General features: G+C 38.5%; 3 protein-coding genes, 1 long non-coding RNA gene and 1 pseudogene across 15 annotated transcripts; 1 reads left to right on the top strand and 4 right to left on the bottom strand.

Annotated features, from left to right (window-relative positions):
• Positions 1-149,928: 149,928 nt before the first annotated feature.
• On the bottom strand, positions 149,929-158,463 carry LOC113919320. The gene is made up of 4 exons (XR_003518953.1): positions 158,377-158,463; positions 157,996-158,116; positions 156,345-156,442; positions 149,929-149,988 (listed from the first exon to the last, which is right to left on the bottom strand). It is a non-coding gene; the product is annotated as an uncharacterized LOC113919320 (long non-coding RNA).
• A 3,769-nt stretch (positions 158,464-162,232) lies between these two features.
• Positions 162,233-229,215, top strand: FN1 (fibronectin 1). Of its 12 annotated transcripts, none has more exons than XM_027588180.2 (46): positions 162,233-162,732; positions 163,712-163,840; positions 164,807-164,944; positions 166,309-166,440; positions 167,826-167,963; positions 170,151-170,309; positions 172,453-172,644; positions 173,434-173,613; positions 174,241-174,417; positions 175,514-175,666; positions 177,389-177,517; positions 178,534-178,677; positions 183,550-183,671; positions 186,037-186,217; positions 186,402-186,578; positions 187,496-187,624; positions 187,731-187,820; positions 188,659-188,853; positions 189,604-189,876; positions 191,184-191,450; positions 195,576-195,670; positions 197,091-197,259; positions 197,753-197,839; positions 198,086-198,277; positions 199,584-199,856; positions 200,978-201,160; positions 203,206-203,295; positions 204,467-204,736; positions 205,650-205,766; positions 206,435-206,599; positions 207,135-207,290; positions 207,969-208,082; positions 208,902-209,171; positions 210,370-210,557; positions 213,440-213,527; positions 214,389-214,565; positions 215,780-215,869; positions 216,082-216,261; positions 217,424-217,513; positions 218,802-218,908; positions 220,196-220,334; positions 222,491-222,655; positions 224,481-224,606; positions 225,118-225,224; positions 227,964-228,071; positions 228,469-229,215. In XM_027588180.2, the coding sequence occupies exons 1-46, from the start codon at positions 162,582-162,584 to the stop codon at positions 228,538-228,540; spliced, it is 7,074 nt and encodes a 2,357-aa protein (XP_027443981.2). In that variant the 5' UTR covers positions 162,233-162,581; the 3' UTR covers positions 228,541-229,215. The 12 variants fall into 12 exon arrangements, with proteins under 12 accessions (XP_027443981.2, XP_027443975.2, XP_027443974.2 ...); XM_027588174.2 differs by having other exon boundaries at positions 218,517-218,908; XM_027588173.2 differs by having other exon boundaries at positions 218,442-218,908.
• LOC113919514 lies at positions 212,106-213,243 on the bottom strand (annotated as a pseudogene).
• A 4,824-nt stretch (positions 229,216-234,039) lies between the features above and the next one.
• Positions 234,040-234,786, bottom strand: LOC113919925 (NADH dehydrogenase [ubiquinone] 1 alpha subcomplex subunit 5-like). Its single transcript, XM_035726734.1, has one exon. It carries the CDS (start codon positions 234,763-234,765, stop codon positions 234,415-234,417), a length of 351 nt encoding a protein of 116 aa, XP_035582627.1. The 5' UTR covers positions 234,766-234,786; the 3' UTR covers positions 234,040-234,414.
• A 3,551-nt stretch (positions 234,787-238,337) lies between these two features.
• Positions 238,338-269,578, bottom strand: ATIC (5-aminoimidazole-4-carboxamide ribonucleotide formyltransferase/IMP cyclohydrolase). The gene is made up of 16 exons (XM_027589906.1): positions 269,438-269,578; positions 269,006-269,132; positions 266,236-266,312; positions 265,061-265,127; positions 259,414-259,502; positions 258,724-258,875; positions 258,255-258,411; positions 254,229-254,354; positions 253,342-253,449; positions 250,193-250,278; positions 248,963-249,052; positions 246,498-246,626; positions 242,676-242,768; positions 241,072-241,254; positions 239,587-239,742; positions 238,338-239,097 (listed from the first exon to the last, which is right to left on the bottom strand). Exons 1-16 carry the CDS (start codon positions 269,454-269,456, stop codon positions 238,978-238,980), a joined length of 1,779 nt encoding a protein of 592 aa, XP_027445707.1. The 5' UTR covers positions 269,457-269,578; the 3' UTR covers positions 238,338-238,977.
• Between the last annotated feature and the right edge of the window lie 18,780 nt (positions 269,579-288,358).

The raw sequence follows: 288,358 nt of genomic DNA, 5'->3' as shown, positions 1-288,358 counted from the left end.
AAATACTGCAGTCAGTGATTCTCTTTCTTTATCACTTAAGTGGATTCTCTGTGCCCAGGCCTTCTACGGGTTTGATGAGGATTCATTGAGTAATGGGACAAGTGAGCTTGCTGAGGAGAGGCTCTGATACGACTCTGTGCAGCCTCCCCCCAGATTATATCAGTTATCTGTTTTCATCCACCAATGTACCCACTTCATTTATAAATGAAGGAGGGAAGAATTGGTTTGGAGGCACAATCTGAGGGGAGAGAGGAAGTAGAGCATGGGGAGGGGGGCATAGCAACTGATTTCTTTCTGGCATTTTATGCTGAATTGGTGTGCTGGCAGTTAGGGTGTGTGGGAGCCAAAAGCTGATGTATCCCTTTAATTAGATACTTGGGAGTGTGGGTGTGGTGGAGGTAAGAAACACAGGAAGGACTTCAAGAGGCTGTGGGCAGTGCTGTTCTGGGGGAGAAATGATAAACTGGGAAATAGAGTTGGGTGGAGGCCACAATTTTTTCCATGTTGAGTGATATCTTAAAGAATCTTCTAGCACCCAGGCCCAGGGAACTGGCTACCTTGGGATCATCCCTGGCTACATTGGTGCTTTCCAGGTGGGTCCCTTGGAGAGGCAGTTGTGAGGACGCTTTGTGGTCAGTGGACAAGAGGGATTAGAACATGGGGGAAACTGGGTGGTCACAACTGTGTTGTTGGACTGGTTTGTGAACCCACATGAGGCACTTTTTGGGGAGGCCTTGAGGAACAACTACAGTCACTCTGAAGACCTCTCTATTCATTCTGCTCTGGAATTTATGTACATTCTCCCAATTTTAAGTGTTGGCTCAACAAAATATAAATATCATGTTGGCTGAATACAATGTGTCTACAGGTGAAATTCAGTCCATATGCCATCAGTTCATCACTTCTCCATAACTCATTAGAATTTCCTGGAATTTCCAGTTTTTTGATATGCCTTCTGGATGTACCATCAAATTATTTGTCAGATCATGTGGCAGGGACTTCTAGCTAACACCCAATATCTTTCTTCCTTTGTATCAAAACCGGTATTGTATGTGTGATGGCTGGGATGCCAGTTAAAAGGCTAAGTTTTCCAGCCTCTCTTGTTGCCAAGAATAGACAGATGACGATATTACTGGCCAATGAGATATAAGAAAAGTATCCTGAGAAGCCACCTTTAAAAGTTACCGACTCCAGGTGCCTGGGTAGTGTAGTCCGTTAAACATCAGACTCTTGGTTTCAACTCAGGTCATGATCTCAGGGTCATGAGATCGAGCTGGCTTCTGGCTTTGCTCTCAGGGTGGAGTCTGCTTGAGATTCTCTTTCCCTCTCCCTCTGGCCCTCTTGCTCTTGCTCTCTCTCTCTCTAAAATAAATAAAATAAATCTTAAAAAAAAAAAGTTGCTGACTCATCTGGGAGGACATTTGTTCCTCTCCTCTTCCTCCTTTCTGACACGGACTGCAGACAAAATAACTAAAACTTGCGTGGCCATCTTGCCTTAGTAAGTAACCCACCAGAGAGAAGCCATGCATCAAGGTGGTGGAACAGATGGAAGCAGTCTATCTTTAATGACCTGAGACTCTCTCCCTATCTCCAAACTTCTATAACTTAAGTGAAAATATCATCTTCTTAAACTGTTTTCCTGAGGTTTTAGTTATATGCAGCCACCTAATTCATGCAAACCAGGTGTTATGACTGGTCTGGAAAGTATGGCTTCTTTCATATACACAGCTTATATTTTAGTTTAAAAAAATCATTATTTACATGTTCGTGCAGAAAACATGTAAAAAAGTTAATAAAAAATAGTGTTTGATAATTCAAGACAGCAATATAAGAAACTCTACCTGACAGTAGATTATTGTCAAACATATGGATATTCCCATAAAGGATATGGGAATTGTACCTTTGGCTGAGGTGGTTTAGGTTGGCCTATTTTAGTAAGTGGGGTTTAGACATAGCAGCAGGGTCTAGAGACATATGTGAGGGCAATGACAAAAGTAATGTGAGTATGGTAACAAGAAAGGGTGGTCTGTGTTTGTTAAACAGTGAGCGAATTCTCAGCTCAAGGGGAGTTTTTGTGACAGGAAGTAGTGCAAGGTACAACCAGTGAAAGAACCTGACAACCTCTAACATAGAGCTATCATCTTTTTTCATTCGTGCTACATTCCTGTGTTGTTTTAGGGACCTTCAGCACATCTTTTCTCAGCTTCTTTCTCCTCAGATTGGAAAGTTGTGGTCTTTTTCTAATTTGCTTTCACAGCCGTCTCTCATACTCAGCCCCTTTCCTGAACGGTACCCAGAATGCTGTCTCCAGAGCAGCACATGACTCTCCCTGGGAAGGGCCCTCTTTCTTTAAAACAGGAAGAAGTTACATTTTCAGTTGCCTCCCTGACAACACCCAGCATTTGTTTTGCCTTTTTGGGTAAGCACAGAATCATACCCTAGACTCACAACCAGATGATCCCTCCGTCGCTAAAGAAATGGAAGTATCAACAGCAGACTGATATTGGCGACAGATTGGCGGTTCCTGAACAGAGTGTGGTCCACGAGCATCCCACAAAAGTTCTGGGCCTCTTTGACCACGTGCTCTCAGCCCCACTGCACAACCTGCTACGCTCCATTCCTGTGAAGGAGACTCAGCCAGGCCATAGTTGGTCTGAGGTCCCGCCAGGACAAGGCTACTTGCATTAACCTGAAGTTCCTGAAGGAATCTCCTTTGTTGTTGACGGAAAACCTGGTCTGTTGCTCAGATTTCTCACTTTCAGGAGCCGCGTTGGTAACAGGCAAAAATTGGGCAGAACTTCATTAACATTCTCAGCCGCTTTCACGAAGCCAAGAATTGGAAAATGGGCCTCCTTAAATTACCTTTTGTTAGCAGCGTGGAGATGCGGGCAAAGGGCACAGTGTGGTTTGTGTCTGCAGCTGGCCTCACCACGGCCCTGGGCTTCTCCCCTTCCTGGCTACTCACTCGTCGGATGGCCCGGCTGTAAAGGGCCATGCTGACGGGGCATTTCAGTCATGCAGCTAATGAAAATCATTCTGAGGCTCGACGTGACAGGTCCCTCAGACTCATATCGGAAACCCCTAACCAATGTCATTCCTTCTCTGACTGCCTTCTCTTTTTTAACCTGTTTATTTGCTTTCAGAAGGCATCACCAAAAAAATAAAAAAATAAAAATACTGATGAAAATGCCCATTTTCATGGCTGACATGCGTTTTTGGCTTTCCAAGCCAGCAAGACAATAGCCAGGAAAACAAAAGGAAAAAAACCTCGCCTTCGCCTTTCGGGGCATGGATATGTGAGGAAAATTTGGATTGCTGAAAAATCAGACAGTGGTCTAACAGTTACAGACGCATGAGTCACCCCGGGCTGTACGGAGACAGACCAGAGTTACCTGGAAAACACACAAAAAAACCCCAGCCTGGCCAAAGTCCAAACACAAGAGGAACCAAACAAAAGGATTCCCAGGGAAGAAGAGGCTGTAATCAAAGTCCTGGCAGCACCCAGCCCCGATGAAAAATGACTGTGCAGAATTCCCATTGAGGATATTTGGAACCCCTCCTCTTAACTTTCCCCGCCTTCCCTTTTCCTCAGCTGGGGACCTGCAGCCCAGCTCTGGCCTACAATCTTACCCTGTGATAGAGGCTAAGCTGTGTTCACTTAGGTCAGAGCCGGTCAGGGTGCAGGGATTAAGTTACTGCTCCCAGCTGATGGAAAAACAGTGGCTTCCAAGCCACCTGCTTTGCCAGTTCCCTCAAAAAGATCCACACCCAATAAAAACAATTCCGAAATTCACCCTACTGATGGGAGCACCTGAAAAAATGCAATGATTAAAAAAAGAAAAAGAAAAAAAAAAGTCCAATATCAAGTCTGAAGAAGGGAGCCTGTTAGTAGCCTGGAACGCCTTACAAGATTTTGAGAAAAGATTGACGTAAAGAAAATAGTTAATATATTTTCATGAATTCATAGCCACAATAGTCTTATCTTTGGAGAGCTTTCTCTTCACGGCCACGCTATGGCTGATTTTTGAAACGTTAATTTCCTGTTCCTGGTTCTGTTCCTTGTGGGATTTATTAAAGGAAAGAAGAGTATAATCTTCTAGTCATTATATGGTGGCCAGATAAATTACCTAAACATCGAAGTGAAAAATTTGCTTAGATTTATTACATACAGACACTTAAATTTTAAACCGTAATGGTTGAAAAAGCAGAAATCTATCAGTTACATTCATGGGAATGTACATTAAGCATTCATCACACGGATTTTAAGAAATAACTATAGGAAGAAAAGGAATATATGAGAACACAAGATGTGAAAGTATTTTCCAAAAGGCGCAGCAGAGGTGAAGTATCGATACTAAATGAAAGCGTGTTATAATAGGATACATATTAATTAGGGAAGATTATCAAAATATCTAAACACCTGACCTGAATCCCTGAAATGAGAACCGGGAGCAACTCTTGCTCACGTGGTGGAGAACACAAACACATATTCTTTAAAATGCTTTTGCAGATGGATATTGTAATATGCAGTAGACTAGGCCATGCTACAATAAACAGCCCCCAAATCTTAGTGATTTAAAACAACAAAGATGTTTTCCTCACACTGTATGTCCATCAAGGGTCAACGGGACTACTTTGCTCACTGTGGTCTGCTTAGAACCCAGGCAGATGCCAGTCACAGGTGACCGTCTTGCTCCAGGCATCTGGGACATCTTGCTATCTCTGGCTATCTCCTGGGCTAGTAACACTGGGGATTCACAACAGATTTCAAGATAGTGCCTAAAGGCAGATGTAAAGTTTAAATTCCCAGATCATCATTTGTCCTGGGAGTTAGGGCCCTACAAAAGTTAAAGCGACTGAGTCTCTCTCTTCTTTTTCTTTTGAATACAGAAGTTTTTCTACGTTCTAAGTATTAGGGTGACAAGGACTATGTGGAAAGTAAAGTGCCTGACCTTTCTTTTTTTCTTTTCTTCAGTCATATTTATCTCCCAGACCTTGTCCCATTGCCCATGTTTTGCTGACAGAAACAGGACCCTGTCTGAACTTTTGGAATCTGTTTTCCAAGGCTTTTGGCAAATTGTTTCTGCCACATTTTCAAGATCCATCATATGCTGCCATAATAGAGCCAGACTCTGGTGCCAACAGATGGAAGAAAGGTGTATGAAAATTTCAAACTAGAAAATTGTTGGAATTAATATTTTCTTGTCAAAATTAAATAGGAAAGGAAGACTATGCTCCCTTTTTTCCCCCTTCGGAAGGTGCAGGAAGTTTAGAAAACATTGAGGAGGGGAAGTCATAGGACCTGCTAGTTTCTAATCTCCTCAACACAAACTATGAGAATAAAAAGGGAACTTTAGACTCTTCATCAGACCAATTCAGAAATGTATTTGAGGCACGATACAATAGTAAAGCACTATATAACATTTATACCCACAAGCTTTTAAAAAACAATTTGTATTGTAAGAGTGATACAGGCTTATTATGGAAAACTACGAAATAATGAAAGATAAGAAGAAAACAGAACCAGTCATAAGGCTAGACCCGAGAAATCATAATTGCAGAAGTAATTGGTGTTAACCTTCCAACATTTCTCCTGCGTCTGCAATTTTTACACAATTGAAAATATAATAGAGGCTAGAACTCTTAGTTCACAAACTCAGACACACTTGAAATATGAACTCAAACTAATTTCTATAGCAAGTCCTTGCTCTGCCTGCGGATCAAAATTTAATCTTCATCATCTTGAGACAATGCTTTTCTTTCTAGGGTGTATCTGAGTTGACAGGGGTCCGTGATAATGTGATATCAAGGGTTGGGAGATGGGTACTTGGTCCTCAAGTAATATCTACATATGCCTCCGCTAAGAAATTTCCTGTCCCTGTTTGCATTCTTCCTCTTCCATTTTTAATACTTCTGCCAAGGAAACAAAATCCCAGGACCCACCAAAATCTAGCTCTTACCAACTTGCAGTTTCTTTCTCTTAAATCCAGCAGTACCTTTTTTCAAGTACAGGCACAAGCTTGTTATTTACCTATCGCCTCTCAGCTCCAAACTCACCCCTTTTACACCCTGTTCTGCAATGCTGGGCCTGGAACCCTGGAAACTTTAATTCCCAGACTTCCTTGCCTGCTGCCTTTCTGCCAGTCCTGCCAATTGGCAACAGCAGAGGGACCTGGAAGGCAGAAGGAAAGCAGAAGTGTCTTTCCTCCTGTTTATTGCTGGTCTCGTCAGTGTTGCCCAGGGCTGGCGATTTGTCCACCAGCAAGAGTTGGCTCAGACCTCGGCCCCAGTGTGTCCTCCAGCATCCAGAATCTGCCACACGGGCCCCCCACAACAGTCAGCAGTGGCTGGGCAGTGCTCTGGTCTCCCAGGTCTGAGCCTCACCTCCGTTGAGACCCTCCCCTCCAACAGTCCGGGGGTTCCCGCTCCCTGCTCCAACTGCCTCCAGATTGTCACCTTGAAGCACCCCTTTTTGCTCTCTTAGCCTTCTGGCACCTGGAGAGCCAACTTCCAAAATTAAAATACCTGTGAGATTTAGGTTTTCCTCACAGGACCGTAGCTGCTATCTGGGGGACTGATTCTTCCTTCACGTAATCTTGATGTTTTTCCCTCAGAGGGAATCCCTCTATCAGATATTTGTATCCCAGGCATCTGCCAGAGAAGCTCCTTGAAGGGTTCAAGAAATTAAAAGCACAAAAGCTAGAGACTTTCTAGCTCTTTCTGTTTCCCTCCACAGTCATGCTTCCCCAGGGCATAGGAACACAGAACTGGACTATGAGCTGGAATGAGGGCGACAATGCAGTGGAAAAAGGGGGAAATTGTTACTATGGCAAAAATACTGTCAAATAGTAATACCTTTAAATAATGCTTTTTTCCTCTTTCCATAAGCATCCTTGTATACCTTTTCTTTGTCGAACCCTGACCAAATTGCACACTCACGAGCAACATAAATATTATTATTTCAGCCATGAAGCCATTAAGTTCTGGAGTAATTTCTTATGCACTTATATTATCCAATACTGATTCTGTATTGTGTGTGTGTGTGTGTGCTTACATAAATAGATCTCAGTATTCTGTAATGTCTTGGTTTTCAAAGGTTAAAAGTAAGAACCTTCACTAAGATGACTTCAAACGTGACTATAGATACTCCCGAAAAACATTTAGTGGATTTAATGCACATAGAGCTGAAAAATATGCAGCTCACTTTTCTGAGGGTTTTTCAACTTTGTTGAATACATTGTTAAAATTCGAGTTACAATTTTTTTCTTGTCCTGAATTATCAAGCAGTTGAACTATTTTTTCCCCATTAAAGTTGATTTAAGTACACGGGCTTATATAGTTTATATGAGATTTAGTCCCACGGCTGCTTGAACCAAGAGAAACTCAAGATGGATGATCTGTTTTAACTCTATGCAACCATATGTGTATTTATGGAGCTGAAAAGCAAGCCTGAAATTTTATGTGCCCTTTAAAAGAGAAAATCTTCAGAGAGAAGCATGTTCCTGCCTTCATAAATAGTGCTCCAATAGTTTGTGCACCATCTCATAACAATAATAAATATCCCTCAAAGACAACTGCAAATTTGCAATTGATTTTGATCATTATTCCACACTGAATAACTGCAGGATTCAACAAAGTCAGAATGATGATGCAGATCAATCTGCAGTCAATTTGCATTGCCTGTTTAACCCTGCAGACAAAGGATTTGCGGTACTGCAAAGCTCAAGTACAGCAAATACAGAAAGGTATGATGGGGGAGACAGGTGAGAATAAAGGTAATTTAGAAACGTTACAATTGGTCTCAAATATGCATCAGAATGAATAAAGAGTATATTTTCAAAAAAAATGTTAATAGTTGTATGAAGAGCAAATGGAACAATAAATGAAGGTTAACTCAAGAATTCTATAAACAGGCGTACAAATTTAATTCACTTTACAAGAAGAAAATTAACTCCATACCTTTAGAAGCATAGAATAATTTCTTGAAGCAATTTTAAATGATAATATGCTGGAATGATGGCTTAATTGCACAAGAATTCTGCTTAATTCATTGGAAGTCCCCCTGAAGAACTCAAGTTTGAGAACTGGGGAATTCCATCATTGGTTAGAGGCCATCTTCGTTACTGTTGGAGGTGGGTTCGATTTGGGGTGACCCAACCACCACAGGTTGCTCAGGCAAGACCAACAACAGCCCTTTAGCTGGTTTGGAATTGCTCTGGGCTCCAGGGGTAGAAGGAAAGGCTTTCATTGGCCCACCACACCTGTGCTAGGAGGTTTGGGGAAATCTTATCAAATAGTTGCAATCTTAAGCAGAATTACAAGACTAGCTTTAAAATCAGAACCCAGACATTTCTTGAGCTAATGAAAGACAAAATATATCCTTGGTATTAGAGTGAGATAAAAATAGTTAAATTCTTTTCTTTCTTTTGTATTAACCTCTGCAATAAAGTGGGCAGATCCTAAGTGAATCCAGCTCAATGAATTTTTGTCTATGCAAAGGCCCATGAAACCAACACCCAGGACAAGATAGGGAAAATTTTCTGTTCCTTGTGAGGTAGCATTGTGCTTCTTCCCAGTCAGTACTCCCAAAGATAACCACTATTCTGACCTTCAATACATAGATCAGTTTTACTTGGTTTTGAACAGGAATGGTATTTGAAATATTTGACATAAATATTAGTAGTTACTCACCTCCCAGAGATGTCACAGATAGTATATTTCTCTATTTCCTTCATTTACTTATTCATTTGTTCAAAACAATGTCTAGTTACCAACTTTGTCCACCAGGCATTGAGAATGCAATATTGAACCACAAAGCATCAGCGTCAGCCCTTGGAAAACGTCATAGTAAGTGGGAGAATACATACAGGTAAGGAGGCGATTATGGTGCTGAGTGGTACAGTGCTACCACAGGAGGAAGTGCCATGAAAAAGGGTGTGGAATGTGGACTTGGGAAAGTGAGGTGGTTAAGCAGACAGAGATGAGGAGACAATCAATACAGAAGCACAGGGAACAGTGGGAACAGGTGCTCAGGGGCAAAAGAGAGCTTTGACTATTTAGGGAACTGAAAGACAGAACATTCCCTGTGATTAGACAAGGGGACTGGGGCCAGATCCTGGGGGACTTTGCAGAGCACGTGTCAGAACTTCTACTTGGCTTCAAGGGCAATGGGACGCCGTTGAAGCCCTTCCAGCAGGGGACTGTCATCATCACATTGGTTGATTGTTTTAAAGCAGTACCTATAAGAGGAAATAATACCATGGAAAGAGAGATGCTTTGAAAAACAACTTTGCTTTGAGATTTTTGTGGGGGGTGAAAAATGTGAGCTAGCACCCTTCCCGCCAGACACAATTTTTATGAAACTGAATGCAAGTGGCAAGAAAGTGTGTAACAAAATATACCGCAGGGAGTAGGCTGTGTCTAGAGAACATGAAGCAACATTTGGACGCTGTGCTACTTGATTCTGTCTTAGTAGAAAGCTGTCAATAATAGGAGCAAGTTAAATTGTGGGCCCAATGTTCACAGCTGCAGATGGAGGGTTCCCTTCAAAATCTCTCTGGTAAGACTTCTCCACTGCACCTGGAATTCTCTATTTCACATGTTAACTTTACCTAATCTTTTTTTTTTTGATATCTACATTTCTATGATGATCACCACCAGCTTGAAAAATCCAAGGAGAAAGTGTCAAAACCATTTTCACTGACATCTAATTTCTAGGTCTCCTTCTTTGAACCCCATATTTAGATTTATGTTCTGAATCATATTTTCAAACACCTGCCCTATCCTCTCGGAGTTCAAGTTATCTAAATGGATGTCCAAACTAATTAGATTAACAGGTCATCACCAAAGTCCCATTCTGCCCTGCCATAAAGACACAGCTTAAGTTGTTAAAGGCTTTGCTCCTTTGGTTGCGATAAGCTGAAATTTTCCTCTTTCTTAGTCCAATAGAATACATTATTGAGCCTTTTTACTTTTTGCCTCATATAAAAAATCAAGTAACATTTCTCTATAGTAGTATTATCATTCAACTTTTGTCATGGTTGAGGTATTTGTGTAATACCGATGTGTCTGGAAACCAGTCTTCTTTATTACCATGCTGACAAATTGTGAACAAACAGTTGGTAGGTAGATATTGTTAGAAACATCCTTGCTATGGAAACAAATTCCAGTATGATTTCATCCTAGTAACTAATGATTTATAACAAACTCCATTGACGTATATGCCTCTCTCCCTAACTAGGTCATAAACCCTGGAGGTCAAGTATAGGTTGAATTGTGTCCCTACCCAAAATCATATATTGAAGTCCTAAGCCCCAGTGCCTCAAAAATGCGACCTCATTTGCAGGTATAATTAGTTAAGATGAGGTCATACTGGGTTAGGGGGGACATCTAATACAATATGACAGGTGTACTTAAAAAGGGGAGAAATCTGAACATAGACATGCATTCAGGGAGGACATCATGTGAAGACTGACATTAAGCCGCCTCAAGCCAAGGAACTACCAGAAGCTGGGAGAGAAGCCTGGAACTGATCCTTTCCTGGTGCCTTCTGAGGGAGACTGGTCCTGCTGACATCTTGATTTCACACTTCTGGATTTCAGAACCGTGAGACAATAAAATTCTGTTGTTCTAAGCTATCCAGTTTATGGTACTTTGTTACTGCAGCCCCGGAAAACTAATACAGCAAGGATTATGGCTTGCTTCTTTCTGTGTGCCCCACAGGGAGTCGTGAATGTCTGCTAAACTGGTGTTGCAATCATGGATCCCAGAAGACCTGAAGTTGAGCCAGTGAAGGCAATGACATGCCTAGGATTGGGCTCTAGCAAATTTCTTCCTCGTCTTGAGATACACACCTGGGAACGTGCTGGGGTTGATACCAGTTGCTTGTACCTGGTGAGCAGACAGGCATGCAATCAGAGCATCAAACCATTCTCTACACCACACCTACTCTGAAAGAGGACCACAAAGAAGTTTCTTAATGTACGAGATGGGGCTGAAATATCCAAGGCGGGATGTTTTACAAGGGTACTCAGCCCCTTCAGTGTCCTGGGAAGCTCATCCCCCTCAGTTCTTACAGACATATGTGTGGAATCAGATGTAGCTTTTACCAGCATTAAAGGAATTTGTACCCTTTGCCTGAGTACACCATTCATTCAGTCAAAGATCTGGTCCATTGTGACTCATGAGAAAAAGTTAATGAAGTCTATCTGAAAGATCTTCCACTTAAACTGAAAAGAGGAGCCTACCAGCCACTGAATAGCATGCAAATATACAGGGGGTGGGGGGTGGTAGATCTAGATAGGACTAGTTTTCATCTTTTTGTTTTGTGAAGTCTTTTTTTCCACTAAATATAACACAAGTGTTGCTCAGACTGATTTGTCTCCACTATACACCCCAAGGAAGAGGCATTTGCCCTGTCTTCTGCACTGAGATTGCCATCTGATTACATCTGATTATTCTAAAGTTCCAAAGTTGGCAGTTGGTTGGTGGAGATATATATATATCTCCATGTGTATGTATACACACACACACACACACACACACGTGTGTGAAGTGCATGAATCCTAAGCTCAATGACTTTTTATATATGGATACACTTGTGCCATGGCCCAGGTCACCAAGATCTAAAACATTTCCAGCTCCCCAGAAGCCTCCTCTGTGTTCTTTCCCAGGCTTTTACATGTATGACTTCTAATTAACCATTAAATTATGTTTCTTAAACCTGCTAATAAAGAATGCCTTCTGTACATTTAAGAATCTATAGCAGTTCACAAGAAATATAAGATGTAAAATCAGGCCCAAAGCTTGCCGTGTTGCCTTTGTATGGTCTGCATGGGGCAGAGTTTGCACCCTGGCTGCCTGTGGCTGAAATCTGCTCTTTGGACATGGTTTGTGTGGACTGACTGCAAAATGTCTTCTATAAATTGAACCATAATTTAAAATTAAGGTATTTCACATGAAAACTCAAATTTGGAGAGGGGGGAAGGGGCTTCTCTTTAAAAATTGGGAAATTTTGTGCATTCCTTCTTGGAAGAAGACACCGGGATCTAGGCAGTGGCTGCCCCTGTTGACATGAATGTGAAGATAGGGGCCCTGCTTCTTTCCACCATTTAAGGCAATGTCCTCACATGCACTCATGCTCACTGACCTCATGAATGCATGTCAGCTACTGGGTCTTTGAGCCAGCTCTAACTAGACAAAATGGTAAATGTAAGACAGACTTTTAGTAGGAGACTATGTTCCTGCCAGAGGAAAAAAAATACCTTCAGTACTACCCAAATATTTTTAAAGAAAAATGGAATCATATTTTAAATCAATACATTATTTCTTATAACTTCATATGGTGATTTATTTTCTGAAAATGGCTATTATTTATTGTGTACCATTCCAACTAGTTTCACACAGGTGCGTGCACGCACACACACACACACACACTTACACATATACACACACAATGTTTATGTCTCACATCTGCACGCTGGCTAATGTTTAATTTTTCAAAACATTATACTGGAAGGCACTCATCTGTGGTGTGATCACAACTTCAATTTTGTTTTTGTATCTTTTCTGCATAAAAGTATCTAGTTCCATTAGGTTTCAAACTGAAGAGTGAATTGACGCATCTTTTTGTGACTCTGTTTTCCAAAGATGAACTTGAATCACCTGGTCAGATCACTGTTAGACATGCTTGGTGTTGAACATTATTTTTACATATATATGAAAATTCTCTATGAATGGTATTTGAAGGTTTTGTCTGTCATAAAAACCTAAATATTTATGAAATAAATGTATTATAAAAGTTCCTCATTCAGATACAGTATAAAAGAAAATTGCCATTTTAAAGGAAAACTACATGGAATATAGCTTTTGAATGGAGAGTGTCTTGGCTTTGCTTTTTTTCTAAGCAACTTTTTCTCCTTTATGTTTTGTACAAGCTCATAACAATTTTGTTCCAATCTATAAGATTTGTAATGTCACTACTTTCCATTTGTTCTACAACATAAACACCCACATGTCATTGCTACCTTATCATCAAGGGCTCGTGAGCAGAATTTCTTTCTGATATGTCAAATTATTGTTAAGCAGCTCCAGAGTCATCAGAGGTGGTTAATTTGTAAAATCAATTAACAGACATGAGAAGCATACAGACAATGAATAACATGGGAGAAAGAAGAAGGTTAATAATACTAAATGCCTTTTGGAATTTATTTAACCATATTCGATAAAATTGTCATTTCACACACAGCCATATGCACACACATATAAACACATGCACGGGCCACGGTTCTTTTATTTTTAAGTTGATATGAAATATTCTATGGCTTTTAATATATTCCTTGCGTAGGATAAGGATAATCTTTATCTCTGCCGAGTCAATTTATCAGCACAATGACTGTTAATCAAACTCTTTAGTTACTACATATTAAAATGACATTTTTTAAAAAAACAAAATCTCTAAGGGTAGTTTTAAATATGATTTTGATCCTATCCATGCTCTAGGTTAGGAAGGAGAGAAGGTGATCAGCAAAACGCATTCAGGGCCTATAGCCACAGACCCTATATGTAGACTTCTTTATTGTTGACATTGCCAAACCAAAGGATACTTGCCTCTTCGTTGTGCCAGAAATCTCAACATATATCAGCTCTCTCCTTTTCATTCCACCCTAGTGTGGCTTTCACAGTAAGAACATCCTGCAACCTCTCCAGCCTCCTTCTTTCTTTGTTCCTCTTTACAACAATCCTCCAATAAGTTTTCCAAACTAGTTATTTGTTTCCAACTTCTCTCTTCTCTTGAATGTAATCCTATTAGGTTTTCATCCTGGCCCCCTCCAGTGAAATGGTCCTCAAATCCTGTGATGCAAAACCCAATGACTGGGATTTAATACCATTCCTTTCTGGACTTGCCTTCCTTGACTTCAGCCACCACCACTCTTTTAGTTTTCCTCTTATCACTGGCCCCTCCTTCTGAGTCTCCTTTGCTGGAGCCTCCTCATGTTCTGAGTCTCTAAACCAGCCTCAGTCTTCAGACCTGGAGACAAACGCTTTGATGTTCTACCCCATGTCCTTGGGTTCATCTCTCTGCTCCTCTGCCTAAGGACTTTCTCCAGCTCCTTGGGCTTTGAAGGTCCAGGGATTTAAAGCCCTCAGCAACATCCTCAATGAATGAAGACAGGAATTGCTTAATAAATACTGCAGATTCTTGTCTCCTTGCAAGGCCAATTCTGAAGGATGTTCTATACAGTCCCTCAGAGGGTCCCCAGTGGAATTGAACTCCAGTTGTCCTTGGTGGCAACCAGCTTATAAACACACCCTTTATTCCTTTAATTTGTTTTTTCTTCTTTCCTTGTTTTCCTTTCCCCACTTCCTTACCTGTGCTTTCTGGGTCCCACCCTTCAGTTAAATTGTGTTCATTTAAGTCCTTGTTGTAGGGTTATTTTTAGGAGAAATTCAAACTAAGATCTTTTCCTTCTTAGTTAATGTTGACTCCTTTGGTGACTGGGGATTCCTAGTGCCAGTTCTTTAATATCAACATATTTTGACAATTCCCAAATGTATACACCCAGCCAGGTCCTTACTCATGAATCTGAGACTAGTATTTCCAGCCTTCGATGAGTTATCATCAGTTGATGTCCAATAGGCAGCTCAAATGTAAACTGTACTGTTTTCTTCCTTTAAATATGTTCTTCTTTTATCTTTCCAAACTCAGCAAATAACACCTCATCTGTCAGGTTTTTTTGACCCTTATTATACCTTTAACATGACAAGCACACTCACCTAGCAGTTGTCCTTGACTCGTATGCCTTTTTCTTACATCACACATTCAATCTCTCAAGGTGGCTCTACCTTCACAATATACGCAGAAACAGACTGTTTTGGTTTCTTCTTTACCCATTTTACCACCACTGCCCCGATCCCACCACCATCATTCCTCATCCACATTATCAAATTGTCTCCTAGCTCTTGTCCCAGCTTCCACACTTAGCCCCTTACAGCCTATTCATGACAGAGCCATTGGAATGATCCTATTGAAACCAAGTCCTAGTATGTCACTCCTTAGCTAAAAATCTCACAGAAGCTTTCATCACATGCTTAGAATAGGAGCTGAAATCCTACAAGACCCTCTATGACCTGGGTTCCTTCATGCCTCTGAGCTCATCTCCTACCATCTTCCTCCACTCTGCTTCAACCACATTGACCCTTTATTATACCTTTACCATGACAAGCACACTCACCTCTCATATCCAATGAGGGTATGATTTCATGAAACCTTAGTTTCTGCCATGATGTGTGTGCTTGTGCATATCGATGTCTATGATATCTGTTTCTTACTTTGGGTCATAGTTTCAAGAAAGTACTTGCCTAAACATTCACCTGAATCAGATTGCCTTTGCTGATAAAGGATTGAGATTTCAATGAATTTATGTTTCAATATTCTCTGAAGTAATTTATCCAGTATTTACATTGCTACATACCAAAAACAAAAATGAAAAAAAAACATAATCTAAGTGTTTCAGCTCCTGAGAAATGAGATGGTAATTAATTAGGCTGTTTAGATTATCAGGTACAACACATTTCTCTTGCGGTCTTTTTTCATGGGCAAAAAGACTTTATAGAGGATTTTCCCAAAACTGTGAAACAATTTACTTTAGTAGCGTCTTTTATCACTGAGAAAGTAGGCATGTACAAACATAAATGCCTGACCATTAGAAGAACCAGTAGCACATATTAATTGGACACATATAGGAGATAATAACTTTCCTAATTAGAAAAAACATACAAAAACTCAAGTAGTACTTAAAACTTTCCATTTGACCTGTGTCCTGAAATAAGCAGCCTTACTTTATTTTCTCCATGTAACTGTATTTTATCCCTTGTCAGAAGTTACTTGTGATTTTCATGATGGTATCCTTAGAGATGGCACAGTAAATATTGCACAGAAAACTCCCATCAAAAAATGAAGAGGAATGTACTGATTTGAACAATGTTAGGAAGAAGGCTGAGCCTAGATGTTGGTTGTGGGTTGAGTATCACAAGGAAAAAAAAGCTACAAGAGATCAGAATGAGAGCAGAGATTGGAAGATGAAGTAGGAAGGTGATTAAATATTCTAAAGGATGACTTTTGTACCATCTTGGAGTTCAGCTGATATAAATGTGAGAGCCTTCAGTGATTATTATTATCATCATTACTGTACTCATCTAGGAAATTATAGCTTATTTGGCACTTTATTCTTCATATTAATGATATGAAGTTTCATGACAACCCACTAAGAAAATAAAAATGAAAATAATAAATCAGTCCGCGGCACTTAAAAGCCTAATGAAATCCAAACACTTCCCAGTAGAAGATGACTCAGTGACACAGAATTGGCAGCTGTTTGTTGTTAGATCATTAGTTTTCACTGGCTTTTTTCCTATTTTAAGAAGACATCTGCAGAACCCTCCTTTCTCCCATAATCTGCTTGGATTTATTTAAAGAGACCTGGAATGGAGGCCTCAATTGGAAAAATAGAGTAGAAGCATCCTTCAATAGCTTAACGACCCTTTTCAGTGGGTTTTAAATTATAGCAGTTTTTTTCTGAAAATAAAGACCAGGCCCATTGAAACAACTTTATTTGCGCCAAGAAAATGTGAGAGGAAAAGCTCACCTATCTTAAACTTGTGTCAAGGAGGCATGATCACGTTTGTAATGACAACTTTGCCATACTGCAAATGGAGTGAGAAAATGCTCTCTCTGAGTACTCAGGGTAACATCTTGTCCCGGCTTGTCTCTAGCAAATGGAAACGTCAAAAGTGCCTCCTGGTGCTTCTAAAGCTGGGGATATCTTTAAATATGAGACATCTTGTCTGCTTGAGGGGATTTTCCTCCATAAGTTGGTCTCTTAGTGAGTCAGCAATGACGGACTGCACGTGGAGAGTGGCCTGGCCATTCTTTGCTTCTACAACACACGTATAGCTATTTTAACATATTGAATTCGATTATCTTACACCAATTCTGCCCAAGATTTACTTTATTGGGAACTTAGAGTATGTCATAAATTATCTTATCGAAGTTGGGCAACAACCCCCCAAACATTAACTTATCCATGCAACACTCTTTACTGAATGCTATCAGGCATTTTACTGAGCATTCAGAATATGGCGGTGAGCAAGAGAGCTACAGTCCCTCAGTGAACTTATATTTCAGTGAGATAGCTGAGCAAATTGCAATAATCCAAACAAATTAATGATTTTCAATTATGACAAGTAATATGAGACAGAAAATAATAGGGCAGGTCAGGGACGGCCTCTCTAAAGAGGTAATATTTAAGCTGATCCAAAACAGGAGGTCAGAAACACTGATGCAAAGAGCCCTTCCTGACTTAATGTGAAGTCTGTGCAAAGAGAGAAGTGTTAAAATAAGACTTATTCTTTTTATTTTGGGCAAATAATCTGGCACTTATTGATAGATAAAAGAATGGAAATTCAGAGAAATTAAACAATTCCACTCGTAAGACCTCCAGTCTCCTAAGCCAGCTCTGTTTCCAACATTCTTTCTACAAAGCTACACCCATTTATCCTGCTGAACATTTACCAGGTTTTTAGATCATATGGACTAGCTTGGGATCACTTAAAATTGAAACTCATCCAGATGCACTCCCTGTCAGCAAAGCAAAAGCTTCCTAATGGTCACTTTGCAGAAGTGCCAATATTACCCTTTCCAAGTGAGCTGCCGGGGAAGGCTGTCCACCATATGGAGCAGGACGTGAGCTTTCTGTGCCTCCAGTGGTACTGTAGAGTTTATGGTATGAAATTTTGTACTTCACAGTCCAAACTCATCGAGTTTGTGATGTGATAATTCGGGGTCATTAAAAGACATTCATGGTAGTGTTTGCTAAAGAGGAGGGTGTTGGGGATAGGAGAAATAGGTGAAGGGGATTAAGAGGTACAGAATTCCAGTTATAAAATAAATAAGTCATGAGGATGAAAAGTACAGCATAGGGAATACAGTCAATAATATTGTAATAATGTTGTATGATGGCAGATGGTAACTATACTTACAGTGAGCATAGCATAATGCATGGAATTGTTGAATCACTATGTTGTACACTTGAAATGAACATAACACTGTGTGTCAATTATATTTCAATACAAAAAAAAAGACATTCATGGGAAGGGCTTCAATAGTTATTGAGTGGTACTATTTTTCCATTTATTAAATGAATTATATGTGTGTTTATTAATATGTGTATATACTTATAAATACATAGCCCTCTCAAAATATAAATATGTAAATATAAATTATATTATAAATATATAAATATAAAATATTTTTATTTTGGATCACAAATGCATGTGCTACCTTTAAAAATGACATATTCAACCATAAAAAGTCAAAAAATAAGAGATTGAATTCCAATTTATTTTTAAATCAAAGATTTATTTCTGTTAGCTGAAGATAGGCAAATACCCACAGAGTCTAAAATTATACCAAATACTTTATAGATATTAACTTATAAAATCTTCTCAATAATCCTACACTGTAACATTTAGGATGTCTGTTTCACAGGTGAAAAAACTAAGACTCCATGAGGTTAAGAAACATGTTCCACATCAGAGAACTAGGCATTACCAGCGCTGGAATGAGAATTCACATCTTGTACCTTACCTTACTGCTCTCCGAAGGGTTTTCAAAAATATTTTCTTTTTTTTTTAAGATTTTATTTATTTATTTGAGAGAGAGAGAGAGAATGAGAGATAGAAAGCACAAGAGGGAAGAGGGTCAGAGGGAGAAGCTGACTCCCTGCTGAGCAGGAAGCCCGATGTGGGACTCGATCCCGGGACTCCAGGATCATGACCTGAGCCGAAGGCAGTCGCTTAACCAACTGAGCCACCCAGGCGCCCCAAAAATATTTTCTTTTTTAAGGGGAACCATAAACTGATGATGCATGTTCATACTCCCATATTTCAAAGCATAATCTCCTTTCTGGTTCTTGCCTTACGGATTATAAATATTTCTGCAGAAGCTATTTTCAGACTGAAGGAAGAAATCATTTGGACCTTTTATCTAAACTTTTACCCATCCTTTACGATTAATTGCCTAGGACATGCCAACTTTCCTCCTCTCACTGGTTGAAAGATGTAAAAATGTCTCTTACTCAATGTTTTTGTGTGAGTATGATAGGGAAAGGTAACAAACTGACATCCCCCTTTCAACCAAATCATGTGAAGGACATGCACCAATATTGATTCTGCCATCAGAAATACAGCACATACTGTTATATTTTCATGAGGACAGCACTGAAAAATAGATAGAGTTTCTTCTGTCTTGCTGTTAATCAGTACTAACATTCTGTGTCACATGTTTAAGAGAAGGGCTAGGGGGTATGAAAAAAGGAAAAGATAAGAATTATTTTACAAGTTATCAATCTATGAAGGCTGGCATCTCAAATTTTAAAAAACATTGAAAAAGCCACACTATTCCAGAATTGTCAAAAATGTGTGTGTGTGTGTGTGTGTGTGTGTGTGTGTGTGTGTGTGTGTGTGTCTATAGCCACCACTTACACTCCAATACTATAAGATCGCAGATTTCCTTGTTTGAAATTGAAATAAGCCCAGGGATTGGAAAGAATGGGTGTATTCTTCTTTATATTCTATTTATAATGAGGATATACATGAGACTGGTCATTCAGAATATGAATATTTTGACACACGCATTACTACTATATTTGGCATTGTTGGTCTAGACTAACTGGTATATAATTAAAATAAAAAAGTCGTTCTATAGTGGCATTTTGCTCTCATGCAGTAACACCTTCCAAGAAGCAGGTATTTGGCCCACCCAACGTTTACCTCCTGCCAACAAATGGATGCTTTTAGGAACTCATATTCTCTTGCATAGGCTCAACTGCACTTTGAAGACACAACAAGTGTGGAAAACCTAAAAGTATGATTTAGTTTTTTTATAAAAATGGAATGGGCTTCTCCAATGAATGTAATGCAAACCCAAAGACCAGATGTTCTGCTAATTTAAAAAAAAATGTGTTGGGGGGCATGAATAAGCTTTTTTATATCATTGTGGAGAGAAGTGATATTTGATATGGGCTGTGGCTAGTTGAGAAAAGAGATGCCCAGCTCTCTATCTTTGTGCAGAGCAGAGTATAACATTACCACTGGGTTCCTTGAGTTATTCAGAACAAGAAAACCTATGCTTAGAGCCAAGTGCTTATAGCTTTATGGCAGTAAAAGACAGAGAATTGTAGACATTTATATTTGAAAGGGAGCTTGCCCTATCTTTTCCCCCATCTCTTTCATAGGTTCTCCAAAATGTGCACTTCCAAATTTTGCTTTCGAGGGCTCAGAGATAGTGTTCATCCCTTACAAAGTAGATCTTTCTTTGGTCATACAACAGTTGCTAGAATATTCTTTATTAGTCTGGGCAAAAATATAATACGTTCTCTTCCTGGTATTTATGTCCACAGTTAGAAAGAAAAGATTTACATATCCCTCTGTAAAACATGATAGCTGCTTTAATATTTGAATATAACCATCATATCTTCTTTAATCTCTTCTTCTCCACAGTAGACCATTTCATTTTTTTTTCTAACATTCCTCATCTCACATGCTTCTATATCTCTAACAGTCTCTCTTGCCTTCCCTCAATGTTCCCTAGTTTGTTAGTATTACTCTCCTGTCTTTGCACTTAGAACTGAACAATATATTCTAGTTAAGCTAAAGGATACAAGAGGCAGAGATGCTCATAGCTCTATTTTCCCTTCGAGCCCTATTAGCAACAAAGTTAGAGTTAGTCACACTGAATCTGGACCATTTGACTAAAGGTTTAGGGTCTTCAACTACTAAAGTTTCAGATCCCTGAGATTACTGAAGGGTCACAAGACAGAATGGGGATGCCCAGGATCTTATTCCAGGTTAGAGAAACACCATACAACTATCCTGGGATGATGGTGGTCTTGGGTAGAGACGAAAAGAATGGTTTCTCTTATAGTCTTATTTAGAGTAGAAATTCATACTTATACTACTTTCTAATAACTTTTATTTTACTTTTTTCCAACTTTATGTGGGTTATAAAATTTCTCCCTAATCTGTATATAGAAAACACACACATCTTTCAACAAGTAAGCAAATGAAATATACAGAGAGGGACTATTAGCCACCAACAACTTTTAGACATATAATTATTGAACAAAATGAAAACATTGAAAACATTTTTAGAAACTGAATAATTCATATATTTATCTATCTACAAGTGTATTTGTTTGCATATGTGTATATAGTGTATATGTATGTGTGTATGTGTACAGATATATATGTATATCCTTTTCTTATCAGGAGCACTTAGGCCTTGGTGTACTTTGCCCAGAAATAACAGTTAAGAACCTCTTAGCTACATAAGCTTCTTGCCAAGTTTTTACACGGTGGTGTCAGGGAGATTTCAGGGCCTGGGTAAGGGTCTCCCTGAACATATGGACGAACTAATGCAGACTACAATGGGACTATCAATCCTCAAATCTAGGACTTATAATTCTATTAACTGAAACCTCCAGGCAAGTCTCCAGTACACAATACTTATATAATTAATTTTTGAAACTAAGCATTCCTATTGATCTCAGGTTGCCTTCATTTTGTTCATTTCAATCTCGTCTGAGCTATGAAGAGTACTTTGAATTTTATTTTATTTTTTCCTTTAAATTTTTTATTGTTATGTTAATCACCAAACATTACATCATTAGTTTTTGATGTAATGTTCCATGATTCATTGTTTGTGCATTAACACCCAGTGCTCTACACAGAACGTGCCCTCTTTAATACCCATCACCAGGCTAACCCATCCCCACCCCCCTCCCCTCTAGAACCCTCAGTTTGTTTTTCAGAGTCCATCGTCTCTCATGGTTCATCTCCCCCTCCGATTTACCCCCTTCACTCTTCCCCTCCTGCTATCTTCTTTTTTTTTTTCTTAACATATATTGCATTATTTGTTTCAGAAGTACAGATCTGTGATTCAACAGTCTTGCACAATTCACAGCGCTCACCATAGCACATACCCTCCCCAATGTCCATCACTCAGCCACTCCATCCCTCCCACCCCCCACCACTCCAGCAACCCTCACTTTATTTCCTGAGATTAAGAATTCCTCATATCAGTGAGGTCATATGATACATGTCTTTCTCTGATTGACTTATTTCACTCAGCATAACACCCTCCAGTTCCATCCACGTCGTTGCAAATGGCAAGATCTCATTCCTTTTGATGGCTGCATAATATTACATTGTGTATATATACCACATCTTCTTTATCCATTCATCTGTCGATGGACATCTGGGCTCTTTCCACAGTTTGGCTATTGTGGACATTACTGCTATAAACATTGGGGTGCACATACCCCTTCGGATCCCTACATTTGTATCTTTGGGGTAAATACCCAGTAGTGCAATTGCTGGATTGTATGGTAGCTCTATTTTCAACTTTTTGAGGAACCTCCATACTGTTTCCCAGAGTGGCTGCACCAGCTTGCATTCCCACCAACAGTGTAGGAGGGTTCCCCTTTCTTCCCATCCTCGCCAACATCTGTCATTTCCTGACTTGTTAATTTTAGCCATTCTGACTGGTGTGAGGTGGGATCTCATTGAGGTTTTGATGTGGATTTCCCTGATGCCGAGTGATGTCGAGCACTTTTTCATGTGTCTGTTGGCCATTTCGATGTCTTCTTTGGAAAAATGTCTGTTCATGTCTTCTGCACATTTCTTGATTGGATTATTTGTTCTTTGGGTGTTGAGTGTGAGAAGTTCTTTATAGATTTTGGATACTAGCCCTTTATCTGATATGTCATTTGCAAATATTTTCTCCCATTCTGTCAGTTGTCTTTTGGTTTTGTGGACTGTTTCTTTTGCTGTGCAAAAGCTTTTTATCTCGATGAAATCCCAATAGTTCATTTTTGCCCTTGCTTCCCTTGCCTTTGGCGATGTTTCTAGGAAGAAGTTGCTGCAGCTGAGGTTGAAGAGGTTGCTGCCTGTGTTCTCCTTTAGGATTTTGATGGACTCCTGTCTCACGTTTAGGTCTTTCAGCCATTTGGAGTCTATTTTTGTGTGTGGTGTAAGGAAATGGTCTAGTTTCATTCTTCTGCATGTGGCTGTCCAATTTTCCCAACACCACTTGTTGAAGAGACTGTCTTTTTTCCATTGGACATTCTTTCCTGCTTTTTCGAAGATTAGTTGACCATAGAGTTGAGGGTCTATTTCTGGGCTCTCTATTCTCTTCCATTGATCTATGTGTCTGTTTTTGTGCCAGTAACATACTGTCTTGATGATGACAGCTTTGTAATAGAGCTGGAAGTCTGGAATTGTGATGCCACCAGCTTTGTTTTTCCTTTTCAACATCCCTCTGGCTATACAGGGTCTTTTCTGGTTCCATACAAATTTTAGGATTATTTGTTCCATTTCTTTGAAAAAAGTGGATGGTATTTTGATGGGGATTGCATTGAATGTATAGATTGCTCTAGGTAGCATTGACATCTTCACAATGATTGTTCTTCCAATCCATGAGCATGGAACGTTTTTCCATTTCTTTGTGTCTTCCTCAATTTCTTTCATGAGTATTTTATAGTTTTCTGAGTACAGATCCTTTGCCTCTTTGGTTAGATTTATTCCTAGGTATCTTATGGTTTTGGGTGCAATTGTAAATGGGATCGACTCCTTAACTTCTCTCTCTTCTCTCTTGTTGTTGGTGTATAGGAATGCCACTGATTTCTGTGCATTGATTTTATATCCTGCCACTTTACTGAATTCCTGTATGAGTTCTAGCAGTTTTGGGGTGGAGTCTTTTGGGTTTTCCACAGAAAGTATCATATCATCTGCAAAGAATGAGAGTTTGACTTCCTCTTTGCTGATTTGGATGCCTTTGATTTCTTTTTGTTGTCTGATTGCTGTGCCTAGGACTTCCAATACTACGTTGAATAGCAGTGGTGATAGTGGACATCGCTGCCGCATTCCTGACCTTAGGGGGAAAGCTCTCAGTTTTTCCCCATTGAGAATGATATTTGCTGTAGGTTTTTCATAGATGGCTTTTATGATATTGAGGTATGTATCCTCTATCCCTATACTCTGAAGAGTTTTGAGCAAGAAAGGATGCTCTACTTTGTCAAATGCTTTTTCTGCATCTATTGAGAGGATCCTATGATTCTTGTTCTTTCTTTTGTTAATGTATTGTATCATGTTGATTGATTTGCAGATGTTGAACCAACCTTGCAGCCCAGGGATAAATCCCACTTGGTCGTGGTGAATGATCCTTTTAATGTACTGTTGGATCCTACTGGCTAGTATTTTGGTGGGAATTTTTGCATCCATGTTCATCAGGGATATTGGTCTGTAATTCTCCTTTTTGATGGGGTCTTTGTCTGGTTTGGGGATCAAGGTAATGGTGGCCTCATAAAATGAGTTTGGAAATTTTCCTTCCATTTCTATTTTTTGGAACAGTTTCAGGAGAATAGGTATTAATTCTTCTTGAAATGTTTGGTAGAATTCCCCTGGGAAGCCATCTGGCCCTGGGCTTTTGTTTGTTGGGAGATTTTTGATGACTGCTTCAATTTCCTTAGTGGTTATAGGTCTGTTCAGGTTTTCTATTTCTTCCTGGTTCAATTTTGGTAGTTGATACATCTCTAGGAATGCATCCATTTCCTCCAGGTTATCTAATTTGCTGGCATAGAGTTGCTCATAATATGTTCTTATAATTGTTTGTATTCTTTGGTGTTGGTTGTGATCTCTCCTCTTTCATTCATGATTTTGTTGATTTGGGTCATTTCTCTTTTCTTTTTGATAAGTCTGGCCAGGGGTTTATCAATCTTATTAATTCTTTCAAACAACCATCTCCTAGTTTCGTTGATCTGTTCTACTGTTCTTTTGGTTTCTATTTCATTGATTTCTGCTCTGATCTTTATTATTTCTCTTCTCCTGCTGGGTTTAGGCGTTATCTGCTGTTTTTTCTCTAGCTCCTTTAGGTGTAGGATTAGGTTGTATTTGAGACCTTTCTTGTTTCTTGAGAAAGGCTTGTAAGCTATATATATATATATATACTTTCCTCTTAGGACCGCCTTTGCTGCATCCCAAAGATTTTGAACAGTTGTGTTTTCATTTTCATTGGTTTCCATGAATTTTTTAAATTCTTCTTTAATTTCCTGGTTGACCCATTCATTCTTTAGTAGGATGCTTTTTAGCCTCCATGTATTTGAGTTCTTCCCGACTTTCCTCTTATGATTGAGTTCTAGTTTCAAAGCATTGTGGTCTGAAAATATGCAGGAAATGATCCCAATCTTTTGGTACCGGTTGAGACCTGATTTGTGACCTAGGATGTGATCTATTCTGGAGAATGTTCCATGGGCACTAGAGAAGAATGTGTATTCCGTTGCTTTGGGATGGAATGTTCTGAATATGTCTGTGAAGTCCATTTGGTCCAGTGTGTCATTTAAAGTCTTTATTTCCTTGTTGATCTTTTGCTTAGATGATCTGTCCATTTCAGTCAGGGGGGGTGTTAAAGTCCCCCACTATTATTGTATTGTTGTCAATGTGTTTCTTTGCTTTTGTTATTAATTGCCTTATATAATTGGCTGCTCCCATGTTCGGGGCATAGATATTTACAATTGTTAGATCTTCTTGTTGGATAGAACCTTTAAGTAGGATATAGTGTCCTTCCTCATCTCTTATTACAGTCTTTGTTTTAAAATCTAATTTGTCTGATATAAGGATTGCCACCCCAGCTTTCTTTTGGTGTCCATTAGCATGGTAAATTGTTTTCACCCCCTCACTTTCAATGTGGGGGTGTCTTTGGGTCTAAAATGAGTCTCTTGCAGACAGCATATCGATGGGTCTTGTTTTTTAATCCAATCTGATAGTCCGTGTCTTTTGATTGGGGCATTTAGCCCATTTACATTCAGGGTAACTATTGAAAGATAGGAAATTAGTGCCATTGTATTGCCTGTAAGGTGACTGTTACTGTGTACTGTCTATGTTCCTTTCTGGTCTATGCTGCTTTTAGGCTCTCTTTGCTTAGAGGACCCCTTTCAATATTTCTTGGAGGGCTGGTTTCGTGTTTGCAAATTCCTTTAGTTTTTGTCCTTGAAGCTTTTTATCTCTCCTTCTATTTTCAATGACAGCCTAGCTGGATATAGTATTCTTGGCTGCATATTTTTCTCATTTAGTGCTCTGAAGATATCATGCCAGTCCTTTCTGGCCTGCCAGGTCTCTGTGGATAGGTCTGTTGCCAATCTAATGTTTCTACCATTCTAGGTTACATATCTCTTTTCCCGAGCTGCTTTCAAGATTTTCTTTGTCTCTGAGACTCGTAAGTTTTACTATTAGATGTCGGGGTGTTGACCTCTTTTTATTGATTTTGAGAGGGGTTCTCTGTGCCTCCTGGATTTTGATGCCTGTTTCCTTCCCCACATTAGGGAAGTTCTCTGCTATAATTTGCTCCAATATACCTTCTGCCCCCCTCTCTCTTTCTTTTTCTTCTGGGATCCCAATTATTCTAATGTTGTTTCATCTTATCGTGTCACTTATCTCTTGAATTCTGCCCTCGTGATCTAGTAGTTGTTAATCTCTCTTTTTCTCAGCTTCTTTATTTTCCATCACTTGGTCTTCTATATCACTGATTCTCTCTTCTGCCTCATTTATCCTAGCACTTAGTGCCCCCATTTTTGATTGCACCTCATTAATAGCCTTTTGGATTTCGACTTGGTTAGATTTTAGTTCTTTTATTTCTCCAGAAAGGGTCTCTAATAACTTCCATGCTTTTTTCAAGCCCAGCTAGTATCTTTAAAATCATGAGTCTGAACTCTAGGTCCAACATCGTACTAATGTCCGTATTGAGTAGTTCCCTGGCAGATGGTACTACCTCTTGTTCTTTTTGTTGAGGTGATTTTTTTTGTCTTGTCATTTTGTCCAGGGGAGAATAGATGAATGAGAGAACAAAATGCTAACAGGTTAACAACGTCCCCAGAAAATATACTCTAAACAAATCAGAAAAGACCTGAAACCAGGGGAAAAGAAAGGGAAAGAAAGAAAAAAGAGAAAAAAAAGAAAAAGATAAAAACAAACAAAAACAAAAAAAAAACAGAATATGATCAAATATGATCAGGCTGGTGCATAGATCAGTGCACACACTAGATTTTGGGTGTATTTTGGTCTGTTAGAAGAAAGTGCCTCCTAAAATTTTAAAGAAAGAAAGACTTAAATATGTACAAAATAAGGGTTGATATGATGAAGGGATGGAATATCACTGTAAAGATGAAAATTATAAAAAATTTTAAAAAAGGAATTGATAAGGTGTTTGGAAAAAGAAAGAAGAGGATTTAAAAAAAAGAAAGAAAAAAAAAGGGGAGAGAATGTGATCAGGCAGGAGACTAGAACAAAGCCATACACTAGAGATTTAGGGTATATTTTGATATGTTAGAAGAAACTGTATCTCAAAATTTTAAAGAGAGAACAACTTTTATATATATGCCAAACATAAGGGTAACTACTATGAAATGATAGAATATGACTCCAAAAATGAAAAATAAAAATTTTTTTTTTTAAAAAAGGGATTGATAAGGTGTTGGTTGAAAAAGGGAAAAAGAAAAATTCAAAAAAAAAAGACAGTTAAAAAAATTAACTTTGAAAGACTAATGAATCATGGTAAGAAAGTCATGAATTCTATGTGCAGTATTCCCCTAGCAGTGGAGTTCTCCCGTTCTCATTGATCCGTAAACTTGGTCTTGGCTGGCTGTTTGTGCTGATCTTCTGGGGGAGGGGCCTGTAGCCGTGGTTCACAAATGTCTTTGCTGGAGGCGGAATTGCCCCGCCCTTGGTAGGCCGGGCTAAGCAATCGGCTCGGGTTTGCTCTCAGGAGCTTTTGTTCCCTGCCAGCTTTCCATACAGCTTTGGAGGACAAGAGTGAAAATGGTGGCCTCCCAGTCTCCGCCCGGGAGGAGCCGAGAACTCGGGGCCCTGCTCCTCAGTGCGCAGGGATGAGAGGGAGAAAAGCAGTCACTCCCGTCTCCCCGGTCTCCGGCAGCACTCCGTGCTCACCCGGCCTGTGACCGAGCGTTTCTATCTCTGGCACCCAACCCCGTGTGGAGTCTCTGAACCCAGCAGATCCCTGAGGTGCTGCTCCTCCTAGGGGAGGAAGGGGAATCTCTCCGGATCTGCCGCTTGTTGGGTCCCTGCTGCAGGATCAGTGGCCCGACTGTCACCGATCACATTTTATGGCAACCCTAAGCTGAGAGCCCGTGCCTCAGCTCCGCCTCCGCAGCCAGCTTCCCCGCTCCAATACCTGGGAGCTCTGCCACACTCAGGCACCCCCGGTCTTTCTGTGACCCTGAGGGTCCTGAGACTACACTGTCCTGCGAGGGTTCCACCCCCAGCTTAGCCACTGGAGCAACGTCCCTCAGCGGAGCCAACTTCTAAAAGTTCCGATTTTGTGCTCCGTGGCTCTATCACTTGACAGAAGCCGCCGATGGAGGCCCCCTCCCCCGCCGTCTATCCTCCCGAATATCGCCTCGGATTCACTTCTCCGCATGTCCTATCTTCCAGAAAGTGGTCGCTTTTCTGTTCAGAGTTGCTGCTATTCTTTTCTTAGATCTCCTGTTGAGTTTGTAGGTGTTCAGAATGGTTTGATCCCTATCCAGCTGAATTCCTGAGACCAGACAACATCCAGGTCTCCTACTCCTCCACCATCTTGCTCCCTTCAGTACTTTAAATTTTAATTCCATTACATATAGTATTGAATAACTTTCTTTTAAGCTTTGAGTTCTTTGAATGTTTAACAAGCATGTATCCCCATTCAAGGCATCAGTAAAATCTTAAAGAGAACAAGGTCAAGTACAATGTCCTGGGTCACTCCATTAGAGCTCTTTTTCTGGCTGACATGGATATACAACTCCTCCCTTTGTGGTATACAGATTAAAATAAACCTCAATGATATCTGGAGAATTGGCAATAAAGTTGACTTGTTGTTAGTCACCTGAGTGTTGACCCTGGAGTTCCTTAAGTCCCACTAAGTTAAATCAAGATTTGACTCAATGGTCACTTGATTTCCAATGAGAGTGTCAAGACAATCTAATGGGGAAAGACTAGTCTCTTCACCAAGCGTGCTGGGACAGTTGGACATCTGCATAGAAAAGAATGAAGTTGACCACCCTCACACTATGTAAAAAAATAACATGAAATGAATCAGAGACCTAAATGTAAGAGCTAAATCTATAAAACTGTCAAAGGAAAACACAGGCCTAAGTCTTCATGACCTTGGATTAGGTAATGGATTTTTAGAAATGACACAAAGCACAAGCAACAAAAGAAAATGTTTTTTTTAATTAGACTTCATCAAAATTAAAAACTCCAAGGAATTTCAAGGAAGATGAAAGACAACCTATAGAATGGGAGAAAATTTTTGCAGATCATTTTGCAAAAAGGAATGAAGTACTGATATGTGGTACTACTTGGATGAATTTTGAAAACGTTATGCTAAGTGAAATAAACCAGTCACAAAAGACCACACATCGTATTATTGCATTGACATGAAATGTCCAGAAAAGCGAAATTTGTAGAGACAGGGAGTGGGTTAGTGGTCTCCTGGGCCTGTGGGGAGGGGAGGATGGGAAATGACTGCTAACAGGTACAGGGTTTCTTGTAGGGATGGTAAAAATGTTCTAAAATTGATGGTGCTGATGGCTGCATGATTCTGTGAATGTATTAAAAACCATTGTACTGCACACTCTAAATAGGTGAATTGTATGGTATATGAGTTGTATCTCAATACACAATATATAATTAGAATTTAGAATCTGGGGCAGTGTTTTGTTAATGAGAAAAAATGGGTTGATTGGGTCACAACCACGGAGTCCCTGACAATCCCAGTTTCCAAAGAAGGAATAGAAAGAAGCCATTGGCCAACATCCTTTTTATAATTTTAGAATAGAGAGTTTACAAGCATTTAGGAAAGAAGGTGGTGAGCATTAGGAGCCACTGTAAGTCTATGCTATATCAACACCATTTTCCTTTCAACAGTTTTGGTAGGTTGGGAAAGTTATGTAGACATAATGCGCCCTGATTTCACCTAATAAGATTCTACTGTACTGAAACCATTTTAAAGATGAAGTTTTCCTGCTTGAAGAATATCTCCTTCTAGATAATACTTTCATGAATACCAAAAAGAAGCCACGGATCCTGCTTCATCAGAAGAAATTTTTTATGGCTTCCCTAGTTAATAGGAACACGTGTGGCCTACAAAAGGCTGGTGTGAGACTTGGATCGATGTAGGTGTAAGACTTGCATCTCCAACAGATGTCACATTTAGCTTCTGGGGTCATTTAGTAGGTGACATCAGCAGTAATGAACAACACTAAAACAGAACATAAATTTGCCTATGATGAAGCCATATGATGCTGTTACCAAAACTGCAGTGCCAGAAATTAGCTTCAAGAGACAGCACCTCTCTCTCTCTCTCTCTCTCTCCCCCCTACCCCCACCTCTCTCTCTGATGTTGTTGTATGTATTGAATGTGAACAAAAAGATGCGGGGTGGGGGTGAAGATATAGACAAATAGAGCTCTCAGCCACAGGGAATAGTGAATCTAGAACGAGGTGCTGGAGCTGGTTTGCCCTGGCTCATTTGTGCCCGTGTTCATCTTTTCCCAACTCTGTATTCACTGAAGTCATTCTGGCAGCCTGAAATCATCCATGGTGGGAGGATACACCACAAAAATTGGCAAATGCTATAAATTTGGCCTTTATTTCCCCTGGAGAGCCTGTTGTTAAGCACTTACCAGCAGCGCTCTGGCAAGTCTCTCAGTGTTGGCCAACTAATAGTAGTGTGGAACAACGGGACATATTGTCTCTGAATGTCAACAGCATGCAAGTCACAGCACAAAGACACCAAGATGAGAGCTGGGGTAATACACACCACAGGAAGCAACACCCATATCCATGGTGAAGAACAACACTGACTTAGAGACAAGGTTAAAAGAAAATGTAGTATACTTCTTTTTTTGTAGTATACTTTTAATTAAATAATAACAACATCCAATTTAGATGCAAGGTATATATTCTGGTAAAGTGGTTTAGTTTTTGATACATAATTGTAGGAAGCATTGTATTTGTTAAGTATTCTAAAATTCTCGATTCCTTAGGAACAACTTTGCATAGTTAGACAAGTCAAGAATCCATTTACCTATATTCCTTGGAGTTTTTTCCTCTGCCTGTGATTCCCACAGTAACAGGCATGGCATCAAGGACAATGTCCCCCAATAAGAGAACTTTTCTCATAAAGCATGAGTAAATGAGTGACACAATGTTTGGATTCATAGGAATGGTTAGAAGTGTAAAGTAAATATACTCAAAATAGATTCTTGGGAAGACTGAAAATGAAATTAGGTGGGCATATGCTCATACCTATGTACACGGTAGCCAAGAATTCCAGTGGAAAAACCAACATCAGTAGAATTGGATTTTGTTCCCCCAAATGCAGTCAGAAACAGCACGATCTGCTTTCTATGGAAGCATCCAGAGGCTTCTCTTATGGAAAGGCAACATCTGTTTTAAGAAGTCCTTTGAAGTAAAACTACATAAACATGTGGGAATGGCGTGTTATATACACCCCTTGCTTAAGAGTTGCCAGAGGAAGTAGGGAATCAAGCCCCCAAAACAGGGGCCATTTAGTTACCTTGGCTGAGGCAGCAACACCAATTTCAGCCTCTCTGATGTTTAACATATCAAGAGAATGGAGGGAAATAAAGTTACGACTGGAATCAATCTTGCCACTTTCCTGGCATGATATCAAAGGTTGCTTAGGTATAACTTTGCAAATGAAAAATCAAAATTTGGGGAAAGAATTTGGGAGGAAGTATTTAAAAATTTAGTTGAATCTTCCATACACAAACCTGTCTTCATATTTAGCCAAAAAGAAAATTTATCAAGTCCAGTATAACATCAAATCTTCTGAGGCCAGGGGTTCTCAATATGGGGTCCTTGGACAGAATTCAGAGAGTCTGTGAACTTGGATCTAAAAAAAAAGATATCTTTATTTTCACTAAACTCAAACTGAAATTTATCATTGCCTTCAATTATGAATGTAAGCAACAAACCATAGTGACTTCCTATAACTCATCAATAACAGAAATCACAGATACTCTTTTATCACATTGCAGTAGTTACAGAAATCTCCATATATCACTTACTCTCATGCCATTTTGAAATTGCGATAATGATTCTATTTGCCACTATGTCATATGATTTAAATATTGATGCAGAGTCTCCACATATATGGCTTCTTCAAAAATTTGGTGTTTTAATGGTTTGAAAATTATACTTCAATATAATTGGTTTCCTTTGTGATTATGTATGATTCTTTGTGTTTTATTTTAAACATTTGAAACATTATCTGGAGAAAGAGTCCATAGGCTCCATTAGATGGCCTAAGGTGTCAGTGGCTTACAAGTTAAGAATCACTGTAGGCAGAAATGAAGAGTCAAGGTCTTTCCTGAAGGCCATCCTTCCTGTGTGTTGGAAAGGGAAAAAAGGAGGGTCCTGATACACCTGTTCAGTTATGATCTCTATTTAAAGTTTGAAGACAAAGATAGTTTATACAATATTTCCACCCTTACAAGGAAAAAAATCCACAATGAAATAGAAGAGTAAGACTTGCTTCCTCTGCAAGGAAGTGAGAGGTAGGGAGAATTAAAGTAAGACCATTTAAAAGTGTGAAACCCTTCCTTTTAGGTCTGATCAGATAATCCTGGGTCATAGAGTTCATGTTTGAGATGGAACTGAGGACAGTGAAGCATCTGAAGGCCAAAGCTGTGAGTAAGAAGCCAGGAAAACTCTGTGGTTTGTCAACTCTGACATTACGTTACCTTCCTGTGTGATCTTGGATAAGTGACACAATCTTTGGTGATTCAGCTTCTCCGTTTTCTTGGCCCCACGTTCCATTCAACTGGCTATGCAGAGGTCCGAAGATAAACATCTTGCTCAAAGGGAGACAGCAGTGATGATTTTTTTAAAGGAAAGACAATGCCAAGGATCTGCTTCCAGGCCTCCCATGATGGCTCCATTCCTACCTTCAGTTCCCCCCCTTTGTCCTGCCTGTATTCCTGGTTTCACTCCCAGCTTGGCTTTCCATTTGCTGTTGGCCCACTGCCTGTAGCAGTCAGAGAACATAGCTCTACCTCAAAGGCCATCATGTGTGCAGCACCAAAGAAGGGACATGTCTTCACTGCCGTTTCATTCTTGCACAGTTTTTCTCCCTGACACCTTCCTCTCCCTCCCAACAAAACCTACAGTCAGACCATCCAGTGACACTGGCATGCAGCTCTGTGTTTCTAAACTTGGAAAACATAAGAACTCTCTCTAAAAGAAAAAAATTCTCACTTCCTTCCAAATAAATGGATGTCAATTACCAGTGCAAAAGAATTTTGACTTTATAACTCTAAAATCCTACATGACTGCAGAAATAAGAATAGTGGTGTGAGTATTCCCCTGGGTCTGCAAACCTCTGAAAAATACCAGTATACAGGCTAGATTACAGATTTAAGTGTTCATCTTTCAACGGTTATTTGATTTTGACAAAAATCAAAGTTTTAAACAAATTGGGTGAAGCTCAGGTAATGTGATTTCAGGCATCAGGAATTGGGCAAGAAGAAGCAAAGGCAAACTGAATCCTTTTGGACAATCCTAGAATTACATGACATTGTTAATCACCAATTGTGTCTACTCCTAAAACTGGCCTTGGTGAACTTTCTGGCTAAAGTGATTCAGGTAACCTTTTCACCATATTGAATTGAAAGAGACCAGAGGCCTCCTTACCTGCCCCAAGGACATGGCAAATTACATCTGTTCTCTCAAGGAAAGAGCAAATATAGTGTTGGTTGTCAAAATCCCTGTTGTGCAAATCTGACATTTAAATGGTTTTTTAAGATAATATTCAGTTTATCCATTGACTCTTGGGAATAACCTCTGACATTATTAACCAGAAATCAATCTTGTCAACCACTGTCCACATTTAAATAATTGGCTTAGAGATTTTTCCTTGAATAATCCAGCCCATCATATTTTCCAATGTGCATTACAGCAGAGCTAAAATAGTTTTTTTATAAGCCTGTTTCCCTTACATTTACATTTTTTTCCATTTTTAGGCATAAAACCAGTTTTTTCCCCCATCAAATTAATTTTTATTAATTGGATTTCCACCTGCATGTCAGGCAGAAGAAAATATAAGTTTGAGCATAATAGCAAAGCTCTTCCAATCATAGCAAAGGGAAAAAAGAGAGGCCCAGAATCAGAAAAACAAGAGTTTATTAAGATAAGACTTCTGCTTTCACCATAATGATTTCTGAAGCTGGCTATCTAGGACCCATGCTGATCTAATGACCACATCTATAGGATCTATGTACTCATTCACACCTAGATATACTTCTCCCCCAACTCTGCCCCCTGCCCTACTTTATGAGGAAAGGAAAGCTTTCTACATCCAGGTAACTAAAAATATCTGGTGGCCAAAACAATGTCATTTTTTTTTTTTTTTTTTTACTTCACTCACTAGCAGATGGACATAAATCAATAGGGATAAGGAAAGAGACCATGAAGTAGGCCGGCATGGCTTTTCAGAGCCTGAATTTCACCTCCTGTTCACAAGCCAGGCTCCCTAGTGTTCCACTGAATAGACAGGTAGTTAGGGCCTCAGCCCTGCCACCAACTCACCAAACAGTTGAGACTTCTGGTGGTAGGCCAGCAGTGCTGAGCCCGAGGTAGGTTAAGTCTCGGATAACTGTGGCTTTGAACCAATTAGAAATGCAGAGCCCTCTCGGCAAGCCATAGGTGAGTGTGCTTTCCATTACTGAAAAATCTACTATCCCTTTGGTATCAAGATGAAGTTGATGTCAGAGTTTGGGCCTCAACAGGCACAAGACCACATTCCTTGGAATGTTTACTCTTGAGCCAGAATCAATTCACTTTTGAAACCCAGTCATTTTGGATCAAAGGAACATTTTTGTGATCTGGAAATGTTTTGGATTCCATGAACTCCCTCCCCCACAAAATGCAATAACCTACATTCACACATTTTTTTTTTTCCAAGCACCTGAAAGGTAAAACATTTTAACTACTAATCATTTACTTATAAACAGTGCATTTAATGGGAACTTGAATTTACCTATTCCGCATTCATTCAGATTCATTGCTCTGAACACATCAGAACAGATGTTATGAGGGTCATAACATCAAAGAAACATTTACACTTGTGAGTTTGTTAGGCTTAAATCAAGTTGTACCAATGGTAAACTGATATGAACCCCTCAAAGTTTACTACAAACCTTGGTTCAGCAGACTTTTTATTTTTTTAATAAAATCACATTCCCCTCCCACATTCTCAATTGTGCCACCAAGTACATATGCATAGTAAGAATTGATAACAGGAAAAAGAGAAGTCTCAGCAGATGATTCAAGCTCAATAACATAAGAAAAGATTTTCCTCGAACAAGCATGGTTAGTACCAAACCTTATATAAACTGTTTTTCTCTGTACATGCATACCTATGCTAAAGTTTAACTTATAAATTAGGCACAGGAAGAGATTAACAACAATAACTAATTTAGTCTCATATGCTAAATACTGTTATATACTAAATTACCATATGTAATTAAGTATATTTTGAGATTTTCCATCCTGTTCCATTGGTATATCCGACTACTTTGAGTTTGATTTCTCTCTTCTCTAACTTCCTTTCTGTTACAAGAGCTAAAGATTCACAATATTTTAACATAGAAAGTATTAAGGGAAAAAAGAGGTTATTACCATCCATATCCTAAATAACTGCTCTATCAATACAAATTTTGCTGTTGACAACAATGGTGATTTTTCAGCATGGAATGATCCTCATTTAAAACCTTAGATCTGTTGCTAAATTATACTATCCCTGAAATTTTTTCATATATAAATTAAGAACCCAAGAAAAGAAATTAATTTCCAATCAGAATTATTCTTTATAACAAAACTCTTCTGGAAGTAAAAGTACCCATTCGTTGTCCATTTATTTTTATGTGAGTCTTATATAAGTATTTTTATGAGTCTGATCTTCCATTAAAACAGGAATATCACTCAAGTTATTTTTAAATTTTTGTTTGCCCACCTTAAAACTAGTCCAAAAGTTCAAACTCTTCTTTCTGGAAAGACCACTTCAACCAGGCTCAAAAACTTTTATACTTTATCTAGAAGGGAGGAAGATTTGCTCTCTAAATATCAGTATATCAAGACAAAAGACTCACCTTATTCAACTATTTCAACTAAAAGGATTTGTCAGTTCTCAGAATTTGAAATTAATATGTTTTTGGAGTTGCTATGTGATTCAATTAGTGTTTGCAATAATTTTATACTCAGAGAAGTGGAGAGGTAAGATGAAGGATCTGGATCAAAGAAAACAACAAACAACATTATGTTAAATCAAGTAAAAGGAATCATTTTAAATAGTATTCTTGGAGTGCCCACAGCTAGATATTTCTCAGTAGAAAAAAGTCATAAAAATATAAAAATATAATTGGAAAGAAACAGCTGAGATTCTTGGATGGCCATTTATGAAGGATTTCTTTCAGCTATTTCCAAATTTGTCTTTAGATTAACTGTCCTCTAAACCAGGCAAATTACACACAATGAAAAGAAGAGATCTCGGATAATCTTGTATGTAACAGAGGCAGAGGGAATATTTTCAGGCAGCACTCATAACTCTTCCTTGACTGCTAATATCTGCTTGCTAATCCTTACACACATCCCCAGGGTGCTGGGGTTTGTAAACATTACTTGATGATGACATACTGAATAATATGAAAATGTGTCTCTCATCCACACCCAAAACCCTCCAAAGGACATTTCATATTTTCAGACTGTGGTCAGCATGCTTTCTGGGGGCTATTTGTAGTTCTTTAACAGAAAGTTAAATGGGTTCTTTATTAAAAATGAATTCCTGGGTTATCCTTGCAGGAAACAAGATGGCCATAAACCACACGGTCAAGCCTGAAGTCAAATGCTATAGGAATTGAGGTTGTTTCTCACATGTCTGATAGGAAATGTCACAAATTCTAAGGACAAATTATTTACTGAAATGAGCATGTAAGTAGCCAGACAGGTATTTCTTTGCTTTTGCAGACCTTGAAACTTCAAACACTTTTAGGAGTCAAAAATTAAACTGTAACATTTCTGTCTGCTCTTGATATTCCGTCACACTCATTCATCTTTTTAGCAACACAGAATATAGAGTTTGATAATGAGAAAAAAGATGCAATACTTCTAAGAGAGTGAAGTTTCAATGCATCTGAAATAAAAATTATTAGTTTGACAGGTTCAGTATTTTTCTGTTGACCGAACTCAATAGCACTGCCGCAGAGAATATATGATAGGAAAAGAAACCCCACTTGATCCCAACAGAGCCTCTCTATATAATAAAATACTTGCAAAGCCATTGCGACTCATGGAAATTCTGTACATAATGAGCATCCTCAATGTAAAACTATGGGCAGACCTACTTCCAAACCAAATAACAAATGAAACAGTGAGGCTACATTTTATAAAAAGGGAGAAATAATGAAGAGAGAAAAGGGAAGAAAAATTTGATGTTGTCATAAAAAGAAGTTGTATAGATTTATTCCTTTATTGTCTGATTCTTGTTTCTTTGTATATGGTCACTATGGAAAGATGTACATAATGACAAACAGGAAAACCGACCCAACACTTGGACATAAGTCACAGGAAGATAATGACCAAAGGATGATATAAGAACAAAGTTATCAATTAAATAGAAATGATAATGGAGTTCCTTGGTCCTTATGCATTAAACTTATTAAATGATATAAACGAATTAAAGGGTATTTATGAAGTCATATTGCTTTAAATCATCACCTTTTTCCTCAAAAAAATTGTTTTTATTTTTGCCTAACCAGAAAGAAACTCATCAAAACCAAAAGCATGATTATTTTAGAAAAAGCCCTTCTAGTTACAGATTCTTGAAAAAAAAATTGCAGAGGTCTTTACTGAAGTAGGAAACCTTCACATTAGAACATAGGCTAATAAGAGCAAAGGCCTTACTTTGTTCACTGCTGTATTGCAGCATCTAGAACAACTCTCAATAAATACAAAAACATTCATGGCAGTCCTCCCTTGCACAGAAGTAATAAAGAGCAAAACAGTACTTTCCCCCCAAATATGATTGAATTAATTTTTATAAGTAGAAAGAAACAGTGCTTACTGGCTGCAAGAAATTGGAATGCAGTTTAAGGAATTCGGAAGGTGGCCTTGGTTAAGTGCTAGTGGACACTTAATTAAACTACTGAATACCCTCTGGCAGCTCAGGTGTGAACGGGTGAGACTGGGTCCTCTCTTATTGCCATTTATCTATAGATCAGAGCCAGCTTCCGGGGCATGCAACCTGCACAGCTTCCCCAAGCCCTGTCCTTAGAAGACCCCACACCTGGTGTAAAGCTCTGCTGTCACCCTGCTGAAATTCCTTACTTAGGAACAAGGAGACCGGCATTATTTTATTATACTGGGTCCTGAGAATTAGGTAGCCGGTCCTGCTGCGCGAAGTTTCTATAAACTTGAGTTAGAAAGAGAAAGATGCTGTATGACCAACAGTCCAACACACAGAAGACAGCTTAGGAGGAATTCAATGAAAGCCTATATACTTCAAAAAGTTCACAATAGTATCAGACTGTCTTGTTTCTTTACAGTTTCATTGTTCCCTCAAAAACCTTTATCCAAGGACTTGAGCTCTCACAGTGCATTTATTTGTCATCTTTGTGGCTGACCAAATGACAAGTGTCAAAAATCATCATTGATATCCAAAGTCCCAATAGTCTGTTAGCAGGGCAAGTTTTTCTTTTGTGGCTCTCCAGAACTACGCACCCACCCCACTAAGCATTTTAAAAGATTTTAATTTCACTTGGTAGGTCACTCTTTGTAATGCAGAAATCATCGTACTCAAGGGAACTGTAAAGTCAGCTTCTTTAAAAAAATGAAAGTCACATCCTGGGGATTTACAAGTCTCTAAAGTCTGAAGGCTGTAGTGGGACTCTATTGTAGACATTCCAGACACACCACCAACACTCATATTATACTTCCTGTATACTACATGGTTCATAGGAAACGTCCTTCAATACAATAAGACGTACCATTTGCGATGACTTGAGTTCTTTACATGTAAGATTTTATCACTGAAGGAATATTACCACCTCTTACATTTAAATCTTAAAGACATTTACAATGCAGTAGTTTGGAGTTAAATCTACATCTTTACTCTTCTGTCACAAGATATAAGGTTGGACTAATCTATTTTGGACTGCAGTGAAAGTGCACGTGGCACAGCTAAACTCACTCACTGGGTCATGAGTATATTTCCAGCAACTTATAAATCATGCTTAATATCATCATCATTTGCATGTTATGTTTGCAAACCTAAAACTGTCCCAGAAAGAGGAAAATCCATAAGATTATCCTGAAAGTGTGTTAGTTTAATTAAAACTAGAACCAGATTTATTTGGGGAAAAGTAGATTTCAGAAGTAATTTCATCAAATCCATAAACAGGCCTTGGATTTGGGTTTGGAGGTGGTTGTCTTGGGACAGACATTTCCCATCTGCTCCAGTTGGAAAACTACTTTTGTGGTTTCCTCGATCACAAACTGCAATCTCTATTGTTAATTTTAACTCCTGCAAGTTGAGGGAAACTTCTATGCCCAATACCATGTCAGAGACTATGTATACATTTTAATTCCTGCGATATTCTGAAGAACCCTTATCCATTCAAGCCCCCTGTCCCACACCACTGCCTGGAGTCTATAATTGGACCTTAGTCATGCCACTTCCCTGTTCTCGTTTTCACATCTCTCCACTTTGCATTCTCCATCACCTCAGCACATCTCAAGAGTGAAGCCTGCAAGAACCACACTGCCACTTCTCTGACCTGTCAAGTGTTGCCCTATCTGGAGAGCCCCCTCTCCTCCTCTTACGTATCCAAGGTCTTGTCTTTGGGCACCTGGTTTGTCTTTCTTCTTCCATGAATACTGTCCACATTTATATCCTTACTCTGAATTCCTTGTGTAGCACTTCCTTGGGAGAAGAGTGAGAGCATGGCAGGTGGAATATACTTTTGAAACAAGGAAAAGAGCTAGAAGTGTCTCACAGGTAAGGGGGAGGAATGGGCTGGTGTGGCTGGATTATAAAATGGAGGTTGAGGGGCACTTGGGTGGCTCAGTTAGTTAAGCTTAAGTGTCCAACTCTTGATTTTGGCTCAGGTCTGGATCTCAGGGTTGTGAGATCATGCCCCGCGTCAGGCTCTGCATTCAGCCAGGAGTCTGTTTCCTCCTTCTCCTTCGCCCTCTACCCTCCCCCACCCCACTCACACACACTCTCTCTCTAAATAAATAAGTAAATAAATCTTTAAAAAAAAGTGGAGGTTGAGAAATGGAGGCAGAGCAAGCTAAAAGAAGTGTTAGAATCAGATTATTAAGGCTGGAGAGTATAATTCTTCTTATAGGCAGTAGTAGCCAGTGAAAGACTTATAGTATGGGAGGGGCCTGATCAGATTTGTGCTTCAGACAGATCACTCTGGTGGCTGTAGGTAGAGGATGGATTGGATGGTGAACAAAGAGAAGAAGTATGTGTCACAAAAGGATATTAGCTAAGTCAAGAGTTTTAGTAAGACATAGCAGGGGGAATGGCCATGTGAAGTAAGGGATATGGAGAAAGAATATTCCAAGCAGAATGAACAGCAGTATAAATGCTTCAGGGTAGAAACATGCCTGCCATATTGAAAGAACGCTAAGGAATCCAGTGTGACTGGTTCATTGAGAATGAAAGGGAGAGTGGTGGGAGAGGAAGACAGCGAGATTGAATGGCCAGGGCCAAAGTAGGCAGGACCATATAAAACTCCATAAGGATTTTGGATTTTGCTTCTATGTGTTTGAGGAAGCCACTGGAGGGTTTTGGGAAATGGACTGAGATGTTTATATTTAAGGTTTTAGAAGAATCACTGTCACTGCTGAGTAGACAATTAGCTACAGGCAGGGTAAGCAGGGAGACAGGGCTATTGCAGTGTTCCAAATGGAACATCAGAACTGGTGGCTTGGACAAGGGTATAGTGGTGGAGGTCATAGGAAGAGCTAAGCAACAGGATTTGCTGACGTGTTGGCTATGCAGTGTAGAAGAAAAGGAGGAATTAAGGGTGACCTCAAGAGTGAGCGATGATCATTGGCAGTAGAGAAGGTTCTGAGGAAAACACAGAAAGTAGTGTGACAGCAACACATGAGATGTAACTTGTACTAATGGATGTTCAATAACTGCCAGGTAATTGAATAGATGAGAGCTACGTGCTGGTCATCATCTCTACCTAACCGTCAGACTATGCCCCACACTATTGAAGGAATGAACGAGTCTTTCTTTCTTCAATAGTGGTCACAGCCCCCACCTTTCCCTGCCTCATGGGCATCATGTATCTTTTGATCCTTAAAAGAGCAGGGCAAAACCTCTTCTCCTCACTGACTTGTGCAGAAACTGGGATGATTTACTCCAATTGGCCATATCTAGGATTGGGCTTTGAAATATTATTTCCTTCTGGAGTGCCCTATATTCTAACCAGAATAAGCCATGTTGTCAAGCTGTTTTAACCTTAATTTTCTTAAAATAAATGGGTACAAATGTGGTTTTAAAAGGACTGGTCATGTTTAGTTTTATATTAAGTCACACACATGGATTTCAGTGAAAAATGGTTTCCTCAAATTTATAGAAAGAGCCTTTGTTACACGTTTAAATTGGAACTTTTTTTTTTCACCAGCAGATGAGAGCTCTGTGTTGCAGTCAGTACCCAGCTGTGCAAGTTTTCAACAGCTGGAATTATGATAAGCTTCATTCTATGAAAATGAGCTCATTACTCCTTAGTTTATGCTGATGCTTAATGAATCCATAAAGTGCTTCTTTGAGGAGAATTCCATGAAAGTGCATAAAGAATGTTTAAAACAAAATTTTAGATCTGGCAATATTAAAATGAGAGTATCTTTTTGCGCTCCCTCAATTTTGAAGTCAGGTCTCAAAGCTGGGCAAATGAAAAATGTTAGTATGTGTATGCTAAGGAAATAGCTACATTTAGTATATTAAATATGCAACATTGAAATTAATGTTTAACCAATATTATATTATAAACCAATATTAAAATAATAAAAGAAATCATGAAGCTCAATAATTATAGCAGGTATATTTTTATCATAGCAGTTATACTTTTAAGCTTGCCAGACACCATGTGATACATTACCTCATCCTTTAAAACATGCATCTTAAATCATGTAGAAAAATGAAAAACTAATACAATTAGTTTTAGGGATTCTTTGCTTTCATTCTGATGCTAATATTTCTGTGATGCGATCACATCCCATTCTTAGGGTTGATTTCATTATGTCTTTAGATTAAGTTTCTGAGAACTTAAATTTTAATAAAGTAACTTAAATATGTAAAGCTACTGGAAGAAAAAAAAAAGCCCTGGTATTAAAAATGAATTAGAAGCAGGAACAAAGAGTGAAGGATCAATTTTTGGTCTGAATTTTAGCATGTCTCAATATTTTTGGATGAACATTTGAGTCATTTAGGAAATAAGAGGGATGACTTCTCAGTCAAAACATTTTCAATGTTCCATTTTTATATTCCTTTGATGTGAATTCCAAAAAGCCTCACTGGAGAGACAGAGAACAGTGGACCTGTAATTAAAACAATAATGGCTGTGAAATTCAACCTCTATAATATTTTTAGTGTGAACTTCCCTCTGTGAAAATTGTAGAAAATCACAAATAACTCAGTTGGATTTTGACCAGCTGGGATTGTTCTAATCAGCTCAAACTGATACCTTCGACCAAAGTCCAAAGCATCCATTCACTATTATATCACTGAATGCAGATCTATTCACTTGAGGATGTAACCTTTAAATGAATGCACTTTTGTAAATGCCACTTAAGAGGATCCTTCTAAAAGCCACAGTGAGATGCCACACTGGTCTTCTTGTTAGATTTTCCCAAAGCTGATTTCCTCAGAGGGAAGGGAAGAGTGCTGTCTGGCATCAAAACCAAAGAAATTCCTGGGGTTTTAATCCCAAACTCTACCTCTGACCACATTCAACCTGTAAATTTCCTCTGTGCAAGATTTCACAACGTGGAATAATGTCTTCACTTGTGTGTGCCTTGCAGAGTATAAAGTCCCTCTGTAACAAGATAGGGTCTTAGGATAGGTGAAGGAAGGAGATTCTTAAATGATTTGGAGCCCCACGACCAATTGGCCAGCCCCATCCCTGAGAAAAGATATTAATACTATGGCTTAGATCTTGTTTACATGTTACAGAAGTGACTCCTATTCTGGAATATTTTGTTCTGATTCCAGTACCTGGATGCTATGTGATTCAAAGAAAGAGCCTTATTATTACCTTATTTTATTCTTGATTTATTAAAACATCAGACCTGCTTTTTGTGAGGTAAACTAAAATTTAGACATCTTTAGAGCAAGAGGACATAAGAACACTGAGTCATAAGGACAATACTCACTGTGGTTATGTTGCCTATGATGGTAACTGCCAGATCCTTAGGGGAGGTGGGGGAAATTCTCAGACACAGAAAGCCTTTATAGCATTACCTGTACTAATTTAGATTATGATAATGCAGCAGAAATGTCTTGCTAATGACCACCTGCTGACATTGCTAGCTTGCTAATCAAACAATATCTTTTATTTGGCTTGCATGCAGCCATTTAGAGAAAAAAATTACAGAAAAATCCATTAGTGTTTGGTCTAAAAGAAATCTTTCTATTTGGAATGTGAAACATATTCATTTTTCAAAAATACTGTATATTATTTGTGCAATCTCCTCTGAGAATTTGGAATCCTAAATCAGCTTGGAAAGATGTCCAGAGACATAGAATTCTTGCTAATCGCTTGAAGTTCTCACATTTATTCCCTGAACTTATTTTGTAACCTATCCTAATGTGTGAAATGTACAGGATATGGGGAAGAAATCCACAAGCCCATTCCAAAAGCAAGATTCAATCCCTTCATTAATAAACACTAATTATTAATTAAACCTATCTTTACTGGGAAGTTATCATATGCCATCAACTTTCCTAGGCATTTAAAATATAGATTTGAATCAAACACAATCACAGCTGTCATGGAGCTTAGGGCTTAATGGGAGATGACATACAATAATTAATTAATGATTGACATGATATATGTCATGATGGAGACAGACAGGGGCTATGGGACAGTGCAGTGGGCTAGGAGACTTAAACTAGTGGATAAAGCCCTAAGTGAGGGCTGAAGTTCAAATTAATCAGGGGAAAGTGTTGAGAAAGAGAGATGGGGGAGAGAGGGTGTAGGATGATACCAGAAGCATAGGAAAGGGCTGTGGAAAGCCATAGAAGGGATTTAAGGGTTTAAATATGCATATACCTATGTATATATATCATATATGATTATATATAAATATACACATACATATGTATGTATATGTATATATACATATGTATATATATAATATATAATTATATATAATTATGTATAAATATACACATTAATATATAAATATATATTCTAGAATATATATATGTGTGTGTGTATATATATATACACACACACACACACACACACACACATATATATATAGATAGATCACACAGCAAGGGAAAATACAGTTAAGGGGGATGAAGTTAATTAGATATGGAATGTCATTGAGAAGACCACTGAAAAGTCTCAATGAGAGATGCTCCTGGCTTAGTCTAGGTGCATAAAATTCCATCCCAAGATGGTTGGAAATCCTTGATTTTTCTCTGAGATAAATGAGAGCTTGGGGACACTGAATAGAGGTGAGACAGTAAGGAAACAGAAATACCCATCTGTAAGCAAATCCTCAACAACAGAAGGTTGAGGTATTAAGAATAAAATTTTCCTCTTCTTCAGTTTTGGCTCAAGTTGGCACTGTTATTAACTGCCCTCCTGAAAGAAGAGGAACTTGCTATCTTGACAAAAATTGCAACCAGCATTTTTGATTAAAGAAAGCAGCATTTATTTTGATTGAACAACTTTTTGTTTTATTTCAGTCTTGTCTTTCATCCAACTCCTGTCAGAACCTTTCTTTTGCAAGAAGCCTTGAATATTACAGGAGGCAACATCTGTAATTTGAAACAAAGTGGTCTAGTTTGGGCTAGTAATTCTGAGTGGCTCTCCAAAAGAGGGATGCCTCTATAGTAAATGTTCCTTCCCTGCCCAGCTCTCACCCCACCAGCATCCATCCAATATCTCCTAATGCCACTTCTAACCTATGTTTAAATCAAAGTTATGGGTGATCAAAATGATTCATAGATATGAAACAAATCCACTAGAATACAAATTCTGTAAGGGACTTTTTTTTATGTTTTTCTTTCTCCCCACTGTGTGCTCCAGAACCGAGACGCTCAACAAATAGTCATTGAAATAATGAGAAAACAAATGTTGAGTAAGAAATGTTGACATAATTTCAAAGATTTCATCTTTCGCCCAACAGCCAGGGCTTACTGAACTAAGAAAGTACATTTTTTTTTACCTTGGTAATTTAGACCCTCCTCAGCATAGTCCCATTTTGTATGTTTTTCCTCTAGTCAACCTATACTATTCCTGACTTTCCACCTACAAAATAGTTATGGGTTTGTGTTTGTATACCTTTTCTTATTTTGTTCCCTCAGCATGGACTTGTGCTTTTTGCCTCACACCTGTCACCCCCTGTTCTACCATCAATAATGCTCACTACCATTTCAGGACCAGCTCAAAGACTAGCTCTTTCAGGAAGCCTTCCCAAGGAGTGTCTCCGCATATCTAGATATACTCAGTCCTCCTCTTAAAAACCTAAGGCACTTTGTCTCTCACTGTCTCCTTGAGTCTGCCTTTCCTTAAAATAATTTATGTACTTATTCTATCCTATTGTATAATTCAGTATTTGCTGAGGAAAACCAAACCACTCCAGGTATTTCCAATAGAGGGAATTTAATAGAGGGGGTTTATTAGGTACATGACGAAAGGACTTTTAAAAAGGAGAGTATGATTCTGTGCGAAGATAAAAATAAGAATTTAGACATGAAGTGTTATTTAAACTTCATTTCTTTCTGCAAGTCCACTAACCATCAAAATAATTTAAAAATATACAAAGCCCATTATTTACAGTAAAATGTCATTATGAATTTGGCACTCCACTTCTGCTAGTACTGGCTTTCTCTTTTCCTTCTGAGACTCTCCTAGGTCATTTGATTCACCAAAACAGAGGTTCTAGATTTTGTTTGGGGATTGAAATCCTGTGAAATCTGATGAAACTGTCAATTCTCTGCTGGGCATGGGGTGGGGAGGAGGATATACATTAGCATGTGTACTTTGTGGTGTATACGGTATCTGAGTGTTTGCATAGCCCAAAGTCTGCCCATAGTCTCCTACTTCACAGACAGCTGGAAGTCTTGATATTCTCCTTTCAATTAAATGACATTTAGAAAACAGCACACAGCATATACCTGATGAGCTACCCCGGTTTCCTGAGTGCGGACACCTCTAAGTAACCCAAACAGGTGACCATAGTTTGAAAAGACATAGTCTAAGCCTCAATAGGTTCTCAATTGGGGTCACTTTGCCTCTCAAAAGACATTAGACTATGTCTGGAGGCATTTTTCATTTTCATGAGGGGTACGGGTGTGCTGCTGGCATCTAGCTGGGAAAGTCTACAGAGTTGCTATATATCCTACAATGCACAGGACAGCCCCCTGACAAAACACTACCCAGTCCTAAAGGTCAGTCGTGTTGTGGCTGAGAAACCCCATTTTAGAGCAAGAGCAATTATATGCTTCTACTGGGTTCAAAAAGATCATAATAGTTTACAGTGCAAGATATACCTTCCATTCCTCTAAGAATCTATTATGTGCTCCCCAAATAGGCACTTACATATTGTCTACATACTTAATGAATCAGATTTCACCTGTCTCTGAGTTCTAAGATTCTTATTCTTTCATATCAACTCTGCCACTGTACTTCCGTGTCTTGTCTACAGCTCATTCATCTGTGAACAATGAATTTCTAGTATGCCTAAAGAAAATCCATTCTTCAGTTCAAGAAGGCAGGCGTTCAGGAAAACATATACCAAATAACATAATAAGATATGCCCCAAATCTTAACTATGCAAAGATTAAGAATATGAACTCAAAGTACCTCAGAGTACCGAAGTACAAGTCTACTTTGTTCTTTTTCCCAGACAGGTATGTGTCTAAAGCCCCAGACTAAATACTCCCAGACCTCAAGCCACACTCCTGTAATTCCACATCAATGGTAATGAGTTTCTAAAGCTGTTTCAAGGTAGGGCCCTTGGGCAAACTGGACCCAGGAAACCTATTTTGGCATTCTATTTTGGAACAGGTTTATACTTCAGGTCTAGGCTGATCCTAGGGGAGTAGTTTTTCTGCTGGTGGTATATGTGATGCACACACCTACTGAATCAGGCCCCATGTCAGCCCTATTAGGTGGAGAACCACAGTTCTAGAGAGTTTAACCTCCTATGTGGGATCTTGTCCAGAAAAGAGCCTGGACTGCAATAGTGCTTCTCTTCTAGGGAAGGCCAACAGACAAGATTCCATCCATATTCTACTAGCACTCTTGTACTTTGGTTATGCCTTGGAGACCTCAGAAATTCTAGAGTTTCCAGGCAGGTACCTGCAAACCCAGGCTCCCAGGTAGACCTAGTATCAGACCAACTACTGAGGACCCATGCTTTTGACTTACTCCAGCTACAGGCCCCTGGCCCACTCCAGCACCAGACCACCCTGAGACCCAGGTTACAAGCAGACTCTCACTACCCTAGGCTCCTGGCTCACCCTTGTGCCAGGCCAACCTCATACTGGTGCCTGCAGTACAAGGCTCTGAGCAGATCCCAGCACCAGATTGGTTCCCATGGACCCAGGTGCTGGGCCCTGTGGACCCAAGGTCCAGGTTGGCACAGGTGGATCCAGGTCCAAGAGCCATCACTACAGACTCAAATGCCAGGCCCACCCTTGTAACCCAGGGTCCAGGCCGGCCCACCCCTACCCCCAGTCCATGGGTTGTGGAATGAAGCCCACATCCTTTAGCTTAGCGCTACCTAAAACCCTGACATCTGGCCTTCATATACTTTTCTAACTTTACTTCCCTATTCCTCTTCCAATACCATGTGCTTCTATTTTTTTAAGTTTCTAGCTGTGTTTTTAATAATATTTCCTCCTTCATCTGAAATGCCCAACTCTAAATATCGTTAATGCACTTATTTTTGAAATGCCCCCTCTTTCATGAAGCCTGACTTTATCTCACAGTCAAAAATACTCTTCTTTTAGAATATCCTCTGAACTTCCTGTCCACTAAAAGTACTTTTCACCTCCTTCCTTCCTTCAACGTAACTGTACATGTCCTTTATGGCTGATCCATTTTGGTGTCCCCCCCCAAAGCTGTCAGCATGGTGCTTTTTACAAAGTGGATGATGTCCCCCACGTTTTGGTGGAATGAAGTCTGCAAGTAAAATGTTGCTGCAAGCCTGGTGCTCTGCATCTACAATGTCTTCAGATTTATCTGCTGAGGTAAATACTTTTTGGTAGTTGAAATTGGAAAGAATAAAATGTTATGATAACTGAAAATCAAGCTGAAAACTATCATGAAGAATGTTGCATGTTGTGTGGGCAGCAGGGAAGTTCTCTCACATAACCCACTGTTACTGGTTTGCATCAACTTGGATAGGCTATTATTCAATCAATTACCCAATCAAACACTAATCTGAGTGTTGCTGTGAATGTATGTCACAGATGTGATTGATGTTTGTAATCAATCCACGTTCAAGATTATCTTCAATAATCTAGGTGGGCCTGATTCAATCAACTGCAAGGTCTTAAGATCAGGACTGAGGCTCCCCTGAAGAAGAAATTCCACTCCTGGAGAGGAACACAGCTACAGCTCAGGCCTGCCCTTCCCGGTGGCCACCCTGTGGTTGGGGGACTTGCCTGGCCAGCCTCCACAATCCTATATAATCCAATTCTTTGTAATCAAGCAGTCAATCCTTCCTCCTGCTTCTGTTTCTGTGATGGAACCCTGACTGCTCACCCATTATGAAGCATTTTACCCCAAGATTTTAAAGAACAGTTGGTGATTTTAGATGTATGCATGCATGTGTATATACATATTTCACAGATATATATGTATATACACATATATGCATACACACACAGTACAGATTAAAACAATGTGAGATACCTATTTTGCCTAACAAATAAGCAAGTTTGAAAATTTATAATAATGCTCAATACCATTGAGAATACTATGAGTTAGACCCTATTTGACTGTTAATAAGAATGTAAATTGATGCAGCCTTTCTGAAAAACAATTTGGCCTAAAAAAAGTCCCAGGCTCTTTCATCTAACAATCTCTTATGCACACAAAGATTGGTGGACAGGTATTTGCAGTTCAGTGTTACTTATAAGGAAGGAAATTTACAAGTCACTTAAATGTCAAATGATAACGATATGGCTTTATCCTTATAATGGACTGTAATGCAGATATTAAAATAGTCTTGAAGAAAATTTAATGATGTGAGAAAATGCTCAGGATAGAATACTCAGTGAGTGGACTAATCTCAGGAACAAACTGAGGGTTGCTGGAGTGGTTGGGGGTGGGAGGGATGGGGTGGCTGGGTGATGGACATTGGGGAAGATATGTGCTACGGTGAGCGCTGTGAATTGTGTAAGACTGTTGAATCACAGATCTGTACTTCTGAAACAAATAACGCAACATATTTTAAGAAAAAAGAAAAAGAAGAAGATAGCAGGAGAGGAAGAATGAAGGGGAGTAAGTCAGAGGAGGAGACGAACCAGGAGAGATGATGGACTCTGAAAAACAAACTGAGGTTTCTGGAGGGGAGGAGGGTGGAGGGATGGGTTAGCCTGGTGATGGGTATTGAGGAGGGCACATTCTGCATGGAGCACTGGGTGTTATGAACAAACAATGAATCATGGAACACTACACCAAAACAAATTATGTAATATATGGTGATTAACATAACAATAAAAAAATTTTAAAAAAGTATATATTGTATTATCCAGGATTTGACCAGATAAGCAGAACCAGTATCAGGTATACGTATGAAGAGATTTATTACAAGGATTGGTTGACATGACTGTTAAGTCTGAAATCCACAGAGCAGGCTGTCAGGAAAGGGTAATTACAGGCATGCTGGAGCCCACGGACTGATGGGACTGATGCTGTTGTTCACAGGCAGGGTCTTTCAGGATCTCTCTTTTGAAAGCCTACTTGTGAGGCCTTTCAACTGATTAAATCAGGCCACCCAGATAATTCAGAGTGATCTGTCCTCAAAATTAATTAGAGACCTTCGTTTCCACCCAGAGCACATCTTAGTGCTCGATTGCCTCAGTGGGGACAGTAGCCTATCCAAGTTGACACATGAAAATCCATCACATACATACAATTGACCTGTTTTGTAAGAAGTAAATATAAAAATAAAAACAAACATAGAAAACAAGGCTGAAGAGAAATACCCAAACATGGTGAAAATGTTTCTTTCTGTATAGTAGTAAGTTTATAGAAGATTTGATTGTTTCTTATATCATCCTGCCTGTCTCAAAAATTTTAAATAAATATGTACAATATTGCTATTTGAGTCAGAAAAATAGAAGTTTTTTTAAAATGTTAACCCATTAAATACTCAAGGGCATAAAAGCAAAAAAAGAATAAATTGTCACTTATTTAATCAATACCTTTTACTATAAAAGCTGCTATTATCTAAGTAAGGGATTTCATCAAAAAGCATCATTAATCATCTTATGGGCAACGAATCTTAAAACTTGGAAAGCCTTGCTTGACACAGGACAGGCCTGCAGAAGGTCTTACAGAAAGGGACATGGGAGAGTCTAGGACTCAACTGGTTTCCCCTGGAAGGAGACATCTCTCAAGTGGTCTCTTACTGACTCAGGGGATGTGAAGTTTCCAGGTGATTTGGTTTTCAGTTGCTTAACTATTGATATCTTGATGAAATCTAGTGTAGTACATCGGCATTATACTGAGTGTTGTGAGTGTAATGAATAAGAAGAGGAAAATAGATTTTCTCTAATGTAAACAAAATATTTTTCTCATAATATAATTACTGTCATACAAGCCAGTTTCAATTTCTCAGGGAATTCAAGATTACAAAAAGTCACAGCTGGAAGAGATTTTAGACCAACTCCCTCTTTTGACAGAGGAGAAAGCCAAGGGTATGAAGAGTGATGTGATTTGCTCAAGGTCACCCCATTGAGTTGGGACAAAGACAGGACTGTCATCTAAACCTCCTGTGTGATTTTACTAGGTCACCCTGCCTTCTTACTATGACCTGTTTGGGTCAAAAAAATCATTAACCTTCATGAAAGCATAATAGTAACAAGAAAAAATACTGTTGAACCTAATAATTTTCCTTAATTGTGGTTATTTAATTTATGTAATTGTATTCATTGTACTCAAAACTGTGCTGTCCAACATTGTAGCCACCAGCCACATGTGGCTAATGTGCACTTGGAATGTCTCTACCCTGACTGAGGAATTGTTTAAATTTAATTTTCATTAATTTAAATGTAAATTTACAAACTTACACTTGATTAAATTATTATAATTAAATGAACATAATTCATAATAAATTAAATAAATTAAAATGATTTAAAGTTAAGTTTGGAACAATGTGGATATATGAATCTACTTTTGTAACAGTAATTCTGTGAAATCTAAGTGAAAATTGAGTATTTCCAGTGAAAATTGGTATGGACTGCAAATATAAGATACACACAGGATTTCAAAGTCTTAGTATAGAATAAGAGAACATAAAATACCTCATTAATAACTTTTTTATTGATTACATGATGAAATGATATTTTGGATAGGTTGGGTTAAATAAACGTTACTAAAATTAAGTTCACCTGTTTCCTTTTTACTTTTTTCCATGTGGCTACTAGAAAATTTTTAATTACATAGAATGATCCCCATTATATTTCTATTGGAGAGAGCTAATATAGAACCTCAATTTTTTTCAGATTTGTAATAAAGTTTGTCTAAATGTCTCTCTTGTACTTTTAATTACTTTGGGGCATATACGAACACACTGCTGCTGCAGTGTGTTCTGGATCCTTCTTTGTTAGTTTCTGAAACATATCAATCAGAGATGAACACCTGCAATTTGGAATGTTGGCTTTGTGATGTACTCCTGGTGAAACAGACACTTGTAGGAAATTTTAGGGATTTGAGAGTAAAAAAGTAGTTGAAGGAAATCTTCCTTATCCAGGGGATCTATGTTGTTCCCCTGTTATCACACCACCTTGAAATCACTGACATAAATCCTAAAGACATATTTTTAATTAGTGTCTTAACCACAGATGCTGTTTTATTGATGAAGACATGGAAGCTCTGAGGCTCCAATAGGACATTTCCCTTGAATAGTGTATTCCTTAACACCACCTTACGTTTTCGGTCTGGATAACCATAACAGACTTCAACACTGAACTGATACTAGGTTTCTTAGCATAATTTCATTTTCCTAATCTCTTTATCCATGACATTTTAGGCATAAAGTATGTCCCTCCTAATTGGCAGACAAATGTTTCTCTTACTGGGCTTTGGTATCATCAACCTCCATTTCAGGTGCTCTGAAGGATGTCTTGACTGCCTCCCTATTTGGCACTCAGATGTTCTTTGGACATCTGTTACAGGCTAACTTGTGTCCCCCCCCCAAGATCCATTTGTTGAAATCCTAACCCCTGGCACCTCAAATGTGATTGTATTTGAAGATAAGGTCTTCAAAGACATAAATTAAGGAAGAATGGGGTCAGATGAATGGGTCCTAATCTAATATGGCTGGTGTCATTATAAGAAGACATTGGAGCACAGACATGCACACACAGAGGTAAGACTCTAAGAGGACACCTTGAGAAGGCAACAATCCCATCTGCAAGCCAAGGAGAGAGGGAGGTCTCAGAAGAAACCCAACCTGCCAAGACCTTGATCTTGGACTTCCAGCTTCCAGAACTGTGAGAAAATGAATTTCTGTTGTTAAAGCCATCCAGTGTGTGGTATTTGTTATGGCCCCCTGAGCAGATTAGCACAGCATCTTCTCAATCACCCTTGATTAAGCAGCCCTTCTCTAGACAACCATTAAATGCCATTCTGTTGGATGTTACTCTTATTTGTCCTTGAAAGAAGTGTTCCTCCACTTGCCCTAAGGCATTACCCGTGTGTTCCTAAGTTTCCTCCATAGTGATATTCATAAGTGCCACGTAGTCTACTTTTTAAAGTCACACCATCCAATATACTTCCTCCAAATTGATGAAAACCTCTCTAGCCAGTTTTTCATGATGGGTTAAACAAACAGAAAAATAACTTAATGTTTATGGATTATGCTTAGAGTTTAACAATCAGCCTTAGGGAATTTGATAAGCAGTGGATGAAGTAGAAGGAGCAAGGCCCATGCAGGATTATTGATCCAGGTTGAAATTTGGCTGTGTACTTATTCCCACAGTGACCTTGGGGAAGATTACGATCCTCCTGAGTTTTTGTTCCCTCATCTTTAAATTAGAGCTACTAGTTCCTACCTCAAAGGGTTACTCTGAGAATTAAATGAGATAACATATGCCAGGTTCATGGCAAATAGTACCACATAATAAATATTAATCCCTTTGCCCCTAAGGGAATGAAAATTCCTTTGAAATATGACTACAGATCCTTTTTACAAACAACAACAGAAGTGTTTTATAGTTAAAGAAGGGGGAGGCAGAACATCTGTTTATGGTGTCCTTTGGTGAAAAGAACATTCATTTGTATTCTAGGGCAATGATTTAGCCCTAATTCTCCAGACACTTGAATGCAGTTAGTTCGAAATGCATCATCATTTAGCCTCTCTGGAAGGGAGGGGGTCCCTGGTGAGCTCTTGGAATAAGGGCCTCAGAGCAACCGTTCTCAAATTCTGAGTTCACTTTATCACATGACTGAGTTCTGGAAGACTAGTTTGCTTCTTTCCTTTACTCTTGATCAAAATAATAATGGTAATGCTTGTTTCACTCAGAAGAAAACTTATGCTTAAGAAATTACTTATGGAAAGTTCCAAATATTATACCAAGAATTTACTCATACTGGACATTTACTACACACACTTGCATCTACCTACCAATGAGATGTACCTATTACAATAGGAAATTTTCCACTTTTGTATTAGATTCAATTCCACAGACACATGGGCACCGGCTGCAGGCAAGTTCCTCTCATGTTCTGAGGAGGGAAGAGACAAACAAATAAACTGGACCCAGTCCTTGCTCTCAAGTCCTGGCCATGCTACCACTATTAAAAATGGAATTTGAACTCAACACCTCACATGATTTTGAAGTGAACACTAAACAGAGTAGAACAGTCACTTGTCCCTCACACCTCTTCTCTGAGTAACTGCTACTGACAAGACTGCTTAGTCCCCTCAGTTTCATTGCTCTTGGGAACCTGTCCAGGCTGTGGGGATAATCTCTTGTTAAACTGTGTCTCCTCTCTTGGTGCTGTGCTCCCTGCTGGTGGGACAAAGCCTAGATGTCCAGCCCTCCTTGCTGTGCTGCTAAGATGAAGGGGTCTGCTTTAAATCCACACACTCTTCATAAAAGAGAATAGTCTATCCAGTGTTTTAAACAATAACATATCAGCAAGGTGATATTCCACCAACACAAATAACAGGAACATCAAGTTCATTTATATATTTTTCCACCAACTTTTCCAAGATTCAAAGGAAACATGACCCCTAAAAGCACAATACAATTAGAATATAATCCTGTTAAGTGTCAACATTTTACATTTCCTCCCTAAAGGCATTAGACCAGAAATAAAATATTTTTATAAGAAACACCTCTTAAAGGTATTAACTAGGTGCTATGGGTGATGTAGAGATACCTAAAAGGATTACTGTACTTGAGTTGGTGAGAATGACTTTGGATACTGTATTGGTAACATGCTAGGGCTGCCATAACAAAATACTGCAGGCTGGGGTGGCTTAGAGAACAGAAATTTATGATCTCACTATTCTGTAGGCCAGAAGTCCCAGATCAAAATGTGAGCAGGATGGGTTTCTTCTGAGGACTCTTCTTGACTTGTAGCCGCTTTCTCTCTATGTCTTTGTGTGGTCACCTCTAGCTCTGTGTGTGTGTCCTAACATCCCCTTCACATAGGGACACCAGTCATATGAGATTAGGGTCCACCCATTTGACCTCATTTAATCTTAGTTATATCTTTAAAGGCCCTATCCCCAAATATAGTCACAATCCCATGTACTTGGGGTTATGACTATAACATGGATTTTGCGGGAACACAATTTAGTCCATAACAAGCGCTCAGGGCAGATCTTTGGACTCACCTCATCAGTGAGGACATTGTGGATCTGACCTTCTGAGCCATCTTCATCCCTGTTCAACACTCATTCAGACTGACCACGCGGGTGGCAGTGTGGGGATGACTACATTCTGGGCATTTGGGTGATACGGGCAGAACCCAAATCAGATTGTGGTTCTTCCCCCTTCCCCCTACTTACTCCTTCCTGTATTCCTTCCTTAGCCAAAGTAGGTGTTTCACAAGGCAACTGAAGAGTCTCTATAAAGAAGGAACAGGTGAAGCTGGAAGAAGAACAAGGTTTGCTTTGATAATACACATCAATGGCCACTGCATTCTGGAGAATTGAGAATAGAGACCAAAGAAAAAATGTGAAACCTCTCCGTGTACACTTTTGTCATTCAACAATTTAAGAGAATTTGGAAACCCTGGATTAGAATGTAGACTTCCCTGTCGCACAATAGAAAAATGGCATGCCAGGCAGGGACAGGGCCTCTTCCCTTCTTGTCTCTATCTGCCTGCCCTGAGACTCATCCCTCCTAGGATCCAGAATGGACCTGAGAGCCCATCCGGTCCCACCTGCTGAATCCTGTAGGTGAAGAAGTGGACACTTCTAGAGAAGAAGCTTCCCAAAGTCATAAACATGGAGCCAAGTCAAGGCTGCACTTGGCATTCACAACTCCAAGCCAGTGCCCTTCCCACCATATCTTATTGCCTCTTGCTCTGAAATGCTCTGGTCCTGATGACTTTGTTTCTGGGGGTGTTTTGTTGTTAAACTATCAGCATACTGCCCCCATTGCATTGCATCTGTGTATGCATATTTTAATACAGTAGAGCATAGTTATACGTATAGTAACATATGATCTATACTGCCCTCATATTTTATATATAGACAGTTTAATATATCACATAATACAATAATACAATTGTTTATATTGTGTATATATATTGCATTAGACATATGATATCACTGTTTTGTCAGGCTCTGCCTGTGTCGGGGGCTGCCTCTCAGCCCAGCATCTTCTCTGGCTCCTCATTAACTTCCCACCGCCCACCCCCACCAATCTCTTTTGCTGGATGATCATACAATTTTCTCCCTGTAGCCCTAAGAAAACCACGGCTCGCTTCCTTGTCAAGGCCTTTTTTTGTCCATAATGCTTGGCATCTGCTCTCCTCTTTGTTTTCCTTGTTTCTCCAGGTTCTACAGATGACTTGGTTCCTAACTGATTGCCTGTATTGAACACCGCCCCCCAGCTTCCTCTGAACTCAGGCATGCTCTCCTAGTATTTCTATATTCCCCTAGGCTTCTGACCTGCACTTTTCCTGAGGCTCTCTCTTCCTGTATGCACTGCCTTAGAATCTTGCTGTGATACAGAAGTCTTATTTGAGGCAACTTTATAATAAATCACCTTAGCACATAAGAGAAATTCAAGGAATTCTGGCAGAAAACACTTCTCCTTCATGTTATTTAATCCTAAATCCCATTTTCCGAGCACAAAACAGATAACAATATACCTTAGTTGTAGTTTTCCATACGTGCTAATTTATTTCTTCCTTTTTCATTTGAAGCATTATCCCAGTTTCTCCCAACCTAATGGACCCAACCCAACAATTATCCTCTGGGTCCTCTGTCCTTTTGTTTCATCCAATAACCAAGAACTGTGATCATCAGATCACTGTAGCACACACGGTCACTGCCAACTATAAATGCCTTAATGAATTCACGGTTTAGGTGTTTGAAAACTCAGCTAGTCTTGTGTTTTACATAGGCATGGTTTCCATTTAGTAATGCTGAAAGCCTAACTTGGTTTTAGTGCAAGCTATGTTATACTGAAACATCAGAATCATAACACCGACCTCCAGAAGATCTAAACATGAGCATGGATCCAGGCTTACTTCAATCAGCCCTGAAGTGGCAATCTATCTAAATTTCTCATAAAAACCATACAGACATTTGTTTTGGTCATTTTTCAAGAACTGAATTTTTGGCACAGAAAAGAAATTCTGTAAATAAGAAATTAGAGTATTTATTAATAAAACATCTCACCCAAAACTCTCTTGAAATGCTTTTATGCTTTTCCACCGATCATGAAACATGGCAATATCCAGGCTCAAGCTGAGAGTTAGCAGGTAGAGCACAGAATAAGCAACACTGGCTGGGAGGCACTTCATCCAGGCAATGTGGCTTTGCCCCTTCCCCTCCCCATAAAAGGTTGTGCCCCCCGCCCCCCGGCAACCCTCCCCTCAAAAGTTGTGGATTATACTCCACTGGCTTGAAGTTAAGTTTAAGGACTTTGTCTACATTGAAAAAGTTTAACACAATGGGAAATACTTACTACTATGAAATGAAAGGCAAAACAAGCCTAACTCACCTATTAATGTTCATTTCTTTGAGATATTTTCCTACAAATTACCAAATAACCACAGAGGTGAGTGTGTGGTCTCCTGGACCCAGACCACCTGGAGATAAGTCTTGCCACTTATTTGCTGATTGAACTTCTCTGTGTCTCCATTTTTTTTTCATCTGTAAAATGGAGATAATCCCAACACACCCTCTTTTTCATTGGTGTGAGGATTAATGAGTCAATATGTGGTTAGTGCTTAGAATCATTTCTGGCACTTGGTAAGCACTATATATACAAAAATTAATTGACATAAGTAATTTAATGGACAGTCTTACATTGAGCGCTAATGAAGAATCTTACTGTCTTAGTATTCTCTTATTGCATGACTGTGAAATTATTCACAGACTACAAATTATCTGCACATGTACTAAAAGTAATTTAATGAATTAAAGTAGTATGTAATGATCTAATATTCTACATCTGGCCTTCCTGATAATATAAAACATTTAAAACAAGTTGCAAAAATTATACGAGGTGGGGCGCCGGGGTGGCTCAGTTGGTTAAGCAACTGCCTTCAGCTCCGGTCATGGTCCCAGGGTCCTGGGATCGGGCCCCGCATCGGGCTCCCTGCTCGGCGGGAAGCCTGCTTCTCCCTCTCCCACTCCCCCTGCTTGTGTTCCCTCTCTCTCTGTCTCTCTCTGTCAATTAAATAAATAAAATCTTTAAAAAAAAAAAAAAAAAATTATACGAGGTGAATTATTGGGGTTCTAAACCTTGGAGAGTTGGAGAGAGAAAGAGGGAGTCAAGAGGAATAAAGGCAATTAAGGAGTGTTTGTCAGTAGCTACCAACAAACTCAGGGGGTCTATTTACACAATACGTTACCTCAGATTACACCACCACACGTTCTAGGGGACAGTGGGTTTCTCAAAGCCAGATTTCACAAAACCAGCACTGCAAAGGAACTTCCATGGAAAGGCTGTTTGGGGCTAAGGCTATTGAGTAACACCAACCTTTGGGAAATACATTTGGGAAAGACCCTGACTCATAAAATTAGAGAAACCGCACTCTGCATATTTATTATTTTAAAGTCTGTCCCGGAGGGGAATCAAATCAAAGAGGACTTATTTTTATTAAATAAGTTCTAGAATTTGTTGCTAATCAGGGGCCTTTAAAAACAGTCACAGGATTGAAGGTTTAACTTGAACTTTTTTTTTTCATCTGCTTTACCAAGCACATGCATTTTGAACCACTCAAACAGATCACATCAAAAAATATTGAAGAAATTTGTTCTCCTTCATCATAGAGGGCTTTTGCAGAAAGCACAGTTAAAATCAGTTTTTCAAAGTGGATTTGGTGCTGAATGTACGAAGGGTATAAAAAGTATTTTGCTGAAATTTTTACAAACAGAATGTTAAGCAGATGCTGGGTATAATCAATTTAAAAGCTTATTTTTCAGGTAGTAAGAAGGTAATTGGCCTTTTCAAAATACTAAATCATTTTAATAACTGTTTAAAGATCTAGTCTGTGAACTCAGAAAGCCAAATATCTGCCTATTTAACATCATGTAGAATAAACACCTGAAAAAATTAATACAAATTTTACTTCTCATTTGGAAGTATATATTCCCCTATGCATGATCCCCTTCAGATGCCAAATCAGTGCTTTATTCTTCCTCTTGGAGCTAGCTAATCACTAGACTTTGAGCATTTGAATATTCCTGTGCGCCAATCTTTTCATCCATAAAACAATTATTTCTGTATTCTAGCTATATAATAAATAATAAAGGTTACAAATTGCTTTGAGCTGTTCAAATGAAACAATGTTTCCTAAATATATGATTATTATTATAGAATATCAGAATAAGGAAGGACAATCAAAGTCCTAATAGTGTTTCTGAACCATGTATCCAACATCTTCTGTGTGCTCTGGTATCTTGTGTGCATTATTTCTAAACATTCTAGGACAGGAAAGATTGTTATTTATACATAAATAAGTACTTATATATTTATATCTCCCTTTTTTCCTTGCAGGATGCTGGAATATGAGACTGGGCAGGATGAGGGTAGGCAAGCTTGGAGGAGCTCAGAGCAAATTAAATAAATCTGCTTTAAAAATAGAGAGAGCTGTGGTAAGGAGCCGGGAAGATTTACAACCCATAGCTAGCAAAGAACAAGAGAAGAGAAAGATGATTTTTTTTAAAATATGAGAATGAAATGCAGTGGACAGTGTAATGTAAACCGCTCCTCCCATTTCCCATACAAATTTTGAGTAAAATCACTCTACTGAAATGGTTTGGTCTGAGTGGAGTCTTCACTGCGGATGTGCTGAGTTGACATCCTGGGTATGAACAGATGGACTACACTACAACATCTCCAAAGCTAAGCATTGACCTGATATCATAGACGAAAAATCTGAGGCTCCAGAAAGACTGCATTATGCTCTCATATTCACCCCATTGTCAAGCAACAGAGTTGGAATTTGAATCAAGTTCTCTCCGGCCTCAAGGTCTGTGTTCTTTCCGCTGATTATTTCCTACCCGCTGAGAGATAACATCCCCCACACTGCGAACTTATTAATTCATCTTCCACCCCCCAAAGCCCAAGAGTGCCTGGCACATGGTAAGTGTTCTATCAAGCATTTGTCACTGATTGCAGGTGTCCGTAATTCATGGTGGTGCTAGACTGTGCAGGGTTGTCTTGTTGCTCTCTCTGCTTTCCCCTGCATTCTCAACACTTAGCCCAGGACCTGGCATCCAGGAGGCGCCAAGAAAATGCTTAATGAATGAGTTCTTGAATCAATAGTATCTAGCCCACAAGGTTTTTCAATTCTTAACCATTTTTTTTTTTGTAGTCCATTATTAAGGTGATGATTTTCTAATGGAATAGTCTAGAATGGTGGCTTTTCACGTTTTTAATAACATTACAGCTATGCTTAGATGAACAACATTTTCGTCTGCAATCTACCTATTTCCACAACTGACATCTCATGACAGACCTAGTGAAGATACATGGCTCAGTATTACACCCAGGGTCCCTCATCAGCATGTCCAGCAACTTTGGGCACTCTGAGCAAGAAGGACTAACAATAGATTCTGAAGTCTTCATGATCCACTTGCTTCAAAGTGCCCCATTTTTTGCATGAACATTACATTTCCAGACCAAGATGTGTGTTTTTGCAGGATGCCTTACAGATTCTAACATGGGGCTCTTTCATTTGATTGCATGATTCATTTCAAAGAAAAGACTTCTGATTTCAGCCTGTGATTTAGAGCCCTAGATGTTATCTCAGCGTGGACATGTAGAAAATAAGTGCCATTTCCAGCATCGTGTAACACAGCAGGGCATGAGTAGCTTGCTGACAGATAAGCTTCCCTAGGAGCAAGACATGAAATAAAAAGCTTTCAGAGCTTAAACTTAAGACCCAGTTTTGCTTACCCTTGAGGAGTTAATGAGATGCATCCTATCATGTTGATTTGTCTGCTCCCATAACACCATGTACCACTTCTAATAGAATTTGCCAAAGGTGTAATTTCACAATTATCTGTATGATGCTGAGATGAATGTCTACCTCCCTGCACAAGACTATCCCGCTGCCTGACTCTAAGCTGTCATTATTGGTTGGTTGTTTTCTTCACCATTGTATCCCCATAGCTAAGTACAGGGCTTAAGTACTCAATAAATATTGTTGAGTGGATCAAATGAAAACCTCTACACTTGCAAACAGACAGGGTCTGTTTCCTAAAAGCATGAAAGCAGTAGTTCTTAACTTTGCTTCAAACTTAGTCCTAAACCAACAGAATCAGGATCATTGAAAATACTCGACTGAAAGCAGTCTTGGGCTCTGAATCAGAATCTCTAGGGGCTATGGCCTGGTGATTTACCCTTTTAATACACACTCCAGGGGGAATCTTAGGTGTGCTAAAATTTGGAAACTCACTGTTACCTAGTTCTTTTATTTGATGGCACAGTGCACATCAAAGGGAAGATTTTCATTTTAAATCTGTGATTTAGAGCCCCAATCTTACTTGGTGCCTATAAATTGAAGGCAAATGCCACCAGAGAAAGACAAAGCTTGACTCATCACTGATTTCGCTGGAGACTTGCTTCCACCACGTGTTACTTCTGTCTGTTTTACTTTAAGATAGCATGAATTCTGACAAAAAGCCCTGCCTGAGATTCTGGAATTCTCAGTCTTTGGGGACAGACATGCAATTCTTCCCATCATTCTAGAAGCACCTGGGACAAATTGTTCCGAGCCAAGCATGTGTGTTTGATGTGAAGAGCACACCTCTAATTAATCATCTTGTTCCCAGCTGGCCCGCTCTCCCCGGAATTGCTGCAAGCAGGACTGAAGCCCCATTCCCACCTGTTTTCCAGACACATAGGATTCGTATAAATGGCCTACTAATTTTGTCCCTGAGCTTCTTTTCCTAATTTGGTTCATTTGTTTATTTTCGTCAGATTGTGAACTAGACACTTCACAATCAGGTAGCTGTAATGGGCAAAATGTTGACTCATTTTGTTAGACATCGAGAAGGGGGGAGTGTTTCCTTTATTGAATTTGAATTATGAAAGGTAGGGGTGTTTCAAAACAGAAAAATAACCATACTGCTTATAATTTGTGCTCCCAAAATGCTGGTTAATAGCCAGACCAAGTCAAATAACACCTTGTTCCCACTTGCTAGCAGTGAATTTCCAGCAGGATGGCTTCACAGAGTAAATCTAATGCACTCTCCTATTCTCCTTTACATGTTTGGTTGTATTTCGAGAGCATGTCTCATTTTTTGAAAAGGTTGTTTCCATCCATCATGTTCTCCCTTATTTAAAGACCAAAATAATTTTTGTTTTTTCTTCTCAGATCTTAAATGAAGCAAATGATTACTATTGCATGGAGAACTCTTTACACTTTAATGAATTCTTTATCTTAGAGTAACATGTTGTATTTTATCCTTCAAAAGTGGTGACAAAAAATGAACCTCAAAGTCAAATCCATCCAGATGTCTGCTTTAATGAATTCTTTATCTTAGAGTAACATGTTGTATTTTGTCCTTCAAAAGTGGTGGCAAAAAATGAACCTCAAAGTCAAATCCATCCAAATGTATGCTTAAGGTAGTCTTAAACATTGTGATTCATCTTGGTGCTAAAAAAAACAGTGTAATCTTTTGTAGAATTTATAGTTCATTGTCTGTCAAGCCTATTTGAATTTTCTGAAAGTCTCCCTTCAGTTAACTATCCTGAAGGCTCTAGCAAGAGCTTTCCTTGAAGGACACACATCCTCTGCGGACTGGCCTAGTTTTCCAGCCCCATGAATACTTGGAATGAAAAATCTTCTTTTTCTGGAAGCATTGTGCATAGAATGGGTGCTAGCCATAGATAAAATGTTCCCAAAAGTGTGAACAGAACCTTAGTTATATTACAACATCTCTGCCTCCCAATCAGGTGTCAAACCTGGAAAGGAAACTTTACTAGAATGAACACATTCTCCGGTATGACTAGGCTAAAGAAAACCAGCTGTCACAGCTAACTGACCAAGTCCCAGATGTAGTCACTGTTGAAAATCAAGGCGATGTCTGTAGGTGGATTGTTAATCCAGTTTAGAGGGAATAAAATGACTGGGGCCAGTGTCCACCTCTTTTCTAATAGAACAAGGAATTTGTGCCACTGATATGAAATAAGAAAAATCCCCATAAATATCTGAATATTTAATTTTTTCTCTTGACTTTAGATTGAAAGGTAAAGACACAACCTTAGAATATGGAGATGATAAGAGACCCAAATTAGCATTTCATCCAGGCTCACATAAACACGAAGTGAACACTTTGTCACCTCAGCCAATACAAGCACAGACTATTCCCTTACCTTCCAAAAAAAAAAACCTTTCCCCGTTTCCTGCCCAGGCCTTCATCCTTGGTGGCAACTTGCTACATGGGAGGTGCTCAAAATATGAGCCCAATACCAGCAGTAGCCCCTGAGAACTTATAAGAAATATAAAATTTCAAGTCCCTCCCGAAACCCTACAGAACCTGCAACTCTGGGGTAAGGCTTGGCAACATGTATTTAAAGGAGCCCACCAGATGGGGTGCCTGGGTGGCTCAGTCGGTTAAACATCCAACTCTTGGTTTTGCTCAGGTCATGATCTCAGGGTCTTGAGATCAAGCCATGTGCTGGGCTCTGTGCTGAGCATGGAGCCTGCTGGAGACTCTCTCCTTCCTCCCTCCGACCCGGCTACTGGTGGGGGCCCACTCTCTCTCAAAAAAAAAAGCCCACGAGGTGATTCTGATGTTCACTAAAATTTAAGAACTACAGTGCCAGGCCATGTGTTGCTTTCACCTTAATTACACTTTGCTTCATTTACATTTAGGAATTTCTCATTGTGTAAGTAGGAAAGAGGGAGCTAGTCCACCACTTGGGTGGCTAAGGATGGGTCCACCCACTTTAGGATCTTAAGGGTTGCAAAATGTAAACATCCTCCTGCATCTCCCTCCTTATTTTGTTAATTTCTCCACCAAATTTTGATGCCAAATAGATGCTTTCCCGAATTCATGGATTCCACACGTTCTGTATTTTATAGCTAGTGATGATAATTTTCACACATCCAATTCAGTAAGATTTGTCTATTTCTTTCCTGTAGTTCCCAAGTAACAAATTCTTAGAATGACATTTGTATTATGATCTCAAAATTTTCTTCCCATCACCCAGCCATTCATTTTATTACATATGTATTTACAGCAATAGTTCTTGATTTTGGCATCGTATTAGAATCATATAGGGAAGCTTTAAAGAAAAATCCTAATGCCTGGAATGTACTCCAGATTAATTAAATCAAAATATCTGGGAGTGGGATTTGGGCATCAGTATTTTGTTTTTGTTTTTTTAATTTAGAGCTCTTAATTTATTTCAGTGTGCAGCTGGGGTTCAGAGCCACTATATTATAGCATATATATGTATCCTATTTTAACATCTTTATTATTCTCAGAAATTCAATTCAGGATCTGGTTGCACAAACACCTGTGTATCAAATACTCTTTAATCCATTAAATACTTTAAAAATCCATATACCTAGGGGCGCCTGGGTGGCTCAGTCGTTAAGCGTCTGCCTTCGGCTCGGGTCATGATCCCGGGGTCCTGGGATCGAGCCCCGCATCGGGCTCCCTGCTCAGCGGGGAGCCTGTTTCTCCCTCTCCCACTCCCCCTGCTTGTGTTCCCTCTCTCGCGCTCTCTCTCTCTGTCAATTAAATAAATAAATAAAAATCCATATACTTGTTCAGGCAAAGAAAATAACTGAACATTTTTTTTCTTGGGATTCAACATTCACAAAAGTTGGCAATGCCTCATATCAATGATGGTAGCCTCATGAAAATATGATTTTTTAAGTAAAATTCAGTATTAAGAGAGGAGAAATAAAAACATTCATAGAAACAAAATTTGGGGTTATTGTATATTTACAACTTGTTTCTGATGCAGATTAGCTTCAAAGGACTAGCTCAGAAAGCTGAGTGCTACAATGTGAATACATTCCCCTCAAATAATGTAAAAGAAAATATAGAGCAATAAGCTATGTGAGAATAGAATCTCAAACTCAAAGTCAAAAACAGTAGCTGCTTAGTTGAGAGTTGACAGATACCTATTTTCTGACACTTCTACAAGACAAGACTTCAGTCACTTTTATGATGTATTTTTAAAAAATACAATGGAAAAGAGCTTTCATTCTTACCAATGCATTTACACTACATAAAATCATGGGTAATCATTCCCAGAGGAACTCAAATATATAAAATGCGGAAACTTCAAACTTAATCATACCATGCAGCAAAGAACAAGCAAACAGCAACAGAGTCGTGTTTTCCACAGAAGAACGGATCTGACTCCAGTGGATTTATATTAAGAAACCACTACCAATGGTTACCAAACCAAACCAACCTTTACCAAACCAAACCAATACGTTCAAAAGAAATGAAGGAACACAAAGCATTTTTATAGAAGTATGAAATTTATGCTTACTGAGCATACAGGATACTCTGGTAATTATACAACCTGCTTTGGGTACAAAGAAGAAATATAAAGAATCCCAGAGTCACTTGCCTTTGCGCTTAATCTCACTGTCTAGTTCAGGGGGCAGGAGGTGTTCTCAGAAAAGAGGCAGACAGCAAATATTTTCTGTTTTGCAGATCAAAGAGTCTCTGTCGATACGCAAGCTCTGCCGTTCTATCACAAAAGCAGTCACAGACAATATGAAGACAGACAAGTATGACTGTGGTCCAATAAAACGTGTTTTTGAAAACAGGAAGTTAGCCAGATGTGGCCTGGAAAGAGGGACTTGCTGACCCTTGGTCTAGTACCTCATGTCTGTGTGTGACCACCACAACTCCTTTGCTTTAGGAGTCCCTGCTCTGCTCACACTGACATGTTGGTATGGCCTTGGGATCTGTCAACAGCCCCTGAGTCTTCTCACACTGTGCATTTGTCCAAGGCAACCTCATCCGTTTCACCTTTTATGCTGACGACTCTAAAATCATGATCAGCAGCATAAACCAGTCTCATGTGATCTAGGCTCTTATAACCTGAAGGCTTGTTCCTAGAACCCAGTGCCTCCTATCTCTATCATTTAGATGTTCCACTGGCAACTCCACCTCGACACTAACACCACTGTCCTACCCCAGAAAACCTGCTCCTTATTTGGACATTCTGTGTGAAGAATGGTACTCCTATCTACCCAGTTATCCAAACTGACCACCTGAGAATTAGAGAAAACCCACATGGCCACGGCGAGGTAGGATGTGGCAGATGTATACTATGAACAACTTTTTGATGCTGTGCAGTATCAAAAGCTATAAGCTACAACTACGTATGGCAACATGGATAGGTCTCAAAACACAGTGCTAAAAGTGCCATTGAACGTGCCAAAGGTGGAACATGTCACTGTGATTTAATGCCATTTGTGCAATTTAAAACATTCAATAATAAAAATAATACTGTGTATTTTCAAAGATATACAAAATCCTGGTTCATAAACTAAATGTACTAAAGTGGAAGCCTCCTGAGTAGAGATTCCGGGAAAAATAATAATATCAATGAAATAAGAGAAGAAGTTCACTAGTAAAATGACAACAGTACACCATCAGGATGAACTCAACTCTCAGCACTTAAAAAAAAAACTTTTTAAATAGAAGAGGTATAATATATGGCTGCAAATAATATGTGCTATTAAAATGGGTAAAATGAATGATTGCATTTGCCAATAGTTACATTTAAAAATTTCACAAGCTCGAGGTTACATAACAATGGAAATCTTAACTATTTGGATCTTGATATGTTTCAGTTATGTAGCATAAACTTTTGTCCATCACATTAATCATTCAATTATTTTACCACAAATAGATGTTTCTAGAGCTTCCTAAAAAGGCCTGGTGCTGGCCTGCTTCATGATGCAAATTTCTTTAAATCTACTATTGTAATGAGCTGTCCGGACATGGTGTGGCATATCAAAACCTAGTAACACATCCAACCAGGCGTTATTTGAGGAGATGCATACCATGACATCACTGCATAAGGCTTCTTTATATATAGCACATAAAAGTTTTTAAGCAGAAACTTGAGAGGATTAGGTGGTCAGTTTCAATTTAGGAAATTATTGCTCGATCAAAATATAGATATATTACTTTTTATTTTCTACAAGAATAATTCAAAGTGAAAACACCACCAATTGCTGCTAAACGGAGACAAAACCTACTAAAATGTGATTAACTGGCCAGTCTCTAATATGTGCCTTGATGAAATCTCCCTATTTCTGTTAAACAATACAAACTCCTGAAAACTAGTTAGGTACTAAGGCTTTCTGATTAAGGGTGAATATACTGAATGTGAGAACAAGCCACAGCTTTTGTCAATACAAGCATGAAAAACAGGAAAGGGGCTTTATGTTATTTTATACAGAGAGTATAGACCTTTTAACCGGTTACTAAACTTTTTCACTTTTTTGTGGTTATAGTGGCATCATATAGAGGGACAGACCTAAATGTGGATTATTGCTCTGGCTCTTCAAAATCACTTTAATTCTATTTCTCTCAAAATGATAAGCATCTGCAAACCCAACATCAGAAGCATTCTTGGAAAAAAGCTGGAATGTGGACAAAGACCATTTTGAGGCTTCTGTATGTTCCCTGTCCCTTTCTCTTCATAATTTTCTTATCCCCACCCACCTGCCACACAAGGTCCTCGTTCTGTTTTCCAGTGGATTCTGGGCATGCCTCCCTCCTCTCATTCAGAAAACTTCTGCTCTGGCTCAAGAGACAGTATGCATCAAAATGCTTTACAAACTGTAGGGCACATTACAAGGCCTTTTGCATCACCCACGGCGTTCAATATTAAGTAGAGTCAAGCAGATGCTATTTATTTTTAAATAATAGAAAGTTTAATTTGAAGAAGTAAGAATAAATTATTGATAATGGACCCACTGGTCTTTTATTTCTCTTATTTCCAGATAACTTGGTAGTGATTGATGACAAGCGGATGTGTTGCTGCCCTTGCTAGCAACGTCTGGCTTTTCATAGAAGGCAGTGTACTCTAACCCTAAGGAATTTATGTATTTATGTATTTTAGATTTTATTTATTTATTCATGAGAGACAGGGAGAGAGAGAGAGAGAGAGAGAGAGAGAGAGACAGGTAGAGGCAGAGGGAGAGGCAGGCTCCCCGCTGAGCAGGGAGCCCGACGCGGGACTCGATCCTGGGACTCCGGGATCATGACCTGAACTGAAAGCAGACGCTTAACTGTCTGAGCCACCCAGGCGCCCTAACCCTAAGGAATTTAAAGATGTCCATATCTAATGGTAAAATTCCAAACCCCGTGCAGGTATGAAAGAGACTTTTGGCCAGGAGGGAAGAGTCGGAGTGCAGATCATCCTGGAAACACCATCTAAGACAGCCACATGCCACACGGTACTGGCTGCCACTAAGCTCAGCTCAGGTTCTATAAATATTGACCTGGCATTCGAGAAAAGTCCAACAATAAATGGTGACTATATAAATTCTAATTCTGAGTGTGTTGACAAGTTTCTGTGACCCTGTATCTTATTTGAAACAGTTAACACTTTGTCTTTAATTCCTGTCTTGTAAGATTTTATGATATGGGGACTTTGCCATTAAAAATCATCTAGGTGAACATAGATGAAATTAAGATTATTTTAAGCAATTTGTATATTTTACATCTTTCACTGAAGTTTGCTACTGATGTTTGAATTTTTATTGTTGTTATTTAATGATGAGTCTAAAATTAGTCATGTTTTGAAATCTCATTGGAAATGGCAAGCTATGAACAACTGGCTTTCATCCAAACTTTTGGAACAATCACACATGTTGACTCACTGGTGTCTCGTTACATCCAGTCTGGATTTCAAACTATAAATTCAAGCCAATTTCCTCAACCTAAAGTGCTATGTCACCATATTTGGGCAAGGACTCTAGTGGTTCTATTATAAGCTTCTGGACCAAAAAGTGAAGTCGAAGCAAGTTTTTTTCTCTATACAAAGTTAAATCACCATGTTATGGATGGTACACATTAAATAAACAAGTTCATTTTAATATGATAAAATGGTTTAGTTAGGAGACTTTCTGAAAATGATGTTAAAATATACATGTTTCTTCCTCTCACTCTCACCCCTAATTGATGTTCTTGGCAAAAGTGATCCAAGATCTGCACTGGACCTTAGATGAAGATGGGCAACCCTTGCCTATATCAAGTTAATGCTGGAAACAATTTTAGGTCTATGTTGGGTACCCTTTAAATATCTGAGTCCCAATTCTCAGGGTAAATGTACAAGCTAAAAGTAAAGCTAGTTTTGCTAGGAGACAGAAGGAAGAACAGAAGCTGAGCATCATTATATATCTTTGACTTAGAGATACACTCCCTTGGACCTTCTCTGGTATGATTCCATTATAAGAATTTTCTCAGCAGTTTATTCAGCAAGTATTTATTAAGTCCATTCTGTGTGTCATGCACTGAACTGGGTGCTGGTAGTACAGTGGGAAACAAAATAAATATCATCTCTACCCACATGGAGCTTATAACCTACTATCAGAAACTAACATTAAGCAAATAATTACATAAATATCCATTTAGGTTACAATAAGCATCATAAATAAAGTACTATTAGATTGCATAATGGGAGATATACTCTCAGTTTGAGGAATCAGGAAAGAAATTGAATTTAAGCTGGAGTTTGGTGATAGCCAAAGAGGAAAGAAAAGATTGTATCAGGCAGAGCACATTCCAACGTCTGGTAGAAATGAGCTTGGGTTTTCCAGGGACTGAAAAAAGGCCGTAAGGGTGAAGAGTAATGGGTGATGGTGAGCATGGGAAAAATTGATGTTGGTGATGTAGGCACGTGCTGGTTACTCAGGACTTCACAGATCATGTTCAGAATGTAGATCTTTATTCCAAGACCGTGTGGAAACAATGAAGAGTTTTAAGGAGGAGATCCGCCCAAATCATTATTTTAAGATCTGGCTGCTGAGTATGAGAATGAACTAGGAGGAGCCAAAAGGATACAGTGACTATGTTAATATAATATCTGTAGGCAGAAGATAAGGGTGGCTAGGACCAAGAGATGATAAAGAGTAATGGATGGGTGTGAAATATATTTAGGAGTTTCAATTCAAGAGCCTTGTTGGGAATGGAGAGTAGGTAAGTGAGAAAAAAGTAGCAAAGATGACTCTGACTCCCAAGTTTATGAAATGAGCAACAGCATGAAGAGCAGTCTCTTTATTGAACTTTGACCAGAACTATAACGGCCTCACATAGCAAAAAGAGAGAGATCTCAGCCTCCGCTTATAAGACCACAGTCCTTATCAGATTAGGAACCCACAATTATGACCTCACTTAAATTTACCCTCTAAAGACCTTATCTCCAGATACAGTCACATTGGGGGTTGGGGCTTCAACATATGAATTTGGGGGTGGGGACACAGTTCTGTCCATAGCAATGGGAACACTCACACAGCCATTTCCCAGACAAACTAATAGCCATCTCTCCTTTACTTCTGCCAGTGGAACAGTCACCAAATCTCCCCTAAATTTCCAAGGGGATTCAGACACCTGTTTATTGTGCCTTCCAATTCACAAAATAAATTTGATAAATGCAAAATTATAAAATGATTTTCAGCCTCACAAATAATTGATAACATGTAAATGAATGCAAATGGTATCATTTGTACTATTAGCACAGATTTAAAAAATTAAAAATATCTAGTGTGGATGAGGTTATGTAGAAAGAAGCATTCTTTTTTTAAGACTTTATTAATTTATTTGAGAGAGAGAGAGCACACAAGCTGGGGGGGGGCGGCAGAGGGAGAAGCAGACTCCCTGCTGATCATGGAGCCCCAGGCAGGGCTCAATCCCAAGACCCTGAGATCATGACCTGAGCTGCAGTCAGACACTTAACCATTGAGCCACCCAGGCACCCCAAAAGAGGCATTCTTAGAGCTGCCAGAGGAACTATAAATTGATAGAACATTTTGCTCAGTAAACAATTAGGCAAAACCCATGAAAATGTTGAATTGACATATCTTTGGCCCAATTCTCAGAATTTAATGTCCAGCATGACTTACACATGTGCTCAAATATATGTTTGTATATAGATAGATAGATAGATAGATAGATAGATAGATAGATAGGTGATAGATAATTTGCTGCTACCCAACTATTTGTAATAGAACAAAAAAAGGAAATTATCTATGGCAAAATTATGGCAGGAAACAATCAACTCAGGCCATTCAAGTTCATAAAGGGACTAACTTGCAAAGTGCCAGGATGGGAAGGGTGGTGGTGTTCTGTAGCTGGCTCACACCAGCTCCCAAGAGCTGACTGTGCACAATTTTCCCAATATTACATTCAGGAATTTCAAGTTGGAATCTTGAAATCAGTCATTGTGGAAGTACTTATATCCACAGAAATTGACAAAGCCCAAACATTTCCTAGCCCACCACTGGTTTGGGGGAACAGCAAGAGATGGTGAGGCAGCAGATGAGTAACAGCACAAAGCCATTATCACCTCTGGGCAGAGGAAGGGAACACGTTGGCGGAACTGGAGCAGATGCATGGCAAAAGAGTCTTCAATCAGGAACGATCTTTATTGGAAGAGTTCACTCACTTCCAGAACATTCAGTTCTGGAGGAAGGGAGAGGGGAAAGGAGTGGAAGGGAGTGGAAAAAAAGAACATGACTTCTTTCCACACACCCAAGTCCCACGGGCTAAGTCCCATCAGTGGCTTAGGGTCCGCCTCCCATGGATAGAGAACTGCAGGTAAGAACAGAGCATGATCTGTGAGAAAGGCAAACAAACTAACCAGGTCGTTATTTAAATATCTGTCAAGATAGAATGAATTATGTATTTTGGAACATGTGTTGAAATGAAAGACTATGAAGACGTGAAGAAGAATGAGGCAGGTCTCTGTGCAATGACACAAAACTTCAATAATATGTCGTTAAACATGGTAAAAAGTAAGTTACAGAAATGTATGCATTTTTATCCCATTCTGGAAAAAAATAAATATATATACACTTCTTTTCATAGGCCAAACAAAATGGCTAGAAAAGTATATATGCCCAGCTCTGAAAGTGATTACCTTTGGAAGATGTTAATCAAGGAGAAATGGGGACTTGTACTTTTGACTTTCGATGTGATTTCAAATGTGCTTGAATTTATGGACATGTAATATCTTTCTAATGTATTTGAACAAAGCAGTCTGTTAGTGTGTCCAAAGTGTATGACCTCAGGCTTGGCTATGCTTTGATGTGTGTCATCTCAAATGCATGATTTTTTCCTTCAGCCACACACCTGACAGTTCTGCAAATTGGTCCATGGAATGTGGAGGGCTCTGCACATCTCACTACTATCTGAAAATCAGCGCAGACGTGGAGGGAATGATCATCAGCCATGAGGCGTGGGTCAACTCATATAGGGACATTCTATGGGACTCATGTGCACGGTTTCAGTAAAGAGGCAGAGGTGTTCCCCGTGCAAATACCTAAATTCAAAGCATCTTGAGGAAGTACAGCAATTGCCTTTAAGTTCTGAAGCACTACGATAGGTTTCTATGTATCAATTTTGTTTCCACTGAACAGAAGTGGGAAATACAACGATAAGTGGGGATATCACAGTAATCCATCTCTGGAACTTTTTTGCAACATGTTTAGAAAATTACGCTTTTTGAAAAATAATTCCCCCAAATACAACATTATTTTGCTACCTAAAACAAATGAAACCTTTATTCCTAATATTGAGTACACATAAATCATTCCAAGTGGGCTCTTTTTGTTACAAAGCTTGATTTTTTTTTCATAGAAAAGAAGACCCATGTACTGCTTATTAGATAGATAAGGAAAAACAATCAGTCTTTTCAAAGCCAACAATACTTGCAAACTTGAATATATTTAGATTTCTGGGATGGCTGAATTATATAATCAACATGGAAAAGAAAACATCACTAAAACATTCTCTTGACCAAAATAAACACTCCACCCTTCAGCCACTTCCTTATGTCCTCATGCGAGCAGGTGGACATAAAACTATGTACCCTCTCTCATTTACTCGTTACTTGTCAACTAGTTGCCATAGCTCATTAGAGGCATCCAGGTCAAGTTTGCCCAAACATGTCAATTAGATGCATTGTTAACAGATGTTACGGACACCTATGATGATTTTATAATCCTCCTATCACCTGGAGCATCATGAAAATGAAATCGTTTCTTTGGAGATTTGTTGCTGAAATGCTCCATAATGCAAAGCAACTATGAAATAAATTTCCTGAATAAGTCAGACAAAATGAAAATAAAAACTATCACCAACATTTAGAAGAGCTGGAGAGAAATGGAATAAGAAATGGTACTTAAAAAGGGAATAAAATTCCCTCAATTTTATACTAGTTAACAATGACAATAAAAACATTAAATCTTGGAGCAAGTGTGAGAGTGACTTCACCAGCTCAGTGGCTACTAAAATTCTCTTTTCTTACCTTAAAATCAAATAGATTGTCAACGCAAACATGGAAAGTCTTTAAAATATGATTGCTTTTTGAAGGGGTAGGAAGCAGAGGATGTGGGTGAGAAAGGGTAAGTAGGCCCAGGGCATATTTATAATAAGTATATATTTTTAAAACATATTTCATATCATTGGGAACTCTATTAAGTTCTCAGACTGATGGTTTTAATGTTCTCAATGTATTCAAAAGATGTTAGGGTATTCCGTACCTGCACTCCCTGGTGAAATGGCATACTACCTAGTCACTTCGTTACTTTTTATACTTTAACCTAGGCACTTTGCTTCATGAATCATTATATTAAATCAGTTCTCTTAATAAAACTGCTTGTCAGTGTCTCTCTTTATACAACTGAACAGATGGGATTTACCAATATCAACTAACCAAGAAAATAAACAGAAGCCCTTTTCTTTAAAATGAATAGTAGTATTTACACAATCCATATACACAGTATAGTCAATCCCTGAGAAGCATAAAGAACTATTCTGGACTAGATTAAGTGCTTCCACCAGACATTCTTCCAGCAAAGAAAGAGATAAGGATCATCTCTTTGAGTGATAGGGAAGTTAGTTTAACAACATGACTTGCCAAGGAATAATTTCACTCTAAATACTTTTTACACAAAATGGTGACTCACAGATCTGGGAGTAAGGAAAAGGAAAAAGTTCTGGGAAGCTAAACAGACTTCACCTTTTACATATTTCGGAGCTGAACTGGTAAGCATGATATATTTTCCTAGCTGGGTATTTGATTCCATGAAAGATCCTTTTGTTTTATGAGCATAAGAAATGAGAACAAGAGAAAGAGGGATGGAGGGAGAGAAAGAGATGAAATGGATATCTTATCCCTAATAAACAGATAATTACTATATCTACAACTACAGATCATCTTTTAAAAAGATCTCTATGGGTCCCCTGGGTGGCTCAGTTGGTTAAGCAGCCGGCTCTTGATTTTGGCTCAGGTCATGATCTCGGGATCCTGGGATCGAGACCAGTGTCTGGCTCCCCAGGATCTTATTCTTTACTTGTGATTCTCTCTCTTCCTCTCCCTCTGCCACTCCCCCTGCTCGAACACTCTCTCTCTCAAATAAATAAATACATAAATACATAAATACATAAATAAATCTTTTTAAAAAATAGATCTCTGATTTTAGTAACAAAATACTTACTTGGAATTATAATCATTTTTCTTATAATCATCTATGAAAGGTCATCAGTACACAAGTCATTTCTCTCTTTCCAGTTGCTAAGGCTGAAAAGTGTTCTCTTGAAATTCTGCTTCATTTCCATTGAACCACAGTCCAAGATTGTTGCCTTTGGTTGATGCTGAAAATATATTAAATCCAAGTGAGATACAGATCCTTCTGTAGGTAAGTGATGCTTCATTAGGCCCTAAGAAATTATTTGTCCCAATAAATTTAAGGTGGAAATGCCTTTCTCACAATGCTTCACTTTCCTTGCTTTTTTCCCCAGTACCCAAAGCCAGAGTAGACATCATGTCTTCCCCCACTCCCACAGGGTCACATTTGATCCTCAGGCTATTTCAACTCACACTACACACCTCTGAGTCATCAATCAGACAGATGCCCAAGTAACATCTTGATTTTTAAAAACAAATTTTGTGGGACCTAAATGACTAACAACAGGATTTGTTTTAAAATTCTGGTACATTCAACAATGTCTTTTTTTTAAAAATATTTATTTATTCATGAAAGTCAGAGAGAGAGAGAGAGAGAGAGAGATTGGCAGAGGCAGAGGGAGAAGCAGGCTCCCAAGGAGCAGGGAGCCGATGCGGGACTCGATCCCAGGACCCTGGGATCATGACCCGAGCCGAAGGCAGACGCTCAACCATCTGAGCCACCCGGGCGCCCCAACAATGTCTTTTAAAATAATGTTGAGCACATTAATCGATGACATGAAAATTGGTTTATAATATAGTGTTAGATGGAAAAAGCAGTTACCAAATACTATGCATAAAAAGTACTTATGTAGTTATAAATAGAATATATGCATATACAGAGTTACGGATATCTGAAAAATTGTACCAAATTAATGGTGATTATCTCTCAGTGGTGGAATTGTAATTTTTGATTTTTACTTATTTCAGCCCTACTTTTACTATTTTTCCAGTAGAAATTATGAGGTCGGTAACAAGATTTCATGTGGCAACTTCAGTGACAGAATATTAATAGCCATTGTATCAACCTGGTGATAAAGCTTTCTCTTTGACTCCCTAGTTTGATTGCTCTTCCTGCCGAAAGGTCATTTCATAGGCATTTAGTCATCATAGGGTGAGTAAAAGGTCAAAATAAATATTCTCATCCTTCCAACTGGACTCCTCACTTCTCATCTCTCCCTAGCAAACACATTGTTGATATAACTGATAATCGGAAGAATTGGAACTGCAAGAATCTCCAAAGAGAACTAACATGTATTGACGTGTTTACTAACTTACTAATATGTATACTAACATGTATACTGTAATATATTCCATGTGTTTTATATGCAGTTTCTATGGATTAGAGATTTTAAAGGAATGTGCTCAAGGTCACCTAGCTAAGTGGCAGAGCTTGGATTCAAACCCAATTCTAATTGACTGAAGACCCCATACCTTCCCTCCAATAGGTACCAACCTCCCCAAAATATTTCTTGCATACCTACTTCATGTCAGACACTTTACATTCATTCATCTGATCCTCAAGATAACCTTGATAGATAGCTATAATTATCTTCAATTTACAAATGAGGACACTGGTGTTCAGAGAGTTTAAACAATTTCCCCCAGGCCATGCTAGTATTGTAAGCTCTACTCAGATTTTAATACTTCAAAGCTGATCCTACTACACCAATGTATTTGCTAGGGTTGTTGTATAGACTAGGTGACTTGAACAACAGAAATTAAATTTCTCACAGTTCTGGAAGCTGGAAAACCAAGATCAAGGTGTTGGCAGGTTGGGTTTCTCCTGAGGCCGGTCTCATTGGCTCATGGATTGCTGTTTTCTTGTGGTATCCTCATGGTCTTCCCTGTGAGCACATCCCTGTGTCTCTCTGAGTGTCTAAATTTCCTCCTCTTCTTTCTTTCCAGGGCAATACATATTTATTGATTTTTTTCTGTGTATCATGTTCAGTGCTAGGCATCAGTGATAGGAGGGGAGTAGGGATTCAAAAATGAATAGCACATGGTTCCTTGTTCCAAAAAACTTACAATCTAATAGATAATTTTTCCTAGTTTATTGAGAAATAATTGACATACACCACTGTATAATTTTAAGGTGTACAGCATGATGGTTTGATTTAAATATATCATGAAATGATTGTAATAGATTCAGCTAACATTTATCTTCTCATATAGATAATGTGTGTACACAATAAAAAGAAAAAAGAAAAAAATTATCCTTGTGATGAGAACTCATGGGATTTTCTTCCTTATGTACTTATCCATTTATCACAGAGCAGTGTTATCTAGTCCTCATGTTGCAAATGATACCCCCAGTGCTTCTTCTAACCGGTGAAGTTGGTAAATGTTGACCACCTTCTGCAAATTCCTCCTCCTCCTTCTCTTTGCTTCTGATAATCACAAGTCTGATCTCTTTCTCTATGAGTTTGGTTTGGATTCCACATAAGGTGAGATCATACAGTATTTGTCTTTCTCTCTCTGACTTACTTCCTTTCTCATTGATGCCTTCAGGGCCCAACCATGTTGTTGCAAATGGTAGGATTTCCTCATTTTTTTTATGGCTGAATAATGTTCCACTGTGTGTGTGTGTGTGTGTGTGTGTGTGTGTGTGTGTGTGTTTGTGTGTGGGGGGCACAACTTCTTTATCCATTCATCCATCAGTGGACACTTAGGTTGTTTCCATGTCTTGGCTATTGTACATAATGCTGCTATAAACACAGGGGTGCAGTGCATTGTTGGTGGGATTGTAAACTGGCACAGCCACTGTGGAAAACAGTACGGAGAATTCTCAAAAAAATTAGAACTATCATATTATCTAGCAAATCCACATTTGTATGAATATATACAAAGGAAATGAAAACAACCCGAAAAGATATCTGCACCCCCATATTCAAATATCCTTTTCTTATAAGGACACCAAACAAATTAGATTAGTGCCCACCCATATGACCTTAATTACCTCTTTAAAGCACTGTCTCCAACTGCAGTCACACTCTGTGGTACTGGAGTTAAGACTTGAATATATGAATTTGGTGGTGGGGGAGGGGGAGCAGGTTGACAATTCAGCCCATAACAATCATCCTACAAGATCATAATACAGATCTCTTATAGACTGTTTTCAGTTCAGGTTTCTACCTGTTCCAAGGACTGTAAGCTTCTTAATCTATATGTGTACATAATTCCACCATGCTTCTCATTACATATAAAAGTTTATAAATACACTTATTGTAGAAAAGAGTGAATAGAAGGGCTATAGGCAGGAGGATAGACTATTTAGCAGCAGGCTAGCTCACTGTGCTGAAAAGGAAGCGATTACACCCATCCTTACAATGGTTTATTGTTTCAGCTTCCAGGGGGAATAGCAGAAATACAGGGCCAATCCTTGCCCTGTATTGCAGAAAACTCAATCTATGCCCTGGGGTTAGGTGGGGTGATGCTTGAGGGATGTTCATGGCTTCCAGACATACCACCTCCTCACATCCTGTGGGGGAAACTACAGATGAATGAGTCAGTGACTAAGTTGGGAATCAGCCCAGAACTTCTAGAACAGTAGATTCAACATGTAAAAAATGAGAATAACCCCCCACAATCATTTTCACCATGAATCAGTTGATTCTAAAGACATGATTCATTCAAGATAAAGCCAAATCCTCCATCTTCACACTTTTTGAGCCATTAGTAAAAAAATATATATGTAAAAAATATGTATTTTTAGGACATTCCTCTTCTTTATACTTCTGGCAAATATAGAAAGAACACAGGAATTCAACTCAGGAGAGAGAAGCAGAGAAAGAAAGAGATGAACCATGAGAGATGATGGACTCTGAGAAACAAACTGAGGGTTCTACAGGGGAGGGGGGTGGGGGGATGGGTTAGCCTGGTGATGGGTATTAAAGAGGGCACGTTCTGCATGGAGCACTGGGTGTTATGCACAAACAATGAATCATGGAACACTACAAAAACTAATGATGTAATGTATGGTGATTAACATAACATAATAAAATAAAAAAATAAAAAACAATAATAAAAAAGTATAAATATTCATAAAAAAAGAAAGAAAGAAATACAGAGCTATACCCATGCACACATACAAACTCGCATATATACATATCACAAGACGTGTAAAACTAGTCAACGATCAATGTATTGATTGTATAGATACACAGTTACTAAGGAAACTGTTTTGAAATCTAGACCATCAACACTACTTAACTTCATAAGACATTTTTTCCATTCTTTTTCCCCTTGTTTAGTGTAGACTTCATTTAAGAAATCAATTACTAAACAGACTTCTAAAATCAGGAGGAATGTCAACAAAATTATGTAGCTAACAAAAAGGTCAGCATGTTTCTGTTTGTTTATATTTGTCCTAATGGTGAATTTAATTGTTTCACTAAACTGGCTTGTCATTAGAATATTTGTTAATATGATACAAATTAATTCAAAAGGATTTGGATAAGATTTCCAGAGAAAAAAGCTCAACTTGAAGCAATGTAGCTAGATGGTCCAAATAGTTGATGTCACTCTCTACTTTCTACTCAAAAAAAAAAAAAAAAAAGCTTTCTTTTGTTAAGTACATGATCTTATGCCAACAAAACATTGTTTCCAGCCTTGCAATGATTTAGTTTCCAATGTAGGATTGCAGCCACTTACTTTCCATAGAGCTAGGAACATAATGAGAGGATTCATACTTTGGGTCACTCACTCAGGTTATTACATTTTAGCCTTGGATCAGAGGGTCGCTCATTCTCCTGTATGTGTGTTTTTGATTCCTGTTTCAGTGAACAAGACTGAAAAAGAATCCTGGAGGCGGCCTAATACCTCCAGCATTCTAACAGCTGATGAGCTGGAGTGAAAGCCCAATCATAAAGCCCTCAAACAAGATACCCTAACCAACTGGGTCATGGATTCTCTGTCCACTGCCAGGCATTAACTTCGGCTACAAAAACTTGGAGGCAAGAGGCTTCAGCCAGCTCGTCAGTTTCAACAAATTATGTAATCAGCATGGCTGCCTGAATTATAAACGTTTTTTAAAAAGATTTATTTATTTATTTTAGAGAGAGAGAGTGAGCATGGTGGGGAGGGCAGAGGGAGAAGGAGAGAGAGAATCTTAAGCGGACTCCCCACTGAGGGCAGAGCCTACCTCAGGGCTTGATCTCATGCCCCCCTGAGCCAAAATCAAGAGTTGGATGCTTAACCGATTGAGCCACCCAGGTGCCCCTAAACTTGTAACTGCAGTGCTAAATGTAATTTTTCCTTGAGTCAAATATTTAATCACATAGTTTCTTTAGGTCTCCTTGACCTTGGAAGATTTAAGGAATAGGTTATATGAGGGAGGAAAATAAAGTGCAGAGCATTACCCAAAATTTAGAAATACCTCTGTATCTTTTGGGGACTAGAAGAAAGGTCACAAAACAACAGCATGGCATACAATTTTTAAAAAAAATAATAAAATAGTGAAGCTGGTTCCGAAGTTTGTCATTTGCATCTTTAGGGTCCCCTTTCTGCTTTTCCTTCCTTCTCTGACTTTCCATAGGTTTCCTTATGCTTTTCTAACTTATTGTTATAACAGTGAGTGACTTGCTGTTTTATAACTCTTTCCCACCGTTTTTGGAGTTCAATGCATGTCCCTCCTCACTGAGGAGCTGATAGAACCCTCAGTAGGGTATGGTCAGGGCCATGCCGCTCTGCTGGTTCCTTTTTAGCTCACCTTCTTCCAAGGTCACTCCTGTTCTTGGTCATCTGTTGGTGTCTTCCGTATCCCATGCTAATCCATGGAAAAAAGAATCACTTTCCTGCCAAACAGTGGACACGTTACAGACATGGATTCTCAGTCTGTAACCAATTGTTCAAAATTTAGACATAAACATACAGAGTTTTCATCAGCTGTGTTTCTGTAAGGGCCCAACCGCCTCCCCACTCATTTTGCACTTCACATATTCCTGCCAGAGCCAAAGGTTTTACATTACTCTAATCTGGGAGAATGCCTTCTTTATCTTTTCTGCTGTGCTGGGTGGAGTTTTATAGGCTCCTCAAATCCATGGTGGGGAGAATACAACTTCCAGGCTGAAATATTCCCTAAAATGGTCTCTCCGGCTGTTCTCTGGCAACCCTTGTGTTTGTTGTTTCTCTAAGGAGATGCTGTTTCATTGATTCTTACTCACAGTGTATTATGCTCTCTTACTAAGATTTAGGTTTAGCTAACCCACAAAAATAAAACCTACTTTAAATAGCTGGAGAGAATTCAGCCAGCTCCTTTCCTTCACTCCTGTCTTTCCTATCTCATCCCTCTGTGTTAAGATGTCTGCAATATAAAGCCCATTGGAATTGTGTGTCCATGGCCCACATTTTGTGCCACAAATCTTGGCCTTCTCTGCATCTCCTTGGGCTGCTTCAGCCAGCGAAAATGGCCATGCCATCTTCCTCCCCAAGCAACCCACTGCTGTAGGGCTCAGAATTCTGGAACGGGGGCATGATTCAAACAAGGAGCAGACTGGGTAGAACTCTTGAACAGAGCAGAGAACTTGAATTTTGGAATTCAGATTATTGCAAGGTCCAGAATCTGTGTGAATATGTATGAATGCGGGTGAGTAGGATGATGACATAGGTAATTTATTGGTCTATATGAACAAGGAAATCTGTTAACATTAATATTGATGATAAATAATGGATAAGTGGGAAGAAAAACCTTAAAATTTTGATTTGTCTTAGTTGTTACAAAGTATATCTGCTACACTAGAATTTCTAGCATGTTTAATATTAATTAAGTGAGTACTTTCCTTCCTAAAACCCAATTCTTCACAATTCCTACTGTGCTAGTTTTCTTCAGCCTCTCCTGCTTGGTCTATTTCACTCATTCCTCCTCTTCTCTCAACCAAAAAATACTGGCATGATTAAGATTCCTTTCTGGTCCCTCTTTCTTCTTTGTTATTTTCATTCTAACTGAGTGAAAATAAATTCTACTCACATAGATTTAAATACTTTCTAGATACTGGAAATCCCCAAATTTATATTCTAGTCCAGACTTTGATTCTGAGCCTCAAATTCAAACAGCCAATTGCAGGCTGTTGTCTGCAGTTGGAGAACTCATCCAAAATGGAATCCTCAATATTTTCCCTAATCCCCACTCCCACCCCCATCTACCTGAACCATCACCTGGTAGTCCTTACCTTAGGAAATGGAACAATCATTTTCTATCCAGTCACTAACATCAGGAGTCTGGGGGTCATCCTGAGCAAACACTGATGGTCCTACCTACAAAATACATTTTTATTCAAAAGTTCTGACCTAAATTACTGAAATATTTACCTAATCTGTATCCTTATTTCTTCGATTGAAGCACCTCTCAAATCTATTCTCCACACAGTTGCCACATGATCAGTGCTACATAGGGATTTTTCTCATGTCCTTCTCTGGATTAAAAACCGTTCAATAGCCTCCTATTTTATCAGAGTAAAATCCAAACTTTTTCCCATATCTTACAAAATTCCCCATGGCCCTGTCCTTCCTCCCTATTTTAGAGTACCTCACTCCTTACCTAAGTCCCAGCATGCCTGCCTCTGTCTTTTCTGGTTGCCTGAAAGGTTTTTTTCTTAATTCATCCATGGTGACTCTTTCTCACCCTTTGAGTCTCTGGTTAGAAGTCATTAATTTTACTCAGTTGTGTGCTTACTCTGCAAAGGTGGGGATCCTGACTGCCCTATTACTTGTGTTCACATTGCCCAGCATGGTGCATGGCACATGGCAAGTATTCAATAAACACCATTGAGTGAATGAATAAAAGAATGAGTGCCAGAATTATACAATAGATTATAGGACAACAGCAAAAACTAAAAATGGTAATTAAAATTAAAAGGCAATTATTTATGTTTACCTCTCCTTTAGTCCAACTATGATTAAGCTTAATTTTCAACATGCTAGAAAAACCTTGTTCTTCATTTTACGTGATCCCAGTAGAACACTCTATATACCTATGACATACATATGATTAGTATTCATGTCTGTATAGTCTGTCACAGTTAGTTAATCATGCCTGAAGGTTGTTGGCTTCCAATTCTTAGAAAGAGAAGAAATACTGATTTTATTTGGGAGAGCTTTAGATCATTTTGGCAAATGTGTGCATTTACAACTTTGGCAAAAAAAAATACACTTTTATTGACCTAATGTCAGTACAGATCAAATGTTATAGCAAAAATATTTATAAGCTTGTAAATATTACTATTGGTTATCCTGGGGATGGTTAAAAGAGGTCATTCCTTTTCATTCTCGATACCAATTCTTCCTCAGAGTACCACTTTCTCATTTTTTTGTCCTCTATCAATTATTAGTTTGGTCCAAATGGTCATAGGCTGAAAATAACCATGCTGAATTTCATCCTCTTTTTTGTATACTGACGGACCTCAGCATGAAACAAAGAATGTACTGTTTATAAATCTTTATTGGCTGGACACAAAGATAGCAGCTGCAAACAGTTAAGCATTAGGAGACTTTTACTTCCTTGCCCCCTCCTTTTGGTGGGTTAAATCCTCTTCTGATGAACCTACAAACAACTCAGTTGATAGAGATTTGGCACATTCTCTAAGTCTTACTTTGACTAATCTAATTTTCTGCAAAAATATGCAAACTTGCCTAGGTTTGCTTGATTAGTACATTTTGGATTTTCTTTATGAAAAAATTTTTTATTTGCTGAATGTATGGACTGTTAGCTGGTGAATGATTATAAAAGGCAGTACTTTTTACTATTCTCCTTTTAGGAGAAACTCTTAAAAAAAAAAAAAAAAGCCAACCAACAATAGCTTCTAGTTTAAGCCTTTAGAGACATGAAAAACTTTATAAGATCATGCATATTGCTCAGGACAAGAAGAAAAATGGGCTGTGCTCTTCCAAAATGGAAATTTCTACTAAGGGACATTTCACCATAACCTCTAAAATTATTAATTAGTCGACCTACTCACTCATGGAATTAACTTTTCCACTGGAAGAGAATTTCTAGCCAGGTTTCCATGAGTTAATGTAATGTTTACAGGGGATGCACATGAGAAAATGCTGAGGAATAAAACTGAATTGAACTGAATCAAATGAAGTGCCATAAATAGGTCAGATTCAGGAAATGATAAAGACTTCTTAAGAACTGTCAGGGTTACGATAGCCCTCACCCTTAATCTTAGCTTGACTGCTAAATGAAAATACTTTATGAACAAAGATTTTTACAAAAACATACCCAAGAAAATAATTGTGTGTATTACAGGAGAGAGAAAAGTTTTTCTTAACCCTCTTAGGGTTGCTGGCTGGGTCTGAAAGTTAAACTGACAAAGATATTATTAACAAAAGAATGTGTTATGTGATACAGGAACCAAAGAAACCCAAAGCAACAGTTAAACCTGTGTATTTTTATGCTGGATTGATGAAGAGTGAACAAGAGTGTTGGAATAAGATAGGTTAAGGAGTACGTAGTAAGAATAGTAAACTGGGGGAAACTTAGCAAGACCTGTTTCTTAGAATCTTCCTTGGTGTCCCTTTGTCCTCAGAGATAAAGATGTTCATTTTTCCTGAGTAGAGGGACATTACCTCTCACATGAGGGTTTTATGACCTATTTCAGGGAAGAAAGGTCATAGTGGGAAGGGTGTTGGTCAGAGTGATCTTCTTGCTTCTGTCTTCTTCTCAAACTTCTTCAGCTTAAAATATTCAATACGCCAAGGGCACCACACTTGGGGAGGTGGCGTGTCCTGAAACCCATTATTATCAAGAAGAAAACCACATACGATAGTATCCAAAGGGTCCTAGGTGATTCCACAAAAAGATATACACACACAGTAACAAGATGGGCATATTCCCTTCTTTAGTTTCTTTTTTCTTCATTGGAATGATTGGATGATTTAACAGTAGCCCTTGATTTCTTTTCATAAACAATAGAATGCTAGAGCTGGATGGAATGGTCCTTGATGTTCATTAATCCAGAAACAGAGACCAGCGAATAGAAATGACTTATCAGGTGAGGCACATCTACCTGGCAGAGGTGATGGATTTAAAATTCCTGACCCCCAGCTCAGTGTTTTCTCAATTATATCGTGCTTTCTCTTGGCACATTTTCTGACTGAAGGAAGATATTCAAAGAGGAACTTGAAAAGAGTAAATTGAATTGCCAGATGGATTAATAAGAATGGTTTTCCATATGTCTTCTAGGCTTTCTTCAGGGGGTTCTGTGAAAGAATTGAATCCTGATGCCTAAGGCTTCCATTGTGGGTAATGAATTGATTCCCCCCCAGCCCCACCCACGCAGGTAGCCAAAGATCATCCTTGGGAGAACTGAAAAAATAGTCACTCAAATCATTTCCTGTGTTCTGTGGTTCAGCTGAGACATGCCAGTTGAGAAAAAAATTGAATCCTCTAACACAGAAAACAGATGAGCAGTAGGAAGGGAATGGCAACCAGAGGTAGAAGATTTAACAAACTAAGGAAGCAGCTTGGTGTAGGGAGACAAGGTGAGAACATTGGCTTTGTGACGACCTGAATTCAGTGTAAATCCTATCCATGCCACGGTGAGAAAATGACTTCACTTCTATAAACCCAATTTTCTTGATCTGTAAAATGGGAATAACAGAGCCTACCTCTCAAGAGCCCTTGTAAAGATCAAGTAAGATAACATATAGGAAAGATTTGGGCCAATAAAGATACTCAATATATTTAAGGAAGGAGTTTGATTAAAGAGGATGAACATAAGGTCTTTGGAATTGGATATACTTGGCTCATACCTGATGCCACCACTGGGTCTCCTACTAAGGTGCCTGGGGAACATTGTAGAAGCTTCGTGAAATGTCAGTTTCTAGCCCTTCTCCTCCTGGTTTTACATTTTTCCATCAACTTATTAATATAGAGCAATGGTTTTCAAACTGTTGTGTGCACCAGAATCACCTTTCCATTAATTTGTTAATATACAGCAATGGCTCCCAAGCTGCTGTATATATCTGGAGGACTTGGTAAAACAGATTACTGAGCACCATCCCGAGTTTCTGACTTGGTGGGTCTATAGTAGGACCCTTTTGATGTCAATATAGATCTAGAGCAATTACTTTTGGGTGCTGGAGCGTGAAGTCTTCAGCTCTTTGGGCCCTTCTATGGTTTCCAGTTGAAATTGCTATTAAAATACACCAGCTGAAACATCTTAACTTACTCTGATACTGATAGTGACAACACACCTGATTTCTATTCTCAGCTCTACATTGTTTTTAGTTCTCTGTTCCTCAGCATACTGCTTTTGAATGCAGAGCTCAGTTTGAAGACAAAAAGAACAAGAAAATTACTAGGTCAATACTTATTGAACCAAATAATTCATCTCAAGTGAAAAGCATGTGACATATTTTCCAGTTCTATAATTTTCCCAGATTTCTCATTATTTCTTTTTACAGGTGAAAACCTGGTTAGTCAATTAAACAGGAAATCAAATATCGTGATCCAAATACTTTCTAACTCATCACGGCTTGGGACACACAAGTGCTGCGGATTTAGGGCCAACCTTCTCAGTGTAGGCAGTTAGTTGTGTTTGTATCAGGGGTCAAACCCCGGTGTTCCAGTGCTAGCTGGAGGACATGCTTCATTTGTTTTGTTCTTTTTTACCTGACCATTTTATTTGATGCCGATTATAGACTGTGCCCCCCCACCAAATTTCTATGTTCAAAGCCCTAATCCCTAACGTGGCTGTATTTGGAGATGGGGCATCCAAGGAATTAATCAAGGTTAAGTGATGTCATAAGGGTGGGGCCCTGATCTTATAGGATTCATGTCCTTATAAAAAGAGACATGATAAAGCATGATAAAGATCTTTCCTCTCTCTCTCTTTCTCTCTCCCTGGGGGGGAGGGTTGGGGGGGCACAGTGGGCATGTCTCTCCTCATGCACACACCAAGGAAAGGCCCTGTAAGGACACCGTGAGAAGGTGGCCAACTGCAAACCAGGAAGAGGGATCTCATCAGAAACCAACCATGCTGACACCCTGATCTCACACTTCCAGCCTCCAGAATCATGAGAAAATAAATTCCTGTTGTTTAAACCATACCCGCTCTATGGTAGTTGGTTATGGCAGCCCAAGCAGACTACTACAATGTTTACATGTTATCGATCCAGAGTGTTTTTAAAAAACTCTGAATTGGTCGTTGTGCTGGGTATTTTCCATTTGCTCCTACAGACCCACTCTCCACCATTCTCCCTCCTCCATTTACCCTAATTGGGGTATTTCATCTGCTCTCTGTTAGAAAAACTGGTTAAATGATTGTCAACATCTTAAAAATTGAGAGATTCTGCATGAAAATAAATCTGGATTGTCAGGTAGTCATGAGAAATTAGAAGATTTGGCAACAATGCTGGCAACAATGGACTGGCACCTCCCTTTTAGACTGGGCGTTAGCTCTCAAGCTGGCCACAGCTCCCACTTGGCATACTTCACTCGATTACTTTACCAGGCTGGCTTTTGCGGCCATCTGAGAACATGAGCCCTATTCCTCCTGAGATGATGGGAAGGGCTGGAAAGTCCAGATGCTTGGAAATCTCTATTACTGGCTGCTGTAGGTGTTGCTGGTCATAGCTCACACTTGCAACCTTCCTAGAACAGTGTCCTTGGGTGATCAAAACTGCTTTGCTTGGGAGTGCCTAGGAATTGCCTCTTTCCCAAGGCAAGACCAGCAATACATTCTAAGCTGGATACCTCTGTCTTGGAAGGAGCAATCATTTATGCTAATCAGGACTGACACGTCTTCCAGAGATGGGCTGGCCTTTACGACACACAGTTCTGGTTCATTGGCTTGGTAGCCTGCATAGCATTACTTTGGAACAAGGACCCACTTTATAACCAAAGAAGTGCAACGGTGAGCACAGAACCATGGACTCTACGGGTCATGCCACATACCACACCATCCAGAAGCTGCTGGTATGACAAAGCAGTGGAATGACCTCTTAAAGACCCACAGCTGAGGCACTACTCTTTAACAGGCAGCATAGAATTTTAAATGATGGTGATTGTATTGGTCTTGTGTGCCGTATAACTAGAAAGTATAGGTCTGGTACCCAAGGGGTGGAGGTAGAAATGACCCCATTCACCATCGCCCTCTCCGCCCATGATCAGCTTGAGGGAATTTTAGTCTCTGGTTCTTGGAGGGGAAGTGCGTCCACCAGGAAGATGCAGTAAAACTCACACCAAACCTAAAGCTTTGGCTGCTATCCAGGCACTTTTTGTGCCAGATCAGTAAGCGGAGACAGGAGTTCCTACACTGATGAGGGAATCTAACTCTGATTGCTACAAGGAAGTAGGACTATTTCTACTTAAGGAGGGGAAGGAGGAATGTGTATAGCACTTAGGGGATTCACTGGGCCATCTCTTGATACTCTTGGGTTGTCTTACTGTAGCCAGCCATCGTGACCATGACCTAACACAGGCATGGTACTCAGAGGCTCAGGACCCTCAGGAAGGAGGGTCAGGGTCTTCTATAGATTTTCCTGCATGAGAATTTTCATCTCGGGCTTTTTTTCTAGGTTATCCTAAGACAACCTTCTACCCTAAATTATTGTCCCTCTCCTTAACACTACATTAAAACTTCCCGTCTTTCAGCTAACACCTTAAGGGGATTATGTTGGTTTGCTGAGTAGGATCTCAGGGGCATCTAGAGGAAAGAGTGGCCCACTTTATGTCACTGAATATTTTGCCTATGAGCCCTGAGGCATCTGCATATTTTGAAGGCCCTGGAGGCCTATAAAACTATAGGAACAGTTACTCCTGTTGCAAGCAAAATGAAGAACATGGTTAAGCTAATTATCCAGGAGCCTGAATGTATTCTGAATAAATACTGAAGAATGAGGTAGCTGTGTTTTGAAATCAAACTATTTAAATCACTTTTTAAGTTCTCTACTTCATATAGCTTGTGTAGATCTGAATCATAGCCTTTCGAAATTGGCAGTAACACTTTATATATTAAATTTTTCTTAAAGGGGAGAGGGGCAGAGGGAGAAGAAGAGAGAATCTTAAGCAGGCTTCACACCCAGCATGGAGCCGGACGAAGGGCGCAATTTCAGAGCCCTGAGATCGTGACCTGTGCCGAAATCAAGAGTCGGATGCTTAACCGACTGAGCCACCAAGGCACCCCTAAGCTTTTTTTCTTTTTTTCAGAGGCTGACAGACCTGAAAAATATGAGTTTAATTACTACACAAGAATTTTCCAAGTCACAACTATTAGTATAACTCTTTTTTATGCCAACTCGCAAATAAATTCCAAACTGTGATATTCTTTCTTTTCCTCACTTTCCCTCTTTAGTCATTTCCCAAATATTAACTATTTCATTGAGTGAGAGAAAACTCTGGAATACAGAGAGAAATTCTTTTCTTAAATATATCTTGTTATGCTTGTCCCTCAAACTGTTGGAACAATTGGTAGTAACACTTTTGGCCTTTACAAATGGCTTTACACAAACACAAAGCACACAACAGAGAAAAAGGTGTTATTTACAATGACAGGGAGAAAAATTCTAATTCTAAAAATGAAATTTCATTTTATTGGTAATAAAAATAATAGGTGTTGGTGTTTTTCCATAGCAGTTACCCAAACTACTTAGTTTTAATATCAGAATGACATTTATTTTCCTCTAAGATTTCCTCTGGAGAAAAAGGCTAGCATTCCAAAAGTGTTTCTACTTTTTTCTTAAAATCGTAACACATTATTTGGAAAATAAAGATGTTCAGTGCTTAATATTCAGTTTTGGAAAAGGTTTGTAAATTCTGTTTTTAAAAATTATACAAAATCTCTTTAAAGTTTAACTGAAAGCATTAAGTATGCTTTCTCCAAATTTTGCTTTAATTGTAGAGGTTTTTCTCAGGGAAATCTTGGGCTTCTTCAGATGCGTCCATTTTGAAAGTACTGTAAACTCAATTTGGTTGTTATTAGATGTGATTTTTTTTTTCAATTGCCTTTCTCTGTGTGATGTTATTCAGTTTCAGAACAATTTTATTTTTCAAAACTTTCTCTCTTCCCCTCCTGCCTGTCTCCTCTTTCATTCTGGGACAATTCTATCTGAATGCTATTCGGTGAGGCTGAACAAGTCAGTCCTGTGTCTTAAACACAGGTGGCAGCCAATAATGGCCCAGAGCAGGGTGCTAAAGCCCGAGAAGGTGAGGAGGACATCCATGCACACAGCCATCCACAACGGGATGACACAGCCTGAGTTGGGTGAAGAAGGGCCGCCATAGGGAGTGAGAGCCTGAGCAGTGTGAACAGATCATTCTCGTGGCGAATGGTGGCCCAGAGCAGGGAACTCAACCCTGAGCTGAGTCAGAAGGACATTCAGGCAGGCGTTAGCCCAACATGGAAGGTCAAGTGAGGAGAGTTTCTACACAGTTCAGAGGGTGGGAATAACTGACACACAATTTTAGAGCCTAGACAAATTGGAACTGGTCTCCACAGTTGAGGAAGGGGGAGAGGTTTTGTAGCACTGGCCTGGTTTGCCTCATCAAAGTCAGAGTTTGTGTCCACACAGGGTAGCCCATAACAGGGTACTGGAATCCAAACAGGTGAGGAGGAGGACATCCACATGGGGAGTGTAGGGGTGGGGGTGGGGAAGGGTGTTATTGAATTGTTTGCTAGGATTTTGTTGAGTTTTTTTGTATCTATATTCATCAGAAATATTGGCCTATAGTTTTCCTTTCTTGTAGTGTCCTTGACTGTGGTGATCATTTCACAATACATACATGTGTGAAATCATCACACTGAACACTTTAAACTTACACGATGTTATATGTCATTTATGTATCAATACATCTGGGAGAGAAAAGTGCCTTGGTCACAAAAGTCAAGGAAAGGCCAAAGAACTGTTCTGATTTGACATAGTCTCTGGAGATAAGTAATGCAACGTGGGATTCTGATTTGGTTTTCTATACAGAATGTTATTAGGACATTTGGCAACACTTGAATGGAGTTTGAGAATTAGAGTATCATAATAAAGCAATGTTAGTTTCCTAATTTTGGTGATGACATTGTAGTTACGTAAGGGAATGTGCTTGCTTGTAGGAAATATACGATAAGGTTTTTGGGTATGATGGAGTATCCTACCACCAACTTATTCCCAAATGGTACAGGGCAGGAAAAAAAAAAAAATGAGAGAGAGAAAGAAGAAGAATTCTTAGTACTGTATTTGCAATTTTTCTGTAAATTGGAGACTGTTTCAAAGTCAGAAATTTTTAAAAAATTTATCTCTCATGAATTTTAATACAAAAGAAGAAACATTTTCTTTTAATTAGAACATGCTGTTTAAATTGCCACACTAATGGATTTTTCAGGAGGCTCTGAACAGCAAGGAGGTGAGGGAAAGATGTGAGGGAAAGATGGATAAGAAGTCCAAAGATAGTGCAGAGGACAAAACTTTCTCTTCATCCTAGTGCTGTTCATGCATACTGAGTAGAGTAAAAATATTACCCGAGGCCTCTCCTCTCTTCCTGTCTGAATTTCTCATGACATATCAAAATGTGTTTTAAGCACTGAATGGAAAATTAATCAAACAGGATAAAAATACATAACGGAGATTTTTCCCTCTCTATTAGTCCCCATTGTTTTTTAGTAAGGTGTGCAATTGCCTAAAACCAAAACTTGGTGCCATTCACCCAATGAATTTGAGGAACTGACTTATATGAAAATCTGTGAGATGACCACTGAGTTTAAATCACACGGACCCTGACAGCAAAGTGATTAAAGTCAAGAATGTAGAAAGCAGTCTCCATTCAAAGGGCTAAAAGTCTGTGCTAGCCAGAAACACATTGGCTGAACCACATCCAGTGAACGGGTCCATCGCTGCCTCTGCAGGTTTTGTTCTTTGATTTTTAAAACATTCTGATTTTTCGAAGTTTGCTCCATCATGTAATTCTTCCAGTGTAGTATTACATCCGGGAATCGGCAGAAAGGAAATACTTCGCCATTTACTACAAGACATGGGCAAAGGATTTTTGAGCGGTTAGTAAGAGGCAGGGATTCTGTTCTCTCTACAGGATTCCTGTAACTTAGGATTTCCCCTCCTATCACTCATCTCCTTCAAACTCGGTGAAAGGGCACTATATAGATACACTAATAGAATTGCATAACTGATCCAAGATAAGAAAATATATAAAGCTATGATTTATACTTAATTGTATTATTATATAATTATTATTATATATTTATTACTATATTTTACATAGTAAATAAATTATATAATCATATCTAATCATATATAAATTATATATATAAATGTATTATATTTTTTGCAAATAGAAGGGAGCAGTATGATAGGCAATGCGAAATGGTAGATAAACTAAAAATAACACTGAAATATATTTTCATTCCACATTCGTTTGGGTGAAGTAAACATTTGATAATGCACACCACTTGAAAAATGATGAAAATGCAGTGTGGGCAGGGTACCCAGTTGGAGAACATGGGTTCTGGATCAGACAGAACTAAGACAAAGTCTAGCTTCACCCCTAGTGGTGATCCAGCAAGTTACTTCATTTCTGTGAGCCCTCGTCTCCTCACCCCTAGTAGGAGTTACACTACCTCATTCTAGCATTAAAGAGGTAACGAGCAGGTAGTCTCTGAGTAGGCAACAAATGGTCACAATTTTCCAGAAAAAACTGCCCCAGTCCAACCTCCCTTTTGATGCTGCCCACCAGCCCCAGGCCCTGATGCCCTTGCTCCAATAGTAAGGAGGACAGACAGCATTCAGCCTTGATTCACAAAGAACTGCAACCTAGGAATACTCCTCTTTCTCTCATCTCACTTCCTGTCACATTCACAGCCTGTTTCAGTGTATCACTGACACGTAGGAATTACTGATATAAAGGTCAGAAGAAGTTTTGGTAAGTATAAAATACTAACAAATATAAGATTTTATTTTCAAAACAGGGTTAAACTAAGGTCAGCTAGTCACTGCCACTTTTTGTTTTCTATCTGAATTCTCTCAGACCTGAGTTACATCAAAATCCAGCTTTAGGTATCAGACATCAAAGCCCTTTTCACACAGATGCACCCACTTCAGCATCCCTAGCAGGAGCGCTTCCTCGATGGAGGGTTCAGTCCAAAGATTCCTGGATTCTTTTAATCCCAGAAGGTTTGCTGACTCAGCAGAAGTCCTAGAGGAACCTTGCACTTGGACCTCTCTCTTCCCACTGCTTTATCCTTGACGTCTGCTTTCCTCCTCCTCCTGAAGTCTGTCATGTCAGATTGTGACAGTATCTTGATCCTGTTCTTAAATTTTTGTAAGATGCTTTAATTGCTGATGATTGCAGTTTCTTCTCATGTGTGCTTTCAAAATCTTTGCTTGTGAAATTATCTATTTGTGAAATTGTAGCTAATCGAACTTCCTAAAACAGTCCTCCCATTCTGCCGTTTTGTATTTTATGTAAAGCCAAGTCAAATTCAGAACCACCCTCTTTCTAAATTTTGATTATACATGAGGATCTTTGTAACAAGCCCTATTTATTTGGCTCATTCAACCCATTCTCTTTTTTGATCACTCAGTACAGATCGGAGTTGGGAGGTGGTCTTCTACTGAACTTGCTGTAAGTACAGAACATTTATTTCAGCCACAGAGTTTCGCTTAGCATGGAATATTGCCTTAAACATTTATCTCCTCAGCTGGTGAGGCTACTCTGAGAATTTCCTAATGTTCTTGTAAATTAAGGACATCCCAAGATCTATTTCAATGAGGTGATTTTCTTACTCCATATTTGCTTAACTTCATGCATGCAATCTAGTATCCTATTAAGGAAGATATTGTCTGTGGGTGAGATAGAAGACAGGAAACAAATTGGCTTCTTAAATCTTCCGGCAGTAAACAAAGACTTCCAGTCTGAGCTCTTTACCACGAACACAAATAACCCTAAACATGCAAATCTGTGTTGATGAGTCTGAAACTCCCATTCCCTCCAACACATAGAATGCCTGTCTTTCCCTTGGAAACAACTGTTTAGCTGCTTATGCTATTGTTACCATGTTGTACACTTTACCTTCACAGAAATGCTTTCTGCTCTGTCTTCTGGTTTACTCAGCAGATTTTTTTCTTGGATAGTTTCTGTTTCTGGGTCTCCTCTTCCCCCAGAAGACATTTTTTTCCACAAGCAGAGGAAGGGCCTTGGGTCTGTGCAGAAGAATCACAGAATTTGTGACTTATAGATGGTGAAGAAATTGAAGAAAGAAATTGAAGAGAGATCATGTTGAAGATCATCTCATGTTGGCTATCTTCAGGTATATTTTTTTTAAGATTTTATTTATTTATTTGACAGAGAGAGACACACACAGAGAGAGGGAACACAAGCAGGGGCAGAGGGAGAGGGAGAAGCAGGCTTCCCGCCGAGCAGGGAGCCCGATGCGGGGCTCGATCCCAGGACCCTGAGCTGAAGGCAGATGCTTAACGACTAAGCCACCCAGGAGCCCCTATCTTCAGGTATTTAAAAGACTCTTTAACACGTGCCCCTGTGACTTGCCATTTGGGGGAACTATTTGAAACCAATGTTTTATTATATTTCATCTGTGGCATATTACTAAATATGATAGGGTTTCTCTTAAATGATATTTATTCAGACCCCTCATTGAACCCTACTTTCAGCTCCTGGGGATACCTGCCTATTTTTCTGAGGTACCCCAGGATAATCTAAAGTGATTTTAATGATATACCACATAACCTAAGTCTTAAATCAGACCTTTCTAAACAATACCTTACAAATTCTGTGGAAGTCTATCCAGGCATTTTCACATAATCTTCATGAATAGGAAAATTAATTTTATTTGAAAAAAATTTGTGCAGTCTTAAAAGTGTTTTTCTCGGGCGCCTGGGTGGCTCAGTTGGTTAAGCGACTGCCTTCGGCTTGGGTCATGATCCTGGAGTCCCGGGATCGAGTCCCTCATTGGGCTCCCTGCTCAGCAGGGAGTCTGCTTCTCCCTCTGACTCTCTCCCCTCTCATGCTCTCTCTCTATCTCATTCTCTCTCTCAAATAAATAAATAAAATCTTTAAAAAAAAAAAAGTGTTTTTCTCATGGTACAGCCTCCTCCTCCCCAGGAAGGGGTAGAGAGAGCAGATCTTTGGTGTATCAGATACTGCCTTAGCTGCTTTCTATATGTCATCCCAGATTTCCTCACAACAATCTAATGAATTATATTATTAGCCCCATTTTGCATTTGAGAAACAAAGGCTCGGAGATATGAAGTAGCTCAAGTGGCCGAGCTGGGATTTCATTGGATTCTAATGCTCATGCTGCCTCAATGGAACACACGTTCTTCAAGGAGGTGTTTCCCTGCCCAAAGAACATCTCCATCTAGAACAGAAAAGGTAAGAGGTAAACCAGTTTATCCTGAATCTGGAGGGAGGACAAAGCTCTCAGTCTCCCAAGCTTAGGAGGAAAAAAAAAAAAAAAAAAAATATATATATATATATATATATATATAGTAATAAATTGCTTTTAGTGAAATCTATAAGAGAGATTGTAAGACACAATAAGTTGATGGCTTTGTTTAAATAATATGAGCACCAAACATACAAATATTTATCACTGTCACTTTCTTATAAAAGCTCCACCCAGAATTTTTAAAATGATTATTATATACATCTGTTCCACATCTGTGGTCTTTCTGCTGGTGGCAGCAGGGACATCACGCCGTCTCTGTCTGCTATAAGGCACCTCTCTAATTCTTACATGAGCATATAAGGGAACAAAATGGAAGGAAAAGAAGTGTTTGGGCATGGTTTGGGGGCCTGGGGCAGTCTGCAGATGAAAACATTGAGAATCCAGATAGAAAGTACCTAACATTTCAGATGGTTGAGGTATCCAAGGCAACAGAGCTGTAGAAATACTCTGGGATAAATAAATTTATAGATCATAATGTTAGTGATGTTAAGATTTTAAGAAGGCCCAATCCAAACTGTTCTATCTGTAATTGATCTGTTGCCTACCAAATGGTTGTTTTTGTTGTTGCTGCAGCTGATTTTTTTTTTTTTTACTTTACTCTCCAAACTGTGAAATAATTACTAGTGTGTTTATACAGATTTAACAGTGAGTTAAATAATCAGTCTGCAGAATTAGAGATAGACTTAACACATTGGACTTGGCAAATTGCCTTTTGACTATTTTTCTATAACTGTTAAATCTGCATTATATATTTAACATGAAAGGCTTAAATGTGTATTTGTGAGTCAATGTAAAATATGTCCATTGTGGAAGACAGAAAATGCCCATGTCCTAATGCCCCCAGAACTAGTGAATATATTAGGTTATGTGCCAAAGGGGAATTAAGGTTGCAGATAGAATTAAGGTTGCTAATTAGTTGACCTTGAATTGGGGAGATTATGCAGATGGGCCTAAAATAATCACAAGAGTCCTTATCTGGGAAAAAGGGAGACAGAAAAGAGAGTATCAGAGTGATTCAATATCAGAAAGACTCGATTGATAGTTGCTGGTTTTGGAGATGGAAGGGAGCCCTGAGCCCAGGAATTTTGGCAGCCACTAAAAGCTGGGGGGTTGGGGGCCAGGGGGCCAAAAACAAAAACAAAAATGGATTTTTCCTAGAACCTCCAGAAGGTAATACAGCTCTGCTGATATCTTGATTTTAGCCCAGTAAGACCCATTTCAGATATCCCTCCACCAGAGCTATAAGATAATACATTTGTGTTGTTTTAAGCCACTAAGTTTGTGGTCATTTGTTACAGTAGCTATAGGAAACTAACACAGCTAGTATTCTGAAACAAAATGTTTATCAGTATGAAAGTCTGGGTGTATTGACTAATAAAGGTATTTATATTTTAGATACTGACAAAAATATCACAGATTCCCAAAGGAAGTTTAAATGCATTTAAATGCTACTAAAGACTAAAACAAAAAACAAAAATGGAAGGAGGTGCCTGGGGGTAGATGAAACAGGAATATAGACCATTGAAAATTGTTGAATGGCTGGTGATGTGTTCGTGGGATTCATTATACCATCCTACCTGCTTTTCTGAATGTTGGAAAATGTCCATAACAAAGTTTAAAAACATTTTAAGCTCCTTAATTAATTCTTTTTCAGAAGGAACACTTAAGCAAAACCACTACTATATAAACAAATTCTCTGCATTTTTTCTCCTCGAAAGAAATCTAAAGACAAAAATCTAAACCTTTCCTCTTATGATTTAATCTGAAGCCTTTGGCATTGGTATATTTCCACTGGAGATTATTAATACCATATTTTCATAGCAGATGATTTGCTTTCTGCCTAAGTCTGAAATACAAACTCTCTGTGCCTACTCACAGAGAATTATGTGAACATTTTTGGTTCTACTCAGCATAAAGAAATGCTCCTACTAACTGAATTTTCTGAAAAAGAAATAAAGAAATCAGTGCAATTTACAATGGCATCAAAAACAATAAAATACTTAGGAATAAATTTAATCAAGGAGGTGAAAGATCTCTTCTCTGAAAACTACAAGATATTGAAGGAAGAAATAAAAAAAGACACAAATGAATGGAAGGGCATCATCTTGTGTTCACAGGTTGGAAGAATTAACATTGTTAAAATGTGAATATTACCAAAGCCATCTGTAGTTTCAATGCAATCCCTATCAAGATTGCAATGGCATTTTCACAGAAGTAATAAGCACTTCTAAAATTTATATAGACCAACAAAAGGCCCCAAAGAGCCAAAAAAGTACTGAGAAAGAAGAACAAATCAGGAGGCATAACACTCCCTGATTTCGAGCTACACTAGAAAGTTATAGTAATGAAAATAGTAGGGTACTAACATAAAAACAGACAGACCAATGGAACAGAAGAGAGAGCCCAGAAATAAACCCATATTTAATAAACCAATAAACCCAAGCATATACAGTCAAGCAATATTTGACAAAGGAGTCAAGAATACCCAATGGAGAAAAATAATCTCTTCAATTAACAGTACTGGGAAAACTGGATATTCGTATGTAAAAGAATGAAACTGTGCCCCTATCTTACACCACTCACAAAAATTAATTTGAGATGGATTAAACACTTAAATTTAAACTCCTAGAAGAAAACATAGAAATAAACCTCCTTGACATGTTCTTGGTAAGGATTTGGATAGGACACTTAAAGCACAGGCAACAAAAATAAACAAGTGGGTTAACGTTGAACTAAAAAGCTTCTGCAGAAACCGTAATAAAGTGAAAAAACAATTTGTGGAATGGGAAGAAATATTATATAAGGGGCTATTGCCCAAAATATATAAAGAATTTATACAACTCAATAGCAAAGAAACAATAACCTAATTTAAAAAATGGGTAAATGATCTGAACAGACATTTTTCCAAAGAAGACATGCAAAAGACCAACAAGTACACAAAAAGATGCTCAACATCACTAGCCAGTTTGGAACTGCAAATTAAAACCACAATGAGATACCACCTCATGCCTGTTAGAATGGCCACCATCAAAAAGACAAGAAATAACAAATGCTGGCATGGAAGTAAAGAAAAGGAAACCTGTGTGCACTGTTGGTGGGATTATAAGTTGGTGCAGCCACTATGGAAAACAGTATGGAAGATCCTCAAAAAATTAAAAATAGAACTGTCATATGATCCAGCAATTCCATTTCTGGAAAAATATCCAAGGGGAATGAAAACACTAAATCAAAAAGATACCTGCACCCCCATGTTCATAGCAGCATTATTACAATAGCCAAGATGGAAACAACCTAACTGTTCATTGATGGATGAATGGATAAAGTTGTGGCATATACGTATATATTACAGAATATTATTTGGCCATAAAAAAGAGGGAATCCTACCATTTGCAAGAACATGGATGGACCTTGAGGACATTATGCTAAGTGAAATAAGTCAGACAAATTCAAATACTGTATGATCTCACTTGTATGTGGAATCTTAAAAACAAACAAACAAACAAACAAAAAACCTCACAGAAACTGAGGTTAGACTTGTAACCAGAGGTGAAAGTGTGGGGGGAGGGGGAATTGGAGGAAGTGATCAAAAGGTACAAACTTCCAGTTATAAGGTAAATAAACATTAGGGGCATAATTTGCAACGACGTGGATGGAACTGGAGGGTGTTATGCTTAGTGAAATAAGTCAATCAGAGAAAGACATATATCATATGACCTCACTGATATGAGGAAATCTTAATCTCAGGAACAAACTGAGTGTTACTGGAGTGGTTGGGGGTGGGAGGGATGGGGTGGCTGGGTGATAGACATTGGGGAGGGTATGTGCTACGGTGAGCGCTGTGAATTGTGGAAGACTGTTGAATCACAGATCTGTACTTCTGAAACAAATAACGCAACATATTTTAAGAAAAAAGAAAAAGAAGAAGATAGCAGGAGGGGAAGACTGAAGGTGTGGAAATTGGAGGGGGAGATGAACCATGATAGACGATGGACTCTGAAAAACAAACTGAGGGTTCTAGAGGGGATGGGGTGGGAGGATGGGTTAGCCTGGTGATGGGTATTAAAGAGGGCACATTCTGCATGGAGCACTGGGTGTTATGAACAAACAATGAATCATGGAACACTACACCAAAACAAATGATGTAATATATGGTGATTAACATAACAATAAAAAATTAAAAAAAACATTAGGGGCATAATGCACAACATGATGACTGTAGTTAACATTGCTGTGTGATATATAGGGAGGTTGTTAAGTGAGTAAATCCTATGAGTTATCACAATTTTTTTTCTTTTTTCTTCTCTTTTTGTTTTATCTATACGAGACAGTGACTATGAACTGAACCTATTGTGGTCCTTTCACAATGTACGTAAGTCAAAGCATCATGCTGTACACCTTAAACATACACAGTGATGTATGTCAATTACTTCTCAATAAAATTGGAAAAGGAAAAAGGAAAATGCTCCCAGTGATAAACTGGTGAAACCAGAATAAATGTATTCTGCCCATTTTTTAACTGGATTATTTGTTTTCTGGGTGTTGAGTTGTATAATTTCTTTATATATTTTGGATACTAACCCTTTATTGGATATGTCATTTTTCAAATATCTTCTCCCAGTCCAAAAGTTGTCTTTTAGTTTTGTTGATTGTTTCCTTTGCTGTGCAGAAGGTTTTTATTTTGATGAAATCCCAGTAGATTATTTTTCCTCCTGTTTCCCTTGCCTCAGGAGACATATCTAGTAAGAAGTTGCTACAGCTGATGTCAGAGAGGTTGCTGCCCATGTTCTTCTCTAGGATTTTGATGGTCTCACATTTAGGTCTTTAATCCATTTTGAAATTATTTTTGTGTATGGTGTAAGTGGTCCAGTTTCATTCTTTTGCATGTGGCTGTCCAGTTTTCAAAAAACAATAAATAATCATATTGTTTCACAGAGATTTTTGCCTAGAAGCAGACCTACTTGTGGATCAACTACAAGAATTAGCTTAGTCCATTGTAATAAAAAAGAAATAAGAAAAGAAAAAAGTCTAGGATTATTTTTGGTGCCAGTATAATTGTAACTGAGGTTCTTAGTGCCTACATGATTTTAGTATCTATTGTATACTTTTTCCATCTCTGCTCTCTCTTGATTTTTCCTTTTCTTATGTCAATTAGCAGCAGTATTTTTCTGAGAAAGCAGGGCATCACTCTAAACAGTTGACATCTAACATCCTTATGGAAGTCACATCTCCATGTCTTGAATTCATGTATTGTGTGGAAAGTAATTCATAGATTCTATGATTCTTGGCCATTATCTATATGTGTTCCCTTAGAATAAGTTTCTGTTCTTACACACTTAGAAATTATGATCAACATTAAGAACCATGACATAAGTTTTATCTTCCAATTCCCAGAAAATAGGAGACCTAAGATCCATTCAGTATTTAAATAAGTCCAAGAAAGTTGTTTTTGTTTTGTTTTGTTTTGTTTTTACAAATGCAATAGTTACTCGTTTATCTTTTTAACACCACCACTACCACCCCCACTGAGAAACGTTTCCCTACATTTGACCTATGCTGTGTGAGAACTTGGCCTCTGGTTCTCTTTGCTGGAGAAGGAAAACAGCTGGTAACCATTAAGTATATTATACACCTTCAAACACTGCAAGACTGTTATTTAGTTACCTTTCTTCTCTCCTCCAAGATAAGCAATTCCAACATCTTTAACTCTTTCTTATAAGTTCCATTTTCCAATCCTCTCATCAACATTCATAGTCTCTTCTGAATCCTCTCCAAATTTCAGAGTTCTCTTAGATGTGGAACCCAAACTGGAGAGCACTTTCTTGTAAAAATCTGACCCATGTTGAGTAAGAGAAAGTACCATCTATTTATCCATCTGTCTATTTCAAGTTAAATGATCAAGGAGGGACTACCACCATAAGATCATAGACGTTGGGTGTATTTTGGTGCTAAAGTAGCACGAACATCAAAAGCATGTTTTGTTTTTGCCTTAAGTTCTTGGTTTCAACAAGAAGGGACCCAAAGGGGACCTTAAGACACATCTAAAGTTAAACAGCAGACAACATTTGGTCTAAATCAAAGGCAGAAGAATTCTGCTGACTCAGAATCTTTACCTTTGAAACCACTTGTTCTTACCCGGTTAAGTGTTGATCACCAAATAAGAGGGTGTCAATGTGTGTGAATGTGTGTGTATGTGCATGTGTGTGTGTGTGTGTGAAAGAGAGAGAGAGAGAGACTCAGTTATTTCTTATCACATATCTTTTTGCCAGTCTTAAAATGCAGATAATTGCTTTATGGAAACTTAGCAGTTTTATTTGCTTTGTTTCATGAAAGAAGCCAAATTGCCTAATGACACCTAGTGAAATTTCCCATATTTTAAAGTAGAAATCTTATCTCATTTCCCTTTTGTCTTTCCTCCTCATTTACTTTGTTCTCCCCTTTGTATCCCTTTATTTTCCCTGTTTTGCTTCTTCCCTTCACTCCTTGTATCTTATATCTACATACATCTTTTGAATGGAGCAGGAAAAAAATTAATAAAAATGGGGGGTGATTTAATCAAGGACAGAAGAGTCACCACTGTCCACATTTGAGAACATCAAATAGGAGTGATGGTACTAGGTACACACAACTTCCAAAACGTGAAGTCATAGAGAAGCCAGGAAAGAAAGTTATTGAGTGATCAAGAAGATGTCACAACACCTCAGACTTCAACAATTCAAAATTTGAGAAGCTTTTATTTCTAAGATCAGTTGTGAGTTGTATTTCATCAAAAATAGAGTTTGGAATAAAGCCATCCATTTTTATGATTCTCTCCACAGCCTAGGGGAGAAAACTCTCCCAGACCCTGCACTTCAAAAAGAAGCTCTGTTTATTAGTGTGGCTAAAGTGAGCACTAAGCCCGAAAGTCAGAGGACTAGAGACAGGCACCGCAGCTCTGACAGACCCCTGGCAAGCTGGCATCTTCACAGCCAACCTGCTTGGCAAATTGCTGTCTGAAAATATTATGTCTCGAGTGTAGGAAGTCTCCAGGTGGAGTGTGTGTGGTGTTATCAGACAAAAATCTCTGTGTACCTGGACACGGTGTCCAAGTCTCTTCAAACCCCAGGCTTCGCACCGAGTTATGTCAACATATGACTCAGAAGAGGCGGAAAGGGAAAAACAGGCACAAAGAAGGCAAAGCCGAGGAGAAAGGAGCAAATAAAAACATAAGCCAAAGTAAGCCAGCTTGGTTCTGAGGAGAACTGCGAATACTTTCATTGCTGTTTTTAAACCAGTCAAAGGTAAAAGAGAAAGATGAAGCAATGTCTTCTCATGAGGAGACATTTCTGCTCATCGCAGGGGAACAAGGAGATAATCAGAAAAATGTATCTAATTTAGAAAGAGAATTAACACTGCTTTTTATAATCCATGCCATTGCCAGAAAACACCAATTATTTATATTCCAGTCTCTCAGCTTCAACAGGGACTAATGTTAAGTGTCCTGAAGAGTTTATAAATACAGTTCACTCATTGTTTTTAGAAAATAATCTTGTGAGGCAAATCAAACTTTCTTTAGGGATAAATTAGACATTGGTTTCTCACATAACTGAACCTCACTGAAAAACACTGACCTCAAATCGTAGGCATTGATACTTGCCTCAAATATCACCACGGTTGATTCTAGTCTCAAAGTATACTCATTTGACATGAACATATCTGTATTATTAAAAATGCTTTTGTAATATAAGGAAGTTTTTATTTCTCTTACTATGTGCTCAGAATTATCTCCACCAGAGTGGTGCCTGGGTGGCTCAGTCGGTCAAGCATCTGACTTTTGATTTCAGCTCAGGTCAGGATCTCAGGGTCATGGGACTGAGCCCTGCATCTGGCTCCACGTTCAGTAGGGAGTCTGCTTGAGATTCTCTCTCCCTCTGCCCCACCCCTCTGCACACGTGTGCACACGCATGCGTGTGTGCGCTCTCTCTCAAATAAATAAATCAATCTAAAAAAAAAAAAGAATTATCACCACCAGGAAATGCTAACTGAAAGAAAAAAAAAATCTTAATTTCCTTTCCAGTATACAATAGCAATGAAATTTCAGTAAAAATGCAGTTATTTCTGTTTCCTTATAAATAAAGGCTATGAACCTGCTTGTCAGAGACTGAATCTAAAGTGAATTTTTTGTATAGTGCATAGCTTACCGTGTATACTCAATAAAGCCATCAGCACACCTATAGAGTGAATAAACCCTGAGTTAGACTCCTGGAAATAGGAGAGTGTGGTAAAAAACACCTAGAGAATTTGGTAAAAAACACCTAGAGAATTTGACCCATTTTACCAGACAATCTAGAAAATCCAATGTTCTCTGCTTTAATATAATGTGGAGTGGTTGATCAAATAACCCCAAACACATATAATAAAATCCTATGTCCCGATTCCCCTGGCTCTGCAGACATAACCAACCATATAAATACAATGATTTAAATAGGAGGAAAAGAAGTCTGAACAGGGACGGTGAGATAGCAGTTGTCATTCAGTCAGGCATGACTGACTTAGGCATTTAATCAAGAGTTTTAAATTTTCATTGGAAACTAACATTTTCATACATTTTTTTTCTTTTAAATATAAAAACTAATGTTTTTTGTGTTCTTTTGTACATTTGATACAAGATTCCTAAACATGTCACATATGCTTCTAGTGACATTTTCTGCTCTGAAAAAGAAGGGTAATGAAAAGTTAATGATTGTGAAATGCTAATGACCCACGAGGTCATATGTAATAAAATCTGTGTCGTTCAATCTGATAAACTGAGAAGGGCAATGAATGTGACTTTTCTAATTTTAAGTAGAGTATTATAGAATAAAACGAGTGTTAATCCCATTTCTTCTTTAGGACTTTTATTCTAGACATATTTTCCTTAAATAACATGGAAACAAAGGGTGTCTATGAACTACGTGAACACAGAGTCTAATGGGCTGGAGAATCTTTCTGAGACTTCTCAGTTGCAAGCTGTGTTTTGTTTTGAGTAGTCATTGCCTTGCAGTAGACCTTCTGGGTTTTGCTGTTTCTTTGTTTTTTTAACTGCTATGCCACATTCTTCAGAACTTGAAGATGGGTGGTATTAAATAACAAAATTCAACCAAGTAAATTTGAAGATCTAATTGGTGCTATTAAATGATCCATGAATCGGATAGTACCCTATCTAGCAACTAAAGAGGCATTCCAAGGAGTTGTACAAAATGGAAGGTTGTTATAGAAGGACAGTGGGGGCAGAGCACCTGGGTGGCTCAGTTGGTTCAACTCTTGATTTTGGTTCAGGTCATGACTTCAGGGTTGGGAGAGCGGGCCCCTCATTGGGCTCTGCAGTGGGTGTGGAGCCTGCTTAAGATTCTGTCTCTCCCTCTCCCCCAAGCCCCACCACTTGCCCACCCACACATGCTCTCTCTCTCTAAAAAAAGAAGGAAGGAAAGAAGGAAGGAAGGAAGGAAGGAAGGAAGGAAGGAAGGAAAGAAAAAGAAAGAAAGAAAGAAGAAAGAAAGAAAGAAAGACAGACAGACAGACAGAAAGAAAGAAAGAAAGAAAGAAAGAAAGAAAGAAAGAAAAAGAAAGACAGGCAATGGGGGCAAGAAAGTTATTAGCAAAACAAAAACATTGTCCCAGGGCTTTCTATGGGGAAAGCCAGGGGTCTTACCATGCAGATGACCTCATCTTCCTTTGGGTGATGGAGAGGGGCCATGTAGCAGACTCATTGGTGCCGACTGAAAAATTCCAGACTGACCAGTTAGGACTACATTTCCGGAGGAATTTAAAACTGCAGTTAGATTATGTATTAAGCACCAGTTTGGGAACTCAGGCTAAGTGACACTATTTTGGGTCTGTGTGGTTTTTTGGGGGGGTTGTTTTTAACAAAGGTTTGAAACCAATGTGTGCAAATAAAGAAAAGAAAAAGAAAGATGGCCAACAGGCAATGTAAATCCATCCTCAATGCTATGAAATAGTAAGCAAATGTTATCTCCACTCTGGGAGCTAAGCAGATCCTGTGTTTAAAGAAAGAATTTCTGTCAGTGTGCCTGCTCTCCTGTATGCACATTGAGAAAGACTTTCGTCATGTAGCAAATAAAAATAAAAGACCAAAAATGGAGTTACATTGCATAGTTCCTAGCTACTTGAAGAGTCTCAATCAATGTTTCTTAGATGGATGGTTGGGTAGATGAGAGAAAGGGAGGGAGGGAGAGAGAGAGAGAGTAAGAGAGAGAAGAAGAAGGAAGGAAAGAAACGAAAGATTGCCATCACCTCAACAGTTAGGGAGTCAACATTTTCAATAATAATCAGAATATATTCTGGCTTCTGGAAATCAATGGATGAAGTTAAAGGAAGGGGCATTTGTACTTATCCAACATCCTCTCTCTCTCTACTTCTCTTCTGCTCCCAAATAAGAAGAGGTCTGATGTGGATGGGTTATGGATAAGGACAATTTGGAAACAATAGAACTATTGGAAAAGCACAGGCACTAGAGGGCTTGAGGTTCAAGAATTTGGGTCTCAGACATTTCTACCTCTTCATCTCTTTCCACCAAAAACTTGATTTAAATTTAGATTTCTTGGGGTGCCTGGGTGGCTCAGTAGGTTAAACATCCGACTCTTGATTTCAGCTCAGATCATGATCTCAGGATTGTGAGATTGAGCATTGTATTGGGCTCTGCACTGGGCATGGAACCTACTTGACTTTCTCTTTCCTTCTGCCTGCCCCCCTTCCTCTCTAAAAAAAATAAAATAAAATAAAGTTATATTTCTTAATAATCCATTTTCTTAAACAATATTCGATGAATTTGTGAGATAATCAATGTAGTTCTCAATGCTATTTAGATATTTAAATTTCATCAGTTCAAAGAACTGTTCATATTGCATGGATTTCTTATCAAGGTGTACATAATGAAATTTTGCAATGGTAACTCTTTTCTGAACCAAATTCAACCTTTTGATGTCCAAAAAAAGTACTTTAGACAGTATTAATTCATGTCATAGAAATTAAAAGAATGCCTCCTTTTAAAACTCTGAGGCCTTCTTAATTATGTATTTTTCTCTTATAATACATAGTTTCTAGAGAAAAATTGGAAAATATAGAAAAATGTAAAGAAATAGAAATTATTTGTTAGATTTACTCTCAGAGATGAGGAAGGCAATGTTAGAAGTTCCTTTTCTTCCTCTTGGGAATACAGTTCCCAAAACTTTGGGTACATAGGTGGGGTCATATGACTGAGTTCTGGCCAATGATGTGTGGACAGAGTGATGTGTCTCAATTTCAGGTCCTACCTCGGACACCACCTTCCTTGACATGCCTAATGAATGCATTTTCTCTAGAAGATAGGTAGAGCTTGGATCTTCATATAATTGCATGGAGAAGAGTTGGTCTGCATTGTACTATACATTGTACTATGACATAACAAGAAATAAACTTCTATCATTAATCAACAGAGACTTGGGGAGTTGTTTATTATAGCAGGTAGCCCACTCTGATTAATATAGGTAATCACTAATATTCAGCACTTTTTTCAAGTCCCTTTTCTATGTGTATATTCAATACAATTGTAATCATATGAAAGTATGCCTTTGTATTCTGACTTTTTAAAAATTTAACATTATGTGATAGGATTTTCTATTTTATTATAAATACTTTATAAGTGTAACTTTTAATGACTACCTAGTATTCTGTTGTATATATGTATTATAATTTATATAACTAAAACCTATTTTTGGGTGATTGAGATCTATCTAGTTTTTCACTATAACTATATGATGAACACATTTATGCATAAATTTGTGTATACATATCATATTATTTTCCTTAAGAAGATTTTTAGAATATTGGGTGAATATTTTAAGTATCAGTTCAGATGTATATTGATGAACTGTTTTCCCTAAAATTTGCATTCCCATCATAGGTGCTATGGGAATAGCTGTCATATCTTCACCAGGCCCAAGAATTATTATAATGCATAGAAATAGCATACCCTTGACAACAGGGCTGTTGTCACAACAAGTTCCACAATATCTGCTGTGTTTTATAGATTATCTACTTTTTAAATTAGCAAAGCCGTAGACTCACTGTGTTCACAAATTCCAGCATAGGAAGGATAGAATCTTCAAAATAGGAGACCACTTTAACAGCATAAACTGTTCAAAATCTATTAGAATGAGGGCAAAGGACTGAGAGATAATATTTGAATAGGGCTCTGAGGAATATATTGGGAGCCTGCCATTCAGACAAGAGGGCAAAGGATATTACAGATGGAGAACTAAATATGCAAATACGTGGAGCCATAAATGAGGGGCCGAGTGTGGAAAAGAGCAAGCCCATCTGTATTTTCAGAATATGGGATGATGGCACAGAAGCTAGGAAGGCAAAGAAGCTGTAGTCTGTGAAGGGCTATGCACGCCAGGCTGAGGAGGCTAAGATTTATCCTGTGACTAGGAGAAGAGAGATATGTGAATAACTGAGTTGATTTTTAAGAAAACCAAATGACTTTGTATTATGCCCAAGCCACTTGATAGACATTATTGTTTTTGATTATGAAAACAAATCCACAAGGTAAGTTCTAGTATCATATTTACAAGATATGTCAAAACTGAGGTCAGCATCAAGTCACTTACGTGGAAGAGCTGAGGTTTGAACATAGGTCTTTCTGGCTTCAAGCCTGTGATCTTCTCATTGTATTATGTTGCCTTCTACACTGTGACAACGTAGAGTTTAAACTGGAAAGAGAACGTGGTAGAAGCAAGGAGATACATTATTCAGGAAAGAGAAAATAAGATCCTTAATTATTTCTAGAATAAAGTGGGGTTCAAAAAGCCTAGACCAAAGGAAAGACATTTTTAAGAAAAGGGAACTAGATTTAACTTGGCAGGTCAGGGGACTTCTCAAGACACTTCCACTAGAGAGGTGGAAGATAGGGTGGGGGTTAAGGGGTCAGAGCTAGATTGTGGTGGCTTGCAGCATAAATGAGAGGTGATGCTATAAGAATGGTTTAAAGGTATGGTTGAGCCCCTTCTATAATATTTTCTGCTAAAGTCCTTTCACACCACTGCTATGGCTACTCATCATAATTCTTCAAGGTTATAATAATCCAACAATTGGTATTGCCAGAAACAGTATTATAGTTCTAGGCATCTTTCCAGTTGTCAACAAAATATACTGGAGGGAAAAAACTCTCTCATAATATTATGAATTAATTTCCAAGATATTCAACACCCTAGGGAAGTCCCAGCTTCAACAAGATGGTAACAGATTTCTCATGACATCTCTGAAAAATTGCACTAAAAAGTATGCCATTCTATCTACATTCAGCCTCAGCAATAATTTACTCCAAGTCAGAAATGAACCTTCTGTTTTAAAGAAAAATATAGAGGAGATATTTGAGGTTCTAGTCAACTAAAGTACCATTGAATACATTGTGTATGCTATGGACTAATCTAATTATACTGTTACTAATGCTTTATGTTAAACTCTATAGAGACTATACAAGGACTTTGAAGAAAGACCTTAAGAAGACCCCAAATGTAGTGTGTCCATTGGCCTACATTACTTTGCAAACTTACATTACAGTGTTTGCAAAAATTGTCCTTGTCTATGGCTACCAATAGCTTATTATTAATGGCATGACTGTAGATGCCCAAGCAATCAATGATTCAGAAATAGTTGCAGTTATATCATTTAGACTTTCTGTTATCCTTCAAATTCTTGAATTTTCTAGAATTCTAGAATATCTTTCTTACAAATTTCTACATGTGTGTATCAGTAAGGGTCCAGTCAGAAAACAGAAATTACTCTAGATGTTTCCAAAAGAGGAGTTTAACACAGGAAATTTGTTACACTGGTAATGTAAGATCTGAGAAAGAAAGCAGAGGATGGTGAAAAAACCAGAGATTAGCAAAAGTAGAGGTAGGAGGAAGGGAGAAGTCAATGTTACTAAAGTTCCAAAGCAAAGGCCCAATGCCAAGTGGAAGCATGGTAGACAACTCAATGGGAGTTGGAACCACAGAGGAGACATACCCCATTAGAGATATTGCTCAGACAAAAGAGAGAGAAGTATCTTATTTTCTCCCTTCCCCTTGATCTGCAGTCTCTCACCTGTGCCTCTTATTGGCCAAACCTATCCAAATGCCAGGGTGCTAGGGAACCTGGGAAATGGTGCTTCCTCAACACAGAGGTCAAGGAATGTATCTGAGAGCAAAATGGACACATGGCTAGCAAAAGGTACTAATACTTAAACAATATGTTAATCATGGGCACAATAAGAAAGCTGAATTCCACAGAAAAACCTAGAAATATGTTGAGAAGAATAATCTTGGCTTCGCAGAAGTTTCCTGTAAGTACTGATAATGGTAAAATACTAATGTTTCTTCAAGGATGGAAAAAGGGCCGATAATCTCATAAAAGGACATAGTGGGCATCCACATAATGAAGGAAGTTTTGGAACAAGAACTTCCACTGACACCTTCTTGGATTACTCTATCCCTGCTCTCAGCACTTAGCCAACTGAGAGAAGTACATGCAATATCAGATGTGATCTAAAACTCATAAAGACTAAAGTTTCCTGGGGCTCTGCACTTTCTCTTATGTTTCTTCCTCAAAAGTCTGCCATTGCTGGGTCACTTCACTACTTATTGGAAATATTATTCTGTGAAGTCGGTCTCAGAAAAATGTTATCTTCTGCTATGTTATATCATCATTCATTTCCCAATCAGAATCAGTTTCTTATGTTGAGAATAAACCAGAACTCCCCACCAAGGATTATTCAGCTTATGGTGAGGGAGCTATACACAGTCCAAACACTAATGGGGGCTGTCTCTGAGAAGTGCTTCAAAGAATATTATCTACATTATGAGTTCTTTCAGAAGTCAAAAATCTCCCCACTCCTCAATTTTCACCAACATAATACAAACATTATTGGAAACTCTAACTTCAGGCTTTTACCTTCATTATCATGATCACGATCTAGGCAGCACCAAAGCCACAAACTAGGTGGTCACTGTGTGTTTTCTGCTTGCCTAGGATGTAATGGAAAGAATCATACATAATCTTGATGTCCAGAGCTGACTGTCATAGAAATTCCTGAAGAGATTTTGACACTTCCAGAAGAAGTGTTGATGTTAAAAAATGTGCTTGAAACATATCTTCCATCTGGACAAATTGTATGATTAACTGCCCAGAACCCTAAAATACTTTATAATTTGTGAAAGAGTAATTCCTGAGTAATTCAAGACATTCAATTGTTCACTCACAACATAATAGTAATAGTTAACATTTACTTAGCACTTACTGCATACCAAGCACTGTTGTATGCATGGCATAACTAACTCCTTTAAACATTACAAAGTTATTGTTTTCATTTTGGAAATGAAGGAACAGAGGCAAAGAAAGATTAATTTTATAATGCTAGAAAATTAGAACCTGCCCTAGAATCACACATTCAGAGTCAGAGACAGAACGTGAACCCAGATAGACTGGCTCGAGAGTCCATACTATTAAATACTCTGCTCCCTGCCCTTTTCTCCTAGATGTTTAGTACATTGTCTTGGCCATCTTTCATTCTGTGGCACGTTCACAGAGTATCTTGTGTGAAAGCTTCGGCTTGAAGCTTTGCCTAGTGAACTGAAATCGAGTTAGATATTACAATGGTAGATTACATTCTATTCTATGAAGAGTAGGTCTGCTCAGTAGTTCATATGGAATTTTCAGGACCACATCATGGGAAGAACTATGTTATTAACACAGAATCATTAGAACACCTGGAAATAAATTTTCAGCCATACCATCTAGTTGTTGTAGATTGCTGTAAACAATTTACCTCAATTAAGTTTAAAGGTTTTGCGGACAAGACTCTTAGCCAAGCTGCCAAAATTGGAGAGTCAAGCTGAAATGGTGATGTTGACCTCTAAGTTAACTGAAGTGTTTATCTGAGGAGCTGGCCAACACATCTTGACAGATTTCTCTAGCTCATTCTGTGACTCTAAGGTCAACCACAGGAGCCACCCTACTGAGTTACAAATGGGGAAATAATTCTAAACGTGCTACTGCCATATGCTTCCAGCCTACCTGAGGACTTGCACAATAAATAAGAACATAACTTAGTTACTGCTGTCTGTACACATTGCTTCCTCATCTGCATGCCCAAAATCATTTTGGCAAGAATTACGGAGATAGATCAAGTATGATCGAATCGTTCTTGCTTCCTAATAGGTACACAAGGGTGGCATCATAACATTGCTAGCTGTGAAGGTTTTCCCCTAAGAGCTGAGCTAATGGAAGCATTTTACTGCAAACCAGTTAAATGTTTTTTGTAGTTCTGAGGACTCACAAAAACCAAAAGCAATAATTCTATGGCTACTTCCTATTCTGAAGTGGTCTCACTTGTTTCTGTTTCCAAAGAAATCACCAAAAGGGAATTCTATATTCCTTCAAAGGGGAGATATATGAAGTATGCCAGGGGTTGCTATGGTTCAGCATTAGTTCTGAGATGGAATGGAACTCAAATTACACGAGCAATGTAATTTTTACAACGTCAAAGAACTATCTTGTTGAAGGGCTGTTACAGTTATCTGTAGCTACATTTTAAATTACTCCAGGGGAACCTGGGTGGCTCAGTCAGTTAGGTGTTTGACTCTTGGTTTCGGCTCAGGTCATGATCTCAGGGTCATGGGATCGAGCCCTGCATCAGCTCCGCGCTCAGCAGGGAGTGTGCTGGAGATTCTCCCTCTCCCTCTCTTTCTGCCCCTGCCCCCGCTTTCTATCCCTCTAAAATAAATAAATAAAATCTTCAAATTACTCCAAAATTTAGAGGCTTAAAACAATGACAACACCTATTTTGGTCATAAATCTGAAATTTAGATAGCTTGAAGAATAGTTCATCTCTATTCCTCTTGCTAGCAGCCAACATGGCTCAAAGGCTAGGGGCTGGAATTATCTGAATACTCATTTATTTATATAAATCGTGGATGATGCTGACTGTCAGCCAAGTTATTAGCTAGGACTTTAAGCCAGAATACCTACATGTGGCCTCTTCATATGACCCGGACTTCCTTACAACATGATGGCTGATTCCAAAGGGCAGGTGCCCTGGGAAAAAAAGAGAGAACCAGGCAAAGGTTGGATTTCCTTCCATGCCCAGGCTTGGAAATCATACAGTGTCATACCCATCACATTCTACTGGTTGAAGCAGTTAGAAAGACTTATCCAGGTTCAAGGTAGGGAACAGACTGCACCTCTGAATGCAGCCAAGGTTAGCACAACTCTGTGGGAAGAACTTGTGAAATGGGATACATGTTGGTGCAGCAATCTTTGGAAAACACAATCAGCCACAAAGGTCTACTAGTTTCTTTGAAGATTTTTTTAAATTTGCCCAAACAGAGCTATGCCATTTTTAGGGAGGCTTGCCTTTCAGCCTCTGTTTCTTAGAGGATGCCCATGAAAGTACTTATCTTTCTCCTTTCTGGATTCAAAGAGAAGATTAAGTCTTTTTCTCTTACTCTAACATTGGCAACACCATATAAAGTACGTGGAAGATTGCAGGACACATGACTGGCAAAGTTAGGTGTATTACAGACGGTATCTTTTTGTATGTCTGTGGTCTTTAGAAGTATTTTTGTAATGAACTAAGGCGGAAATATAGAGTATATGGATTAAATTTTAACAATTATGATTAGCCTTATAATACTGTGTAAATTATATTACATAACGCTATTGCTAGATGCCTGTGCTTTCTTGTTTGAAAATACTGATGTTAGTATTTTCCTCATACCTTTGGGATATTATAAATATTATCAAGTTAATGAATGTGATTTGTTTTCAATGCAAAAAAAAAAATCTGTGCAACCAAAGGATAATCATTCTATCTTTGAATTTGTAGGTAACAAATCAGATTTGATCATAGCCAACATTTTTTTGGCGATCCATGTGATTGAGAGGTTTGGTGAGATTCAGTGAATTAACAATATCTTCCCAAAGAGGATAAGAGCTGTAATAATATTTCAAATCATACTGTGTGTGTATTTGAGGATGAGATGATTATGAAGCTTTCATACCTCTTGTAAATATTTTGCTTTGGTCTAGATTTTGCTAATTGTGGTATATCACATTCTATGAAATATTCTGAATTAAGGGAGAAAATCATGGAATATCTTAAAAAGATGGATTTCTGTGACTAACACAATGGTAAATACAGCTGAAGAAACTGCCCTACCCTTAATTCAGAGGATATTACTTAGTGGAAGAAAAGAACTCTATCAAAGAAGGAGGGTTGTTGATTCTAACACCTAATCAGGGCAGCTGAAAAAAATGAAGAAAGGCAAAAGCACCTTAGATTTATGGACAAAATTCTGCATAACTGCTGAGAAGAGTAAAATTCTATCATATTTGTTAAGTTGGTAATTTTGTAAAGAAAGAGAGAAAAGGTGGGGCGCCTGGGTGGCTCAGTTGTTAAGGGTCTGCCTTTGGCTCAGGTCATGATCTCAGGGTCCTGGGATCGAGCCCTGCATCAGGCTCCCTGCTCTGCGGGGAGCCTGCTTCTCCCTCTCCCACTCCCCCTGCTTGTGTTCCTGCTCTCACTATCTTTCTCTCTCTGTGAAATAAATAAATAAAATCTTTAAAAAAAGAAAGGCAAGAAAGGAAAATCTGCTGCTTTTGTTTTAGGAAAAAAGTGCTGAAATGGTGTTGTTTTCAACAGTGTTGTTTACGAATGCTCAAACATTTGTGGACAAGAACCAAAGGAGGGTTTTTTGTGGAGGTTATTTTGTTTGTTTTTGTCTTTGTAGTGTCTGTACTTTCTAAAATTGCCCTGGTAACTGAATTTTAAGGCTATTGCTCAAACCTGGTAGATTTGAGGCAAATTGTTTATGAAAGTGTTGTAAAAATAAAAAAAAAAGACTTGAATAAGAGCATCTTTAAAATTAGAAGCTACGAATTGGAGTGGTTGGAAATAAAAAAAAACCTTACTTTCGGCAAAGGCAAAACTGTTAGTGAGTCAAGATAATTTTCTCAAATAGGTGTCTGAATTTGCAGGAAAGGGTGAAAGAATAAATAGCTGAGAGGCCCAATTATTACAGGTTAATGAAAAATAAATGGCACAACTAGAATAACCATTACCCACCCACATACTTGCACATATTAGTAATGACACTTCTGTCAATACGTACATATAAGTCACTTTAATTCCTTCTTCACCCTTGCACTCAGTGTATGGAGAAGCATAAAAATGAGAAGAAGGAGAAGGGGAGGTCATAATATAATAATTTTAGAGCTCCATGTTTTAAATATTATTTCAATCCCATCTATCTTTTTTTTCCTGTTACTGAATCAGTGTTTCAGGAAATCCTTCCCCCTAAGGTGACAGTGCTTAGGTAAACTAAGAGAAGAAAGTGGCTGTCATGTTTGAAGAAAGGGAGAAAAGAAAGATCCGGAAGAAGGGCAGGTATAGGGGAACCCACAGGGAGATGAAGGAAAGCCAAAACAAGAGAAAAGAGAATGAATCAGGAAATAAGGAAGAAAGGAAATAAAACCAGGGAAAAAGGCAGAAGCAAAAAATAAGGACCCTGTAAGCCAGGTGCTGGCCCAGGATGGGTCATCGACTACACCCAGCCCATTGTCTGTAGGTGCACAGCCCCAGTGAAGAATGGTTTTTACATTTTTAATTGGTTGGAAAAAAATCAAAAGAACAATATTCTGTGACATGTAAAATTATATGTCCATAAATAAAGTTTTATAAGTTATATAAAAACTTGTGTCCATAAACAAAGTTTTATTGAAATACACCTATGTCCACTTGTTACATGTTATTTAGGGTTGCTTTTTGCTACAACAGAGGAGTAAAGTAGTGGTGAGAGAGACTGTATGGCCCTCAAAGACTAAAATATTTATGATCTGGCCCTTACAGCAAAAGTTTGCCAACCCCTGGAGTAATCTATAAATATTTATGAAATATCATCTATGTGCTCAGCACCACCCTATGTGGAGAACACAAAAGAAAAGAGAAAATCATGAAGACCTGACTCCTATCCTCTGGGACTTACAATCTGATTGCAGAGGGGAAAACTAGTAACAGCTGTTCTTCATCTTACTAGTAACTACAAAAATTGGCATTAATGTATGGTTTATTTCTTCCTTGTTCTTGCTGAACTGGATACCTTATAAGCAGAACTCAGGCATTCAGAATACAATTGCATTCTTAAAATTCCTACTTATATCCTTAACCTCTAGTGTAAGGTGATCATCCACATTTCCAACAAACACAAAATACCACGAAGGCTTGACCTTGAATGGATAATCCAGCAAAATCAGTCTCTCAGTGAGACAATTCCTAAAAGAAAGAAAGGTTTTGGGTATACAAATGTCTGAGGATAAATGAGACCCTTTATGTCAAGTTGCCAACCTAAAGGGGACAGAATGGGTTATCCTTATTGGGCTAAAATAGAAATAAAACTGCCCGGTGCATTGTTCGCAATAAATTTCTCCCCCACCCCAAATTAAGCTTGTGTCTTCCCCATTGCCCAGGAGTCTGACCTGAAGAGATGGGAAAGCAGACTACTCACTCAAGTGTTTTCTTCGAGAGTGGCAATTTTTCATACTCCTTAAGTCTCCACCGTCTGATACGATGACCAAAAACCAAGCAAGGCTATTGAACACTTGAATGTGCGCAGTCCTAACCGAGATGTGCTGTAATTATAAAATACACACCCTATGAAACACTACAAAAAAAAAAGGAATGCAAAATATCTAATATTGTTTCTAGATCTCAGTTCCATGCTGAAATGATATTTGGAATATATTTATTTAGACAAACTATTTTGTTTTTATTAGTTTCACCTATTTCCTTTTACTTCTCAAAATGTGAATAGTACAAAACTTAAAATCACCTGTGTGGTTTGTATTATATTTCAAGTGGGCAGAGATACTTTAACATGTTGATTTAACAGCTGTTAGGTCTGTGTTAAAGAGGTAGCTCCATGGCCCCTTCCCTCACCTCCTCCAAGTCTTGGTTCAAATGTCACCTACCCAACAAAGTCTCTCAATGTAAATTATAACTCCCCAAATTCCCGGCCTCCTTCCCCAGTTCTCTTTCTTTTCAGTTAACGTTCATTGTCATCTAGCTTACTATGTAGTTTACTTAATGATTTATTGTTTGTGGTTTTTCTCCCTGCCCCTGCCCCTGCCCCTGCTCTCCACGAGTCATAACTATTGTCTCTGTTTTCCCTCACCAATGCATCCCTAGCACAGAGAATAATGCCTGGTACTTGATGGGAAATTTAAAAATATATATACATCTGCTGAATAAATGAATGGGAATTGTTAAAAGAAACATTGCAAAATATTCTACTGAAACATTGATGGCCAGTCTTTGAAGGCTTTAGGGAAGGTTGTCAAAGGATGGTGCTCTCTTTAAGCTTCTCTCCTGGCAAGCCTCTCTCCGACTCATACCGAGATCTATCCCCCAGGGCTCCACACCCCCCATGTTGAGACCTGGCTATTTGTTCTCTACATTCTGCTTCTAGATCAGCTGAGAGATTTAGGATTTGGGGTACCAGAGACCAGATATTGACACTGGAAGGGTCTTACTGAACCTCCTCCATGCAAGCGAATTGACATGCAGTATCTTAACAAAATCTTTCTGAGATATAGTTTGCACACATGCCTTCATCTAACTGGATTAAAGTAAGACCAAGTGAGATCTATCCATCCATTAATCTCTGGGTATAAAGTGAAAGCCATCAGCAGCAGAAGTTCTTAGGAAATGGTATGTAAAACACACAAAAAGCAGAAACAGACTCATAAATACAGAAACCAAACTGATGTTTGCCAAAAGGGAGGGGAGTGGGGAGATGGGAAAAATGAGTGAAGGGGAATGGAAGGTACAGGCTTCCAGTTATGAAATAAGTAAGTCATAGGGACGAAAAGTACAGCATAGGGAATCTAGTCAATGCTATTGTTATACTGTTGTCTGGTGACAGATGGGAGCGACACTTGCGGGGAGCAGAGCACAACAAGCAGACTTGCGGAATCACTATGTTCTACACCCGAAACTAATGTAACATTGTGGGTCAACTATTCTTCAAGGAAAAAAAGGAAGAAAGAAATGGTGTGCAAAACACTTCCGGGTGCTGAATTAATGACATCAAATATGTAATAGTGTGAACCACAGAAATTGGGCTATAGGTATTAATGACACCCCAAACTTTTCATATCGGAGGAATAAAATGAAACACGACTCTGAAAATGGTCCAAATCATCCAGAAGTTCTTGACTTCATCCAAAGCACATCAAATTCCATACTCCTTTGACTTCTGCTTAAGTTTTAATACATTAAATCATGCCCAAACCATATCTAAATGGAGATTCCTTATGTACAGAAAGAATTATTATAGTATCTGCTCATTTCTCATATCAAAGTTGCTAATATCCATTTCATTTTCCTTTTTTTCCATTTCACAAGGAAGAGAAATGGTCTCATTTTGCCATAGTCCTTACATTAAACCTACTGCTCAGCTTCTCAGTGCAAACTTTACATCAAAGTAGAGCTGACAACTTCTATTATATGACCCAAGAGTTGCATTGGTTACTTCCTAATAGTTCCCCAAAAGAACTCTCTCTCTGCCTTTGTGGGTGATGTACTCACCATTAGAGAGTCACTCATTTGTTTATGTTATATAATCTGAGATAAGACTTTTTATCTTTAAAAGTCTTCATTGAAAGTCAGAACTCCATGGAGTGCTATACATGACTCAGGCATCATTAGACATTGTACCTTAGCATAAATTAGTGTATCAAATTGTTTCCCTGTTTAATCAAAATCAGTTGACATTGATACTCTGTGAAAATGAGTCATGGGAAATTAAAATTGATGAGAAGTTCAGGAAATAGGAGAGTACTATATTTAGAGTATTGGACTTAATCCAGATTAGAGAGGATTTCTTACAGAATGGAAATAAAAGGCTTTGGTCAGTCATGAGGAAACCGGGAGCTGGGAAAAGGGAGAGAGGATCAGAAGAGCAAATGGAGATGGGAGGGAGGAAGAAGCTGTGGAGAAACTTCAGTTAATACTCCATGGCTCCCCTATTCTCTCCTGCTCACTATTGATATTGGTCAGGGTGCCTCTTTTTATTTAAAAAAAATTAACTGCTGTACCCAAGGACCTGGCAAAAACCAGAAGTTACGCGTATATTGGAAAATTTGAGGAGAGTTTAATTAAAACCACTTTTCACAAAGACATGTGCAGGGTTTCGGAAGAGCAAGAAGACATGGGAGTAGTACCTGGAGACCAGCAAAAGAAGGGAATTGTTACCAGCCCTGTGTCTGAAAACACAAAGAGAGGGGAGGGTATTAGAGCCCAGACACAGAACTGGATGGAGAGGTTTCCTCACAGGAGTTGTGGCCTTTGGTAGAGGAACAAAGCTACTCCTCAGCAACGTGGCAGACAGGAGACATAAATGCCCTGACCTCACACTCCTCCTCACCCTCAACTTCCTGCCAGGGCCTCCACTGACCAGACCCCATCATTAACAGGAAGTCCTGTGAAGAGCAAGGAAGCCTGACCTCTTTTCAACATGACAAGAGGAAGAATCTGTTTCTGTCAACTTTTTATAGACTATTATATTTTTAATAAATTATTCTTCAGTTCAAAGTGAGTTAATGCTTTCCTCATCTTCTCCATCTTTAGTCAAGGCTTCAGACAGAGAGAAGATTTGTACAGGCACTAAATTCTGCGTTGAAAATAATGCATCATATTGGAGACAATGGAGTACAAATATAAAGTGCCCCTAACTTATAACAGATTTTTATTAGTTGTTGCAACTGTATTCAATCAACTGTACCCAAGCAACTGAACTAAACTATTCTAAGCCAAAGCCAAAAAAATGACAGGCCCATGAAAAAATTATTGTGGAAGCTGGAAACATTTGTCTTGCTTATCACTCTTAAGTTACTTGAAAATTTTGTACACAGAGACAGATGGAGGATACACAAACACACATATACGCCCTTATAGCCAGCAAGTTGATTGGTATCCAGTAGCTACCCAGTTCATAATTAAGTGAAAAACAAGGGAAAATATACCATTGTCATGCTCAGAAAAATGAATAACTGGGATGTCAGCTCTATGCCAACAACCTACAAGTGATAAAGCATGGAAATGAGATTCCAAGTTAAGTGGAAGGCGGGACATATTTCTAGAGTTCTATTTTCTATAACCACTAACAAATACAGAAATATAATGTAAAACTCCGAAGTTCTAAATATTAAAATGTGTACCTTGCATAGGAAAGAGTCATTGTTTCCAAGTTCCAGGTCTGAGGTTCACTACTTTTCCAATTCCAATTCCAACATTTTCTGTAAAATGCATAAATTAGTTAACAGTAGCCAGAAAATAGTGCTGTTTGGGGTTTGGGAATTTTGTTTATTGGGTTTTGCTGATTTTAGCAAATACTTTTTTCCTTAACCAATGAACTGGTAATAAAAAGAACAAAAAAGAACAAAGTCAAGGCTGTGATAGATGTATGATTTTTTTTTTTTTTCAAAAAAGCTTTGCTTTCATTCCTGGGAGAAAAGAAAGTGACTGTACAGTAAAATCAGCCCTTCAACAGTTCACAGAAATTTACCACAACCCCTCTCTTTGAAGCCAGTGCTGAAGGCACCAGAGGCTTTCTATTTACTACGTTTTGAGCTCTGGTATTCTAACAATCTAGTAGAGTCGATAATGAGTCTCTACCTGAATGTTTGCCTGGGCCTCAAGATAGCAAATCAAAGATAGGAACTTTTTAATCCACTGAATACTTACTATTTCCCCAAAGCCAATGTTCTCACTGAAGAATGACTGGATGATCACTGAAGGCAAAGAAATTTACTTTTAAAAAAATCTAATGATTTAGAAATTGCAAATTCCTACCTTTTCTACTACAGATGACCATTTATAACCAAGATAGTATTACTTCTATATGTACCAGGTAAGCACATGAGTGTTACAACTTGTGTCTAATCTGATGGGTAAATTCTCATAATATACAGTTATTACATACTTAGAATATTATGCCCATTTTATCGCAAACAAAACCACATACCATCATAAACAGAATCTAAATATAAACCTTATGGAAGATAAGAAATGTAACCAGCCCTCCGTTCATATCTCCTCCTGCTCTGTACCACATTTTGTGGAAATGATCCAATATTTATGACTATGATAACCTTTTTGTATATTATTTTTTCTTTCAAGAATCATTTTTTTACACTTATACTAGGTTTGGTAAGTATATTAACAATTATTTAGACAGTAAGTATATTTTCTGGTCTTGATATTACCCAGAATGTTTTTAATTCTTAATCTTCTCCTCTTTTAAAGTACTGTTTTATTTCATTACATTGATTCATTTCTTGATTGGATAGAGAAATACAGGAAGGTCACCTGAGAAGTATATAGGGGAGGCATCTAGATTGTGGGGGGAGGCTTGAAACATATACTTTTAGTTCTATTTGAGAAAAATAATACACAATTGTATTATTCATTTTACTGTATGTAATATGACAAAAAATTACGTATGAAAACAAATTTTTTCAGGATAAGAAATAACAAATTACAAAATCATAAAATATGAACAAACACTACAAATGTCACAAAATCCAGAAAATAACATAGCATTTATAGTAATTAATTGCCTGGTATACATCTATAATGTACCCATTTTTCTCCATTTTTTTAAATTGCATCTTCTTTATTTACCTCTACATGACAACTTTATAGTATTTTCTATACAGGGAAGCATAAGAGAATCCCTATAACATAGTCGATCTAAATTTGTTTCTTATTACTGATAACTTCGAAAATTACTTTTAATTTCACAACTTGTCATTGATAACATGACATAATTCTTTTGGATCCCTGTCATATCTGGGAAAATCACTGTCTAGTTTCTTTCATATAGAGTGGCACAGTTGAAATAGTCACAGACTCACTTCAGCTTTATACACTTCAAACTCTGCTTCTCCTCTACCACCCACTCCCCTCGGGGACTGAGGTCCTTCCCATGGGGATACAATCTCTGTCTCTGCTTCTTGATATCAGATACCTTTAACTATCTGCTTAAAGAATTTCCTTTGTCTTTGAAATTCAGAAATCTATGTTTATAAGTATATGTGGAGTTTGCTGATTAATGTGCCTGGTATTTTTTTAGCCCTTTTGTTACAGAAATCAATTCTTTATTGACTGAGGTTTGTGGGTTTCTATCATTAACTCTTGAAAGTCCTTGTGCATATCCTAAAACACTCAAATCTCCCTTCCAAGTCTATTACCTCTTCTCTCTTCATACTTATTTCTTTAATCTTCTTTCAGTAATGGGAGAATTCCTGAGTTGTCTTCCAATTCACTGGTTTTTATGTCTGCCATTTAAATCTGCCATTTACTGCTTCCTTTGCCATCATGTCTCAACTCTAGGACAAGATTCTTGACCCCACGCCTTGCTATAAATCAAATGTCCTCACAATTTCTAGTAAGAAAATTAGTTACATATTTTCTAAAATTTTCTTTTGTTTCTCCCTTGTCTATTTCATAGGGGATTTTGTCAGAGACTGTGGAAATCCCTGCATGAGTCTTTCAGAGTCAGGAGAGGGTAGCAGGGTAAAACTTAGACTTTTGTTGTTATTGTTGCTTTGTTTAGTTGTTTTAGAGGACTGACCTTCTGAGGGAAATAGAAAGCATGCACAACATTTAAAGGCATCACCCTTGAGCTGGAGTCTCTTCTCATTGATAACTGTGGCAGCCCACCATTGCCCCATTGCCTGACTGGCAACACAATCCATGTTTGGGGTTATCTGTGACAGAGCCCTCCTTCTTCTTTGAATGTATGTGCTATAATACAAATAAATATTTGGTCTCTGTCCCCAGTCCTTAATCTCCAGTGATAACAATATCTTTTATATGCTAACGGGATGACTGGTGGCTGGGGGACCCTAGATGCCTTCAGATTACCAGAAAGGCCAAGGCATGATTAGAGGGCTGGAACTTTCAGCCTCACCCCCTTACTTCCAGGAAGGAAAAAGGGGATGTAGGTTGCATTAAATCACTAACAGCCAATGATTTAATCAATCATACCTATGTAATGAAACATCCATAAAAACACCTAAACAGTGGGTTTCAGGGAGCTTCCAAATTGTCAAACGCACTCACATACCAGGAAGCTGGTGTACCCCACTCCAGTTCTGCTTTCAGGATCCTTCCAGATCTCACCTGTGTACCTCTTCATCTGTCATTTATATTCCTTGTCCCTTTATATCCCTTGTTCATATCTGTAAACCATACACACACACACACACACACACACACACACACACACACACACACAATTAAACTGGTAAACCTAAGTTAAGAGTCTTGTGAATTATTCTAGCAAATTATCAAACCTAAACAGGGTGGGAGGGGGACCTCCAATTTGTAGCCACTTCAGACAGAAGTGTGAGTAACCCAGAGACCCAGTACTTTTGACTGACATCTGAAGTAAGGGCGGCTAATTCTGTGTATTTAATGTCAGAATTGAATCGGGTAGTAGGACCTCCCAATTGGTGTCATAGCTAGTTGGGGCTAGAAGGAAAAAAAACCTAACAACATACCTTGCCAGAAAAGTGCAAGATTGGAATGAAAGCCATTTTCTATTGTTCTATGTGTCACGAGATCATTCGTCTCTGGGGTCTTAGCTTAAACTTCCATGTCTTTAAAGAGCACATCAATGCTTACTTTTGCCTCCAACTCCTGCCCCAGCACACTTGGGAAGGCCAGTTACCTCAGTGTGATTTAATAAAAGAAACAGAGTAGGAAGAAAGTTACTTGTCTAAAAGGAGTAACAAACTATCATAAAGATTTAAGTATTCAAAATGTATAAGTGGGGTTGAGTTACTCTATTAATTCAGGTCCAACCTATTATTCTATCCAATCTTACAGTTCTTTTCTATATATTCTACTTTGTTACTGACCAACTGCCTAAACCTTACTAGTGTAACTTTTTCAGTGGATACCTTTTGGCTTTTATATATTATGTCTACAATTAATGATAATATTCTCTTAACAGGAATGTCTTTATTCATTTATTTTTTTATAACCAGACCTCAGATGGGAGCTCTAGGATATCAGTTTCCATCATCTGAGTTCCTCTAAGTTTTTTTTTAATATTTTATTTATTTATTTGAGAGAAAGAATGAGAGAGAGAGAGAGAGAGAGAGAGAGCATGAGAGGGGGGAGGGTCAGAGAGAGAAGCAGACTCCCTGTTGAGCAAGGAGCCCGATGATGCGGGACTCGATCCTGGGACTCCAGGATCATGACCTGAGCCGAAGGCAGTCGCTTAACCAACTGAGCCACCCAGGCGCCCAACAGGAATGTCTTTAAATACTGGAAACAAATTGCAGTCATTATTTTAAATTTTTTAGCATTTTTGAAAATTTCCTTCATATTCGCAAGTGAAATTGGCTCATGGTTGATTTTTTTTCGGCTCTTTATTAATGTTTTGATATACAGGGATATGATAATTGTGTAATGAATCTGTGCACTTTTTATCTTTTCCTGCATTATAGAGTATTTTAAATAAAATGAAAATTAATCATCTCTGTGAAGTGTTAAGAACTCATCTATAAAATTGTCTCAGGCCAACACTTTTTTTGGAAGTAAGCTTCCCAAGAAGCAATATTTACTCTTTATAATTACATAAGAGAAATGTGACCATTTATGATTTTAGAAAAAAATTTAAAACTACAAATCATCAAAAAAGAAGATTATAAAATCATCTTAATAACATATTCTAGCATGTGTATTAACTTTTTACCTATTAATTATTTTGGTTTATAATTTTCCAGTATTTATCTTCTTACCATCAATAATGCCCACTCCTGCCTCCCACCCATGCACATAAACACAATGCTTTTACTTTACTGTTTTGTTACCTGGTTTGTCACTTTTTCTCTCTTTTTGAACTTAGTAGTATATAGTGAGACTCTTTCCACGCCAATAAAAGTTTCCAATGATATTCTTTTTAATGGCTACCATTTTTTTATGGTAATGGAACACTGTAATTTATTTGATCAATTGTGAAGGATCAGCTTTTAGACATTTTGACCTTATCTTTTATGATCACCATCTCACAAGAACAGATCTATCTCAGAATGATCCCCCTCCTTTTGAAAGCTGAGCATTCTCACCTGTTTAACCATCTTTCCCAAAGCACTTAGAGGTTTATCCATAGCTGTGGGTTTAAACACTTTCATCAGAAATTGCAAGTGGAGACAAACCATGAGAGACTATGGACTCTGAGAAACAAATTGAGGGTTCTAGAGGGGAGGGGGGGATGAGTTAGCCTGGTGATGGGTATTAAAGAGGGCACGTTCTGCATGGAGCACTGGGTGTTATGCACAAACAATGAATCATGGAACACTACATCAAAAACTAATGATGTAATGTATGGTGATTAACATAACATAATAAAAAAAGAAAAAAGAAAAAAAGAAATAAAAAGGAATTGCAAGTGTTTCTGTCCAAATCATTGATCAAAAAACAAACAAACATTCTGCGTGGAGCACTGGGTGTTGTGCACAATGAATCATGGAACACTACATCAAAAACTAATGATGTAATGTATGGTGATTAACATAACAATAAAAAATTATTTGAAGAAAAACAAACAAAGAACCCAGAAAATTTTGCTCTTTCTCAGATTTGTGACCCATTAGCTTGTGGACTAAGAAGGGAACACCAAGGCAAAAGCTATTATCCCCAAGAGCTCCCTTCAGTTTGGGAGAACTTCTTTTCTCCTTGGTGAGGTAGCAGCTAGATGAGCCTTCCTATTTTCTGACTGGCACAACTGCCTTCATTAGGAGCCTCCTAAGGGAGCCCTGGCTTTTTGCCTAGAAATGGACATCTACAACAAGTGTGAGTTCAAATAATTTAAGAGTCATGGCAGGTGGGCCCCTGGGTGGTTCAGTTGGTTAAGCGTCTGCCTTTTTGGCTCAGGTCATGATCTCAGGGTCCTGGGATTGAGCCCCGAGTTAGGCTCCCTGCTCAGTGGGGAGCCTGATTCTCCCTCTCCCTGTGCCACCCCCAACTCATGCTCTCTTTCTCTCTCAAATAAATAAATAAAATCTTTATTAAAAAAAAGAGTCATGACAGGTATCATGCTCCGTGTGAGCTCTGATCACTGTCACAGATATCTGTACCTCAAAGACCTCTCAAAGCACACCTCCTCCACCACTGAAATGTCTTTCCTCCAGTTCCTACCCCTCTGAGGTGGGAGGTACTTCCACTTACTTGTACATCCGCCTTCTTCTGCAGTAAACCAACCATTGGTTGTTTGGCCCATCACTCAACCCAATTTAGCTGCATAGTATCTCTCATAAATTCCATTGAATTTGAACAAGCAATGGTGCCCTTTCCTGGTCTCAGCAATGCTCCAGTTTCCTCTGCATTTTCATGGGAATTTGTGGAAAGGGAGGATTCAAACATATCTATTCTGATTGCCATCTTGAAGCATTGTGTTTTTTTCTGTGAAACAGGTTTAAATAATATGCTCAAAAATTATTATCTGAAAAATAAAGATTCCCTGGTAAGCAGTTTTCTTCAGTTTTCTCCTACATTTCTCTCCTTACCCATTGGAATTCATTACACATCCACAAGCTTTGACACTTTGGTTCCCTGAAAACAGGATAAAAGATATTCACTAGACTGAGAACTCAGGGTGATCAGAGACTGTGGTCTTTGTACCATTAGCCCCTTCCATAAGAATGGGCGCTTAATAAATATTCTTAAATTAATGGAAGGAATCATTGTGTAGTTAACTGCTTCTTTAACACTGAGGGGCATGCAGAGTCACTGACAACTCCAAGAAACATTGGAGCAGAATAATCACATGTAATACTACTTATGCCCTTTCCAAAAGTAGTGGAAAAAGTAATATTTTCAATTGCATAGGCTGGAAGTGCGATTCCATAGACCCAACCTGGGACTCAGGGTCATAATCGTAAAATACATGATGGCAGATTTCATAAAAATCAGAACATAGCACATTTTGTCATTTTCCTCTACCTGAAATGTCAAAAAGACTATGTAAGGGTGCCTGGGTGGCTCAGATGGTTAGGCATCTGCCTTCAGCTCAGGTCGTGATCTCAGGGTCCTGGGATCGAGTCCCGCATCGGGCTCCCTGCTCCTTGGGAGCCTGCTTCTCCCTCTGCCTCTCTCTCATGAATAAATAAAGTCTTTAAAAAAAAAAAAAGACTATGTAATAGTAAGGAAGGAGGGTGGGAGGGATGTACTTATTCTAAAATGATTTGCTTCCCCTAAACCCATGAGAAACAGATTTTGGAATTCTCACTAGAATACTGAGATCCTCAGATTTAAAGCTTTATGAGTTCAGGAAGTTGATACTTGGCCAGGAATTTAAAGACTGCTTTCTTTATTAGGTAAGAACATAATTTCTGAATTTACTAATGCTTTTGGAACATGAGTCCTTTTTCAAAAATCTAAAATGTGGGGGGGAAATTCTACTTGAAAACATTTAAAAGGTGGGGGTAGGCTTTGTAAATGAAACTGTTAACATTCATCTAAAATAACTGTAAAAAAATCAGTAGTAGATTGCTGCCAATTGTCTTACATTTGAAAGAGCTGAAAATGCAGAAAGGAATTCTCTATTATAAAGAAGAAAATACCATTCTTACCAAAAAGTTAAAAAAAAATAGAAAGCTGTTTAGGAAAAAAAAAACTAAGAATGATATGATGTGATAGGATTTTTAAAGACAACTAATCTTTCCCTTTAGCAAATCGTTGTTGGGGATCTAGTATATGACAGGGACTGTTCTAGATGTTGGGGATTAATAACAAAAAAATTCCCCACCCTCATGGAATAACATTCTAGTAGAGACAGAAAGTAAATAAAATAAGTGAATAAAACATTTCCTGTGTCATATGGCGATAAGCACAGGTGAGGGGAAAGAACGCAGACATGGGGGATTGGATAAGCTTCCTGTTGCTGCCATAACAAATTACCAGGAGGCTGAAAATAACACAAATGTATTATCTTCCAATTCTGGAGGTCAGAAGTCCAAAAAGGAATTCATTAGGCTAAAGTCAAGTTTTTGGTAGCATTGTGCTCCTTCTGAAGGCTCAAGGAGAGAATCTTTTCCTGACTTTTTCCACCATCTGGAAGCTGCCCACATTCCTTAGCCCCTGGCCACCTTCCAGCAAAGGCATCGCTCCCACCTCTGCTTCTATCATTTACCCTTCTCTGAGTCTCATCTGCCTGCCTCCCTCTTGGGAGAACCTTCGTGACTACATTGGGCTCACCCAGATAATCTAGGATCATCTCTCCATTATAAAATTCTTATCAGGCTGTGGATTCCAGGTACCCAGTATTGACTGCCCTGCATTTGGCAAGGCTAAAACCAAGATTTTCATCTACTCTGTTTTCTTCAGACATCTCTAAGTCTCTGTAATGCTCTTTGGCAGCACTAAATACTCAGTTCTGGGTACAACATTTTGCCGGGGATGACTGCTTTAGGGGTTTGAGTATTACCTTGTTTCCTACAAATGATAAATGTAAGGCCCATGCAATGGAAATCTTGTGTGTCCTATTAACACTTTGGGTTCCTTAGAAAGTGAGAGATTTAGCATTAAACTTACACAACTTCTGAGGTTCTGAAAAGAACCACACCCTTCCCAGGCTGCACATGCTCATGCTCAGAGAACCTCACCTCTCCCCTGATACCAAGAGCAGCCGCCCCCCCGCCCCTGCCACAGAGACCGATAAACTGAATAGTAAATTGGAGAGAACAGCTTTTGAGTTTTAATTTTAATGTTAAGAATTTTGAACTTCCTTTTAGCTTGCAAGGATAATGACATTTATTTATAGAATTGAATTTTGCTAGATTTTAACATCTATGGATTTTAACTTATTTTTTTAAAGATTTATTTATTTATTTTTGAGAGAGAGAGAGAGATCATGGGGGGAGGGGCAGAGGGAGAGAGAGAATCTAAAGCAGACTCCCAGCTGAGCGAGGAGCACTTTGCAAGGCTCTATCCCAGGACCCTGAGATCATGACCTGAGCCAAAATCAAGAGTTGGCCACTTAACCAACTGAGCCACCTAGGTGTCCTATGGATTTTAATTTAAAAGGGAGACTTTGGGGGTCCCTGGGTGGCTGAGTCAGTTAAGCATCTGCCTTTGGCTCAGGTCACGATACCAGGGTCCTGGGATCAAGCCCTGTATTGGGCTTCCTGCTGAGAAGGGAGCCTGCTTCTCCCTCTGCCTCTGCCTGCAGCTCCCCCTGCTTGTGCACTCTCTCTCTCTTTCTCTCTCTGTCAAATAAATAATAAAATAAAAAATCTTAAAAAAAATAAAAGGGAGACTTTGTTTACGGACTTTATAATTCCTTCCTAGGACTGGGATCATTGAAAGAATGTTATATTTATATTTGTGAAATCTCTAAATTGTTGAAATCGTACTAATGGAATTTCTATGCATTTCATTATCAGACCATCTTTATGCTAGCATTTGATCTCTGAAATGACCTTGGACATCATGTGGGTTGGGAAATAGAACAGGGAGTGAACATTCAGCCTTGGATACAAACTGACTCTGGAGTTAGTTGAATTAATCTATTTCTCTGACCCACTTCAGAGCTTTCTTGCATCAAAACTACCCAGCCCACTGGGAGTTTCAGAAGGATCCTCAGTGGAGGGGTGTTTGGTATTAGGAGTGGCCCCATAAAGGAGGAAGCAGGACTGTCCCTCGAGGGGGACAGCCACACTCTTGGCTGCTTATGGGTTCGATGATAAATTCAGTGTATTGAGAGAACTGAGACCCAGAAAAGACTAGGAAGGAACTTTCTCCATGCCTGTGACATTTCCTTCCATACTGAAGTTGCTCCACTAGCTGCAGAGTGGTCCTGGCCTTTCTTCCCCCTCCCCAACCCCATCCAAGTTTTCAGAGGAAGAATGACCTACCCAATTGGTAAAGAGAAGAATAAACTGGGTACATTCACCAGACTAGCCTGCTCACCGAGGCCCCTTTGGGAAGCCCAGACCAGTGCAGCACTGTCTGGACCCAGGACTGGGTAGAAAAGCGTACCTAGTTCTACAGTTCTTATTAGAAAGTCCATGGGGCTTTAATGCCAACTGACAGACTTTGCCAGTAATAAAGGTGATATTTAGGCCCTTCGGTGTTTATCTTGTTTCTCAGTTGACTCAGAATCTAGGCATGAAAAGAACAAGGCTATTTACTGAGCCCCTGAAAGATCCCATCAATATGGAAAGAGGTGTTCTTTCTGCTGGTGTTACTAAATTAGCAGATGAGAAACCTGGAGTTGCTGATAGACATCTCATCACTGTATTTGGAGATGGGGGAAGTCCTTCCTGAAAATAAGCCGATTCGAAGAAGGCAGAGTCAGGAGTGTTGGAAAGAGAGGGATCCTGATGCCACACATTAACCATCTGTATCCAGCTGGATCTGATGCCTGTGTACTTTTCAGTTATAGGAGCCAACACATTCCCTCTTTTGCTCAAGGTAGTTAGGTTTTGGACCCTTTCATGGAAAGAGACATGACCAATATTGTTTAGAGAAGGGCTATTTTTCTTGAATCACAGTCATGAAAACATCTGCTTTTTAATTTGTTTCTGAATTAGATAAAATGTAAATTAAAAAGTTGCAAACCATTAGCACAAGCTTAAGAGGTTAATGGGAACTGAAAGCAAGATAGAAAAATTAAATATGCTTCCTTCAAGAAGGTGTCAGAAGAAAAGGCACATTAATTAGAAATTAACAGCTTTAAGAGTGTAAAACTGATTTCGTGTCTGTCTCATTAACATTTTGGGAGTATGACTATGCCTATCATCATAGAAAAGGTTCCTAATGACTGCCTTATCAAGACTCAATTGTAAAACTGAGACAGAATTTTCCTCTGGGCAAAAGAAAATCACGTGGCGCAGCAGAGGATGGGGATTCTACTAGAAATGTTCTCCACCAGCATCAGTCACTGGGTCAGATCTCTGAAATGGCATACCCACCATGGTACATAATTGGGTGATCACCAGGGAAGAAGAAAATAGGGCTTAGGAGACCAGGAAATCTAAACACAGACAACTCACTTAACTGTGAAATTGGTTGCTTAATGGTTGGTATGTCTAGACTGAATCCACACATAATCAGGCATAGGAACAGGAAGAATAAACAGAAGATGGGGATGAGAAATAGGCTACCCTTACGCCCGAATTTGTGAAAAGAAATCATGTGTAAATCAGATAACCCCTAGAGTTCATAAATTTTATGTGCTTTTGTAGGTTTTCTTTCTTCCTTTTAAATTCAATGAATTCTTAAGGTTATTTACACATTGTTGATCCTACCTCTGAAAGTCACTGTCAAAATTGAATGACTTCACTTCATTAATTTTAGTCAAACCTTTTCATGAATGTGTGTAGTAAGAGATTTTTCAAAGGGATGCTGCCATTTCGGTCATGGAGTGGATAAAATGGAAAATTAATCTGCTGAAGTAAGACAAAAAATTGATTTTTTTATTCCTTATCACAGGAACTGGGAAAAAACTCGGGTAAAATAAAAAAGAAGCACGATGTTATACACCTGAAACTAATACAACATTGTATGTCAACTATACTTCAGTAATAAAAAGTTTTTAATTAAAAAATTAAAAAAATAAAAGGGTGTAAGCCATAAAAGAAAAGAAAAGAAGCCAAGTAAAATGACATTATTTACCCTGGGGAGAAAGTCTAGCTAATTTGGGTTCTATCCATACCTATCAAATGTTAACTGATGGAAAACTTTCAATATTAACTTTAAAAAATTAGATTCCCAGATGCTCAGGGGAAAAAAACCTTAATGACTATAAAAATGAGACAAAAATTTTGATAGCTTTTTAACTGTATGTCCAATATATGTGACTTGATATCTCATAATAGATATTTCTTTAATAAAGTTCATGCATAGTGTTAACTGTAATTTTTTTCCACATAATCTGTATTTTTCGCAACTTTTATTCTTAATGACAATGAATATGATCCATTTTAGAGAGAATATTTTACATTTCATTTTCCCCTGAAGAACATGCATGTATAATCTTTCAACTGGGCACAGAGACTTGCAGGCCAGGCGGCTCAACACACTCCCAACTGGGACACAGTGTCGGTAAACTCTGACCATTTTGCTCTGTTTCTTTATTCAGTCAATTAAACCAAGTATCTATTTTGTGTTAATTGTGCCATCTTCATTGTTACTTGTATACTATCACATTAGTTCAGGTTCTTCCATTGCAAGCAACAGAAACCAACTTGGGCTATTGTAGGCAGAAAGGAATGTATTGAAAGAATACCAGGGTTTCCTAGAATCAGCATGAAACTGAAGAACTGGGTTTGGGGTCAGACTCTTCTTTGAGCTCCAGACCTATAACATCTACAAGCGGATTTCTTAAAGGCATCTCTGGATCACTTCCTCCCTTTTCCAGACAAACTTCTCTCCTGCTTAAAACCCTTCCATGGTTCTCCTTTGCCCCCAGTATAGTCAGGTATCCTCAACAAGGCCTCTGTGACCTTGGTTTACTTTGAATGCCTGCACTAACTTCCCCTTCTTACCTCCCATTCGCCCCCCAGCCCTCTTCTGTCTGGCCCCGTCTCTACTTCATCAGCATCTTTTCATGCCAAGTGCTCTGTTGAATGCCAAGCTAAAACTTCCCAACTGATTTGCCAAAGCCCAAAGTATTTCTGCAAATGGATTGCAGATATGCCAAGATGGACTTGCCAGAGGCACGAACTTGGCCCATTTACACTTACAATGGTGTAAAAAAATACCGGTCAACCCTGCTCTACTCCAGCTATGCTGATCTCCTTTCAATTCCACAAATGCATCAGCCTCTCCTCCGTCTCCAGGCTTTTACTATTCCCCAACTCTTCACTCAACTTTTGCATCAGTTCTTCTAGGAGGTCTTCTCTGACTGCCCACATTTGATTAACATACCCTATCATTCAGTCCCGCAGAGGCTTTTCCTCTGCCTTTTGAAATATTTGTGGCCCTGAAGATGAAATTACTTTCCTCAGTGTCTGACTTCCCCCTCTCTACTTCCTCAGAGATGCAGTCTGGTTCACTACTAAATCCCCAGCAACAAGAACAATTTATCAAATGGACAGTCAATAAATTTTGTGGCTGAATGATTGTTGGCAATCTTGATTTCCCAGATTTAGGTTAAATAAAAAGGACAGCAATTACCATCTTCTATGTGTGTGCTCTTTTAAAATTGTTTTTATGATTAAAGTCCTACCTTATTTGAAAATAAAAAAAATGAGGCACTAAAAACAAAAAAATCAGCAACATGGCTAAGTGCAACACACCAGGGGGTGATCAGTAGTGAGAACTTGGGTTTCCTGCCTTTCCTCGGTGTTAATTAGAAGTTTGGGAAAGCTTTGGGCACATCTCTGAGTTTTTAAGCCTGAAATCCTGTACAGGAACTAGAATTCTTTTTTCAGAAAACATGTATGACTTCCCAGTCAAAGACAGACTTTTTGGTAGCATGATGTATTTATTGGCCTGACAAATTATACCAGTCACCACATGCTCATATCACTTCCTGTTGGTCTGTCTGAAATTTCAAGCATTTAGGAGAGATTCAGTTATGAAAATTCTTGATTATCTGTCATCTATCAGTCTTGTGTTTTGATTTAAAAATACATCTCAAAATGTGTTAATTAACTAGATGGAATCTTTTCATAATGAATATGTATACCAAATTGCCATGATGTACGCTTAAATATTTTACAATTTTGTCAATTGTACTTCAAAAAGCTGAAATTAAAAAAGAAATAAGTGCTATAGGCAAAATTCTTCTAAAAATTTAATTAATTGATCGATTAAAATTGGAAAAATACATTGAAAAAGGTAAGAGTTTCAAAAATAAGCTATTGTGATGGTTAGACAAAGAATTTTTTTTTTTTTTTACAATTTTATGAAATTGCTGGCTCTACCCTTGGGCTTTTCTCTAATGATTCCTCACAACTGATAGAAATAACCAGTTGGGAAAAGCTTCTAGTAGGAAATATAAGGAGGTAAATATAGCAATCATGTGTAATTCTGATTTCTTCTCAATGGATCATGTGACATTTCTGATTATAAATATATGGCAGACAAGCACTGGTATGAAAAATGTGCTGTTATGTAATGCCTAACAATACACCAGATGGAAAATGTGAGCACTTTGACTGGAAAGTGAGTTATTTGGTCTTTCCATTTGTGTTTATCTTCAAAGGATAAATTAAAAGCAGAAGATGTACTGTATGGATTAAGGATCTAAAAGCCTCTACTGTACTCTGGAAATCGTTCAGCAATGTGAAAGGACAGCATACTTAGCTGGCCAGACAGACACTCTTATCTATTCTCTAGTACGGTTGTTGCATGTTGAGATGATAGGGTTAAAGAAAAATGTACCCTGAAATGAGGATTTTCAACTTCTAAATATTCAACACGAACCCTAGGGCCAGACAGGGTTTATTTTAATTTCTGTTCACAACGCCCCGGGAGGTGTATCATGCTGAAAGTTTTCTCATTCAGAAAATATTTCAATCTTTCATGGTTTTGCAGTGTCTATATGAAAGAGGACTCAATACACAGAGAAATGATCTCTTATATGGCCATTTGAAATTTATTTATTTTCATATCACCTGAATAATTTATGTGATATATTTTGCTACTTATAGAGACGAGGAACTCAAAGGCAATTTTTTGGAGCTAAGAAAGCTTTTTTCCGCCCATAAACATCAAGCTAGTACTTAGAATGTCCTTATGAGCAATATAATAAAATAAAAGATGAATATTTAATATATAAGTAGAAATAGAAAAATCCACACTTACATTATCGCCATACACCTCAATGAATAAAAGAATTACAAACCATGAAACTGAAATGTGAAGATGACAAAACCTCCAAAAGGGAAATAACTCCTTTGGCCAAGAATGTATAAATTATTTCTACTTTCAATACCAGCATAGAAGATCATACAGCATATTTTAAATTTGGAAAATAGGAACTAATTTTAAAGTAGCATATGTGATAACAGCAATGGGGAATATGAAGTGCTTACCATGCCCTGTTCCTCCCTAGCCCAGCCCACACATAAATTGTCAGAGTAGCCTTTCTAAAGAGCACAGTTCTGAACATGTTGCTTCCCAGGTTACAAATATTCAAAGGTTTCCTCCTATCTATAGGATAGCTAAAAACCTTTTTTTCCTTTGGAGAATATATACTGAAATATTTATAGATAAATTGATGTTATGGCTGAGATTTGCTTCAAAATAACCTGGGGGCATGGAAAGGAGGGAGGAAGTGAGACACAGACGGAATAAAATTGGCCAAAAGTTGATCATTTTGGAAGATGGGTGATAACTCCGTGGGGTTCGTGATCAGATTTTACCCACTTTTGTATGTTTTATAAAGTTTTTTTAAAGATTTATTTGTTTATTTATTTGATAGAGAGAGAGAGAGAGAGAGAGAGCACAAGCAGGGAGGAGGGGCAGAGGGAGAAGTGGACTCCCCACTGAGCAGGGAGCCAGATGCGGGGCTGGATCCCAGGACATTGGGATCATGACGTGAGCCAGAGGCATAGGCTTAACTGACTGAGTCACCCAGGCACCCCATAAAGTCTTTTTTTAAAAAAAGAAAGAAAAACTCTTTACATTGACTTGGAAATTTTTCTATAACTTGGACCTAATAATTTACCTTTCCTAAGTTTACAGTCCACTTCTCAAGCACCAGAAGCCACATCCAAATTCATTGACAAAAATGTTGTCCCTGAGCTTAAACTTTTCTCAACTTGGTGCCTTTGTTCAAGTAGTTTTTCCTTCCTGGAATGCTCTTCTCTCTTAGCTTCACTTATTAGACTTCATTTTCTGAGGCTGGCTCCCGTCTTCTGTAAAATGATGGTGTTAGACCAGAAAAACTTCCAACAGCTCTTCTCCTCTATGATGACTGAGCTTGGCTGACCACTCACTCCCACAGAGAAAAAGATTGACTTAGGAATAAAGGACTGAGGACCCAACTAGCCACAGTCTGCGTTAGGACCGATAAACACCTGCAATATCAAATTGTTTGGGAATTTTTGATCAAATTAGGTTTCCTCCCTTTCTTATATTTCATAATTATTAACTTCTTAAAAACATATCCCAAATGAAAGCTGTTTTAAATAGTCTCTAAATTCTACTTAGCAGTACATCAGATGAGTTCATGAAATGAGTGTACCTTAGGGAGAGAAGTAGTTAGAGACAGTCGGATCCTAGGGACTGGCTACAGGAATTTGGCTGAAGAGCGTGAGATTCAAGAGACTTCCACAGGAAGGAAGAATGTCTAACCTGACTTTGGCTCTCTACATATCATCTCAGGACTATTGCCCTTGTTTCAAATGACTTTGTTGCATGGATTTCCATTATTAAATGTTAACTAAAAAAAATAAAAACTCCTAACAGCCACCGAATGTAACAAAGGAGAAAGATTTTTTCCCTTTTTTAAATGTTCTTATTCTCTGATTGTAAAAGTCCCACACATTTTGCTTGTTAGAGTTTTATGATAATTAGAGAAAATTCCCTTTAATAATTACTCTTTTCCAAAATGTTCTTAGACAATGAACCAAATGACTTCTGGTATATATCTCTGTCCTCTTTGATGAAAAGTACCTCTCCTTACCCACCCACTGGGGTAAGCGCTAACAACAGGCATATTTGTGCTCTGTGAGCTTGTCTGATACTAAACACAACTGATCAGACCAGGAGATAAAGATTCTGTCCCCCAGGATTCTATAATTGGGACTGAAATTAATTAATCAATCTGGATGGGTGATGCAGCAATATTAAATCTGAATTAGAACATGTTTGGTTGATAGTAACAAATGAAAATTCAGATGTGCTTAAACAACATATAAATAACTTATTGGCTCATAAACTTAGAAATCCAGAGGGATGATGTTTACTGCATGGCTGGATATAGGTGTTCAAATGACATCTTCAGGAATGAGTTTCTCCATTTCTGAGTTTGTTTTCTTTGGGTTGTCTCCATTCCCAGGCAACCTCTTCCCCTATAGAGGATGTTACCCACCAGGAAATTCAAATCTATATTCTACCATTTTAGCAACCCTAAAAAAAAAGCACAACTGTTAATTAATTCTATAAAAATTCTCAGGAAGATTTTATTGGCCTAGTTTGGATTTTGAGTCCATGAACCAAGAGCAAAGGCTAGGGTATTTCAATGCTCTGATTACCCAGAACCAAATCAAAACCCCACACTTGAGGTCAGCTATGCCTGAAACTCGTGGATGGAAAGTGGAGAAGGAATGGTTCTTCAGAGGAAAATCAAGGTGCCTTATCTTATCATAGGGCTATATATTGGAAAAAGAGGTGATTGTTAATTGGTTAATTGATCTATGGACCGGCCATCTAGGGATGAATAGAAAATATATAAACAAAATTTCTTAGCAGAATGGATGGACTGGATGGCTATAAACCTAGGCTTTTTGTGATCTAAATGGCCATGATGCTTTCCCAATCTTCTGACTGGAGGTTGAGCCTTACTGATCGGTCATTGTTCATCTTGACTTGGATTTTGTTGGAAGGGAATGACTAAGGCATTTGGGCCAATCAAATAATGATGAAAAACATACATAGTATTCCTTCATAGTCTAGTTAAATATCAAAACTTGGCTTACCAATTTCCTGGGTTAAGTCTCATGTATTGGGAACAAGTCTGCTTATCCAATCTAACGTGGTAGTCTGTTGATCCAGTGGGGCTAAGTGGTTTGCTTGCTTGTTGCTATGGTCTGAATGTTTGTGTCCTCCCAAAATTCATATGCTTAAATCCTAATGCCCAGTGTAATGGTATTAGGAGATGGGACCTTTGGGAGGTAATTAGACCCCACCCTCTTGAATGAGATTAATATCTTATGAGAGACCAGAGAGAGATTTCTAGTCCCTTCCTCCATGTGAGGACACAATAAGAAGTTGGCAGTCTGCAATGTAGAAGAGGGTTTTCACCAGATTCCAACCACGCTGGCACACTGATCTTAGACTTTCAGCCTCCAGAACTGTGAGAAATAAATTCTTTTGCTTATGAGTCATCCAGTCTGTGGTATTTTGTTATAGCAGCCTGAATGGATGAGACACTTGTTTACTTATCTTTGAAGAAAATGGAATTATACAGACCTAGTATTTGCCAACAAGCAGAATGTGTGGATTGCCTCTAGTACCATTCACTGTCCAAAGAAACAGATCTAATCAGTTTCTTATTTCTACAAAATAAAAACTCTTTTTGGTAAATTTGAAATAATTCAGAATGAATGCAGACCCTTGAACAACATGGGGGTTGGAGTAGCACCCCCACATAGTTGAAAATCCACATATAATTTTGACTCCCCCAAAACTTTACTAATACCCTACTGTTGACCAGAAGCCTTACTGATAACATAAACAGTCGATTACAACATATGTTGTATGTTACATATATTATATACTGTATTCTTACAATAAACTAGAGAAAAGAAAATGTTTTTAAGAAAATCATAAGGAAGAGAAAATATATTAACAGTACTGTACTGTATTTATGGGGGGGGAAATCCACATGTAAGTGGACCCACACAGTTCAAACTCATGTTGTTTGTGTTCAAGGGTCAACTGTATAAAAATTCAATTTAATTCCATTCAAAACAAGCTTCATCTCCTTTATAAATCCTTTCTTGATCACTCTACCTGTATCAATTTCCTTCCACTTTTTCTTCCATCTTCTTTTCCTCCAATAATATTATTAAGTGTGTTACTCATTGAACAATTGTTATGTGCCAGGCACTGTGCTAAATATTTTTCATTGATAGTTGATAAAATTTAACCCACTCAACAAGTATGTTATTGATAATGCTTATTTCCCAGAAACGAGAGGCAAAAAACGTTGTCCACTATCACATAATTAGTGATCAAGCCCAGCTTTGAACCCAGACAGCTTGATTCCTGAGCCCACACCTTCAGCCACTTCCTTGCACAACCTCGCACAGCACTTTATTCTGTGCCCCTTACCTATAGCGCAGTGCCTGGCATGTAGTAAGCACTCAATAAATGGTTGTCATTGTTTCCTTTATTATTACATTACAATGTTAGGCTCTCAAAAAAATGTCCTGTATTTTCTTCTCCCCATAGCATAGCCCCCCCTACAACTTGTGAGGTATGCATAACACTTCATGTGTTATTGAATTTAATCTATCAAATAGACCAGAAGTGGAAATCAGCCAAATATCATTATGTCGACTAGTAGGAGTAATGCACACTTTTTTCCAATTTAAGAAGCAGAGATCTTTTGTAATTTTTTCAGTTTCATAAGTGTACTAATTATTTCAACTCTTGGCCTTTTTTTTAATGTTAGAATTGCTGTTATTAATTATTGCATACATGTTACCTTCCTTGCTCAACTCTTCCAGTTCTTTTAAGTTTTTATTTAAATTCCAGTTAGTTAACATATAGTGCAATATTAGTTTCATGTGGGCACTACAGTGACTCAACACTTCCATACAACAGCTGGTGCTCATCACAGCAAGTGCACCCTTTAATCCCCATCACCCATTTAACCCATCCCCCTATCCACTGCCCCTTCAGTTTGTTGTTTATAGTTAAGAGTCTGTTTCTTGGTTTGTCTCTTTCTCTTGCCTTTTTTCCCTTTACTTGTTTGTTTTGTTTCTTAAATGCCACATCTGAGTGAAATCATATGGTATTTGTCTTTCTCTGACTGACTTATTTCGCTTAGCATAATACTTTCTAGCTCTGTCCATGTCATTGCCAAAGGCAAGATTTCATTCTTCTTTTTATGGGTAATATTCTTGGCTATTTTTTTAAAGTGGTGCCAGGTAAAAAATATAGGATGGATTCTCTAGAACACATTCTCAGATTCTCATTAGATTTATTGTTATTTCATTTTATTTCCAGCTTTATCGAGATATAATTGGCATACAACATTGTGTAAGTCTAAGGGGTACAATGTAATGATTTGATACACATATATATTGCAAAATGAGATTTATTTTATTTTATTGGGATTAATTTTATTTTTATCATAATATTTTCCAGCTATTTTTAATGCTGACTCATGAAATAAGAAGTATTATTTTATAATTTAGAGTAGAACTAAGATTAAAATTGAAGTGTGTTAGGAGAACACTGACTACATTTAATGCACTAGAAAAATCCTTCAAGGTTTGTCATTTTTGAAAATACACCCCATCCTCTCATGGATATCTTGTACACAGATAAATTTCCCAGGTCACAGATAACACACTTATGGCAACTGAGGACTTTACATCCAAGACATTTGGGGTCATTTTTAACGTATGGGGTAGGCAAAAGTCTAAAATGATTCCTTAAGATTTCCCACTCTAATACGATGAGCTATCAAGCCCAGATTAGTTATGTTACATGGCAAAAGGGATTTTGCAGGTATCATTGAGGTCACTAATCAATTGACTTTGGGTTAATCAAAATGATTATCTGGGCAGGCCTAATCAACACATGAGCCCTTTAAAGAAGAGTGCCTTCTCAGGCTGGTGGCAGAAGAAGTCAGAGATTTGAAGCATGAGGATTCAACACACCACTGCTGGCTTGAAGATGGAGGGCGCCACATCCAAGGACCAAAGAGCAGCTTCTAGTTTCTGAGACCAGCACCTGGCAAGAACCACAGGAGCTGGATTCTACCAATAATTTGACTAAGCTTGGAGGCAGAATCTTCTCTAGAGCCTCCAAAAAAGATCCCTGCCCCATCTTGATTTGGGGCTTGTAAGATCCATCCAGTCAAGTACCCCCAGACTTCTGATCTACTGAACTGTGAGACAATAAGTGTTATTTTAAGCTGCTAAATTTTGCGGCAATTTGTATACAGCAATAAAAAACTAAGGCAGGCTTTTTTTGTTAATTGGTTGACCCATATAAAATGCCAATATTCCCTGGTTTTGATCTACATAAACAATGATTTCATTTGATTCAAACTAATATTATTTGGATATGTTCAATCTGATATTATTTGGCTGATGGGTTCTTAGAGCCTTGATACCTTAGGAAGACAGCCAAAAAAAACCCCACAAATATATATATATATATACACACACACACACACACAGACTTTACTCACTCCCTAGCCTTTACTCTCCAAAATGCACACATCACAACATGTATATATGTTGATCATTTCATCAGTCTTACACCAGAGAAAATGTCTCCTACCTCTAATTATGCTGTTTCCAACTACTGCTATTACCAATGTTGAGTCATAGTAAAGCTTTTGTCTATTCTCAAATGTAATCTTCAAGTATTTGAGGTCAGAAACTCTGTGTTTACTTCCAATATAATTTTTTTTACATAATGTTCACTTAGTAAATGAATATTTCAATGTTCAGGTTTCCAATGATGACCCTTCGAAATTCGATGGGTATATGACTCAGTCATGTAGAGTGATATGGGGGTTTTGTTTTGGCGTGACCTTGGGGGGGTGTTCATAGATTGAAACTTAAATTTTTTGTTCTACAAAGTAAAAGAGCAGTTGAGCGGTGTAGTAAGTTCCTATGCACAGAAACAGGACTCCAAGAACTGATGATTGAGCAGAAAATTCAACAAACCATCCTTTCAAAATAGCTCATGAAAACATTTAAAAGAACAAAAAGGGGCAGAAGAATCTTCACTGGCAGAAAGATCCCAGCAATTGTGTTTTCTTTACAAAACATGTATTTTTCTTTACTCTTTACATACGGGAACCAAAAGGCTCAAAAGGAGGACTCGGTGCAAGTAGGTAACAATGTTTTGTTGCCACAGCGAGGATTTTGAGAAGAGTAAAGACCAAACAGCTCCTCCTAGTTGTCACGGAGGGTGTGGCATTTATTATCAAATCAGGAAATGTGTTTCTGGGGAAGCTTAACTCTGAGATGCAATAAAGAAAGTAGTAATGTGTTCTGACCATTGTTGCCTCGATGACTCTAAATCAATGTTGCTCCATCCGTTTAGATAGAAAGAAGCTGTGACTAATTTATAAAACTTACGGCCAATAGAGTAGAATCCATCTATTTAGCAAATCCTCAGGACCATACATACTTCCAAATAATAGTGTCCATTCTTCGGGCAGATTTCATTCATGAGTTTCCTCTTATAAAGTTTAGAATCTGCCAGGTAATTTTACCAACAGAATTTTGATCATTTTCAGTATTATTTAAGGATTATACATAGAAACTATTTTCAGAAGTACTAAAGGAATACTAATAGAATAAGGTACTTCATACTTGCAATAATTTTAATCTCATTAGAAAATAGATATGATTCTCAATACTTTAATTTGCAAAAATTCATTTCCAATGGTCCTTTTCTTCCCCTAGCCTATTTTAAATGGTCCTGATTCTTTTCTATTACTGCAAGCAGAGGCATGATTGTTTTTGTATATTCTATTAACTAATATAAAAGAAAAAAAAACTTTGAAAGAGTTGACATCATTACGTATTTCAGTAGCTCTTACAGAATATTAGAATTGGAAGAGAATTTGGAAGTCACCCAACACAATACAAGCATGAATGATTCTCATTCAAGTACCATCACCGAGTAATTGTACAGCCTTTTTGTGACTACAGCAGCCCATTTCAGACTTGGATAGCTCTTACCATTGAGAAGTTCATCCTCATGTTGAAATAAAATCTTTACCTCCCTATAACTTCTATCCATTGTCATGAAAGTCAAGATTGTAGCTATTTTGTTCTTAACTTGCTAGTTATTATTTCATTATAGGTCTTTATCTAGTCACTGAAAATTCTGGCCAACACACTCATTCTAACAAACTACATTCAACATTGTACACTGACATATATTTCTACAGAAACAGAAGAAATTTCTACAGAAGAAATTCCCACAAGTAGGATTTTAATTTCCAAGGGGTATAGTCTTAAACATTGTCTCCAAAGCCATTTCATTCTTGAAATTCATGCAAAGCCATTTCTCAAGTTTCCTCTGAAACACTCACACGAACTCAGATTGTGAAAATGAGTTATTGTGCCTTTGAAGTCAAGGGTATTTTAATTCCTCCAAATAGAAATATTAAAACTAAAATGTCAGAGTAAGCAATAGTAATGCTAACACAGTTAATATTGAAGATAAATGTTAAACATGTGCACACATTTCGTTGCAAAGAGCATTGGCAAATGTAGAACCAAGAGTGGTTTCATTATGGACAAATCTACCTGGAAAGTTACATTAAATTGCTTTACATGCCAATCTTGGCATTCTATAAGATTAAAAAAAAATCACAAAGGTTTATTTCTAGAGAATGTAGTGAGTAATGACTACAACTGTAGATTTAGAAAAGAGGCTTCTTTACTCTATTCCTGATGATTTTCCATAAGCACAGTCCTTGACCTTTTTCTCATTTTGTCTCTCCTCTAAAGAAGTGAAGTGACTTACTGAATTGGTGAATTTGGAAAGAACAACCAGGCAAGCCAGCTGAACTCTGCACTACCCCTAGGTATATGGAGCCTGGTCATTGAGATCTTTATTGCTTTTCTGTTCCTCCATGCATCTGGTCTTGTTGGGATAGTCATGTGCCCTCTGTGGGTCACTCCAGTCCAGTGGGGCCTTCAATGGGCAGATGAGCCTCCCTAATTCCGGGCACAGTTAGCAGGCCCACGTCAGTCCCATCGTGAATTAATTCTTCCATCTTAGCCCTCATTGGCCTTCTCTTTAGGAAGCAGGCAGGGAAGAGATGGCTGTTTTATGAGCTGCACTGCCCACCTCCAGGGACCCCAAGAAGAGGAAGTCATGGAGTAACAAAGATTTTCTGATGACTTAAACAGAGGGGAGAAATGAAGCTTTTATTCTTGCTAGAGATAAAGCTTTATTTCTTCACCTTTTCTCTTAGAAACAAAGCAAGTTGGGATACAAGCCCATATTCCTTGTGAAAATATATATTCCAATATTCTGGGTATATGTAAAATATGTACACAAATACTTAACAAGTATAAATGTGTCGTTACTTTATATTCAGCCATTGTTGAAAGTGAGGTTAAAAAATTGTAGTTGATAAGAGCTGCTTTGTAACTACGTAATTGTTTAACCCAGGAGTAAGAAATAATCTAATTCAACATACTTGTTTTACATATAAGGAAACTGAGGACCAGAGAGTTTTTTCTTTTTCCTTAAGTGTAATCAAGGTGACACAGATATATGTACTGATAAATCAAGGACCAGAGTGCCAATTGTATAAAACTGCTAACTGATAAATAAGAAACCAAAAGCTACCTTAAATGCCACTCCACAGACCACTCTTATGGATCTTTGCAATATACTAATGATGTAGACAGATAGAATTTTATCCAGTTTTTAACAAAAGAGGGTGATTCAGTAATAAAAATCGGTACTTCTCCTGAAATCATAAGTCAAATGAAGAATAAAATTAATAGCCTAATTTTTATCAGTGCTTCCTATACCAGATCACACATGCTTAACATTTGACAGTTCATCACATATTGAGTAATTATACATCGAGATATATATACCTTGTATATATACAAAATGTTGGGTTAATTTTCAACACAAAAGCATTTTCCTCTTAGGGTAACAAGGACTTTTAGACTAGGCTGCACGACTATAGATTCTTAATCATATGCCCCAGTAAAGAAAAATGAAAACAGTTAAGGCAAGAATTATGCAAATTATATATAACAATGGGCCTTCAACACAGTTTTGTTGTTATTGTTGTCAATATTAATGACATCTTGTAACTCAAGCTTTAGGTAGCTTGCAGCAAGCTCTCCCATCTCACCAAAACTGAGCAAGCTTTCGCCGCATCCCCATCTTGGTCGTGAACAATAAATAATGTGCCCATTTTCACTCACATTGTTTTATGCGCTATGAAGTCATTTGAACCTTACGGTCTTCCTTCACATCAGCAATTCTGACAGGAGACTTTTCTTTGAATTTTGCTGCTTAGGCAAGAGTCCAACATTGAAGCGGTAGACGTGAAAGCATAAAAATGAATCAGGAACGCTGAAGGGGTCATTTGGGAGAATGGCAAAAAAGAAATACAGCATCGCAAATCAAAACAGATCGAGGGCCTACAATCAGTGGGCGAGCAGACCTTTTTATGCGGCTGTGAGAACTGACTTGCCCCAGGAACTGTCACCTCGGGCTTCCAGGAGATTCATTGTCTAACCTCCGTTCAGGAGGCTCAGACTGAACATTGGTGCTGTGCTCAGTTCAACACACCATGCTTGGGGGAAGGATACAAAGGAATGTGAGAAGCATCCCCTGCCATTTCGGAGTTTATACTTTAGTTGGGGCGAGAAAACTAAACAGCTGAAATAACCAGACAACAATTTCAATGTAAAATCTCTTAAACAACTTCCACTCAATCAATCCGTGCACCACCTTAACCTGCACTCGGCTTTCTCTCAATAGAACACGACGGTGATGCCGCGCATGCTCAAAGCCCATGGTCCTGTCCAGCATGCCGATGCTCTTCTGCTCCCATCACTTGGGTTCCGTATTTACCAGGGGTCAGTTGTCGGGTACCAAACTATTTATTCTATTTGTACCTGTCTTTATAATCATGCAATTTAATTAAATATTTTTGAACCTTTGAAATCGAAGTGTGAAAAAGAACATTTTCCTTGAAAATTAATTTGAATTCCTTTGGAAAGACATCCAGTGGAGAATTTAAAATATTGTTTTTGAATTGTGTGTGGGCAGGACATCTAAAAAAATGAGGAGAAATAGTAATCTGGAAAGATACTTCACTTAGATGGTCTACATCAAGGGTCAGCAAGCTTTTTCCTAAAGCGACAAATAATAAATGTTTTCAGTTTTGTGGTTCGTATGGTCTCTCTTTCTGCATAACTCTGTCACTGTAGCAAGAAAGCACCCTTCGACAATATGTTAAAAAATGGGCATGACGGTATTCAAGAAAAATTTCACTTAGGAACCCTGAAATTTGAATTTCATATAATTGTCTCATATCATAAAGTGTTATTCTTTTGGTTTTCTCAACCCTTTAAAAATCTAAAACCTGTTCTTAGCTTACAGGCTGCACAAAAACAAACGATGGGCTAGATTTGGCCCCTAGGTTTGCTGATTTCTGGGTTAGGTTAGGTATCTAAAAAAAAAAAAAGAGGAATTTGGGATTGCTGCATTAAAAGGCATATGTATTTTATTTTTAGTGCTTATTTAATTTCTTTAATGCAGTATAGCTATGGCATAATTTTGAATATTTTTAGATATTCAAATATTTAGATAATTTGAATTTAAATAATTTGATTTAGATAATCAAAATCTAGATTTTTAGATTAGATCATCTGCACATTCTACAAATAATCACACGTCCTCCCTTCAGATTTCTGATCTAGTGTCTACCATCCCCTCATTGCTGAAATGTCCTCTTGGTCAAGACATGTTGAGGTATCTGAGCTCTAGGAACAAGCCTTTGGTGTCCTTCCCAAGGAGCTGAAATAAATCTTGTTTGCCAAAGACAGTCTGCAGCTTGGGTAGCGGAATTCTCTCACTTGTTTTAGCCTCTCATTGTCCTTCCAACTTGGAAAGCTACCGAATTAGAGAAAAGGACAACATCTATCTCCAGTACTAGAATAGTGAAGAACATTCAGTTGAAATCAAGTGTCTTGACAGTTCTTTTTCCTTATTATTTTGCTTTTTTATAATTTTATTCTATTTTTATCAAGAGATAATTAGTACAAAGTGAATAATGAAAAACAGCTGTTCTTACCCCATCGCTCCACAGCTTTCCTTCCTCCATCACCTTATGCACTCCCTTAAGCACACTTTCTTTTCTCTCATCTTCCCAATTCCACCATAATTTCTAGTAAAATCAATATTCAGAGTTTCTGCTACCCTAATTTTTTAATTTGAGTGTTACTTCTTGCCCTCTGAATGCCCATACAGATATAAATACTTTTTTCTTCATACAATAAATCTCTTCTCTCTCTACAGTCACTGATTTTCAGGTTTTCATTTATTTCATCCAAATCTTTTTGTTTTGTCTTCTGTAAGTCCATTCTGATCTTTCTTCATGTCAGAGGATCTCCTTAAATGTTTGGTGAACTTTGGCTGTCTATTTAGATTTAGAATTGAGGCACCAAAGATCTAATTGGAAACTCTGTGCCCATGATGGAGCTTATTGACAGACTGGAATCACTGTAGGTGACTGGGTCGGCATCTGGCTCTTTCATTGTATCTACAGATCACCCTTTCCAAAGAGACTCAGTCCAGAGAGAAATTCTCCCATCTGCCACATGGAGAGTAAACATGTAGACTTTCAGTCAATCCTGTTTCAGCCCTGGGTTTCTCCTCTACCACTCTTCCTGCCACTGCGTTTGGTATTTCTGGCTCTATCTATACAGTCAATCAAATTCCTAGCTCCTGCTTTGATGAGGTGAGGGAGGGGTCGACTGGTCCTTGGCTGGGTGGAAGAGGGGAGAGACTGAAGAGGGTGTCAAGTTCCTGCTTACAAAGAGACGTTCAAATACTTCTCAGTCCTTTGTTTCCTCACCTTCAGAGGTATCTGGTGCCTCTACTTATTGACAGGGGTTCTTGAATGTTTCTTGAATATAAGTCAGCTTCCTTCTTATTGGCTTGCAGCCATTTATTCTGTGAATTTAATAATCACTTCTCCATCTGCTTTCCTTCTTCCAAAATGTTGTTGATTTCTTTTATCTGCTTCTTTTTAGTCTCTTTATTCTTGTGGTTTTTTACTGTTTTTCTCTCTGAAATATCATACTAGTGTGGTTTCAGGAGTGTGTAGAGGAAATGCATGTGCTCTGTCTACCACGTTTTAGTAATGTGCATTTTGAGTGTTACTAAAATGCCTTTTGAAAAGAATGCACCAATTTACACTTCCCAAATCTGTGCACATGCATACCTTTTTTCAACAAACACACTTGCCAATAGTATGTGAATCAAACTTTTTCATCCTTGCCAATTTGTTACTATATTTTATGTTCCTTAAGAGTAAGACCTGTATCTTGCCTACTTTTGTCTCCTACACACGTTTGGCACAGAAACATCTGCAGGAAAGAGCATGGACCAAAAAATCAACCATCCCAGCCCTTCAGTGACTTAGAATTTGCCTTTCGCCATGTTATGTCATTCCTCTAGAACTCTGGCTATTAATCTGAATTCAATGCTACACTCTTCTTAGTATTAATATTCTAGGTGTGTATGTTAGCTTGTTGGGCTGCACTCACAAAGCACAAAAAAACCTGAGTGGCTTTTTTTTTAATTTAATTTTATTTATTTTGACAGAGAGAGACACAGTGAGAGAGGGAACAAAAGCAGGGGGAGTGGAAGAGGGAGAAGCAGGCTTCCCGCCAAGCAGGGAGCCCGATGCGGGATCCCAGGACTCTGGGATCATGACCTGAGCCGAAGGCAGATGCTTAACGACTGAGCCACCCAGACACCCCAAAACCTGAGTGGCTTAAACAACAGATATTTATTGTCTCCCAGTTCTAGAAGTCCAAAGTAAAGCTGTCATGGGGTTGGTTCCTTCTGAGGGCTGTGAGGGAAAATCTGTTCCAGGCCTCTCTTCTAGCTTCTGGTGGGTTAATGGCAATCTTTGGTATTTCTTGGCTTATAGGTGCATCACCCCAATCTCGGCCTTCATTTTCACATGGCATTCTCCCTGTATATGCCTATCTTAAATTTCCCCTTTTTACAGGGACACCATTCATATTGGACTAGGGCCTACCCTAATGACCTTGTTTTAACTTGGTTATCTCCGTAAAGATCTGATTTCCAAGTAAGATCACATTCTAAGGTACTAGGGGTTAAGACTTCAACATTTGAATTTGGAGGGAAACAATTCAACCCATAACAGTGCTCTAGGCAGATGCTCTAAAACATTTGATGGATGACCCGAATCTATTATAAATAAATAAATGGTAAAATATCAGACAATTTTATTAGAGGAGCTAAAATTCTCCGTGTACATATGGATAACCAGAAAAAGAGAAAAAAACTGAAGCAGAACTGCAAACAGCAGTTCAAAGCTGGTAAACCAAGCCCATGCAGTCACCAGCAACAGGGCAACTCAACTACTGGCCATGTAAGGAAGACTGAGACAGACCCCATCATATCGGTTAATGTGGAATTGGGCTACTGGAAAAAGATGATCAACCACACAGAGGCTTAAAGAATAAAGGAATGCATTTCTTTCTCATGCAACAGTCTCGGTATGAATGGTCCAGGTCAGTGGCGAAGCTCTGCTCTTCATGATGATTCAGGTCTCAACCTGTTCCCAAGAAATTTTCTTCATCTGCATGGTAAAAAGCTGGATGGCTTCCATGCCTGCATTTCAGCTGGGGGTAAGGAATAAAAGAATCTGGAGGAGGTATGCCCATTGAATTAAGTCCCAGACCCCACAGTAGGGACACCTCGCTTCTCACATCCCGCTGGTGAGAAGTATTTCCATTGCAACTCCTATAACTGCAGAGGAGGCTGTAAAATGTAGTCTAGTTGTGCACAAAGGGCCTAACTGTGGAGAAAGAGAATGGATCTGGGTGGACTGTCTCCACCATATTCCTTATAGAACCTCAAATAATAGAAATTTATTTGTTTTTAAAGATTTTATTTATTCACTTGAGAAAGAGAGAGAGAGCAAGCAAGCCCCAACTGGGGGAGAGGCAGAGGGAGAGGGAGAAGCAGACCCCCTGCTGAGCAGAGAGCCCAACACAGGGCTTGATCCCAGGACCCCGAGATTATGACCTGAGCTGAAGGCAGATGCTCAACCATTGGAGCCATCCAGGTGCCCTGAAATTTAAAAAAGTCTTTTTAGTAGGAGTGAATTCAATGCCTACCATCAAAGAGTTTATAGTGTTATTTGGGAGAAAAGAATCCATGTAAACTTATTTTTTAAGGAGCCATAACAATATGCCATTCTACATGGAAAAGAATATAAGTATAATCAACATGAGAAGAAAAAGAGCAGATTGGGCTAGAATAATCAGAGAAGGCCTATAATTATTATCATTGTCACTAATAATCATCATTTTTCTTATTGGTTTTCTCACGTGCACACAGAGATAACAATCATCAGTAACAACTTCACACAGAACACAATTTATATCACCTTATTTATACACTAATTATATTAAATGATAATAGATGCCAGGATTAGCTACCAATTAGCTTAATAACCATTTAATTCAACACCTGGAGAAGCCATGGTTATAGCATTTATTTCCTGTGGTGTCTCTTTCATGGATTTGAGCTTAGACTTTCTTCCAAATTCAGTCTTTGACATCATGTTCCAAGAGAAATAAAATTTGTTTTCAAAGAGCAAACTGGTAGAAAAGGAAATAATGTCTTATAAGCTAAAAGAAATAGTAAGACAATAGTAAAAGAATCTATGTAATAAAAAAGGGTCAAAAGTAATACTTTTAGGGCGCCTGGGTGGCTCAGTAGATTAAGCGTCTGCCTTTGGCTCAGGTCATGATTCCAGGGTGATCGAGCTCCCTGCTCAGCGGAGAGCCTGCTTCTCCCTCTGCCTGCTGCTCCCCCTGCTTGTACTCTCTCTCTCTGTGTCAAATAAATAAATAAAATCTTTAAAAAAAGGTAATACTTTCATTGGGCACAAAATAAAAAGACACCAAACTATCTAAAAATGTGTAATAGAACTTCAAGCTATATTTAAAGGAAGGCATAGTATTTTTTTCAACTTATTGATTAATGTATTTAAAATCTCTGAAAACTGAAGAGGACTCCCACTTTCAGCTAACACAGGATCATGGGAAACAAATTTACACTCTCACCTGAAACAAACATAAGAAAAGTAGAGAGAGAGAGGGAAATTGAGAGAGAGAGGGAAAAAATATATGAAACCATGGTCTTCAAGACACTGGGCATCAGGTAACAAAGGACAGTGATTCTTAAGAGACCCAAAACAAATGAAGTGAGAAAAAAAGCTGTAAACTGTACTTAATAAAATTTGAAAATTTTGCAATTTAAAAGACACCTCTGTAGAAAAAACAACAAGCTATACACCAGGAGAAAATATTTTCAAAGCATATAGCTGATAACTTGTATCTAGAATACATAGAAAGTTCTCAAAACTCAATAATAAAAAAAACTAAAAAATGAGAAAAAGATTTGAAGAGCCACTTTATGAGAGAAGATATATAAATAGCAAGTGAGCACGTTGAAAGATGCTTAACATCACTAGTCATTAAGAAAATGCAAATTAAAATAAAAAAGAAGTCACTATATACTTATTAGAATGGCTAAAATGTAAAAAATGGATCATTATAAGTGTTGACAAGGATGTTAAGAAACTGTAATCCTCATACATTGCTGGTGGGAATATAAAATGGTGCAACGAGTCTGGAAAACCATTTGGCACTTTCTTAAGATGTTAAAAAATATACCTATGATGTGATCCAGCCATTTCACTCCTAAACATTTACCCAAAAGAAAAGAAAGTATATAACCAAACCCTTACATGCAAATATGTTTTGCAGTTTTTATTTTTAGTCATCAAAAACCACTCAAATGTCCATCAGCAGATGAACAGATGAATCTATTGTGGTTTATCTATTTAACTGAATACTATTTAGTAGTAGAAAGAATGAACTATCAATATAAGCCACAGCATAGATGAATCTCAAAATAATTATACTGAGTGAAGAAGTCAGCTACAAATGAATATATATATATGTATATATACTGTATGGTTCTGGTTATATAAAACTCTAGAATATGCAAACTAATCCAAGTGACAGAAAACAGATTAGAGGGATAGACAAGGCAGGAGGGTGGGATTGCCCAAGGGAACAGGGAAACCTTTGAAGGTGATGGATATGTTCACTCTCTTAATTGTGGTGATCATTTCTTGGGTGTACACATATGCCAACATTTATCAAATTGTACATTTTAAGTATATGCAACTTATTATATGTCAATTATACCATTAAACTGTTAAAAAATCTTAAGGGAACATTTTAGAGAAAACTATATGTCTATGTTTTTTAAATTTTTAAAAATTCTCTCACTATAGCTCTCTCTAAATAATCTGTTATTATTTGGGAATAACCAAAATCACAGTTTGCTGGAATATTAGAGTTGGTTGTCTAGGTTGTAACTTTAGGCAATTTTAATTAGCCCACAATTAAAAAACAAATTTGATAAAGAACACACAACGGAGGCGCCTGGGTGGCTCAGTCGGTTAAGCATCCAAGTTCTTGGTTTCAGCTCAGGTCCTGATCTCATGCGTTGTGAGATCAAGCGCCACCACACCACCACCTTGGGCTCAGGGGGAGTGTGCTTGGATACTCTCCCTTTGCCCCTCCCCTGCTTGCACACTCACACTTTCTTTCTCTCTCAGATAAATAAATAAATCTTAAAAAAAACACATATACACAATGAAAAGACAAAGACTTCATAAGTAAAGGAGAATACCTTCTAATTTGATATATTGTGTGCCTAAATTGAAAAACTCACTTCCTCAGAGAGGTTAGAAAGTATCAGAACAAACTTGATGTTCTAATTATAATTCATACTTAGTATTGCTCTGAAATGAATTTATAATTTGGGTCTGTAAACATCTGTATTATTTTGCTTCAAAATTTATTTTTATTTTATTTTTTTTAAAGATTTTATTTATTTATTTGACAGAGAAAGACACGACGAGAGAGGGAACACAAGCAGGGGGAGTGGGAGAGGGAGAAGCAGGCTTCCCGTGGAGCAGGGAGCCCGATGCGGGGCTTGATCCCAGGATCCTGGGATCATGACCTGAGCCGAAGGCAGACGCTTAACGACTGAGCCACCCAGGCGCCCCTTGCTTCAAAATTTAATTGGACAAAGGAAATGGGAAGATTAATTGAATGTGTAAGTAGATAAGCTATCAGGAATCTTTTTAGAATTGTGTACAATTGATAAAAATGTGACCGCTATGTTGTAAAAAATAGAGGATAAACTACTAAGTATCTTTAAGATGAGCCATAACTGATCACACAGAGCTGACAAAGACATTATAATTACTTTTAATCTCCAAATTAACCTAAAAATAAATGGATTCTCTAGTTTTAAAAGATGAGTAAATTGAAAAATCAACCAAACACTATGGGAATTTCAAAACGTTTTATGAAAAATTGTGTTCCTAAATATCATGTTGTATTCTAAAATTAAAGATATGACAGACTATTGCTTGTTTTTGATGGAGAGTCTCTGACAGGCTTAAATGATTACTGATCCATCAGGTCTGCCCAAGAAAGTTTTGTTTCCGCATAAGGAATTTATGTACACTAAATATTGATAAGACCTTGGAGTTTATTGCTCACGGAAGTAGAGAAATCCGAATAAGCTTTCCTTGATTTTACAAGCTCTCAGCTAAGTTATTTCAGTATCTAAAATGAATTCAAATGCAAAACTCATCTTTACATATATGAAAACATGTGTAAAAATCTGTAGCTTTTACATATATGACATTTGTAGATTCATGAGGGACTTTTAAAGATAAATTTCTGTTTCTAATGTTGTAAGGCTCTTGATTCTTCTTTGTATTAACAAATTTCTTGGTGGATAAATCAAATTATTTCCAAGGGAGTCAGGAAGTTACAACATGTATACTTAAAAATAAAATCCTCTTTTCTTTATAACTGTATAATCATTAGATCATTTGTTCCAATCATGAGAGCATTTTGCTCTGGGAAAGATAAAGTAGTTGAGGGACACATACTCAGCAGAGAGAGAGAGACCAAAAAAAAAAAGGCCAAGACATGGGACAAGGAGAAAGCCCTGAGCCATATTATTTGCTAAGTTTGGAAAAGAATTCATGTGCCCTAAATCTATTTGGCTATAATTTACAACTTAAACCATAGCTTATGTGAACTGTTCATGTCATCGTTAGAAACCGTTGGAATCTGTATTGTCAAGAGTTCATCAGGAAATGGAATTCAAATGATTTCCCCTGAAAGACGTTGGCGAAGGCCCTGGTAAAGAGGTGTGGGCATGGCCAAGGGATATAGGGATGTTGGAGACTCCCAGGGACTGTCACAGCATGAAGTTTTATCACTTCTAGAGCTGCCATCATAGGAGGGAGCCAGTGAGAGTTGGAACCTCAGAGAACAGTCTGGTTCTGTTCTCTGGAACCACAGGAGATGTGGTTCCAGACTAATGTTCCTCCCATTTATTTTTAGTTATTACCTCTACCTCAACCTCCCCCCTTCCTCCAAAAAATAAATCTAATTCAAATTCTACCTAATGAAATAAATTAACAATGAAGAGATAAGATTTTATCAGGTAGGGTTGAGTTATTTGGGTTTTTGTTTTTGTTTTTTTTTACCCCTAACCACACCTCAAGAACCAGGTTTCACCCTCTTGGGGGCACTATTGCCCCCTCTGAGAATGGTCTAGAGAGAGGCAGCCGCCACCCAAACTGTGGCCCTGTAGCAGGGAGCAGGCTTCAAAAGAAGCACCCTGACCTCTTTGTCCTCCTGCCCTCCAGCAAGCAGAGGATCCCACCATATAGTCCAAGGGTCAGCTCCCAGGGGCAGAGCAAGGCCGTGAAGGGCATAGCATGGAGATCTGGGGGAACTAAAATAAAGTTACCAGCCAAGAATGTTTCCAAATTTCTTAAAACTTATATGAGGCAAGAAACTTATATAAGGAAAGAAATTGAGGAAGACACAAAGAAATGGAAAAATGTTCCATGCTCATGGATTGGAAGAACAAATACTGTGAAGATGTCATTGCTACCTAGAGCAATCTACACATTTAATGCAATCCCTATGAAAATACTATCCACTTTTTTCAAAGAAATGGAACAAATAATCCTAAAATTTGTATGGAACCAGAAAAGACCCCGAATAGCCAGAGGAATGTTGAAAAAGAAAAGCAAAGCCGGTGGCATCACAATCCCGGACTTCCAGCTCTATTACAAAGCTGTCATCATCAGGAAAATATGGTACTGGCACAAAAACAGACACATACATCAGTGGAACAGAATAGAGAGCCCAGAAATGGACCCTCAACTGTATGGTCAACTAATCTTCAACAAAGCAGGAAAGAATGTCCAGTGGAAAAAAGACAGTCTCTTCAACAAATGGCATTGGGAAAATTGGACAGCCACATGCAGAAGAATGAAACTGGACCATTTCCTTACACCACACACAAAAATAGACTCAAAATGGATGAAAGACCTAAATGTGCGACAGGAGTCCATCAAAATCCTAGAGGAGAACACAGGCAGCAACCTCTTCGACCTCAGCCACAACAACTTCTTCCTAGAAACATCTCCAAAGGCAAGGGAAGCAAGGGCAAAAATGAACTATTGGGACTTCATCAAGATAAAAAGCTTTTGCACAGCAAAAGAAACAGTCAACAAAACCAAAAGACAACCGACAGAATGGGAGAAGATATTTGCAAATGACATATCAGATAAAGGGTAGTGTCCAAAATCTATAAAGAACTTCTCAAACTCAACACCCAAAGAACAAATAATCCAATCAAGAAATGGGCAGAAGACATGAACAGACATTTTTCCAAAGAAGACATCCAAATGGCCAACAGACACATGAAAAAGTGCTCAACATCGCTCGGTATCAGGGAAATCCAAATCAAAACCTCAGTGAGATATATCACCTCACATCAGTCAGAATGGCTAAAATAACAAGTCAGGAAATGACAGATGTTGGTGGGGATGCGGCGAAAGGGAAACCCTCCTACACTGTTGGTGGGAATGCAAGCTGGTGCAACCACTCTGGAAAACAGTATGGAGGTTCCTCAAAAAGTTGAAAATAGAGCTACCCTATGACCCAGCAATTGCACTACTGGGTATTTACCCCAAAGATACAAATGTAGTGATCTGAAGGGGTACGTGCACCCCAATGTTTATAGCAGCAATGTCCACAACAGCCAAACTATGGAAAGAGCCCAGATGTCCATCGACAGATGAATGGATAAAGAAGATGTGGTATATATATATATATATATATATATATATATATATATATATATAATGGAATATTATGCAGCCATCAAAAAAACCGAAATCTTGCCATTTGCAACAACATGGATGGAACTAGAGGGTATTATACTAACGAGATAAGTTAATCAGAGAAAGACATGTATCATATGACCTCACTGATATGAGGAATTCCTAATCTCAGGAAACAAACTGAGGGTTGCTGGAGTGGTGGGGGGTGGGAGGGATGGGGTGGCTGGGGGATAGACATTGGGGAGGGTATGTGCTATGGTGAGTGCTGTGAATTGTGCAAGACTGTTGAATCACAGATGTGTACCTCTGAAACAAATAATGCAATATATATTACGAAAAAACAGAAGAAGATAGTAGGAAGGGAAAAACGAAAGGGGTGAAATCAGAGGAGGAGACGAACCATGAGAGACTATGGACTCTGAGAAACAAACTGAGAGTTCTAGAGGGGAGGGGAGTGGGGGATGGGTTAGCCTGGTGGTGGGTATTAAAGAGGGCACGTATTAAATGGAGCACTGGGTGTTATACGCAAAGAGTGAATCATGGAACACTACATCAAAAAGTAATGAGGTAATGTATGGTGATTAGCATAACATAATACAATAAAATTAAAAAAAACACTTATATGAGGCAAATCTCTTTGGAGGAAGCCTAGTGCGTCCTGGTGAAGAACATGGATTTTTGTCAGGAAGACCTTGATTGAGGTTCCAGCCTGTCCCTCTCTTACTGCACAAGCTTAAGGACTATCTTCAAACTCTCTAAGCCTCAGAGAGAAAAATGGGGCTATTTATATCTATTTCTGGCAGTTGCTTAGACAGTAAACTAAAATAACATAGGCAGAGCACTTAGTAATGTGACCGGCTGGATAAATATTCCCTAAATGTGAATTCGAGCACGCTTCTCATTTTCCCTTCTTTCCTTTCATTCGTATGTGCTAAGTACTTACCCAACGGTGCCTTATGCTCTGTGTTGGGCACACAGTAAACACGGCAGAGATTCTGTCCCACCATGCTCGTTAGTCCAGTGGAGTCCGAAGTAACAGTCCTGCACGTGTGATTCAGAATATCAAAACACGGTCAGACTGAAGGAAATTGGTTCACAAAAGAATGGCCCTGGATGCCACAGCTGACCTATCAGGTAGCAGCGTTGGGTGTGACATCTTCTGAAGAAATGAGTCTCATGCTGAAGAAATCATCCACTAAATTCTTGAGCCAATTGCTTTCCCTATACCTTTGTGCCAGGAGGGGATCATTAAGGGATACCACAATTTCAACAAGGCTGATGATTTAGAAAACATTCTAAGCCTCAGACCCTTGTCTGTAAGAGTGAATGAGTGGAGGACAGTATTTACCTCAGAGGGTTGTTGATGGTTAAATGAAAAAAAACCAATAACAAGCAAACAAACACATACAAAAAGCACTTAGTATGGGGTCCCGCTCAAAATAAGTGCTTAATGAAATCTAGCTAATTAAATGTATTTCCCTTCAGGTGCTAGAATCTTTATGACCTGATGCGGGCACTTTGACACAGTAATGATTTTAGGATTTTCTTTTCTTTTAAGATTTTATTTTTAAGTAAGTAATCTCTACACCCAACATAAGGCTTGAACTCATAACACAGAGATCAAGAATCACACTCTTCTGACTGAGCCAGCCAGGCGCCCCAATGTAGTAATGATTTTAAATATCTATTGCATCTCAGTAAAATTTTCATAGTCAACGAGAGAGCGTCTCAACTTTATCTAGAAAATGTTTCAGCATGGATTTAGAGATAAATATATTTATACTTTCACTTTTATAATTCAGTTGCATCACTTTAATGTATTATTAACTAAGCAATAAAAAAAGTCAATAGAAAGAGCATCTATTGACCACCTGTATCACAGTATTCTGTTGTTGGCTTGAAAGTTTATTTCAGAATGTGTACCTTATTTGTTTTTTTTTAAAGATTTTTATTTATTTATTTGAGAGAGAGAATGAGAGATAGAGAGCACGAGAGGGAAGAGGGTCAGAGGTAGAAGCAGACTCTCTGCTGAGCAGGGAGCCCGATGTGGGACTTGATCCTGGGACTCCAGGATCATGACCTGAGCCAAAGGCAGTCGCTTAACCAACTGAGCCACCCAGGTGCCCGTGTACACTTATTTGTAAGCATCTGACATAACCTTCATGATTAGCTGCATATGAGATACTAAAAGTATATGAATGTGTAAGGATAGAAAATAATTTAAATAGTGGAAATCCTTTACGTTTTTAAAAAATATTTTAAGTTTGTAAAAAAAATTTTCAGCCTTTCAAAAACCTTTAGGGGCACCTGGGTGGCTCAGTGGGCTAAGCGGCTGCCTTCAGCTCCAGCCATGATCCTGGTGTCCTGGGATCCAGCCCCCACACCACATGGGGCTCCCTGCTCAGCAGGGAATCTGCTTCTCCCTCACCCTGCTCTTGTGCTCTTGCTTGCTCTCTCATCCTCTCAAATAAATAAGTAAAGTCTTAAAAAAAAAAACCCCAAAACCCACAACCTTTAAAGCCACCAACATAAAATAAAACTGGAAAAAGGAGCGACATAAAAAAATAAAAATTTTCCCAGAAACTGTTACTTACCTTGCTTGGGAAGCTGAAATGTTCTCTATCATAGTTTCGGTGAAGTGTTCCAGTTGCACAGAGGTTAGTTCCATTTTACTGGATGAATTAGACTCCTTTGCAAAGCCTTTTGGGAGTTACTCTAATGAGAAAAGAATACTCCTGTTAAAAAACAAAGGGCATAGATGAAGGCTTTTAAAAGTGCTGATTAAATAATAATGTAACTTAAAATATAAACAAAATGCTTATTAAGTGGAAACTGGCTAGCTTTCAAGGCATAAATTAAAGCCCTTATCATGTATTTTTCCCTGGTTGTAGGCACTCTGTCAATTGCAGACAAACTGCTCAGACATTCTACCCATGAGGGCTGCCCATGGGGCAGTTTACTTTTCCTTCTCACACCTGTGTTTAACGAGTCCAGTTTTGCAAGCTTGGCCGTTTTCAAGGGAAGAAGATGGGAAGGATTTCATGCTGAAAAATACAATCAAGATAAGAAACAAAACTGCTGCAATTTATCTCCATCCAGCCTTCCAATAGAAAGCCATGAGATAGAAAAAGACACTACGGCCTCTGAAGGCAGAAAGTTCCAAAGGTCACTAGTCAATGGCCTCCCTTCTAACCAGACCCAAAGAGATTAAGAACAGGATAAAAGCCAAACGTTTTCAGAAGAAAAAAAAAACAGCCTACCTTCCTTTAAAGTAAACTTTGGGTCAAGGAGTTATTTCTTATCAGGGTAAGACTTTTTTTCAATAGGCAAGGGTTTCGACTAGGAAGGGTATTGTCTGCAATGTGTGTATTACTCTTAAAGGAAACTCATTTTCACTTGGAGAAAAATTGCCTTTTAAAATTTATCCCTTAAAATTGTTTTAATTTCAATTCTCTTTAAATGACTGGATCTGATAAATTATTTTTGTGCTTCACCATAATCAACTAATGAAGTCAATTCAGTTCAGATTTCCATAATTGTTCATAATCCTCAATAACCTCCTCTAATAACAAAACATCCAAATAACAACTCCACCCCCCCCACACACAAATACACGTGCGACTTTTCGTTACTGAAATTTTAAGTTGTTCTAAATTCTAGGGAAATCCTATAGCCATGGCATTTCCATGGAGAAACAAGGCACAGTTCTAAGTGAGGATTTGTTCTGTATAGAAACACACGTCGGGGCGCCTGGGTGGCTCAGTCGTTAAGCGTCTGCCTTCGGCTCAGGTCATGATCCCGGGATCCTGGGATCAGGCCCCATATTGGGCTCCCTGCTCCGCAGGGGGCCTGCTTCTCCCTCTCCCACTCCCCCTGCTTGTGTTACCTCTCTTGCTGTGTCTCTGTCAAATAAATAAAAAAAGAAAAAAAAAGAAAAAGAAACACAAGTCATCACACAAATACTGGGTCTCATAAGGAGTGTCAGGTGGAGAGGAAAGAATCCCCTACTTATTAAAGGCAAACTCGCTCTCAGAAAAACGAAGAAATGCAGCTGCCTTGTATATGCTGCAGCCTCTTGGGAGTGTGTCCTTGAAACAAAATCAGAAGAGGTGCAAGTAAAAAGAATAAAGAAATACTACTTTTTAATCAATTTTTTAAAACACAACTTTGTCAAGGTGTAATTTACATACCATAAAATTTCACCCTTTTGAAGTGTACAACCCCATGATTTTCAGTAACTCTACCAATTTGTGCAGTTACCAACACAATCTAGTTTTAGAACATTTATTTTCATCACCCCAGGAAGATTTCCTGTGCACATTTACAATTAATTCCCGGGCCCAGACCCAGCCCCAAACACCTATGAATTTACTTTTTGTCTCTTTTGTCACACTTCCCTCTCCAAACGGAGAGGAGAAAAAGAAATCCCAGGATACATCTTACAAGTAGAAGGACACTACTTACTGAAGAACACACCCTGTCAAAATAGTCTCTAGCATTAAGAAATGCAAGGGAATCTTGGACCCCAGGCGTATCAGTTGAATTAGAACAGTCAGTGAGGTCTTCAATATTTAATTATCTCTCCAGTTAGAGATAATAGACTTACATAGTTACAAGGGATTTTGATAATGGAAGAATACCAAACAAAGTAAGCTTTGTTATCTTAACTAAGGAAATGTCTCTGTCTGCAAAGTGTAATAAAAATAACAACAAAAAATTTCAAGTAAAATGGTAAACTTCTAAACATTCCTATAACATTCAGTCAAATGTTTTTATATTTTTGCTTATAATTTAAAAGAGAAATGCTATTTCCTTAAACAAATTATTTTTCAATAGGATTGAAATATAAAAGTTTCTTCTGAAATATAAGGTGGTCCTTTTTCCTCCAAGCTCTCATATGTACATTATTCTAATGTATTTTGAGTACAGTAAATATATCACACTATCATGCTTTTTGTTTACAAAATATTTTTCTAACCACTTATTTCCTTCCCCTTAGAATCTATGTATTTTAAGAAAGCTTTAGCTTCAGGTTTATCTTGCTTACATCCTGATTTCCAGGTATCCTTCCCTCTGGCTTCCCAGAAATTTACTAGGAATTTTACAAGGGGCCCTTTTATATTTGAAAGAGAAAACTGCTTTGTCGATTGATGATGAGAAATTAAAAAACAAAACAAAACAAAAAAAACCTCTAACCCAGACGGGACTCTAAATTTGGGGAAATCATGGCACTCTCTCAACTTGAAATGTTGGTCACAAAGATTACTCATGAAGTTATTTTATACTACTTGTAAGAAACTGATATTTGCTGTGGGTTTTTTTTTTTTTTTTAAATCCGTGCATTAATAAAACCAAATGTTAGTTTTGTGTCTTTGATGTGTTGGGCATTTTATAGACCATAGAGTTCTTTACCCTGTGGCAGTTACTGGAGATGGGACTTTTGGAGAAAACAAGTACTTGCAGAAATAAACATTTTGCCAGTAGCTTTCATAGGTTCTCAAAGCAAACAAGAGGTCTGTAGCACTAACATCACTGAAAGGCAGAGCTTTGAGTTGGGGTCTCGTGGGAGTCGCTGATGAAAATTGTGGAGTCCTCCTTTTGAAGATCTTTTAAAGCAAGTGTGATTTGTGTTTGTCTGAAAACAGACTGATGTGATGAGTTACTAAAGCTCCGAGTCTGCTCAGATTCCCTCTCAACCCTCTGCATGTAGAGGGAAAGAGGGAGAAACCTTAAATGGGAACTTTCCACATTCTTGGAATACATAACAATTGAAGTATTAAAAAAAAAAAATTGGCAGCAGGGGCTGGGGAAAGGGCATTGTGATGAAACTGATGTCTACCAAACGAAAATGCCAAATAAAAGCAAGGAAGGGACTAGGGGAAGGAAGGCTGTAAATAGTCTTTTCTTAGCTTTTAGTGAGTCAAACAAGATCTCTGCTTTGTGTGTAACGGGCATGGTGAACGTGGGCAACGACACGAAGACTTTTCTCTCTCCATGGCCGGTCCAACTTTCCAGGTTTCAGATCGTCCACGACTGATTTCACTTCGAGTGGAAACAGGCACCCCATCCCCAGGGAAGACTTTCCTGCACATTTTAAAAAGCAAAGTGCTGCTTTGTCCTTCCAAAAAGAAAACTCGCTCTCTGAATTTCCGCCAGATCCTCCAAGCACCCCGGAGAACTTAGTAGAAGCTCATTAAAAAACCGCTTTCCCCCCTGCTCCCCGGCTAGCCCTTCCTCAGATCCGGGGCGGTACAGTGTTCAGAAGGGGAGAGGTCCTGAACGGGAAGCTGTGAAGGCAAAGAAAGTGAGTCCCAAATCAGGGCACATTAGACCAAAAAAAGGGAACAGGAGGAAAGCCAGACCCGCCCTGGGACTGCGAAGTCTACATTCCTACAGCTGCAAGGTGGTGGCTACTTTATGGTTTTTCCTCCCCCCCCAAAATACACTCCAGTGAGCAGACTTTTTTTTCCAGAGGTGATGCAATTCCTCAACTCCCCTACCCCCCAGTAAAAAAGGAAAGGAAAGGAAAGCGGGGGAGGGTGTCTTGCAAACCCCTTCGCCTCGCACAACGGCAGCCCCTCCCTTTCCTCCCAGTCTACCCCTTTCCAGCCGCTTCCCATCCCTCCCCCTCAGCCCCAAGAAAGTTTGACGACCGCAAAGGAAACCGAAAAAAAGTTCTGTAGTCCCAGCCCTGGCGGGCGATCAGCATCTCTTTTGTTCGCGGCGAACCCACAGTCCCCCTGACGTCACCGGGAGCCCGGGCCAATCCGCGCGCGGTCGGCGGCGGCGGCGGCGGCGGCGGCGGCGGCCCGAGGGTGGGGGGAGCCGGGCCGTCCCTCCTCCGCGGCGCCCAGGGCCTCGCGGGGGGCGGCAGGGGACCGTCCCATATAAACCCCGTTGTTCGGGGCTCGGCCGCCCGCGCCGTCTGCGCTTTGCTGGGGGAGGAGAGGGAGCCCCAGGCGCGAGCGGGAGAGGGGACCTGCAGCCCCAACTTCTCTAGTCCTCTCCTTCCCCTCTGTCCCTCCAGCCGTCCCCTTCCCCGTCCCCCGGCCCCTACTTTCTTGGGGGCATCAACTCGCAGGAGGCACTGGAAGGGAGTCCTCCCGCAGGTTGCAAAGGGAGCCAAACTTGGTGGCAACTTGCCTTCTGGTGAGGGCGTCTCTCCCCGCACCGTCTCAAGATGCTCAGGGGTCCGGGGCCCCGGCTGCTGCTGCTGCTGGCCGTCCTGTCCCTGGGGACAGCGGTGCCCTCCACCGGAGCCTCGAAGAGCAAGAGGCAGGCTCAGCAAATCGTTCAGCCCCAGACCCCAGTGGCTGTCAGCCAGAGCAAGCGTGAGTACTGACCGCCGGCTGAAACAGGCTGTCGCGGGGATGGGACCTACAGCCAACCAAAGTTGGGCTGAAGTTTTGAGCGCGCGCGCGTGCGGCGTCTGTGCACGCCTTAATGAGAGCAACCGACCGAGGACACAAAAGGCTCATGGTTGGAGCAGGCTGGTTTCGAGGGCCCTAGAATAAACTAATGCATTGGAGGACTGGGGTTTTGCGCTGTCCCGCAGCGCTCTTGTCAGCTCTACATATTCAAGTCGTCCTCCTAAGCATTCATCCAAACTTGCCTTTAAAAAGGGAAATGATTGTATGCCTTTAAATTTTCCATTTGGGATTAGTGTGCCGGCTCTTAGGCTTTGGATCTTTGTTACTAAATAATTGGTTATTATTATTTTTTTAAATGGGTGTGGGAGGAGGGTGGCTAGATAGCTCTGTGGTTCCTAACTAACTTGAAAGAGATGTAATTGGTTCACTCTGCTTTGGGGGCCCTTCAGGGTACTTCTCCAAGAACAGAGATCGGAATTCCTCTTCCAGTTTTTCAAAGACACACCCTCCCTTAGCCTTGGCTAAAGGAAACTGCTCAAAGTCCTTCTTGATTTATCCCCCCTACCCCCAAGCATTGAAGGTCCTTGCATATTTTAAAATGTAATTCCAGGTATCCACTTTCCAAAATGTTTCCATTCCTTTGATGTAGACCCCTGGCTAGATGGAAATGACATCATTGTATATAACATTTAGCTAAGTTAAAAGAAAAAAAAAAAAAGGAATACCTAAATATCTATGTGTTTAAATTGTGGTTAACATTTAAGATAGCTAATTTCTATATATTTTCGTGGAATATTGCTTTTAATTCTGATGTTCTGATGATTAACTTATTTTTCTGTTTGTTGTTTAGTCTCATCAATTTAGTTGTGCAAGAAAATTCCATACTTTGGAAAAAAGAGGGGATGCAGATGTAATCACTTTTTTCTTCAATCATTTATAGCTGGTTGTTATGACAATGGGAAACACTACCAGATAAACCAACAATGGGAGCGCACCTACCTGGGAAATGCCTTGGTTTGTACCTGTTACGGAGGGAGTCGAGGCTTTAACTGCGAGAGCAAACCTGAACGTAAGTGGTGGGAGCCTGGCAGTTAGTATCTTAATATATGGAGAACCCTTGCCTGTTAATTAAACTTAGCATTGGTAATAAATTTTCCCAATAGAATTATCTGTCGTTTCCTCTTTAAAAACTGTTAATAGCTGCTTGTATTCGCCTTTCACATATTACTTCTACCTTTAAAACAAAAGAACCAATGTGTCCCAACGTAGTTCCTAGAGTCTTCTTTTTCTTTTTATTGTCCCAAAGTTGTTGATGAGAAAAAGGAAGATTTTGTGTTCTCCCTCCAAAAGAACTGTTTATAAATTTTTAATTTATTAGAAAGGAATTTCAGATCTTAAACTGTAAGATTATGGGCCAGGAAACTCTTTGGGCACTACACTGTAAAGTGATTTGTCAGCTGCAAAAAAACCACTAACCACTTACTTCAAAGTGCCCATTCTTTTAGGACCATTGTTCTGTTTCTCTTGTAAATTATAACAACTCCTACAGAGAAGCACTGATGAGGCTAGAATGGAAATAGTAGGATTAAGAAATGACAGTGCCTGGTGGGCCGTGGGGCTCTTCAAATTGTTTGCTTTTCATGTGGACCTTGGTTGGACTGAGTCAGAGGTGTCTACGGCCATACCACCCTGAACGCGCCCGATCTCGTCTGACTGAGTCAGAGGTCAGAATCTGAAGCCCTCCTTCAGCCAGTCCTAAAGTAGGACTTAGTATAGCTTTTTCCTAAGGGCCTGAGAATCCTTTCCAATAGAAACTCATTTATGTAAAAGTGGAGAACTGGTCAAAATTCAAAAGCTGAGCTTCATTAAAGCCTGGGGTAGAATCTAGATCTCCCATTTTAATTTGTTACATACTTCCTGGTACCACGCTACTCACAGAATGGAAGGAAGGCAGAGTGTTTCTTTGGATGGGATTAGTGGAATAGAAAAGCTTTTACATATGTGGGGCTCACATGGACTTTCCTTCTCTCTTCAGCTGAAGAGACTTGCTTTGACAAGTACACGGGGAACACTTACCGAGTGGGCGACACTTACGAGCGCCCTAAAGACTCCATGATCTGGGACTGTACCTGCATCGGAGCTGGGCGAGGGCGGATAAGCTGCACCATTGCAAGTAAGAAAGACTTTCTGTAAACTAACGCTAAAATATCATGTATGTGAATTTCTCCATTACCTTCGCTGTCACTCCCTGTTATGCATGACTGGTTTACCCCTAGGGGACCAGTTGCTCTTCTGTGGTCACCCAGCTTGTTCCCGTGCTTCTGGAAGATGGCTGTGTGCACAGGTGGAAAGAGTCTGTGTGGACTTAGGAGTACCCAGGGGAATCTCTTGAATTCCATTTCAGTAAGATATGCTCAGAGGAGTTGTCCGTTTTATATTACCTCAGCATCTTCTTCAAGCCAGACTGATTAAGTGATTATCTGCAGTGATTAGGAAGATGGTCTGGAAGAGTGAATTAGCCATCGTGTGTTCTGCTTTTGCTTGTGAGGCAGAGACCTGTTGCATCTCACGGATACAGTCTGGTTTCTTTGTAACCTATAGTTTTTACCCAGGAAGCAAATCTCTCTATCCCCAGGGGTAGTATGGAATGATTAGCTTACTAGTGTTTCCAAGGACCTTTGGGGACTGTGTTGACCCTCATCAATTCTAGTTTAGCCAAGGCAATCTTTCCACTATGATTCACTGGATTACCAATAGGCTCTATTAACAAAGCATTTTGTTTGTTTAATCCATCTTTTAAGTATAAGTTACTTGAAAGGCTTCTTTCCAAAAGAACAAAGCAGTCTCTTGTGAACAGACCCAATCAGCTTTCCTCACATTTAACATTAGGGTTTATTCAAGTTTGTTGGCAGTCTTAAGAGTCAATGGTCCGTAGTGTTTATAGTCTAGTGGGCATCAGCCTTTGGATGGGCCACTGTGTTTAACAGCTTAGAATAGTACCCAGATTTCCTTACCTGAGAAGTAGATGTCTGTTTGATTTCCACCAATATGACATTTTTTATCCTCAGGTAAAATATGGGCTCTCCCACTCCAGAAAGCTGGAAAGCTCTGCCCGATGTGAGGTGATCTTTTCATTCAGTCAGGCTCAACCTGCTGTGGATGTGGGGAGGTCATGCCTGCCGGTCTTTCTTTTCAGCTTTAGGACCCAATTTCCTGTGATCTCTCCAAGGAACCAGGATTTATGACCTCTTTCTTTGCCATTCAGTTTTCTGTGTGATTTCCCATGGTGCTTAAACAAGACATTTAATTGAATGACCCAAAGTGACCAGCCCTGTTAACTTTTCCCCTGCCTCTGATGAGAAAGCTGTTCTCTGGATCCTCACTTTGGCTAACCTAAGTACATACTTAGTACATGGGTGGAACATGAGACCTTTTCTTTTCCTTTCTTTCCTTTTCTTTTGCTTTCTTTCTTTTTCTTTTCTTTTTTTTTTTTTTTAATATTCTCTGTCTCTAACATTTGCTTTTTGTCTTGAACAGACCGTTGCCATGAAGGGGGTCAGTCCTACAAGATCGGTGACACCTGGAGGAGACCGCATGAGACTGGTGGTTACATGTTAGAGTGTGTATGTCTTGGCAACGGGAAAGGAGAATGGACCTGCAAGCCTATAGGTGTGTGGCTCTGAGGGATGAGTGAGAGGTGGGAAGTCATGGTCACAATGTTGGGGTGAACCAAAAGCCACGTGGACACGAGATCCGAATTCCAATTCAAAAAAGAATGAAATGGAAATTTTATTTCAAATACTGGAATAGTTTATAATCCTGAAGGATTAAGATTCGTAGTAGTCCTGAAGTCCCGAAAGAATCAGATCAGAAAGTACTAAGCATTGGGGCGCCTGGGTGGCTCAGTCAGTTAAGCGGCTGCCTTCGGCTCAGGTCATGATCCCAGGATCCTGAGATGGAGACCCGCATCAGGCTCCCTGCTCAGCGAGGAGCCTGCTTCTCCCTCTGCCTGCCTCTCTGCCTACTAGTGCTTCTATCACTCTGTCAAATAAATAAATAAATAAATAAATCTTAAAAAAAAGTATTAAGCATTGATGCAAGTCTTAATTTTGTTTCAAAAGCACAAGATAGAATTGAAAGATTTAGGAAGAAGTCATTTCTTTTGTCTAATACCTGGTCTCAGATTTCTCCTTGGTCAAGACGTAAATTATTTAAAAGAAAAAAGCAATGGTACTTAAAAAAAAATGTATCTGAGAGAAAGAGAGTAGGGATTCGAGTGGGGGGGGAGGGGCAGAGGAAGAGGCAGACTCCCCGCTGAGCAGGGAGCCCAATGCGGGGCTGGATCCCAGGACCCTGGGATCATGTCCTGAGCTGAAAGCAGACGCTTAACCAACTTGAGCCACCCAGGCGCCCCAACAATGACGCTTTTGACATATTTCTTTCTTGGAACATGCTGGACCGAAACAATATTGTGTGTCCTCTGTCACACCTTGGTGATTTTTTTCTTCACAATAAAAATTTTTGAGCTTCTTTTGGCCTCAGTCTTCAGTTGAACTCTATAAATACAAATCTAAGTTTCTGCCTATAACTTTTACTCTGTTTGCTTCTTGTTTGTGAATCCAAAGGCTTTTATTTTGCTTTGTGTTTTAGCTGTTTTTACAGCAATCAAGGTTTCAACAGCTTTCTTGTCTTTTTTTTTTTTATGCATTCATAATTAGGATTGGAATTGTGCGTAGTCTCCCACAGACAAGCACATACATAGATTGTTTTCACTCCAGTAATGGTGTGAACAGTGGTCCTAGCTGAATGTACACAGTCCATGTACTTATTAGGAGAACAGGATTTCTGCCTGCCAACTCGGCTTGAGCTTTCTTTCGCTTTGGTTACTTACAATGTGCTTAGTTACAGGGCGTGCCTTTCTTTTTAACAGAGTACCACTTAAAAAAAAATGCGGCTGGATTTTTGCTTACACGATATACTTTAAATTACAAGGAGACTGCACATTTCAAAATAACCCTTTTCCCCCCCTGTTTTTCATCCAAATTTCCCTACAGCTGAGAAATGTTTTGATCACTCTGCTGGGACTTCCTACGTTGTTGGAGAGACCTGGGAAAAGCCATATCAAGGCTGGATGATGGTGGATTGTACTTGTCTGGGAGAAGGCAGTGGACGTATCACCTGTACTTCTAGAAGTATGTTTTAACTCTTTATGCTCAAGATGAGGCCAGGTATTGTTTTCTGGATTCCTAGAGAAACTTGTAATGTGATGTCACTTGGCACACACCCGATAAGCCAGCAGGCTTTGGTAACATTTGGGTGTCGAGAAAGATCCAACAATCAACTTATTCTGCTTCTTCAAAGAAAAGGAAAAAGTTTAATAAGGTCTTAGGCTATCAGCTACTAAGAAAGAACCCAGATATTCATTTAAAGGCCAAATGTGCCGTGGACCTGAAGATTAGTTGCAAATGTTTAATCTAAATTATCACTGAGATATTTTCCAAGCATTAAGAGCAAAGAAATTATTAAAATAACATGCAAATACCTCTTTGGGCATGTATATACTATTTTTTTTTTGAAGATTTTATTTATTTTTTTGACAGAGGGAGACACAGCGAGAGAGGGAACACAAGCAGGGGGAATGGGAGAGGGAGAAGCAGGCTTCCCGGCGAGCAGGGAGCCTGATGTGGGGCTCGATCCCAGGACCCCAGGATCATGATCTGAGCTGAAGGCAGATGCTTAATGACCGAGCCACCCAGGCACCCCAGTATTTAACCATCTTAAAATATTCATCATCCAAATTTGAATTCTTTGCTAATAAAAAAAAATAAGTCTTTCACAGAAAGTGATAATAATTCTGACAGTCTTTCCGAGAAACTTGCTGATTCATTAGATCTTTTGCATTTAAAATCTTATTATGATCGTCAGACTTTCTAGACCTTGGTGGCGATGACTCAACCCCTCCTCTATTCTTTTTTTTTTAAAGATTTTATTTATTTATTTATTTGAGAGAGAGAGAATGAGAGATAGAGAGCACGAGAGGGAAGAGGGTCAGAGGGAGAAGCAGACTCCCTGCCGAGCAGGGAGCCCGATGTGGGACTCGATCCCGGGACTCCAGGATCATGACCTGAGCCGAAGGCAGTCGCTTAACCAACTGAGCCACCCAGGCGCCCCCCCTCCTCTATTCTTTAAAGCTCTTCTAATAACAAGTTTGAGAAAAGTTCCTCAAAGAAAAGTCGTTTATTCCAAAGTCCCCACTGTGTACAGGATGGTATAGGAACACAAAACTGAATTGGACATTAGCCCAACCTCTGAAGAGCACTTAGTAAGTAGGTGAGGGAGATGAGAAAGGCTTATACATATTCGTCTTCTACAAGGCCCAATGTTAAGATCTTCAAGACAAATACTGAGAATAGTGCTATGGGGGTTCAGGGAAGACCATCCTATTAGCTGGGGATTTGAGGAAACGCTGTAAGCAGCCATAATATCTTCATCCAGACCTCTCTTCTGGTGGTAGATTAATGTGGATGTGTATGTGTGTGGACTTACATCAACCATCTACTTACCTTCTCTCATCCAGTGCAGTGACTTTCTGATTCATACACAAATCGAATCCTCTCCTCTGTCATTGTAGCATATGGGCAAAACTGGATTCTGACTGAAACAATCTATTTGCCACACAGACTGACAGCAGTTTAGTTACAAATTATAAAATTCCATTTTTCCATGGAGGGTTACCACCGAGCAATTCAAAAGAAGCCATTTTATTGGTGATTTTAAGTAGGTGTGTGCTGTGGAAGGGGATAAGAGAACATTTTAATCAAAGAAGTTGGTGGTCCCCTGAATTTTCTTACATAACAAATGAAAAAAGAGATGCTGCTATCTTTTTATAGCTTCTTTGGGGCAATTGGTGGAGACCTTTTGAAACCTACTTGCCTCCCTATTGCTTCTTATTTTCTAAAGAAGGTCCCCTGTTGAAAGGCTGGGTCATATATAGTAATTACCAGGAGAAAGCGGGGAGAGCCTGGGAAGGAAAGAGAGGGAAAAACAGAAAGCCAGGGAATGAATTTGATCAAAGGACCAATGTGAAAACAATTAAAAAAAAAAATTAACAATGAAAGTTGATGAAAAAGTATTTTGGCAAACAGGGAAGTGAAACAAGACTAAATCATACAAAATCACACATCTCCCTTTCTGCTGGAACAAACGGAACCCCATCTTTCAGAAGGTCGATGCCTGTGGCACCAGAGCCAGAATAAACATATCATCAAAGAATAGCTCACCAAACTTTAAACTACAACCTTCCTCTTTTTGGGTTGACTCTGGTGCCTTTGTCCAGCTTGACCTGATTTGCATATTTAAATGCTTCCTTTCTGACACAGACAGATGCAATGATCAGGACACCAGGACATCCTACAGAATTGGAGATACGTGGAGCAAGAAGGATAATCGGGGGAACCTGCTTCAGTGCATCTGCACGGGCAACGGCAGAGGGGAGTGGAAGTGTGAAAGGCACGCGTCTCTGCAGACCACGTCCACCGGTGAGGCACAGAACTAGCAGGGCCAGACACAGGAAGGCATTTCAAAAAATATTTCTGCAGATCCATCTATCCTTCGATGTGCCATTTGAGGATGAGTTGCAGGGTTTCTGCTAATCATCTGAGTTCATTGACAGATTGTTGGTTATTAAGACTTTGTTTCATATCAAGTTTCAAATTTAAATAAAAATGAAATAAAAGTAGGTCTTAGGGGGAAAAAGCAGTTTTAGCCCCAAGAGATTAAACGGACCTTTAAGGAAATGCTAATATTATAAAACCTACACAGTTTATATAGAAATATATATACGCACCCATATACATTCCCATGCAGATGCATTTTTAATACCTAAAGGGGATTTTAATGGAAACGAAAGAGTTATGATGAGTTACATGACTACTTGATTCTTCTGCTAGGACAAGGGAAGAAAAGTACATTTGTTCTTTCTCAAAATGGAATACATTTCCTTGTCCTGACATTCAGCTCTTTGTAGCGGAAACAATCCTTTATGTGTGGTTTCCATGCTCCAGCAAACTTTGTGGCATTCCATAAAATAATGCACAATCATTTTCTTCATGTATGGGCATTCACAATTTGAGAAATTCAGAGGAGGCCTAGAGATGAGAATGAAAGACACAATGTCTAAGCATTTAAAACAAACAAACAAAAAAAGAAGTTTTCATTATTTCTAGTACAAGAACAAGATCTTTGCCTTGTAGCTTATTTTGTAAGAGTCTGAAGACAGATATGACAATAGAGAATGTGTGCTTGTTACCATTCTTAATATGTTCTCATCAGGTTTTCACTACATAATGTACTAGCATTGTTGCTTAGCCTTTTATCGATCAGTCATTTAGCTAAAAACATTATTTGTTTAGCTTCTTCTCCCTTTGATGAGTTTTCATCTTATTCTGAGCACTTCCAAAGGTGAACAAGATTAGATTTGACAGTATCTTTGAATTATTTGATTATCATCAGTGAAATTACTGCCAACCAAAAAAAGAAACAATTACAAATATCAATCTCCTGAAATAGTTTAAGAGGGTAATTGGGGTTTAACGGGGTAAAGATTCAATAAATGTCCATTTTTATTTATGGAAAAGGTTCTGTTATTCAAAAAAGTTTGGGAAACATTGGGATAAACAAAACGGAACCTCCTTCTGTAGGATCTTTATGTTCCTTTGCACTGTGACTCTTCTTCAGTGGAGTATATAAATACAGATGCCGTCTCCCGCATGAGTGTGACCTTGGGACCCGTTGTCTGTGAAGTGTCTTTGAGTTCTCGGGTTGAGCAGCACTTAGGTAGATGCTGAATTCAGTCTACCAGTTATCCTGGCAACAGTTCTGGCTCTTCTTCTGTGGGCCTGGCCTTTGGAAGAACAGATTTCCAAAAGCTTAAAGAAAAGATCAACATACTCTGTTGTCTTACTCTGAAAGGCAAGCTGTGTTAAGAGGATTGATTGGTTTTAGAAACACACACACACACACACACAAATTCCCAAATAATCCTGGGGAGAAACAAAATGTGGAAGGAGGGGCAACTTCTAGAGAATTCCAGGGCATTCTCTGATGAGCTCAGAGTTACACAGATGACCATGAATCTGCTACAGAGTGGTCGGCACTTCTCAAAAACAGTATCAGGAAGAGAAACGCCCAGTGACATTGAACTTATGGGAGCTGCTAAGTGAGTGAGGGTGAGGTAGACCTTTCCAGCAGAAGGGAGAGGCATGAAGACAGCACAGGGTATATGAGGCAATGAGGGGATGAGGCATAGAACAAGGAAGGAAGTGGAAGGGACTTAGGTGTGGAGGATTATGGAGTGGCCCATGAGCTTCCTGGAGTGAGTGAGGAATTGTCGAGGGCATCTGCTCTGTTGAGTGACAGGATAGTATCTGTGATATAGAAATATAATCCCAGTAGCTCCAGATGAGCTGGAAGATGGAGACCATTTGGTGGACTTATACAGATTATTTCCTAGGCTGAGTGTAGAAGCTAATGCCGAAAAGGAAGGTCATTTCTTTTCAGTTCAGGTCAGTAACACCATGGATTTTAGAGTGATCAGTATGGGACCTTGAAGATCCCTAGTCCAGAAGGGGTTAGTTGCTTTCTCTTATCCAGCTTTATGACTGTCCTTTCTCATGCCCTTAGGATCTGGCCCCTTCACAGATGTCCGAACAGCCATTTACCAGCCCCAGCCTCACCCCCAGCCTGCTCCGTATGGTCACTGTGTCACAGACAGTGGTGTGGTTTACTCTGTGGGGATGCAGTGGCTGAAGACACAAGGAAATAAGCAAATGCTTTGCACTTGCCTGGGCAATGGAGTCAGCTGCCAAGAGACAGGTCTGCATCAACTTTTCAAAAAATAGTACTGATAACTTTTTATTACTTAATTTTTGAAAGGCAATACATTCATTTACCAAAAAAAAAAAAAAAGAAAGAAACAGTAAAACAAACCAGAAAAGCTTATAATCTTTCCACCCTGTGATAACAACCAGGGTTGGCATTTCATATATTTTCTCCTAATCTTTTTAATCTATGTATTTTTCTTTCCTGTAGTGGGAATTCAACTGCTATGTATTATCTTTATTTGTCTAAAATGTTGTTACAAGAGGGTTGCCTTCTGAGTAGCAAATCAACCATATCTTAGACTATAAATCGCGAATTTCTGGAACTTCACGGTGTAAACTTCTCTCAACAACCTAAAGCTATTTCCTCTGGGCTACAACGCGGTAGTAACGATAACAGTAACAATCGGTACACTTGACTTTTCCCCGAGAATAGCTTCATGTGTTATTTATTAAGGCACCAACAGAGTTGTCTACATCCCTCCAGTATACTTTGAACAGCATTCCTAATGAACCGGTATTGATATACCTTTACAAGTGGGGAAACTGAGGCATGGCAGCAGAGGTGGCAACAAAGGACACGGGCAAAAGAACCCAGGCATCCCTCTAGGTGCAAAAGGCAGGTTTCCTGAGTAACACGTTTTGACCGATATTAACGCAGTGGTGACCTCTACTAACAGCTTGAGGGCACACGCTTCCGTCTCAATTAAGCTAGAAAGAAGCAACTACTGGTGGGAGAGAAATGCAGCCTTATTTACCGAGACCCTTTTGGTTGTGCTTGTAGCCGTCACCCAAACTTACGGTGGCAATTCCAACGGGGAGCCGTGTGTCCTACCGTTCACCTACAACGGCAGAACTTTCTACTCCTGCACCACGGAAGGGCGACAGGACGGCCACTTATGGTGCAGCACCACCTCCAATTATGAGCAAGACCAGAAATACTCCTTCTGTACAGACCATACCGGTGAGTCTCCCCAGGGGAAAACACAACAGTGAGAAAAAGCCATTTCTCAACCCTGTTTTCATTGGCCAGCCTTCTAGCCATTCCATCTTGAGGCTGCCGAAGAAGTAGCACTTTTGTTCAGTATGGACCTCAGAAACATGAAGCTAACTTAGCCGTTGAAGATCCTTCTATGTTCCCCAGTCCCCTTGGGAAATGACACCAAGGGGAATGCCCTCCAGGTCCATTATTTTTGACACAGTTGGGATTATGATGTGGTTAAAGATACAGGTATATTAAAATCCATAGGCAATCCCACAGGGCTCAAGAATATACAGGATGGACGCTGGAGAGCTTTTGCTGCTCTTCTGGTGAAAACTATGTCTTATTCAAAGCAACCATTTGATTTTTTCTCTTTTGGCTGGGAAAATGAGAGTGAAATTGGATTTAAATCTGTTTTGAAGGTGAAGGTGAATGCGCTAGGGAAGCTTGCAGCTCTATGATCAGGCATTCTTTATTCGGGGGTAGACTCCCTGTGAATTAGCTCCAGAAACCCGGCTCGCTCGGAACCTCCCTGTAGTTATGCCCTTCTGTGCGCCACCAAGCTCTGTGGTCATGTTCGTCTTCCTATTTGTGTCCTCTTCTGGGCAGTTTTGGTTCAGACTCGAGGTGGGAATTCCAATGGTGCCTTATGTCACTTCCCCTTCCTGTACAACAACCACAACTACACGGACTGTACTTCTGAGGGCAGGAGGGACAACATGAAGTGGTGTGGAACCACACCGAACTACGACGCTGACCAGAAGTTTGGATTCTGCCCCATGGCTGGTAAGATGGAGCCCTGTAGACACCCATTTATGGAGTAAGACAGAAGAATAGTGTCCACTTTACTCCCAGTTCACCCATTCACTCTTAATTTTCAGACAGCACAAAACTTCATAAGATACACTTACACATCTGTGTAAGTATATATATTATTATATATATATAGTATATATATATAATATATAGTATATATCTATTATATATAGTATATAATTATTTATGTAAGATCATTTTGATATAATTTAATGTCCAAAAATATATAAATACATTAAAAATACTTTTTAAAACATCTGGAAATGCCAATTTTTCACAGGTTTGTCATTTGTAAGGAGCAGACAACTGAGCATCTTAACACATTTCATGTGTAACTGCTGTAGTCACAGACCTACAATATTTACACATAACTATGATTCAACTAGAATAAACTGTCTCACTTATGAAATACCAAAATGGCCCAAACTGTGTTTTCTGACAAGTATGGGACCTTTTCTGTCTTCAAGGGGGATCTAGTTAGTATGAATGGTGAAAGAGGAGCCAATACCTTTTGTTTTCAAATTTCAAGAACCCCATAGATTACATTTGATCTTCTATTTATAGAACCAAGAACCACGCACTTACCGTCAACTGTCCGTATAAGGCAATGAAACCCAAGAACACTACTTATATTCACTTTCATTTCTTTCAACAAAAGAGATTGTTGGATTTAGAAGAAAACCATGCTTTTGCTTGCAATTCTCTACCCAAACACATAGTTTCCCTTTGGGATAGAATAGACTGGAACTAGAAAAAGTTACGAGGCAGTCGTCAACATCAGTCTTCTAGAACAATGCAGACCTGTTGTGTGAATGTGTAGGTATTATCATGGTTTAACACCCTCCCACCCTTCCTGCAATGAATCCCCACAACATACTTCACCTTTGGACTAGGTTTGCTCTCTCTGGGACTCAAAACTCTACATATGCCCAGAGCAGCACTGAGACTTCTTTGGGGCACGCCAGACTGCTTCCCAAGCGAGAGTGCTTAGGATAACCAAGCTGGATGGATAATACCATGTATGTTTTTAGACCTTGTGATCATTTCTTCATCCATTTCCCTACAGCCCACGAGGAAATCTGCACAACCAACGAAGGGGTCATGTATCGCATTGGAGATCAGTGGGACAAACAGCATGATATGGGCCACATGATGAGGTGCACATGCATTGGGAATGGTCGTGGAGAATGGACTTGTGTTGCCTACTCCCAACTCCGAGGTATGCTTGCTCATTAATGAGAGCATTTGATAGGAACAAGAGCTCAGAGAGGACCAAGTTTGTAGGTGAAAACTTGTACTTTACCAGAAGCAGGAGAGCAAGTATGCAATGCCACGCCATGAGTCTCCTGTGCATGATGAGCTTCTCAGGTTAGGCAGCCAGTGGAGAAAAGCTGGCAGAGCAATTCTAAAATTCTGAAGCATTCCCATGATGTGAGTACTTCCACTGAGCTGAGAAGATGACTCCAAAGGCTAGAACACAATCATCTGGTCCTTTTAGCTTTTAGTTATGCCATTAGAGTCATGTCTAGAAAACATTGGATAATTTCTGTGAGGAAAAGAGACTTTGCTGTTTTTTTAAAAAGACTTTATTTATTTATTTATTTCTCCAGAAAGAGAGAGAGAGAGCATGCACACGAGTGGGGGGAGGGGCAGAAGGAGAGGAAGAAGCCTGACACGGGGCTCTATCCCAGAGCCCTGAGATCATGACCTGAGCCGAAGGCAGATGCTTAACCGACTGAGCCGCCCAGGTGCCCCGAGACTTTGCTGTTCTAAAATCAGACCCTTGCAGATCCAAACTGAAGGTGACAGAGAGACCTATTTCTTTTGCTCAGTGCAATTTTTTTCCTTTGGATCCTAGTATATAATATAGGGATGGCAATTTATTAAAACCATTTTAGTACTTCTGTTTCTTTGATTTAAGATTTAGGTAGAACTCTGAGCTAATAAATAGTTCATGTAACTGGTATGTTGACATTGGCCTGAACTTATTCTCCTCTTGTGGGTAACTCACTCCAGTAATAATAATTCCATATGACATTGCAGAATTGAAAGGAACCCTAGAAAGACATACAGAGCAACTCTTCACTTTCCAGATGAAGAAGCTGAGAGACCCAAAGGGGGAAAGTCATTTTCTCAGGATCTGACAGAGAGTTAGGAACAGAGTTGGCCTAATTTTCTTTTTAATTTCACAAATGCCATAGATGTTATTTTATTTCCCAAATCCAAGTATCTCCCCACCCTGGCCATTCCAGAGATCAGACCATCACACCCTGCTGGGTGCTCCATAAGTATGTTTGATCTTCCTCCCTATTTCTCAGAGCAAGCAGAGATCTGAAGGACATTATCAACTAAGCAAGAACTTTTCCAAAAGTAAAACACACATTTGTTCAAAAATTGCCTTTCCACAGGAAGGCATATTTTACCACATTCTGTAGTTGTACGTACTTTGACTTCTGATATTTAAGTTTATAAGAAAGAGTTTAAGAAAGTGAGAATTATTTTTTTCCAAAAATTGTATTCCTGACCAAGCTTTGAAAAAGTATTAATTCTGTGCTCATAGAAAAGTTCTTTTAGTGGGAGGTGTTGATAATTTAGTGGAAAAAACTGTATGCTTTGAAAAGCATGGTATTAAAAAAAAAAAGAAAAGCATGGTATTTTGGGGGCACCTGGTAGCTCAGTCGGTTAGGCATCCCGCTTTTAATTTCAGCTTGGGTCATGATCTCAGGGTTGTAAATTCGAGCCCCGAGTCAGGCTCCTTCTCATCGTGGAGTCCGTTTGAGGTTCTCTCTCTCCCTCTACCCCTCCCCCAGCTTGCATATGCTCTCTCTCTCTCTCAAATAAATAAATGTTAAAAAAAAAAAGAAAAAGAAAAGCATGGCATTTTTTAATTTCATCGTGAAACTTAAAAAAGCTCTCCACCTTCCCACTGGTTCCTAAACAGATCAGTGCATTGTTGACGACATCACCTACAACGTGAATGACACATTCCACAAGCGTCATGAAGAGGGACACATGCTGAATTGTACCTGCTTTGGTCAGGGCCGGGGCAGATGGAAGTGCGATCCCATTGGTAATTAGCCCTCATGTCTCTGGATGGTTTTGGATGTTGGGACTAGTTAACGAGTTTCAGATAAGGAGAGCTATTTCATATTACATCATTGAATTTGACTCCAGACTTTGATCAGTGGTTTGTAGAGAGCTTTGTAAAATCTTTTCTCTAATCATGACCCAGTATATCAACTTGATATTGGTAGTTATCTATTATTGAGTTTGGTAACCCATTCAGGTTTATTTTAATGGAATAGAATCAGTTCTTTGGTTCTGAATCATAAAGAGAATCCATGTTATGGGAGAGAACCTTCCTTTGCTGACTGCAGATGCTCATGCCATTAAATACCTCCTTCCAAATACTTTATTTTTCTTGACTGCCCTTTATAATAGATCTAAGCAAATAGGGAAGGTTGAGCCTTAACAGAGCTGCAGGCCAGCTTTAAGGTAATCCATTAATATTCCTTTACTAAAAGAGACCTGTTGCTCACTAAGAAACCAAACTGGTCAGATGAGTTTCTTTGACCTGAGATTATCAAAGCCTGAGAGGTCTTTTCAGAAACTGCTCAGCAAGTATTAACTAGATTAAAATCTAGTTCACCATTTACATGTAAAATTAAGCCCTCCAATCTTTAAAGAGGTATATAAAGTGTTATTTTGTCCTTACTGTTCAAATGGTAAATCAGTTGCATTATAATGTAGGCAAAATAAAATATCTGATTTAGTTTCTCAAATTGGTACTCAAAATGTCAGTATGTCCTAAATCTAAATCATAAAATTTTTATTTAGAATACTGTCTTTTTAGAAGACTAAACATTTCTTCCAGTGGGTACTTGTTTACCGCTATTTACTGCCAGTTGTCCTGTAAGGTAAAAGATAGGAACAAAATATTTTGTAACCGTGTATACTTGTAAGGACATTGCAAGTTTCCATTAAAACTAAGAACGGATGCTCCTTGCTCACTTGCTGGAGACACTGAAATTCAGTTTGTAGCTCTCCATCTTTAGTGCTGCTTCTTTCACTTTGTATATATTTTAGACCAATGCCAGGATTCAGAAACCCGGACATTTTATCAAATTGGAGACTCATGGGAGAAGTATGTGCATGGCGTCAGGTACCAGTGTTACTGCTATGGCCGTGGCATTGGGGAGTGGCATTGCCAGCCGTTGCAGACTTATCCAGGTAAGTAGTTGGGTTAATGCAAACTGACCACTTCCACCTGAGTTGTAAGAACTGGGCGGCATCATTGTTTTTAATCCTCTGATCCCTGCATCGGCCTCCTCTCTCTTTCCCATCTTTTTCTCCGATCATGATCTAATAATCAGATTTTTGACTCAAATGATTTTCTTTCCTCCCCAGTCAAGTACAAGATGTGCCAGGCTGGGAAAATGTGCCTGTGTGTAAGTTTGTTTCTGAACACTGTAAAGCATTCCATTAGGTTAAAACACTCTGGCTTATTTGATCTCCCATCTGCACATGGGAATAGAAACCATGCAGTGAGCTACGCTGGAAGCGAAGTGTTGGGACTTTATGTTATGACTCTCGACAGAGAGGTTGCATACAGGGATGTTGTGGAATACAATGTAGGGTATGTGTGTTCACTCAACATTTCAGCCAGGGCCTCTTTGTGTCAAAATTTTCATCTGTTTGATCAGTTGGAGTCTAGAACAAAGTATTCTGGGTCAAGAGTTGAGCAATTTGGTCAATTTTCTGCCCACGCAGTTCAAATACTCCCAAATGTTTATTGCTGGGGTTTTCTTTTTTTTTAAGGTCACAAGACATAATGCCTAGCTGTAGGTGTGATTAATTCATTGTAGGAAAAAAACCAATTTTTTAAAATTTAATTATAATAAGATGTGGTGAATTATGAGGCTCTCATCTTTAGGTACCAGTTTCTTAAGCAATGCAGAGGTGCAAATCCTCCTAGACCTCTGTTAACTTTAGACTTGAAACATGGCCTGCATTCAGAAACAAAAACAAGTTTTCAGAGCTTCAGAACCTGCCTCTGACAGAAATTAAGATTAAGTAAACTAAATGCCTCCATAGTGTAGTAAGAGATTCACTATTGTAGAGAACCAGGTATGGAACAATTTGGCCCAAGGTAGAGTTTGCCAAAGACATGGGTCCTGGCTGTACGTGTGGTGAAAGAGATCCATGTCAAATTCCACTCATCATTTTCTCATTTGTAAATTGGGGGAGATTAAAGCTGATTGCCTTTAAATTTCCTTCTAGCGCTCACCATCTAACGGATCTCTGATCCTAAACACTAACCACCCAGCTACACCCTTTCCACAAACTTGGAAGAAACCTACCTCTCCCTCACCATCAGTCACTGTCAGGGCTGTCGAAGGTGACCTTGCCTTACAGGCTCACAGCACAAATTAACCTGGCTCTTAAACTGTATTTCATGGCGGATTTGGGGGTAGGAATCACTTAAAATATATTTTTTTGTTGTTTAATAGTTTTTTTAAAAATCTGACTGCAGAAAAACCTGAAGTTCAGAAATTATATAATTGGTTTTCTTCTTTAATGGGGCAACTAAAGGATAGAAACTTTTTAAAGAAACACTCTCTAGTTTCTATGTTTAGGATTGTTATTGGTGTGGCAGTTTGTCGAAAATCGTCCTCAAATTTAGAGAGAAATTATTTTCTCACTCTTTTAAAACAAGCCTATTCACAAAGCGACTCATTGGAAGCATTTTGGTGGACATGACAAGGGTGAAATCCAAATGGGAAGGAAGGGAGCCTTCTGCTTTGGAGTTTTACAAGTTGACTTTGCTCCTACTTTTTAAAAAGGGTCAGAGGAATGCCCAATGAACATGGAGGAGGGGATTTAGAGAGGGGATTGGTGTTTGCCCTCAGTACGAGGTTGGGCGCTTATCTCTGTGCCTGGTTTGCTCAACGGTTCATGCCTAACACACGGGGCTTTATGAGTGTGGGAAGAATAAAGGAGCCACAGATGACCAGCAGACTGTCTCGGAGCCTTGCCCTGTTGGCTCCTCCTACAGAGAGGATTTGGTGGAGTTGTTCAAACTAACAGAAGATAAGAGCATTTGGTTTGTCAATAAACAACTAGGAAAGCACAGATCTCAGCAAATAAAGTAGAGAAAAAAAGGACTGAGTTGCAAACTCATAAATATTTAACTTCCCCAGGGTCATCGTTGCTGGAAATGATTCGTTTCAGCCTAATTTTAAACTGATTTTTAAAAGTATACACGTCATGTTGTATTTTTACTTAACTGTCTTATGGTTAGCCTGATCAGACTGAGTAAGAGAGGGAGTCAAGTTTTTACAATGGTAATTGCTAGTATATACCAGTTAGGTTAATTTTAGTTTTATCAAATTCAACTGACGTAAATGATGTCAGAATTTTTAGATTTCCTGTTTTCAGATCATATGTAGATTAAGGTAGAGTGGTAATCAGAATTTAGTTGACCTCACAAATGATGGACACGGTCTCTTTTCTTCTGAACAAAAATATACTAAATGCATGAAATCCACACTGCCATTCAGTGCAGCCCCCTTAAAGGTGGGCTATGGTACAAGCGTAAATTTCAAAACCTACGATTTCGAACCAGTGCTTGAAGTTTTAGAAAGAAAAACTTCTGTAGTTTTGCTCCGTCACGGCGGTACAAGCCACTGAGTCGCCTTTTCGTTTTCCCACCCTCCTCCTCATGGACCCAGGAACATGATTAGGGTTAAAGGTGAGCAGTAAAGGACAATTTGTATTGTCTTTCTAAAACTTAATAGACATTTTACCCTCATCAACTTTTGCTTTTAATTAAAGGCTGGTTTTTTTTAGAGCAGTTTTAGGTTCCCAGTAAAACTGAAAGGTACAGAGCTTTCCCATATAGCCCTTGCCCCCACACATGCACAGCCTCCCCTATTACGGCACCCCCCAGTGGAGTGGTGCATTTGTTACAATCGAGAAATCTGCATCGACACCGTTTTCACCCAAAGTCTATGGTTTACGTTAAGGATCACTCTTGGTGTTGTACATTCTGTGGCATCATAAACTTTTTTCCTCCCTCAAAATCATGATTGCCAAACTAAGTAAAATACATATCAGGTGTCTCCTTACTTAAGGAAATTATAGTAGGACTTCTTTAGAGGATCGATATTTAAACAACCTTATGCCAATTATTGTGAATAATTTAAGGACGTGATATTCCTGTATTTACTGATGTTCACAGAAGTCACATCTCTGACATTTTGCTTCATTACTTGTCTTATTTATTTAAATTTATTAAATTAAATAAATTTAAATACACTTATTTATATTTGTGAGGATCTTTATGAACAGAAGGGGTAACTTAAAAAGTGACATGCAGTTAACTTCTGCCAATTGATTAAAACAAACATCCTGCCATGTTCTGTGAAATATACATTATTTTAGAATGGAAAACTGAGAATTTTATGCATGGGTTTTGGTGTTCAGGTGGCTTAGAAATATGTGCATTAAATGAAATTAAGATTCAGAGAATAGTTGTTAGTCTTCAACCACTTTGAATTATTCCCAAAACTTTTGAGTCTACAAAGATATAGAAGTTTTGTATTTGTTCTGCCACAGAATACTTTGTTTTCAAAGAGAATTGAACAGCAAAGATAATAAGTAAGTTTGAGGGGCGCCTGGGTGGCTCAGTCGTTAAACGTCTGCCTTCGGCTCAGGTCATGATCCCAGGCTCCTGGGATCAAGCCCCGCATCGGGCTCCCTGCTCGGTGGGAAGCCTGCTTCTCCCTCTCCCTTCCCCTCTGCTTGTGTTCCCTCTTTCACTGTGTCTCTCTCTGTCAAATAAATAAATAGAAATCTTAAAAAAAAAATTAAGTTTGAAAATCACTATTCTTTTTTGCCTAAGAGCTTTCAGAAAACTTAAATCTGTTAACAAGCCGGTGAAATGCTTTACGAAACTTGCAAAATGTTGCTTTTTTTTTTTGTTAGAGTGGCAGTTAGAAATTCTTGGAAAGGTTATGACAAGGAACTTTATTTCTAATAAGTAGAACATTGATTGGCATCATAAAAAAAGACAGTGTTTAGGAAAAAGATGGTGTTCTGTTCTGCAAGCTTAAATTCTCTAGCTATTTCATTATTATCCTAAATGGAGTCTACACTATTAAGAAATTAATTCTACTTCCCTTATATGGTTTTTTTCTTAAAAAAAAAAAAAAGAAGAACCAAAACCAGACTTTGAATTTTGTTGGAAACAGTCATACATATCGAGATGTGGAAATACTGAATTTAGTATATACTTCAAAATGCCATTTCAGTTGGTAACTGCTTTTGGGAAAAAAAAAAAGTTTGACCTCTTAATAATTTGAGCACTCAGTAGTAGGATTTTAGAGTATACTTATCGAGTAAAACTAAAACTAAAACTTTCCCCCTAACTAATAGGATGCTTAGGCTGATAAATAAAACTGAGTCTTGGGGCATCTGGCTGGCTCAGTCAAATGAGCATGCAGCTCTTGATCTTGGGGTCATGAGTTCGAGCCCCACGTTGGATGTAGAGATTACTTAAATAAAACTTAAAAAAAAGAAATAAAACTGAGTCTGTAATTATTCATTAAGGATTCTATTTCATTAGAAATATGTGTGCTTTACATCATGTCATATAGCCTTTGGAATGTTTCCTTCTTAGGGGGTAGATGCATTCTTGATGAAAGCCTTCACAAACAAGAATTTGCTTTAAAGAAGCTTAGTATGATAAATAAATAGAGTTTGGGTTTTGTGTCCCTTTATTTGGCTTAGAGTAGTTTCACAATTTTCTCAAAATTCTTACTTTGAAAATGGAGAGGAAAGCAAACTGAGGCATTTTTCAAATTTTATTTGCTATAAACAAGTTCTATTTGCATTTCTCATGTGATGGACTATTGACTAAGAAAGGATTTTGTTGCGTTGATTTCCAAGGTCAGGATGTAAAAAGTAATCTGAGAATTTTTTTTTTTTTTTTTACTCTACTCGCATTTACTGTCTTTTAATGATGGCCATCCATGTGCACTAAATTTTAAGCTGAAGTAAGTGATTACCCAAGATCACCAAATCTCACATTTTCATTTTCAGGGACAACTGGTCCCGTCCAAGTAATCATCACTGAGACCCCCAGTCAACCCAATTCTCACCCCATCCAGTGGAATGCCCCAGAACCATCTCACATTTCCAAGTACATTCTCAGATGGAAGCCTGTGAGTATCCCACTCAGAAACTGTACACACTGAGACTACTGAAATTAACACATTCTAAACATTTTTTTTCCAGCTTTTGAGCCAATAAATATGATTAACTATCTGTGACTTGACAATTTAGTTTTTTTGGTATTTAGAAGGACTTAGAAAGATTTGTTATTTAGAAAATCTTCTTAACAAGGACTTAGAAATGATAATGCCTGAAACAATTCTTCCCCAATATGGGAAGAGAATCTAAAGGTTTTGTATGTCTTGCAACTCTATCAGAGGAAAACAATGATTGGCATCATTTCCATGATTGAAAAATTAATATTTAGCTCTTTGGGTTCACTTCTGAAGGGAGCACTTCTTAAAACATTTTTGATCCTTTGAAGTTATTCAGATAGAAGGGAAAAAGATGGTGCAAGGGAAGAATACATGAGGAGTGATGGTTTGTTTAAAAAGTGAACCTTGTGATTTCTTAACAAGAACCATCTAGAATTTGAAGAAATCATACAGAGGAAGATATTGGTCTAGTAAGCTTTAGTTTTTCTTAACCTTCAAAGCTGCCTGCTATACCTCCAAAATTCATGACTCATAACTTGAGAAACACTATTTTAAACACAGGACAAAAATGCCCACTTTTAGCCATAGCTATTAAATTCTAGCAATTAAAAACAAAATGAGGGGATGCCTGGGTGGCTCAGTCAGTTGAGCGTCTGCCTTCAGCTCGGGTCCTGATCCCAGGGTCCTGTTCAGCGTCAGTTCCCTGATCAGCGGGGAGCCTGGTTCTCCCTCTCCTCCACCCCTCCCCACCTGCACCTTCTCTCTCTGTCTCTCATAATAAATATGAGAATAAATAAATGAATGAATAAATAAATAAATAGAAACATTTGACCTACTAATGCAGTTAACTCTTGGGGAAAAATTCAAGCTGTGAAATCATTTTTTTTTTTTTTTTTGGTAGTATACTCAGTACTCTTGTCCATAGTATGTGGAGTAGCCATTTCCAGAACTTTGTATCTAGTAGATGTTAGTCAATGAGATCACTATATTGTCCCCTCAGATACCTCCTTGTCTCTCATCTTTTCGTTTCATTACCAATTTTATTTACTTTAAAGCTAACTCTGAAGTGTTATGTGAGATCTCCGTAATATGGGACATTTACAGAGAGGTATAAAATGTACATTGAATTGGGGAATCTTCAAAGAAGCTGCAGTGATCAATTTCTTTGAGACTTTCAACAATTAAGAATTTTCAGGTTTTCCCTCAATGGATGTTACCTGAAAGTTTGTTTTTGAGTATTTTCTTCTGATAGCTAATTGTCTAGAAAAGTTCACATTTAATGAAAGATTTATCATTAAATCTGAGCTAATTGTCATGACTAATTGCAGTGTTTTTTTTTCAGGGTATTTGCGTTAAAATTTAAATTTAAAATATACTAGGATCCGTTTCATTGATTTCAAAAATATAAATGGACACTTGAGTATTTGAATTATTGAGGAACTGGTTGATTGGATAATTTAAAAAACTTACTGGGCATTAAAAATGTATTTTGACTTAGTTTAGAATATTTACACTTAAAAGGATCTCATCTTGTTTGAAGTAAGGCCGTTTCTTTTCCACACATTTTATTGCAATGAGTTTTGTGATCCATGACATGTTAATGAAGTTGGACAGGATGTGAAAATGTAAACGGAATCAAAGATTAAATAAACCAAAATCACATTCTTCCTCAGTCTTGCCCAAAGTTGGGAACTGCTTTTGATGGGGTAATTCATATCCAAGAATGAGCCTTCAGCCAGACCAGTGGAACCTTCTATGTGATGGTCCCAGGAACTGAGTCACAAAGCAGTATTATATTTTTGACTATTTCTGCAAGGCAAGAAATTTGTATCCTACTAAGTGAAAGAATATATGGCCTTTTCCCACTTCAGAGAAGAATTTATCTCTCTTCATCGTAGAAATTTAGAAAATGAGAGAGGCAAAACTTGGGTTCATCATCAGTCTGGCAAAAAGGAAGGTGCCCAGTGCCTGTGACTGTGTGATCTTGGTCATGTCACATCTCACTGTTTCTTCACCTGTACAATGAGGGTAATTATACCATTAACTTGGAGGAAAGGAGAGACGGAGTTTAAATAAATGAATGCAAGTAAAACAGCACAAAGCCTGGCACACGAAGAGCTACCAGTAAATATTAGCTATGATAATAATTATTATTAATATTAAACTCTGCTAAAGATCCCTGTTCTGATTCCAGTTTTCCATGATTTTCTTCCACAGTGGAGCTGCCTAGGTCCCTCCTTCTTTGAAGATTACTCAGTATCATCTCTGAATGTTCATCCGTGGGAATACTTATATGACTTCTTTTCTTTTAAATCTTTAGAAAAATTCTCCAGGCCGTTGGAAGGAAGCCACCATTCCCGGCCACTTGAATTCGTACACCATCAAAGGCCTGACGCCAGGTGTGGTATATGAGGGACAGCTCATCAGTGTCCAGCAGTACGGCCACCGAGAGGTGACACGCTTTGACTTCACCACCACCAGCACCAGCCCTGCGGTGACCAGTACGTATGCCACCCATCCTCAGGGCCGTGCCTGTGTTCCTCAGGAAGTGGTTTGCTTCCCAAGTCCTATTCCTCCATGGGTGGCACCAACATTTTTTTTTTTTTAGATGGTGTCCTATAGATGACAGTAGTAAATGTTCTCCAATGGCTGAAGGCTCCCTTTCCCCTTTCTGTCACCCTCTAGGCAACACCGTGACAGGAGAGACGACACCCCTTTCTCCTGTTGTGGCCACTTCTGAATCTGTGACTGAAATCACGGCCAGCAGCTTTGTGGTCTCATGGGTCTCGGCTTCAGACACCGTGTCAGGATTCCGTGTGGAATACGAGCTGAGTGAGGAGGGAGACGAGCCACAGTATCTCGGTAAGCTAAATGTGCCATCATGACCGTTTTGGAACTAGTTGACGGCTCGTACTGAACAAACTTCCGCTGTGAGGAAGGGAAAGATGACCTTTAATATGAGCTGCATTACGCATTTGCCTGGGCACGGGTTTATACAACCATAGTGTTTTCTTTTATATATATATATATATATATATATAATTTTTTTAAATAGATTTTATTTATTTATTTATTTATTTGAGAGAGAGAGAGAGAGAAAGGGGGGAGAGGAGCAGAGGGAGAGGGACAAGTACACTCCGTACTCAGTGCAGATGTGTATGTGGGGCTTGATCTCAGGACCCTGAGATCGTGACCTGAGCCGAAATCGAGTCAGATGCTCAACTGACTGAGCCACCCAGGTGTCCCTAGGGTTTTCTTTAGGGAAGTGATTGCCACTGTGAGGACCACAGCAGAAAATGTTAGTCTTTGGGGGTACACAGTAGCCTCATTCATGCTTTTCAAATTCTCATGGTTAGGGGCCTTTTAAGAACTTTATTGTAGCATAATGTATCATAGGCGTAGAGCTTGATGAATTTTATAAAATGGACACACCCATGTGACCAGCACCCAGATCAGGGAAAAGAATCTCTCTCCTACTCCATCGTCCCTGCCCATAACCAGCATCCTGACTTCTAACTACAGAGAGCTATTTTTACAAATTGGGGGTGGATTATAAAAATTATATATCTTTAGAGAAAAAAATTAGAAAAATGGTAAACAAAAGAAAAATTATCCCATAATGCATCGATAATTATTGATTATCCGTTAGTACATTTCCTTCTAGACTTGCCCCCTTCCCTTATGAATATATAGTTTTAAGAATATCCCTCTTCTAGGCTGTGGAGTGATTTCAGGGGTTGGTTTGCTCTGACTGGTAACCTTTCCTTTTTATTTTAAAGATCTTCCAAGCACGGCCACTTCTGTGAACATCCCTGACCTGCTTCCTGGTCGAAAATATATTGTAAATGTCTATCAGATATCTGAAGAAGGAGAACAGAGTCTGATCCTGTCTACTTCACAGACAACAGGTACACGTGTACTACGCACTGTGAAGAGAATCTTCTTTCTGTAGAACAGGCCTAGAGCAATATTTCCTGACTATTTTCCTCGGGTGCTCCTTTCTTTTTCTGTTAGCACCTGATGCTCCTCCTGACCCTGCTGTGGACCGAGTGGATGACACCTCGATTGTCGTTCGCTGGAGCAGACCCCAGGCACCCATCACAGGTGAGGTTGGCCTCCTTCTTGGCTGCCATGTTCATCTTGACAGCACAGGTGGTGAGGGAGCCAGTTCTGATCTGTGGAGAGGGATACCACTTAACTCTCCTATATAACTCTAGACTAGGGTAAAGGTGTGTGTGTTGTGTGTGTGATAGTAATTCAGAATGTGATTATTTTCAAGTCTTACAGCTCAACTTTCTTACAGATCATTTCCCACCATGTCCACTTTATTGATCCCCTACACACACACACACACACACACACACATACACCCACACACACACACACACACAACACACAACCTCGAAAACCAGCTCACTGCCTTATTAAACCAGGCATTTCTGAGATCGAAGAGGGGTAATTTTTCTGAAAACCTCACTCTAAGACTTAGTCTTAAGTGGGCTTAGTCTTAAGTTGGCTCAGTTGCCTTCTTAGCTCATTAAGTACTCAGCTGCCTCTGAAGTTTCTAAAAGACACAGACAGTGCTAGACAATCTGCACTCGAGGTGGTTCATTAATTGCTTTCACTGCACAGAGCTCAAAGAGAAGAAATCGTTTTCACATGAATATTTTCACCTCATGGCATCTCTAATAGACATTTATTAAGGATATCAGGTCTTCAGGGATGATATTTATTATTAAAAAGGATTGCATGGCTGCTCTTATTTTATCTTTGTACTGAATAGTCCTTCTAAGAAGTGGCAACATCTAAAGAGTCAAAGCATCACTAGTTCTTAACTAATCAAGCAAGCTGCTAAGGGTTTTTCTGAGAAGAGGGATTTATGACTCATTAAACCTCTGTTTCATAAAACTATATGGCTAACGTTTTCCCCTTGAATCTGCAGGATACAGAATAGTGTATTCGCCATCGGTAGAAGGTAGTAGCACAGAACTCAACCTTCCTGAAACTGCCAACTCAGTCACCCTCAGTGACTTGCAACCTGGCATTCAGTATAACATCACCATCTACGCGGTGGAAGAAAACCAAGAAAGTACTCCTGTTTTTATCCAACAAGAAACCACTGGCGTCCCGCGTTCAGGTAACTTAAAGCCACCTCCTGTGGTATCGTATCTCTTAGGGTTTACCAAGGTAACACATTTAACCTCACTTTTGTTGGAGGAATAAAACTGCCCTTGGATTGCGCTCATTTCCTTAGCCTGCTGGGGAGGACCAGAAGTGTAAGATGAAAGAATTATTATTTCTGTGGGAGGGTTGTTTTGTCTCTGTCAGCGGTCCCTATATGCAAGTAATCTTATAGATTAGTTTATCCCTCAACTTAAGAAATTTGGCTGAAATGTCCACACTATAAACTGACTTATCAAGGCTGGCTATTGGCCTTCCTGATTACAAACTGACACATAAAGCCTTCATATTTTTCCCCAGAAACTTCAGTGTTCAGTCATCTGTTACTTTTAAGTTTTACAAAATGGTTCAGTAAAATGCAAACCACATTTTTTCTGTTGTCACAATTAGGATTTTTTTTTAATTTTATTTTTTGTGTGTTTATTTTAAACTCCTTGACAGGACACTTCATACGTTGTGAACTCATCTGCTTAGCTACACATTTTAGGTAAAATAAAATAAAATGCTTCAAATGTCATATGTAAGCAGGATGACTGAACCAGAGAAAATATAAGCAAAAACACATATTCTCTGGTGAAGAGACAAAACCTAGCATTGCTTTGGAATGAGAGGCACCATGAATTTCCTATACACATCTGGGAAATTGACTTAAAAAAAATACTCTTCAGCAGGAATTGTGAATGACCGGTTGGCTCTTGTCTGTTAGATGAAGTTCCTCCTCCCCGGGACCTGCAGTTTGTGGAAGTGACAGATGTGAAGGTCACCATCATGTGGACACCCCCTGAGAGTGCAGTGACCGGCTACCGTGTGGACGTGATCCCCGTCAACCTGCCTGGGGAACACGGGCAGAGGCTGCCCATCAGCAGGAACACCTTTGCGGAAATCACTGGCCTGTCCCCCGGGGTCACCTATCACTTCAAAATCTTCGCTGTGAACCAAGGGCGGGAGAGCAAGCCTCTGACGGCAGAGCAAATGACCAGTATGTCTTGCTTCTTGACTATCTCCACCCCAGATTCTCCACCCTGACTTGCAATCTGTGGTGAATGCACAGCAAATCGTTAACTCCTAGGAGTACAGTTAGAGATAGGGAACTACCCAGTGGTGAAGAGAATGCGTGGTGGACATAAAACCCGTTAACACTTCGAAACAAAACGGAGACCAGCTCCATGGATCTAAACGGTGACCCATTTCCCAAATACACGTATCCATGTCATGGCCCCGAGAGAGGGGAACTTAAGAGAACCTGATTTTCTTTGCTGACAGAGACATGGATCGTAAATTTGAGGATATTTTCTGTAACTAAAAATATCTAGATCAAACTGCAAATGTACGCTCTTAACCCTTTTATAGAATTATTTATAAATAGTAATTGCTAAAACAGTTATCGCATATGAAGTCCCAGGGTCTCTCCTCAGTTCATTGTCCTTATAGTTAATACTCTTTTTGACCTAATGAAAAAGGTCTTATCCGCTTTGGATTCATGAAGCAATTGAAACTCATACAAAATTCTGCTGTTTGTGAAGTCCCAGAGCTAGGAAGCAATGGAGCTGGATCCACATAGAATTTTGCCCTGTGACTCCATGTCCCGTTCTTTCAGTTATTATATTTGACTACCTCTTAAGCACTTCCTTCATCTGAAAAGTGTTTTAATTTACTGCAGGGAAAGTGCTAGCTATCACCCTCAAGAAAACTCACAGTTTGTGTGATTCTTTCTGATAGTGTGCCCTCACCAGCATCCTACCGTGATTCTGACAGATATGCTATAAGTATTATCTAATACGGATTATGCAAAAATTACTTTTATTCCTCTAGCAAAGGACTATTCATTCAATACATGCAGACAATATTCTTTACGTTCCCTGTAGAGGTTTCACCTTGCCCTCGTTTTATTGGCCTTGTCTCTCATGTCTTAACCTGTTTGGTTCAGAGCACATTGTGGCATTCACAAGTGGTTTTTTTGGTTATTGTTTCTGTTTTGATAATGTTATCTCAATAATGTTAGTATAATTTCAGAGGGTGATGGGAAAGTCATGCTGGAAAATTCCACTTTCCTCAGGATCAAAGTCAAGCAAAAAAAAAAAAAAAGTCAGCGATTTCTCATGATTGACACCATTTTGCAAGGTTCCGTGTAACACTCCATCTCATAATAGCTCCACATTTCCAAGGTTTTGAGTTTTACTTAGTTTCCACCTAAAGAAAGGTTTAGAAAATTCAGTCAAGCTTTTGAGTTTCCTTATCATTCCTGAGGGTCAAATATTGCTTGATGTGTTTCATCTTTTTTTCTAGGATTGGATGCTCCCACTAACCTCCAGTTTACCAATGAAACTGACTCAACTGTCTTAGTGATCTGGACTCCACCTCGGGCCCGGATAGCCGGGTACCGACTGACCGTGGGCCCGACCCGGGGAGGCCAGCCCAAGCACTACAATGTGGGGCCCTCGGCCACGCAGTACCCCCTGAGGAATCTGCAGCCTGCGTCTGAGTACACCGCATCCCTCGTGGCTGTCAAAGGCAACCAGCAGAGTCCCAAAGCCACGGGAGTCTTCACCACTCGTAAGCCAAAGTTTGAACATCCTGTCTTAGTGATGTCGTCGGTTTTTACCTGTGTTTACGTTCTCCGTGCTTCATCCAATTTTTAAAAAGTTCACTTAAAAACCCTTAGTACAGGGTTTAAAAAAAAGGGAAGATTTAAAGCAGTGCTACTCAAAGTGTGGTCATGGACAATCCCCTTGATCCGTGTGTTTGTTATTGGACCCTAAGGAGCTTGTGCCGGAGTAGAAATCAGGAAGCACGCTAATTCAGTTCAGTTGACTGTTTTCTGAAGCAAGATTTTCGTGATGAAGGTTAAATTACAAATGTTGCCAGGCTTCTTATTTACTCTGGGACCACTTTGAGTAATGCGGTTTAAAGCACCCAGTTATTTGAAAGTCGAATGCTATTTTATTAAATGAGTTTACCAAACACCAGTTAAGGCAAGAAACAAAACCAGCACGATGTCTACATCCTGCTACTTTTGGTGCTGAATGATAGCAGTAAGTGTAGAATGAAAACATTTACGAACTGAATGGAAACCAACAGAACAAGAAGTTAAGGAAGGGATTTCTTTATGAGACTGTAGCAGATTAAAGTATTTCTGCAGAACAGAATACCTTTTTTTTTTCTTTTCATCTTTCTTAAATGACTCTTGAAGTTCCAATGAGGGAAGAAGACTGACAATTTTTGGTCATGTCTGTCTTTTTTTGCTCGACACTTTATGGAAAGTGGCCTTAAATCTCCTACATATCTACATTACAATAAAGACCTGTATTCATAAAATGAGTTCCATTAAAAACATTCTCATTTACATTACAAAGAATTATGAGACCCCTAATTTCTAGCTGAGCACTGGTTGTTATTTTTAACTCAACATTTTGAATTATAGAAGCACCCAACACTTTTCAACATATATCACGACTATGAACTAGTTTGCATTTTTCCAGAAGCGTTTTAAAAATATAGATGTTAAGGAGCCTTCAAAAAGCGAGTGTAAGTTTAGCTGTAAATAACTATGGAATTTACTTCCCAAAGAAAATTCTCCACAAACTTTTCCCGGTAAGAAGTCATAATTTACCAAAAATGTATTTCCACTTAAATTTGGTGTACGTTCTCTGACTAGTGAAGTCTTTTTCTTAAGTAACTGCTGATTATAAGCAAGTAAAATCTGCTTTTCATTTCTAAGTTAACTTCTAAATTTTGCTATTTTATGTTACATGTTACTAAGATTCTCTAGAATCTATTAATATGAAATCAGTGTCTTTGTATTTCTTATAGATGCCCTTCATGAATTAGAATAGAGATTTCAGTAGATTTAACCTTTTACTGACCACATATAATTCTACAAATTATCATTTTTACTTTTTCACTCCTTAACACGAGACCTTTTTTTTGTAGTTTCTTTTGATGGGCAAAAGAAACCAAAAGAGAAAAAGCATTTTTAATGATACTAACGATAATTAAGTATTGTTAAGTAAGTAGCAATAATTAAGTACGGTGAGTCAACATAGAGTATTTCAAGTACTTTTGCACACTTTGATATATTGGCCATATTACGTTGATGCTCTGCACTGTATATTACGTTGACGCTCTGCACAGTATATTTCTATAAAATATAATTCTATTTGAGTTAAAGTACTGATTGTCAAAACTAATTTTACTGAATAAAGGTTAACATAGTGCCTTGCACACAGCCTACCTTCAAAAACTGTTCACTGAATAGATGATTGAGGGAAGAATGAGAATGAAAACAGTTCAACCAAGCAAAGCTTCAGTTTAAATAAACCTACTTAAGTAGGCAGTTCCACAACTTCATTTGAACTTGAAGTACTCTCTGAGGCTGTAAACATCACTACAGCTTGCATATTTTTGCAGTTGCTGTGAGTTTCTGTAGCTTTTTACTGTCTTACCATGCTTAATTCTGGGAATAACTTTTCTGGATTTTATAACTTGTGCTAAATTCTTAAAAGCAAATGTGAGGGTGGAGTGGTGGTGGGGGTGCTGTTTCTGGGGAAAATACAGCTTACTCCTTTATAAATAGGGCAAATTTTATTTCTTTAACAGCCAGGCTGTTTTCACCTAACAAGACCTGCCAGAACCCATAACTCATACTTACAGTCACATCCTTTGTTTGACATCAGTTTGTGGGTTTGTGGTTTGGAGATTTTCCTGTAATGGTCTTCCCAGGCAGAGAGCATCATCTTCAACTTGGGAAGACGCTAGCTGGCTGACTCAAGCAATAGAAAACACCCAGTCCTAAAGCCCAAGACAGCAGAAGAGAATGTAATTTGTGAAAAAGTTGTGGCTTTCACAGATGTTCCGTGCAAGAAGCTACTTGCTCTCTGAATTGTTTTCTTGTGGCCATTAACGTGGTCCCACAGGGCAAGCCACCGCATGTTGGCAAAGTCAGCAGCAGCCAAGTGACGTATGATTTCAGAGACTCTGGGAAGGCGTCAGGGGTCACCCGTCCCAGTCCCCCGAAGACACCTTCGAAATCATAATGTAGTTAGGAAACGGTTCACTAAACAGTAGAACTTCAGGTCAACTGATAGAGTAGTCATTAAAGAGTAACCACACACATATTTTATTTTTCTTCCACACAGTATTTTCAAAACAACTTTTTAAAATCACACAGTCAAGTCCAGCCTGGAAACAAATGAGAGAATTACAGTGGTGCCCAAATCCCCACATGGTTGAAGGGAAAACAAGTACCTGGAGCTGAGGAGTGAGCAGGATCTTCAGACTTTTAATCTCCATTGTGTACCTTGGAGGATAACTGGTCTCCCTGGCCATTCATAATTTCACATAAATGCATTTAATAGGGGTTTTTTCCCCAGTGGACACAGAATTTGGTTGGGACATAAAAAGGAAGGAATTAGGAAGGCACCAAACATGTGACCCAAGCTGGCAACACACTCGAAACCCTTGAATTTGACTCACCCTGTTCAGAGGTCTTGGCTTCTGAGACCTCATCAGCAGCCAGTTATTGGAATGCCTAGTCCCCTTATTACAAGACTTAGTTGTTCAGTCCCTTATATTTTGGAGATTCTAAATCTGTAATAAGATTTGTAGACTGTTGAAAAAGTCTGTCTTAAGTGTATGTACACATGCTCTTTTTTCTTCTTTTCTTGGTTTTTTTTTTTTTTAAGTAATATTTTTACCCAGAGAATAACGGCGAGGTCAGGATGATAGGAGCTGCAAAATTACCTTGTTATAATACTTTTTAAAAAAATATTTTATTTATTTATTTGACAGAGAGAGACACAGCGAGAGAGGGAACACAAGCAGGGGGAGTGGGAGAGGGAGAAGCAGGCTTCCCGCTGAGCAGGGAGCTCGATGTGAGGCTCGATCCCAGGAACCTGGGATGATGACCTGAGCCGAAGGCAGACGCTTAACGACTAAGCCACCCAGGCGCCCCACTTGTTATAATTCTTAATGCCAGTGGCAGAGTACTAAAATTTTGTAATATGTTTATCCTAAATGGATAATCACATATTTAAGGAATCTTTAGGATTTGTAAGTATGTCCATGGTGGCAGATTTTGTTTAACTTTCATATGGTCTTTCTCATTGCAACCCAAAACAATTGACCATCGTTATGGAATAATTCAGCATAGAGCTCTTTTCAGATCACATCTATAATTTAACAGTTGTTCTCAAATTAATGATTTAAAAAGCAGAATGATAGTCAATTTGTGGTGACCAGTTTTACATTTCAAATGGGATTTTATACTGACTGTAGAGGGAAATTTATTGTCATAAAACTCAAATCCCAAACTTAATGGAAAGACACAAATCAAAGAATCCAAGGACTTGAACTTGTCTACTGAGGTCATTTAGGCCCTTGTTACTGAAGTATGATTGATGGGCTAGTAGCATCGGCGTCACGGAAATGCAAACTTCTAGCTCCACTTTGGTCCTACAGAATCAGAACCTGCATTTTAGCCAGGTGTCAGATAATTTGTGTGGCACATGAAAGATTGGGAAGCGCTGGCCTACTCCAAATTCCCACCCAGTGAAGGCTATGACATTCAGGATCCACTAGCTGGGTAAACTGAGGTTCTCCGTAAAAATACTTGTTCCGTACGTTCTGTGCCATCGTCTGTGACTCCAAGGTTTGAACGCATGCATTGATTCTGTTTCACAGTGCAGCCTCTCAGCTCCATTCCCCCTTACAACACGGAGGTCACTGAGACCACCATTGTGATCACATGGACACCTGCTCCAAGGATTGGTTTTAAGGTAAGTTGCAAATGTTCCTAATCTCTTGTGGTACAGCCCCGAGGTGCCCTCATATTTCTGGATGTGGTAGAAACAGGGTGTTTGGGAGTCAGGAGACCTGGGTTTGGTTAGCTGCCTCGCTCTGTGCCTCTCTGACCCCATCGTCCAGGTATAATATGACCATCCCCTCACTGAATTGCTGGAAGGATGAACTGAGGCTGTGGAAGTGCTTTGCAAAGGATAAAACATTAGTATGGAACAGTTGCTGCGACCTTATTTTCTCTATCCTTTCCCCCAGGGAACTGCATTTTAAAATATATAGGGAAATGCCTTTTGTTGTGTTGTTGTAAACGGGTGTCAACAAGTTCACGAAAACCAATTTAGGGAGACCAATTAAACTCAGAGTCACTTAAAAATCACATTTCCATCCAATCAGTTTCATCTCCACTTGTTCAAAGCCCCTTGGGTGAATCTCTTAATAGAAGTTAAGATTAAGGTCTTTCCTGTAGATATCTGGATTCATGTTCTTTAAAGTAATGATATTAGGGAAGTGATGAATAGAAATGAATATGTTTAAAAGAATTCCTTTCCTCGGCATTTAGAGTGTGGGGAGAGAAATATTTATTATAATTGGAAATCAAAACTAAATCCCCATGATTGCTTGTTTAAAAAAATACACCAAAGCTCACTTCTTTTTTGAAATATGCAAATGGCCATATTGACGATTATGCTACTTAAATATAGAGGAGCCCTTTTTGAAGACTGCCGTTTTAAATTTCCCTTAATCGTGTCATTCTGACTTTCAGAAGCCTTATAACCTACAAAGGACGTCTCTAGAGTTGAACACTGTTTGATGAGACAATATTACCTAGGTTTTGAAATAAAATACTAAAAATTTGAAAATTATGGGCACATTCATTTTAATTCTTCTTTTGTAATATATTGTCCTGCAGTTTAAGCTATGAACATACTTCTTCAAAAAGAATGTTTCTGAAGTACAAAATGTTAAAGGGGCTGCTACCTTTAAGTTGAATGTTCATAACTCCTTAAAGAGAGTGCTGGAAGATTTCTTCCAGCAACAGAGAAAATAGAAATGAACTGCCATGTGGCCCAAAGCCCCTAAAATATGTCTGGTTTATATCCGGAGATTATTGATCAAGCAAAACAGCATATAATGACATTTTTCCAGAACCTTCCATGACAAGCCAATGTAATGCAGTTCTGGAAGACACCTCTCCCACCTTGGCCCCCCAGTCCAAGGAACTTCCCACTAAAGTGTCTAGTAGAGCTAAAGGCAGACCCCAACTCATCCCCTAATAAAAGTACAGTATGCAGTGTGCACAGGAGTTCACATTATACACAGCATAACCACAACCTCTCCGCAGTGATCCAGCTCTGGCAACACTTGTCCTTGGTGTTTATTTTGCTTTCCTTCTTCTAGCTGGGTGTACGACCAAGCCAGGGAGGAGAAGCACCGCGAGAAGTGACTTCAGAGTCAGGAAGCATCGTTGTGTCTGGCCTGACTCCAGGCGTGGAATACATATACACCATCTCAGTCCTGAGGGATGGGCAAGAGAGAGATACTCCGATTGTAAAGAAAGTGGTGACACGTAAGAGGAGTTCTTTGCCTCTTTTAGTTTTTAAAACTGGTCCAATTTTTAAACATAGGTGCTATTAGTATCACTTTTTGCTTCTGATAACAGCGCAAGGGGAAGGTCCCATCCCTACTTATCTTACTAGTATTTGCTAAATTTGGAGGAGCAAGTTCAACATGGTCATATATTCTATGTCATCAGAACTTTTCTTTCCACGTCAAAAATATTTATCAACTGGCAAGACAGGAAGAATTTCAGTAGTATTGCAAAATCGTTCACCGTAAAAAGAGATGCTCCCAGAGAACCGCTGTCCACCATGGTTTTATAGTGTGACTTCTATATTTTTACTGATTCTTGAAAAGAAGGAAGGGAGGGGGAAGGGAGAAAGAGAAAGAAAGAGAGAGAGAGAGGGAGGAAAGGAGGGACGAAAAAAAGAAAAAAAACTTTCCACAGGTCAAGTGCTCGGTGTTAGCTTTAACTTCTAATTTAAAACTTTTTTTCTGCATAGCATTGTCTCCACCAACGAACTTGCACCTGGAGGCAAACCCTGACACTGGAGTGCTTACCGTCTCCTGGGAGAGGAGCACTACTCCAGGTAAGCCTGGGATGTATCAGAGGGCAAGCCGTTGGAAATCACTCCCCTGTTCCAAGAGTTTCTTTAAACGGAGGATATTAATACCTGCCTCAAAGGGTCGTTGAGGCACTGAGTAGCAGGAGAGTCCTCAATAAATGTCCAGTCTTCCTCCTTTCCCCTTCGTGGGTCCGTCATGGGAGTTGAGTTTAATGTGCCCTGGGTCACAAAGGCTCTGTGCAGTAACTTCCTCCTTCCTGTTTTCTCTAGACATTACTGGTTATAGAATTACCACCACGCCCCTAAATGGCCAACAGGGATACTCTTTGGAAGAAGTGGTCCATGCAGATCAGAGCTCTTGCACCTTTGAAAACCTGAGTCCTGGCCTGGAGTACAACGTCAGTGTTTACACTGTCAAAGATGACAAGGAAAGTGTCCCTATCTCTGATACCATCATCCCAGGTAATGGAAAAATAAGCTGTTATCCCGAGAGTGGCAGTTTCGATGAGAGTGGGGATTAAGATCCCCCACGTGGTTGAGGGTGTCAAGTACATTTGGGATTTAGTTCTGACCTTCCAACCACACTCTCCAAAACCACGAAGTCAAAACAACTGTTTGGACAAATGCTTGCTGTTAACACCGCTTTCCTGTCTGCTTCACCAGGATGCTGTTTGTGGCGATGGGGATGTAATGGAGTGGCCCCCATGGCATTAACTCTGTACTGTCCGCTCACGTGGAAATATTACTAAAACAGTGTCATGTGTCTGTCCTCAGTACTGACAGGCTAAAAGTAATATGGTAAATGCATCCCATCAGCACATTTGTCCCTGATGTTACAGTCCATATCAAATTTCAACAGCTGTCTATAAAATCGTACCTGTCTCCATATGTGAGCATTGACATAGCCCTTGGTTGACACGTTCAATTCTTCATCTTGCCGTTTCAAATCCTTCCTTTATAAGATTGAAAAAAAATAAAGAAAGGCCACACCTTTGGGTGTTCTTTCTTGTGGATTGAAAGACAACATTGAAAAGACCTATCTAGGGATAAGTTTGTTATTTGTCCAAAATTGGATTGTGACAGAATGAAAGCATTGGACAGATTGTGTTCTCCTTTGCACTATTTGGTAGAATGCTTTTACTAATGCTGATTAAATAACTTTGATTATGAATTAAGCAAAGTATTGGCAGTGGTCTTGGACTCAAATCCTGTCTTCTTCCTGAATGTGCTTTTGAATGGCACATTTCATACCATACATTCATAATGCGTTAGCATTATGGCCATAATGTTGTCTTGAGTTTTTTCTACGGGAAAAGAAAGAAAAACTCACCTACCATTTTTTTTTTTAACCTCCTTCATGCAAGCTCTCTTTTCCTACTAAAAAAGTTTTGGCTTTTTTTTTTTTTTTTTAAAAAGCATTGCTGATACTTATTAAAGATATTATGTCTAGGTTCTAAGAATGGTTTTGATATCTTAAACAGGCCTATAATTTTTAAGAACCTGAGAGGTTCAAACCCTACTGTTTACTTTTCAAATGCAAGAAAATTCCTAAGAATATTGTAACCTGTTTTATTCTCCCAGGGAAGCAAACTATATTCATGATGCTTAGGACGTCTTTTCAGAACATTGGGAAAAGATCGCATATTACCATCATTGCTTTAACATTCTGTCAAGTTTGCCACTAGTAACCTGACGTACACTGCTTTATTTTTTCCTCTTTTTTGCCTTTATCTTCCTTTTGCCCCCCCTTTGCTTTGTAACTCAATAGAGGTGCCCCAACTCACTGACCTAAGCTTTGTTGATATAACCGATTCAAGCATCGGCCTGAGGTGGACCCCGCTAAACTCTTCCACCATTATTGGGTACCGCATCACAGTAGTTGCGGCAGGAGAAGGTATCCCTATTTTTGAAGATTTTGTGGACTCCTCAGTAGGATACTACACAGTTACAGGGCTGGAGCCGGGCATTGACTATGACATCAGCGTTATCACTCTCATTAATGGCGGAGAGAGTGCCCCTACTACACTGACACAGCAAACGGGTGAATTTTGAAAACTTCTGTGTTTGAGACATGGATGGTGTTGCATGCTGCCACCAGTCACTCTGGTTAAAGATGGACGTTTCACAGGGAAAGCCAGCAATTTGCCAACAATTACGGAAGGGAGGGTGGGTTGGGGGCGGGTAAAGAATTGGATGTATATGCTAAACTGATTGGTCGAAGGCATATGCACGTGGTCTTAAATACACTTTCATTTAAACCACAAATGTGCAGAAAGCTAGAGAGATCTGATCTGTTTGATACAAAATGGCAAAGGTTAAATGAATTTGCAGACCTGGAGGTTTTTTTTTAAACATATCTTACATGAATACCGAATTGGGCAATGAGCACCAGTTAATAAGAAAGGTACTTCCAAAATGTGCCGTGATGCTCTTTCTTCTACTCTTTGATAAACCCTGCCATGTTCCTTCTTTGTAGTTGACTAAAAACCCAGTCAAATTTAGGGTGGATTGGAAGGGGGTTGTTTTGACATAGGAGAAAAAGAAACTCTGGAGCACGGTGGATTGCCTTGCCATATCTAGGTAAAGAAACTCCTCTTTAACCAGTCTGGGGCTGAGCATGCAACATTACAAAGGTTCTCTGCCCTGCATGGTAAGAAACATGCCGAGAACCAATTTGCATGAACCTTCTCACTTGTAGGTAGATTTCACGGAGTGGGATTGTAGTGATGCCGGTAGCTGTAGTCACCTCATGTCAGGGGAGAGTCAGGACCCTCTTGTCTTTTTGTCTGTGTGCATGTGGTTCTTCAGAAAGTACCGCTGTGTTTCTCTTTGCTGTGTGGCAACTTAAGCCTCTTCAGCCTGGGTTAAAATAACTGTCAGTGGTATTAATAACGTACTTAAAATCCACATATTTGAAAATAGATGCAAATTATTCATTGATATGTACTGATGGCAGAAAGGTTAAAGGGGCCTAACAGTACTGTGTGTAGTGTTTTATTTTTAACAGTAGTTCACTATGATTTAGAGTAGATTTAGACTATTTGCATGATGATGACTCATTTCCTTTATGCATGAAATACTGTTTTTTACCTTTCCAGCTATTTTTGTTAGCTTCCAGTTTAAAATTACCTTAACCTGGTCTTCCTTCTTATTTGAAACCAGCTGTCCCTCCTCCCACTGACCTGCGATTCACCAATGTTGGTCCAGACACTATGCGTGTCACCTGGGCCCCACCTCCGTCCATTGAATTGACCAACTTCCTGGTGCGCTACTCACCTGTGAAAAATGAGGAGGACGTTGCAGAGTTGTCAATCTCTCCTTCAGACAATGCAGTCGTCTTAACAAGTAAGCAGTCAACTGTATCTGTTCAATAAATCCTAAGCTAGAGCCCCAGGAAAGAATTCCAAATTCTCAGGTAGGAACAACTAAGATGGAGACAGCTACACCAAGACTATACGCTAAACTCCAAATAGGATGTGCAGCTCTGTACCTTTTGAAAGATGTCATGTTTATTGCTATTTTCATGTATGTATCTTTGAGATCTACTTTTTAAAGATCATAGTAGAAAAATACCAGCAGCGAAGTTCGAAGACTTCAAACAAATTCTGCTTCCAGATCAGCACATAAAAATAAATGAATGTCAAGAGAAAATGTATGACTAAATCTAAATGTTTGGAGAGAGAAACAATGAGGATTGAAAATAGTGTCACCATATCTGTCTTATTCTCATTTAAAAAAAAAAAAAGTGTTGAGCAGGTAATCTCTAGAGTTTGAAAGCATAGAAACTGCCTTGTTAGGATAGATCAGGACGCTGTTTTGAAGAAAGAGCCAGAAGTGTAACTGGTACTTCAGAAAGAATCTGTTGGCAGGATTTCTCTGAAGGCTGAGGACCTAGAAAAATAGCAACCATTTATGGAAATTGTGTCTTTCTAGATCCTACCTTTTTAAAATAGACATCGTTGATTAAAGAAAATAGAAGGAGGCTGAGACATGGTGCTGTGTTTCCTGCCAATGTCTCTTCTCGTCCTTCTCACTGGAATAGGAAAATAATCACATGAGAACAGCATAGGTTTCCACACAATCAGAGAAAGAAGCTCACATTTAGGTACAGTACCAAAGGATGGTCTGAAAACATTCTCTATGTTGCGAACATATTTTAGAGCAGGAAAGGCAGCTCAACATGACCATAGTCTTGGCTTCTCATTTCATGACTGAGAGTGAGAACGACCTTCTATCTGCATGTCGACAGGCTCTTGTTTCTGTTCTGGAGCACTCCGGAACCAGTAGTTACAGCATCGCTCAGGACGCAGCCCCTGCTTCAGGATCACTGTCTGCCCCACTGACTGGTCACATGTTCGTCATGTGTTCTAACATCTTATTCTAGATCCTGCTCTAGATTGCAAGGTCCCATCTCCCCCCAGAGAAGCCGTTATTACCCAGTTTTATAGATGAAGCAACTGAGGTTTGTAGTGGTTAAGTAAATTACCCCTGGGCAAGCAGGGATAAGGAAAGTGGAGTCTGAACATCCAAGCCTTGCAGGGGCCTCTACAAAATGGTGTGGAGGGGAATGGGGTCTACCGAGTAAGAAATCAAAGATTAGAACCCTTACTCTGTACTTTTTTGGGGACCTCAAAATGAAAGAAGAGGATACTCAGGAAAGCGTATGTAATTTTTTTCAGTATTTTGTTCTTACTTGAATATGGCAGAACCAATCACTTTTCCCATGGACTATGACTCTTTTCCAGTAAAGGTTAATTATTAAGACCACTGGTCTTGGCCTGGGTCAAATCGTTTATGATCTCAGGCAAGTATGTCAAAGAAGACAACTTCTCTGTGCCTCTGTTTTCTCATGTGTAAAATGGGGATAGTTGTAAACCAAAGTTTTGGAGGTGATGGATATGTTCGTTGTCATGAATGTGGCGATGATTTCACAAGTTCATACATATGCCAAAACCTGTCAAAACCGTACACTTTAAATATTTGCACTTTATGGCCACAAGTCTGCTTTAAATAGTAGCAAACTGCTTCCTAGGGTTGTTGGTGACAAGTCAGTGATAATCCACAGTGCCATGGTCATTATCATCACATGCCCTCAACAGACATAATATAAAGTGGATGACAGAGATAATACTATGTGGCAGCAACCATCTTACTGCAGATCCGGCTGAATCATACTCTGAGAAGTGCATCTGAGGGTAGGGCTTAGAGACGTTAGAGGGCAAGGTGACCTTTTCTTATCAACTCATTACAGCCTACTTCCAGGTAGCAACATTCACGTCAGTATCAGCTTCTGTGTATGTTGTTTTATCCATTGAAATAGTCCTAAGAGCGCTTTGCTTTTTTCATGCTTCTGAGCACAATTTAAAAATAAGTCCCCTTTGTCTCTTCAGATCTGCTGCCTGGCACAGAATATTTGGTCAGTGTCTCCAGTGTGTACGAACAGCATGAGAGCATGCCGCTTAAAGGAAGACAGAAAACAGGTGAGTCATGTTGGCAGTATGCTGATCAAATAGCTTTTACCTACAATTTTAAATAGCAAAATGGAATGCTGCTTCTAAAAATGTATCTCCATTTTTGTGGTGGTAGTGGTGCTTACAGACTTATCATGACTTTCTGATCACTGGTCTTAAAAATTAAATGACACTTCTGCAAGTATTACCCTGACTTTCCGTCACTAAGATTATACTCTAGGCTTCCAGAGAGATCTCAAAATAGTCCAGAAACATTGTTGTCTATCCTTTTAAAAAATGTCCCAAGAGTAGTATAATCTCTATTATTTAGAGATGGTGAACATTTCTTCTCATTAGGCAGCTCTATCTAAGGCTGACCCAACACTGTCATTGTCATGGAAGTCTTTTCCCTCCTTTGCCAAGCCAACAAGTTTCTCTCTTTTTTCTGCTTGGTGAAATATCCATTTGCTATGTAAATAAGTTGAACCGAATCCCGTAACATTACGTTTCTTCCTTAATGTTATAGTCCACTCGGTTCCAAAGAGGAGTTGTGATACCTCAATTTACTTTTACTAAAATAAAAATGTTCTGGAAGGCCCAGAGAGATTAAGTGATTTGAATTTGAGGTAAACTCTAAATTCTTATTAATTTTTCGGCCGTACACTAAATTTTCAATTCATGAGGATTTACCTGAATTGTAATTTGTCCAGGATGATGTCTCATTTTCATTTTTAAGAGCTTTATGTTTGGCATTATTACTACCCTGTCGACCTATCAATTTCCTCTTGAGTGCAGAAAGCTTCTTTGAGAACCAAACACTTAACTTGAGAGTGGGCATATCTTGCCTTATTTTGAGTGACACACTTACAGGATAGAACCATAGAATACTTGAACACTGAAGCATTTGAAAATAATTCCCAGAATATCTTAAACACCTGTCTTCAAAAGTGATGCAGAACCCTTTGGTAACGACACATATAAATCACTTGGATTCTTAGAATAAAGAAAAGAAAGCTTGAGGTGGCCACTGGAACTGGGTCAGTTTATGATTTTGAAATTTATGTGTGGCTTAGAATCAATGCATCATGGCCTGAGGTTTATGGCAATTTGTTGTGCTAATGAGAAAGGACATTCTTCCCTATGTTCTTCCTCACCTCCTAAACTGGTGATGTCTTTTTTTACCCCTGGGTGGGAAGAACAGGCCTTGATTCCCCGTCTGGCATTGACTTCTCTGATATCACTACCAACTCTTTCACTGTCCATTGGATTGCTCCTCGAGCCACCATCACTGGCTATCGCATTCGCCATCATCCCGAGCACACCGGTGGAAGACCTCGGGAAGATCGAGTGCCCCCCTCTCGGAATTCCATCACCCTCACCAATCTCAATCCGGGCACAGAATATGTGGTCAGCATCATTGCTCTGAATGGCAGAGAAGAAAGTCCTCCCTTGATTGGCCAACAGTCAACAGGTAACTTGTTTTCTGGTCTGCAAAAAAACTCAGAGGACTTTCTGGGCAGCTGGTATCTTCTGGGAAACAGCTTTGTGTTGTCTGAGTCATCATCTCTTAAAAAAATAGATTGTGGTTATGAGGCATGGAGAGAGAAGTGAGAGAATATGTAGAGAAAATCTCCTTCTTAGACGCTATTGAAGATAATTTTTTTATCACAGAAAATTTCTCACTGGATATAGATATTGATACATTTCCAGTACCCAAAGTTTTATTCAAAATATTAAGAAAATCCCTCTTCAAAGTTCCCTTAAAAACAGAATTATTTTAATGAAATAGTGTCAGTATTTTTAGGAGATAGATGAGATAGATGCTGAGGTACTTAGGGGAAAAGTAGCATCATGATAGCTGTACCTCGGGCTCAAATGGATTAACAAAAAAAGAAAGACACAGAAAAAGAGACAAGGAAATGTGGCAAATGTTACCAATTAGCAAATGCCCAAGAGAAGGGGATATAGGCGTTCATTATATTATTGTTGTAACTTCTCTGTTGTTTTAAATTTTTTTAAGTAGTCTCCACGCCGGGCATGGAGCTCAAACTCACGACCCTAAGATCAACACCTGAGCTGAGATCAAGTCGGCCGCTTAACCGACTGAGCCACCCCAGGCACCTCTGTTTTAAAATTTTTCAAAATAAAAAGTTGAAGGAAAAAGAATGCTTCAATAAATTTATAATAATCATTTTATCACAATTTGAGTTGCTTCCTTAACCCCTTACCTTGAATTGTTCGTAATTTTTATTTCTGCTAATTTTGCATAATATTTACATTATTATATGCAGGAATTATAAAGGCAGCTATTTGAAAAATGAGCAGAGTGAATCTGGGCATTATTTGAAAGTTATAGATATGGAAACTTTCCCTTGTTTTTCTAGTTTCTGATGTTCCAAGGGATCTGGAAGTCATTGCTGCAACCCCCACCAGTGTGTTGATCAGCTGGGATGCTCCTGCCGTCACAGTGAGATATTATAGGATCACCTATGGAGAAACAGGTGCGTTGGTAAAATGCTATTTTACTCCGATCAAGTCAGATTCTGTTGTGGGCAACCTCAAAACCCAAGGGCGGATGAATATTTAAAGAGACTTTGGCAAGTCCATTCAATGGAGCCTTGTCTCTTCCAGGAATATGTAAAAAAAATATGTATGCTCTAATTGGTGGCAAAACCGAGATACAAATTGTTTGTATAATACTAAAGGAGGAATAGTAGAGCTGAGGAAGAAAGAATTACAAATTCACAAATATATGATCAGTGGTGAAATAAGTGATTTGTATTTTTTTTACGTGCCTGTATTTTCAGAATTGTATTTAACATGAATATATTACATTAATATTTTGAAAAAGGAGCACAACATATGCCATCCTGGGTTGAGGACTTACCTTCTTTCTCCTTCCAATGTTAATCCACAACTCAGTGACATTTTAAAGCTGGAATGTTAAAATAGCATTAACTGCAATTTTCTTCCAGTTTTTACACACTTACTAAGGTTCACTACATGCATAAATAAATATGTTTCTGTGTGGGCCCTATTAATAATACTCTTTTAAAGGTAATAATCAAAGGTGTGACTAAATGCTGTCTCAGTATGTTGATGTCGTGACTCAGCAATCCCCAACTATTTCTCAGCCCCTCACACTTTGAACTAACCCCTTTTCACACAGGAGGAAATAGCCCTGTCCAGGAGTTCACTGTGCCTGGGAGCAAGTCCACAGCTACCATCAGTGGCCTTAAACCTGGAGCAGACTACACCATCACCGTGTATGCTGTCACTGGCCGTGGAGACAGCCCGGCAAGCAGCAAGCCGATTTCCATTGATTATCGAACAGGTACTGACTCCTCCTCCGGGGAGACAGAGGATTATTTACTCGGATAGGTTTACAATGTTCTCCCAAGTATTTTCCTCGTTGTGGAATTGCTTTTCTTTTTGAATAAGATGAAGCAACACAGACCGCTAACAGAGTTTTGAGCCAGATATTCAAAGAAGCACCGCAAAGGGCAGAGATTTTGTCTATTTTGTTAATGGATATATTCCATGTGCCTACAACAGAGACAGGCATAAAGGGTGTTCAATAAATATTTGTTAATGAATGAATGAATGATCTGATAAGGTAAGAAGACAAACACCTACTTGGAATATAGTTTCTTCGTGAATGAAACAGCCATCTTGAAAATAGGTAATGGTACCTAGAGGCATGCCCCACCTCCCAAAGGCAATCTAGGTGTTTCTGCAATAGAAACACCTGGGAGTCATTAATAGTGATGAGAGATCTTTCTGTGCCTACCAGGACTGGAAAAAAGCCTTGTCTGTTCTTGTCCCCACCACCTGGGGCCTCACTGGTTTCTCCTTGTTTTTATTTATAGAAATTGACAAACCATCCCAGATGCAAGTGACTGATGTTCAGGACAACAGCATTAGTGTGAGGTGGCTGCCTTCAAGTTCCCCTGTTACTGGCTACAGAGTGACCACGACTCCCAAAAATGGCTCAGGACCATCAAAAACGAAAACTGCAGGTCCAGGTAAGAATAACCAGCATCTCCCATTCATCAGGATAAACAGAAGAGGGCCACACAATATGCTTTTTAAAACATGGCCACCCAGGTCTGAGTACTGTACATTTTCATATCGTATGTCAAAGTTTCCCCATTTGTGAATTCAGGGCTTGAGATTGTTACAGACTCCCTCCACAGCAGAATTTTTAGGAGAAGGGCATTCCTCATTTTACATGCATAGTTCTGTTTGTTGGTATGGACATCTTGCATTATTAGATCTCTCTTTGTGGTTTTATTTAGTCATGCACACAGAGGAGAGAGGTGGCCTAACTTTTTAAGATCCTTTTAGCTCTTGTTTTTGTTTTTATATAAAATCCTGGTAAAATTAGGATCCTAAAGCAGTATCTTAAAGTCAAACTAATTTTCATTTTTTCCAAGAGCAGCATCATTTATTGTTGGAGACATCATATTAAATTTTAGAGTGGATCCTTTAGTTTGACTTTACTCCAATATAGCAATTTGTATTAGCAATGAACATATCTGTCCAAGAGAAATCATATCTGACTCATCCATGTTTTCATGAGAATTCTACAAATGAAAAATCCAGGCCACCAGGCATTTATTACCAAACTCAGACAGCCACTTAACTGGCCTTACAGTGGATGACACAGATCCTGCCTTTGCTTTTTATTACTCCCTTTGCAGATCAAACAGAAATGACCATTGAAGGTTTGCAGCCCACAGTGGAATATGTGGTTAGTGTCTATGCTCAGAATCGAAATGGAGAGAGTCAGCCTCTGGTTCAAACTGCAGTAACGAGTATGTAACCAATGCTTCTTTCCCATTTTCAAAGTCAGTTTTGTTCTTAGGCATCTGTATGCCCTCCTCATGTCTTTTGCAATTACACCTAGAGAAAGCCAACTCAGTTAGTTCGTTATCTTGAGCTGAGCCCTTTACAGACATTTTTCCTTCTTGGTGCTAAGCAATGAACATCCAGGGAAAGAAGTTGTGGAACTATCCTAGTTGCTGTGCTTCAAATTTCTTTTGCTCATATGGCCTCAGCAAAATCTCATTTGCCTATAGCAAATCTACAAAAATATTTTGCCTGGACCTTCTTTTCTACGACTGGATGGTAAAGTTGATTGCAGCGTGTTTCATGAAGCTGTTATGTTTGGAGCATTTGGAAAACTGTCTGGAGCACATTTAATGTAAATAATACAAGGGGGAGAGAAGAGTTAAAGGAAGATTATAATAATCTGAATCTAACATTGAAAATCAACCTTGCCACTTCCGAAGTATAGAAAATCCAGGTCTGTGAGACTAACATCACACTGCAAAAACGAATCTTGGTAGAATATCAAAAATTAATATGAATAAATCCTCCCTGTGGGGACATTTTGCAAGGTGCCTATGTGTCTCACATACACCTACATCTTAATAAGTGATGTAACATTAAATCTTTTCTAAACCAAAAGAAACTTAATCAAGTGTCAAGTAATTTTTCCATTTGATAGTGGGTTAATTGGAATTGAATTAATCCGAGAAAATGGTATCTGCAGAACTGCTTTGCACGTTTTAAAAATGCTTATTTCACAACTTGCTTTTCACATAACCTCTTACCATTAATTTGCCTAACAGACATTGATCGCCCTAAAGGACTGGCATTCACTGATGTGGATGTCGATTCCATCAAAATTGCTTGGGAAAGCCCACAGGGGCAAGTTTCCAGGTACAGGGTGACCTACTCGAGCCCTGAGGATGGAATCCGTGAGCTATTCCCTGCACCTGATGGTGAAGAAGACACCGCAGAGCTGCAAGGCCTCAGGCCGGGTTCTGAGTACACAGTCAGTGTGGTGGCCTTGCACGATGATATGGAGAGCCAGCCCCTGATTGGAACCCAGTCCACAGGTATATCGTTAACCGCACCACTGGGTGCTCATGGGCACAGCAGCTTTATGCCCTGCTGAATGAGTTCTACTTGAGCGGGCTATTGAGTCCCTCTAAAGGGGGAAAAAAAAAAGAAAAAAAAAAAGCAGCCTCTATTAGGAAAGACCCTCTTTAAAAAAGAATCATCATAAAGTTTAGGTGATATTCAGGTACAGTCTAATACAAGGAGGTTTTAGAGTGGCTTGGCTTATAAATAAGGCCCTAAAGTGAGACGTTTGAAGATGATACTAAAATTGTGGATTATTCCCTAAACCCTGACTCCCTGTGGTTACACTCACTGTGCATAAAGGAAAGAAGTTTGGCATCCTAGAACTTACTCTAAAAAAGGAATCCAAACTGGGCCATTTCCTAGCAGCTTGATTCTGAGAACGCGTAGGTAAGACCTTCCTTCTCTGGTTAGAGATCATGTGTGGGGTGTGTGATTTGCTTAAAGAATTGAGAACCAGACACATAGGAGATGGTTTAGGGCAAACGCTTTCCACAATACTTTATCCGCTTGTGCTTTGTTTCTGAAGCAGAGTGGAATGCTAAATTTGTGTCCCTGTGACAGCATAAACCCTGGGGGTACTATCTGTATTATTGCTCTTTGCTTCTCTTTTCTGCTTCTGTTGTGAGCCAATTTTCTTCTTATGCTGCACCACAGAGAATACTTCAAATTTAGCAGCACTATCTGCTGTGGGGTTCAAATAAAGAGGATAAAAACATAATTCTATCTTTTTGGGGTTGGAATACTCTGTGAAATGATTTTCCATGCAAAGATCATTTATCTAGGAAAAGGGCTATTGCTCATCTTTCCATACAAATGGAAAATCAATCCTAATGGCCAATAAGCCATTTTGATTTTTTTTTAAGGGAAAGCAGAAAAGCAAACCAAAACAAACCAAACCAAAACAAAAAAACAAAAAACGACTTCTAAAACCTAAAGTCTCTTAGACTTCTGGCATTTACCCAAGTGCCTCCAGTGATTCTGAGAATTGGTAGATATAGAACACATTTTTTCAGCAAACGTTTTCTTTATTTTGTATCCCTTTTTGTACTTGCTCATACTGAATCTTTGCTTGACCAGGGAACCCACCTAACCAAACTTCCTGGAATTCACTTTATTTTCCCTCTTCCCCAGTTCCTATAAGATAACTCTAACCAATGACCCTCCTGACAGCCATTCCTGCACCAGCTGACCTGAAGTTCACTCAGGTCACACCAACAAGCCTGACCGCCCAGTGGACGGCACCCAATGTTCAGCTCACAGGATATCGAGTGCGGGTGACCCCCAAGGAGAAGACTGGACCGATGAAAGAAATCAACCTTGCTCCTGACAGCTCATCTGTGGTTGTGTCAGGACTCATGGTAAGAAGTGCCCTTTTTCATTGGAATAAAGTACAGTTGGCCCTTGAACAACATGGTTTTGAACTTCTAGACACAGATTTTTTTTTTTTATAGTACAGGACTTATAAATGTATTTTCTCTTTTTTGGATTTTATTAATAAAATTTTCATTTCTCCAGCTTACTTTATTATAAGAATACAGCATATAATGCAAATAACATACAAAGTATGTGGTAGTCAACTACTTATCAGTAAGGCTTGTGGTCAACAGTACAACTTTTACTAGTTAAGTTTTGGGGGACTCAAAATTTATAAGCAGATTTTCAGTTGTGCAAGGGGTCGGCACCCCTAACCCCTGCATTGTTCAAGGATCAACTGTAGTTATCTCTTTCACAGTTTAAGGTAGTGGAGATAAAATATCATAATAAATCTTACTATGTTCTTTGCCTCTGCCATCAAATAATTTTACTGTAATATTGTGTCAAGTAGAATTCTCTATATTGACCTAAGCTCTTCTAGATGATTGTCTGGGATGGACTTTTATAAATAGTGTTGGATTTTTCATAGCTCTCTAAATGTATATTCATTTTGTTTATTTTAAAAAGGCTTTATGTGCGTATGTGGGGGGGCAATTCATATGTCCATAGGTTGAATGCATAAATCCACTTTGGTTATGCATTTTCTGAGCTCTGTTACCTTGGCAAGGAATATTTTCCAGTTTGTACCAACCGACCTGACCCTCCCTTCATTGAAACATTTATAATCCTTTACACGCACATGTGGAAAACTAGCCAGGAATCTAGGAAATTGATGTACTTCTTAACATAAGGCCAATTCCAGGAGAAATGACAGAAAGAGGTTTCAGAGAGAGAATAGAGTATTCTCTCTGCTTCTCCATGATCAGACAAATTCATGATTGGCATCTGTCAGATCATAAAGGAGAAAAACAGGCTAATACCCATTGTCCCCATTTTGGATCAGCTCAGTGTAAGAATGTAAGTTATAGCTTACTTAGTGTTAATCCTAAAGCACTTTTATTTTTTTTAAGTGGGTATTTTATTTCTTTGTACTTAAACCTATAATCCAATCAGCCAAACTGGTACTATTATCATGATACATTAAAATACAAAACATCTTTCTACAAATACTAGAATAATGAGCAAATTAACAGTTCTAATAAAACATCACAAGGGACAGAGGAAATCAATTAAGTACATTATAGCTTAACCCTTCACTGTTAAAAATTGAGGTTATTAACAAGAAAAGCCTCACAATCTCAGAAAATACAAATTATCTTTCATCACACGTCTTTGTATCTTCACTTCCTATTCTTGACGTTAGATTCTAGAGCCTAAAGAGATCCACATTAGGATGGTATCTGGTTATCTATAGCCAGAAACACCTTTTATCATGTTGTCCATAGTAGCCAATGCTACTGAAACCTCTTTGACTCCAATCGTACCCCCTCAATGGACACAATAAGAATAATGGGAAACAAAAATATCAAGGCAGAGATATATAGGACCCTAAAAGACAAAGCCTAGGAGAAGTAATACAGCCACTGCCCAAATTGAGATCGAATAACATACTCATCGTCACACATCTTCAGGCTGTATGTTCACAGAGTAATTTGGGAACAAATCCATTATTTGCTGGGTACTAAAATACTTAGCAGATTGTTGTATTACACTATGGCTTTCCCCAGAAGTTTCTAAGATGGACTCCAAATCGCTGATGGAATTTTGCTGGAACTGGATCTGGGGCTGTAGGGATTCTTCTCCACAGTTCTGCGGCTGATTGTTCCAGGCTTGGGGGCACCAGGTCTGACTGGTCCAGGAATGGTTGCTCCAAGACTGGCTGTTCCAGGTCTGGCTACTCCAATTTGGGTTATTCCAGTTCTGGTTGCTCCATATTGGAAGGTTTCCGGAAGTGTTCCTCAGGTATCCCTAGTGGTAGGAATAGAAGCCTGGGTATTCTGCGGTTGCTGTGCTGTTCTGAGTCACACTCTTGCTCTCCTTTGGCCAGTGGTTTTTCTGCCACCTGTTACATTTCATTCTCTGGTTCTGGAACCAGGTCTTTACCTGCTTATAGCGAAGGCTCAGAATGTTGGAAAGTTCTTGCATCTGCTGGAGACTGAGGTATTTCTGTCTCTGAAATTGATCATTGAGGACATAGAGTTGGGTCTGAGAGAACACGGTCCTGATCTTCTGTTTCTTGCCCTGAGCCATATCTTCCTTCCTCACTGTTCTCTCCTCTCCAGAAGTGGGTGGTAGTTTTACCCTGGGACTGGTGGAGGAGTCGGGGCTGTCCTGAACAAGCAGATCCATGGAGGAAGGAAGAGGAGAGACAGTCTCCGCGTGGGGTGTCTCAGCCGATGACATTTGCAGGGACACATAATTTTCTTCAGGCCCATAAATCTCAGGCATTGGAAAAGAGTCCCTAGAACTGGTTGCTTCAGGGCCAGGCAGGCATGGGGCAGAGCTGGATCTGCACTTATGTTGGTGAGTTGAGGGTAGACGGGGAAAAAAAAAAAAAAAAAAGAGGGAGATTGTAAGAAAGGCCCAGGCTTATGGATCTAGGTGGAAGAGCTGAGAGGATGTAGGAAAACCTCCAGATGTTAAGAGTCTGAGAAAGACAGACTGAAGTGGGTCACCACTGCAATAGTAAGAGCCAACCAGCCCAGTGGAGCCAAAAGTCCCTAAGCACATTTTTAAATTCATATAATTTACATGTGTTGTTGGTCATCTGCAGTGTAGGAATGAAATTCATCTAGGAATTTATAGTGCTGTGGGTTTGCTAGTTTATTTTTTCTTTTACAACCATTGTGTCTTTCTAATGTTGTAGTGAAAACACCTGTGCTTTAGAAGATCACTTTGCTAAAGTTTATTGTGTCCTTCTTTCTAGGTGGCTACCAAGTATGAAGTGAGTGTCTATGCCCTTAAGGACACTTTGACAAGCAGACCAGCTCAGGGAATCGTCACTACTCTGGAGAGTGAGTAATCAAGCTTTTTAGTATCAACAAACATTCTCCATAAGTGGTAAATGATTTTCTAGATCACCAAGTTAATAGAAGGAATCACAGCTTGGAAACTGATTTGCTTGCCCATCTCTTTTTGAATTGCTGTTGTCACCTTTTATCCCCCTCCAGAGAGTGGTATACTGGCACATAAATAGAATCACTCCAAAATGTTATCATGTTAGTGTTAGGAACTAGGACTGATACCTAGTTTATGCTCTACTTGTTGGAATTTGTTTTCATAATGTTTGGGGAGGACACACTGGCTTTGGCTGTACCTTAATGGTACAGAAAGTATTGGACGAAATTGGGCCCAGATTCTAGTTTTGTGCCATATCAATAATTTATGTATGCTCTTTCAGAAATCACATGAAATACTTAAGTTTCCTCATAAAATAGGGATGCCATTGCATACGCTGAGAGGAAAAAAGTGAAGCCCTATAAAAAAGGCCAAAGTACTAATAGTACATATATATATTATTGCTAGCTGGCCATATCATTGTAACTCCTACTACACTTATTTTATGTTACAATATATTAATAATTTTAATACTTATTGGGGTATTGGTAGGGAGTATAAAACCAGACTTGGGAACCACCGGTAGTATCTGTAAAGGTTTTTAGTTTAAAAAAAAAAAAAAAAAAAAGATATGAGAGGTGAGTCTTTTCATATTTTTTAATTACTGTCAACCTTTCTAGATGCCACAGGAGAAAATCTATACATTATTATGTATAGAAATGGATATATTTAGTATATAATAAAAACACATTTTAAAATATCAAAACTTTCCCTAAAGGAGTCATCCAGGGACTAATCTCTGGTTGTGATTTGTGCAGATGTCAGCCCTCCAAGAAGGGCCCGTGTGACAGATGCTACTGAGACCACCATCACCATTAGCTGGAGAACCAAGACTGAGACAATCACTGGCTTCCAAGTTGACGCCATCCCAGCAAACGGCCAGACTCCAATTCAGAGAACCATCAGGCCAGATGTCCGAAGCTACACCATCACAGGTCAGGGAACTCACTGTACTGACTGTGTTCGTTGATTGCTATTCCCAACATATATTAGCTTATCAGTTACTCTACCATTTACATTGATTAAATTTATTGCCAATGTTTTATAATAACCCAGCTATAATTTTTAAAAACCTACTTTCATACTATGATTAGAAATAGTTATGCCTGTGAATGCCTGATTTTGTCTAATGTTTACCAGAGAAATGGCATGAGTTCCATTTATTAAATTTAATCTTTTATCAATGTACCCTTTCTTATCAAAAAAATGTAACATAATGCTTAAAACCAAAAGAAACTCAATAGTGGCATACAGTTCTTAACATTAGCCTCTAGGGCGCCTGGGTGGCTCAGTTGGTTAAGCAACTGCCTTCAGCTCAGGTCATGATCCTGGAGTCCCGGGATCGAGTCCCACATCGGGCTCCCTGCTCAGCGGGGAGTCTGCTTCTCCCTCTGACCCTCTTCCCTCTCATGCTCTCTATCTCTCATTCTCTCTCTCTTAAATAAATAAAATCTTTAAAACAAACAAACAAAAAAAAAACATTAACCTCTATTATAAAACATAATTAAATTTTAAAATAAAATAAAGATCCAAGTTGTAGTTAGAGAATATTCAATATTTGGCTCAATTTAGGTCTTTTGGGATTTAAAATTCTGATTCTAGTTACCAGTGACTGATGACAATAAAGGGAAAACACACTCAGTAGGTGCTTGCCCCCTTCTCCAAGACGGTTACTTCTTTTTTTTTTTTTAAGATTTATTTATTTATTTTAGAGAGAAAGAGAGAGAGAGCAGGGGGAGGGGCAGAAGGAGAGGGAGAGAATCCCAAGCAGACTCCATGCTGAGTGCAGAGCCCCGACGTGGGGCTCCATCTCACAACCCTATCATGAGCCAAAGCCAAGAGTCAGATGCTCAACCTACTGCACCACCCAGGCCCTTCTCCGAGATAGCTACTTTTAACATAGGATTTTTTAATTTTAAAATTTACTTTAGCCAGTATCTTTGTATGCATCAGTGATTTCCTTTTGAGATAATGTTTCTCATTAACTGTTAACAACCATGCCAGGCTCTAATTTATCGCTCAAATGTGGACCACTTCTGTGGTCTGTATACATATGGGATGATAGAGGAACCATGAAAATTGCAGATGGGTTTGAAAATTTTCCTGATAAATTAAAATCAGATAAAAAGCATCTCTTCACAAATCGCAGGTTTACAACCCGGCACTGACTACAAGATCTACTTGTACACCCTGAATGACAATGCCCGGAGCTCCCCTGTGGTCATCGACGCCTCCACTGGTAACCACTTTTTTACTGAAGACATGCCACTGACTTACACGTGATTGGTCATGTGAACTTAAGAAACAAAAATGAGGCTGACAGTGAATCATTTTTATAGTTATTGGAACTCTCAGATTCTCTCAAGTCTGTTTCTAAGGGTGGGAAAAGAGTGTGGGAATAATTTCCCTGGTTATTCACTTTCTTAGAGACTTAATCTTGTTTTCTTTTAGCCATCGATGCACCATCCAACCTGCGCTTCCTGGCCACCACACCCAACTCCTTGCTGGTCTCATGGCAGCCACCCCGTGCCAAGATTACTGGTTACATCATCAAGTATGAGAAGCCTGGGTCCCCTCCCAGAGAAGTGGTCCCTCGTCCCCGCCCTGGTGTCACAGAGGCTACTATCACTGGTATTGCTGCTTCCCTGTTGCCATTTTCCACCGGACTCCCTAGGACACACAAAGTGCTTAGCAGATTCCAACTGTGTCTTTGATGCTGTATCATGAGAATAAGAAGCCCCATTTCTGATAACTTCAAAAAGCATCTTCCTTCAAGAAGCTGTAGAGCTCAGTACATCTCAAAAGACATGGATTCATGAAAATACAATAATTCTAATACTGTCTAATGGCATAACTAGAATCTTTTTATTGGCTGTATGTTTGCCAGATACTTGTAAGTCCTGTCCTAGAAAAAAGACATTTTTCAAAACAAACTAGCTAATTGAGATCCTGTCTTCCCACTAGCTCTCTAAAGATCTGATGATCTTACAGGCCTTGCCAGAGTGCCACCTGCCACTGCCCTCATTACCCAGGTTTACAGATTGGGTCTTGAGACAAAGGGATTCCCAACCACCCATACTGGAAAGCATGCCTGGAATGGGGAATAAGGGTTGTCCATTTCAGTGGGAAAGATCATAAGCCTCTGGTATTATTTTTGTCCAGGAGATTTAATTTTTAAACTCTCTTCAGGATATCATCTGGACTTGAAAATCCTATAGAACACAGAGATACCAGAAAGAGACACTGCTTTTTTAGAAACTTTGGGGACGGGAAAATAGAATCACTTATGGAAGGAGTTGAATTGGCTTCCTACAGGGACCACACAAAGATTGGCCACTCTCTCCTACAGAGTACTTACCTTTGTCTAACTTTTCATTGATCCTGCCACTGAGGACCATCTGGTTATTAGGCCCTAAGTAGATTCATGTAGACAGTCTGCAATGATCTCTCCCAAATGTATATCCCACTGGTGGTGTACAATGCTGATAGATTTTCTTGAATTCAAAAGGGGGAATAAGACCACATGGTAAAAGAATACCCACAATATGTTAGCATTAAAGTGCTTTTTCAGGTGTCAGATTTAATAGGAAAGTTATTAATTTACTAAGTGGCCACAATATGTGTAGTATTTGGGTTTTGTGGGAAAAAAATGAAGTCGATTTTACCTTTCAGGAGGCCAAAATGCCAGCCAGAGAGAGGACGCTTGCTTCCCAATAGCATTGCCCGGTAAGGTCAACTCCCATTTGACTAGCTGAGCCCACAGACATAACGTGATGATGTGTCCTTCCATCAGGTCTGGAACCGGGCATCGAGTACACCATCCAAGTCATTGCCCTCAAGAATAACCAGAAGAGTGAGCCTCTGATTGGAAGGAAAAAGACAGGTAAAGGGCACCTTCTGGGTAATAGGAAGATAATCAAGACAAAACTAATTAGAAGTGATCAATTTTGCAGTGAAAATGTTCTCCAGGTTTTGATACCTTTCTCATGGAAATTTTTTCTTAATCAGCTTAGCATATATATGTCTGTTCTTTGATAGCACAATAACCTAACATAATCTGCAGCGTTCCGTTTTATTTTTCTCTTAGCCAATCAATATAAAGCCTTTTATTCACCTTTAAAAAATCTAAGCCAGATATTAAAATGTAGAAACCAGGTTGCTGTTATTGCTATTCTTCCATACTTTCTGTTGAAGTTAATGTTAAAAAAAAAAAAAATAGGGAAAATAATCCTTCCCGTTCTCTTTATTTATCATCTGGTTTCTGAAACTTGAACTAAATAATCGTACTTTTTCATCCAATTTCAGTTTAATTTGAAGAAAATTCTATATTTATACTAATAGGAGAATTTTAGAAATAAACATGTATGTATTTTTAATCTATTTTTACCATTTCAATTCATGAAAAACTGGAATTCTCATGCTTCAGATGCTGAAATAATTAGTCTGGATTCTAGTCCTTATAACATGATTCTCAAATGAAGAAAAGAAGAAAAAAGCCTGCACATTTCACTTCCATTAGGCTTAATTTGAGCAGAAGTAGCTTCTATGGGGCTTAGCGGTTCAAAGCTTTGTGTGTATGATAAATTCATACTAACGCTTTTTTCACTCTAAACTATAAAGAAACCTTTGAGAAAAATCATAAAGATTTCTTTTTTGGAAAAAGTGTCTTGTGATCTAAGAACTGCTAATGTTCTAGAGGCTTTGATCAGATTGATAAACAGTCATTGTTGCCTGAATTGGTAATGACCACTGCTGCTACTTTTGGGAGCTTAACACGCTTTGCTTTTTTGGCTCTAACCTCTCTTGGCTAGATGAGCTTCCCCAACTGGTAACCCTTCCACACCCAAATCTTCACGGACCAGAGATCTTGGATGTTCCCTCCACAGTTCAAAAGACCCCTTTCATCACCAACCCTGGGTATGACACTGGAAACGGTATTCAGCTTCCTGGCACTTCTGGTCAGCAGCCCAGTGTCGGGCAACAAATGATCTTTGAGGAGCATGGTTTTAGGCGCACCACACCGCCCACAACGGCCACCCCTGTAAGGCATAGGCCAAGACCATATCCGCCGAATGTAAATGAGGAGATTCAAGTTGGTCATGTCCCCAGGGGAGACGTTGACCATCACCTCTACCCTCACGTTATGGGACTCAATCCAAATGCCTCTACAGGACAAGAAGCTCTCTCTCAGACAACCATCTCTTGGACCCCATTCCAAGAAAGCTCTGAGTATATCATTTCATGTCATCCGGTTGACACTGATGAAGAACCTTTGCAGGTAATTGATTTTTCTCTTTACTTTTGGGCAGCCTAGAAATAAGTAAGCTAGGTAACTGAAGTGACCAGAGCTCTAATATAAACATTCTAGGGCCTCTTAGAAAGGTAGCACGCTTGGGGTGCCTGGGCGGCTCAGTCAGTTAAGCTGATGCCTTCAGCTCAGGTGATGATCCCAGGGTCCTGGGATTGAGCCCCACATCGGGCTCCTGGTTAGTGGGAAGCCTGCTTCTCCCTCTCCCACTCCCCCTGCTTGTGTTCCCTCTCTCGCTGTTTCTTTCTCTGTCAAATAAATGAATAAGATCTTTAAAAAAAAAGAAAGAAAGAAAGAAAGAAAGGTAGCACGCTTAAGCCCTGGTTTCTCTTTTTTAGATCTCAATATGGCTGTGCTTTGGGGGATGTACCAAAGAGTAGCATCAACTTTTGTTTTGTAGAGAGAATAAAATAATTTCTATTATTCTCACACATTTGAGGCTCCTTAGTAATATGGACAAAGAAATGATCTGAGAAAAGAGAGACAAATATTCTGCCTGAACTTATATTTGTGCAGGAAGGGCTAAAATGCCATCCTTGGGGCTCCTGGCTGGCTCAGTTAGCAGGGCATGCAACTCTTGATCTCAGGGTTGAGTTCAAGGTTGGGTTGGGTATAGGGATTGCCTAAAAATGAAATCTTTAAAACTAAATAAGTGAAATAAAATGCCATCCTTATAGTTTGTCCTTGAAGAATCCCATTATCTACAATATGTCCAAGGAAAAAGAATTTACATGAAGTTGTGCACATCAGCTGTATAAGTGACTGACTCTTTAAAACTTTTATTCTTTAATTTGTCTTGCTGGTACCAATTTTTAGTGGGTTCTTATTTTTAGAAAGTGGCAGAATTAAAAAAAAAAAAACTGACTACACTGTGAAAGATTTATGAGCTTAGAAACATGAATGAGGATTTGCCCAAATGCTTTGAGGACCCCATGTTGGGGTCACATGCCACCTTACAGATATAAGTATATCTCCCACACAGCACACTGTCCACATTTTATGTGAAAAGGGCTCCTGGTAACTATGGAGCACATAGGGTAGAGTTTTGGCAGGAAAATTTGGCAGACTGAAAAGATGGCCCCTCACCCAAGTTCCGTTTCTCTCCACGGGCTGGTCTGGGACCTTTATACCCTCCTTCTTTGTCTTCCTTTGCTTTACTTACATTGTACAGGTTGTTGATAAGAGAATAGGGAAAGAGTCACGTCAATTCCTCAGTATAACCTTTCTCCCTCACTTTGGATGTGCCAATGATTGCAGTTCCGAGTTCCTGGAACGTCTGCTAGTGCCACCCTGACAGGCCTTACCAGAGGGGCCACCTACAACATCATAGTGGAGGCCCTGAAAGACCAGAAGAGGCACAAGGTTCGGGAGGAGGTTATTACCGTGGGCAACTCTGGTATGTGAATGCCTGGTTACTCAGGCACAGGCTCCCCTCTGGACTACTCCAAAGACAATTTTTCTCTCGACTGTTCCTTTGTTGTTGTTGCCTTTTAACTTTGGGAAGTGATGCCATGAAGTAAATAAGCAACTTTACATTCAATTATTCTTCCCTCATAGTATCCTGGTTTCTTTGTAAAATAGTCTCAAACAGTGATATGATAATAGACCTGGAAGGGACCTCAAGCATGATTGAGTCCAACATTCTGACTCCCTGCTAGCGAGTGTCTGAGTTGATACAGGGCACAGGTCCCCTGATCTCTTTTTCCCAGACCCTCTGCTCCTCACCACGTTGCTGTCCTCTTGCATGATCTCTAAGTACCGAAATGGATTATCTATAGAGGAAATTCCCTATCTGCAGACATTAGTGACTGCTGGTTTTTGTTCCTGATGTAAAATGCTACAAACATAGCCCATTTCTGTTCAAAGAGCTACCTTCTTCCAATGTTGTTTCAATTTCTTTTTCTAATTATATAACCCCAAAGCTGAGATAGAAGTTAAATGATCACGGACCCCTCTTTGTAGCACCTGCAAAGTCCTTTTAAATCAGTAGTGAATCACCTGGCTTTTTAACCTGCATCAGCTGAAGACCCACCAAGGAACATGAGATAGGGAATCCTCAAAACCATGAATCTTCAATCTTCCCACCAGAGGGTTCTCTATCCCACAGCAGCAGGGAGCATTAAATTCTGTCTCTGTCAAGTGACAGGCTTTTTTTCTAGGGTTGCAGATGACCGTGATATTTTCCATGTATAAATATCTGTAAATTTAAGCAGTTGACTGTTTGGTGGGGGGATCATATAGTACTTGTTGTGTTATGTATCCGTGGTGATGCATGCCTTCTGCCTTGCGTGGTTTTACTAGTAGAAAGCCACGTGAAAGGAATTTTCAAAAGCACAAAGACTTTGCCACATCATTTTTTTTAAGGATTCCATCTCCATAACTTAAGTCAGGTGGAATTTTAACTGGTGGCTATTTTTAGGAGGGTTACTGAAACCCCTAGTAACACTTTAGGTTCCTTTCATTTTCCTTTCTGACCCTGTATCCCCAGCAGCAGTATTCTGCATTCTAGCCAGGTTCTCTGGCCTTTCAGACATGTCAGGCTTCTTAGTTTCTCCCAAACTCTATTTTCTTCCAGGGCAATGCCTTTTAAACATTACACACTTCAAATATCTATTGCTTTCGAGCTTTTGATTTTTGCACTGTAAAAAGAAACATACACAGTGGGATTCAAAGTCACAGAAATTAGTTTATGTAATTTTTTAGAGAATCATTGGAAGCATACTTTGGTTTCACAGATTACTTTAAGTTTTCTCAAAACATAAAAACCGATATACTAGACAACACAAAGAGACTACATTACTTATTCTTAAGTCATTCATATCGCTTGCTCTCTCTTATTTGGAATAGTTGATTTTAATGATAAAGTAAAGCTCTCCTATTACTAGCATACTAATGTACAAACTCTAGCTATGATGCAAAAAATGCAATAATAAAAGTGAATATTGCATTATAATGGTATATAAAAATGGCTAAGACTTTTGCATTAAAACCAAAGGATGCTCTCTAATAATTTTCTTTACTTGGTGAGCACTTTCTAAGTGCTGGCAATGGACCAGTGCTTTGAATTCATGATATCCACGTAATCTTTACAAGATCCTGGGCAGATATATTTTTATGATTAAACCCATATTACAGATGAGGGAAGTAAGGCAGAGAAATGCAAAATGACTAGCTTAAGGTCACTCGGGTAGTGATGGAGAGACATTTCAGCCTTTGCATCCCACTGGAGTTCTTAACTAGCTTAAAAATGCCTCAAGCTATGTTCCAGGTGCTATAGACTAGTTTTACCAGAAATTATGATTTTTTTAGTACTGATGGCAAAAATGGAAGTTAGAGTTCTGTTAAGGTGCTTGTGGCAAGTGTCCTCTGGCAACATCTAAGCACTGTTTATTAGAGCAACTGATGCATTGGTAAAACAAATGAATGTTTCTTAATGCTGCTGGGATTTCTGTTTTAGACTAGGTCATTATAACAATAATTCAGTTTTCTTCCTCTGGTCTAAAAATCACCATTAAGATTTTTTTTTTCTTTTTCCTCCTTTTCTTCATGTAGTCGACCAAGGCCTAAACCAACCTACAGATGACTCATGCTTCGACCCCTACACAGTTTCCCATTATGCCGTTGGAGAGGAGTGGGAACGGTTGTCTGAATCTGGCTTTAAGCTCTCGTGCCAGTGCTTAGGCTTTGGCAGTGGTCATTTCAGATGTGACTCATCTAGTGAGTAGCTTGCTTTGTCCATCTCCTCCAGTTCCATGCATTTGCACAATGTGCCAAGGAAGCATGTTTGGCAGACACAGGCTCTTCCAAACATGAAGCAAAAGAGGGGAGACTGCTTGACTCAAAGTAACATTTTGCATCATAAAGAATGATGGGAAATTTTACTTGTTGAATATTGCTTCATTTCAAGGGTTCTTTGTCAATACGACTATTAATTAAAAATACATTTGTGATGGTAATGATTTTTTAAAATTTTCTGTTAAGATAATAAAGTCAAACTCTCTGGAGCTAAGTCTAATGAAGAGTAAGTATCAGAGACACAAAGGAATCCCAAATCGTTCTTAATCTTTAATGTCGAGTGAGCTCAGAGGTGAACATTTATACTCACACTCTTTTGATACAAACCAAACATACATATATCATAACATACACACTGTCATATCACATGTACACATACACACATCAGGTAGCTTGAATCTTGCCAAGTAATGTAGAGAGTAGCGATAATCATCTATGGATAATTAAGAATCAACTTCAATGGAAAAGTATTTGATTTTCAAACTATAAGAAGATTTTAACATTTTTAATGGTATTTTCAGTTAAAATAATCCTAGGGATAACTTATTATGCTTTGAGATTTAATAATAGAATTTATAAAACTTTCATTTATGCTTTTTTAGGGGATGTGATTATTATTGACAATTGATTTATTTTTATAGGTGTTACCCATTATGGCTTAAAAACAAGCCACCTACAGACATATCCCGAAATTATATTTGGGGAAATCCAATGTAACAGATTTTTTAAAGATTTTCACACTAAAATATGAAATGGTTTAATTCAGACTAAAATATGGATACAACTAACTTTTTCAAATGCAGACTACTGTGCTTGACCATCTGAAAATGGAAAGATGGAACAGATGTGTCCTATGCCATTTAGGAGTTGGAAGTTTTAACATTTGGCATCAGTTAGGTAGTTTTTCATTTCTGAAGCTGAACTATTTTGTTTGTATATTTATTACCTAGGTAAGTACTTAGGCACAATTGCGGGAACAGAGCTGTAAGGTGATTTATGTGATTCTCTGGCTCAACTGACATATTCTTTGCTTAGATGTGATAATTATCAAATAACTTTTAAAGTTTAGGAATGAAAAAAAAAGTTTAACGAACAGCTGACTTGTTATACAAACTTCTGAAGTGTGTTTTGTTTTAGTAAAAACCTTAGAGATTAAAATGTCATCTTTTATGGAGAGCAGTTAAAGATATGTAACTGTGACTTTTAGATATTCTTCAGAACCAGTCTTATCTGTTGGGATAATAACCAGTGATTTATCATTTTGTTGGTTTTTGGTTTACTCTTTTACTCTTTCCATTTACAAGAAACAGGTTAGGGCATGTACAAGCCAGCTGAGCTTTGTTTTTTGGTTAATAGAACTACATCGTATCCAGGTTCTCTGCAAATCCAAAAAGTGACTTTTTGTCTATGATCCATTCCCAAAAGACTATTTAAATCCTATTTTGGTTTTCAATAATGTTAAACCTTAATAGTGAGAATGCAAATGAAGGTCCCTGACTATTCTTGTGACATGATTATGGGGAAATGAATTGCATCTTAAAATGTCCTGGAAAATGTTAAGTGATAAAGATAATATTTTTAAATCCAACCAAAAAGTGGTCTGTCATGGCGATCATGACCCTCAGCTTTTCTTGCCACTCCTTCCAGATACCTGGCTTTTAAAATCCCATGACATGCCCCAGAGCACTGTCTTGTGAGTCAGAACACACTGATAACTCTTTGCCTCTGATTTTCCCCACCCCCACAGAATGGTGCCATGATAATGGCGTGAACTACAAGATTGGAGAGAAGTGGGATCGTCAGGGGGAAAATGGCCAGATGATGAGCTGCACATGTCTTGGAAATGGAAAAGGAGAATTCAAGTGTGATCCTCGTACGTTCGTTGTCATAGATCATCTTTAGTGCCTTATTAAGCACTCCCACTTTTATTACTGAGCTGTAACTCTCATTCACAGAAATGACTGGAGACTTTAGGTCTCCTTGAGGAGTGAACAGTGGGTTTGTTAATCTTTTGATTTGGGAAAGTGGAGACAAGCTTCAAAAATGAGCCATGATTTAATGTTATTACAGGACAAGTTAGCACTTTTCCGACCTGAGTATTTTGACCATAATCTGCAGTGAAATATTACAATAAAGCTTTATGGGTCTTCAGATTCAACTTTTAAAACATTAACCTCTTCCAGGTTATCAGATTTAGTTTTTGGAAGTGCTGCCCTAAGGTCTATACAGCAGTACCTCTGTTACCAATGGTTCCCATCGACATGTGGGATTTTGGCTGTGAGGATGCACATTTTGGAGAGAACCAGAACCCACCCCTACATATAAAGGTGAAGACTGTCTTGTTCTCAGTCTTACGTGACCTTCTGACTTGTATCTCCATGTAGATGAGGCCACGTGTTATGATGATGGGAAGACATACCACGTGGGAGAACAATGGCAGAAGGAATATCTCGGTGCCATTTGCTCCTGCACATGCTTTGGAGGCCAGCAGGTAAGGCTGGCCTCCCTGTAATTGAGATAAGATAAAGGGGAGGCTCCTGCGCTGGTGACTGAGAGGTCAGCTTGCTGTGTGTGCTGTACACAAAGGTGTGGTAATGCCCCGTATAAAAGTAGAAATACCTCCTTTCCTGTTGGCACAGAGCTGCCAACATGAGGCTACTCTACACCCCTTCCCAGTTCTCCCCTCCATGGCAGCCTCAACCCCTCTCACACCTACTATTCTCAGGCTGTCTCTATTCTTCAGCAACTGAAGTGTCAAATGCTAGGTAGCATTGGGCCTCTAGATCCATGCTGATGGATAGATGTCCACGTGGCAATGTTGTTAAGATCTAAGAAAGGGTCTAAGAAAATACCCTCTCTCAAGCCAGTAATAGATTCCTGCTACAGATCTAGCACTGTGCTAAGGAATATGGGACAGAGGGAATGCGGAATGGTCCTGGCTCTTAAGGATATAATTGTAGGCATTAAGTTAGCATACATTGAGAGTCAAGCTAATTGAGTTTCTTCGTGGGTCTGACAAATAGTTTCCAGGTAGGCTGGAATCAGCAAGAGAGGTTCCATGGAAAAGAGAAACATAAACTGGCTGGGGTTTCGCATGTTTAAAATAGGTTGAGGGAAGAGGAGGAAGCAGAAAGACCGGAGTAAGCCTACCACCCGGGATGGGAAGGAGCTGGTATATGTGGGTTTCAGCAAGCCAACCCACTGCCTGGTGTCTTGTAACAAATCAGATGAGAAGAAGTGGGGGGGCCACTTATGGAAGGGCCTGGAAGTCCATTATTTAAGCGAGAAGTTCTCAACCATTTCTCATCTGTGCCCTACTTCACTTATAACAACAACAAAAAATGCTATGCATTCCTCTCATGTTATTTGAAATTTCAAAATAAAATGACTCATGTAACTCAAAAGCAAAGGAATATAACATTCCTTTGTTTTCAATGAAAACATACCCTCTCCAACAGCTCCTCACATTCTGATACATGAAGACCATGCTCCCCACCCCAGGGTCACTGGCTGATGCCTATTGCATTAGCCAATTGTAGGCACCCAAGAAGAAAGGGAGCATGATGGAAAGTGTTTTTTAGGAAAATTAGTCCTGCAGCAGGAAAGGGTCTTCAGGGGTCTGGCTCTGCCCCACCTGAGGACCTGGGGCAGCCCATGGAAACTACTCTGATCTCCTTCCACCCGTGGGGTTCCCTCCCCATTCTGACAGAGAAAAGCCACGGAGGTGCTCTCTCTGTCTCTCATTAACACTTATAAAGACTGCGATGGTGGAACATTTCTGGTAAGTGGCTGGTATAGAAATGTGTGATGGAAAGTGAATTTGTAGAATGTGGTCTCACTTCAGCATCTCCTCCGTATTTATGCACATGAGACCTTTCATTTGTGACACCTATTCTGTTCTAAAGAAAGTGCTAAATGAAACACTTAAGACAGCAGTGAAAACTTACATTTTTATGTGAAAGCAAGATTCAGTGACTCTGTTAAGTAGGTATTTACCTGTATTGTATTAGGTGTTATGGGGAATATGCTTTTAAATGGAGAAATATGTCTGGAATATTTAAGTGACTGTATAAGAAAGAAAGTGATTGTATTATTTAAGGTTCTTTTGGTTGTAAGAGGAAAGCTCAACTCAGGTTGATTAAGGCAAAAAAAAGACTCATGTAACAGAAGAGTCCAGGATCTACCCACTTCAGGGCTGCTCCAACAGTGGCATTCAGAGTCTCTCACTCTCTCATATGCTTTGTTCCTTTGTTTTTTTTAAGATTTTAGTTATTTATTTGAGAGAGAAAGAATGAGACAGAGAGAGAGCATGAGAGGGGGGAGGGTCAGAGGGAGAAGCAGATTCCCCGCTGAGCAGGGAGCCTGATGTGGGACTCCATCCCGGGACTCCAGGATCATGACCTGAGCTGAAGGCAGTCGCTTAGCCAACTGAGCCACCCAGGCGCCCCTGCTTTATTCCTTTGTATTGGCCTTGTTTTCCAGAAGCTCCTGCTAGTAGTGAAAAAGATGACCTCTATTAGCTCCGTGTTTATCCCCTATAGGCTTAGGAGCAACAGTGAAGGAGAACACGTCTCCTCACATTTCTAGAAATAATCTCAGGGAGAAGTCTTAGTGGCTCAGCTCAGTCCTGTTCCCATCTCTTATCCCAGGTGTGGCCAGATGAAAAGCTACAGCGTCCACTGGCCGTGGCAATGCAGGAGGAAGGAAGGGACAGCAGAAGGAGCATGGCCAGGCGTCACTCAGCTGGGGGGCAGTCCCAAATCAACAGCACTTCACTGTGTGGATCTCCTCCCACTTGCCCCGAGCAAGGCAGTCTTTGGGGCTGCATTTCCTGTACAATGAGGGTGTTTGTCCTTTGATCTCAACTCCCTTGTAGAGAGCTCTAGGATTCTGGGAAAACTTCTCTGTGTCTTCTAGTACAGAAAGCATACTTAGGAAGTTGGGACTGGAACGAGCCTTAGCAGATGGGTGGGATTTGAATGGGAAGAGAAGGGAGGACATTTCAGGAAAACCATAAATAGACAGGAGTGATCAGAAGATATGAGTAATAAGCCAAAATGTATTCTAAAAGTTATAAATGCATAAAATCAGCATCAGAGCTTCCTTCATGATTAACTGCTCAGACATTGCCAAGAGGTAAGACCTGAAATTCTTCTTTAATGCAAGCACTAATGGTGATGCTCTTGGGTTATCGTAAACCCCGTTTGACTTCATGCCTGTGTTCTCTCAGGGCTGGCGCTGTGACAACTGCCGCAGACCAGGGGCTGAACCCGGTCAGGAAGGCTCCACCGGCCACTACAACCAGTACTCACGAAGATACCATCAGAGAACTAACACTGTACGTGCACTTGCACCTTGAGTGTTTCTCCCCTAAACGCGGTTAGATACCTAGTAGGGAGTCTTTTTCTGTAGGTACCTTTCTTCTGAACGAGCCAAGTGGTCCTTATTGTTAAAAACATCTTTTAAATGCCTTGAGTAGAAGACTGTACCCTGTAACATAATTTAGGTTCAAATTTATCAAAACGTTTGAAGATCTCCTATTGCCCAGTACATTGCCTATTGCCCAGTACATTGCTAAGTTCCCGAAGCTAGAAACATTCTCCTGTCTTTAAGCAGTTGTCATCAAAGCCCCTCCGCTTTTATTCCATACACCTCACAGGATTTTTTTTTTTGGTGAATTTTTCTTCTATTTTAACAGAATGCTGTTTTTTTTTTTCCTTTTTCTGTTTTAACAGAACGTCAACTGCCCCATTGAGTGCTTCATGCCTATAGATGTACAGGCTGACAGAGAAGATTCCCGAGAGTAATATTTTGGACCCAGAGGAACAAGCATGGATCTCTGTCAAGGTCCATCCAAACTGGAGTGATGTTAGCAGACCCCATCTTAGAGTGTTTCTCTCTTAAGCCCTTTTGCCCTGGAGTAACTTCTCCAGCTTCAGCTCAACTCACAGCTTCTCCAAGCATCACCCCTGGGAGTGTTTTGAGACTTTTCTCGTAAGTGGGGGCCGTACATTGCCCATTCTGCTCTGAAGTATTCAATACCGCTCAGTATTTTAAATGAAATGATTCTCACTTGTGATTTGGTTTGGGATCGACAGGGAGCACAGGCACCAACCAACATAAAGATGCATTGAAATGGTATCCTCTGAAATTTTAAGTAGGAAAGTTACCCAAACACTTCTGCTTCCACTTCACTGTCCTGCAATATTGTAAGAACGGCATGTCCTTGTTACTGTGATATTTAAAATATCCACAGTATTCACCTTTTCCAAATGATTCTAGTAATGTCTTTCTCTTATCTGTTATTTATCAATTTTTCCCAGTATTTTTATATGGAAAAAATTGTATTGAAGACATTTAGTATGCAATTGATAAGAGGAATTTGGTATAATTATGGTTGGTGATTATTTTTTATACTGTATGTGCCAAAGCTTTACTACTGTGGAAAGACAACCGTTTAATAAAAGATTTACATTCCACAACTTGAATGTCATGGCTTCTTTTTTGCATAAAGAAATTTCGGGGAAAAGAAGATTCCCCATGAATGTTCTTTTTCAATTCAGCAAACATTTGAAAACCTGTGATGTGTATAGCTCTCTCCTTCTTGGAGATTTAAGTACAAAATTTTCCAAGTCTGTCACTACAAAAACAGATTCATTCTTGATATTTCATCTCTTCAGTAATGGGGCTAGTTTCCTATCTCTGTTTTCCCAGATTTTAGTGGACTCAAATATTGTTGAACTTGCTAGCCAGCTATTCAGAAGTGGGACGGAAATCACCTTTTTTTGTTCTTTTCCAAACATCATTCCCCCTCCTTCCCTTCTTCCCCTCACTGAATAAACACCTATTCAAAGAGGTTACCTTCTAGGAAGGGAAAAAGATGAGATGTTAAAACGACTTGAATAGCACATCCTAGAGGAGCTTTGTCTTAGGGCAATGGTGTGATACAAGAACCTCAACCCCAGGTTCTCTTGATGCCTGCCAGCTGACACTTTTCAGGGTGCCCCAGCAGGACAGAGTTTGCAAAACTCCTCATCTACAAAGGACACCTCCTTTTCAATTTAACTTTGGGGAAACGACAAAACTTTGAGATTAAATCTGGCATCTAGACTAGTAAATAATGGCACTGGAGATAGCTGATTTTTAATTAGTAAAAAATTAGTAATTCATAATATACAATATTTTTATACATTTTTGTGTAATGGAAGAAAATATTTCAGTAAACACCTGTCAATGAATATTAAGACTAACTACAAAAAGAGATTTCCTCAGGATTCATTTGTTTAAAAAAAAATAAATCTCACATTTGAATTGATTTACAGTTTACAAAATGCCCTGACATTTAGTATCTCATTGGGAGGAGGTTTTGCAATCTAATTTTATAAAGAATGCAGCTCAGATTAGTTTTCCTTAGCAAGACACAGACCCAAAGCCCATATTTCTGTTTAACTTTCCTAATCATTCAGCTTTATTAGGCCAGTAATGACCAAGACAGCAGCCGCTCTGTATATGTTTAAAAAAAAAAAATCACAGAAGAAACAGATGGTGGTGATATTATATGACCGTCTCACATGTGTCATCACTGATCACTGAAGAGAAAATGTGATTCAATATAAATCTACACACCATGCAGTGGGAAGTACCACTGAAGATGCAGGCAGGCCTGAGAGAAAGCAGGCTGGTCCCCTCGTCTTCATATGTGAAGAGGAGGCCCAGGTAACATGCAGGTGAAGGTCTACACCTCAACTCCATCTTGCTTAAAAGTCTTTATATTTTAAAACATAAGAAAAGAACAGCTATCAGTTGAGAATGTGCTTCAAACCACTTGCCTATCTGCAAACCTAAAACTATCTTCCCAAATGTGAGTTTAAGTAAATCCACTTGGACTGTATTAATTAAATGGATAGCAAGCCCTTCTGACAATTTATAAATGAAATGTAGAAGACACAAGCTCCACATTTAAGATTTTAAACTACACTTTTTCCAGAATGTCTGCTAGATTCTCAAAAGCAGTGTATTAATCTTACAATTAAACTTTCAATAGTGAATCAGTAACTACATTTAAATAATAAGAGCAAATTAAACAAATTTAAATGGCCTTTCATGTTTTGGCATCAAAATGCAAGAATGATAAAACTTTCTTTTTTTACCATTTCTCAGTAAAATCATTCAAACACGAGAACCAAGAGGATTTCCAAAGTTCTTTTACAGTTTTTACTGACTCATGATACTTCTTCCCCTGAGGATTCTTAAACAGGCCAGATTGAAAAGCCATAGTTAAAAGACCAATCTCGATTCAGGCAAGAAATTGCCACTTCAAGAGAAAATTAGGTAAAACTAGTAAATATATCAGATGTTAAAAAGAAAAATTGTAGATTTGAAGCTTTACTTTGCCTTGCTGCATTCGATTTGTAACAAAATTTGTGTTTTTATATTTTCAGTGCTGATGACCTAAGTGAATGATGCAAATTAGTGTGTATAATAATATCACCATAAGTCTGTGAGGCACACTTTCTAAGGAGGTGAATAAAGAAATGATCAGGTGGAAATTACAAGTATAGGAAATGACTTTTCTATTTAATTATATTTCCATTGAAAATTCTATTCCATTTCTAGTTGCATGAAACTCATTAAGGTGATTAAGAAACATCACATCAGCACATTTAAATGCTGAAATTGCTTCCTATTCAGTAAATTTCCATTACTGTGGTAGGGAAAGTGGCAGGCTCCAATTAAAAACTCCCATTTTCAGGAAATACATTTCAACCATTAAAAAAAAAAAAGAAGAAGACCACTCTTGGGACTTCTCATGTTTGGGAACATTTAAAGATAACCATAAGGGCTGATAAAGCAGAAGCAGCACAAAGATGACCATGCACTACCATGGGTTTTTAAGACTAAGAAAACTCTTTTTAAAGAGTATATGGTGCTATTTTAAATGAAAGTTACTGTCATTGCCACATTGTCTCACTCTGTAGCTTCATTAAAATAAAAGATTAATTTGAACTGCAAACAAAATCTATATAAATTACAAAGGAAGGAAAGAAAATACTGCAATAAAAGAGCAGAGAAATGGTGCTTCAGCTGAAAGCCAAAAAACGGAAATTCCTTTTTTAACATTCCTCAGTAGAGTCAGGTATGAGATATTAAAGCATGTTTTACATTTCCTTGAATTCCTTTTTACTCTTTAGAGACATGTGGGTTTCAACAATCTTAGGAGCCGAATCTCTTTCTAAAATAGCTCGGGTGTGGAGCCCCCGAAGACTCACAATTAGTACTGCTTGGAGGCGGTGGGAGGCTAAACGACTGCATCCTGGGCTCACTGGTGCTGGAATCCCAGGTCCTGCGTGCTGCCCACCACAGCAGGCTCCTCTTACATAAAATACAACGAAGGCCAAGGATTCTCCCTTGGCCTTCTCTTTTCTCTCCTCACATTACAGTACTTTGGAAACTGCCATTTTGTTCCAGAAGGAAACATGGTCTCTGCCAGCAAACCACCGGACAGGACTTTACAATGAAATCTACTGATCTGTATAATTCAGCATTAGTCATAAGATGCTGAGCCAAGGGCTGAAAGCTGTATTTGACTCAAACACATGACGCCTTGGTGGAGAAATTGAAACCCTCATACATTCTGGTGGAAAAGTAAAATGGTCCAGCTGCTGTGGAAAACAGTTCGGTGGTTCTGCAAAAAGTTAACCCCAGAACTGCCATAGGACCCAGCAATTCCACTCCTAGGTATATACCCTAGAGAACTGAAAACATATGTTCACATAAAAACTTGTACACACACGTTCATCATACCATTATTCATAATAGCCAAAAGGTGGAAACAACCCAAATGTTTATTAACTGATGACTAGATAAACAAAATGTGATATATCCATACAATTGAATACTATTTGACTGTTAAAAGGAATGAAGTTCTGAAACATGCTACAACATGAAACCTTGGAAACACTAGTGAATGAAGTCAGGCACAAAAGGTGGTGATGGTGATATAAATTTGTGAATATATAGCACTTAAAATCACTGACTTGTACACTTTGAAATTGTTAAAATGGTCAATTTTGTTATGTGAATCTTATTTCAATAAAAAAAGATAATGCCACTTTACTTACAGAAAGTCTCTGTAATATCCTTTTGTTTAATGGTAAGAAGTGAGGTGTGGGGAAGCAGAATAGATGAAAGGTTGAAAGAACTCAGAAATCTCTTGGCTACCTATTCAGAAACTGAAAAAAATCTTCCATAAATATACATTTACTATTTTTAAGCCATTTCCATACATAAATATCCTCCTCCACTACCTCCCATGCTTCCATATACACCAAAGCATCATGAATAATGACTAGCATTTTTTAAAAGATTTATTTGAAAGAGAGAGAGCACAAGCAGAAGGGGCAGGGAGAGGGAGAGAATCTCAAGCAGATTCTGCCCTGAGCATGAAGCCTGACATGGGGCTCGATCTCACAACCCTGAGATCACGATCTGAGCCAAAACCAAGAGTCGGACGCCTAACCCAACTGCGCCAGCCAGGCGACCCTAGCATGTTTTACAAATGGTATTTTTTGTTCAGGATGGTGTCCTAAGTGTTTTTTTTTTTTCATTTAATATTTATTTACCATTCAATTTACATCTCTGTAAGGGGAGAAATATATCAGAAAAAAAGTACAATTTTCTCTTTCTGAAAATTCTGAATGATTCTACTTTGCCCCAAGGGATAGCAAAAGACACAAAAACATATGTGTACAAATACACACAAAAGCACTATCTTTAAGGTTAAAAAATACCAAATTTAAGTATTTAGAAATGATAGGGTCTAGGGTGAAAGGGTGAGGACACGTGAAAAGTAATTTATGCCAATTGTTTCTTTCCTTGAATTAGCACTTATCTTGGGTTTGATACCCAACTGCACTCATATTGGAAACTTAGTGTAAACTACCTAGTGATTCCACTTGGAAGTTACAACCCATGTATGAGTAAGATGTTCTGAATATAAGCCTATGAAAAACTTTAGGAACTCTTGATGTCTTTCCTTTTACATAAATTCTATCTCAATCTGATGTACTTTGGGTGATCAAGAAAACTAAAGGCTAAGAACAGAAAGCTAACTTCTTTAAATGAGACAAATGGAAAAGTTTTTCCAACTACCACTATAAGAAATTTTTTCTTTCAAGAAAGAAATTTTTCTTCCAAATACCAAATCAATTTCTTCAACTGTACAGCTATAACTTGATGGTTTTTACTCTTACTACTTCACTTTAAATTTGTCTAAACAATAATAAAGTATCTTTCCTGGTTTTTTTCAAGATAAAAATCATTAAATGATGTGTTGAAGATGCCACTATAAATACTTAACATTTTGGTTATGGCTTCTGCATTGAAAATCTATAGGAATTTTTCCAATTAACTTTCAAATCTTTCCACAACCTCTCTGTAAAAAACAAACAACAAACAACAAAAAAACTCCAACAAAATCTTTAAGATAGCTTAAATGAATGCTTTACATATCAAAAATGGATTCACAAGTCCCTATTACCATAGTATCAATTTTAAGAAGTGTCCTAAATATGCTCTGTATTAGTTTTCTTGATTATGTCAATAATATAGAAACATTTTTAATATAACAGAACATTTAATTACATCCATTTCCCATGAACACACTAGTCATTCAATGATGATTATATTGGCCACTTCCACTGCTTGGCAGGAGGCTCTTCCACTAAAGGCTCCCATGGTTTCCACTGTAACATTTTTCTGGCCAGACTTAGTTCATTTTCAGCCTGAAGAATCACCTCTTCTAGTTGACCACCCTGAAGTTGGTCTTCTAATTTCTTAACATCTGGTTCCACTTTAACCATACTCAGCTTCTCATTTGTAATCTGTTCTGTATACTTTCTATATGCTGCGTTTTTAGGAATTTGCTCAAGAACATCAAGAATCTTTGTGCACAATATTCTTAGCCTCTCGTGTGGACTTTCACATACAGCCAATCCCACAAGGCCGGTAGTCTTCTTCAGCAAACCCGCCATGACGGCCCCGACAGGACGGGGACGCCCGTCCTAAGTGTTCTTACAAACTTTGTCTCATCTACTCCTCATACCAGCCCTACAAGGTGGGTACTGTTATCATCATCAGTTTACAAACAGAAAGTGAGGGAAAGGCTGAGTGAACAACCTAACATCACGTAGCTCCTAGGTAGCAGAGTTGGAACTTGAACCTGACAAACTAGTTTCATGTGGTTTTAACCAGAAGTGCTTTTAACTGAGAGCTACTCACCCTCTCCAGGAGCAAATCCATCCCTATTTTATAGGTGAGGAAACAAACTGCAAGAGGTCAAACAACATGCCCAAGATCACCTGACCGGTGAGAGGCAATGCAAGTTAGTGATTATCATAAAAGGCACAAGGTCGTTTTCTGGAGGGAAAAATGGGAAAATAATCCGGAAGAGGCGTTATCAGTGGGCATGGGAGCTACTGGCAAAGTTATCTTTCTTGGCCTGGCTAGGGGTGACGTAGGTGTTTGTTTACAAATTATTTTAAGATTTTATTTATCTGATGGAGAGAGACACAGCGTGAGAGGGAACACAAGCAGGGGGAGTGGGAGAGGGAGAAGCACGCTTCCCGCTGAGCAAGGAGCCCGATGCGGGGCTCGATCCCAGGACCCCGGGATCATGACCTGACCTGAAGGCAGATGTCCAAAGACTGAGCCACCCAGGCACCCCTACACATTATTCTTTAAACTGTAGGTGTTTTATACACTTTCCACAGGCATGACTTATAATTTATTTTTAAAAATGAATTTGTTCCTAGCAGACCACATTGCATACAGCTTCTACCTGAGGAGAGATAAACTCAGACAAAATGGCAAGAGGTATGTGAAGTAAAGGTTAACAGAAAGCTTGGAAAGCTTGTCTTAAAAAACAACAAAAAAACCTAAGAGAAAATGTCTCTCTCTAACACAGAATTGAAAAGTCTAGGAATCGACATTATGGGGGTTTTGAAAGGTAAGGATGGGGAAATGTTCATTAAGCAGGTGGAAGTTCCTATTACAGGAGAAATATAGCTATCAATTTAAAGCAATGGCATAAAAGGAATAAAAAGTGGTTCAAACTATAGGATGGTAGAAATAGGGTCCAAATATATCAGTAATTGAAATGAATATAAATGAGCTGGCTGAGTTGGCAAGTTACATTAGAAACAAAAACAGGTTCCAGATATATCTGCACCTAAAGCATAAGAGCACCAAAGAATGAAAAGCAGTATTAGACATATATAAACCAAAAAAGAGCTAGTCTAGCTATGTTCATATCAGATAACTTATTTTGTCTAAGACAGAAATTGTTAGTAGGATTGGAGTTAGTACATAAAATCACTATGAAAAGTACTTTTTTAGCTTCAAATATACATGAAGCACATTTATAAATCTGCAGGGAGAAACTCGTAAACTCATCTTCACAGAGGGAGGTTTCAATCCATCTTTCTCTACTGTTGATAGGTCAAACTTAAATCATTAAGCTACAACTATCAGTTTAAAATAAAGAGAGGCACAAATGAAATAAAATGACATTACAGGAATGCATTAACAAAATTCAAAGAATATTGGAAACTCTATGGAAGCAAAAACCTGGTGTCTTTAACAATTGACTGCAAAATAAATAAATAAATAAAAATAAAAAAGGAGGAATCAGTCAACTAAGTGACTTGAGATGCACCAGGCAAACACAATGTGTGTCTCAGGCTTGGATCTTATTACCAACAAACTCAGGGGGGAAAAAAAAAGCCAATGTGGAAGATCTGGACAGTGACTGGGTATTTGATATTAATAACTCTTACTTATGCTTTTCAGTGTGATACTTGAAGTATGATTATGTATTTTTTTAAATAAACTTTTTATTTTCTAATACTTGGGATTTACAGAAAAAATTTGTGAAGATGGTAGTTTCCATATGCCCTACACTTAGTTCCTCCTTTTATCATTTGTTACAATTAATGAATCAACATTGATCCATAATACTAAAGTACATACTTCATTGGGACTTTTTACCTGGCATCCTTTTTCTGTTCAAGAAGTCTATCCTGGAGACATCACGTTTAGTCGACGTGTATCCTTAGACTCCTCTACATTGTTCTCAGACCTTCCTTGTTTTTCATCATCTTGACAGTTTTCAGTACTGCTATTTTATAGAATGTCCTTCAACTGAGAGTTGCCTGATGCTTCTCCTATGACTAAACTGGGGTTGTAGATTTTTGGAAAGAAGACCAAAGAGGTCAAGTGCCATTCCCCTTTGGAGGTACATACTATCAACATGACATGCTTCTTAAACCCTTATCACCTGGCTGAGGTGCTATCGGTCAGGTCTCTCCACTGCAGCTACTCCTTTATCTCCCTCTCAATGCTATACACCTTGGGAAGAAGTCACTATGCACAGCCTACACCTAAGGCTGGGGAGTTACGCTCTTCTTGAAAGTGGAATATCCATATAAATTACTTAAAATTCTGCACAGATTGATTCTCCATTTATTTATTCAATCCTTCATTAGGTCAGCCATGAACTCAGGTATTTCATAGATTGGGTTACATTACTCTGTTGCTCAAATGATTCCAGCTTTGACTATTGGGAATCGTTTTAGTTGGCTCCCATGTCCTTTGACACACTCCCATCATGTACTTGTTTTTAAAGTCCTTCCTTACTTTCTGGCACTGTAAGGTGCTGCAGACATCTCATCTTATATTATTTCCTACCCCAGTCCTAGAGTCAGCTATGCCTCCAAGGAGTCCTGAACCCTTTCATTGGAGTGGCATCAGAAACCAAGAACCTGGCACTAGGTATGCTCATTGCTATCGAGGTATCATTATTTCTTGGCTCTCTCAGCAGGTAGGCATGATTATATATTTCAAAAAGTAAATACACTTTAAAAATTTTTTTGAGAGTTACTTTAACTGAAATATTTACAGAGGAAATACCTATACTGTGCTTCAAAATAATCAGTGTTGAGGAGTGGTAAGTGGGGAAACATTAGATAAAACTAGTGATCATGAGTTGTACTTGGATGACAGGTACAGTTTAAGTAATTTAATTGTGTCCATCCCAAAACTTCCGTAAAAAAAGACCCTTTAAAATTCAGAAAAATATTACTATGTGCCAACAATCTTGAAAACTGGTCCAATTCCTAGGAGAAAAAAATATACTTTGCTAGAATTGACTTAAGAAAAAAAAATTAAGAAAAGGAAACAATGACTAGAAATTTTCCTATGATATTCATGTGTTCCTGATTCTCTTAACTATAGAGGAGATTGTACTGGACTAACCCTCCTACAGATAGTTATGAACACGGGACAAAAATGTTACAAAATCTATTTGAAACCATTGGAGAGCAACCAAAAGATGGTGGAAACCAGACAGGATCAACCTTCAAAGGGAAAGGAGATATGTCAAATCTCCACAAATCGATCTATGGATTCAATGCAATTCCAATCAACATCCCAACAAATTTTTTTGTAGAAACAGACTAGTTAGTTCTAAAGTTTATATGGAAATGCCGAAGCCCTGGAATAGCCAAAACAACTTTTAAAAAAGGACAAAGATGAACGACTCCCATGATCTGATTTCAAAATTTTAATATAAAGCTACAATTTTCAAGACAGCATGGTATTGGCATTAGGACAAACATAACTATGGAACAGAACAGAGTCCAGAAATAGACCCACTGCAAATAATGGTTAACTGAGCAAACACGCAATCCGACAGTTTTTTCAAATGATGGTGAAACACCTGGATAAATGTATGGAAAGAAAGTGAAACTTGACCCATACATCACACTAAAATTCAAACAAATCTCAAACTTTTGCTTAGAAAGGAGACAACCAACCTTTTTAGAACTCTGACTAAAAGAAAAGCTGCATGAGTGGAATCCCCTATGAGGAAACCAGTGAGACTGCAGGATGCTTATGCTATCTAACTCCAGGGTCTGCTCAGTTTCCCTGGCTTACTTGATAATTTTTAGATGTTTCACACAGGCAATGTTTTGGGATGAGCTGAGCTCCAGGAGGCAGGGATGTTCCTGTATTTCTTACACACAAATATTTGTGGGTAATGTTTCTATGCTAGACAACCTATAACTTTAAGAAATTAAATACAACCAAAAGCTATGGATCCAAGATGACTAAGACAAGATAGTCAAAATGTCACATGTGATTTTTCACCTACACATAAGCAAACCATAAAATACTGTGCAATGAAATCAGTGATGAAAAAGCCGAAGATTCGTATGAGCAAGGATTATTCCCAGTTCATCACAAGCCTCGATCACAACTTTGTCAGCAGCAGAACCAGAAGGAGCAGCAATGTAGGCCACACCACTCTGAGGGAAGAACAGACACTGACTTTCAAAACACAATTTTAGGTTAAGACATGCCAAAATCAAAATCCCCCTCTAGAAAGCATAAGCTAATAATGATTTACAACGCAGAGTGGTTCACTCACAGTCAAAACAGGAAAATAATAGGATTTGGGTTATTCATACATCATATGGGAAAGTAAAATAAATATTACTGACATATCACACTGCTATAACTTGGATATAGAATTCACAGAATTTAAACAGAAGGATTTCTGAAATAGTTTTTTTAAAAAAGATTTGTCCGAGACAGAGAGAAAACACACAAGCAGAGGGAGAGGGAGAAGCAGATCATTCCCCCTACCGGCTAAGCAGGGAGCCTAATGGCTCCCTGATCCCAGGGTCCTGGGATCTGAAGGCAGAAGCTTAACCAACTGAGCCCCCCAGGCATCCCTGAAAGAGTTTTTACATAATAATCAATTCTATGCAAATGCACATCAATTCCATACTTACCCTTTTAGCTCTGTCTACATTATCCCTGAAAGGAAAAAAGGCATCAGAGCTGACAGAAACTTCACTAAGTTTGTCAACCCATTTCTTCTTCTCTTCTTCAGTTAATAATTCAGGCACTTCCTCAAGCAATGCCTTCCACTTTATCAAATCTTCATCCTAAGAGTAGAGGGTGGAGAAAGGAGAGGAAGATTTGGGGCATGATCTTTAGTACTTTCTGATGCAAATCAGAATGCCAGAAAGCACTTGGGCATTTCCCCCAGGATTTAATTACAATGGCTCATTCCAGTTTACATATATCTCTAGAATCTTTTTTTTTTTTTGATGCTTTTATTAACATTTCATTAAGAAAATTCTAAAGTGTACCAAATAAAGATTATATCATTTACTTTGTAAATCAGTTTATTTTAAATGTATTTTGTTTTTTAATCTCTGCCTAAGTGAGATCTACTTTATATCCGTGTCAAAGCAAGCAAACAGATGATGATGGATGTTCCAGAACTATATTTACATAGCCTCAAGTCTATAGTCAGTCTTAAGAGACGAATCAAGATAGGATTCATGGTATTCATATTTTAAAAAAGATGCTTCCATTTTGGATGATTTTTTGGCTTATACAATGTACTTTTAACTCTTGTTCACGTACATATAAAGCTTCTTCCAGAACTATGAGCAGGATTTTGCTAGGTAATATTAAACAGGGAAATACAAATATTAAAGTAAAAAAAGAAAGGCTTATATGTTAAGTACTTTATGGTTATAAGACATATTCTTCAATGACATTTATTATGTCATGGATTCCTGTCCCTGAATTTGCAGAAAAGGTAGTGTGGTCAACTCACTCCCTCAGAAGACCATCGAGAGTCTGATGACCAGACTTCTCTGTTTTCCATATAGGATTAAGCACTTGCTATGTCCAAAAATGGGGCTAAATTCTATATTTTTGGTAGGCTACTTGATAGTTGTAACTTTATTGCTTTCATATACCTTCTTTAAAACCGAAGACATTAAAGAACACAAAATGTAACAAAAATATACAGTTGTTAAAGGCACTGGTAGAAAATGTGGGGGGAGAAGACCCTGATTACCTGCTATCAGATAATTTTTATTTCATGTTGAATACACACCTATCACGTAGCAAGCATCATGCTTGGCACTGTGACAGAAACATCAAGATAGGTGACAAAAGAGCCCCTGCCATCAAAAGCTCAAAATCAACAGGGGAAGTACAAACATATAAAGCTAAACCAATGGTTATAAATTAAAAAGACAGGGAAGGTCTGTGGGGTCAGAAAGGGATGAAAAACTGAACGAAGTTAAAGGCAAGACAATGAAGAATTGTTAAGAAGTTTAGAATTACAATTTTAGACAATGTAAAATTTCAAGAAAAATACCATTTTCTCTCAGCAGTGATGAAGGTAGTCTGTTACAGAAAAAGGTGAGCATACCAGTATACTCTACCCACAAACCCAATGACAAGACTTTTACCTCGCCAATGGTTCCAGTAACATACTGATCAATGGCATTGGAGATTTCTGCTCTCTTCACTCCAGTTTTAAACTTCATTGAAAGCACCTGTGGATGATGTCTAAGCCACCAATAGTTTGCTTTATCCCCTGCAAGGCGTGTGCAGTGTATTCGAGACTGCTGTCCTGCTCCAATGCCAATAACCTGAAGAATATGAACATTAAGATGAGTATCTCTTCCAACAACATATTTTTCTTAACAGATCTTTTGTGCATATTCCCTAAAATCTATCAGTTTTGTGGAAAAAATATCAGGCCAAAATACAATAATTTTAAGTCATTAAAAGGTAAGGGTAAAAGTTTCTAACTACTATTTATACATTTTACCTCTTCACAGTGACATTTGAAGTACGGCTACTAATACTCTTGAAGTTTCTAGAACTCCTGGACATCAGTAGTGAAGCAGTTTTATTGGAACTTCTTAGAACCTGAGTCAAAGGAGACCAGTAGCCACAATCTCCTAAGTTTTCATTATTAGAGACATGCAATCTTTTAACAATTGACAATCAGGGGCACCTGGGTGGCTCAGTTGGTTAAGCGTCTGCCTTCGGCTCAGGTCATGATCCCAGGGTCCTGGGATCGAGCCCCGCATTGGGCTCCCTGCTCCACGGGAAGCCTGCTTCTCCCTCTCCCTCTGCCCCTGCTTGTGTCCCTCTCTCGCCGTCTCTCTCAAATAAATAAATAAAATCTTTAAAACAAACAAAAAACAATTGACAATCAACTAAAATTCCGAATTTCAGAGTCTTCCAGGTCACATGCTAATTAATATCCACACTTTCTCTCCCCCACTTATGGGCCAAATAATTTAACAAATGCTAAGAGAAGAGTTCAAGACACTGTGAAAAGGGCTCCCAATGCTGCTGAAGCTATGGTAAAACCAGAACCAGGTTAGTCCAGAGTTAGGAGAGGCCCCAGTGATGAGCTAGCTTGGTCCTGCATTCTATGGCTCAGAGCACTAGGAAACAAGTTAAATACCTTGCTTAATTAACGTCAGCAACAAACGTTCAATATCTTGATTGTGGTAGTGGTCACGTAATTACATAATTTGGGAAAACTGTTCAAAACTTGAAACTTAAAGAGTGAATTTTACTGTATATAAATTATGTCTCAGTAAACCAGATTTTAAAAGATCACATTAACTTGCAGTCTACAGATTCTTGGTAAAGTAACCTTAGAAATATACGGGAAAATACCCAACAAGTTGCAAAAACACTGAATAATGGGTGGCAGTAACATTCTTTACTGTCTTCACTAGAAATACCACACCAATCAGGAGGAGGGGAGTGAATAAACTAGTTTTATAGCAGCCATTAGAGTCCCACTAATCCAAATGTGTCAACTCAGTCTGAGCCAAGAAGCAATACGACCAATTTTAATACGTTGTTCCAAAGACAGTTTGTGATCATCACTCGCTTTAACAGTCCCCTAGATTACTGAGTAAATACTGACAAACTCAGAGGAGAAGGAGTGGGCAGATTTTACTTTCTAAGCAGTCTAGGACCTGAGGGATGATTATCATTTTGTAAAACAACAGTCTGCTCCAAGTGGGTCTGAGAGTTTGGTTACCTGACCATTCTTGGCATAGCACACGGAGTTAGACTGCGTGTACTTCACAGCAATGGTGGCTACGATGAGGTCTCTGAGTGCAGACTCTGGCAACTGAAAAAACACAGGATGGTCAACTGCATCAGACTTTTGTAACTCCGTTTAAGCATCTTACATGCTATTTATTTTAACACACCTATAATATATAGCTGTATCTCTCAATGAACAAAATGAAATGAACTGTTCATAGGAAACTCTGCTGTAGTTTTACTGAAAACAACTAATCAACATTTAACATATTTGTCGTGGAACTCAGCAGTGCCTAATGCATCACAGACTCAGACTAATGCCATTTGCAGTGACTCAGGCTTACACACCACACTAGTTACAAAATACCATATCCACCCCAAACTGACAAATAATAACTTTTTTCAACCACAGAACCAAGAAACATATATGCAAACATGATAAAAATTTATGTTCAGAAATAACACTGAGAATAATTTTCACAGACATTACAAACAACTGATGCCCATATACAGCCAAGGCTGTTCAGGAAAAAACAAATTAGGATCATTTTCTGCTTTGTCTACAAATTCTAAGTAGAAACTATTCAAAAATACTTGTGATGATAAATTAGACCTCATCAAAATTAAAACTTCTGTTCTGCAAAAAAAACCTGTATTAAGAGGATAAAAAGACAAGCTACAGACTGGGAGAAAATATTTGCAAACCATATCCGAAAAAGAACCAGTTATCTAAAATACATAAAGACCTCTCAAAACTCAGTGACAAAATGGGCAAAACACATGAAGAGACATATCACTAAAAATACACAGAAGGCAAATAAATATAAAAAAAACACCCATCATTCGCCATTAGAAAATGCTAACTAAAATCACGAGATACTGCCACATACCTAACTAAAGAAAAGAGATAACACTCAAAGCTAGTAAGAATGCAGAGACCTGGATCACTCATATGTTGCTGGTGTAAAATGTTAAAATGGCACAGGCTCTCTGGAAAACAGTTTGGCAGTTTAAAATATGCAACTATGATACTACCCAGCAGCCACCAATTACACTCCTGGGCCTTGAAAACAGAGAAATGAAAACTTATATTCACATAAAAACCCATTCATGAATGTACACTGAATGAAAATTATAAAAGGGGGAACAGATTAGATATTACCCAAGGTTAAGGAGGGGGTGGAGGAAGGAGGGAAATGAGTGTCATTATAAGAGGGCAACACGAGGGATCCTCATGGTCATGGAAATGTTCTTTCTGTGCCTTAACTGTATCACTATCATTATCATGTACTATAGTTTTGCAAGACATTACCACCAGGGGAAATGGGGCAAAGGGTACACAGAATTCTTAACAGTGCATGTTGAACCTGCAATTTTCATTTTGATCTCAAAATTGAAAGCTCAATCAGAAAACACTATTAGAATTTCTTAAGAATTTATTATTCTAAGATAGTATTAATGTAGTATATCCTTTCTTATCTGTATCTGCTGTTTGAAGACACCAACCATACATTTTATTCTTTTAGTTCTAAGAAAGTTTAATAACATAAACCAACTTTCCTACAGGTCTGTCTTGAAATGCAACCCTGGTATTGTGAGTCAGGATCAAGAAATATGAGACATTTCAAGGGGGGGGTGGGTGTTGGAGTGAGGGACACAAATAGTTAAAACAAACTAAAGCATTATTTAAGAAAAATGGAAGAGAAAATAATACAAGCATGTTCACTAATGCTTAATACACACTCCTGCTTTTCCCACTGCTCTAATACCTAAAAGGATTTTGAGGCTGACATGTTAACAAAACACTGCTTTAAAAGAAAAGGGGAATCTAAAGAAAGATAAAACCATCACTCTTATGCTTGAGCTTCCAAATTTCTAATTAAAAATACATATGAAACAAGTAGAGAAAAATTTAGATAAAAAATGAATTAAAACCATACCTCACTCCTTGTAAAAAAAACATCCAAGTTAGCACAGCCAGGGGCACAAAACCTATCAAATACTGCTAAATTATTAATCAGTCCAATACCTATAAACCTACAAGAAAACTTACAAAAGTAAGAGCTTCAATAGTTAGGCAGAGCTAACAACATAGGTACCATGTAATCTAGGTCAATACTATTTCAGTATTTTAAGAGATAAACTAACCAGTCAGATTAATAAAGTGTTAAAAAAAAAAGGGGGGGCCTCATATTACAGTGAGCTGCTTACATACAGTAAGTGACATTGGTACAAAACACAGCTTCCATCTGGAAACCCCAGTACCTTATAGCCTTGACCAAAGGAGTAGACTGCAATGAATTTAAAGCTATTTCTACACGTGATGCCTACCATGTTCCTTTATACTTCAGGGCACCATTAATTCTCAAAAATAAAAATGGAAGAATATCTATTAAATCAACAAAGATCACGTCTTCATCACCATATACTTATTAACAGATTGAACTATTCCAATAAAGGTTTTAAAGCTTATTTTCAGCAATTCTACTTAAAGATGATGAAAACAAATACACTTCCTCATTTTCTATTTCTGTTACAAGGAATGACTCTTTCTTTTCCAGGAACAAACAGAAAAGCTCAACACCTAAGTAGTAAAATAGCAAGTACTGAGAGGCAAAGATCCCAGAGATAAAGGAAGTAAGAAGAAATGAGTGTGACCATCTATGCTTTTCACCTCAAAGCATTTTCCAACTTTCAAGGCAATAAGGTAAAGGAACTGAGCACAACTCCTGGCAGTGTTACAGGACTAAGTGGCAAAAATGGAGTTCAGAGTACACCAATTGACACCAGCACACACTAGTGCTTTCAGCAGAATAGGGGTGAACCATAAACAGACCAGTCCTCACAAAGACTTAAGCCCAGATTCAAAAGAGCTTAATTCCTGCCAGGATAAAAATGATCTGACTGCCACCTAATCTGCCTGCCAAAAGAAGTTAGATCTTTCTGGAAGGAAAAAAAACACCATCTAGACACTCAAAATACCTCTACGGTTTTTTCACATTCAGTGCCCAGCATTCAATCAAAAAATACCAGACATACCAGCAGACAAGACCACAAAACAATGTAGCTACACATCTTAAGTACTGGGCGGTGAGGGGGAGCCAATGTTAGAACCAGCAAAAAAATCCTTCAACACTGAAGGCCCAATTAAGAGACTTCAGAAAAAAAATACTAGTGCATCCATTTCCATATTATGTAACCTTGGGCAAATTTCTTACCCATAACTTATGTCACAATTCTGTGATCTTTACAACAGAGATGATAGTAGTCACCCAACCCCAGTCCCCACAGAGTGCTATGCATATTAAATGACAGAATACACATAAATATGTGAAAAAAAAAACACACTATCATTGTAGGAGTATGTCCTTCCTAAAAGATGACAGCCCAAGAGCAAAAACTTGACCACATGAAACACTGATCACAGTACTGAAAATGGAAGCAAAATATCTATCAGAGTACATCTATACATGGATTGCCATGTGGCCTTTCAGATGAAGATACAGATCTATATTTGTTGATATAGAAACATATTTGTAGCTTAGTGCATGGAAAAAAGGCAAGTTATAGAATTATGAAAGACATGATCCCATTTAGGCATAATTGAAGATAAATACCTCTGAGTATGTACATATGCACAGAAGCTTCTAATATGGTCATTTATTCTTTTGGTAAGCTCTTAAACTTATTTGATAACTCAAAGATGAGCTAGACATTTGCAGATCAACCAGTTTTAAATATGGGCCTTAATAAATACATAAGCTTATAAATATTAAAAACAGACTTACTGCATTACTAGCATTTTCAAACTTACATCTTTATTCTTGGTCACAACGTTGCTAAATAATGACCTGTCAATGACACCATTATTTCTCTTCTGACTTAAACGAAGACCAAAGAGAGTTCGAACTTCATTTTCATCTGGTTTGTAGGACTGATCCATCTAAAATAGAAATTTAGAGTCAAAAGTAGTATTTCTACAACCTTCAACATTTTTTGCTTAATTTACGTACAAAAAAAATCATTATAGCAAGATTATATACATTTTTTTCTAATTTAAGCATGTGTAAGATCACTTCAGTAAAGGTATAATAGAATAGCCAGGCACTAATATTTTGTTCTAAAAAATTTTATAGTTTTACAACCTGTGGTGTTTTATAACAACATATTAAAACCAATGATTCCAGGGACAGCATTTCTGGTTATACTAACTGAAACCATTGTCTATATCTTCCTTTTGGAAGATCAACAGATAAAAACAGTTCTGCTAAAAAAAACAGGTAGTGGCATAAAAAATAAATTCAGTTTTCTCTTCTTTCTAATAATCTATTACAAAATACAGAACTAACACTTGAATTAAATAGTTAAAAGGGGGAAAGCAACATTTGGAGTCGAAATATTTGTTATTTAAAAAGGAATATATGTTGTTGTTGTTGTTTTTTTTTTAAGTAATCTCTACGCCCAACGTGAGGCTTGAATTCACGATCCTGAGCTCAAGAGTCACCTGCTCTACTGAGCCAGGCAGGCATCCCGGGAATATATGTCATTTGTTGCTATCTTCCTCTTACAAATTTTGAACTGAAAAGATATTAAGACTTGAGAATAATCTGCATAAGACCACTCTCTCCCAAGTGATACTTGACAGTATCTCTTCATTTATCCTTTGAATGATTTTTATTTAGAAAGCACTGACATCTATAACTTATAAGCAAGACCTCTTATTAATTCTTCCTAATTTGTACTTTCTTGAATTCCAAAATGTTCCTTTTTCCTCTGTATTATCAAATTTCTAAAATTGGGATGTGCCTTCCCTATTAACTGATGTCAAAAGAAACTTGTCACTAGCCAGATATAGGAATAAAGTTATTTCATAGTTACAATTATGTGTCCATGTACAAACTTGGCTAAACTCTCAAATAATATATTGGGGGAAGGCCCGTTGTAGTCTTTTGACATCTTCAAATGTGATGCTGTCAGGTGCTGAAGAGGTCACGATGATGAATTCAAGGTTTGGAAAACATTCTCCATGATGATACATGTAACTATTAAACAGAGTCATAGGTACTTAATACCCTTAAAAAAGACTACTTAAGAAACTGAAAAATACAGCATCAGCTGACCGAACGGCTGAACTTACAATGAAGGGCCTTAAAGGAAATGTATGTATATTTAATATAGTATTTTTTTTCTTCTTTCCTTGAAAAGCTGACATGGAATCTGTGGTGTGTCATACAATTAATGGTATCTTACAATGAAGGCCATATACTTAGAACTTCCAGTATATGGAGTTAGTATTCCACAAATTTTTTGACATCAGCACTTTCCGTAAAACAGCTTTAGGAATTTTTATTTTAAATCAAATAATTCTTTGCTTTATCCATGTATAATCTTAGACTATGGGCTAGTTTCTCTAATAGATAAGAGCTTGTAAAAATCAATAAGGAAAAATCTCAACAATTAGAAAAATAGGGAAAGAATATGGTCAGATATTCATAAAAAGGAATTAAAAAATACTCTTAAATATGAAAAGATGTTCACCCCACACATAATGGGAAATTAAGCTGCAATGAAATGCCATTTTTATCTATCATACTGTTAAGACGAAAAAGTTCAAGAACACAATGCTGGCAAAGGTATTAGGAAATCAGCACCCTTCACATTCCCATTAAGACATAAAATTTGTTGGAACAACCTTAAAGAGGAGCAGGACCTATCAAAACTACCATTATGCACCGACTGAGACCCGGTCCTGATTCACTGTAGGGTGTGTGCAGTAACTAAAGATTGGTGAATGGCTACATAAGCTACATAGACAGGGGGCAAATGTCCAAGACAGTGAACTATGTGCATTTGTGTCAGTGGGAAAAAACAACAACAAAAAAAGAAAAAAATACAAATATTTGCTGAAAAGTACCAGCTATTTCAGGAAGGATGAGCAAGAAACTTAGTTACTTTTAAAGATGCAACAGAGTAGCAGAAGGGAAGGATGGGGAGACTTTTTATCAAATAACACTTAATACATTTTGGATAGGAAAGCATGGATATGTATTAACTATTTTCTTAAAAATTTAAGATTTAAAACTAAGACTAAGGAAGCTCTCCTCATCTAAAATCCAAAAATTAACAATAAGGGAAAAGAAAATTGTAGGATTAAGAATTAAAGAAACCTCAGTAAGAAAGGATAAATTAAAAGGTTTTCATCATAAAAGAAAGATTAAATATGGGAGAAAAGAAAAAATAGAAAAGTAAATTACTGTATTAAACATGAATTAAACTAACCTGAAGAACACAGTAACTCCCATTTTTCTTTTTAGAAAGTATTTTCAAAGCTTCATCTTCATATCCTGGGGCAACAATACCATCAGATACCTGTAAATATATTAAACATTAATTTCTACTTTCAAAAATTAGGGAACACTTTTTAACCAATTAAACATAATTATCTGTCTGAACGCAGCAGCACTTTCTTGTTTCTACCTCCAACAGATAATGCTAATACCTATACTCTGAAAAGATAAGCCTATGTTAGAATACAGCTTTGTACAGCTAACCTTATCTCATTTGCTATCCTTCCAGGGTTTCTGGCTGGTTCAGTTTTAACTAAGAATATACAAACGATTCACTCTAATACACGTACCTTAGGAAGAAAAATAATTTCTCACTGTTCTGTTCATGGAGTGGTGTTTTGCACCAGAAAAAGCATGTTGTAGTCCCCACTCTGCCAGGACCAGGCAAAATGACCTTAGGCAAAGCAAGTTCCACAAGAGCAAGACATGGGGATCAGATTATATCTCTGCTAATAACCTTAGGCAAGGCAAGTACTTCAACAGCAAGCCAAAGGGATCAGATTTAACATCTCTGAAAGACAGAAAAGTCATAGTTCATACTACAAAGCCTTCTGCTATAACATAAAACGCAGCCAGTCAGCTCCACTGTGGGTGGGGATGGTAGTGGTAATGGGAAGAATCCCTAAAACTAAATACTATCAAGCCCATGTAGCCTTCACTTCTGCCTATTTGTTTTCCCTCCAAGCTAATCTGAGCTACCTTTTTTCTGTCTCTTTGCCCCAAAATCCCACCTTTCTGGAATGCTTATTTGGTATTCAACTGATGAGGGTTAGTTTTTCAAAGTAGTTTGTAATCTTCCCCTACACATCTTTTATTACAGACCTACAAAGGTTTACAGTAAGGCTCAATATTACATAGCCAAGACAGCATCCTCTGGTCTTTAGAAACAGTAATTTTGGCATTAAGATAATGACTACTACAGAAAAAAAACCAAATATATAAATTAAAACATAGTAATAGCAAAATACCCATTTGAAACATTCACTAAATCTCAAAATTACAATTCAGTCAAGGATTCATGTTCTACATAAAATATAAACATTCTAAATAAACTAATTTACAGGTGGTATACATAAATATTATAAGTTATGCTTTCAATGAATACTAGGAATAAACAGAACTTTACTCAGTTATGTATGGATCCTCAGGAACGTCCACTAACCTCTCTGGAGATAATTTTGGCAGTAGGGACATCACAAACATCAGATAATGCAACAAAGTCACCAAAGGAAGACATCCTATCAGCCCCTATAAATAAAAATTAAAATGAGGTATGTAACACAAATATCCCTGCACAGAAAAAGATGTTTAAAAAAAACCCAATGTGATCATTTAAAATCCATTCCTCTAAACAGAACTTTATTATGTTAAGATCTAAATAAGAGATTAATAAGTCATTTAAACTGAAACAATCATAACAAAATATTCTTTAATTTTACCCTCTAGGCAAACTTCTGGAAGGGCCTGATAAACATTTTTTGTTTTGCAGGCACGTGGTCTGTTATACCTACTCAGCTCTGCAGTTATAGAAATCAGCCACAATGACAAAGGACATGGCAGTTCCAATCAAATTGTACTTAAAAAACAGGTGGCAGGCTGAATTTATTTACACATGTGCCACAGTATGCTAACCCCTACTACAGAAGATCAACCGTGCGTTGCTATCAAGTTTCTTGATGATCTTCTGAAAATGTTACAGTAATATTCACAGGTTATTAACCTCATGAGTTAGATTATTTCTGAAATATATAAAATACAACTCTAACCATATTCAGTGTAGTTAAAATAACCATATAATTTTAGTCCTATATTAATACAAATGCATTCAATAGCCTAATATGAAATAGGGTGCACCAAATTCCAATTGTGTTTCCATTTATTACATGAAATCCACACTTTTTTTATTATGTTAATCACCATACATTAGTTATTGATGTAGTGTTCCATGATTCATTGTTTGTGCATAACACCCAGTGCTCCACGCAGAATGTGCCCTCCCTAATACCCATCACCAGGCTAACCCATCCACCCCCCAGAACCCTCAGTTTGTTTTTCAGAGTCCATCGTCTCTCAATGGTTCGTCTCCCCCTCCGATTTACTCCCCTTCATTCTTCCCCTCCTGCTTTTTTTTAATATAAATTGCATTATTTGTTTCAGAGGTACAGATCTGTGATTCAACAGTCTTGCACAATTCACAGCCCTCACCATAGCACATATCCTCCACAATGTCCATCACCCAGCCACTCCATCCCTCCCACCCCCCTACCACTCCAGCAACCCTCAGTTTGTTTCCTGAGATTAAGAATTCCTCGTATCAGTGAGGTCATATGATAATGTTTCTCTCTGATTGACTTATTTCACACAGCATAACACCCTCCAGTTCCATCCACGTCATTGCAAATGGCAAGATCTCATTCCTTTTGATGGCTGCATAATATTCCATTGTGTATATATACCACTTCTTCTTTATCCATTCATCTGTCGATGGACATCTTGGCTCTTTCCACAGATTGGCTATTGTGGACATTGCTGCTATAAACATCGGGGTGCACGTACCCTTTTGGATCCCTACATTTGTATCTTTGCGGTAAATACCCAGTAGTGCAATTACTGGATTGTATGGTAGCTCTATTTTCAACTTTTTGAGGAACCTCCATCCTGTTTTCCAGAGTGGTTGCACTAGCTTGCATTCCCACCAACAGTGTAGGAGGGTTCCCCTTTCTCCGCATCCCTGCCAACATCTGTCGTTTCCTGACTTGTTAATTTTAGCCATTCTGACTGGTGTGAGGTGGTATCTCATTGAGGTTTTGATTTGGATTTCCCTGATGCCGAGCGATGTTGAGCACTTTTTCATGTGTCTGTTGGCCATTTGGATGTCTACTTTGGAAAAATGTCTGTTCATGTCTTCTGCCCATTTCTTGATTGGATTATTTGTTCTTTGGGTGTTGAGTTTGATAAGTTCTTTATAGATTTTGGATACTAGCCCTTTATCTGGTATGTCATTTGCAAATATTTTCTCCCATTCTGTCGGTTGTCTTTTGGTTTTGCTGACTGTTTCTTTAGCTTTGTAGAGCTTTTTATCTTGATGAAATCCCAATAGTTCATTTTTGCCCTTGCTTCCCTTGCCCTTGGCGATGTTTCTAGGAAGAAGTTGCTGCAGCTGAGGTCGAAGAGTTGCTGCCTGTGTTCTCCTTTAGGATTTTGATGGACTCCTGTCTCACGTTTAGGTCTTTCAACCATTTGGAGTCTATTTTTGTGTGTGGTGTAAGGAAATGGTCCAGTTTCATTCTTCTGCATGTGGCTGTCCAATTTTCCCAACACCATTTGTTGAAGAGACTGTCTTTTTTCCATCGGACATTCTTCCCTGCTTTGTCAAAGATTAGTTGACCATAGAGTTGAAGGTCCATTTCTGTGCACTCTATTCTGTTCCATTGATCTATGTGTCTGTTTTTGTGCCAGTACCATATTGTCCTGATGATGACAGCTTTGTAATAGAGCTGGAAGTCCGGAATTGTGATGCTGCCAGCTTTGCTTTTCTTTTTTGACATTCCTCTGGCTATTCGGGGTCTCTTCTGGTTCCATACAAATTTTAGGATTATTTGTTCCATTTCTTTGAAAAAAGTGGATGGTATTTTGATGGGGATTGCATTGAATGTGTAGATTGCTCTAGGGAGCATTGACATGTTCACAATATTTGTTCTTCCAATCCATGAGCATGGAACGTTTTTCCATTCCTTTGTGTCTTCCTCAATTTCTTTCATGAGTATTTTATAGTTTTCTGCATACAGATCCTTTGCCTCTTTGGTTAGATTTATTCCTAGGTATCTTATGGTTTTGGGTGCAATTGTAAATAGGATCGACTCCTTAATTTCTCTCTCTTCTGTCTTGTTGTTGGTGTATAGGAATGCCACTGATTTCTGTGCATTGATTTTATATCCTGCCACTTTACTGAATTCCTGTATGAGTTCTAGCAGTTTTGGGGTGGAGTCTTTTGGGTTTTCCACATAAAGTATCATATCATCTGCAAAGAGTGAGAGTTTAACTTCTTTGCCAATTTGGATATCTTTTATTTCTTTTTTTGTCTGATCGCTGTGGCTAGGACTTCTAATACTATGTTGAATAGCAGCAAACACACACTTTTATAAACAAATTTATTCCAAGGCACTCATGTAGTCATTCCTAAGTATTAATAAAAAACAAATTAAAGATAATTTGAAATCTGAAACAGAATATTACTACTTTATTCTACTTAGGATAAAATACTGTTTTTTCTCTTTTAAGAACAAGCAGGAACTCTATTATTGTTCTGACCTCTTGCCCTTGCATACGCAGCTGATATGGGTGTAAGAGTTTTATACAGATCGTAGACCATGCAGACTTTAGCTTCATCTTCACTGAGTGGGATTCCAACAGCAGCACCTGGCATAGAAAACCATAAAATAAACCTCCAAGTCTCAAGTTACTAGTTACCCTCTCCTAAATCAAGACAACATTTTTCTTAACATCTAGTCCATATAGCATAATTTCTAGTGCCTTTGCCAAATTAAACAAACATCTGGCCAGATAATTAAACACCAAAAATACAGCTGCAGGGGAGGAGGAAGGGGGGAATCTTTCCTCTCTGGCTTCTGGAAACAACTACCATCTGAGTCTGCCAGCACCATGCATGGGTACAAAGCTGGTTTACTTCATTAAGGACTCTCTCTCTCCTGCTTGATACCACATACCATTTATTTCTTCCCTGTTTACATCAACTTAATATCAAATAAACATCAAAGAACTATGTATTAGAGTTGATTTAGACACAGAAGCAAAAAGGTATCTCATACAATGGCTATAAAGTTACCATAAGGTGTCAGAAGAACTTCTTTATGTCTGCACAGTTCCATTCTCAACCATGTGGAAAAATAGTCATATTGCATTAAACCATTTTACTTTATTTTTTACATTTCCACTGCAAAAAAGTGATTTCCTAATCCTGTCTCAGTGATGTTATACAATTACATATACGTCAATAACAAATACATGTTATTACCAGATTTTGTCACGTTACTGTATTGAAACTGTTAACAGACTCCACAAAAGTGGTTTGAGACTTTAGAGAATGTCTATATTCACATTAGAACATGTCAATTCTTTCTAATCAAAAAGGCGGCATTCTGAACAGATCCAAAGCGTTCCAGAGAGTAGTGCTTTACCTGCTGGGCTGACATGTTTGAAAGAGGCAGCGGCTGGAATGCCTAAAGCTTCTTTGAGTTCCTTCACCAGCTGCCAGGCATTCAAAGCATCACACAAGTTTATAAATCCAGGGGCTCCATTTAGAACTACATATAGAAACAAAACACATTATTAAGCAGGATCAATAAAATCAGATATATGTACATTTCTGAAAAATAACATATGTCAAGGCTGCACAAATATGTTTTCAGAAAAGTATAATTAAGAGGCAAATACATATACACAAATATAAAAGAACTTGATAAAAAAGAACAAAACACTAGAGCCTAAGCCTGCCTCACCAAAAAAAAATTAAAAAAAAGAGAGAGACACACACACTCTCTCTTCTCTCTCTCACATACATATGCTACTGGAGAAACCAACTCCAATCTAGAAATAAACCAACAGAGAATTCAGGAACGGGAGAAAGAATGACAAGACCAGTGATCGTCAGGGATCCACTTCAGTACAGAACTAAGATAACACAATCACAGCAATTACAGAGACAATACAAAATCTAAGTTATATACCTTGTCAATATAAGAATATATTACAAGCTAATGAAAGAGCTGTGGGTGGGAGAAAACAAGGGGAAAAAAATAAGTTGGATTCTTCCTCCTTTATATGAAATTCAGTAGGCTCTGCCTAAAGTTGAAATGCCGTTAAAAAGATTACAACTTCCAAGTTTCTCACTGCCTATTTTCTTAACAATGGCAGGATTTTTTAGGAGCTATTATCTCTTGTGAATAAATTATAAACTCCGCACATACAAAAAAAAATGAGGGCCATTAATTAAAAACAAATTTATAATTGCATTTCCTTTGTGTTATCTTGCATGGTACATACTTTTAAAAATAAACTTCGACAAATATTTACTGAGTGCTTACCACCATGTTGGGGACTGTTATAGGTACTGGGGATATTACCAATGAATAAACTAGCTCCTCCCACATAGAGCTTACAGGAGAGGCACAGAAGAAACAAAATAGGCAATTAATAGTAAACAATAAGAGAAAATATTAGGTCCTTATACAAATGAGTTGAAAACATGTCCACAGAAAAACCTGTACCTGAATGTTTTTAGCAGCTTTATTCATAACTGTCAAAAACTGTTTTTCTATTTCTGATGTCCTTCAAGAGGGGCATGGATAAACTAAATTAGGGTATATCCATATACAATGGAATATTATTAAACAGCAAAAAGAAATGAACTCTCAAGCCACCAAAACCATGGAGGAACCTTAAATGCATATTGCTAAATGAAACAAGCCAGCGTGAAGAGGCTATACACTGTATGATTCCAACCTTATGATGCTATGGAAACAGTAAAAATACAAGTGGCTGCAGAAATCAGGGAGGTAGAATGCAGGGAATTTTTAGGTGGTGAAGCTATTCTGCACATACTGTCAAGGTGGATACATGACATTACACATGTCAAATCCCAAGGAATATACAACACAAAGAGTGAGTCCTAATGTAAACAATGGACTTTAGTTAATACTAATGAATCACTACTGGTTCATCAATTTTAACAAATGTACTATACTAATATAAGATATTAAAAGGAGAAACTGGGGAGAGGAGGTCCAGAGGGAGGGAATGTCTGGGAATTCTCTATACTTTCTGAGAAATTTTTCTGTAAATCTAAAACTACTTTATAAAATAAAGTCTATTGTAAAAAAAAAAGGGGGGGTGTGGCTCAGTCAGTTAAGTGCCCAACTCTTTTTTAAAATTTTTTACTTAAATTCAATTAACCTATATTATTAGTTTCAGAGATAGAATTTAGTGATTCATCAGCTGCACAGAACACCCAGTACTCACTACTTCAAGTGCCCTCCTTAATGACCACCACCCAATTACCCCATCCCTCCCCAGCAATCCTGTTTCTTATCGTTAAGAGTCTCATATGGTTAGCCTATTTTTGTCTTTATTTTTCCTTCCCTACCCCTATGTATGTTCATCTGTTTTCTTTCTTAAATTCCACATGAGTAAAATATGGTATCTGTCTCTCTGACCGACTTATTTCGCTTAGTGTAATACCTTCTAGTTCCATCCACATCGTTGTAAATGGCAAGATTTTGTTCTTTTTTTATGGCTGAGTAATATTCCATTGTATGTATATAGTGTCCAACTCGTGATTTCAGCTCAGGTCATGATCTCAGGGTCATGGGATTGAGCCCTACATCGGGCTCTGAATTCAGCGGGGAGTTTGCTTCTCTCTCTCTCTCTCCCTCTGCCCCTCCTCCCAGCTCGTGCACTCTTTCTCTAAAATAAGTCTTAAAAAAAAAAAGTACCTAAAAAACAGTTCCTTTGACCAACACCAATGAAAGAGCTTTGAAAATGAAAAATATGGGAACTGAAAGTATGTGGAAGTATTTCTTGCCTCAGAATCTAAATGGGAAACATTATAAGGAGAAAATAACAGAAGACAAAACAGTAGAATTTCCTGTTTTAAGAAATTCTAAAAGTAAAAATTCATGCAAAATGTCAAGTTTTTAACTATCCATTCAATAAATACTTAGGGAACATGCCAAGCAATATTCTAAGTACTGAGGATGTAGCAATGAATAAACAAGAAGCAATGAACAAAGACTGACAAGGTTTCTGCTCTCAGGGGAAGATGATTAAATGGGAGATGACTAAAACATAAATAAATGCAGCAAAATAGTGCGATAAAATGTGATGGGCAGCTACTTCAGTCTGGGTGATCAGAGAAAGCTTCCCTAAGGAGGTGACTTTCAGGTGAGATCTGAATGACAAGCGAGTGACACCTTCAACACCAGAGCAAAGGCCACAGACACTAGGCCTGCTGACCAAACGGACAACAGGCCTTAGGGAGCAGCGGATAGGGGACCAGTAATCAAGAAGTAGACCAGTCAGAAAAAGGGTCTGCAGGACATGCAGAGGAATTTAATTGGGAGGCAAAGCCAATGAATGGTCTCAAACAGGGCATAACATCATCTGATTTACACGTTTACAATTACCCTGCTGTGACTAGAAAAGACAAAGCAGAGAGCAGTTAGATTACTGCAGTCTGGGAGACTTTTGGGGTCACTGTGGGGGCTTCCATAGTGTTAGAAAAGATTCAAAATATATCTGGAGTAGAGTAATAACAGAACTTGATCCAATGAATGAGAAGGGGGAAAAATGAGTATTTCAGATTCTCCTCAAATCTCTGACACTGCTCCCTGCTCCTCCTCTCCCTCAGGTGTTAACAAGGAGGAAAGAAGAGACAGAAGTACCTGCATCTTCCCACCACCAGACGTACCAACCAGTGTGCTCTGTGTTTGCCTTCCCAGTACATGAAGAAAGCTGTCCTTGCTGTCACCAAAGCCAACCCTCCTACCAATGCTTGGGCCTTCAAGGCCTTCGTACCCACTACTCTCTCCCCTGCCCTCTGCACCCATTTCCCCCACCCCAGACAGTAGAACATGTTCTAATTCCCCCCTAAAGAGTACAACAGAACAAAAAAGTGAAAAGTCTCTTTTATTTCTACAAACCCATGGAAGTCCTAATTAACTTTGTTCAAAGAATTATCTTTATTACTATTTCCCAACCTCACATTCCTATTTTGGCCCACTTCAATTGGGCTTCCAGATCCATCATTCCAAGGAAATTGTTCTTGCAATTTTTCCCAGATCAAACAGTTGCTTTTTTGTTCTCAGGAGCATTCCAAACCACTTGAAATCCTGCAGGTTTTCCAGCCTTGTTTTCCTCTGCTGGTTCCTCCACTGCTTAACCTCTTCTATGAAATCCATCCTGCCTGTTTTACATCTCCAAAGTCATCTATATGCCAAAGACATTCCAAACTCTATCTCCAGCCTGACCTCTTTCCAGAACCCCTAATTATCTCATAAGTCCACCTGGCATCTCAAACTTCAGGTGGCTATAAAAGGCATTATGTAATTTACTTTATCTTCTCAACGTGAGCCACATCAGATACAATAGAGGAAGACACGCACACCCCCAGACACAGCAAACTATGCCACATAACACACAGCCCTTACCTGTGATGGGAAGCTTGGGCTTCAGTGTGTATAACTGGGCAGGAGTTTGATGAGGGTTCATTCCATACCTCAAAGGCATCTGAGATATTCCTTTACTATACTGTCTCCTGAAGTAATCTGAAATGGCTTCATCATATTGTGCCGTATGAGTGAAAGCCTACAAAAAGTGTAAGTTTTGTGAAACACCAGCAGCACTTACCAAAGTGGGCACATGAGGGTCTTAGGTAGCACACAACAAACTACACTCCTTGCCCACACATATGACTGTGCAGGAAAGACACCCAATAACACTAAAAACACAACGAATCGTTCTCTTTCCAAGTCTCTTTCAATCTTTTTGACATTATACCTCTGTAATACTCGGGTCTCTGCATTTACAGGAAAAGGATAGCAGCTCCAAGGAGACCCAGTGAAAATTGAATACCATCTGGTTTGGTAAACACTGCACTGGATAGAAGTGCATCCCTACCTTCAAGGCTAACTGGCGTCTAGTCTCCAAGGAGGTGTCTTTGCTGTCAGAGCTTTGCAGCTCTGTGGACACGGCCACATAGTCCTCAGGGTCACATACGACTGTCACTCGAGCATGGTTTTTGGCTGCTGCTCTCAGTAGGGTTACTCCACCTCGGGAGAACAAAAAACAACTTGTATTTCCATGACTTTAACCTCCTTCAAATAAAGTTTACTGTACAGATACTTCTAATTTTTGACTTAAAAAATAAGGAAAACATACCCCAGATGAATCTCTACACAAAGTAATAGCTTAGAAAATATAGATGAATTACAATCACCCCAGAACACAGTCTGGGAGCAGTAATGATTTTCTGCTCCCTCAATGTTCTGATTCTGGGTGAACATCAAAACAAAATCTATTTTAAAATATAAATAGTGTTTGGGGTGTGTGGGTGGCTCAGTCAGTTAGGCATCCGACTCTTGATTTTGATTCAGGTCATGATCTCAGGGTTGTGAGATCAAGCCCCATGTCAAGCTCTGGGCTTAGCGTGGGGTCTGCCTGTTCCTCTCCCTCTGCTCCTCCCCGCTGCTTGTGCTCTCTCTCAAATAAATAAGTAAAATCTTTTAAAAAAATCTAAATAGTCCAAAAATAAATAAACTGTAAGTAATCCTCCCCTATCAGTCTTCAAATATGGTTTTGCTAACTTACCAATATCAATCTGCTCAACAGCCTGTTCGACAGTTACATCTGGAGAAGCTACTGTCTTCACAAAGGGATACAGATTACAGACGACAACTCTAAACCAAAAAGGAATTTAGCTGTTGTTAGAAACCTAAACTTTATGGGGTTTACATGTAAGTCAATCACCAGCTTTAACGTGATCTAAAGATCACCTGAGTCTAAAGATCTAAAATATAAACTATAATCCTAACATTTTAGAATTCTAAAAAGTAAACTGAAATGTCAGGAGTTCCCACTGTTGCATAATATAGTAAATAAAAGTGGCTTTGGTCAGCAGGTGCTCTCAAAACATTATTTCCCCCAAATCATATTGCAGTGTTACTGCCTAGATAAACTTATATAATCCAGCTACCCATTATATAATCCAGACATCAAAAAAACATTTCTAAAAAAATTTTAACAGAAATGTAAAATACAAGGCTACAGATAACATCCTCATTTTGGAATAACATCACTTTTATCTACAACATTCAATTTTAGATTCTATTTCCAATGGGTCACGTACAATGATGAAAAATAACAGACCATTCTAAGGGCGAAATATTTATTTCTTTGCTTGTTTTGTCTTCAGAGAGATCATATACAATGATGTTAACAGGAGATCCAAAAGAATAATTTAAAATACAGAACTAATCTAAAATTAACAACCAGGAGAGTTCCATGCCTAGGCCTGCAATGTGAGGAGCTCTGTGGGCAGGTTCACACCCAGTGAAATAAGCACACCTGGTAAAAACTAATAAAAAAAGTAAAACAGAAGAAGAGGGGGAATACTCCCCAATGCCTATAACCCTGATACCAAAACCAGACAAAATGTCACAAGAAAAATATAGACCAGTATCTTATGAATACAGACACAAAAATCCTCAACAAAATATAAAAAGGGGCATACACTACAGCGAAATATGATTTACCCTAGGACTGTAAGGTTGGTTTAACATCTAAAAATCAGTTAATGTAAGAGCCCATTTCAATAAAACAAAGGACAAAAATCACCTGAGCACCTCAACAGATGCACAAAAAGCATTTGACAAAACTGAACACCCACTCATGATAAAAACACTCAACAAATTAATAGAAGAGAACTTGCTCAACATGATAAAAGGTATTTAAGAAAAACCCCAAAATCCACAGCTAACATTATATTTAAAGTTGAAAGACTGAATGCTTTCCCCTAAGTTCAGGAGCAAGACAAGAATGTCAACTCTTACCACTGTACTGGAGGTTCTAGACAATCAATTAACAAAGAAAATTAAATAAAAAGCATCAAGATTAGAAAGGAAAAAGTAAAGCTATCTCTATTAGTAGGTGACAAGATCTTGTATATAGAAAATTCTAAAGGATTTAACAAAAAAAGCTATTAGCATTGAGTTCAGCAAGGTTATAGGACATATGATTAACTGAATTTACGTACATTAGCAACAACCAACCCGAAGTAAAGAAAACAATTTTACTAACGGTAGCATCAAAAAGAACAAAAAAATGTTTAAGAATAAATTTAGCAAAAGCATAAGACTTGTATACTAAAAACTACAAAACACTGTTGAAAGAAATTAAAGAAAATCTAAACAAATGGAAAGGCATCCCAGTTTATGGACTGGAAGACAATATTAGGATCCAACCTCCCCTAAATTGATATACAGATTCAACACAATCCTTAGGAAACTCCAACTCCGTTTTTTGCAGAAATGGGCAAACTGATCCTAAAATTCACACTGAAATGCAAAGGATCCTGAATGCCCAAAACAATCTTGAAAAAGAAGAAAGTTGGAGGACTCACACTTCTCAATTTCAATATTTGCCACAAAGATACAATAATGATATGGTGCCAGCATAATGACAGATACAGATCACAATGTGCCAAGACCATTCAATGGGGGAAAGAAGTTTTTCCAACAAATGATGCTGGACAACCACATTCAGAAGAATGAAGTCGGACCCCCTAATTCACACCCATATATAAAAAGTAACTTAAAAAAAAATCAAAGACCTAAGCATAAGACCTACAACTAAAAAACTCTTACATCTTCACTATCTTGGATTATGCCATCGCTTCTTAGATATAACACCAAAAGTGTAGGCAACAAAATAGATAAAATGGACATTACCAAAATTTAAGGGTTTTATGATGGTCTAAGGACCCCATAAATAAAGACAATCCACAGAATGGGATAAAATGAACTCTTACAATAATAAAATGAGAAATAACAAAAAAATGGGCAAAGAATTAGAATGCACATTTCTCCAAAGGTATACAAATGGCCAACAAGCATATGACAAGATGCTCAACATCACTAGGAAATGCCAATAATAATCACAATGACATGCCAGCATTTCACTAGGAAATGCCAATAATAATCACATGACATTTTGGGGTTTTTCTTAAATACCTTTTATCATATCAATATCTTTTACATCATCCTAGTGATGTAAAAGATATTGGTGGGGATGTAGAGAAACTTCCTACACTACTGCAGGGAACGTAAAATGATGCAGCACTTTGGAAAGTAGTCTGGCAGCTTCTGGATAGGTTAAACATACCAGATGACCAAGGAATTCCACTCCTAGGTATATAACCAAAGAAAAATGAAAATGTATGTCTACACAAAAACTTGTACATGAACACTGTTTGCACTCTTCCTAATACTCATAATGTGGAAACAATCCAAATGCCCATGAGCTGATTAACTGATAAATAAAATGGGGTATATCCATACAATGGGTTTTCAGTAATAATAAAAAAATGAAGTGCTGAGACATACTAGAACATGGATGAACCTTGAAAACATGTTAACAAGTCAGTCACAAAGGACCACACATTATATGATTCTATTGGTATGAAATGCTGTGTATAGATAAATCCATAGAAACAAGTAAGACTATAGTTGTATAGGGCTAGAGGTTTTAGGGGAAATGAAGAATGAATGCTGGGAACTTTCCAGAACGCTCAGTGAGACATGGAGGAGCCCAGCAACGCGCTCCTTCCCGTTCCCCACACCGGCCTCGGCCCTTTCACCAGCTGTAGAAAATGGTCAAAGAAACCCCTTACAATGATGTTTTGGGGGTCAAATCCAATGCCACCCAAGAGGAACTGAAAAAGGCCTATAGGAAACTGGCCTTGAAGTACCACCCTGATAAGAATCCAAATGAAGGAGACAAGTTTAAACAGATTTCTCAAGATTATGAAGTACTCACTGATGCAAAGAAAAGGGAATTATATGACAAAGGTTAAAGAAGGTGGAGCTGTGGTGGTTTTGGCTTCCCCATGGACATCTTTGGTATGTTTTTTGGAGGAGGAAGGATGCAGAGAGAAAGAAGGTAAAAATGTCGTACGTCAGCTCTGAATAACGTTAGATTTATATAATGGTGCAACAAGAAAACTAGCTTTGCAAAAGAATGTGATTTGTGATAAATGTGAAGGCCGAGGTGGTAAGAAAAGCATGTTGTCCCAATTGCTGAGGTACTGGAATGCATCTAAGAATTCATCAGATAGGACCTGGAATGGTTCAGCAAATTCAATCTGTGTGCATGGAGTGCCAGGGCCATGAGGAACGGATTAGTCCTAAAGACAGATGGAAAAGCTGCAACAGAAGGTAGTTTGAAAGAAGATTCTAGAAGTTTATATTGACAAAGGCATGAAGGATGGCCAGAAGATAACATTCCATGGTGAAGGAGACCAAGAACCAGGATATAGTATCATTATTTTAGATCAGGACAATGCTGTTTTTATTTGGCGAGAAGACGACCTTTTCATGTGTACGGACATATAGCTGATTAAAGCACTGCGCAGCTTTCAGTACCTACTCTTGACAACTGACCTATCGTCATCACCTCTCATCCAGGTCAAATGGTCAAGCATGGAGGTATCAAGTGTGTGCTAAATGAAGGCATACCAGTTTATTGTAGACCATATGAGAAGGGTCGCTTAATCATCGAATTTAAGGTAAACTTTCCTGAGAATGGCTTTCTCTCTCCTGTGAAACTCTCTCTGCTGGAAAAACTCCTACCTGAGAGGAAGGATGTAGAAGAGACTGATGAAATGGACCAGGTAGAACTGATGGACTTTGATCCAAATCAGGAAAGACAGCACCATTACAATGGGGAAGCCTATGAGGATGATAAACATCCTCCCAGGGGTGGTGTTCAGTGTCAGACCTTTTAATGGGGTCAGTGAGTAACGCTGCTGGCATTTTATATGCAGTAGTAAGTGAAGAACTATAATCATAGCTCACTACTTGCTATTGTTTATGTTTTAATATTCAACTATAGTAGTGTTTGAAAAGTTAAATGAAGAATAAACTCAAATATAAAAGCTCTGACTCTGCCCTGTATGACGACTTCAGTGTGCAAGGTAAGTTTAATACTTGTAAAAACTACTTTTAAAAATCTCCCCTAGCATTTGTTAGGCCATACCTTGTAATTAATTTCAGCTCTATGTATATGAAACAGCTCAGACTGAAATGCTAGGTGTATGTATTGACTTGAGTGTATGACCCTTAATTATTAAGCTATGAAGTTAATAGTTGTATTTAATAGGCAATCAGACAAAGAATTTGTAGAGAAGTGTTGGTCTATAGTTAAGTGGGATTCATTGTGATGCCTCTGCATTTATTACCTCAACTTTTACTTGAGGATGGCATGCTATGTAATTTGGCCTGTAGTATCAATGATAGAAAGGATACCTCTCTAAAGAAGGGATTTATCATATGCTGCAGCCTGAGGGCTTGCATTTGTAGAATTGCATTCCCTTCTGCTGTGCCATCTTTTTTTTTTTTAATATATATTTATCAGTCCTGGTTATACTCTTCTTCCTTCTCTTTGGACCATGATAAGCTTCAGAGTAGTGACTTCAGGAGCAGGGTAACTTAGAGTGAAGAGACATTTACGTGGAGAAGTTAATCTGCACGTATGAGATAGGAAGGTGTTTTTTAGGTATGTTACTGGCTTACTTTAAACCCTTTAACTTATGCTCCAAAGTAACTGTAATTTAATGTTGGCAGTATAGCAAATTATGATGAATAGCTTTAATTGTATGTTTAAAGGTCATGTTCACAAGCTTAAATCTGGGTATCAGAATTAAGCAATTGAAACGTATGAATGTCTCCTTAATATACTGATTACAGAGCAAAAAAAAAAAACATGAATGCTAATGGGCATGGGTTTTTTTGGGGAGGTGATGAGTATGTTCTAATATTAACTATGGTGATGGATGCACAACTCTGAATAACTACTACTGAATTGTAGATTTTAATTTGGGAAATTATACGGTATATGGGTTATATAGCTCAAGGAAGTTATATACATTGAAAACAAATATTGCTTATTTTTATGCAAATAACTACATTGCTAATATGTATGAACATTTAGGTCATAACTTCCTTAAAAAAATAAAAGTTTTTTTTTAGTTTAAGTATGAATTGTGGTAATATAAACTTGCCAAATTAAAAATGCTTATGTATGTACAATGTCACACAAAAGGTATTCAACAGATGTTATAGTGAGTGAATAGGAAATTACACCTAATGTTAATCTTGGTCTTAAAAGGGAGGGCATCAGGTTTGGCATACTCACTGTCTTTGATCCTTAATGTATTAAAATTTTAACTTCCAATTTTTACCTTATAAGACTGAAATCAAGTCTGGCCATGTCAGCACTATCTTCTGGGACATTACGAGCCAAGATTCCTAATTTAACAAAGTTAAAGTATTAGGTTCAAAAAACACATCAGAACAAGATACTTCTTTCCAATATGGTCCCACCAATCAAGTTAAAGTCTCTAATCCTGCCTAATCAAGAAGACAAAGAGAGAGTTAAAAATTTAGAGTATATTTAAAAAGCTCTTGTAACAGTTCCTCACTCCCCCCCCTTTTTTAAGATTTTTTTATTTTCAAGTAATCTCTATAACCTAACATGGGGCTTGAACTCCACCGAGTCAGCCAGGTGCCGCCCTTACCCTTTTTAAAGCAACAAAATGTAAAAGAATTTTCACATAACTGTTACCAGTTTCATTAATCTATGTGCTCCCATAAGTAAATGGCTTATCTGATGATCCTCCTCAGCCTAACACTTTTATTCTTTCAAATTTTACTTTAAATGGTAAATTAGCAATATACCTATTTCTCACCATTTTTGGTTGATACCATAATTTTTGTCTTAGATGAGCGAACTAAAGCACTTTGAAAAAGAATTCTTTTAAAAGTCAGTTGCAAGGGCACCTGGGTAGCTCAGTCAGTTGAACATCTGACTTGTGATTTCAGCTCAGATCATGATCTCAGGGTCCTGGAACTGAGCCCCTTGTCTGGCTCAAGCTCCTCGGGCAGTCGGCTTGGGATTCTCTCCCTCCTTCTGCCCCTCCCCACTCAAGCGCACATGTGCATGCTTTCTCTCAAATACATAAATAAATCTTAAAAAAAAAAAAAAGTTACACTGTGATACTTCATTCTAAGTTGGGATTGTAACAAAAGTCTTTTCACACATGAAACTGAAACATTTTCATTAACTCCAGAAGAAAATATCACTCTAAATTAGTTATCAGATCAGGACTAATAGTGAGCAGAGGAAAACAATGTGAATCCATCGCATAATAAAGCAATATAGATTTTATTATTAAAATTATTAACAGGTCCTAACATATTATGAACTTTAGCAGCCAATGTGACAAAACCCATACAGACTCACAGATAATTTCCTGAGCTTATGACCTGCCTTTTTCCTCATTTATTCTACAAAGTAATCAACCAAAATATTCCTGAAGACCACAGATTGTTTTAAATTGAAAGTACCAACACTTACCAGCATGGACTGCAGGATGCAAGGTTTTCACACGCCCCCCTAACATTTCAGGAAATCCCGTCAGCTCAGAGACATCTCTGAAAATAGATGAACAGAATATTGCTGTTTCTGCTGAACTGTCATTTTACACTATTCTAAAGCAACTTCCAACATTACATCTACTGTCCTCATTTGGGGGGATTTTCCAGAGCCTGAATGTTCAGAATTCAGAAATCGAATCATATGCCATACATTAAATTGAGAAGTAATTTAGCAGAACATACAAAAAGCACTAAAAATATCTTTATCTCAGAAACAGACTAAAGTAAAAACAAGCATTTAGCTTTATGATTAAGCAAACGTAAAGATGGCAAATCAAATGAGTGGGGAAATAAAAGACTGTGTTTTAATAAGGTGGTGTCAGTATTGGAATAATACTGGTTTAGCCCATATAAAAATAAATTCCCAATGAATCAAAGGTTTGAGCATTTAAAAAAAATCATAGAACTACCAAAATTCAATACATGAGGAATGTGCTCAAAGCATTAAACAAAAGATTAGTAGATCTATGCAAAATGTTAAAATTTTACACAGAAAAAAAATTAAGCTGGGAAAAATAATTGCAAAATATGACAAAGGGCCAAATGCAAGGCAATACTTAAATATCGATTCAGATCACCAAACTGGCATGAACTCCTCTGCTCTCAGTCTGATTTACAAGCAAATTTTAATGACATGAAAAAATGCTAACAATGTTAGGTGAACAAAATCAAGAAGCAAAATTATCTTCTGTATAAGCTATGAAATAAAATATGCTTATAAAAAGACTGGAAAGTAGTACATCAACATGTTAAAACAGAATTATAAACTATTTACTACCTTCTTTATAACTTCATACATTTTTCACATTTTCTACAACTAACATACATTGCCTGTATAGTAAAAAAAAATGATAAATATTTTAAAGCAGCAAATTCCAATAGGATATAGAATTCCCTGGGTAGAGTCTCCTATTAAGGCCATTGGCAAATGACTGGTATCTGACCAAGGGCTCACATATTTCCAATAAACTAAAAACTGGTGACATCATGGTGTCCAATTCAAAATTCCCTTTCCTGGCATTCAGGAAATAAAATCGCTTCTCCAACAGAGGATAATTGCTAAAAACAAAGAAAGGACATGTATTCTTAGAATGAAAGACTATGTGGGGTAATTAAAAAGCTTGTTGCTCCTTTAGATTTCAGAATTTGCATGCAGCAGGTGCAGTCTTCAAATAATTCTCTGCATGCTCACTGCTGTATAGTCATCAATTAAAATATCATCAGTATACCTCACACCTCCAGGTTAACCTCCTGGGATAGAATCTTGGCTCTGCATTTTATTAGCTGTGTTAGCTGTATGAACTTGGGCAAGTTATCCAACTTCTTTGTGCCTCAAGTTTCCTTATTTATTAAAGGGAGAGAATACTATCTGCACCAAAAAGTTGTAAGGATTACATGAGAGTGTGTGTGTGTGTATAATGATGTGTGAACAGTTTTACACTTTAACAGGAGAGAAATATTTACCTTCCCAATTTTTAAGAAATACATAGCTACATGAGCAAATGAGGAGTGGGTAGAGGTACAGGTCAAACAAGACTCAACAACTGATAAGTATTTAAATTGAGGAATGGATATGCAACAGGACTCATTATAGTCTACTTTTGATTATGTCTGAAATATTTCCATAATACAGTTTGGTGGAGAAAAAAAGGCTATAGAAGAACTGAGCTGGCTTAACCTGAAGGGTCCAACTACAACAGCATCCAACATGCACCAAAAGAAAGAACGGTCTAGATTTTGGATTCTCACCCTGCTGCTCTTCAGAAAAGGCTGACCTGTCTTTCATGATTCTTACAGGGCCCTTATGACAACATCAAAAAGATGATGCAAAAAGACTGGAAAAGATAAAGCCTTTATTGAATAAATAAAGGCAGGCATTCTTGCCATTTGAACTTGTCAAATTTAGGAGAGCTGTGTACTGCCCACAGAAGGCAGAATTACATGATTAAAAAAGGTAATAATCCGACCTAGACGGCAAGTGGCAAAATTTTTCACATGGCTACAGCAGAGAGATCTTTCACTCCTTTTCTGAAATGTATTTCAGGAATGGTCATGTCCTTCCACTGAAGTCTCACTGCCATTCATTAGAGCTGTCCTATAGCCTTTTTCATTTTCTACCCCACAGTAGTTACCGCTCTCCAACCAGAATGTCAGCTCCTTGAGGTCAGGAATGGCAGCCTGATTTATCTTTTGCTCATTCCTTCTTCCCATCGCCTTGCCAGTAATACCAGCTTGTGGATAACGGATCGAATGAGAGATTTGTGCCTTCAAGTAATTAACAGAGATGGGAGGGGAACACAGGTAGACTTGAATCCCAACACCGTCAACAGCTTCGTTAAAGAGCCAGTCAAAACAGATCATGTGAATCACATAATTTGAGTTTTTCTTTAACAACAAATGGCCCGCCTAAGTTAATCTGCCATAGGAAGTGGCTAAGAATGCGGGCTCTGAAATGGGCACTCCTGGGGTTCCACCCCCGAACTTAACTCCTCACTTAGCTCTGTGAACTTGAGCACAAGTTACTACATCTCTCTGAGCCTCACTTTCCTCCTCTGTGACAGGGTAAGCGGTGTTGGAAGGAGGGAAATGACGTCTTTTTACTCACTGTGCCCGGGGTGCATGACTTTCCGGTGGCCCGGATCACACTACGTTCCGACTGGGCTGAGCTTAAAAACTCAGCTGCGCCTTACCTGACTGCCAGACCCGCATCCCTGAGAGCTTTTGCGGTCCCTCCAGAGGCGATCAGATTCAAACCAACAGAAGTTAGGTTTCTGGCAAATTCCACAAGGCCCGTTTTGTCAGAGACACTAAATAAGGCTGCAACAGAAGACATTTTTCTCATCACTCGCAGTACAGGACATTAAGTCCTTCAAGGACTTGGGGGTGGGGGAGGGGTCGGCTGGGAGGCCAGTCGCGAATCTCTAGGCCATAACGGCGGCCCACAGTGGCCAGGCCCAGCCCGGGGCCTTCCCCGGGTCAGACACCTGCGAGCCGCGCTACCGCCAACCGGCCGCGGGGCTCGCAGTCACGCCGCGCAACCCGGCGCCGCCATTGCGGGCTCGGGGCGCCGCGGGGCAGGGGCACCGCGGGCGGGGATCCGGAAAGGCGCGCGAGGGGCTCACCGAGCTGACTGGGTGCCATGGCTGCGGGCTGCGGGCTCGGGGTCTGGGCCCAGCGGGGGCGGCAGCGGGGACGCCACGTGCGGAGAGGCGGCGAACGGCTAGAGCGCGCGCGCGCGGGCAGACAGCCGGGCGCGCCGGGTGGTCACCTGACCTGCCACGTGACCCAGCCGCCCCACCCGGAGCCCCGCCCTGTTCAATTCGTGGCTTGGAACTCGAGCCTCCGCGCTGAAGGGAAGGGGGGAGTGAGGCTGTAGCTTCCTAGGCCCGGAACTTGAAGGGATCGTCGCCCCCGTCTTACATTCTGAGCGTGACTTGTCCCTTTTCGCAAAGGTGAGGCGGCCGCAGGACCTCAGGGGCAAATTCCTGTTGCCCAGGGCAGCCTGTCGCCAGAGGCTGGAATGCAGCTAAGAAGTGTCGAAACACTGGTACAGAAAAAAAAGAGAAACGCCAGGAATAATTCCTACAGCGGCGAAGGTAGAAAGCATCTTGGCAATCATCTACTCCCATTTTAGTAGACTAAAAAGAAAATAAATAAAACGAAGATCCCATAATTAAAGATTAAGCCCACAGTTCACGTGATAGAGGCAAAACAAAGTGAAATTGACGTTCGTTTAAGTTTTGATTCGACATTACGGACTAGCCCGAAATCTGCTTAAAGATGGTGTCTTGCATTAGTAAATAATATTTGACTCAAGCCTGGGTGAGAGGAATGATAATGGTGAAGGGGGAGGAGAGAACACCTTTCTTAATTAAAAATACGAAAACAAAACTGCACACTTGTTTCTTTTTGAAAAAGAAAAAACACCTTTGCCACAAAATAAATATATATTGCTGTTTACGGAAATTTTTTTAAAAATGTTCCTTATTAGAATTACATTACAAAATAGTACTGCCTATCTTTTATTCTCAGTCTGGGGCTCGCAGCTGCAGAAAGGAGTCTATTTTCTTATTACCTGTATGTTATTTATATATCTGTTACCCTCTCTAATTCTTCCAGTCTCTTCTTTACTCCCCCAAATGAATACTTTGGCTAGAATCAAGAGCTCTGTTTTAGAACTTCTGAATATGTGAACTTCCTGCCCTGAATATTTCTCGCATTCCCAAAAGAAATAATAAGATTATCACAGTGTCTTCAGATTGTGTTTGCCAACTTTGAATTTAAAAAAGATAAGGTTCGAAGCTAACAATAAAGGAAATCTCCCTGTCCAGTCACCATTAGGTTTTTATAGAAAATAGAAAGCAGAAAAAGGAGAAAATAATGCTGAGAATAGTGGTAAGAGGAAAATAAATAGTATTTGGCATTGGATATTTTTTCTGCATGTGAATTTCAAATATTTAATTTAATAAATATTTATTGAGCCCTTTCTGCCTAAATGGCAGAAATACAGTGTCAGAAGGAAAGATGAATATTACCCAATCACTGTCCTTAAGGGGCTCACGATGGAATGAAAGTATAGAAACACAAGGTACAAGAAAATATTTATATAAAGAAAAAACATGGGATTAAACCAATTTTTGTAGTGGTCTTTCAGAATGCTGTCATATGTATTGAGAAAGAATGTGGGTTCCAAACCAAGACACAGCTTTTTCACTTAAAGGTGTTTGCCAAAACGACTTCTGACGAATCCCTCTGTAGTTTTAAAATTCAGACCTAATAACTACCTTGTTAATGGCAAGATGAGTAGATGAATTTTTGGCTAGCTTTGTGATCCTGGCCACATCATTCCAACTTTAGGGCCCGTAGTTGCCTTGTCTGTAATATGGACATACTTGTTCTGCAGGCTTCTTCAGATTATAACAAGTAATCTATTGAAAGTACAAACTGTAAAGTGACTGGTAAGGGTAATAAAGAACTTGTAATTTCCTTCATGGTTCATTCCCCTGATGTAGTTGAATAAATGTGTATCTCTCTGGGCTTCAGAGTATATCCTCCTTGAAGATGCTAGTCATAAGCAAGCTGGTGTACTAGAAATGGAAAAACTTCCCACAAAAACATGAATTTATCCCCCAAGAGTTTGTCTTTTTCAAATGGAAAAGAACATGCATGCTCTATAGTGATTATATTTTCATTTCTTCTCTTCTTACTTCACACCCCTCCCAAAGGAAACTTGAAGACCCGGAGATCATCTTTTTATACAGTAGTTCCCCCCTTATCTGTGGTTTCACTTTCCACAGTTTTAGTTGTCCGTGGTCAACTGCTGCAGGGAAGCTGATGATCCTCCTCATGACAAATCAGCGGAAGGTCAATAGTAGCCTAACTCTACATCACGGTTGCTACGTCATCATGTCATCACGTAGGCATTTTATCATCTCACATCATCGCAAGGGTGAGTATAGTAAGATATTTTGAAAGAGTGAGGTTTATGTAACTATTATTACAGTATATTGTTATGATTTTTCTATTTTATTATTAGTTGTTAATCTCTGTGACTAATTTATAAATTTAACGTTTTCATTCTTATGTAGAGGAAAAAAACATGTTATATACAGGGTTCAGTACTATCTGTGGTTTCAGGCATCCACCGGGGGTCTTGGAACATTTCCCCTGGGGATAAGAGGGGACTATTGTATCTGAAAATATTTAATATATTTATACGTGATTTCAGTTCCTCAACTGTGCTTTAATCTGTTTGGCCTATATGTTATTTGTTCCTTGGGTAAACTTATCCCTTTCTCCAAAAAGCCTCCATCTCATTACTAAATCTGGGATTTCCTACCAACCTCTAAGGATTAGTAAAACTGCTCCTTTTTGGGCTAACTTATTTCAAGGGTTTCTCTACTCATGTGGACGTAGTTTGCCATAGGAAGTGATTCCCAGGAGTTTGGATAATAGGATTAAGTATTGTCTACAAACTCCCTCTCTCAAGATTAAAGTATTTCATGATGTATTAAGAAATTTGAACATTTTCCTTGAAGGGTATGGAGCTGTTTGGAATTGTAAAGTTGGCAATGATACAAAGAATGAATTGAATATCTGGAAGCAGAGAAACCAATTAGGAAGGTTTTGCATTAACAAACTCCTAATCAAAGACTTGAAAGCATGGAAAAGGAGAGATGTATGTGAGACAAAATCAGGTAAAACCAGCGTTATATGGAGATCAATTGCATAAAGGAAATATGAAATGGAAAGAAATAAGGGAGACTCCATTGTTTCTAGCTTGGTTATTTGAGTAGCCAGCGAAGCAAATAATTAACATAAAAAAATGAGAGGAAAACAGTTTCGGCATGTGTCTATTTTTATTTGAGGTCAGTGTGAGAGTTTGGGTAGATAAATTTGAGTTTCTAAATGTTGATTTTGAAATATAAATAATGATGGACATCAAAATGAAAATATACAGTAAGTTTTTAGAAATACAAGTCAGGAATAGATGTGAGGCTAAAGATAAATAAATTTGGAAAGTTAATGACACTGAAGTAGTAGTTTAAGCCTGAAAGAAGACACCCTTGCCTAATCAGGTCCAGCAAATAGACTAAGTCAGAAGGCCAAAAAAAAAAAAAAAAAAGGAAATTTGCTCAAGCAAGCATTTAATGCACTAGGAGTACATGTGGATTTTAACTGCTTAGTCTTCATATAACTTATACAGTAGCTGATAGTGTAATAAAAAATTACTATTATGGCAAATGTTCATCTGATGGATATTTATCAAGCATGCTATTCACTTACTAGATTCACTCAAAAAATATTGACTGAGACCCTAGTATGTACAGCTAGAGGGCAATGAGATTGCAAGGGTAAGCCAAACAGACCAAAAAGAAAATCTCTTCCACATGGAGTTTATGTCTCCTCTCAGAGGAGGAGACAGTCAATAACAAAACGGATACATAAAATTTATAGTGTGCTAGATACGAAGATACTTCATGGAAAAAAAGCAGAAAGAGAAGAGCGTTTTGGACTAAGTCTTAAGGGAGAAGTAGCTCAAGAAGTCATGAAAGCCAAGGACAGAGGGTCACAAAAAGCTGTCAACTATTTTAAATATTGTTGGAAGGCAATTAAAAGACCAAAAGTGATCATTATGACTAGCATTGTTGTCATTATCAAGGTTAATGGTGATGTTGGTAAGACCAGCTTCAGGAGAGTGGTGTTAGCAGAAGCCAGGGTGAAGGAAGATGGCCAGGCAATGTTGAAACCCATTTGAAACTGGTGATGATGAATTTATGGAGACTTTTGAAATGTATGCTTTTCCTCTAGCAGCTTGGTAGTCTTGCAGACACAAAGAAGGTAGATGGTTCAGTTCATCCAGGATTGGGGTTTTGCCAGGAGGGTGAGAAAAGAACAAGAGTCAACGGACTTTGGTATTTTCGCAAATGTGATTTACCTGATAGGCTGTGAAATCTAAGCTGGTCAGGGGAGAAGTAAAGACAAGAGGAAGGCTTTAGCAGGTCAAATGTGCGGATGAAGAATAGTTATTACTTGGAAGGATGGAAGGAAGCACTGTTTTAGAGAATGGGTTTTTAAGGGTGGAGCAGTTTGGGTTGATGACTGTATTTAGGGTGTGGTCATGTAAGTGGGAAGTTGAGGTAGAGTGTAGAGAGAAGCTAATTCGGGTGCCCAGGACTTTGCCAGTTTATGTCTCTTGTTCTTTCGTACTTGTAAATAGCACCAACTTCTACCTTCAAAAGTATCTTGATTTGGAAAATAAATTATATGGTCCAAATGGAATTTTTATCATTTTGATATTAATTGAATAAAATATAACTCAGCATAGAATATCAATTTGAGGGGTGCCTGGGTGGTGCAGGTGGTTAAGCGTCCAACTCTTTGTTTCAGCTCAGGTCATGAGATCGAGCCCTGCATTGGGCTCCAAGGGGAGAGTCTGTTTGAGACTCTCTCTTCCTCTCCCTCTGCCCCTCCCCACCACACACTCACTCGTGCTCTTGCGCATGCACTCTGTCCCTCAAAATAAAATAAATAAATCTTTAAAAAAAGAATATCAATTTTAATAATATATTAAATATGAATTTATTAAAAGCAATCAATTATAATAGATTATATTCACAAATTCCTATTACATTTAACATTTTCAGGTATCTTTTTCATTTTGGCAATAACTTTAGCTCCTCTGGGTATTTAAGGAACTTGAAATTAAAGCCAAATTATCACAATTTTGCAATTCCAATAGTAAGGATTAATTTAGACTAGAATCATCAATGGATGCTAAAACTGAAAATGGGGCTCCAGCTACTGTGCAGACAATGAACATTCCAGGCAAAGATTTGCAAAAAAAGCCTTTAGCTTTGGTTTCTAATCTGAAGTTCCTTTTCCAGTCATCTACCGATTAGACCAGTCCCCAGCTGGGATTGGGACTCTTCCCTGTCAGTCAGTGCCCCATCCTATTCTTCCTAGACATAACTGCCTGGATTTTCAAATATTTGCTAATATCTTGGTCTTTCTGGCCAGCCCTGCCCAACTGTTGAATTTCTTTGCCACTTATATTAGATCACTTGTGTCTGCATTTATCAGAACTAGGTCTAGAGATTACTACTTAGCCCCAGCATCCATTATATTTCACCCTTGACTAAATAACCACATCAGTATTTTGTAGTTTTTAGGGATTTCTTAGCAACTGGACCCCTGCGACCCTGCTTCAAATAATAAAATGTCATAATAAATTAATCCCAAGATAGAAAAAGATGGTTCTTCACTACTAAAGGCTTTTTTTTTATCACTGTGGTGCCAAATCAATGATTCTTTCCCTTCTTTTAATCCCAGAGCTTGCTTTAATGATAACACCTTTACACTGTATTGCATTCATTTTTAAAAAGCTGTCTATCTCATTATATTTTACGGGCAGGGACTATGTTTTATTTTTCTGTATTTACCTGAATGCCTAATATAATAACTAGTAGATAACAGACATTAACTTTAGAATCTCAAAAGATCTGGCTCTACTACTCTCTACTCTTAGTCTTTGTCACCTCAAATTCATAAACACCATCCTTACTTAGAGAGATTTTGGCACCAGGTTCACAGTCTTTTCTTCTACCTCAACCTCTATGATTATTTCGGTAACCTCACTGTCCCCATCAATGACCCATTCAATACTGTAGTCTTTCAGTTCCTCAACTCCATGTGTAAAAAAAAAAAACTCAAAAACTTTAAATTAATACCAATCTGTGGCAAATTTCCTTAGAATTGTCCCTGAGAAACTCCTACTAATATATTATTAGAATGGGTATTCCAATGTGAACTTTACTTAATAATGACATTATATTTAAATGTATCAAAATTTATTGTCCAAAGTCAAACCTGACAATCTCTGCCTTTTGAGTTGGTTGTTTATCCCATATACATTTAACATTATTACTAACATATTTTAATTTATGTCTGCAGCCTTACTATTTGCTTTCTAATCTTGTGTCTCTTTTTGTTCTTTTTAATTTTTTAAATTAAAAAAATTTAAATTTAAATTCAATTAATTAACATATAATGTATTACTAGTTTCAGAGGTAGAGTTCAGTGATTCATCAGTTTTATATAATACCCATTGCTCATTACATCACATGCCCTCCTTGATGTCCATCACCCAGTTACCCCATCCCCTCACCCCCCTCCCCTCCATAACCCTCAGTTTGTTTCCTATGATTAAGAGTCTCTTATGGTTTGTCTCCCTCTGTGATTTCATCTTGTTTTACTTTTCCCCTCTTTCCCTATGATCCTCTGTTTTGTTTCTTAAATTATCTTTCTTGATAATTGTCTTTCTCTGATTGACTTATTTCGCTTAGCATAAAACCCTCTAGTTCCATTCACATTGTTGCAAATAGCGAGATTTTTTTGATGGCTGAGTAGTATTCCATTGTGTGTGTGTGTGTGTGTGTGTGTGTGTGTGTGTGTGTGTGTGTGTGTATCACATCTTCTTCATCAATTCATCTGTCAATGGACATCTGGACTCTTTCCATAGTTTGGCTATTATGGACATTGCCACTATAAACATTGGGGTGCAGGTGCCCCTTCGGATCACTACATTTGTATCTTTGGGGTAAATCCCTAGTAGTGCAATTGCTGGGTCATAGGGTAGTCCTATTTTCAACTTTTTTTTTTTTTATGTTCAATTAGCCAACATATAGTACATCATTAGTTTTTGATGTAGTGTTTAATGATTCATTAGTTGCATATAACACCCAGTGCTCTATTTTCAACTTTTTGAGGAAACTGCATACTGTTTTCTAGAGTGGCTGCACCAGCTTGCATTCCCACCAACAGTGTAAGAGGGCTCCCTTAACTCCGCATCTTTGCCAATAACTCTTTTTTTCCTGATTTGTTAATTTTAGCCATTCTGACTGGTGTGAGGTGGTATCTCATTGTGGTTTTGATTTGTATTTTCCTGATGCCAAATGATATTGAGCATTTTTTAAAATTTTTTTATTGTTATGTTAATCACCATATATTACATCATTAGTTTTTGGTGCAGTGTTCCATGATTCATTGTTTGTTCATAACACCCAGTGCTCCATGCAGAATGTGCCCTCCTCAATACCCATCACCAGGCTAACCCATCCCCCTACCCCCCTCCCCTCTAGAACCCTCAGTTTGTTTTTCAGAGTCCATCATCTCTCATGGTTCGTCTCCCCCTCTGACATACTCCCCTTTTCTTCCTCTCCTATATTGAGCATTTTTTCATGTGTCTGTTGGCCATTTGTATGTCTTCTTTGGGAAAATGTCTGTTCGTGGCTTCTGCCCATTTCTTGACTAGATTTTTTGTTTTTTGGGGTGTTGAGTTTGATAAATTATTTATAGATTTTGGATACTAGCCCTTTATCTGATAAGACATTTGCAAATATCTTCAATGGGTTTTCTTTTGGTTTTGTTGATTGTTTCCTTTGCTGTGCAAAAACTTTTTATCTTGATGAAGTCCCAGTAGTTAATTTTTGCCTTTGTTTCCCTTGCCTTTGGACACGTGTCTAGCAAGAAGTTGCTGTGGACGAGGTCACAGAGGTTGCTTGCTGCCTGTATTCTCCTCCAGGATTTTGATGGATTCCTGTCTCATATTTAGGTCTTTCATCCATTTTGAGTTTATTTTTTGTGTATGGTGTAAGAAAATGTTCCAGTTTCATCTTGCATGGTGGCTGTCCAATTTTCCCAACACCATTTGTTGAAGAGACTATCTTTTTTCTATTGGATATTCTTTCTTGCTTTGTCGAAGATTAGTTGACTGTAGAGTTGAGGGTCCATTTCTGGGTTCTCTCTTCTGTTCCATTGATCTAAGTGTCTGTTTTTGTGCCAGTACCATACTGTCTTGATGATTACAGGTATGTAATAGAGCTTGAAGTTCAGAATTGTGATGCCAACAATTATGATGTTGGTTTTCTTTTTCAACATTCCTCTGGCCATTTGGGGTCTTTTCTGGTTCCATACAAATTTTGGGATTATTTGTTCCAGCTCTGTGAAAAGAGTTGATGGTATTTTGATAGGGATTGAGTTGAATGTATGGCTTGCTCTAGGTAGCATAGATATTTTAACAATATTTGTTCTTCCAATCCATGAGCATGGATCGTTTTTCCATTTCTTTGTGTCTTCCTCAATTTCTTTCATGAATTCTCTATAGTTTTGAGTAAGATCCTTTGCCTCTTTGGTTAGGTTTATTCCTAGGTATCCTATGGTTTTTGGCGCAATTGTAAATGGGATCAACTCCTTAATTTATCTTTCTTCTGTCTCATTAGTGTATAGGAATGCAACTGATTTCTGTGCATTGATTTATATCCTGCCACTTTGCTGAATTCCTATATGAGTTCTAGCAATTTTGGGGTGGACTCTTTTAGGTTTTCCACATAGAGTGTCATGTCATCTGCAAAGAGTGAGAGTTTGACTTCTTCTTTGCCAGTTCCGATGCGTTTTCTTTTTGTTGTCTGATTGCTGAAGCTAGGACTTCCAGTACTATGTTAAATAACAGTGGTGATAGTGGGCATTCCTGCTGTGTTCCTGACCTTAGGGGAAAAGCTCTCAGTTTTGCCCGGTTGAGAATGATATTTGCTATGGGCTTTTCATATATGCTTTTATGATATTGAGGTATGTTCCCTCTATCCCTGCACTGTGAAGAAATCAAGAAAGGATGCTGTACTTTGTCAAATGCTTTTTCTGCATCTATTGAGAGGATCGTATGGTTCTTGTTCTTTCTTTTATTTGTATACTATATCACATTGATTGATTTGCAGATGTTGAACCACTCTTGCAGCCCAGGAATAAATCCCACTTGGTCATGATGAATAATCCTTTTAATGTACTGTTGGATCCTATTGGCTAGTATCTTGGTTGTTTTGTTCTTTTTAAAATGTCTTCTTCTGGATTAACTGGGTATTTTCTAATGTACCATTTTAATTCCTTTATTGATTTTTAACTATATTTTTGAGTTATTTTTCTTAGTATTTGCTTTAAGAATTACAATACATATCTTAATTTATCAGAAAATATTTGAGACTTAATACTAACTTAATTTCAGTGAGATACAGAAAAATTGCTCCACTATAGTTCCATTCCTTATTACAAATCCAACAGTATAGTGTTGTAATTGTTTTATATAACTATATGTCTTTTGAAAAAATTAAGAAAAGAAAAAATATATTTACCAAGTTTTTTTATTAAATTCTTAACCAATTCCCATACTCTTCATGTCTTCTAGTGGATTTGAGTCACTGTGTGATGTCACTTCCTTGCTCCACTAGTTTTCTTCTTTCCCCACTTTGGGCTGCTATTGTTAAATATACATTTCTATGCTATAAGCCCAAATTCATATTTATATAAACTTATATAAGCTATAAATCCCCATATTCAATTTTATAGGTATTATTTTGTGCTATTGTTTTTAAAAATCAATTAAGAGGAAAAAAGAGAAGACATGAAATTATGCTATTTTCTGTAATTGCTATGTAATTGTCTTTACTGGCACTCTGTTTTTTCATGTGGATTCAAATTGCAGTCTAATGTTATTTCCTTTCTGTTTAAAGAACTTCAGTTAGTATTTCTTGCAAGGTAGGTCTGTTAGCAGCAAATTTTTTCAGTCTCTGTTTATCTGGAAATATCTTGCTTTCTGCCTTAGTTTTGAAGAGGATTTGCTACATGTAGGATTCTTGCTTGGCAGCCTTTTTTTTTTTTTTCCTTTAAGTAGTTTGAATATGTCATCACACTGCCTTCTGGTTTCCATTGTTCTTTATTAAAAGTCAGTTATGAATATTGTTGAATTCCCTTGTACATGATGAATCATTTTCTTTTGCGGCTTTCAAGATTTTCTTTTTGCTTTCGATTTTTACATTTTGACTACAATATGCCTTGTAATGGATGTCTTTGGTTTCATCCTACCTAGAGTTTATTGAACTTCTTAGATTTGTAAATTAATGTTTTTTAATAAAATATGGGAAGTTTTCAAAGATTGTTTCTTCAAATATTTCTTTCTGTCCTTCTTTCTCTTTCTTCTCCTTCTAGTATTCCCATTATGCTTATGTTGATGTACTTACTGGTATCCCATATTTTTCTGAGACTCTTCACTTCATTCTCTTTTCTTTCTATTCTTGAAATTGTTTAATCTGTAGGAATCTATCTTAAAGTTCACACATTCTTTCTCTGTCAGGTCAAATCTACTCTTGAGCCCCTCTAGTGAATATTTTATTTCCATTATTATATTTTTCAATTCTAGAGTTTCATTTGATTCTTTTTTATAATCTGTATCTTTTTATTGTTATTCTTAATTCAATGAATTGTTGTCGTTGTACTTTCCTTTAATTCTTTAAATATGATTTCCTTTAGTTCTTTGAACATATTTATAGTAACTACTTTGAAGTTTTGTCTGCTAAATTCAAAACTTGAGCTTCCTTAAAGGCAATTTTTATTGCCTTTTTTTTTTAATAAGTAGGACACTTGAGAGTAAACATCACTTTAATAATTACAGTCAGACAAAAAGCATGAAATTTCATGGTTCTGGTAAAACTGGGATGTCTGGTTATACTTAACAGAATGTAATGTGACACCTTAAAAACTTAACAAATCCCATGTTTCTTTCTGAATTTCTGTATCAAGAAATGATGCATTTCTGAGACATATAAATTCTTTGTTTAGAAAGGAATACATAAGTTTAGGAACTTGACTTGATATAAGGCCCTTGATACTTTCTATTGGAGAAAATCTTAAAAGCCCCATTAGAAAGTTTTTTTAAAGACAATGTGTGGCAGACACTTAATTGCCTATGCAAAATTTTATTCCCCCACCTTACTTATTCCTGGCAGATCTCCAATTTTATTCCAATTTATCCCTTTCAGAGGACCAGAAATACTTACAAAAGAAGCTGCTGTAATCTTATTTCCCTTGGCAGTGCTAGGTATATGGGTGCACATATGACCACTTTTTAGATAATGAGACATAGTAGAAGGTCTATTGTAGGGTCTCTGGAAAACTCTTTTTATCTCTTAAAAAGAGGGTCATGGAAAAAGCAACCCCTTTTCTGTTGGATATGATTCTTAGAACTGTGGCAACCATCTTTATCTATCTCTTCTAACTACAAGGTCTACTTTGAGGCTAAAGAAAGATGAGAAGAATCTGGATTTTTGATACCATTATGAAGCCTCTGAATTAGCCAAATCTTGGGCCCCCCACTTTCAAATTCTTGGTATTTTGAGTAATTAATTTCTTTTTGTTGTTGTTTAAGCCAGTTGATTTTGTCTTCTATACAAGTAGCTTAAAACATCCTAAAAATTAAAAAAAAATTGTTTCAGAAAAAGACTAGCAAAGGATAGGACTCATCCCCACTTAACAGAGTGTGTCATTGACAATTTAACTGTGCCATCCTGTGCTGTCCAATATGGTAGCCACTAGTCACATGTGACTGTTGAGCACTTGAAATGTGCCCAGTCTAAACTGAGAGTTCAGTAAGGATAAAATAAACATCATGTTTTAAAGACTTAGAACAAAAATGATAAAAAATAAGTTATTTTTAATAATTTTAATTGGTTACATTTTGAAATGACAATATTTATGACATACTAGGTTAAATAAAATATATTCTTAAAATTAATTTTACTTTTTTCTTTTTACTGTTTGTAACATGACTACTAGGAAATTTAAAGATATGTAGTTCCCACTATATTTTTACTGGACAGCACTAATCTAGACAGAATCCAAGAATTGTCATATCATTTGCCAACTGAGGTAAGGCACAGAATTCTTTGAAATGCTTTATATTTGACACTTTACAAATACTATTTATATAGCAAGATTCAAATATAAATTGCAAATATAGAAATTATCTAAAATGAGGAAGGTGGTACATTTGGTTTTGCCTGAATTCTTAAAAGTTCCAGACACTTAGGATTGACTATATAGAGCCTAGCTTATGTACATTCAAGATTTGGGTACCAGATCCTACAGATGTATTCTTCATATCTTCCTCCTGTCTCTGAGATACTAAATAATATGCGGGGACGAATAAATGCATATTGTATTATTTCAGTTCTTTAGGTCAGATATATAAGTTTCTCTAACCCTAAAACTCTGGATTTTGGGTTCTATCATAGGGTGTGTTTCTGTCAACAGGAAAAGCTAAATTAAAACTTGATTTAAAAACTATCATTAAAAAAATAGAAATAGAACACAGCCTGATATAGACTCTCCGTATGTTCCTGTATAAGACTCCAAGGAAGTTGGTGAACCTTGCTCTTTCCCTCATGCTGAAAAGTAATCACCATGTAAAAGTTTTAGTTTATTTCAGAGTTGCTTGCCAATATGTCAGTTTTTAAATTTAGAAATAAAACAGTTGAACATGTACATAGATTTTAAAGTGTACGTTTGGCTGAATACATAGGAAAGTAAATTTCTGTATTTTAAGGTTTTTATAAAACTCTTGTTTGCATTGATTTTTAAAGGAAATAATTTGTATGGATTTATATTAAATTTATATAACTTCTTTCAGCAAAATATGTTTTCCTGGTTTCTAGCAGTATATATATATCCCCATTACAAAAGCATACCATAGCAATGTTTATGTGTCATTGTAAATATAGAGCTAATAATTATATATTATTTACTACATGCTGCACACTGCTCTCTATACTTCACATAGATCAATTCATTTAATCAGCTGTATTTTCTCAGAATTTATTCATAAAAATCAAATCTTTAATATTACATCATATTTTCAGCCCTTAAAACCAATATCCTTAGTGTTTGAAGAGAAAAGGTCAGTTTGCAAGGTTAAAGTAAAATCTTCAATCTAACACCTGGAAAATTTCCATATAAAAATCAATAGCAAAAGAAAAATATTTTGGATCACTAGAAATAATAAGAGCATAATAAGATACTTGGATGCTTTTCTTGCAGCAAAAAAAACCCACGTAACCCTTGAAGAGTAGAAAAAAGACTCCATATGTGCAATTACAGACGAAATACAATTGTCCTCTGTCCTATATCTCCTTTCCCCTTAAAGAATCTAGTTTAGGATTAAGATTAAATGTCAAACCCAAAGAACACATGCAGCATCAATTTATCGTTGAACCTGGATGTCAAAAGAACTCCCAAGCAGAAGAATTATTTCAGAATAGCATCAGTATAATTTACTATTACTTTTTTTGGTCATTAAATGCAAAGGGATGATTTTTACATGTAAATTTGGTGAAACCCAAATGTAAAGTGTTTGGGTTCTTTGATACCAAGTTTTCAATAAGTATTTAAGAATGTGTCTCCTTTGTTTTTTGAGATGATAGTGATTCAACATGCGTATAATAACAGGAGAGGACAGGGCAATGACTAGTTCCTTTAAATAACATAATAAAGAATAAACATGATTTTTGCTCTTAGGAAAAACTTTTAACTTGTTCTGGTTAAGAGTGAAAGGAAGCTAGAAAAGCTATATTTAAATGAAATTATTAGTTTTCATTTTTAAGGATAATGCAAACTAGAAAGGGGCCACACAACATAAATGTGTAATCACCAAAAATTCATGCTTTCTAAAAAAAGGGCAAGGAGATTGGAATGGATAAAAGGAGGCCATTTAGGTCATTTAAGCTTAACAAAGGCAGAGAAATGGGGATGTTCAAGAAAGTGTAGTCACAGAAGAATACATAAACCATTTCCTGCTTAGGTTTTTCTCTACATATTCATACAATGAGTTCATGCAGTTCTACATACAGTATTTAGCATATCAAAAGGAAAGCATTTCCTCAAAGAGTGATGAAAGCGAAGGTGATTTATTTTTAGACCAGCGCTCCCAGGAGAACATACCACCACTAGGGAGCAGCAGAGGTTGTTCCCTGGGTCATCAGCATCAACTCAGAATCTCAGTCAGAAATAGCCAGCTACATTTGCACAATGCTTTGCAGTCAATGAAATGTTCTCATCACTCATTTCCATTATAACACAATCAGGGATATCCTGTTCTTACCCATTTTTCAGATGCAGAAAGGAAAGGCCCATAGAAGCTCAAGGTCATAGTGCCAGGCAGTAGTAGAGTTGAAACTGCCTTTTCCCACCCCAAATTCTGTGCTAGTACCAATAGAAAATCATGAACATGTGATAAAAGGCACCCTCCTGGGAGCATAAATTTCAGCCTAGAAAGGGGCAACCAATGAATGTTTCAATTCTAAGGTACACCTTCAATTTTATATCAGGTTTTTTGTTGCTAGGTAGGAAGAGAAGTATAACACTCCACATTAATTTTAAGTTGCATTTTAATTTCAGAAGATTAAAATATAAAAAAGAAAGTATGTTGTAAGCTTAAGGAAATAGCTTATATAAATAATTCAAGTTTATATATGTGTGCGTATTCATATTTGTGTGTGTGTGTGTGTGTGTATGTCGATAACCTTTTAAAGAAAATGATAGTGGAACTGTACTCTTTCATTCTTGGGCTTGTCTTTCTAATTCTCCCTCTTCTTGTTTTGTACTAAAGTGTGTTTATCTTCTATATCACCTTAGGGCCAATTCTCACTTGAAATTTCAACGTGATGTTTACCAGATGATTCCTGATTTACTAATAAAGTTAGGGAAGGATCCTAAGATGTCCTTCCCTTCTCAAAAAGCATTTAATAAAGTTAGGGAAGGATCCTAAGGTGTCTTTCCTTCTCAAAAGCATTTATTCCTTTAAAATGGCAATGTTAAATTTCAGGTCAGGTAATAGTGGTGGTTGGTGGCAGAATAGAAGATATTTTGCTGGAGGTGGACTTTGCAGTACCATTCAATTACACTACGGGAGTGGATACATTCTTCACCCTTATTTTGTATTCTTATGAAAGACCACCCCTTTTTTGCTTTACATGTATTTCCATCTGCCAATGATGACCAGACGATGTTTATTTTTATTATTTTTTTATTTTTATTTTTTAAAAGATTTTATTTGTTTAGTTGTCAGAGAGAGAGAGAGAGAGGCAGGCAGAGGGAGAAGCAGGCTCCCCGCTGAGCAGGGAGTCTGATGCGGGGCTCTATCCCAGGACCCTGAGATCATGACCTGAGCCAAAGGCAGACACTTAACCAACTGAGCCACCCAGGTGACCTATGACCAGATGATGTTTAGCATGCAGAAAATATGATTGTTCTGACACTCAGGATTTTTAAAGGGCTGAAAAACCATGGGCTAAGGAAATGAAGGCATTAGATTAGATCATTTGAAAGATTTATACATTCAATAAACATTCATAGACCACCTACTATTGTCTTATACTAGGTTGGCACTGGGAACATTAAGAAATAATTTTCAAGCAAAAAAAAAAAAAAGAAAAAACAACAAACTCTTCAATGTCACATCATAAGATCAAGACAGTGCCAATGTTAAATGCATACTGGGTGCTGGTAGCTCAGTAGAAGATCCTTTCTCCCAGCTTTCTTAAATAAAGGAATAATAGTGAAATGCTGTTTAACAAATATTCTATTATCTTGATGATACACAGTTATTCAGAAAAACATGGAAATTGATAAATTTGGATTTGTGTAGTCAGCCTCCACAATAGTCCCTAATGATGCCCATCTTCTGGTCTTCTCACTTTTGTGGCTCCCATCCCACCCTGAACCAGGGTTGGTCTGTATGACCAATAACATACTGCAGAAGCGATGGGGAAGCTTCCATCTGGGACTCTCTCATCTTCCTCGGTCTTGGATCACTCCCTTGGGTGAGGTTATCAGCCATGTTATGAGCAGCTGTAGTTAGAGGCCCAAGTGGTGAGGAACTGACATGAGTTCTCCTTTTCCAGTTGCAGTCAGGCCTTCCAAGGATTGCAGCCTTGGCGGGCAGTTTGACCACACCCTTGTGAGAGACCCTGAGCCAAAACGACCCAGCTAAGCCACTGCTGGATTTCAGACTCAGAGGAACTATGAGGTTAAAAATGTTTGTTGTTTTAAGTTGCCAAATGTTGGGGTAATTCATTACATAGTGTTGAAGTAACTTTCTAGGCCCAACATGGAGCTGCTCCTGCCTGGGGTGCCACATCAGCAAACCAAAAGCTAGATAATTTTTGTGTGCCTGGAAAGATTCCACTTAACTAAAACACAGTATTAACCAGTTAGCCAATCTACAAAAGCTAACTCTGGGCTCTATACTTACTTCCTTGTTCCTTCTCATGCCAAACAAGGTTGACTGTGGGGCCTCAGCCAATCAGATGCTTCCTATTTGTGTTTTCCTTGTTCCTTATTCTTTATTCTATAAAAGCTTCCTGTCTTCTGCCCTATTTTGCAGTTCTCCAGAAGGAGACTGTCTACTTCATGAAGTGTTAAATAAAGTTTGTTTGTATTACCTAAATTGTCTTCCTTAATCATTTTTTAAACAGCTTTTCATGACAAAGAATGTGATCTAAAGCTGACTGCTACTGGCCTATGGCCTGAGACATACAGGCAAGATTCCCAGTGAACCCTTTGAGTTCACTGTTCCTCTCTTCCTTACAGAAGGGCCATGGGTGAATCACTCTCAGATTTGAACTCTGCTCCCTGTGTGCAGCTCTCTGATGCAAACAAACTTTATATATATGTATATATATGTTCCCAGAAAGGTTCTGGAATTCTAGAAAGGTTCCGTGGTACTTACATTGGAAATCTGGAATGGGTGGAGCCATTAGGGAACTCACAAAGCCTGGAGGTAAGTCCACAGCATAAACCACCAGGTGGCTTGGGAAAATAAGACAAGAAATTCAGACCACTTTGACCATCAAAATCAAAATTTAACAAAAAAATATTGATTTCCAACACCTTTTTTCATTCTCTCCAAAATGTCTTCCATAGTCTTTATATCTTAGTCAGTGACATCTGTATCCAACCACTTGCTTAGATCAAACATTTTGAAGTCTCCGAGTTTCTTTCTTACTCTCCTACCCCACAGCCAATCTGTCAATAAATCCCATCAACTACATCTTCAAAATGAGTACAGAATCTGACCACTCTCTACTACCACCAAATAATTGTCATCTTCCTTCTGATTATTGCAACCGTCTTCTAAATGTTTTTCTCGTGTCTGCCCCCTGCAGTCTATTCTCAAAAGAGTAGCTAGACAGAGAAATCCTTTTAAAAGCATATAGAATCCTGGGGTGTCTGGGTGGCTCAGTCAGTTAAGCGGCTGACTCTTGATTTCAGCTCAGGTAATGATCTTAGGGTCCAGGGTTCAAGTCCTGCATCAGGCTCCGCACTCAGTGGGGAGTCTGCTTGAGGATTCTCTCTGTCCCTCTGCACTTGTGCATGCTCTCTCTCAAATAAATAAAAATAAATAAATCTTAAAAAAAATAAAAGCTTATATAATCCTGATTTAACTCGGCTCTAACTGCTAATGGCTTCCCTTCTCATCCAAGTAAAAGGCGAAACACTTATAAGGACCCACAGACACTGTGCATCTGGCCCCTTACTTCCCTATCATCTTCCACTATTCCCCCTCTTGTCCCACTGCAAGCAGGGTTGGGCCTGGTTAATACTTGGATGGGAGTCCACTGCAACCACAGTGGAGTCTCCACCATTTCTTCAACTCTCCAGGCATGAGTCCACCTTCAAGTCTCATCCTCTCACCAACTTCCCACATTGTCAGCTTTCCAGAGAAGCCATCCCTGACCACACCTTCCATTCATTTCATATATATAGATGTATTGAGCCCTTACTCTGTATTATGTAATGCTCTAGAACCTTGGGATACAATAGTGAATTAAATGGACGAAAATTCTTGCCTCATGGAGTAAGGGAAGGCATCTGATAAGCAATGCACATAATAAAGATATAAATTTGACCCTGAGTCTTATTGACAAAAGCAGAACACATGATAGAAGATCAAAATGATATAATTGCAATGACCAGGGCAGGCCTCACTAAGAGGAAAGATTGGAGGGAGAAGAAAGAGAGCTACTCAGGTGTTTGCAAATCCCCTTCACATCCTCCTATTCTTTCTCCCCATTTCTTGCACAATTTCCTCTATATAGAGCCTCATCACCATCTCATATACTGTAAGTTTCATATGTAAATGGGCAGATGATTTTATTAACTTATTTTATGTTCCATAATGAAATAATAGGATAAAATTAGCCTCTGAGAAACCTCTAGAAGGAGCCTTTCTCATTTGAATGCGTGTAAAATATTGCTCGAAAAAATATCTCTTTAATAGAGAATAGCCTTGAAAAAACTAAGTACCAAACAAATTTTTACGTAAACTGCTGCTTTTGATATGAAATCCTGTTGGACTTGGTGTAGGAAATCAATCAATAAAAAATATCCGATATGTGGTAAGAATATGTCATTATATTCAGAAAAGGATTATTTTAGCTTTTGTCATATGGAACAGAAAAACAAAATTCATCCTTTTGTAAAGAAACCAACATAGACTGAGTCCTTAGATACTGAGAGGGAGTACGTTTTCTTTTTTTTTAATTATTATTTTTTATTTTTTTTAAGATTTTAATTATTTATTTGACACAGAGAGACACAACAAGAGAGAGAACACAAGCAGGGGGAGTGGGAGAGGGAGAAGCAGGCTCCCTGCTCAGCAGGGA

Source organism: Zalophus californianus, chromosome 3, assembly GCF_009762305.2.
Source record: "Zalophus californianus isolate mZalCal1 chromosome 3, mZalCal1.pri.v2, whole genome shotgun sequence".
Classification (NCBI taxonomy): domain Eukaryota; kingdom Metazoa; phylum Chordata; class Mammalia; order Carnivora; family Otariidae; genus Zalophus; species Zalophus californianus.
This window is presented reverse-complemented; position numbering and strand designations above follow the sequence as displayed.

Coding starts and splice junctions, on each gene's coding strand:
- FN1 (XM_027588173.2), top strand. CDS start 162,582: ATGCTCAGGGGTCCGGGGCCCCGGCTGCTGCTGCTGCTGGCCGTCCTG. Junction 167,964..170,150: donor TATCACCTGTACTTCTAGAA/GTATGTTTTAAC, acceptor TTTCTGACACAG/ACAGATGCAATGATCAGGAC. Junction 215,870..216,081: donor GGTCATCGACGCCTCCACTG/GTAACCACTTTT, acceptor GTTTTCTTTTAG/CCATCGATGCACCATCCAAC.
- LOC113919925 (XM_035726734.1), bottom strand. CDS start 234,765: ATGGCGGGTTTGCTGAAGAAGACTACCGGCCTTGTGGGATTGGCTGTA.
- ATIC (XM_027589906.1), bottom strand. Junction 258,412..258,723: donor GACGCCAGTTAGCCTTGAAG/GTAGGGATGCAC, acceptor CACTTTTTGTAG/GCTTTCACTCATACGGCACA. Junction 249,053..250,192: donor CCAAAATTATCTCCAGAGAG/GTTAGTGGACGT, acceptor ATATATTTACAG/GTATCTGATGGTATTGTTGC.